Source organism: Arctopsyche grandis, chromosome 2 (assembly GCF_051622035.1).
Source record: "Arctopsyche grandis isolate Sample6627 chromosome 2, ASM5162203v2, whole genome shotgun sequence".
In the NCBI taxonomy this organism is placed as follows: domain Eukaryota; kingdom Metazoa; phylum Arthropoda; class Insecta; order Trichoptera; family Hydropsychidae; genus Arctopsyche; species Arctopsyche grandis.
The window spans coordinates 13155641-13443998 of record NC_135356.1 but is presented as its reverse complement, the minus strand read 5'-3'; the positions used below and the strand labels follow the sequence as shown (position 1 = coordinate 13443998).

Here is a 288358-nt window from a genome sequence, read left to right as displayed (position 1 = left end):
CGGAATTTTAACTGGAAATTCATCGTCACCGACGTCGGTCGACCAATCCTAGGAGCCGACTTTCTGAGTCATCACAATCTGCTCGTAGACCTACACAAAAAATGTCTCGTAGACGACACCACGGGATTAACAACTGACGGACACACAATGAATATACCCTCGTTAGGACTCTCTACAATTTCCAGTGCTAACGAATACCGTTTCCAGTGCTATAGAAACCAAAGGCCGTCCAGTAAATTTCAAACCACGAAGACTCGCACCAGCTATGCTTGAAGTCGTCAAAGAAGAATTTAAAAACTTAATCGAAAGCGGGATTTGCAGACCATCCAAGAGCGACTGGGGAACCCCACTCCACATGGTTCGCAAGCCCAACGGTGATTGGCGCCCGTGCGGCGACTACGGACGTCTAAACACACAAACAACACCCGACCGCTACCACATACCGCAAATCCAAGATTTTGCACATCGATTATAAGACGCAAAATACTTCAGCACAATCGATCTCGTCAGGGCCTATCACCAAATTCCTGTCGCACCAGAAGACATTCCGAAGACAGCGATCATAACACCTTTCGGTTTATTCGCCGCCATGCAGTTCGGTCTCTGCAACGCGGCGCAATCATTCCAACGCTTCATGCATGAAGTATTGGGAGAGTTAGACTTCTGTTTCGTCTACATTGACGATATTCTCATTGCATCCAAAACCAAAGAGCAACACGAAGACCACATCAAAACAATTACGCAACGTCTCGAACGCTACGGGCTAGTGATAAACGTCGAAAAGTGCAAATTCGAGAAATCCAAAGTGTCTTTTCAGGGATATTTAATTACTTCTGAAGGCGTTAAACCACTACCAGAAAATGTGCAAACTATCAACAACTATCCGACCCCGAATACTTGTAAAGCACTCGAAGATTTCTCGGAATGGTAAATTTTTACTGTCGTTTCATACCACACGCCATGGATGCACAGCAAGTCCTATTTGACGCAACTGCCGGCTACAAAAAGAACGACAAACGTCCTCTCACTTGGACGGCGGCTACTAAAGAAGCCTTTCAACAATGCAAGAAAGATTTAAGCAACGCAACTATGCTCGTTCACCCCAGAGAATCAACAACATTATCCTTGATGGTCGACGCTTCAGACATTGCAATAGGTGCAATAGTCATTCAACAATCAAGCAACGACGAACAACAACAAGTTTACTAATGCGCAGAGGAATTACAGCACATATGTATGACAGAGAACTTACCGCAATATTTGAATCTTTTAAACACTTTCGTCACTGGCTGGAAGGAAGAAATTTCCACATATTGACTGACCACCAGTGGCGGCTCGTGAAAATTCATAGAGGGGGGGGGGCTGCAGAGATTAATCGGGATGATCAAATGCAGACAAAAATAGCATGCATATGTACTATACTGGGAGGTCTGCAGCCCTGCAGCCCATATGGACGGCAAAAATAGCTTGCATTTGTACTATACTGGGAGGGCGGTAGCCCCGCAGCCCATATAGACGAGCCGCCACTGCTGACTACAAACCATTAACGTCTGCTTTCACTAAACAAACTGAACCCGCGTCACCTCGCCGTCAACGCCAACTGAATTTTATAGCTCAATACTCCACGGACATAAGACACATAAAGGGTGACGACAACATAGTAGCAGATACACTTTCCAGGATAGAACAAATAACAATTCCACCCGAACTAGATCTTGAAAAAATCGCACAGGAACAACAAACAGATGTCGAACTTTCAACAATACGAAACTCAAACACAGCAATGGAATTCCGTCAAATACAGCTATCAAACGAGGAACGCCCAATTTGGTGTGATATATCTACGGGAATATATACGACCATATATACCCGCAACATGTCGAAGAACGGTCATTACAAGCTTTCACAATATAGCACATGCTGGACCAAAAATGACACTTGGAGCAATCCAGACCCGCTTTGTATGGACAAACATGAAGAAAGAAATTCGTGATTATGTACGCACGTGCATTCCATGTCAAAAATCAAAAATTGCTCGTCATACAATCAGCCCAACGCAAACTATGTATAACAATGCCCGACGCAAGATTTAGTCATATCCACATCGAACTCGTCGGACCACTGCCTCCTTCAAAAGAGTACACACTGCTCGACAATCATCAATCGTTTTACACGATGGCCAGACGCAATTCCCATCAAAGATATCAAAACAAGAATGGAGGCCAAGATGTACACATGCGAAACTCAAAAACGGTATCGCCGTATGAATTAGCTGTAAAAGAAATTAAAATAAATGAAATACCGACTCAAAAAACGTTTGACGCCGATCTACAAGTCATGACTCCTGTGATTGTGCTTCATGTAGCTACGAATAATATTGATCATTCAGCTTTAGAATCACTGAGGTAGTCTTGTTTTACCCGAAAGGATGTTCCCACTGCAGGAGCTGTTACGGCTCGCAAAACACGCGAGGGATGCGAAGCGGCTGAGGAGTCAAGGGAGGGGGGCGGCCAACAGACCAGCCCAAGACCACCAGCCTCACTTCAATACCGCAGCTCGAAACGCCAGCAGACCTCCCTGGCAAGCAGAGGGCCGTAACGGTGACAGACCTCCCTGGCAAGCGGAGGGCCGTAATGGCAACAGACCGCCCTGGCAAGGGCAAAGGAACTGCCGAAACTGCGGAAGCCCACAATATCGAGGGCGGAACTGTCCGAAGGTACGGGCAGTCGAGAACGCCTCCGACGAGGAAGAGGTGCGATCCCAGTCGGGAAAAGAATAATGGTCAGTTCCACACGGGCAGGACTGATCATCGAAGATGAAGAAAAGCCCGTCCCAGTGTTAGGGAGCGTCGGCGACTCAACTTTCATATTGGACACCGAAGGCGAGATTGGAGGAGTACCATGTAGGGTACTGTTGGATACCATGACAAGCATCTCCGTTATCTCCAGCAAACTGTTCGCCAAAATTCCCCGCGAACATAGAAAAAGGGTGAACGACAAGAGGGAAAGAGTACGAGTCGCAGACGGTCGACACGTAGCGATCTATGTATGGGCCGAGACTAAGTTGTCAATTAAAGGCACACAAGTGACATGGATATTTGCCGTCACTGATTTCTCCTCAGAGGTCATCATGGGGATGGATCTCCTGCGCCACCTCAATACGATCGTCGAACTGGGAGGAACTACGACAAGGGTCACTTTCCGGAACGACATTGCGCCCTATCGACCAGTAAGTTCAGTCCATTCGTGTCAGGAAATACAACGACACGAACTGAACGGAAAGCGACAAGACGACCTGCCCCGCCAACTGGACGCTGCTATCATCGACCTACCACCTGGAAAACGGTCGACGATCGTCAACTCCCTCCTCCAGCATCGACAAGCCTTCGCCCAAAGCGAACGGGACTTTAGCCAAGTCCATAAAGGGAGCCATCGAATAAATAGCGGCGACGCCACCCCCATCAAACAGGCCCCTCGCAGAATACCGTTGCTCAAGAAGACAGAGGTACGGTCCCTCATCAACGACTTGCTGACAAGACAAATCATCGAACCAGCAGCCGGTCCCTGGGCCTCCCCGATCGTATTGGTCACGAAAAAGACCGGCGAGTTGCGCCTCTGCGTTGACTATCGTCGGTTAAACGCCGTGACAACGAAAGACTCGTTCCCGATGCCACGAATGGACGACGTCCTGGACAGACTCGCGGGTGCCAAATTCTTCTCGACGTTGGACCTGCAGAGTGGTTTTTGGCAAGTCCCAGTCGAAGAAAAGACCGACCAAAAACCGCCTTTACCACTGAATTTGGTCTATTCCAATTCCGTGTCATGCCTATCGGCCTCTGCAACGCGCCTGCCACATTCTCCCGGCTAATGGAAGACATTCTCGGCGACCTGACCGGAACAACCCTCGTATACCTCGACGACATCATCATATTTAGTCCAACCCCGGAGGCCCACTTGGAACACATCCAGACGGTCCTCAAACGCCTACTTGCGGTCGGACTCAAAGTAAATACTCGGAAGTGCCAGCTTTTAAAAAGTAAAGAAGCTGAAGAACAAGAAAAATATATTGCTCGGGCAAATAAAAATGTGCAACAACGTCATATTTTCCACTTCACGCTAATAAACATCGATTGCGATAAAATCGGCGTATAAAAATTGCGATCGGACGACCCCAAAATCTGACAATTATTTAAAGCCTAAATCACTATATCTCAATGCCATATTAAATTATTTTGAAAATAGTCATGTAAGTTTCATTAAGAGAGAAAGACGACTGCACCCAAAGCAGATCTTTAACTCGAAATGGTTCCAGAAACAAATAAATAAAACTGCTGTTAGTTTTGATGCTTCAAACATAATCGCTAAACACGGAAAACCATTCAGCGATGGAGAATATATGAAAGAAGCATGGCTTAAATGCGCTCCCAAATGTTGAGGGTTTTCATTGGGAAAAAATTTCAGAGATATATCAAGATATTATAATCGAGACTGAAAGTTTTTGTATGTGTTTCTGAAATTCCTTATTTTCGGGTGATTGTGCTTCATGTAGGAACGAATAATATTCGATCATTCAGCTTTAGAATCACTGAGGATGATTTGGTATGATTATGTACATATAAAAAAATTATATGCCAGAAAGCAATTTTCTATTACATATGTAAATGATGAAGTTATTAATATTACACACGTGGTGTCTCCTACTTGCTTTTAAAATAATTTTTCGGAGTTTGATATAAAAATTGAAACCGGCCCCGCCCACGCTTACCACGAGCTATCTCACAAACCGACTTCGGGGTGCTCTCGAGTTGAACATCCCTGGAGTCTGTACACCCCGTATGTACTAAAGCGACCTAAAGAGTCCCAAAACTGTATAACGACCACAGCCAAAGTATCCATTCTGTTATCCAAATACAAAATACGAAAGAGAGTGGAAGAAAACAATAACTAACGATCGATTTAAATATAAAATAGAATACATGATTCGACAAATGTACTAGACATGAGAACATGAGAAAATGGCACAACCGAGTTTTCAATATAAGATTGTGTGGCCGGCAGTGCAATTATGAACCAAAATCAATTATTTCTTATTAGATGGAAACAATCGTCTTATTTGTTTCTACGTACCCGGAGGCCCACTTGGAACACATCCAGACGGTCCTCAAACGCCTACTTGCGGTCGGACTCAAAGTAAATACTCGGAAGTGCCAGCTGTTCAGGAATGAGGTCTGCTTCCTTGGCCATAAAATCAGCTCCCACGGCATCTGCACGGATCCAGAGAAGACAAAAGCCGTGAGAGAGTGGCTTACCCCCAAATCGAAGGCACAACTCCGCAGCTTCTTAGGCCTCTGCACGTATTACCGGAGGTTTGTGCAAGGGTGTGCGCAAACGGCGAAACCACTGCATCATCTCACGGAGGAGAAAACAGTCTTCACGTGGGACCAAGACTGCGAGCATGCCTTCAATGCCCTCAAAAACGCTCTGACACGACGCAAAAACAATGGCATTCCCCCGACCTGAGGGAATCTATATTCTGGACGCGGATAACAGTCAACATGCCATCGGAGCCGTGCTCCTTCTCCTCGCCGTTCAAGACGGCGAGGAGAAGGTGATCGGGTACTATAGTCGCACCTTGAAGGCACCGGAACGGAACTACTGCGTCACCCGGAAAGAGCTGCTCGCCATCGTCGACGCAGTAGAGCACTTCCACCACTACCTGTACGGAAGCCCCTTCACACTCCGAACCGATCATGCCGCACTGACGTGGCTCCGCAGCTTCAGAAAACCTGAAGGTCAATGGGCCCGCTGGTTGCAACGACTGGGACAGCACCACATGGACGTACAGCATCGAGCAGGGAAGAAACACGGCAACGCCGACGCCCTCTCTAGACGTCCATGTGATCCAGACTGCCCGAAATGCGCAAAAATAGAGGGCGAGCAAATAGCACCCGAAGCCAAACTCGTCACTCTAGGGAACCCACAAAGTCCCCAGGCCACCGACTCCACAATATCACGCTTCATCGCCTGGAAAGAGTCCGGGAGACGACCACTGTGGGAAGAAGTGTCGGCAGAAGAACCCGAAGTTCGGATTCTATGGGCCCAGTGGGACGCCCTAACTGTCGACCAGGGTCAGCTCTTCCGGCGATGGGAAAGCCCAAACGGCGAGCGTCAGATCCTGCAATTGGTCATTCCCGAGAGCCATGTAAATGAAATCCTGTGGGAGATGCACAGTTCTCCGACTGGCGGACACTTCGGCGTCAATAAGACGCTAAAGAATGTCCGCCGCCGATACTACTGGCCAACATGCCGCCCCGATGTTATAAAATGGTGCGAAAAATGCCCCAGGTGTGCAGCGCAAAACGAGCCACATACGAGGAACAGGGCAGCCATGCGACAATACGTGTCAGGGGCACCGATGGACCGAATGGCGATCGACATATTGGGACCGCTACCGGTTACCAATAGGGGGAACCGTTACGTGCTAGTGGCCACTGATTACTTCACAAAGTGGCCAGAAGCCATTCCCTTACCGGACCAAGAGGCGGAAACGGTAGCGGAAGCCCTAGTAACCCATGTCTTCGCCAAACTGGGCACACCCCGAGAACTGCACTCCGATCAAGGCCGTAATTTTGAACTCCGAGTCTTTGCCGAAACGCTAGATAAATTGGGCATCTGCAAAACTCAGACGACCCCTTACCACCCTCAGTCGGACGAGAGGTTAAACCGCACTCTACTGGGATACCTCCGGAAATTCCTGTCCTACTACGACGAGGAGGCAGAACGAGACTGGGACACGATGCTGTCCCCGTTCCTCATGGCTTACCGCTCAACCCCACACGACGCGACAGGAGAGTCGCCAGCCCTGATGATGTTCGGCAGGGAAATGCGCCTACAATACACATGCGAAACTCAAAAACGGTATCGCCGTATGAATTAGCTGTTAAAGAAATTAAAATAAATGAAATACCGACTCAAAAAACGTTTGACGCCGATCTACAAGTCATGACTCCTGTGATTGTGCTTCATGTAGCTACGAATAATATTGATCATTCAGCTTTAGAATCACTGAGGTAGTCTTGTTTTACCCGAAAGGATGTTCAACATATTTGAAATAAAATGTTTGATATAAAATTGTCATGGTACAAAACACAACAAAGTCGAACCCAAGAACTGGAGAACAGACCGTTCCATGGAAGAGGAAATAGCGACACCGAAGTATATAATTGTGACTTAATTTCAGTCAATCCTAGCAAGGGATAAATCATCAACGACGACCAAAGTAAATCCATCTAAAGTGGTCACAATCAATTTTTTATTAAATATTAATTTGCTATTTAATAAAAAAAATCTCCGAACCTTGTTTTCATACACTACAAGCTTTAGAAGTTTCATTGTACCATTATATCCTATCCTTCTTTTATTAAAAAATAAATAAATCAAACATACAAATACATACACATATGTACATGCATGCATGCCCTTTTCTGCATGAAAACACTACTCCAAAGATGCAGAGAAGTCAGTAAACCTGTGTACAGTGCTTTATAGACTTTGAAAAGGCCTTTGACCGTGTCCAACACGCTCGCCTGATGGAAACTTGAAAAAATATTGGCCTGGATGACATAGAAGTCAGTTTGCTACGAAATATTTATTGGAATCAGACTGCGGTAGTGTGCGTCGATGATCAATTCACTTATGAGATTTCTACAGAGCGGGGCATCAGGCAAGGATGCATCCTATCATCTACTCTCTTTAACACCTACTCCAAATCCATCTTCCACGATGCTCTCCATTTATGGCATGATTAACAATGGCGAAAAAGCAGTATGTGTTTTATGTTCTGGGACAGTTGTATGCAAAACTTCGTCAGATTAACGGCACTTTGAGACAAACCATAAATATCTCCTTTTAAAAAGTAAAGAAGCTGAAGAACAAGAAAAATATATTGCTCGGGCAAATAAAAATGTGCAACAACGTCATATTTTCCACTTCACGCTAATAAACATCGATTGCGATAAAATCGGCGTATAAAAATTGCGATCGGACGACCCCAAAATCTGACAATTATTTAAAGCCTAAATCACTATATCTCAATGCCATATTAAATTATTTTGAAAATAGTCATGTAAGTTTCATTAAGAGAGAAAGACGACTGCACCCAAAGCAGATCTTTAACTCGAAATGGTTCCAGAAACAAATAAATAAAACTGCTGTTAGTTTTGATGCTTCAAACATAATCGCTAAACACGGAAAACCATTCAGCGATGGAGAATATATGAAAGAAGCATGGCTTAAATGCGCTCCCAAATGTTGAGGGTTTTCATTGGGAAAAAATTTCAGAGATATATCAAGATATTATAATCGAGACTGAAAGTTTTTGTATGTGTTTCTGAAATTCCTTATTTTCGGGTGATTGTGCTTCATGTAGGAACGAATAATATTCGATCATTCAGCTTTAGAATCACTGAGGATGATTTGGTATGATTATGTACATATAAAAAAATTATATGCCAGAAAGCAATTTTCTATTACATATGTAAATGATGAAGTTATTAATATTACACACGTGGTGTCTCCTACTTGCTTTTAAAATAATTTTTCGGAGTTTGATATAAAAATTGAAACCGGCCCCGCCCACGCTTACCACGAGCTATCTCACAAACCGACTTCGGGGTGCTCTCGAGTTGAACATCCCTGGAGTCTGTACACCCCGTATGTACTAAAGCGACCTAAAGAGTCCCAAAACTGTATAACGACCACAGCCAAAGTATCCATTCTGTTATCCAAATACAAAATACGAAAGAGAGTGGAAGAAAACAATAACTAACGATCGATTTAAATATAAAATAGAATACATGATTCGACAAATGTACTAGACATGAGAACATGAGAAAATGGCACAACCGAGTTTTCAATATAAGATTGTGTGGCCGGCAGTGCAATTATGAACCAAAATCAATTATTTCTTATTAGATGGAAACAATCGTCTTATTTGTTTCTACGTACCCGGAGGCCCACTTGGAACACATCCAGACGGTCCTCAAACGCCTACTTGCGGTCGGACTCAAAGTAAATACTCGGAAGTGCCAGCTGTTCAGGAATGAGGTCTGCTTCCTTGGCCATAAAATCAGCTCCCACGGCATCTGCACGGATCCAGAGAAGACAAAAGCCGTGAGAGAGTGGCTTACCCCCAAATCGAAGGCACAACTCCGCAGCTTCTTAGGCCTCTGCACGTATTACCGGAGGTTTGTGCAAGGGTGTGCGCAAACGGCGAAACCACTGCATCATCTCACGGAGGAGAAAACAGTCTTCACGTGGGACCAAGACTGCGAGCATGCCTTCAATGCCCTCAAAAACGCTCTGACACGACGCAAAAACAATGGCATTCCCCCGACCTGAGGGAATCTATATTCTGGACGCGGATAACAGTCAACATGCCATCGGAGCCGTGCTCCTTCTCCTCGCCGTTCAAGACGGCGAGGAGAAGGTGATCGGGTACTATAGTCGCACCTTGAAGGCACCGGAACGGAACTACTGCGTCACCCGGAAAGAGCTGCTCGCCATCGTCGACGCAGTAGAGCACTTCCACCACTACCTGTACGGAAGCCCCTTCACACTCCGAACCGATCATGCCGCACTGACGTGGCTCCGCAGCTTCAGAAAACCTGAAGGTCAATGGGCCCGCTGGTTGCAACGACTGGGACAGCACCACATGGACGTACAGCATCGAGCAGGGAAGAAACACGGCAACGCCGACGCCCTCTCTAGACGTCCATGTGATCCAGACTGCCCGAAATGCGCAAAAATAGAGGGCGAGCAAATAGCACCCGAAGCCAAACTCGTCACTCTAGGGAACCCACAAAGTCCCCAGGCCACCGACTCCACAATATCACGCTTCATCGCCTGGAAAGAGTCCGGGAGACGACCACTGTGGGAAGAAGTGTCGGCAGAAGAACCCGAAGTTCGGATTCTATGGGCCCAGTGGGACGCCCTAACTGTCGACCAGGGTCAGCTCTTCCGGCGATGGGAAAGCCCAAACGGCGAGCGTCAGATCCTGCAATTGGTCATTCCCGAGAGCCATGTAAATGAAATCCTGTGGGAGATGCACAGTTCTCCGACTGGCGGACACTTCGGCGTCAATAAGACGCTAAAGAATGTCCGCCGCCGATACTACTGGCCAACATGCCGCCCCGATGTTATAAAATGGTGCGAAAAATGCCCCAGGTGTGCAGCGCAAAACGAGCCACATACGAGGAACAGGGCAGCCATGCGACAATACGTGTCAGGGGCACCGATGGACCGAATGGCGATCGACATATTGGGACCGCTACCGGTTACCAATAGGGGGAACCGTTACGTGCTAGTGGCCACTGATTACTTCACAAAGTGGCCAGAAGCCATTCCCTTACCGGACCAAGAGGCGGAAACGGTAGCGGAAGCCCTAGTAACCCATGTCTTCGCCAAACTGGGCACACCCCGAGAACTGCACTCCGATCAAGGCCGTAATTTTGAACTCCGAGTCTTTGCCGAAACGCTAGATAAATTGGGCATCTGCAAAACTCAGACGACCCCTTACCACCCTCAGTCGGACGAGAGGTTAAACCGCACTCTACTGGGATACCTCCGGAAATTCCTGTCCTACTACGACGAGGAGGCAGAACGAGACTGGGACACGATGCTGTCCCCGTTCCTCATGGCTTACCGCTCAACCCCACACGACGCGACAGGAGAGTCGCCAGCCCTGATGATGTTCGGCAGGGAAATGCGCCTACAATACACATGCGAAACTCAAAAACGGTATCGCCGTATGAATTAGCTGTTAAAGAAATTAAAATAAATGAAATACCGACTCAAAAAACGTTTGACGCCGATCTACAAGTCATGACTCCTGTGATTGTGCTTCATGTAGCTACGAATAATATTGATCATTCAGCTTTAGAATCACTGAGGTAGTCTTGTTTTACCCGAAAGGATGTTCAACATATTTGAAATAAAATGTTTGATATAAAATTGTCATGGTACAAAACACAACAAAGTCGAACCCAAGAACTGGAGAACAGACCGTTCCATGGAAGAGGAAATAGCGACACCGAAGTATATAATTGTGACTTAATTTCAGTCAATCCTAGCAAGGGATAAATCATCAACGACGACCAAAGTAAATCCATCTAAAGTGGTCACAATCAATTTTTTATTAAATATTAATTTGCTATTTAATAAAAAAAATCTCCGAACCTTGTTTTCATACACTACAAGCTTTAGAAGTTTCATTGTACCATTATATCCTATCCTTCTTTTATTAAAAAATAAATAAATCAAACATACAAATACATACACATATGTACATGCATGCATGCCCTTTTCTGCATGAAAACACTACTCCAAAGATGCAGAGAAGTCAGTAAACCTGTGTACAGTGCTTTATAGACTTTGAAAAGGCCTTTGACCGTGTCCAACACGCTCGCCTGATGGAAACTTGAAAAAATATTGGCCTGGATGACATAGAAGTCAGTTTGCTACGAAATATTTATTGGAATCAGACTGCGGTAGTGTGCGTCGATGATCAATTCACTTATGAGATTTCTACAGAGCGGGGCATCAGGCAAGGATGCATCCTATCATCTACTCTCTTTAACACCTACTCCAAATCCATCTTCCACGATGCTCTCCATTTATGGCATGATTAACAATGGCGAAAAAGCAGTATGTGTTTTATGTTCTGGGACAGTTGTATGCAAAACTTCGTCAGATTAACGGCACTTTGAGACAAACCATAAATCTCTCCTTTTAAAAAGTAAAGAAGCTGAAGAACAAGAAAAATATATTGCTCGGGCAAATAAAAATGTGCAACAACGTCATATTTTCCACTTCACGCTAATAAACATCGATTGCGATAAAATCGGCGTATAAAAATTGCGATCGGACGACCCCAAAATCTGACAATTATTTAAAGCCTAAATCACTATATCTCAATGCCATATTAAATTATTTTGAAAATAGTCATGTAAGTTTCATTAAGAGAGAAAGACGACTGCACCCAAAGCAGATCTTTAACTCGAAATGGTTCCAGAAACAAATAAATAAAACTGCTGTTAGTTTTGATGCTTCAAACATAATCGCTAAACACGGAAAACCATTCAGCGATGGAGAATATATGAAAGAAGCATGGCTTAAATGCGCTCCCAAATGTTGAGGGTTTTCATTGGGAAAAAATTTCAGAGATATATCAAGATATTATAATCGAGACTGAAAGTTTTTGTATGTGTTTCTGAAATTCCTTATTTTCGGGTGATTGTGCTTCATGTAGGAACGAATAATATTCGATCATTCAGCTTTAGAATCACTGAGGATGATTTGGTATGATTATGTACATATAAAAAAATTATATGCCAGAAAGCAATTTTCTATTACATATGTAAATGATGAAGTTATTAATATTACACACGTGGTGTCTCCTACTTGCTTTTAAAATAATTTTTCGGAGTTTGATATAAAAATTGAAACCGGCCCCGCCCACGCTTACCACGAGCTATCTCACAAACCGACTTCGGGGTGCTCTCGAGTTGAACATCCCTGGAGTCTGTACACCCCGTATGTACTAAAGCGACCTAAAGAGTCCCAAAACTGTATAACGACCACAGCCAAAGTATCCATTCTGTTATCCAAATACAAAATACGAAGGAGAGTGGAAGAAAACAATAACTAACGATCGATTTAAATATAAAATAGAATACATGATTCGACAAATGTACTAGACATGAGAACATGAGAAAATGTTACAACCGAGTTTTCAATATAAGATTGTGTGGCCGGCACTGCAATTATGAACCAAAATCAATTATTTCTTATTAGATGGAAACAATCGTCTTATTTGTTTCTACCTACTATGTATGTAGACAAATCAGAAAGTATCGATAGATTCAAATAAAGTATCCATAGGATATCTTAGTGCAACCAATTATATCTTAGTACAGTAGATGCCAGTATAATACACGTTTTCATAAGGGAAACGTCAAACAGTGGCATACATTATCATGCTGAAAAATTCGATTGTGTATATACACGGTATTGAATTAATCATTACCAAAAAAAAGATAAAATTTAAAACAAAAAATTCAATTAAAAAGCATATTTATACGCTTGGAATAAATGTTTCATTCCATCACCCCTATCGTCATAATCCCATTAGTGTATAATAGTCATCACCACCGAGTGTATAATTATTCTCCATATTTTCAAAACTTGAAAGTATTTCAGGTATTTTCCATGCTTATTGAATGCTAGTATGTATGTACATTCACCTATTTCTCTATTTCGAGTAGCCTTTTCCTTTTTAATACACATACACACAGGTAGAATTAAAGAGCACGCAAGACTCAAGTTCAATCCAATCGATGGATCTGAACGTAAGCAAAGTTATCACTTGGCTGGTGTACTGGAAAAGGTGATGAAAAATATCCACCTAAATGTTGAACTAACGATTGCAATACCTTTTCTTGGATACATCATACGAGTATGTATGTACATATGTATAATGTAAATATTTCCTATGTACATTTTGAATATCTTTGAACCATTTTTGTTTTTTTAATCGAAAGTCGACTTTTAGTCGATCAAAACACAAAATTCGACCTAAACACATGAAATGAAGGCATATACAAATAATGTACAATTTCAAATAGTATACATACATATCTGCACAAGTTGTGATTTGCAAACAAAACAATTCATGAAAAAATTAAAGAAGTTCGGAGACTCACTGCAGTTCGATCACAAACTTAGAAGGCGGCTTGGGAAGTTATAATCAATCTATAAATGTATAAAAAAAAAAAAAAATTACATGTTAAATTAGATATTATAGTGAGCTATTTTGTTTACAAAATTGTCTTTTTATATATGTCTCACCTCATACATACTCTTGCACAAGTAATCGAATATACACGGTACATGTACAAATCTTTTGAATCGATGATTTTATATGCACTCTGATGTCTTCTGTCTTGGGAATTTTCATCATTTGCGTCAGGAAGAGGACGTTCAACGGAACCCCAAAAATTTGAGCAATTCGAACTCTTTGCAATCACGAGTTCACTGATAGTCTGGCACGTGACACGATACGACACTATCAATCCATAAATCTGTAAAAAAAACAAAAAAAACTTGTTAAATTATTAAAGACTACATATGTATGGTACATACGTATATTTATATAAATAATTTATTAAATTTTTGTATATATCAAAGAATTATTTTTCTTTATTTCGAGTTATTTTTTACCTTGGCACTCAAAAGTCAATGTCATAGATGTCTTCTTTTGCGTTTTGATTGCAGTCGTTTTTACAAACCTCCTTTTTACATTATGAAGAAAGCATTGGGTAAATATTATATTTGGCACGGAAAGCACGTGTATTGGACAATGACACTAGGGTGAAGATACTTTTATGAAAGTTTTGAATTCTCTGCTCATTTTCGGCTGAAACATAAAATGAAGTTAATAATAAAAAGCTTGTAAAAATAGTCGCATTCTCTTGCAGTGTTCATATTGCATTTTTCATTCTGGATACATGGGTATATTACAAATAACTTACAACTTCACACAAAGACATCGGCAGTAGTCAATTACAAAGTATGAGAAAATGCGACTCGGTATATATATACATATATGCGTAACAGTTCGATCATGAGAAGAGTCCCCGGGTCCTGGACCTACATATTATATAAAATGATTATAAGCACTATTTGAAATTCAATTGGAAGTAACAAATTTGAAGGTCGGTTGTGAAGGTGGGGTGGGAAATGTTATGAAGTTAAGACAAAATCCACAATTTCAGTCAGCCGAGTGTAACAGGGCTGTGGGAGTCAGATCAAGGTTTACCGGCTCGGACTCGGAGAAGATGTTGTCTGCCGCTGAATCGACTTGCGCTGGTTTGTGATGCGGCAGATTTTGGGGTCCAACGAACCAGCCCCCGGGGAGGTTCGAGGGCAGCCTGGAGGGGGTCGAGCGGCAGGTCAGCCCGTGGAATCTCACACGTGGAATGTTTGCACAAAAGCGCCACGTGGCGTGTGATGCGGGGCGTGCGGCCATTTTGATGAGTCCGGCCGCGGCTTTGATGCGTTCCTAATTAAAGCTTTTTTTCGCAACGCGCAAAGACAAAATTCAATGAATGGCAAACAAAAGACATGTGAACTCGTGCAATCGCCAACTCGCCAATTCGTGCAACGAACAAACGATTCTGTCGAAACGTGTGGACTGACCTTCGCGGCGTGGAGTCGTGGCAATGTGGTGTGGTGTGGTGTGGGCGTCTGCTGGGCGAAGATGTCCGCTCCGAAGATGGATGTCTGCGGATGAGCTAGAGGGCACGCGTCCCCACAATGCCTGCCTGCTTCTCAACAGTTTTCACCGCCTCTCAGCACCGCTCCGTTGGTGGCACCACACCAACTCCATTCATATCAAATGCGAAGCGCAATATTCATTTTTTTGCTAATTTCGCGTCCTTTTGCACAAGCATACATAAGTCACGGCCGAAAAAGGGAATAATTTCAGAAAAAAGAAATAAGTCATCTAAGGTAACAAAAATACTAAAAAGAGCCGCCGGTAAGTTTCGAGGATTATCTGCAAATTAAGTGCAAGTAAGCTAAACAATGGCCACCGAATTGGCGCATTCCCGTGGAGTTCTCAGAAGTGACCGATACCGTGGGGCTGAGTGTCGTGGGAATACATATCCGAGTACGTGACCATAACAATAGGTAAGCAAACCGGACGTCGAGTGACCTATCCGTTATAAGGCGGTACTTGATATCGCCTAAGACATTCTGGACGGAGCACTGCCAGTGTGTGCATCTCCTTAATCACCAATAAATGCTGTGAAACGACTTTGGCCTTTTACTTGGAGCCTCCACGCAACAATACTTATTATTTTACAAGGTAATCGTAAAATTTCACCAATACTGGAAAGATTATATCTAAGGCTAATAATACATATATATTTTTATGTAGTATCAAAATAATTTTCTTTTTTTTTTATTTATAAAATTCTAAACATGATATTTTGGATATAATTTTTAGAATTCGGGTGTGACCAACCCATGACTTTATCTATGTATTTGAAGAATATAAGAAGGTGACAAAACAAAATTCGATATTAAACCGTACAGACACATTGGCGCTGTCCACACATACGATATCTACTAACGATATTTGCAATATTTTCAATATCCAGTTCACAACATTGCAACCTGTGGTTGCTATTTAGGAACTGGTTATGGAAAATATCGTAAGCAATATCGTTGGTGTGAACGCAGCCATTCACAAATACCGGCAGCATTATGAAATACTAATAGCTATGATAGCATTTTCGATACAAATTGAGAGCAAATGTATGGAAACTTGCACAAGATAAAAGTTCTAATTCCGGTTTGTCGGATTTTGTTCGATTTTTTTTTATTACTTAAAATTACTATAATTATTATACACATTAAACATTAAGAAAATAAAATCAATTTAAAAGGTTAAAATAAAATAATGAAATATTTAAACCATTATTATTGAAAAAATACGAATTTAGTCCGAAAATATGATTTCGTTCAAATCTGATATTCTTCGAAAGTTTAATAAGTTTTGTTTGTTCAAAAACTGAAAGCAAATAAAACTTTTAGGAAATATACATATATCATTTAAATAATTTTGTGTGCAGTTTTTGAGGTGTGTAAAACCTGAATGAATCGTCGTACTATCCATGGTTGAAAAATCGCTTTGAAATTTAACGTCAAACAGTTATTCCCAAGCAACTGTCAAAGCAGCCAACGCTGAAATCATACGACGTACATCGAAATACGTATTTTTCAAAAACTAGGAGTTTATACAACATACTCGTTAATAATTGATTTACCTAGTCCAGGGATCGCCAAACTCTTGGAACAAAAGAGCCAAATATGAGTAGCAAAACAGATTACAGTGTTTAACTGCAAAGAGAAACAGTTTACAACAGGTTTATAGTCGGTTGAAATCATGCATCATCCTTTCGAAAGATGCACTTTTAAAAATAATAATAATACCAAACGGAAAATAAATAGCAAATCTTCATCAAAAGAAGAGGATGACATTCGCCCATTTTATAAAAAAAAATTTTTTCTTAATAGTTTAATTTAACATCTATTGAAAATGTATCTGCTGAATTTTAAATTCGATTTAATTTTCACCGTAAACAAACGAATCGACATTTTTCTAATAAATTAATTGATCCTTTAGACGTGTAACATAATTGAGATAAATTATCATCGCTGTAACGGAATAGAATAATTTTGGAATAGAAATGGACAAAACTGTACAAACATTGAAGCAACATGCCACGAAAACAGCCCAGCAAACAGAAAAACCGAAAAAAAAGACCCGCAAGGTGGTTAGACATTGCGGATTTTGCTATAGAAACCTAATGAAAAACATGTTCCATCATTTGGGCATGTGCAACGAGTGTATGAAGCAAAGACAGAACAAATGTTGTGGACATGTTCAACCCATCTGTCCGGCAATGAACAGTGACACATCTTGCAGCAATAGACCATCGAATCATTGCATCCCTCAAGAAAACGTTTTCATGGTTAAAACAGAGAAAAATTCTCAAGGAGAACTGCGTCATCAATTCCATTGTAAGGACTGCTACAACCAAGCGGACTTGGAAGATTGCATCGTGTTGATGACGTCACTGAACACCATATTGCCATTCGATGAAGATATTGAAACATTATGATTTAAATTTTGATTCATAATTCAAATACATAATGTGAAATTCTTAACAAATGCAATTGTACCTTCCGTTCAGTTACATATTTGCATACAAAAGTTCCGGTCTATACTTACATTATTGATTAGTTTCGTTGCAGTAAAATATAGTAAACAAGGAATCTAGGGTGGACACCACGCGACTTTTCTACGAAATTTTATTATACATATAAACAGGCGCGGCTCGTGCATAGGAACTGCGGCGCTGCAGCACCCCCAGAAAAAATACAAAATATCACATTTGTATACATTTACAACTTGTGAATATAATTTAAATGAGAATGATTAGATATTTGACATAATCATTATTAATGAGTATGTTAAATATATCTAAATACAAGTTGTAAATGCGATTTTCTTGTAATTTTTATGGGGGTGCTGCAGCGCCGCAGTTCCATTGCACGAGCCGCGCCTGCATATAAAGCAAGATAAAGTACAAATGCAGCTTCGGGTAGTTCAGGTGTTTTTAGAGGAATATTGCAATTGATCTCTTCATTTAATATTTGCTTAAACAGAATCCAGTCTGGTTTTTTTTTGTTATGAAGCGATGGTGGTTTCTGTTTTTGTATTACTTGGCTGTTTAGTGTTACTATAATTGGCGAGTGGTCTGACGATAAATCTAGGCAAGACTTAAAATGTTCAGAAATTTCTTTGATTTTGAAAAAATCAACTACATAGCTACGATACAGGTTTTTCATTCCAAATTGACCCTTTTTCATTTCAAATTTACCCCTTTTCAATGTTACTTTGAAATGAAAAAGCGTCAATTTGAAATGAAAATCCATATAAAAAGGCTAACAGTAAATTTTAATACTAGATTAAAAATCTTTTTGTTTAATTAAAACTAAAATTTTTATTAAGCATTTAAATTTTGTATGTTGTAATAGAAAACGTTATAGACAAAAATGTAAATGGTATATATATTTTTTATCACACAATTATTTTATTGCTTATTCACTGAAACTTTTTAGTGAATATAAATTTATACAACTATTTGTGTTTTTTATTTTATACTGAATTATTATGATAAAATAATAATATGGTATGAATGTGTATGATGATACAAGAAAATAAAATCTTGTGTTAATTATATATTTTGCAATCATTTTTATAGTAGATATATATGTATGTATGAAAGTGTTGATGAACTGATTGATTCGAGAGGTCTACTCTGACAAAATATTGAAATTCAATCTTTTGCAGAATGCAGTCGGAACAACCAATTGTGTCAGTAAATATCAAACATTCACAATAAACTGTAAGTATGGTTCATTATACATATATCCATAATATCACGCCAAATTCAACAGTTAAAGGTCTGTTCATACCTAGTCGGCACGTATCGGCGGCAGCAGCAGCAGGTAAAGTCGTACGGAAAGTATTCTTTGGTACTTAAAAACTATGAAAATACAAGTAAAGAAAACATCAATAAGTAATTATGGCGTGACTAAAATGATGATGTGAAAATATTTTGTTAATATCGAACATGACGAAATTCCAAATGGTGATATTTTCTTCTCAATAAGTTATTTTAAACAATGACAGACATATCAGCGAGACTCATAATATAACAGCAATGTACATATGAAAGACGATTTAATACAATTGAAAAATTAACCCAATACACATATTGGTCCCGCTCTATTATTATTCACGACCATTTCGTTTTTCAGCAAATCCATCAAATCTTGAAGGAACACTGCTTTCTATTGTTCGAGACAGCCTGAAATGAATCAATTTTAAAGACTCAATTATACAATTTGACTTTAGTATATACGTACATATAATATGTACATAAATCACTACACGTACCTTTCATCGGGCGACTATGTGTAGAAAACGCATCATATTTAGGAGGCTCATCTTTTATTGCAGTTCCCGATATTGGTACCCCAGAGTCCTCGTTAGCACCAACATTATCTTGTCTGTGGATAGCATTGTATCCTACGGTAGTGACCATATACAGTATACTCTGGGGCGGATCTTACCATATCGTTTTTCTATAAAACGATCAAGTGTACGTATATTTGTGTCTACTACATACATTAGATACAGGCTAATAGCCGTACTTGAAACTCGAAATAGAAATGGACCCCAATAATCGTCGATGCCTTCAATTTCCTGGAAATTTGGACAGATTAGCTTCATTGAGAAAACGCTTTAAAACATTATTATTGCAAAAATACGAATTTAATCCGAAAAGATGGTTTTGAAGCGCGGTGAAATCAGATATTCTTCGAAAGTTTACCAAGTTTTGTTTGTTTAGAAACAGAAAGCAAACAAATCTTTTAGGACATATATATCATTTTAATATTTTTTTGTGAAGTTTTTGGGGTGTGTAAAAGCTGAATCGTAGTGCTAGCCATGGTTGAAAAATGGCTTTGAAATTTAACGTCAAACAGATATTTCAAAGCAACTGTCAAATTGACACATCAAAACAGCCAACGCTAAAATCATACGACGTAAATCGTAATTCGAAATACGTCTTTCAAACACTAGGAGTTTAGGACAGAGTTTTTATCCTCGTGTGCTATTGCATTTATTAAATGAACGTAAAATCGTGCCAAAGAATTATTAATGACGAAGAGAAGCCATCAAAAGAGCTCGAATTAAAAAATACTCTTTAATCTGCTTTAGAAATTATATTTCTCTTATTCAAAATAATATTAAAACTAATCCCAAATCATTTTGGTCATATATAAATTCAAAAAAAAATACCTCCTCTTCATATCCTTCCGTAATGCATTATGGAAATAAGTCGGCTTCACATGGTTCTGAAATCTGTACCATTTTTGCTGACTATTTTGACTCCACTTTCTATAGTGATTCTACCATTAACCTTTCTATCTCTAATACAGATACTTCTTCATGTAACTCATCTACTTTTCATTTTGACATATCTACTGTACTCAGTCACATCAACTCTCTCAATGTTAATCTTGGTGCGGGTTGTGATGGTTTGCCTTCTTTTTTCCTTGTTAAATGTGCTGTCCCATTATCTCTTCCCAAAACAATCCTTTTCAATCTTTCTATGTCTAACGGTAAATTTCCTGACTATTGGAAATAATCTTACATCACCCCTATTTTTAAAAAAGGTGATAAGAATCTTATTGAGAATTACCGTCCTATATCTAAACTATCTGTCATTAGTAAAATCTTTGAAAAAATTATCTATAATTTCCTTTTCTCCAATTTCAAAAACTACATTATACCTGAACAACATGGTTTTTTTAAGGGGAGATCGGTAGAGACTAACCTGCTTAATTTCACTAGTACACTCACATCTTATATGGACAAACGAATCCAAATAGACGTCGTTTATACGGATTTCTCTTAAGCTTTTGATAAAATCAATCACAACCTATTACTCAATAAAATTTGGTCCCTCGGAATCCGAGAAAATTTATTTCGTTGGATCTCTTTGTAATAAACTAAATCTTCACCAAATCATAATTCTCAATGGTTTTAGATCATCACTTAGACATATTCCTTCCGGTGTCCCACAAGGGTCGCATTTAGGTCCCTTATTCTTTTTACTCTATATTAATGATATCTCATACATCTTCAAACATTCCTTTATACTTTGTGGAGGCTTGCCGAGCCAGCGGTCTTGGGGGTTGCCACACCGGCTTTTATGCAGGTTGGCAACACCGGGACGTGCGCGGTTCGGCGCGTCTGACAGAAGCGCCCCACTCGGTGTACGACAACCCAATAAACAACACACGCTCCAAGCACGCTCTATTACTTCAACACCCCCGTTACTACGAACTCGACATTGGTGACCCCGACGTGATGGCCCCGAGAGCCAGAAAAGCCCCAAAATCCCAGGAGACGGCGGTAGCTGAAGTGGAAGTAGAAACGACAGATATGGCCGTCAAACTTTCCCCACCGTGGACCAGCAACATCGTCGCGTGGTTTGGACGAGCGGAGGTGCTTTTCGGCTCACGAAAGATTCGAAGAGAGGTGGACAAGTTCAACATCGTTGTCGCCCACCTGGACGAACGGACCAGCGTGGTCGTAAGCGACCTGCTGATAGAACCACCGGCAGACGCTTACACGCAGCTGAAGACCCGGCTCATCGCGAACTTCACACTCTCGAGCCGGGAGAAGCGCAGCGCCCTCAGCAAGGCGGAGCTGGGCGACCAGAAGCCCTCGGACCTGCTGACGAAAATCAAGTCGCTGGCGGAACCCGGTTGCGGAGAGGCGACCATCAAAGATCTGTGGCTGCAGAAACTGCCGCACAGCATACAACTAGCCCTCGTATGCAACGAAGAGGACGACGTGGCCAGCCTGGCCAGGAAGGCGGACCGCATGCAAGAAATCGAAGGGACAGACATATGCGAGGTACGCCAGCGGCATCGCCAACACCAATACCAGCCGCCACACACACCTACACCCACACCAGCGGCCACACCCACACCAACACCGGCACCAGCGCCCAGACCGCTCACAGACCGCATGGACCGTCTGGAAGCATTGATGGAGAGGCTACTGGTCGACAGGCAACAGAGCAGCGGGCGAGACGACGGGCAGTGGCGCCCACGTGGTGACTACCGAAGAGGACAGGGAAGACGCGGTGGCCCGGGCCCGGCACAGCATCGGTACCAACGACAGCAAGACAGTGACACGGAGCTATGCTGGTACCACGAACTGCACGGGTCGGCAGCATACCGATGCGTACCCCCCTGCAAATTCCAAGGCGGGCCAGGACAACCGGAAAACGACGCGGCCCGTCGTCAATAGCGACGTACGACCAAGGCCGACTAACAAACCGTCGTCTGTATGTCACAGATAGGAAGACAAACCTCCGGTACCTCATCGACACAGGAGCGGAAGTCTCCATCACTCCACCAAACAAGAACGAGAAGGGGCGCCCCAGCTCGTTTTTCCACCTCAGAGCCGCAAATGGAACGAAAATCACGGTATACGGCGGCCGTTCCGTTGAACTCGATTTAGGACTACAACGGAAGCTACAGTGGAATTTCAAGGTAGCAGATATAAAAAGACCAATCATCGGCGCGGACCTCCTAAAAGGAAGAAGATTGATAGATAGACAAACGAAGGAGACCAGCCAAGGACAGGGAACCAACGGGGAGATGGCAGAGGTGACGGCACCGGAAATGCCGAGCAAATTCCACAAGCTGCTCGACGAGTACCAAGACCTGACGGAGGACGGGCGCACTCCACAAGCGCACCACAAAATCACGCACCACATCGAAACTACTGGAGCACCATGCTCAGCACGAGCCCGTAGACTCCCACCAGACAAGCTTCAGGCAGCCAAAAAGGTATTCAATAACATGGTGCAGCAGGGGATTTGCAGACCGTCAAAAAGTTGTTGGGCCAGCCCTCTCCGCCCTTAACACTAAAACCTGGCCAGACAAGTACCCGATCCCACACATCCAGGACTTTACCATGGGGTTGGCGAAGAAGACGGTTTTCTCGACAATCGACTTGAAGTAGGCCAGATCCCAGTCGAGCCAGAGGACATCGAGAAGACAGCCATAATTACGCCGTTTGGCCTGTTCGAGTTTCCCCAAATGACATTCGGACTAAGAAACGCCGCCCAAACCTTCCAACGGCACATCGACAACACACTGAGGCGATTAGACTTTTGTTTTCCTTACGTGGACGACATCCTCATCGCATCCGATTCCTTGGAAGAACACATGGCGCATGTCAGACAGGTTTTCCAACGACTAAGGGAGTTTGGCCTCACGATCAATGGAGAAAAATGCGTTTTCGCGACTAAAGAAGCAAAATTTCTCGGGCACTTGGTCACGGAAAAAGGGGTAACACCGCCCCCAGAAAAAGTAGAGGTGATCAACAATTTTCCCCGCCCCAAAACGATACAGGAAGTACGACGGTACCTGGGCATGATCAATTTTTACCGGCGGTTCATGCCCAAGTCAGCAGAGGCGCAGCTTCCACTACAAGCGGTCATTGGCACATAAAAAAAATGACAGCACACCAGTGATGTGGACCCCAGAGTTGCAACAATGTTTCGACAGCACCAAGAGAGACCTGCTGGCAGCAGTACAACTAGCACACCCAGAGCCAGGAGCGCCCCTGATGTTGACAACAGACGCATCGGACCAAGCAATGGGGGCGTCACTCCAGCAAAACATCAAAGGGGGGTGGCAGCCTTTAGGTTTCTTCTCCAAAAAACTGACGGGAACCCAAAGGAAGTACAGCACGTACGACCGGGAGTTGTTGGCGATGTACGAAGCGGTCCAACATTTCCGGTACATGTTGGAGGGACACACCTTCACCATCTACACGGACCACAAGCCACTGACTTTCGCCATGAGGCAGAAGCCAGACAAAATTTCTCCGCGTCAGGCAAACCATCTCAGCTTCATCAGCCAGTTCACGGCGGACATAAGGCATGTGCCCGGGGAAGACAACAAAGTGGCCGACACTTTGTCACGGGTATGCGCAATCTCAATACCTTCACAAATAGATTTTGCAGAACTAGCGAAAGCACAAGAGGGGGACGAAGAGCTGCAGGGCCTAACGACCGGAAACACAAGCATGAGATTGGAGTCGGTACCTTGTGGAGGAAGCACAAAGGCGATGATAGTTTGCGACACATCGACAGGGAGGAATCGCCCGTATGTACCCCAAGAATTCCGAAGGGCGATTTTTGAGATGATGCACAACGCCGCACACCCGGGCATTAAGACCACAGTCAAGATGGTGACACAGCGTTATGTATGGTCGAAAATGGCGATAGACATTAGAAGATGGACACAGACCCGTACGAGTTGCCAGAGAGCAAAAACCACGAGACATACACAGGCACCGATAGGAAGTTTCACCACGCCAACATCAAGGTTCGCTCATGTTCATGTGGACATAGTGGGACCATTACCACCATCCAATGGACACACATACATTTTGACATGTGTGGACCGCTACACACGATGGCCGGAAGCCATCCCAATCCCGGACATAAAAGCGGAAACAGTGGCAAAACATTTTTTGGAGGGCTGGATCGCCCGTTTCGGAAGCCCAGAAACAATTACGACTGATCAAGGGAGACAGTTCGAAAGTGAGCTGTTCAATGCCTTGAGCCAGCTGCTGGGTACCAAGCACAACAGGACAACGGCGTACCACCCACAGGCAAACGGACTAGTAGAACGATGGCACCGAGCACTGAAAGCAGCAATCAGATGCCACGCAACAGGGGACTGGACGAGAGCTTTGCCCATCGTATTACTGGGTTTGCGAGCAGCATACAAAGAAGATTTGAAGGCCACAAGCGCTGAACTCGTATACGGAGAGGGTATACGGCTCCCGGGAGAGTTTTTTACCGGAAGGAACGATCGCAAGGACCAACCGGAACTGCTCCGACAGCTACGGGAAAAAATGCACTCCTTAAGACCGGTCCCACCAAGAGCAACAACAAGGGCCACTTTCATCCACAAGGACTTAAACAAATGTCCGGCAGTATTCCTCAGGACAGATGCGGTACGGCAACCGTTGCAGCAACCGTACGAAGGACCATTCGAGGTAGTGGAGAGAACCCCGAAAACATTTGTCATCAGGATAAGGCAAAAGGAAGTGAGGGTAACGGTGGACCGACTGAAACCAGCGTATGTGTTAAACGATGAGCAACCGATGCCGAGCACAACGACGACACCGAGCGTAACACCTATAAGGACAACCTCACCACCGCCGGCGAATACAGAAATCGTGAGATCAACGCCGCCGCCCACTCGTACCGGGAGAAGGAGGCAAATACCGATGAGGTTTAGACATAGTATAGCAAATTGATGTGGTGTACGGACCAGTGTAACTTTTGCAGTTAGGTCTAGGATAATTCCATTATTGTAAATTGTATGTTTCGATTAGCATACTTTCACAGCCATGTCTAGTATAATTCCTTTATTGTAACTTATATGTTTGGTCAGCGTATTTTCACAGTTATATCTAGTATAATGCCATTATTGTAACTTATATGTTTTGACTAGCGCACTTTCACAGTCATGTCTAGTATAATTCCATTGTCGTAACTTATATGTTTTGAATAGTGTACTTTCACAGTCATGTCTAGTATAATTCCATTGTTGTAACTTATATGCATGTTTTGAAAAGTGTACTTTCACAGTCATGTCTAGTATAATCCCATTGATGTAACTTCTATGTTTTGATTAGCGTACTTTCACGGTCATGTCTAGTATAATTACATTAGTGTAACTTGTATGTTTGATCAGCGTACTTCTACAGTTACACCTAGTATAATTCCATTTTTTGTAACTTATACGTTGTGATCAGCGTACTTTCACAGTCATGCCTAATATAATTCCATTGTGGTAAATATTGTAACCTACATGTGTGATCATTGTAATTTTTGCAACGTTGTCACTGGAGGGGGAGTACTGTGGAGGCTTGCCGAGCCAGCGGTCTTGGGGGCTGCCACACCGGCTTTTATGCAGGTTGGCAGCACCGAGACGCGCGCGGTTCGGCGCGTCTGACAGAAGCGCCCCACTCGGTGTATGACAACCCAATAAACAACACACACTCCAAGCACGCTCTATTACTTCAACACCCCCGTTACTACGAACTCGACAACTTCTTTACGCTGATGATTTAAAAATTTACAAACCAATATACACCATAGACGATTGTCATAAGATACAAGAAGATCTAGATAGATTCTCTTTATATTGTTTAAATAATGATCTTTTAATTAATCTAGAATGCAATAAAATAAAAATAGAATAAAAATGCTCTATTTTAAATTTCACTAGAAATAAGTCAATTATTACTAATCAATATCAATTAAATCATTCAATCCTTAATACGTCATCTTCTATTAAGGATCTTGGTGTAATACTCAATAATAAACTAGATTTCTCTGAACATATTTCTTTTATTACCAACAAAGCATTTAAATCTCTTGGATTCCTACTCCGCTCAACAAAACCTTATGATCCTTATGTACTAAAATTACTTTATTTTTCCTTTGTAAGGTCTCACCTTGAATTTGCCTCAATTATCTGGTCACCTTTTTATTTAGCTACCTTTTTCCTACCTATACTATTCTACTGTTTCCGACATTTTAAAAATCCTTTCTTTTGACAATCTTTCTGTCAGGCGACGATATACTGATGCTATATTCTTCTTTAAGCTCATAAATGGTTTCCTTGATTGTTCTGATTTACTGAATAAGGTTAATTTCAGAATCCCAGTTCGGTACTCTAGACGCGTTGCACTCTTTTCACTTGATCCTTTCAATACTAATTCCCAAAAATATTTTTATCTGTAGCGCGTTTATCGTATGTTTAACGGAGAGCTGAATGAGGTTGATCTATTTGGTATTTCCCTACATCAATTCAGGTCTAACATCAAGAGAATCTTGACCGATTGATTCAATTCTTCTCCTATTCTATTTTTCCAATATTTCCAATATTTTTATACTTTAGTTTAGTTATGTAATGTGCTATTTAATCATATTGTGGCGGCTCGCTTATACGACATGGTCGAGTTTGGTTGCCTTCCTGCGAGTGGGGACCAACCCGGCTGGGTTCGGAGAGCTACTACTCACTCTGTCTTCAGCTGTCATATAATAAACACGTGCATTAACATGCCAGTCGTCTCATTCGTTCATCCTCCATACTGGTGACCCCCGACATCGAGCCACGCAGCCTCGATCAATTTCAACATGCCGCTCATCCCTGCCTCGCCGAGTCAGGCGGGAGAAGCTACCCGCCGCGCCCCCATCGCCATCAACACGCGTCGCGGCCCGCGGGTGACAATAAACGAGCAGACACGGCTACCTACCTACCTACCTACCTACCGACGTCCAGCCACAACGTCGACGACAGGTGCTTTTAAAAAATGGGGGAGCGAATGAGACGACGATCTTGACAGCTGGATGTGGAGTCATGCGCGATCCACTACACATAGAACGGTCATCCAGCACCACAAGACATACACCACCTCAGCACCATCATCATCATCATCATCATCAAGGCCCCGTCCGTCCCCACGAGCGTCGTCACGCCGAGACGGGCAGTAGCGCTACAACACCTCCACGAGCCACAACGACTCACAGTCCAGCTCGGAGTATCATCAACCACATCGATGCCCCTGCCGCCCCCGCCGCCCCACCAACCGACATCAGCCTCGGAAGAGCGGCGCCGCCGCAGCATCGCATCGCGCGACCATCGGACCACCCACCGTCCTGCTCGCGACGTCACCGCCCTCGAATCTACCGACCATTCAGGGCGGTACACCTATGTACACAGCGGATGACCCACGTCAACATTTTTTTTCTCCCCACGTAATAATTTTTTCTCTTTGTGTAACAATAATTTTTTTTCTTTTGTAAAATTTGTTTCTTTGTAATTTTGGTATCGCTGATGCTGGGGGGGGAGTGATGTGGCGGCTCGCTTATACGACATGGTCGAGTTTGGTTGCCTTCCTGCGAGTGGGGACCAACCCGGCTGGGTTCGGAGAGCTACTACTCACTTTGTCTTCAGCTGTCATATAATAAACACGTGCATTAACATGCCAGTCGTCTCATTCGTTCATCTCTCCATAATATTATAGCTTTCATTCTTTTCCTTTTCATTTGTTTATTTTGTATTTACCTTTTTCATTTGTTTTATATTTGTAAATTTCAATTTCTTCTTATATTCTATTTTATAACCTTTTCCAAATATTTTAATACTATAGTTTAATTATGCAATGTTCTACATATTTTGTCATGCCTTAATTCTTTACTTTTTAATTTGTTTTCCTTATATTTATCTTTTTCATTTTTGTAAAAATCTATTATTGGACTCGGATGTTACATATATTATTTATTTACTATTTGTTTTTTCTATACATATCTATGTACATCCTGTCTGTTGATTTTTCAATTAATAAAATAAAATAAAATAAAAGGTTTATAAAAAAAATATAAAGTATTTAAGTTAAAAAATAAAAAATTTTAAAAAAATCAAGCCCAACTGCATTTATCAATCAATATATCTCTTAAACTGGATTTTATAGAATTCATTTAAAAAAATAACGACTAACTGAGAAAATTGATGCCTTTAGGCGTGCGATTTATTACGCATGATTTCTAATAAATTTATTGTAAAAGTTAATGATATTTTTATTTAATATTGTAGTGACATCTATCCTTAACCCAAATATACAATATAACCGCATTGGGTTGTCAAATAAATGTAGAAATCAACTCTATCATCGAACTTTCGGTTTCCATACAAAAAGTGACAGATAAATGTGGCCATATCAAATATGATATCACACCAAATTATTCACACACGAAAAGAAGTGGATTTCACGGTAAACGGACTGCAAGTCAAATGTGAACCTGTCACAGGACAACTGGTCGCTCTAGATCGGTCACTCGTGATCATCCGTCACGCTAAAACTGGTCACGAGAAAACTAGTCACACGCTAAAACTGGTCACACGCTAAAACTGGTCACGAGAAAACTGGTCACACGCTAAAACTGGTCACACCCAAAAATTTAAAATTGGTCACACCCAAAAATTTAAAATTGGTCACACAAACAAAAATATTCTCAAATACTTTTTCTTTACGAAATTTTTATTATCATCGACTAGACATATGTTCGAGCCAAAGGCCCTAGTGGCCGTGGCCGTGGCCGTTGTTTGTGGTCTTCGCGAGGAGTTCGCGGGCATCTGTCAGCCCATTTGACGTTCGCATCGCTCGCATCCGAGAAGGTTGGCAATCGCTTTTGCGTTCATTTCACTTTGACAGTTCGAATGCCTAATCAAAATTTAATCTCAATTCACCGCGGTAAATGTACCGCAAAGAGGTCTACGAAAACACTGATTGTGTCAGTAAGAGGATCCTTTATTTATGTTCACTTGTTACAATAGTAATTATATGTAAAAAAAAGAAGGTCGTTTTTGTTTCTCAGCTTCGGAGCCAATGGGACGTTGCCAGAGATTCATTCTGCATGTTTGTACAAGAACGATGATTATGCCATCGGCTTCATCTTTAATATGGACGGTATCTTAAAGTGAATTCGTCATTTTATAATGAACTTGTTACATCTCATCTACATATGTAAATAAATCGTCGGTAACATTATTTGTTTATATTTGTTGCATTGTAAAACATTTTCTATATGTCATCTATATATTATAATATATATTCAATCGAGGTGATTAGCAGAGAGCAGTTTGGGTTCAGACAAGGCTTGGGTACCCGAGAGGCTCTTTTCTGTATGAAAACACTACCCCAAAGATGCAGAGAAGTCCGTAAACCTGTGTACATCTGCTTTATAGACTTTGAAAAGGCCTTTGACCGTGTCCAACACGCTCGCCTGATGGAAACATTAAAAAATATTGGCCTGGATGACAGAGATGTCAGATTGCTACGAAATATTTATTGGAATCAGACTGCAGTAGTACGTGTCGATGATCAATTCACTGATGAGATTCCTATAGAACGGGGCGTCAGGCAAGGATGCATCCTATCACCTGAAGGCGGCGCTTACAAACAAGCATCTCAATCTTCATACGCGGTTGAGATTCGCGAAGAGCTACGTCTGGACAGTATTACTACACGGATGTGAGACGTGGACTCTGAAAACCAAGATGATCAGCCGCATTGAAGCTTTTGAGATGTGGGTCTATAGGCGTATGCTGAAGATTCCGTGGACCAAAAAGATATCAAACGAAGCTGTCCTCGGCATGATGGGGAGAGGCAGGGAACTTGTTTCTGTCATCAAGCGTAGAAAGATGGAGTACCTCGGACACATGATACGGGGTCCAAAATACGAATTTATCCGTTTGATAACCATGGGGAAAATAGAAGGAAAAAAATGGATTGGCAGGAAAAAGTTATCTTGGCTTCGAAACCTGCGCATGTGGACCGATATGAGCGCCGAAGGGGTGTTCCGAGCCGCTGAAGACCGATGCGGATATATTCAAATAATCGACGAGGTGGTCGCCAACGTCCGGATGCGGACAAGGCATTAACAAGAAGAAGAAGAATTGTAAATAGGTTTTTGAGCTTTTGTAAACGTGACGTGACCGCGACGTGTAGGTAGATATGAATAGAAATGTAATAAAATGACATATTTGAAACGGAGTCGTGCAGTGCTGTTAAGTATGAACAGACCTTAAAATGTCGTCGCTCTTTTTTGCGAAATCATACTTTTCCGACATTTTCGTATTTTGGAGCTGCCCTTTTATATAATTATAGAATTCAATACATGACATGACATTTTATAATTGAAAACACATTGAATTATGCTTTTCACTGTGATACGCAATTTATTGATATGCGCACGCATTCGAAAGCTTATGCCCACCATCCTACCGGTTATGTGCATCCCGCACTTTCTGACCTCTTCTACGCCGCAGTGACAGGTTGAAGAACGCGCACTTACTTTCGGATAGTCACCGTTCATTTGCTCTCCACTCATTTATCCTATCATCATTCACAGTGGGATTGTTAGTTGTTTGTATGGACATATGTAGAATCAAACTTATATGAATTATACTTAATTTAGTTATTGTATTTTTCCAGACAATATGGAGGACATGGTAAAGAACCTCATATTTAGAAAGCCTTCACAAACGTATACATGCTCTCCAACATCTGACACAACGTACCCGTGTGCAAGTTGTAATGATAGGTTAATCAAAAAAACATTGCAACATTCGAAATAAAAAAAAAAAACCTTTATTATAATAACTCATTTTATTTCAGATTCGCCTTGAAATCAAGTTACGAACGTCATATAAATCGGCCGAGTGCAAAAATAACGCTCTTTTGCAAGCAATGCAACGCCAAACTACTATTCACGAATCGATGCTTGTTGTTTATGCACATGGAATCGCATGATAACAAAGAGTTCAAGTATTCGTTGGCAGACTTCACCATCGAACCTATTCCAGTGGAAATGATGAAAACTTATTTAATTCCCGTTGATGATCGAACGGGACCCGATGATCTATTGAAGAAATATGGAATTGCGTCGTCTAGCGATGAACCGAAAGATGAAATGATGAACACTAATTTAATTCCCGTTGCTGCTCTAACTGGACCCGATGATCTATCGAAGAAATATGGAATCGCGTCGTCTAGCGATGAACCGAAAGATGAAATGATGAACACTAATTTAATTCCCGTTGCTGCTCTAACTGGACCCGATGATCAATTGAAGAAATATGGAATCGCGTCGTCTAGCGATGAACCGAAAGATGAAATGATGAACACTAATTTAATTCCCGTTGCTGCTCTAACTGGACCCGATGATCTATTGAAGAAATATGGAATCGCGTCGTCTATCGATGAACCGAAAGAAAATAATGTAACCATTATGGATTATTCTGTCGAAAATATAGATCCTATCGACATTTAATCAGTTTCATTTAATCCAAGCGATTCATGCCAAATCTGTTCTTTTAGGTTCAAGCAGACTGCCCAAAAATGGATTTCTCAATTGTCACAGAAGCAGAAGTTGCAAAAATTTTAAATATATTTAAAATGTAATTAATCATTCCTTGTATTTTTAAGTCTTTAAAATGTTCAGAAATTTCTTTGATTTTGAAAAAATCAACTACATAGCTACGATACAGGTTTTTTCATTCCAAATTGACCCTTTTTCATTTCAAATTTACCCCTTTTCAATGTTACTTTGAAATGAAAATCCATATAAAAAGGCCAACAGTAAATTTTAATACTAGATTAAAAATCTTTTTGTTTAATTGAAACTAAAATTTTTACTAAGCATTTTAATTTTGTATGTTGTAATAGAAAACGTAATAGACAAAAATGTACATATTTTTCGATGTTTATTCTTATAATGAAATGTAAATGATATATATATTTTTTATCACACAATTATTTTATTGCTTATTCACTGAAACTTTTTAGTGAATATAAATTTATACAACTATTTGTGTTTTTTATTTTATACTGAATTATTATGATAAAATAATAATATGGTATGAATGTGTATGATGATACAAGAAAATAAAATATTGTGTTAATTATATATTTTGCAATCATTTTTATAGTAGATATATATGTATGTATGAAAGTGTTGATGAACTGATCGATTCGAGAGGTCTACTCTGACAAAATATTGAAATTCAATCTTTTGCAGAATGCAGTCGGAACAACCAATTGTGTCAGTAAATATCAAACATTCACAATAAACTGTAAGTATGGTTCATTATACATATATCCATAATATCACGCCAAATTCAACAGTTAAAGGTCTGTTCATACCTAGTCGGCACGTATCGGCGGCAGCAGCAGCAGGTAAAGTCGTACGGAAAGTATTCTTTGGTACTTAAAAACTATGAAAATACAAGTAAAGAAAACATCAATAAGTAATTATGGCGTGACTAAAATGATGATGTGAAAATATTTTGTTAATATCGAACATGACGAAATTCCAAATGGTGATATTTTCTTCTCAATAAGTTATTTTAAACAATGACAGACATATCAGCGAGACTCATAATATAACAGCAATGTACATATGAAAGACGATTTAATACAATTGAAAAATTAACCCAATACACATATTGGTCCCGCTCTATTATTATTCACGACCATTTCGTTTTTCAGCAAATCCATCAAATCTTGAAGGAACACTGCTTTCTATTGTTCGAGACAGCCTGAAATGAATCAATTTTAAAGACTCAATTATACAATTTGACTTTAGTATATACGTACATATAATATGTACATAAATCACTACACGTACCTTTCATCGGGCGACTATGTGTAGAAAACGCATCATATTTAGGAGGCTCATCTTTTATTGCAGTTCCCGATATTGGTACCCCAGAGTCCTCGTTAGCACCAACATTATCTTGTCTGTGGATAGCATTGTATCCTACGGTAGTGACCATATACAGTATACTCTGGGGCGGATCTTACCATATCGTTTTTCTATAAAACGATCAAGTGTACGTATATTTGTGTCTACTACATACATTAGATACAGGCTAATAGCCGTACTTGAAACTCGAAATAGAAATGGACCCCAATAATCGTCGATGCCTTCAATTTCCTGGAAATTTGGACAGATTAGCTTCATTGAGAAAACGCTTTAAAACATTATTATTGCAAAAATACGAATTTAATCCGAAAAGATGGTTTTGAAGCGCGGTGAAATCAGATATTCTTCGAAAGTTTACCAAGTTTTGTTTGTTTAGAAACAGAAAGCAAACAAATCTTTTAGGACATATATATCATTTTAATATTTTTTTGTGAAGTTTTTGGGGTGTGTAAAAGCTGAATCGTAGTGCTAGCCATGGTTGAAAAATGGCTTTGAAATTTAACGTCAAACAGATATTTCAAAGCAACTGTCAAATTGACACATCAAAACAGCCAACGCTAAAATCATACGACGTAAATCGTAATTCGAAATACGTCTTTCAAACACTAGGAGTTTAGGACAGAGTTTTTATCCTCGTGTGCTATTGCATTTATTAAATGAACGTAAAATCGTGCCAAAGAATTATTAATGACGAAGAGAAGCCATCAAAAGGTTTATGAAAAAAATATAAAGTATTTAAGTATTAAAAATAAAAAAATATTAATAAAATCAAGCCCAACTGCAATTATCAATCAATATATCTCTTAAACTGGATTTTATAGAATTCATTTAAAAAAATAACGACTAACTGAGAAAATTGATGCCTTTGGGCGTGCGATCTATTACGCACGATTTCTAATAAATTTATTGTAAAAGTTAATGATATTTTTATTTAATATTGTAGTGACATCTATCCTTAACCCAAATCTAATCTATAATTTGGAAAGAGACTTTGTATGTATCCTTGGTCATCGTCGTCGTCGTCGTCGTCGTCGTCCGTAGATCGGTGACGTCATCGAACACGTGATTCGATTTTTTTTTTTTCGATCCATGGGCGCCGATTTGTTTTTTTCGTTTCAATGGATTCACCCCCGCGGGGGCGCAAGGCGAGTAGCTTCATGGGGCCCCGCCAGGGGCGCCACAAGGGGCGCAGCCCCGTGGGGCCCCGAAGGGGGCCCGGAGGGCGCAGCCTCATGGGGCGCAGCCCCATGGGGCTCAAAAGGGGGCGCAGCTTTATGGGGCACAGCCTTATCGGCCGCAGCCTTATGGGGCGCAACCTTATGGGGCGCAGCCTTATGGGGCGCTGTCTTATGGGGCGCAGCCTTAGGGGCGCAGCCTTATGGGGCGCCGCCTTATGGGGCGCCGCCTTATGGGGCGCCGCCTTATGGAGCTTAGCCACATGGGGCCCCGAAGGGGGCGCAAGGGGGCGCAGCCTCATGGGGCGCAGCCCCATGGGGCCCCAAAGGGGGCGCAGCCTCATGGGGAGTAGCCCCATGGGGCCCCGAAGGGGGCGCAGGGGGGCGCAGCCTCATGGGGCGTAGCCTTATGGGGCGCTGTCTTATGGGGCGCAGTCTTATGGGGCGCCGCCTTATGGAGAAGCCATCAAAAGGTTTATGAAAAAAATATAAAGTATTTAAGTATTAAAAATAAAAAAATATTAATAAAATCAAGCCCAAATGCATTTATCAATCAATATATCTCTTAAACTGGATTTTATAGAATTCATTTAAAAAAATAACGACTAACTGAGAAAATTGATGCCTTTGGGCGTGCGATCTATTACGCATGATTTCTAATAAATTTATTGTAAAAGTTAATGATATTTTTATTTAATATTGTAGTGACATCTATCCTTAACCCAAATATACAATATAACCGCATTGGGTTGTCAAATAAATGTAGAAATCAACTCTATCATCGAACTTTCGGTTTCCATACAAAAAGTGACAGATAAATGTGGCCATATCAGATATGATATCACACCAAATTATTCACACACGAAAAGAAGTGGATTTCACGGTAAACGGACTGCAAGTCAAATGTGAACCTGTCACAGGACAACTGGTCGATCTAGATCGGTCACTCGTGATCATCCGTCACGCTAAAACTAGTCACACGCTAAAACTGGTCACACGCTAAAACTGGTCACAAGAAAACTGGTCACACGCTATAACTGGTCACACCCAAAAATTTAAAATTGGTCACACAAACAAAAATATTCTCAAATACTTTTTATTTACGAAATTTTTATTATTATCGACTAGACATTTGTTCGAGCCAAAGGCCCTCGTGGCCGTGGCCGTTGTTTGTGGTCTTCGCGAGGAGTTCGCGGGCATCTGTCAGCCCATTTGACGTTCGCATCGCTCGCATCCGAGAAGGTTGGCAATCGCTTTTGCGGTCATTTCACTTTGACAGTTCGAATGCCTAATCAAAATTTAATCTCAATTCACCGCGGTAAATGTACCGCGGGGAGGTCTACGAAAACACTGATTGTGTTAGTAAGAGGATCCTTTATTTATGTTCACTTGTTACAATAGTAATTATATGTAAAAAAAAGAAGGTCGTTTTCGTTTCTGAGCTTCGGAGCCAATGGGACGTTGCCAGAGATTCATTCTGCATGTTTGTACAAGAACGATGATTATGCCATCGGCTTCATCTTTAATATGGACGGTATCTAAAAGTGAATTCGTCATTTTATAATGAACATGTTACATCTCATCTACATAAATAAATCGTCGGTAACATTATTTGTTTATCTTTGTTGCACTGTAAAACATTTTCTATATGTCATCTATATATTATAATATATATTCAATTGAGGTGATTAGCAGAGAGCAGTTTGGGTTCAGACAAGGCTTGGGTACCCGAGAGGCCCTTTTCTGTATGAAAACACTACCCCAAAGATGCAGAGAAGTCCGTAAACCTGTGTACATCTGCTTTATAGACTTTGAAAAGGCCTTTGACCGTGTCCAACACGCTCGCCTGATGGAAACATTAAAAAATATTGGCCTGGATGACAGAGATGTCAGATTGCTACGAAATATTTATTGGAATCAGACTGCAGTAGTACGTGTCGATAATCAATTCACTGATGAGATTCTTATAGAACGGGGCGTCAGGCAAGGATGCATCCTATCACCTACTCTTTTTAACACCTACACCGAATCCATCTTCCACGATGCTCTCCAAGAGGCGGAGAGCATCAAGGTGGGCGGCCCCGTAGCCCATATGGACGAGCCGCCACTGATTTACACCAACACAAACAAATACACGGCAGTTACATGAATGGCCTCTAGGTGGCGCAAACAGTTTTGGTAGTGACAATATGCAACCAGTGAGACTATACATCGAAAGATCGAAAACGCATTTTCCAAATAATCTTTTTATACATACCTACATATTATTTGAATTACACATACATACATACTGGTGGAGATCAGTATTGCCTTATTACAGATGAAATCTCCCTCAATCATAAAATATATAATTAAAATGTATTTTCGAGTTTCATCGATATTGTTCAATCTCCACTAGCATACTATCACTTTACTTCAACTGTTTGCGACACCTACAGGTCGTTCATGTAACTGCCGTGTAATTGTATGTCAGTGTGTATACCCAATGCTCGGATCCACCTATATGACCAATAAATACCGTAGAATTAATATATAAATATTATACAATGCTAAGTCTTACAAGTTTTGCGCTCACTTATGAAACCTATCCAGCTCACCATAGTGACGAATTATCACTTTTCAATTTGAAAACGTTTTCTTTGGGCCTCAACATTTACAAAATCGTGAATTATTATAGTTAGTCAGTAGCATATCTTTTGGTACCGTTGATATTTCTAATTCAAATTCAAAAATCTATCCAAACAATGCAAGAGTCACGCCAACAGTTTGCTTAAAACACTAAAAATATAATCCAACATACAAATTGTTAGTCATTTTTTAAAAGGGGTAGCACTCCATTCTTCAAAAAACGGCTACCAGAACTCGGAACGCTGTACCATGCATAACGGGCTCTATTTTAAAGTCCCGCAAGGTCAGAGGAGTGCGCCGCACCAGTTTTGGGGAGTCTAGTTTGGGTAAACGCTTCTAAAAAGTCCATACTTATATATGTTAATTATTCGATCATGTCATATATACATACAAACATTACAAAATATTAGTTTTCATTTATCATTACAAGATGTGTTAATAAATGATTACACTATCGAAAAGTTTGCACTCAATACCACCTTTTCTATCGACTTACTTATTTACTTTTGACACACTATAAATTATTTTTCACCTGAAAATATATAGCATTTTATTTTGTTAATAATCTCAAAGTATATCTTGTGTGTATATGATAAATGACAAGTGTGTTTCATTACTGATTGGCTTTCCTTCAGCCCATTTCGTGAATCTGATGTGAGAGTCGTCCCGGCGAGCTGCATCCGTGCGAAATTCCGGTTTCAGAACTCGCCTCACTAATTTTGCGGCGATGTTGGAATAGTTGATGTAGCTGAAATCAATCAACGTAATATACTTTTTGAGCGAGCTGAAACTATGCAGATCAATATATAGATACTATAGAGATGGGCAAAAATGGGAATTTTGAACGAACGAGAAAATACCGGAAACATTAAACGGTATCACATTAATTATATATTAGAGTATTATAATGATATTACTTTGGAAAAAATATGATTTATTAAATTAATATATTTCGAATTGACATACGACGGGCTGAAAACCAGACTGGTACAAGTGATAAATAGCATATATGAAATGCTATTATTTTAGCACTTAAACCAGCTTTTTTTAAAAATGTCACTTGTACTATCTGGTTTTCAGCCCGTCATATTCAAATACTAATATAAAATATAATTCATTTGCACTGTTTTGCATTAAATAAATACTTTAAATTTGGTGCATTTCACAGGAGTTGTTAAAGTGTAAAGAATTAATGATAAAAAGTAATGGTCATTAGAAATGATGTACTATCAATTATAATTGAAATTTAATGTAAGAGAATTAATAGCAGAGAATTATGATCTATATGGCCGAATTTTATGCTGGTCAATGGAAGATCGAGATATTAAGAAGTGAACAAAGCAAATTCTATCTGTGACGGTGGAAAGAGTTGCAAAAATTGTTAAAATTTTTAATGTTAATTTATATCATGTAAAATTATCTACTGTGTATGAACACAGTCAGTTCCATTGTATTTTTGTGTAATTATCAACTACATATTTTACAGTAAAATTTATTGAGCCGCAAAGTTAAAGAAAATGTTAAGTATGTAACTCTTTTGCCACTTCAATCGCTCTTTTTGAAGTAATCCAATCCTCTTAATATTATACATATTATGTATTTTAATGAAATTTAAACATAAGTTTGGAAAAATTATGATTTATTAAATATATTTTTGAATAACTATACTTACTTATAACTTATACATACACTGTATAAAAATACAGCGAAGATGTGCCTGTTACCGCAGTCAATTTGTCTGCAATTCTGTCTGTCACGGTGGCAGAAGTTGCAAAAATTGCTAATTTATTTAATATGTATTAAATCATTCCCTTGTATTTTAAAGTAATTATTGAATACATCATTTATTTAATTTTGGGGCAAACCAATTTGTTATATAATTATTATGTTTCATACAATGTGCATGTTGTCATTTTCCCTACATTTTTAAGTTATCTTTGAATATGTTAATTTGTTTTGTATTTTGGCCAAAAAATTTATGTGATATGAATATTAGATATTATTATACTAATTTGAAATATAATAATTAGTTATAAGTATGTATGGTATAAAAATATGAAGAATTTTTCCAAAAATGTTTTAATTTAAATTACAATACTCTTATATGTATAATGTTGAGATAATCGGTATCAATAATGGCTGAGATAACTGGAATTATAAATTAAATACCCATGGTAGTCCCCTCTCCAAATAATGTGTGTATTCTGGGATAAACATTTCATACATTTTGTCTGGGCGTTGTGGCCCGGAGCTACATATTGCGCCGTATCGTCATGGCCTGTAATGTATCAGTAAGCCGATTTTGCCTTGCACTCGGCCAAAGTGCTGTAAACGTGACGTGACCGCTACGTGTAGGTAGATATGAATAGAAATGTAATAAAATGACATATTTGAAACGGAGTCGTGCAGTGCTGTTAAGTATGAACAGACCTTAAAATGTCGTCACTCTTTTTTGCGAAATCATACTTTTCCGACATTTTCGTTTTTTGGAGCTGCCCTTTTATATAGTTATAGAATTCAATACGTGACATGACATTTTATAATTGAAAACACATTGATTTATGCTTTTCACTGTGATACGCAATTTATTGATATGCGCACGCATTCGAAAGCTTATGCCCACCATCCTACCGGTTATGTGCATCCCGCACTTTCTGACCTCTTCTACGCCGCAGTGACAGGTTGAAGAACGCGCACTTACTTTCGGATAGTCACCGTTCATTTGCTCTCCACTCATTTATCCTATCATCATTCACAGTGGGATTGTTAGTTGTTTGTATGGACATATGTAGAATCAAACTTATATGAATTATACTTAATTTAGTTATTGTATTTTTCCAGACAATATGGAGGACATGGTAAAGAAGCTCATATTTAAAAAGCCTTCACAAACGTATACATGCCCTCCAATATTTAACACAACGTACCCGTGTGCAAGTTGTAATGATAGGTTAATCAAAAAAACATTGCAACATTCGAAATAAAAAAAAAACCTTTATTATAATAACTTATTTTATTTCAGATTCGCCTTGAAATCAAGTTACGAACGTCATATAAATCGGGCGAGTGTAAAAATAACGCTCTTTTGCAAGCAATGCAACGCCAAACTACTATTCACGAATCGATGCTTGATGTTTCTGCACATGGAATCGCATGATAACAAAGAGTTCAAGTATTCGTTGGCAGACTTCACCATCGAACCTATTCCAATCGAAATGATGAAAACTAATTTAATTCCCATTGCTGATCGAACTGGACCCGATGATCTATTGAAGAAATATGGAATCGCGTCGTCTAGCGATGAACCGAAAGATGAAATGATGAACACTAATTTAATTCCCGTTGCTGCTCTAACTGGACCCGATGATCTATTGAAGAAATATGGAATCGCGTCGTCTAGCGATGAACCGAAAGAAAATAATGTAACCATTATGGATTATTCTGTCGAAAATATAGATCTCATCGACATTTAATCAGTTTCATTTAATCCAAGCGATTCATGCCAAATCTGTTCTTTTAGGTTCAAGCAGACTGCCCAAAAATGGATTTCTCAATTGTCACAGAAGCAGAAGTTGCAAAAATTTTAAATATATTTAAAATGTAATTAATCATTCCTTGTATTTTTAAGTATTTATTGAATATATCATTTATTTAATTTTGGGGCAAACCAATTTGTTATATAAATATTATGTTTCATACAATGTGCATGTTGTCATTTTCCCTACATTTTTAAGTTATCTTTGAATATGTTAACACATAGGATACCACGGGATATTGCTAAAGAAACAGGCGTGCGGCGGGGAGAATTTGCGCTAATCTTTGCATAAAACTGTAACTGTTAAAAATGTAATATCTCTTTTACCAGTAAACGTATAAAAGTGAAATTTGAAATGCAGTTTCGTATGGACTATCTTAAAATTTCCTAATTGTTAAATCAGTAAAAGTCAAACTGAGTCGAGACAGAATAAACCATTATGGATTATTCTGTCGAAAATATAGATCCCATCGACGTTGTTTCATTTAATCCAAGCGATTCATGCCAAATCTGTTCTTTTAGGTTCAAGCAGACTGCTCAAAAATGGATTTCTCAATTGTCACGGAAGCAGAAGTTGCAAAAGTTAATAATTTATTTAATATCCATTAAATCATTCCTTGTATTTCACTATAATTTCACTTCTATTATTAATTATTATCTTAATATTAATATTATTATTAAAGAATATAAACTAATTAATTCCATATTTCACTTTATTAATATATATTCAAATTCATTTACTACCATCAATGATTATTATTTGAACAATAATTCTATATCTTTATTTATAATTACTAATGCATGTTCATTTATATACATATGTCTATGTTTACCTACGCATGTTAGCTTATACATCTATCTTTATGCACTCTATCAATTCTACCTATATATTATGGTTTTTATTTTCATTATTAATTATTGGTTATTTCTTATGTTTCTAAACGCACTTTATTTTCAATTCTATCGTCAATTGTCACCTAAATCATTGTTTATTATTATATTATGAACAAATACTTGCCAAACAACTATATAACTCGCTTTATTTATTTTATTATAATTCAATTGGTATCACGAGTGATGGTTTGCTCGGTAATTCCGTATCACTTATATGGATGCAAGTTTATGTATATTTATATACATATACACATAACTACTGATATTTATGCTTATGGATATCTACACGTCTATCACTACGTACTCATTAATTGCCAATTCTATTTACGTTTTACAATTTATCCGATTTTTATTACATTGCTATATTTTATCCTGTGTACTTTCCATGTTCCTTATTTCCATATGCTTTATCTTCCTACTCTATTGATCCGTTTCATATTTTTGTATGTATGCATATGGACACATGTATTTTCGTGTATAATTGTATATGTGTTTATATGCATTTGTATACACATATACATATATATGTGTACCTTTTTTTTTATTATTATTTTTCTGAGACTACTTAATGGATTCTATTAATTTATATTATCAAAATGTACGTGGTCTCCGTACAAAAACTGATATTTTTTTACGAAATATAAACATGTCCAATTATGATATTATTTTGCTTACTGAAACTTAGTTGATGGACACTATAAGTGATGAGGAACTCTTTGATGAAAGATATATAGTATGGCGAAGAGATCGTAATTATGTTAGATTAAACCAAAACCGTGGTGGTGGTTGCCTTGTAGCTACTAAGCGTGAACTTGGAGTTGTTTCACGTCCAGAATGGCACTCTTCTGTGGAGGATATGTGGATATCTCTCACTTTACGCAACATCACTAATGATCGCAACCTTCTCAAATTTCATGTATGTGTATTGTATTTATGTTCTGAGAACATAGGTAATTCTTTTAATACTCAACTTACTAATTTTCTTGAAAACATGTCTACTATTTCAACAAACTACCCGGATGATAGATTTTTAATCGTGGGAGATTTCAATCTAAGTAATATCCAATGGTCCCAGGATATCTCCAGAGGAGGACTTATGCCTATCAATTCATTAAGAAGCACCGAAATGACTCTTATTGATGCATTACATTTTTGTAACTTTAAACAATATAATGGAGTACTTAACTTATTCGGCCGTATTCTTGATCTAGTTTTATCAAATGAACATTTGGTAGTAGATGCCTGTTTAGATCCTCTCGTTCCTGAGGATCCTTATCATAAATCTCTTTTAATTACTGCTGATCTAACTATTTATCGATCACTTGGATCTAAACCTTATTTGATTCCTTTTTGATCTTGGTAACTGTAACGAGATTCAAAATGAATTAAACTCTGTTTCTTGGTCTTATTTACATACTGTTTCTCTTGATGATGCTGTAAATTCATTTTATAATCTTATATATAATTTAAGGGATAAATATATCCCACAGAAACATGTTCAAAGTAGAAAATTTCCCACTGCACCCCTAAAAAATATCCTGAAGGAAAAGTACAAATTTTTTAAGAAATTCAAAAATTATAACAACTTGGCTGACCATCATACCTTTGTACTATTACGCAATCGAGCAAAAACTTTAGAGAAAGAATGTTTCAAAAATTATATGACTAAAGTAGAAAACGACATTTCCTTGAATCCCAAAGCATTCTGGGCCTACATTAAATCAAAGAACAAAAACAACGTCCTACCTCATATTCTGTATCATGGTGACATTACTGCTGGTATGGGGGTGGACATTTGTAATTTGTTTTCTTCCTTCTTTTACTCGACGTTCCTTAAACCTGTCTCTAATCAATCGACTTCCTCTTATCCCTTACCAACCAACGTCTGTTCTGTCACAACTTCCTCTGAAATTCGAAGTGAAAAAGTACTAAATATTTTGAAATCAACTGATATTCATAAATCAGCAGGCCCAGATTTAATTTCTCCAATTTTTATCTCAAAATGTGCTGAAAGCCTAACTTTGCCACAAACCATTATCTATAAAAGATCTATTAGTGAGGGCCTTGTACCTTGTATCTGGAAATCAGCATTCATATCTCCTGTACATAAGAAAGGAAAAAAAAACGAAATTTCCAATTACAGGCCTATATCAAAGCTATGTATATTTGCTAAGATACTAGAAAAATTAGTGTACGACCAACTTTTTCCAGCTATCTCGCAATCTCTTAGTATGCAACAACATGGTTTTCAGAAAGGACGCTCAGTTACAACAAATTTACTACTATTTAATGATTTCGTTACTAATACCATGAACGATCGGTCTCAGGTTGATACATATACATATACAGATTATAGTAAGGCATTTGACAGGATTGATCACGATATTCTCCTTGAAAAACTTTTACAGATCGGTATTCATGGTGATCTCTATAGATGGTTCACCTCATACATTACACGTCGATCGCAGGCTGTCTTATTAAATGGATTTATATCGAGATGGATGAATATTCCTTCTGGTGTTCCGCAAGGCTCCCTCTTGGGACCTCTATTATTCAATATCTTCATCTTCGATATTGAAAAATGTTTTCAGAATTCAAGTGTACTATTATTTGCTGATGATATGAAGATTTTCAAGAGAATAGACAACCGAAATGATGCTTTGGCCCTACAAGATGATTTGTTCAGGCTAGAGGCTTATTGCAGCATAAATAAGTTGGAAATTAATGTAGCAAAATGCTCCTGCATAACCTTCACCAGAAAAAAATGTCCAGTTGACTTTCCTCATTCAATCAACGGACATAGACTCACAAGGGTATCGGAAACTAGGGATTTGGGAGTCTTTTTAAACTCTGATCTATCCTTTAGTAAACATATTGAAAATGTTGTAGCTCGAGCGTCGAAGGCCCTCGGGTTCGTCATCCGGTCCTCCAAATGCTTTACTTCTATTAAATCATACAAAATACTATATTGTGCATACGTAAGAAGTATTGTTGAGTTTGCATCCCAAGTTTGGAACCCAGAGTACTCTGGTGCAAGAGACAGATTGGAGCGCATTCAGAAGAGATTCTTGAGGTACATCAGTAGCCGTTTTGGATTATCCTATACTTCCTATGAAGATGCTTGTAGGTGTCAGCATCTACTTCCACTTGTCAAAAGAAGGGAGATAGCTGACATCTCAACAATTTTGAACATCCTTAACGGCTCGATCGACTGTCCTCAATTATTGAGCAGACTATCATTGCGTGTGCCAAATAGAATGACTAGATGTAATGAGCTTCTTTACATACCTAATACTTTTTCTAATTATGGAAGAAGCTCATTCATCTGGCATGCAAGCTCCACCGTCAACACACTAATTTTAACAATTTCTATGTTTGACTTATTTAATATTAATGCTATACAAGCTAGAGTGATTATTGCAAATTTGTTTTTCGATGATTAATTTTATTGAAAATTTACGATTGTGATTATGAATTTTTATTTTGATGTATTTATTTTGTCTTTTTGTTTTTTGTTTTATATTATATTATTTCATAATTTTTATCATATTATTATTCTTATTATTTTGATATTTTTATTATACTCTTATTTCTATTTTTTTTCTTTTTGTTTTCTCTAACTATCTTACTCTATTATCATTTTTGTTTCTTATTTTAAATGTTTGAGCTTTTCTTTTTTTTACCTATATGTGAAAATTATTAATGGTTTACTTAACATAATTATTTTTTTTTACTATCAATCTATGTAACTTAATAAACTGTAAATTTTCCAAATAAATAAATAAATAAAATAAATAAATAAATATGTGTTACGCCGAATCCGTGAAATTGTCTATGACACGCATTCGGCAAGAGAATTGCCGAATGCGTGAAAAATGCAAGCACGTTGCCCAGTTCACGGATTCGGCAAATTCACGGCACGTGTAAAGAATTAATGATAAAAGATAATGACCACTAGAAATTATGCACTATCTATATAAAGGGTCTTTGTCCTCTTTAGTTAATGTCTTTACACTGTAACAACTCCTGTGAAATGCGCTAAATTTAAATATGAGCAAATTCTATCTGTGACGGTGGGAAAAGTTGTTAAAATTTTTAATATTAATTTATATCATGTAAAAATTATTTACTATGTATGAACACACAGTCAGCTCCATGTATTTTTGTGTAAAAGAAATAATAAAAGCCCAAAAAACTATTAATAGTGACTTATTGTTTAAATTTAAGGTACATTTTTAGCCCATTCTCAAAGACTTCAAAGAGTCTGTAATAGTCCCCTGTCCAAAAAATGTTTTTAAGTTAAACCAGTGAGTGAGAGGTGACTACAAGCTTGTTAAAATACAAAGTGTTCTATGGCTCAGGTCACGCAGGGCTGTTTTGGTCCTTCGGATAAATGTATCTCCGGACTCCGGAGAGATATATGCAGTTAGATTAAGCGTTTCACACCCGGTGATTTCTTAGTCGTTCACATTTTTATACATTTGGTCTGGTCGGTGAAGCCGAGAGCTATGTTCTGGGACATGTGTAATGAAATAAAATATTTATAATATAATACTGATTCTTCAAAAGATATAAAATTCCGACTGTTAAAATATTGATCAAAATGTATAAAAAAATAGCATAATTTATGTACCAGTCATATGAGATGATCGAAACATATGTATGTAGTCATATTTATACATAACAATATGTAAATTAAACATCCTCATTCAGCTGTCACTTTGACACTTGTCCACGCTGTCCAGTTCTAAAAAACAACACCGGAGCGCTGCTGTCTATTTGCCGACTCCACGCCTTGAGCAGACAAATTCTTGCCGAATACACGCATTCGCCAAAGAATTTGCCGAATCCGTGAACTGGGCAACGTGCTTGCATTTTTCACGCATTCGGCAATTCTGTTGCCGAATGCGGGTAATAGACAATTTCACGGATTCGGTGTAACAATATATTGCTTTAGCAAATGCTCTATCAAGTTGATGACACTCAGAATCAGTAATATTGTCAGAATATGATTCTACTCACCTACGTCTTATGCTTGGTAAACGTGCATTGGATACAATGCATGAAGATTCAGAAGTAGTGAACTGATATATTGCATCCATAATACATGAGTCAATAATATCGGTAACCATTAAAAGTTGTAAATTCACTGTAAATTTCCAGTTTGTGTTTGAGTCGGATGCTTTACGTAAATAACCTGTGTATATTTTACCAATGGTAAAACACACATTACGATCACATTTTACAATTTTATCCTAAAAACCATTGAAACGTACAGGAAAATGACTCTTATGGATCATTGTAATAGATCCACTTTGTGAAATCCACTTCTTTTCGTGTGTGAATAATTTGGTGTGATATCATATCTGATATGGCCACATTTATCTGTCACTTTTTGTATGGAAACCGAAAGTTCGATGATAGAGTTGATTTCTACATTTATTTGACAACCCAATGCGGTTATATTGTATACTAGCTGTATTACCCGGCTTCGCTCAGTGTTTATAATATAAACCGCTTAAACATGACTAAGCTAATTTAATTAAAAAAAAAAAAAAATTAAAAAATTTAAAAAAAAAATTAAAAAAAAAATTAAAAAAAATAAAAAAAAAAATCAAAAAAAAAATCAAAAAAAAAAATCAAAAAAAAAATTTAAAAAATCAAAAAAAAAAATCAAATTTTTTTTTTTGCCTTCTAGGGCTTCGCCCTCGGCACCCCCCTGAGCCTTTGCCTTCTAGGGCTTCGCCCCTCCACGCCCCATGAGCAATTGCCGTTTAGGGCTTCGCCCCCATGATCAGTTGCCTTTTAGGGCTTCGCCCCTCCGCGCCCCCATGATTCAAAGCCGTCTAGGGCTTCGCCCCCCTTAGTTAATGCCTTTTAGGGCTTCGCCCCCCGCAACCCCAAGATTAATTGCCGTTTAGGGCTTCGCCCCCCTTAGTTAATGCCTTTTAGGGCTTCGCCCCTCCGCACCCCCATGATTAAATGCCGTCTAGGGCTTCGCCCCCCCTAGTTGATGCCTTTTAGGGCTTCGCCCCTCCACGCCCCATGAGCAATTGCCGTTTAGGGCTTCGCCCCCATGATCAGTTGCCTTTTAGGGCTTCGCCCCTCCGCGCCCCCATGATTCAAAGCCGTCTAGGGCTTCGCCCCCCTTAGTTAATGCCTTTTAGGGCTTCGCCCCCCGCGCCCCCAAGGTTAATTGCCGTTTAGGGCTTCGCCCCCCTTAGTTAATGCCTTTTAGGGCTTCGCCCCTCCGCGCCCCCATGATTAAATGCCGTCTAAGGCTTCGCCCCCATGATCAGTTGCCTTTTAGGGCTTCGCCCCTCCGCGCCCCCATGATTAATTGCCGTCTAGGGCTTCGCCCCCCTTAGTTAATGCCTATTAGGGCTTGCGCCCCATGAGGCTGGGCCCCCCGGGCCCCCTTCGGGGCCCCACGGGGCTGCGCCCCTTGTGGCGCCCCCTTTTGAGCCCCATGGGGCTGCGCCCCATGAGGCTGGGCCCCCCGGGCCCCCATTCGGGGCCCCACGGGGCTGCGCCCCTTGTGGCGCCCCCTTTTGAGCCCCATGGGGCTGCGCCCCATGAGGCTGGGCCCCCCCGGGGCCCCACGGGGCTGCGCCCCTTGTGGCGCCCCCTTTTGAGCCCCATGGGGCTGCGCCCCATGAGGCTGGGCCCCCCGGGCCCCCTTCGGGGCCCCACGGGGCTGCGTTCCTTGTGGCGCCCCCTTTTGAGCCCCATGGGGCTGCGCCCCATGAGGCTGGGCCCCCCGGGGCCCCACGGGGCTGCGCCTCTTGTGGCGCCCCCTTTTGAGCCCCATGAGGCTGGGCCCCCCGGGGCCCCACGGGGCTGCGCCCCTTGTGGCGCCCCCTTTTGAGCCCCATGAGGCTGGGCCCCCCCGGGGCCCCACGGGGCTGCGCCCCTTGTGGCGCCCCCTTTTGAGCCCCATGGGGCTGTGCCCCATGAGGCTGGGCCCCCCGGGCCCCCTTCGGGGCCCCACGGGGCTGCGCCCCTTGTGGCGCCCCCTTTTGAGCCCCATGGGGCTGCGCCCCATGAGGCTGGGGCCCCACGGGGCTGCGCCCCTTGTGGCGCCCCTGGCGGGGCCCCATGAAGCTACTCGCCTTGCGCCCCCGCGGGGGTGAATCCATTGAAACGAAAAAAACAAATCGGCGCCCATGGATCGAAAAAAAAAAAATCGAATCACGTGTTCGATGACGTCACCGATCTACGGACGACGACGACGAAAACGACGACCAAGGATACATACAAAGTCTCTTTCCAAATTATAGATTAGAAGACTAGCTGTATTACCCGGCTTCGCTCAGTGTTTATAATATAAACCGCTTAAACATGACTAAGCTAATTTAATTAAAAAAAAAAAAAAATTTAAAAATTTAAAAAAAAAATTAAAAAAAAAAATTAAAAAAAAAATAAAAAAAAAAATAAAAAAAAAATAAAAAAAAAATAAAAAAAAAAAATCAAAATTTTTTTTTAAAAAAAATCAAAAAAAAAAATCAAATTTTTTTTTTTTCATTCTAGGGCTTCGCCCTCGGCACCCCCCTGAGCCTTTGCCTTCTAGGGCTTCGCCCCTCCACGCCCCATGAGCAATTGCCGTTTAGGGCTTCGCCCCCATGATCAGTTGCCTTTTAGGGCTTCGCCCCTCCACGTCCCCATGGTTAATTGCCGTCTAGGGCTTCGCCCCCATGATCAGTTGCCGATAAGGGCTTCGCCCCTCCACGTCCCCATGGTTAAATGCCGTCTTGGGCTTCGCCCCCATGATCAGTTGCCTTTTAGGGCTTCGCCCCTCCGCGCCCCCATGATTAACTGCCGTTTAGGGCTTCGCCGCCCTTAACTAATGCCTTTTGGGGCTTCGCCCCTCCGCACCCTCATGATTAAATGCCATCTAGGGCTTCGCCCCCATGATCAGTTGCCGATAAGGGCTTCGCCCCTCCACGTCCCCATGGTTAATTGCCGTCTAGGGCTTCGCCCCCATTATCAGTTGCTTTTTAGGGCTTCGCCCCTCCGCGCCCCCATTATTAAATGCCGTTTAGGGCTTCGCCCCCCTTAGTTAATGCCTTTTAGGGCTTCGCCCCTCCGCGCCCCCATTGTTAAATGCCGTTTAGGGCTTCGCCCCCCTTAACTAATGCCTTTTGGGGCTTCGCCCCTCCGCACCCTCATGATTAAATGCCGCCTAGGGCTTCGCCCCCCTTAGTTAATGCCTATTAGGGCTTCGCCCCTCCGCGCCCCCATGATTAAATGCCGTCAAGGGCTTCGCCCCCATGATCAGTTGCCGTTTAGGGCTTCGCCTCATAAGGCTGCGCTTCATGGGGCTTCGCCCCATGAGGCTGCGCCCCCTTCGGGGCCCCATGCGGCTAAGCTCCATAAGGCGGCGCCCCATAAGGCGGCGCCCCATAAGGCAGCGCCCCATAAGGCGGCGCCCCATATGGCGGCGCCCCATAAGGCTGTGCCCCATAAGACAGCGCCCCATAAGGCTGCGCCCCATAAGGCGGCGCCCCATAAGGCAGCGCCCCATAAGGCGGCGCCCCATGAGGCTGCGCCCCCCTGCGCCCCCTTCGGGGCCCCATGGGGCTGCGCCCCATGAGGCTGCGCCCCCTTTGGAGCCCAATGAGGCTGCACCCCCTTCGGGGCCCCATGAGGCTGCGCCCCCTTAGGGGCCCCATGGGGCTGCGCCCCCTTTGGGGCCCCATGGGGCTGCGCCCCATGAGGCTGCGCCCCCTTCGGGGCCGCATGCGGCTAAGCTCCATAAGGCGGTGCCCCATAAGACTGCGCCCCATAAGACAGCGCCCCATAAGGCTACGCCCCATGAGGCTGCGCCCCCCTGCGCCCCCTTCGGGGCCCCATGGGGCTACTCCCCATGAGGCTGCGCCCCCTTTGGGGCCCCATGGGGCTGCGCCCCATGAGGCTGCGCCCCCTTGCGCCCCCTTCGGGGCCCCATGTGGCTAAGCTCCATAAGGCGGCGCCCCATAAGGCGGCGCCCCATAAGGCGGCGCCCCATAAGGCGGCGCCCCATAAGGCGGCGCCCCATAAGGCTGCGCCCCTAAGGCTGCGCCCCATAAGACAGCGCCCCATAAGGCTGCGCCCCATAAGGTTGCGCCCCATAAGGCTGCGGCCGATAAGGCTGTGCCCCATAAAGCTGCGCCCCCTTTTGAGCCCCATGGGGCTGCGCCCCATGAGGCTGCGCCCTCCGGGCCCCCTTCGGGGCCCCACGGGGCTGCGCCCCTTGTGGCGCCCCTGGCGGGGCCCCATGAAGCTACTCGCCTTGCGCCCCCGCGGGGGTGAATCCATTGAAACGAAAAAAACAAATCGGCGCCCATGGATCGAAAAAAAAAAAATCGAATCACGTGTTCGATGACGTCACCGATCTACGGACGACGACGACGACGACGACGACGATGACCAAGGATACATACAAAGTCTCTTTCCAAATTATAGATTAGATTTGGGTTAAGGATAGATGTCACTACAATATTAAATAAAAATATCATTAACTTTTACAATAAATTTATTAGAAATCGTGCGTAATAGATCGCACGCCCAAAGGCATCAATTTTCTCAGTTAGTCGTTATTTTTTTAAATGAATTCTATAAAATCCAGTTTAAGAGATATATTGATTGATAATTGCAGTTGGGCTTGATTTTATTAATATTTTTTTATTTTTAATACTTAAATACTTTATATTTTTTTCATAAACCTTTTGATGGCTTCTCTTCGTCATTAATAATTCTTTGGCACGATTTTACGTTCATTTAATAAATGCAATAGCACACGAGGATAAAAACTCTGTCCTAAACTCCTAGTGTTTGAAAGACGTATTTCGAATTACGATTTACGTCGTATGATTTTAGCGTTGGCTGTTTTGATGTGTCAATTTGACAGTTGCTTTGAAATATCTGTTTGACGTTAAGTTTCAAAGCCATTTTTCAACCATGGCTAGCACTACGCTTGAAGAAATTGAAGGCATCGACGATTATTGGGGTACATTTCTATTTCGAGTTTCGAGTACGGCTATTAGCCTGTATCTAATGTATGTAGTAGACACAAATATACGTACACTTGATCGTTTTATAGAAAAACGATATGGTGAGATCCGCCCCAGAGTATACAGTATATGGTCACTACCGTAGGATACAATGCTATCCACAGACAAGATAATGTTGGTGCTAACGAGGACTCTGGGGTACCAATATCGGGAACTGCAATAAAAGATGAGCCTCCTAAATATGATGCGTTTTCTACAGATAGTCGCCCGATGAAAGGTACGTGTAGTGATTTAAGTACATATTATATGTACGTATATACTAAAGTCAAATTTTATAATTGATTCTTTAAAATTGATTCATTTCAGGCTGTCTCGAACAATAGAAAGCAGTGTTCCTTCAAGATTTGATGGATTTGCTGAAAAACGAAATGGTCGTGAATAATAATAGAGCGGGACCAATACGTGTATTGGGTTTATTTTTCAATTGTATTAAATTGTCTTTCATATGTACATTGCTGTTATATTATGAGTCTCGCTGATATGTCTGTCATTGTTTAAAATAACTTATTGAGAAGAAAAGATCACCATTTGGAATTTCGTCATGTTCGATATTAACAAAATATTTTCACATCATCATTTTAGTCACGCCATAATTACTTATTGATGTTTTCTTTACTTGTAGTTTCATAGTTTTTAAGTACCAAAGAATACTTTCCGCACGACTTTACCTGCTGCTGCTGCCGCCGATACGTGCCGACTAGGTATGAACAGACCTTTAACTGTTGAATTTGGCGTGATATTATGGATATATGTATAATGAACCATACTTACAGTTTATTGTGAATGTTTGATATTTACTGACACAATTGGTTGTTCCGACTGCATTCTGCAAAAGATTGAATTTCAATATTTTGTCAGAGTAGACCTCTCAAATCGATCAGTTCATCAACACTTTCATACATACATATATATCTACTATAAAAATGAATTAACACAAGATTTTATTTTCTTGTATCATCATACACATTCATACCATATTATTATTTTATCATAATAATTCAGTATAAAATAATAAACACAAATAGTTGTATAAATTTATATTTACTAAAAAGTTTCAGTGAATAAGCAATAAAATTTTTGTGTGATAAAAAATATATGTATACCATTTACATTTCATTATAAGAATAAACATCGAAAAATATGTACATTTTTTTCTATTACAACATACAAAATTTAAATGCTTAGTAAAATTTTTAGTTTTAATTAAACAAAAAGATTTTTAATCTAGTATTAAAATTTACTGTTGGCCTTTTTATATGGGTTTTCATTTCAAATGGACGCTTTTTCATTTCAAATTAACATTGAAAAGGGGTAAATTTGAAATGAAAAAGGTTTAATTCGAAATGAAAAAGGGTCAATTTGGAATGAAAAACCTGTATCGTAGCTATGTAGTTGATTTTTTCAAAATCAAAGGAATTTCTGAACATTTTAAGTCTTGCCTAGATTTATCGTCAGATCACTCGCCAATTATAGTAACACTAAACAGCCAAGTAATACAAAAACAGAAACCACCATCGCTTCATAACAAAAAAAAACCTGACTGGATTCTGTTTAAGCAAATATTAAATGAAGAGATCAATTGCAAAATTCCTCTAAAAACACCTGAACTACCAGAAGCTGCATTTGTACTTTATCTTGCTTTATATGCAGGCGCGGCTCGTGCAAAGGAACTGCGGCGCTGCAGCACCCCCAGAAAAATTACAAGAAAATCGCATTTACAACTTGTATTTAGATATATTTAACATACTCATTAATAATGATTATGTCAAATATCTAATCATTCTCATATAAATTATATTCACAAGTTGTAAATGTATACAAATGTGATATTTTGTATTTTTTCTGGGGGTGCTGCAGCGCCGCAGTTCCTATGCTCGAGCCGCGCCTGTTTATATGTATAATAAAATTTCGTAGAAAAGTCGCGTGGTGTCCACCCTAGATTCCTTGTTTACTATATTTTACTGCAACGAAACTAATCAATAATGTAAGTATAGACCGGAACTTTTGTATGCAAATATGTAACTGAACGGAAGGTACAATTGCATTTGTTAAGAATTTCACATTATGTATTTGAATTATGAATCAAAATTTAAATCATAATGTTTCAATATCTTCATCGAATGGCAATATGGTGTTCAGTGACGTCATCAACACGATGCAATCTTCCAAGTCCGCTTGGTTGTAGCAGTCCTTACAATGGAATTGATGACGCAGTTCTCCTTGAGAATTTTTCTCTGTTTTAACCATGAAAACGTTTTCTTGAGGGATGCAATGATTCGATGGTCTATTGCTGCAAGATGTGTCACTGTTCATTGCCGGACAGATGGGTTGAACATGTCCACAACATTTGTTCTGTCTTTGCTTCATACACTCGTTGCACATGCCCAAATGATGGAACATGTTTTTCATTAGGTTTCTATAGCAAAATCCGCAATGTCTAACCACCTTGCGGGTCTTTTTTTTCGGTTTTTCTGTTTGCTGGGCTGTTTTCGTGGCATGTTGCTTCAATGTTTGTACAGTTTTGTCCATTTCTATTCCAAAATTATTCTATTCCGTTACAGCGATGATAATTTATCTCAATTATGTTACACGTCTAAAGGTTCAATTAATTTATTAGAAAAATGTCGATTCGTTTGTTTACGGTGAAAATTAAATCGAATTTAAAATTCAGCAAATACATTTTCAATAGATGTTAAATTGAACTGATAATTAAGAAAAAATTTTTTTTTTATAAAATGGGCGAATGTCGTCGTCTTCTTCTTTTGATGAAGATTTGCTATTTATTTTCCGTTTGGTATTATTATTATTTTTAAAAGTGCATCTTTCGAAAGGATGATGCATGATTTCAACCGACTATAAACCTGTTGTAAACTGTTTCTCTTTGCAGTTAAACACTGTAAACTGTTTTGCTACTCATACTTGGCTCTTTTGTTCCAAGAGTTTGGCGATCCCTGGACTAGGTAAATCAATTATCAACGAGTATGTTATATAAACTCCTAGTATTTGAAAAATACGTATTTCGATGTACGTCGTATGATTTCAGCGTTGGCTGCTTTGACAGTTGCTTGGGAATAACTGTTTGACGTTAAATTTCAAAGCGATTTTTCAACCATGGATAGTACGACGATTCATTCTGGTTTTACACACCTCAAAAACTTCACACAAAATTATTTAAATGATATATGTATATTTCCTAAAAGTTTTATTTGCTTTCAGTTTTTGAACAAACAAAACTTATTAAACTTTCGAAGAATATCAGATTTGAACGAAATCATATTTTCGGACTAAATTCGTATTTTTTCAATAATAATGTTTTAAATATTTCATTATTTTATTTTAACCTTTTAAATTGATTTTATTTTCTTAATGTTTAATGTGTATAATAATTATAGTAATTTTAAGTAATAAAAAAAAATCGAACAAAATCCGACAAACCGGAATTAGAACTTTTATCTTGTGCAAGTTTCCATACATTTGCTCTCAATTTGTATCGAAAATGCTATCATAGCTATTAGTATTTCATAATGCTGCCGGTATTTGTGAATGGCTGCGTTCACACCAACGATATTGCTTACGATATTTTCCATAACCAGTTCCTAAATAGCAACCACAGGTTGCAATGTTGTGAACTGGATATTGAAAATATTGCAAATATCGTTAGTAGATATCGTATGTGTGGACAGCGCCAATGTGTCTGTACGGTTTAATATCGAATTTTGTTTTGTCACCTTCTTATATTCTTCAAATACATAGATAAAGTCATGGGTTGGTCACACCCGAATTCTAAAAATTATATCCAAAATATCATGTTTAGAATTTTATAAATAAAAAAAAAAGAAAATTATTTTGATACTACATAAAAATATATATGTATTATTAGCCTTAGATATAATCTTTCCAGTATTGGTGAAATTTTACGATTACCTTGTAAAATAATAAGTATTGTTGCGTGGAGGCTCCAAGTAAAAGGCCAAAGTCGTTTCACAGCATTTATTGGTGATTAAGGAGATGCACACACTGGCAGTGCTCCGTCCAGAATGTCTTAGGCGATATCAAGTACCGCCTTATAACGGATAGGTCACTCGACGTCCGGTTTGCTTACCTATTGTTATGGTCACGTACTCGGATATGTATTCCCACAACACTCAGCCCCACGGTATCGGTCACTTCTGAGAACTCCACGGGAATGCGCCAATTCGGTGGCAAATTTTATTTTATTTAACTAAAGCGTATATGAGGTTTGTAAAAATAATAGAACAGATCGTCATCGACCTTCTCAGAGGTTCGAAACCAGCGAAAATTTCATTAGTGTACGAATTTCATATTGTGTTTAAATAACGTGTGTGTGTGTAAATAATAAATATATGTAATACTATCAAAAACCATAAAGTGAGTTTATCGATAAATATATTATAATATAAAGGAAACTTTTAAATAAATATTGTGTAAATATCTACCAATCAATCAAATGTGAATATCTACATAAGGGGTGCAGTTTGCTGGGTGAATGCTTTTTTTGTGTTTTTAGTTGAATAAATATGTTTGATTTTTTTTATATTCATGTTCTGAAGAAAATATCACCATTGTTTACTATGTGCCCTTTTATATTTCTTCGGTAATTTATTGCCTACACTTGACTCCTGGTTACTAACCACTGCACTAGGTAATAAACACATTTTGGGGGGACCTTTTTTTTCTCACATCTGTTTTATGTTCCTCTTAGATTTTGCCGATGTCCTAAAATTCTCTCACTGATATTGTTATTTATGACACAATTTCGAAGAAAGAGGATTAACCTTGTTCGATGTCCGCAATTTCAAAGCACATATGGAATTGCATCTGACTGCATTGTATTTATAGGTTTCAAATAACGACATTTGTTGTTTTTGTTACACAAAGGTTCACTGCTGCTAGAATTTTTTTGTTTATTTATAAAATATGTATATTTGCCATATTTATACACATTTTAATTATTTATTTTATTAGTACGCGACTCACAGTTTGACTTTTACTGTTTTTACAATTACGAAATTTTAAGATAGTCCATACGAAACTGCATTTCAAATTTCAGTTTTATACGTTTACTGGTAAAAGAGATATTACATTTTTAACAGTTACAGTTTTATGCAAAGGTTAGCGCAAATTCTCCCCGCCGCACGCCTGTTTCTTTAGCAATATCCCGTGGTATCCTATGTGTTAACATATTCAAAGATAACTTAAAAATGTAGGGAAAATGACAACATGCACATTGTATGAAACATAATATTTATATAACAAATTGGTTTGCCCCAAAATTGAATAAATGATATATTCAATAAATACTTAAAAATACAAGGAATGATTAATTACATTTTAAATATATTTAAAATTTTTGCAACTTCTGCTTCTGTGACAATTGAGAAATCCATTTTTGGGCAGTCTGCTTGAACCTAAAAGAACAGATTTGGCATGAATCGCTTGGATTAAATGAAACTGATTAAATATCGATAGGATCTATATTTTCGACAGAATAATCCATAATGGTTACATTATTTTCTTTCGGTTCATCGCTAGACGACGCGATTCCATATTTCTTCAATAGATCATCGGGTCCAGTTAGAGCAGCAACGGGAATTAAATTAGTGTTCATCATTTCATCTTTCGGTTCATCGCTAGACGACGCGATTCCATATTTCTTCAATAGATCATCGGGTCCAGTTAGAGCAGCAACGGGAATTAAATTAGTGTTCATCATTTCATCTTTCGGTTCATCGCTAGACGACGCGATTCCATATTTCTTCAATAGATCATCGGGTCCAGTTAGAGCAGCAACGGGAATTAAATTAGTGTTCATCATTTCATCTTTCGGTTCATCGCTAGACGACGCAATTCCATATTTCTTCAATAGATCATCGGGTCCAGTTCGATCATCAACGGGAATTAAATTAGTTTTCATCATTTCCATTGGAATAGGTTCGATGGTGAAGTCTGCCAACGAATACTTGAACTCTTTGTTATCATGCGATTCCATGTGCATAAACAACAAGCATCGATTCGTGAATAGTAGTTTGGCGTTGCATTGCTTGCAAAAGAGCGTTATTTTTGCACTCGGCCGATTTATATGACGTTCGTAACTTGATTTCAAGGCGAATCTGAAATAAAATGAGTTATTATAATAAAGGTTTTTTTTTTTTATTTCGAATGTTGCAATGTTTTTTTGATTAACCTATCATTACAACTTGCACACGGGTACGTTGTGTCAGATGTTGGAGAGCATGTATACGTTTGTGAAGGCTTTTTAAATATGAGCTTCTTTACCATGTCCTCCATATTGTCTGGAAAAATACAATAACTAAATTAAGTATAATTCATATAAGTTTGATTCTACATATGTCCATACAAACAACTAACAATCCCACTGTGAATGATGATAGGATAAATGAGTGGAGAGCAAATGAACGGTGACTATCCGAAAGTAAGTGCGCGTTCTTCAACCTGTCACTGCGGCGTAGAAGAGGTCAGAAAGTGCGGGATGCACATAACCGGTAGGATGGTGGGCATAAGCTTTCGAATGCGTGCGCATATCAATAAATTGCGTATCACAGTGAAAAGCATAATTCAATGTGTTTTCAATTATAAAATGTCATGTCACGTATTGAATTCTATAACTATATAAAAGGGCAGCTCCAAAAAACGAAAATGTCGGAAAAGTATGATTTCGCAAAAAAGAGCGACGACATTTTAAGGTCTGTTCATACTTAACAGCACTGCACGACTCCGTTTCAAATATGTCATTTTATTACATTTCTATTCATATCTACCTACACGTCGCGGTCACGTCACGTTTACAGCACTTTGGCCGAGTGCAAGGCAAAATCGGCTTACTTATACATTACAGGCCATGACGATACGGCGCAATATGTAGCTCCAGGCCACAACGCCCAGACAAAATGTATGAAATGTTTATCCCAGAATACACACATTATTTGGAGAGGGGACTACCATGGGTATTTAATTTATAATTCCAGTTATCTCAGCCATTATTGATACCGATTATCTCAACATTATACATATAAGAGTATTGTAATTTAAATTAAAACATTTTTGGAAAAATTCTTCATATTTTTATACCATACATACTTATAACTAATTATTATATTTCAAATTAGTATAATAATATCTAATATTCATATCACATAAATTTTTTGGCCAAAATACAAAACAAATTAACATATTCAAAGATAACTTAAAAATGTAGGGAAAATGACAACATGCACATTGTATGAAACATAATAATTATATAACAAATTGGTTTGCCCCAAAATTAAATAAATGATGTATTCAATAATTACTTTAAAATACAAGGGAATGATTTAATACATATTAAATAAATTAGCAATTTTTGCAACTTCTGCCACCGTGACAGACAGAATTGCAGACAAATTGACTGCGGTAACAGGCACATCTTCGCTGTATTTTTATACAGTGTGTAGGCGGGGTACGATGTGTTGACCGTATCCCGGCCTAACGAAACACTGTTGTGTGGTTCAAAGATGGGGTCACCAATGTAGGCGGGGTAGCGATGTGTTGACAGCGCTGTTGGATGATCAGAAGGTTGCGTAGATCACGTCGGGTTAGTACCAATGTAGGCGGGTTACATGTGTGTTGACCGTATCCCGGCCTAACGAAACACTGTTGTGCTAGTTTTATAAAGTTTTATTGTTTGCCTGTGGTTGTACAAAGGTATGGTATTTGTGGGCAAAAGTATGTCGTTCAGCGGTCTCTGGATATGGTAGAGTGTCGCTGGCTCAGCATTCAGCTATGTACGGAAGGTCTCTGGATACGGCAGTGTGTTGCTGGCTCGTCCGGCTGGTTGATCTTCCAAGTCCGCGTAGTGTAGTGGTGGCTGGTCAGGAGCTGTATGTTGACTGGTCTGCTGCTGTGTGTCGACGCTTGCTGCTGTGGGTCGACTGGTCTGGTGCTGTGTGTCGACGCTTGCTGTTGTGGGTCGACTGGTCTGGTGCTGTGTGTCGACGCTTGCTGTTGTGGGTCGACTGGTCTGGTGCTGTGTGTCGACGCTTGCTGTTGTGGGTCGACTGGTCTGGTGCTGTGTGTCGACGCTTGCTGTTGTGGGTCGACTGGTCTGGTGCTGTGTGTCGACGCTTGCTGTTGTGGGTCGACTGGTCTGGTGCTGTGTGTCGACGCTTGCTGTTGTGGGTCGACTGGCGTTGTTTGGGTTGTACCTCCTTTTATAGTGTTTCTGGAATCGCCTGACCGATGGTGGTGGTTTGTTGATGCGTAAGAAAGGAATGCACTTTTGTCGAGGCGTAGAATTTTCTGGAACGCTTGATGGAAGTGGTTATTGATGCGTATGAGCATTTAGTTGTTGATGCGTACAAGAGGAATGCACTTTTGTCGAGGCGTAGTATTTTCTGGAATGCTGGGCGGTGTTCCGCTCGATGTAGTTTAATGGTGGCGGCGTGTTTCGACCGGTTTGGTTCCACTCGACTGGTAGGGGCGTTCCGCTTGAGTTTAATATAACGACTACAGGTGCATGTCGTCTGGGCTTCGGGAATGTAGTTTGTTGTTGCGGAATATTCTCGAATGTTTCGATGACGATGACGACGACGAGATTCCTACATGGCTCTCCGGTGAGTGTTAACGATGTGTGTGATTTTGTGGGAATCTTGATGTGTTGGAGTCTATTGACTCGATGGCGTCGTTGTTTGTCCGGTTGTGCTGGAGAAAGTTGTCTCAACAGCGGGTCTTGTGTTGCATGCCGGTCCAAGTCTTGTTCTCTACCAGGTTGCTTATTTTGGGCGAGCTGCGTTGGTAGTGAAGGTTTGTGATGGCTTGGATGGTGCTGTTGTGCAGGCTGCTGTGTTCTGCGTGGAGTCATTCGCGTGACTGTTTTGCTGGTTGTGCTGGAGTTAGTTGTCTCGACAGCGGATCTTGCGTGAAGAACGTTGGTTGACGAAGTGCGTTGAGTGCTGGTCTTCGTTGGTTGTGCTGGAGTTAGTTGTCTCGACAGCGGATCTTGCGTGAAGAACGTTGGTTGACGAAGTGCATTGAGTGCTGGTCTTCGTTGGTTGTGCTGGAGTTAGTTGTCTCGACAGCGGATCTTGCGTGAAGAACGTTGGTTGACGAAGTGCGTTGAGTGCTGGTCTTCGTTGGTTGTGCTGGAGTTAGTTGTCTCGGCAGCGGATCTTGCGTGAAGAACGTTGGTTGACGAAGTGCGTTGAGTGCTGGTCTTCGTTGGTTGTGCTGGAGTTAGTTGTCTCGACAGCGGATCTTGCGTGAAGAACGTTGGTTGACGAAGTGCGTTGAGTGCTGGTCTTCGTTGGTTGTGCTGGAGTTAGTTGTCTCGGCAGCGGGTCTTGCGTGAAGAACGTTGGTTGACGAAGTGCGTTGAGTGCTGATCTTCGTTGGTTGTGCTGGAGTTAGTTGTCTCGGCAGCGGGTCTTGCGTGAAGAACGTTGGTTGACGAAGTGCGTTGAGTGCTGATCTTCGTTGGTTGTGCTGGAGTTAGTTGTCTCGACAGCGGGTCTTGCGTGAAGAACGTTGTTTGACGAAGTGCGTTGAGTGCTGGTCTTCGTTGGTTGTGCTGGAGTTAGTTGTCTCGACAGCGGATCTTGCGTGAAGAACGTTGGTTGACGAAGTGCGTTGAGTGCTGGTCTTCGTTGGTTGTGCTGGAGTTAGTTGTCTCGACAGCGGGATTTGTGTGGAGACTGTTGGTTAGCGAAGTACGTTGAGTGCTGGTCTTCGTTGGTTGTGCTGGAGTCGGTTGTCTCGACAGCGGGTCTCGTTTTGCGTACCAGTCCGAGTTGTTCTTTTCTACCATGTTGCTTATTCTGTCTAGGCTACGTTGATAGTGAAGGTTGGTGGTCTGGACGATGTTGTTGTGCAGGCGTTGTGCTGATTGTGCTGGAGTTAGTTGTCTCGACAGCGGCTGTGTTGTGTTGGAGCTAGTTGGCTCAGTGGCGATTTGTTTCGCCGGTTGTGCTGGAGTGGGTTGACTCAACAGCGGGTTGTGTTAGTAGCTGGTCCATATGTACTTTCACACCATGTTACTGTTGCGGTCGTTACAATGGTAGTGAAGGTTTGTGTCGGTCTGGACGGTGCTGTTGTGCAGGCTGCGGCGTCCTGCATGGGCTCATCGAGGTGATGAATCATCGAAGGTGTGATGAGCGGTGCTGGCGGATCAACAGTAGTGGATCCATTTGGTTGTTGTCTCCGGGTTGCGTTTTGTTGTGGCGAAAGCTGCGGAGTTGTTTGACATGGTCACTAGTTGTGGGGACATGTAGCGGACTGCGTTTGAAGTCTGCGTTGAGGGTTGCGTTGTAGACTGCGTTGAAGGCTGCGGTTGCGTGAAGTCTGCGGTTGCTATGTAGGCTGCTATGTAGGCTGCGATGTGGGCTGCTATGTAGGCTGCGATGTGGGCTGCTATGTAGGCTGCAATGTGGGCTGCTGTGTGGGCTGCGATGTAGGCTGCTATGTAGGCTGCGCTGTGGGCTGCTGTCGTGGCGGCTGTTGGTTGTTGTGGAGGCTGCACTGTGGGCTGCCGTGTTGACTGCGCTGTTGACTGCTATGAAGGCTGCGTAGTTCAAAGATGGGGTCACCAATGTAGGCGGGGTACGATGTGTTGACCGTATCCCGGCCTAACGAAACACTGTTGTGTGGTTCAAAGATGGGGTCACCAATGTAGGCGGGGTAGCGATGTGTTGACAGCGCTGTTGGATGATCAGAAGGTTGCGTAGATCACGTCGGGTTAGTACCAATGTAGGCGGGTTACATGTGTGTTGACCGTATCCCGGCCTAACGAAACACTGTTGTGCTAGTTTTATAAAGTTTTATTGTTTGCCTGTGGTTGTACAAAGGTATGGTATTTGTGGGCAAAAGTATGTCGTTCAGCGGTCTCTGGATATGGTAGAGTGTCGCTGGCTCAGCATTCAGCTATGTACGGAAGGTCTCTGGATACGGCAGTGTGTTGCTGGCTCGTCCGGCTGGTTGATCTTCCAAGTCCGCGTAGTGTAGTGGTGGCTGGTCAGGAGCTGTATGTTGACTGGTCTGCTGCTGTGTGTCGACGCTTGCTGCTGTGGGTCGACTGGTCTGGTGCTGTGTGTCGACGCTTGCTGTTGTGGGTCGACTGGTCTGGTGCTGTGTGTCGACGCTTGCTGTTGTGGGTCGACTGGTCTGGTGCTGTGTGTCGACGCTTGCTGTTGTGGGTCGACTGGTCTGGTGCTGTGTGTCGACGCTTGCTGTTGTGGGTCGACTGGTCTGGTGCTGTGTGTCGACGCTTGCTGTTGTGGGTCGACTGGTCTGGTGCTGTGTGTCGACGCTTGCTGTTGTGGGTCGACTGGCGTTGTTTGGGTTGTACCTCCTTTTATAGTGTTTCTGGAATCGCCTGACCGATGGTGGTGGTTTGTTGATGCGTAAGAAAGGAATGCACTTTTGTCGAGGCGTAGAATTTTCTGGAACGCTTGATGGAAGTGGTTATTGATGCGTATGAGCATTTAGTTGTTGATGCGTACAAGAGGAATGCACTTTTGTCGAGGCGTAGTATTTTCTGGAATGCTGGGCGGTGTTCCGCTCGATGTAGTTTAATGGTGGCGGCGTGTTTCGACCGGTTTGGTTCCACTCGACTGGTAGGGGCGTTCCGCTTGAGTTTAATATAACGACTACAGGTGCATGTCGTCTGGGCTTCGGGAATGTAGTTTGTTGTTGCGGAATATTCTCGAATGTTTCGATGACGATGACGACGACGAGATTCCTACAAGTGTATGTATAAGTTATAAGTAAGTATGGTTATTCAAAAATATATTTAATAAATCATATTTTTTCCAAACTTATGTTTAAATTTCATTACAATACATAATATGTTGTAGGCGGGGTACATGTGTGTTGACCGTATCCCGGCCTAACGAAACACTGTTGTGCTAGTTTTATAAAGTTTTATTGTTTGCCTATGGTTGTACAAAGGTATGGTATTTGTGGGCAAAAGTATGTCGTTCAGCGGTCTCTGAATATGGTAGAGTGTTGCTGGCTCGTTGTTCGGCTATGTTCGGAAGGTCTCTGGATACGGCAGTGTGTTGCTGGCTCGTCCGGCTGGTTGATCTTCCAAGTCCGCGTAGTGTAGTGGTGGCTGGTCAGGAGCTGTATGTTGACTGGTCTGCTGCTGTGTGTCGACGCTTGCTGCTGTGGGTCGACTGACGTTGTTTGGGTTGTACCTCCTTTTATAGTGTTTCTGGAATCACCTGATCGATGGTGGTGGTTTGTTGATGCGTAAGAGAGGAATGCACTTTTGTCGAGGGGTAGAATTTTCTGGAACGATTGGCGCCGTTCCGCTCGATGTATTTTAATGGTGGCGGCGTGTTTCGACCGTTTTGGTTCCACTCGACTGGTAGGGGCGTTCCGCTTGAGTTTAATATAATGACTGCAGGTGTATGTCGTCTGGGTTTCGTTCCGCTCGATGTAGTTTGTTGTTGCGGAATATTCTCGAATGTTTCGATGACGATGACGATGACGAGATTCCTACAATGTATAATATTAAGAGGATTGGATTACTTCAAAAAGAGCGATTGAAGTGGCAAAAGAGTTACATACTTAACATTTTCTTTAACTTTGCGGCACAATAAATTTTACTGTAAAATATGTAGTTGATAATTACACAAAAATACAATGGAACTGACTGTGTTCATACACAGTAGATAATTTTACATGATATAAATTAACATTAAAAATTTTAACAATTTTTGCAACTCTTTCCACCGTCACAGATAGAATTTGCTTTGTTCACTTCTTAATATCTCGATCTTCCATTGACCAGCATAAAATTCGGCCATATAGATCATAATTCTCTGCTATGAATTCTCTTACATTAAATTTCAATTATAATTGATAGTACATTATTTGTAATGGCCATTACTTTTTATCATTAATTCTTTACACTTTAACAACTCCTGTGAAATGCACCAAATTTAAAGTATTTATTTAATGCAAAACAGTGCAAATGAATTAAATTTTATAGTAGTATTTGAATATATTGATAAGTTATAAGTAAGTACATATGACGGGCTGAAAACCAGATAGTACAAGTGACATTTTTAAAAAAAGCTGGTTTAAGTGCTAAAATAATAGCATTTCATATATGCTATTTATCACTTGTACCAGTCTGGTTTTCAGCCCGTCGTATGTCAATTCGAAATATATTAATTTAATAAATCATATTTTTTCCAAAGTAATATCATTATAATACTCTAATATATAATTAATGTGATACCGTTTAATGTTTCCGGTTTTTTCTCGTTCGTTCAAAATTCCCATTTTTGCCCATCTCTATTTGTGACCAATAATCACCGAATCATGATTTGCGTGCCGATAAAAATATTTTTCTCTAATGTTTTCACCAAACATTATTATTTTATATAATTTTTAAATGGAAATAAAATGATTTTCTTTTTATATGAATAAAATATATATAAATATTTTTTGTCATACTCTCGGGTGAGCCCCGGGTCTGAGGTGGCAATCTTAGATAATACTAGAATTTTTAGATTTGTAAATTCAAATGCTGCCAGTATACGCGACAGGCTGAAACGAACATCGAACGACTGGCAGTACCGGTCGTTGTTACGTCACACACGTTCGTCTGGGCACATTTGGTGTTCAGCTCTTGCGGTGCTTCGAACGATTCAAACAAAACCTGAAATATGTCTGCCTGGAGACAAGTCGGTTTGAAGTAAGTCACGTAATAGCCATACATATTTAATGACTTCATTTGTGTCAGGATTTCACGAAAAATCTTACATTCACACCATCTTACGTAATTGTACCATAACCCTAATGTATGCACATACCTGCTATATTTTAAGCTATTTATGCAAAAGATATTTACACTTGAGGTTATGTTTCATTTTACATATGTATACTTTTAATTTATGATATATTTTCATAAATGTATTTATAGATCACTTGTCTTGCTCGCCCTCTTTACTCTCCGTGTGTTATATCACTAGTTAGACTTTAATTCTGTAGTAACGGGATGGGAAGAGATAATGAAGTCATCCAAATTCTGTCGAAGAAAATATGTACCTCATGTTATTGGAGATTTTTCTGTAATCGTTTTGTTCTAACAAATTGATTTGTGGAATGAAAATTTTTTTTAGTTAAGTTTTAATTAAAGATGTTCAATGAAAAGGACTTATACACAACATATATTGATCTGCATAGTTTCAGCTCGCTCAAAAAGTATATTACGTTGATTCATTTCAGCTACATCAACTATTCCAACATCGCCGCAAAATTAGTGAGGCGAGTTCTGAAACCGGAATTTCGCACGGATGCAGCTCGCCGGGACGACTCTCACATCAGATTCACGAAATGGGCTGAAGGAAAGCCAATCAGTAATGAAACACACTTGTCATTTATCATATACACACATGATATACTTTGAGATTATTAACAAAATAAAATGCTATATATTTTCAGGTGAAAAATAATTTATAGTGTGTCAATAGTAAGTAAGTAAGTCGATAGAAAAGGTGGTATTGAGTGCAAACTTTTCGATAGTGTAATCATTTATTAACACATCTTGGAATGATAAATGAAAACTAATATTTTGTAATGTTTGTATGTATATATGACATGATCGAATAATTAACATATATAAGTATGGACTTTTTAGAAGCGTTTACCCAAACTAGACTCCCCAAACCTGGTGCGGCGCACTCCTCTGACCTTGCGGGACTTTAAAATAGAGCCCGTTATGCATGGTACAGCGTTCCGAGTTCAGGGAGCCGTTTTTTGAAGAATGGAGTGCTACCCCTTTTAAAAAATGACTAACAATTTGTATGTTGGATTATATTTTTAGTGTTTTAAGCAAACTGTTGGCGTGACTCTTCCATTTTTTGGATATATTTTTGAATTTGAATTAGAAATATCACCGGTACCAAAAGATATGTGACTGACTTACTATAATAATTCACGATTTTGTAAATGTTGAGGCCCAAAGAAAACGTTTTCAAATTGAAAAGTGATAATTCGTCACTATGGTGAGCTGGATAGGTTTCATAAGTGAGCGCAAAACTTGTAAGACTTAGCATTGTATTTATATATTAATTCTACGGTATTTATTGGTCATATAGGTGGATCCGAGCATTGGGTATACACACTGACATACAATTACACGGCAGTTACATGAACGACCTGTAGGTGTCGCAAACAGTTGAAGTAAAGTGATAGTATGCAAGTGGTGATTGAACAATATCGATGAAACTCGAAAATACATTTTGATTATATAATTTATGATTGAGGGAGATTTCATCTGTAATAAGGCAATACTGATCTCCATCAGAATGTATGTATGTGTAATTCAAATAATATGTAGGTATGTATAATAAGATTATTTGGAAAATGCGTTTTCGATCTTTCGATGTATAGTCTCACTGGTTGCATATTGTCACTACCAAAACTGTTTGCGCCACCTAGAGGCCATTCATGTAACTGCCATGTATTTGTTTGTGTTGGTGTAAATCAGTGGCGGCTCGTCCATATGGGCTGCGGGGCTGCAGCCTCCCAATACAGTACAAATGTACGCTTATTTTGTCGTCCACATGGGCTGCGGGGCTGCAGACCTCCCAGTATAGTACATATTCTAGCTATTTTTGTTTTTATTCGATCAATTCGAGCTACTACAGCCTGAATAATCTGCAGCCCCCCCACTATGAAATCTCACGAGCCGCTACTGGTGTAAATGTGTATACTCGATGCTTGGATGCGCCCGTATAACCTATAAGTACTAATTTCACATTTCGTATTAGGGATAAATCGTTATTTTTTCAGATTTTTTTTGATTTTGAAATAATTTCGAACCAATTAAATATAGAGAAATTATATTTATTTAAATTATACAATAATTTTTTTTTTATAGGACCAGAATTATAATATTTTTACACTTATATTATTATATTTGAACAGTTCTAAAAACATTTTTATTTTTTTAATAAAGCTTCACTCGTAGACTATAAATCTACTCTATAATCAAGAAGTTCAAAAAAAAAAAAATTCAAAATACAGCGTAAATAGACACAACTTAGTATGCCGATCCCTATTATCATATTTTCGTATAGACTTTGAATCCCTCCCGAAACCTATGTATATTTTTGGTCTCCGTGACGGGCCGGAATGTGAAATGCCGGAAAATGGAAATATCGGAAGGCAAAGATCGAAAGATCAAAAAAAAGGGTGCACGGTAAACGGTACATACTCACTTAATTTGCGCGAGCAGGATACAACAGGAACAGGCTTTTCCTCCTGTATTCTGCGCGTGCACATTAATACGGGAGGAAAAGCCTGTTCCTGTTGTATCCTGCTTGTACAAATTAAGTGAGTATGTACCGTTTACCATGCACCCTTTTTTTTTGATCTTTCGACTTAGGATCTTGCGATTTTCGATCTTTGCCTTCCGATATTTGCGTTATCCGGCATTTCACATTCCAGCCCGTGAGGTAGACCCGTATATTTTATACAATGTCGATTATATTTACCTATCTTCTAATATATATATATATATTCCATAAAGGCACAAAAAGAGGGCAAAAAGGAGGTGTTGGGTGATAAGTATAGAATTCTAATTTACGCCACTGAAACAAAATTGGTTTATTTTGTAAAATAAATATTTTCTTTTGAACGACTGCACCGTGCTGTCTTGAATGATGCATGGTGTTTGTGTCTTTGTGATAAATCAACTTTTATTTATATTGTCACTTTTTTATTTTCAGAAAATGTCGAACCTACTGCATAGACACAGCTATTATGCAGTCGCATCTTTTATTTTTCCCGTCATCAAAATTTACAGTCAATGTTTGAAAAAGTAAATTTGCTGCGTCACATTATGTAGTGTTTAATTTTTTTTTTGTATATACTGTTATTTATTCTCTTGTAATGTCTGATAAGTTCGAAACAATATAAAAACAATCTCAGAACCATTAATCTTTTATTCAATTCTACCTACTATATACTGTTGCGTTTTGGGGAATTATTCTGATTTGTTCTTTCTTTTTCTAAGTATTTGAAGGATTAAACGTTTTTTATGTAGGGATACTTTTTGCTTTGCAACATGGGCACAATTGTTTCAGGATTTGTTGGCTAAAATCCACTTTTACAAAGTGTAATGCTATCTTTTTGCGTTGTCTGCTGCGATTTTTAAACATGGCGTATTTGCGATAAATATATGCATTCATACAAATTAGCGAATTGAAATTGCATTGTGATTTATTTAATTTTGGATGACTTTTTTTTTTCTTGTCATCGTTTTTGTTTATGCGATTTTCTTATTTTTCACATTTATTATTGAATTACTGGTGTTTTCTGTTTCATATTTTGAATTTAAAAAAATATATTTGATCAAAAGAAGTTTTATTTCAAATTTATTTATTTTTCTTAAAACACCTCTAATGCAGTTTTCGAACAGTAAATACAATCAGTTTGAGTGTAATTTAAATTATATTATAACAATCATAAGATTAGGTAAATTGTAAGATAGACTTAAAATAAGTAAAATAACCAACATTAAATGTAATTTCAAAAGTACAGTTTTCATGTGATTAATAAAAAAAATACAAATTGGAGTGTTCGGTTTCCTTTTGTTGGGCAGGATGTGTTTGCAGTGGTAACACGTGCAGTCGAACACTTTGGAATCGTCTATATGTCGACGGTGTCGCAAACGGATTCCATTTTTGAGCAGTCTGCTTGAACCTAAAAGAACAGATTTGGCATGAATCGCTTGGATTAAATGAAACAACGTCGATAGGATCTATATTTTCGACAGAATAATCCATAATGGTTACATTATTTTCTTTCGGTTCATCGCTAGACAACGCGATTCCATATTTCTTCAATAGATCATCAGGTCCAGTTCGATCAGCAACGGGAATTAAATTAGTGTTCATCATTTCATCTTTCGGTTCATCGCTAGACGACGCGATTCCATATTTCTTCAATAGATCATCGGGTCCAGTTCGATCAGCAATGGGAATTAAATAAGTGTTCATCATTTCATCTTTCGGTTTATCGCTAGACGACGCGATTCCATATTTCTTCAATAGATCATCAGGTCCAGTTAGAGCAGCAACGGGAATTAAATTAGTGTTCATCATTTCATCTTTCGGTTCATCGCTAGACGACGCGATTCCATATTTCTTCAATAGATCATCGGGTCCAGTTCGATCAGCAATGGGAATTAAATTAGTTTTCATCATTTCGATTGGAATAGGTTCGATGGTGAAGTCTGCCAACGAATACTTGAACTCTTTGTTATCATGCGATTCCATGTGCAGAAACATCAAGCATCGATTCGTGAATAGTAGTTTGGCGTTGCATTGCTTGCAAAAGAGCGTTATTTTTACACTCGCCCGATTTATATGACATTCGTAACTTGATTTCAAGGCGAATCTGAAATAAAATGAGTTATTATAATAAATGTTTTTTTTTTTATTTCGAATGTTGCAATGTTTTTTTGATTAACCTATCATTACAACATGCACACGGGTACGTTGTGTTAAATGTTAGAGGGCATGTATACGAGTTTGTAAGCTTTGTAAATATGAGCTTCTTTACCATGTCTTCCATATTGTCTGGAAAAATACAATAACTAAATTAAGTATTATTCATATAAGTTTGATTCTACATATGAAAATACAAACAACTAACAATCCCACTGTGAATGATGATAGGATAAATGAGTGGAGAGCAAATGAACGGTGACTATCCGAAAGTAAGTGCTCGTTCTTCAACCTGTCACTGCGGCGTAGAAGAGGTCAGAAAGTGCGGGATGCACATAACCGGTAGGATGGTGGGCATAAGCTTTCGAATGCGTGCGCATATCAATAAATTGCGTATCACAGTGAAAAGCATAATTCAATGTGTTTTCAATTATAAAATGTCATGTCACGTATTGAATTCTATAACTATATAAAAGGGCAGCTCCAAAAAACGAAAATGTCGGAAAAGTATGATTTCGCAAAAAAGAGCGACGACATTTTAAGGTCTGTTCATACTTAACAGCACTGCACGACTCCGTTTCAAATATGTCATTTTATTACATTTCTATTCATATCTACCTACACGTCGCGGTCACGTCACGTTTACAGCACTTTGGCCGAGTGCAAGGCAAAATCGGCTTACTAAAACATTACAGGCCATGACGATACGGCGCAATATTGCTTACGTCGTATTGTCGAGTACTTACAATATGAATATGCATACACGTGCACTCGTAGCTACGGGTCAGAATACAAGTCAGCAAAAATGTTTCGGCGTTTATCGAACGAAAAATTATGTATAATCGCGTTGTTGTCGGAAGAAGAAGCTCAAGAAGGCAATAAAAAAGCACGGAGGCGTTTTGATGTGCATCCCATGTTAAATAAGAAGTATAAAAAATTACCACTTACACGAAAACCATGTGAACTGTATAAGAGGTATGGGGTCGTTCAAGTATTACGTAAGCAGATCTATTACAATTATTTACCCCTCCTCCCCCTTGTCAGCAAAAGTAAGCAAAGCTCTTACCCCCCCCCCCCCCTCCTACCATGCTTACGTAAACATTGGTACCTATATGCATTTTTCTTTTAATGTATTCTGTTTTATTGTTGTCAATCGTACCGAAACGAAACAATAGATTGACGGAAGAAATTTTGATAAGTGAGTAGCGCGCGGTAATTCCCCCACTCGCTTCTAAGCGAGTACCTAAACGTATTCATTATTTGTGGGAATCCCCGAATATGTGTTTGGTTTTCAAGCATAGACAATGTGTGGGTTGCCAATGTGTAAAAAAAAAATAACTACTGCTGACGTAATCACCATCTCGACCCCCCCACCCCCCATGTCATAAAAAATAAGCAAAGCAAAGACTCCCCCGCCCCCCTATAGTGCTTACGTAATACTTGAACGGCCCCTATGTAAAAATAGAAAAACCGGAGGAGAGTTTTGGACACTGTATAAGGAGCTTGTGGATGATGGACAATTGTTTTTTAAATATTTCCGTATGAACCGATACCAATTTGAAACAATACTGGATAAAATAAAAACACAAATCACCAAAAAATCTACAAAATTTAAGGAAGCATTGTCAAAAAGTCATTGTCAGCGCCAAAACCATGTCGAAAGATTGAACAGCTGTCAACTGCCACTATCGATAATTGGTCCAAAACAGCAGAGCGGCAGACTCATGGCACGTAATCCGCGTGTATATCTCCACGATGGCCAAAAATATGGATACGATACGTTGACGGATGTTGCTGTTAGGTATAAACAGAAAATGTAGGGGAACTGCTGTAAGCCTGCCGTGCTGTAAACGTGACGGTTGAAATGAACATACCCATACAAAATGTACCAAATAATACTTTTCGTACGGCCGGATACCTGCTGAATTCGGTTCGTGCCGACTAGGTATGAATAGACCTTTAATAAGGAAGAGCGATTTTATTTTATTTTATTTGGGGGGGGGGGGGTTGTCCCGGTCGGTGGTCCGACAGTTATAGCAGCCCTATACTAATAGTATTGTGGCGGCTCGCTATACGACATGGTCGAGTCGTATAGCGAGTTGAGATCAACTCGGCTGGGTTCAGAGTCGCTACGTCCACACTACCGATATCTACACCCGATACACCCGATATTTAGGAATTTTTCCATAACCAGTTCCCAAATAGCAACTACAGGTTGCAATATGGGAACTGAATATGGAAAATTTTGTAAATATTGGGTGTAGATACCGTGTGTGTGGACGACGCCAATAGGGAAGAGTGATTTTAGATTTAGATTTTATTTATTATTTTTATTTTTATTTTTTTTTTGGGGGGTGGTTGTCCCGGTCCCGACAATTATAGCAACCCTATACTAATAGTATAATATAACACTCATACTAATAGTATTGTTGCGTAGGGGTGGGTGGAGGATCCAAGTAAAAGGCCAAAGTCGTGCCACAGCATTTATTGATGATGAAGGAGATACACGCACTGGCAGTGCTCCGTCCAGAATGTCTTGATATCGCCTAAGTACCGCCTTATAAGAGGCAGGTCTCTCAGGACATCTTCAATGTCTGATGTGTTTACCTATTGTTATGGTCACGTACTCGGATATGTATTCCCACGACATTCGGTTTCACGGTACCACGGTATCGGTCACTTCTGAGAAGGGACCTGTGGCGGCTCGCTTATACGACATGGTCGAGTTTGGTGGCCTTCCTGCGAGTGGGAACCAACTCGGATGGGTTCGGAGAGCTACTACTCACTCTGTCTTCAGCTGTCATATAATAAACACGTGCATTAACATGCCAGTCGTCTCATTCGTTCATCCTCCATAACTGGTGACCCCCGACATCGAGCCACGCAGCCTCGATCAATTTCAACATGCCGCTCATCCCTGTCTCGCCAAGCCAGGCTGGAAAGCTACCCGCCGCGCCCCCATCGCCATCAACACAGCACGCCGCGGCCCGCGGGTGACAATAAACGAGCAGACATGGCTACCTACCTACCTACCTACCTACCTATCGACATGAGTCCAGCCACAACGTCGATGACAGGTGCTTAAAAAATGGGGAAGCGAATGCGACGACGATCTTGACAGCTGGATGTGGAGTCATGCGCGATCCAGTACACGTAGAACGGTCATCCAGCACCACAAGATTCATCACACACCACCTCAGCACCATCATCATCATCAAGGCCCCGTCCGTCCCCACGAGCGTCGTCACGCCGAGACGGGCGGTAGCGCTACAACACCTCCACGAGCCACAACGACTCACGGTCCAGCTCGGAGTATCATCAACCACATCGATGCCCCTGCCGCCCCACCAACCGACATCAGCCTCGGAAGAGCGGCGCCGGCGCAGCATCGCATCGCGCGACCATCGGACCAGCTACCGTCCTGCCCGCGACGTCACCGCCCTCGAATGTACCGACCATTCAGGGCGGTACACCTACACAGCGGATGACCCACGTCAACATTTTTTTTTTCTCCACACTTAATAATTTTTTTCTCTGTATAACAATAATTTTTTCTTTTGTAAAATTTGTTTCTTTGTAATTTTGGTATCGCTGATGCTGGGGGGGGAGTGATGTGGCGGCTCGCTTATACGCATGGTCGAGTTTGGTGGCCTTCCTGCGAATGGGAACCAACTCGGCTGGGTTCGGAGAGCTACTACTCACTCTGTCTTCAGCTGTCATATAATAAACACGTGCATTAACATGCCAGTCGTCTCATTCGTTCATCCTCCATAGACAAAATAGCGGCCATTGTTTAGCCTACATGCACTTAGAGTCTAGATATAATCCTTGAAACCAATTATAACGGTCACATAGTGTCAGGGATGCGCCTTGGCTTGATCCGATTGCACTTAACCGGCGGCTCTTTTTAGTATATGCTACAGTATTATATGACGAGAAAAAACTGGTTAACCGATTTTAGGGTGTGACCAGTTTAAGTGTGACGGGTGATCACGTGTGACCGATCTAGAGCGACCGGTTGTCCTGTGACCGGTTCACATTTGACTAGTAATCACCGAACCCAGTAATATACCCATGTATCAGGAATGAAAAATGCAATATGAACATATACATGTAACCCAAATTATTGAATTATTGGTAATGAAATAGTTATAAATAAAAAGTAATTACATTCATAGTGTATGTGTATGAATTTTATACACAAACGAATATTTAAACTGTGTATGTGTAGGGATATAACATGACTTGTACCATACGAAACTAGGTCGATGATATCACCTATTTCCCTCATCGAACTTAATCTGTACAAATGACATCATCGCGCCCTGTTCTCGTACACGAAAGCTAGCCGTGGCCGAAATACTTCGTCCAGCTTATCCATAAAGGCGATTCGACTCGCTCCAGATGCAATCATGAGTACACGGGAAATCCCAAGGAGGTACGCAACTACGCATCAAACATAGAACACAAAGGAAGACCACCACCCTGTTGGAATATTCCAGAACGTGATCTCACCAGCCCAGCTACACGTTGCTCAAGCAACACCTTTATAAACCAGCGCATCGTCCCCAGATGCCAGTGAGCTTCAGGAACTCGATCCGGCTCGTTCCAGCGAATCACCTACCTACTTCGCTGTACATACAAATACACCTGTACTACCACGTTCAACCCGGCGTGTACCACCGGTGGCCACGCGAATAGTGCTACAGCAATTTTTTTTACGGTTCCACTTCATTGAGCACCCCAACACTAAAATTCCTATAAAATTCAAAAGATTTAGGGACAACTCATTATATAAAGTGATTTAATGCCGTCACGCGTAATTGGGTGTCGATACGCGTGACAGTGTCGCCACATGGGAAAATGTATGAAATCATGCGCCGGGCTGAATGTGTTAATCGAGTAATAAAGATCCTCTTCAAAATTCAACTGAATTTCCATAGGCCGGGAAACGGTCCAAACCTTTAACCCGCCCTAATACAATCGAGTCAATAAATTTCCATGTATCATTTGCTCTGTATAGTGTATCGGCCTGAGGGAATCTGTTGACATTCAATAAACTTACCCCAAATATTTTGCGACAAAGTGCCGCATTTTGTGATAAAAAAAACACTTCTGGTGTGAAGCTCAAATTCAATTATTAACGTATATAAAATTTGTATTGTATTGTATTTGTATTTGTATCTTCTATCTAATCTATAATTTGGAAAGAGACTTTGTATATATGTACAGTGGCGGACTGGGACTGAAATCAGTGCATGCCAGGAGTCAAAGGGGGCCCCCACCCAGGGTTAAAAAAATTTGTCCCCCCCCCCCCATATAACAAAATTTTCTTCTTTCCATCACGCTAAAAATCAAGGGTAAAAAATAAATAAAATTTTCAAAAATGGGAATAAACAAATTTAGGTACAAGAAAAATGGCAAAAGCAAAATAGATCCATAAATTACATTGTATATTTCGTTTTAATCCTTGTCATATAATGCATCATAAAATAATGCGGCATAAAAGCGGCTTTTACTTTCGGTACTAAATTCGGTAGAAAACAATCAGGGACGTCATTTAAGCTTTTTCTTGGGGGGGGCAGGCAAAGATTGGTCAAATTGAATTTTTTTTCAAAAAATCTTTTTTATATCGGAATAAAAATGGAAAATATAAAATATGAAAAAATTAAGCTTATTTTTGAAAAAATAATTATAAAAAAATATTATGTAAAAAGCCAAAAAAGCGCCGTAGGCGAAAAATTTTTTCCAAAAATCTTCACATGGTTAACAAAAATCGACCATCAAAATGTATCACTATATCAAAAAATATACGAACATTCGGAAAAATAAACGATACACATCTGTTTTTGAGACAAAATAAAGTAAAGGGGACCTTTCTAACGATTCGCTCCATGGGATGAACAATTTCTAAGAATGTTACTAATGGCATACCACTTAAAAACCAAAATATACTTGCTTCAAAATAATAAAATCTTTTTTTTTTCAAAGCACATAGCAGCGATTATTTTATTAGTTACCCAAAAGTAACATATGTACATAAGAAATAAACGCAGCATTCATAGATCCATAGTATCTCATTAATTATTAAATCCATAATATTTTCTAAATTCACACTATTCCTTAATTTAGGGGGGCGAGTGCCCCCCCCCAAATTACGTCCCTGAAAACAAAAAATGCATAATATTTTCAATTAATGTTAATCGAAAATCAGGATTTTGGGGAGGGGGCCCCTATCCTATGTTTCTATATACATCAGCGGTTTCCAAACTGGGAGGCGCGCCTCCCTGGGGAGGCGCAGACTATTGCCAGGGGAGGCACCAAAACATTTTAATAAAAAAATAATTTTCATACCATAATATCTACAAATAAATAAAACTTCATAACGAACGATAATTTTATTGTTAAACTTGCCTATTTGTTTGAAATTTTTGGAAAATTGAGCGGTTTAAATAAATCAATGCAGGGATCACAAATACATCCACTTGTTCAAAAAGACAAAGTAAAAGCTTTCATTAAAAAGTTGAAGTTATGGAAATCAAATTTACAAAAGAATGAGTTGGATATGCTTTCACTTTCCAAAGATTTCTGGGCTACAGCCAATATTAAAGCAAGTAAAAATCTTTTTATTGACCACTTGGATGGTTTAGTGCTGCATCTTTCCAATTATTTCAAAGACCTTGATTTCTCAAAGTTTTTGTGGATACAGAATCCATTTTACTACAATGAAGAAGACGAATTCGAGCTGATAACCATCGAAAAAGAAAAATTGAAAGAATTATCATGCGATAGCTCACTAAAACAAAAGTTTCAAAATTAAACCATAATTAAATTTTGGATGAATCTTAGTGGAGAGTATGAATCTTTGTATTGCAAAACAATGCATATACTTCTACCGTTTGTAACGTCTTATTTATGCGAAACGGGCTTTTCGGCACTAGCTGCAATGAAAACCAAATATCGAGCCAGGTTAAAAGTCGAAAAGGAGTTCCGAGTGGCACTCTCCATATTGCCCCCAAGATTTGATAAAATTTGTGCCAATAAACAACATCCTTCGCATTAAATTTTGATGTGTTAGATGTAGTTTAATTAGTAATGTAATATAAAAATAAATATACGCGTTCGTATAAATTTATGTGATAGCAAAACCTTTTTATTCTGTCTATTGTAGTGTTCAGTATTTTTTTTAAATAAAGGTTTATAATTTAAAACGTGTCTATATTATTAAAAAATAAAAGGTAGGGAGGCGCGGAAAAAAAATTTTTTTTTAGGGAGGCGTAGTAGCATAAAGTTTGGAAACCGCTGATATAAATGGATTTGTCTAGATTAGGAATAGATTTAATATTCGGAAACTGTTTAAAATTGTGTATTTAAATCTTACTATATCGTCGAAGTATAATCAAATGTTATTTTGAAAGTATGTATGAAGTAAATTTAAATCGCTGGTTGATGATGAATCGTCCTATCAAAATTGTTTTAAGCAATTCAGTTTATATTATTCAGGGAAATTTGTTTATTCCCATTTTTATTTCAGTAGGTAGTTGTTACATAAGTATTGGTATATGCATAATATTGAGGTTGGAAATGGGCCCGGTAAAAGGGCCCACGCATATGTTGAAACTTACATTTCGAGCCTAATAAAAAAAGTTAACCGATCCTTGGGCTGTTAAAGCAGGCATTAGTTGTTTGTGTATATCGTAAGAAATTTGTTTTGTTGAAATACCCAAACTATTACACACGTGAAATAGTTAAATTAAAAAGTTATTTAATTTTACTGAGGGCCCATATTTTCTAACGGATAGTGGGGCCCACATGCCATCGGGCATGTACGCTTGTATGGCCAGTCCGCCACTGTATATGTATGTATGTATGTATCCTTCGTCGTCCGTAGATCGGTGACGTCATCGAACACGTGATTCGATTTTTTTTTTTTTCGATCCATAGGCGCCGATTTGTTTTTTTCGATTCAATGGATTCACCCCCGCGGGGGCGCAAGGCGAGTAGTTTCATGGGGCCCCGCCAGGGGCGCCACAAGGGGCGCAGCCCCGTGGGGCCCCGAAGGGGGCGCAGCTTTATGGGGCGCAGCCTTATCGGGCGCAGCCTTATGGGGCGCAGTCTTACGGGGCGCAGCCTTATGGGGCGCTGCCTTATGGGGCGCAGCCTTAGAGGCGCAGTCTTATGAGGCGAAGCCCTAAACGGCAACTGATCATGGGGGCGCGGAGGGGCGAAGCCCTAAAAGGCGTTAACTAAGGGGGGCGAAGCCCTAGACGGCAATTAATCATGGGGACGCGGAGGGGCGAAGCCCTAAAAGGCATTAACTAAGGGGGGCGAAGCCCTAGACGGCATTTAATCATGGGGGCGCGGAGGGGCGAAGCCCTAAAAGACAACTGATCATGGGGGCGAAGCCCTAGACGGCATTCAATCATGGGGGCGCGGAGGGGCGAAGCCCTAAAAGGCATTAACTAAGGGGGGCGAAGCCCCAGACGGCATTCAATCATGGGTGCGCGGAGAGGCGAAGCTCTAATAGGCATAAACTAAGGGGGGCGAAGCCCTAGACGGCATTCAATCATGGGGGCGCGGAGGGGCGAAGCCCTAATAGGCATTAACTAAGGGGGGCGAAGCCCTAGACGGCATTAAATCATGGGGGCGCGGAGGGGTGAAGCCCTAAAAGGCAACTGATCATGGGGGCGAAGCCCTAAACGGCAATTGCTCATGGGGGCGTGGAGGGGCGAAGCTCTAGAAGGCAAAGGCTCAGGGGGGCGCCGAGGGCGAAGCCCTAGAAGGCAAAAAAAAATTTGATTTTTTTTTTAAATTTTTTTTTGATTTATTTTTTGATTTTTTTTTTGATTTTTTTTTATTTATTTTTTTGATTTTTTTTTTAATTAAAATTTTTTTTCTTATTTTTTTTTTTTTTTTTAATTAAATGTTTACTATTAGCTAAGTCATGTTTAAGCGGTTTATATTATAAATACTGAGCGAAGCCGGGTAATACAGCATACATAAATATATGTTGTTTCGATTCATAGGCGCCGATTCGATCAACGATAGAAATTTAAATCGATTCCGCCAATACGATGTTGAAAAATAATCGTAATTTCAAATAATTTCATACCAAATTGATTTTCAAATATTGATTCTGAAATATTAAACAATCTTTTTTTTTTTTGATGCTCCAAGTAATATTTATTGATTATAACATTCATACAAATATTCATTGTTCAATATGTAATACAATAATATATGTAGTATTTTTTGAAACATACAATTTAATGCATTCCTTAGGGCCGGGCCGCACTGTGCAACTTTGTCGGCCGACTAGTCGAGCGACAAAGTTGAAAAAATGTAAGGAAATGTGTGCGACAAACAAGTTGACGGGTGTGGCATGTCCCATCTACCTGCATGCATTGGTCTGGTCGCCCTCAACCAAGTTGTTCGCGAGTTGAGCGGTGCGGCCCAGCCCTTATATACATACATACATAAAGATACATAAACACATGGTGGGCAATAAAGAATACCCCTTTTTCGAAAGCTTGTGCCTATTTAATTAAATGTAATTACATAATATTATAATTTATTTTTGGTTTGGGATGTTTTTCTTATAAAATTGAATTGAAGAGACATACATACCTACATTGAATTCAAATCATCCCTGCATGTATTCAATATAAGTTTCCTTCAAATGAAAGCATATAGGAAACAAACAATTACCGAAACATATTTTAATTCAATATAATATATGTATATATGTATATACGGGTTTGGTGCAAACGATCGACAAGCGCCAGACAGACTGAACCACAGATTAACTGGATGGCTGCTTTAAACGCAATCCTCGACTTAACGAATGATAGATTGCACATGCACAGATGTAATTATTAAAATGGTAATTATTAAAATTGAGTTGGATCTTTCTGGCGAGTTTAATAAGACAAAATTCGGAACTAAAGTATCAGAAGCACAGAACGTATACAGGGTAGGTATGTCGGGACTTCGGTTAGATTTCGCTTAGTGTAAGTGCGAGCAGTGCGCACGCATAAGGTACACGTGTCGTTAATCTGTTGTTCAGTCTGTCTGGCGCTTGTTGATCGTTTGCACCGCATCGATATATACATCTATGGATTAGGAGTTGAAACAAGTTTACAATATTGATCTTCTCAGAACTCTTGCTGGCAGAGATGACCCGATTTAAACAGTTTATTTATTTATTCCAGATGAGATATGTAGTAAACAATAAAATTGCACTATTGAGTAATTGCTGTTTCATAATGTGGGTTTAAAACACAAGCCTTCAATCGTGAGGTAACCATTTTTTTTTGCCCACTGTATAGTGTGAACGTATTAAATTTATTACTACGACTAGGTTTCAGTGAAATATTTTTTAGTGATTAATCACCAATTTGAAAAACATATGTTATATATGTACTTTTAGATAATAGATTCACTATTAAAAAATTTACCCTACCGTTTTGGACCCAACTGTAGTGCACATTTACCACCAATATCGCCACACTGCCCATTAAAATTTTCAATATTTTTTTTTTTCACAGTCAACTATTACATTAATAATTTATATTCTTTATATATATTTAAGTGCGAAACACTCGTATACATAATATCGTCTACTACACGCCGTTGAACGAAATTGTTCGAATGGCATAATGACGATGATATGACGATATTGTGTATGCTAACATTAAATACCCATGAGAAATTTTTAGATTTGATGAGCTTAACTTAACATCGATTGAACAAATATTTTGATTTTCTAAACACACATATTTCATTTTTCTAAACAGAAGATTTGTTACTATGTAACTTATTTAAAAGAATGAGATTTTATTTTAAACACTTATACATTTGTTATATCTGTAAATACTAAACACTGATTTGATTTAAAATTCTGTTTTAAGCAACATTTACTTAATCTATTTCAACAAATATATAAATCAATTTTATCGTAATGTAAGGTAAAACATATTAATAATAATATAAACTTAAATTTGTAGGCAAATACTTGTTTTTTTCATTTAAAAAATAATGATAGAGACTAGAGGTTTTATTTAAAGTTTTAAATCTAGACCATTGCTTTTGGAGTTGTGAAAAAAGTTCGACTTAGACTCTACATAGTTCCAAATATCACAAAGATACAATTCACTTACAACTCTGAGCTCCGTCCAAAATATATCAAATGATTTATTCAATTATAACATACATACATATGTAGACTCAGTCTTCTGAACTGATAGAATAGAATAGTATAAAATAATTTGAAAAAAAAAACTATAAACTTAATATATTTCTTTGAAATTGCAGTTGTTGATTGTAAACAAAGCCAATTACCACTTTGACTCCATTACATAAATTCATGACTCCGAATCAACAGTTTCAGATATGTGGAATCATCTATTACAATTTTTATTTTATGATTGACGTACATATAATAATTTTTTAATTCTTAAAATATTCTACTTTTTAATATATGTAATATAAATAAAAATATACCCATTGAGGACAATATCCAGTGGTGTACAGTGATAATAATAAATATAAATATACTCTATTTAAAGTGAATACAGACAGGCTTATCATGAAAAGAGTATGCTCATAGACATGTACTATTATTAAACAGTTTTATATAATCTATATTTCAAATACAAATCCAGACAGATCACTACATATTAATCTGACCGGTCAGTGTTTCATAGGCAGTGCCGTCATCCAGCGAGTATTCGAGGGTTCCAAATTTCTAGAAATGTCTTTTTAAACGTCTTCATAAATATACTTTTGGTCGCCAGTAATGTGTTTTTGAATTATTGATGATGAAATATTTTTAACAAAACATTTTGACTCCATCCAGGGTCCAGATCAGGAATGTTCAACAACTTGTGTTATAGTCATTTCAATACAGCTCTAAGACCAATAGATAAATTTAACCCAATAAACTTCATCCAGCATAAAACAAACCAAGTTACTAGGGATATAAAAATGTTTTAAAAAATACTGTAATAATTTATAATTAACTTTACGATTGAAAAAAAAATGGATTTCTTATGTATTTTAAGAATTGTTCGTTAAAACCTCTTTTTCACTGAAACTGGATGAAACCACTGCTTATAGATATATCCTGACTTTTTTTTTATTTAAAAGTTAAAATTTTACAAATATCAGTTACCATTTTTTGATAAAATTTGATTATCTACACCCAAATCTTTCTAAGTAATTATTATAAAATTAGACACATGCTATCATAGATGAGTTGCTTGAAGTTGGTATACTATCTTATTTTACAGGTCAATTAAAACATTATAGAAGTTTTTTTTTTGTCAAAATACAATTAACATATATCTGCTATGTGAGACAAACACGTGATATTAGTATATACTGACATTAAACAAGTAATATCTTAAGCAATTGATACAATTATTAGCGTTGAATACATACATATAAAGAAGAAATTAAATCTATTTGTTATTATAGATTGTATTTCTTTCATTTATCAACTTTTAAAATTTAGTATCGTTCGCTTGAGATTTCCTGTAGAGTTAAAATTCACATAAGAATAAAAGTGTTCCTCAATTACACATAAACACACACACACGTTTGATATATAATAATACTTATATATGAAATACCCAATGGGTCAATTAATAAAGTGAATCTTTTCATCTGGTTAAATATTACCAAAATTGTTCTTGTCAAAGTTTACAAATGCATGCTTGGTTTTTCAACTGATCAATTGTCTCTCTTACAAATGTTTACCATTAGAGATGCGCTATCACTTACACAAGTTTAATAACAATCGATGTGTTTTTTTAACAGTGTGATTCACATTGGCACACTATTTAATATTTTACTCATGTATTCTGGATATATAACATACGTACATATGTATGTAGATAGTATTTAATACGTTTAGACAATAGATTATTTTCATATACATACATTTATTTTATAATAATTTTATTTAAAAATATACTTTTGAAGTAAACTAACATGTACTATGTATTATAATATTTCATTTTCATACATGCATACTATGTATCATTACTTCTATATACGTATGTATAATATTTACTATAGAAGAAAAAGGAAACTACATATATGTATTTCAATACCAGATTATACATATAATATATATATATATATATATATATATATATATATATATATATATATATATATATATATGTATATATATATATATATATATATATATATATATATATATATATATATATATATATATATATATATATATATATATATATATATGTATATATATATATATATATATATATATATATATATATATATATATATATATATATATATATATATTTATGTACATACATACATACAATAATATCATTGATTTAATCTTGTCTTATTTTATTCAAAATTGGCAACATTATTTTTTTTTTAATTAAAACAATTTTTAAAAATTACAAGCGCAGAGTAAATACATAGTCTGCAATACTTTTTTGAAGTGAAAATAATATAAATTAGATAGTCATAAGCTAAGGTTCAATAGACAGCAAAATAAATTTTATATAAGTTATACACTAGTAAGTCTTGTTATACAACGAATATTTCTTTTTACATATACACTATAAAGGTTATTTTAAAAATTTAATCGATCGATAAACGTAGAGCACACGAGAGAAGAAAACAGATTTTTGGAATCTTTAATTCATGAGTAACGCTTTCCAGAGTCAACCTTTTATTTGTTTGATTTTTATTAATGATCGTTCATTATTGTTCCCTTTGCATTGAATCACTCTGGAAAACCTCTTTTTTGGTCATACAAGTTTATTTAACATTGTACATTTAAAAAAGCTTTAAAATAGCAGGACACTAGGCACAATCAAGTCTTAAAATTTCCCTTACCTTTTTGTTTATCTTTTAAAAGATACATAATAATGACAATAATATAATGTACAACATGCTTGTTAAACAATATTTAGTGAATATTTACCTCACACTAAAGATAGATACATAGTTGTAAATTTGATGAAATATATGTACGTAAGTGTACAAGTGTTTCTAAAATTTTCATGACATATATGTATGTATATATATATATATATATATATACAACTATGGATTTTATACCGGAATATTATTTAGAGCTCTCTTAAACACTTTTGATTACTTATCCGTAGAAAGAATTAGTACTACAAGTCTCAGTGCAGTGAAAGATCGATCTTTTCATTTTTTTTAAATGATTTTTTTTTAATACGTTGTATAATTACTATAAAGTTATTTTCTACATCTACATACACACATAATATTAGTGTTATATGTATAATTTATTATACACACAAATGTAACACTATAATAATAGTTGTTCCCACAATCATTCTGATATATTAATGTACACATAGAATCGATAGAAATGGTGTAACATTTGAATTGCACGGAAAGAATTTAAAATGTATATCTAGAATAGTACTTTAACATCTACACACACATATATATGTAACACATATATAGATCTACACACATATATATGTAATAAATTGTTTATAATATATTAGAGTGCCTCTTATTTTGTCGAAAATATTTTTTTAATTCTAATAGCTGGTGTTGCTTAACGGATGAAAGTTAAAAAAATAATTGATCGATTCTATCTGGACGGTTATAAAATCCAGATCAACCATCTCCTGTCAGAATTTTATAATTTTACCTAACAATAATATTATTGGGACGGTTCCGTTGAAAAATGCCACCACAACAACTTACCCACCAAAATCTCAACCCATTCCCATTTTCCATTATTCTCGGCTTAAAGACATAAGGAAACATTGGAGACAAAAAGCTTTTTGAAGACAATTTCACCAATTAAAATCTTTCTATAAAGTAAGAGGCACTATAATGTATACGTACATTCATATATGAATTTACGAGACAGACAAATCAGAGTATTTTCACAATTAAGTTAATTGTTTCAATTGATATAATTGATGTCGGACGTTATAATAATTCCGATCATCAGACGGGACGCAGCAATTTCTCAATGAAATAATTTTGCATTAAAAAGCTTTCCGACACAATGCTGTGAATGTTGACAATTGAAAAACACAATTTTTTGAGAAACATTTTTTTAGAATAAATGCTAGGAGATGTATACATATATGTAATTATCACTCTCACTTGTTCAAGTTAAACTGTAGTATCGATATCAGCAAAGTCAAGCTTATGGGTTCGCGCGCGGTGTATTTGGCGCAACGTCTTAACAAAGTGTCAAATTATTAAAATTTCAACTTTGCATCGTGTGTAAGTTCTTTTAGCGTCAATATGAGTCACACAAATGGCAATATCGCGTATGTTCTACCGATACATTTACACTTTGTATTAATCATCTACAAAGAGGTGACATACGTGTTACAATTTCAATTAAACCACATTTTCTATTTATGGAAATGGGATCAATGTAAATACGAAGCTGTTTTTTTTTTTTTTAAGTGAGTATCGTTTTCACAACATACATATATTTTGAATTGTATTTCAATATAACCCTCTCCGACATTTAAGCATTTTTCCAAGATTGGGAAATGGCAACATCTTCGTTTAACAAATATACTGCTAGTACATTGTGCCAGTCTTTGGCAGTTTGGTGGTTAGGGCGAAAACACAGCGGTGCATGTGGCACGTGGTTTTTTTTTTTAGATACTTTTAAACATACGAAAAAATGAGCCGTGCCTTGCACATATTTATGGAACGCCCAGCACGCTAGCACCAAAATGCCCCTCTGGGGTATTTTCGGTAAAATTGTATCCTTGCTTGACAGTGATCGATAACGGTGTATCTCATATTTGAAGAAATGTAGGAGACCACCATGCACACGATGTGCCATTCATCGCTGTGTGTTTTCGCCCTTAATGATGTGCATACATAATTTCAAGAAAAGTTGAAAGTCAAGTAGCACTGTATTACGAATGGATCTCTCAACGAAGATCTTTGTGTGCTTTGAGCACATAGCCAATTGATGGAATTGAGTGTCGCAGAAACATGTTCCCAATCAGATTGCATCAGTCCGAGTTGTCAATATATATGGAAACAATTCTTACTTAAAAATGTTCCTCATTGTTATATTTATAATGTCGTGTCTATTTGCACAGTATTGAAAAAAAAAACACTTTTAAATTATGTATTTTTTCAGGGTACTTCTTGTCATTGGTCGGACTTACTTCTTCATAATTGAACTACGTCTCCTGCCGAACATGAGATGGTACCCCGTACTTACCGAGGATCATACTATAGTTCCTTGTAATGATTGACGTTCGGGGTGTGGGCTCACAGCTGGGCTGGGATCGTACGGAAGTCCTAACCCTTCCTCAGGAGGAGTCACCTCTAAGCCGATGCTTCCGTTCAAAGCGATCTTGATTCCGCTCTGGCGATGATGCTGCTGCTGCTGCTGTTGATCGTGTTGCTGCAGCTGTTGCTGCTGGTGCTGCAGCAGCGAATTGAAGTGTGATATGCCGATCTCCTCGAGGCTGCTCTTCCTTCGGCTGACTCCAGTACTGGGTAGTCCGTGTCTCAAAGAGTTGGAGCGTCGCAGAAGTATGTCGTCTGTTACACGGAGTGAGTTGGATCTGCCTCGTAAAGCCCCAGTTACAGTTGGACTGTCGGGTAGTGAGAGGGAGTTGGTCTTGGTCGTGGACAGAGGGGGAGCACGTGGAGAGTTGAAGCCTGAGAGTCCGACTCCAGAGCCCCTGCGGCTGTTTGCCCCCTGGGATGCCATGGATTGGATCAGACTCTGAGAGCAGAAGCTGATGTTCGACTTGCGACGGCTGTTGTGACGCTCGAATGTCTTCTGAGCGGAGAATGGAGACGGTCTGACGAGATATCTGGAAATTTTAATTTTTCATCTTGAAATTGTAACTGAGTTAAGTATTAAATACGTTCAAAGAGTTTCCGAAAAGGTATAACTTATAATAATTCAAAAGTCAAAGTGACAGCTGAATAAGGATGTTTAATTTACATATTATTATGTATAATATGACTACATACATATGTTTCGATCATCTCATGTGATTTATACATAGGGTTGCCATAATTGTCAAGCATTGATACGGAATATTTAAGTGCTACATACATAAAACATGGAAAAGTAGGTAATAGTTTATTTTAAAAACTTAGTCTTTTTTAGCCCAATCGTATTTTAATGATGATTTAACTTTTTTAATTAAATCATTTTCCTCTTTAACATGATGATAAAATTGGGCGCAAGTCATTTTAAAATTATACTGGCAAACCAAAATTGCCTCAACTTATTTCTTTCATCCGACCATTGTGTTGACATCAGGGAAAATATTCTCTCCACATTAGCATTGTGGGCTGGAATGGCAAATATATACTCACATAGTTTTATTAAACATGACTTCTGTTCAATATGCTTGGTATCTCTAAAAAACTTCAGACATTTATCTTCCATACTCAATTTCAGCGTTGTCTCCCAGTTTTCGTTGGTATTATTTTTATTTAAATAATCTTTTAAATATACGAACTGGTTGAAAAGAAGCTCATTGTTTCCAACATCGATGTTCCCTACTTGGAAATATTCAACAGTTCGTTCTATTTCCCCCTATTCAGGAACTTGCTTGAGAGTCATCCAATCGAAAGCATTAAATTTTTTGAATGATTGGGACCACTTATCAATGTATTCCACAGCAGTGTTAAATAAATCGACAGTCTTTTTATGGAGAAAAGTTTAGGGAGACAACGGGACAAATTGTAATACGGGACCGAGTAGTGAAATACGGGACATGTCCCGTATATACGGGACGTATGGCAACCCTACTTATACATAAAGTGACCATACGTCCCGTTTTGAACGTGACCGTCCCGTTTTTAGGTAGCCTGTCCCGTTGTCCCCAAGCACAGCTTCGGGACGTCGAAATGTCCCGTTTTCAAAAAGAGAGTATATTTATTGAATTATTATATATACATATATCGTATAATTGTTGAATACATTTTATGCCTGCCCGGAACTAATGCACCCGTAGAAAGAGTATTTTCACAGATGAACAAGTTGTGGACGACCGGAAATACGCAGTTCTTAAAGCGATGTTGTTAATTAAAATCAATTTTAAGAAATCCTGCCAAGAATTTCATTCTTATTTAAAAGCAAACCCAGTAATACTTAAGAAAATTTGTTCATCAGAAAAATATAAAACATAAAATTTTTAGATTTATATTATTCATTCCTGTTCTTTTCTTTTCTTCATCAACATTCCTGTTCTTTTTATTAATAAATAAAAACAATGAAAAATTACGCGTTTTCTTGAATAAACATACTATTACGTAAAAATTGGTAGATGTCCCATTTTGAGGACAAAAATAAATGGTCACATTACTAATATATAAATTAATTTTGATCAATATTTTAACAGTCGGAGTTTTATACCTTGTGAAGAATCAGTACTATATTATAAATATTGAATTTCATTACACATTTCCCAGGACATAGCTCCAGGCTACACCGACCAGACCAAATGTATGAAAATGTGAGCGACTAAGAAATCACCGGATGTGACACACTCTATCTAACTGCATACGTGCATTTTTCCGGAGGACGAAAACAGCCCTACGTGACCTGGGCCATAGAAAACTTTGTATCTCGTAGTTACCTCCCACTCAAAATTGGTTTCGAACCAAGTCAAAATTTAATGATTCGTATTATCGGTGTTTTTAAATTACACGTGCCCGTCCTCCCCAGCATTAGCTCGGATAATCGAGAGTGTACTGTACTTAGGCCGTATCAGATCATTCTGGAACGAGCGCTGGCTGCGCGTGGATCTCTTGAATTACTCAATAAATGTTGTGAAGCGACTTTGGCTTTTATTTGGATCCTCAACCCACCCCTACGCAACAATACTAATAATATTTTTTTTATTTGCTCAAAGGCTATTTGATTTGTACTTACATTATATCGCCTTCTTCTAGTTTCAGATCGCAGCTAGGATTTATTATGACGTAAGAGAGGCTGTTTCTCTTTTCACTGGCATCGTCGTAGTCGGTCGTGGGCAGGTTCAGGGACTCCATCCTGGAGCGTACCAGATTTGCTATCTCAGCACGTTCAATCTGTTGGACGTGGTTTTCTCGAGCCTCGTTTCCCATTCCCTGAGCATACTGTTTTATTTATTGTTTTGTAATTTCATGAACTCATTATTTTATAGATAAGTTATTCTAGATTGGGGATTCTTAACTTTGGAAATGTTATATAAGTGGGCATTCACGCAGAGATTTATCTGCAGACAGATCGCTGTTATTTTTTTGTCGTAGCAGTTTCTCAAAGACTAGTTAACTCAATCGATCGGGTGATCCTTGTTGTGTTCGTTGCTGATTTTCAAAGGCTCAAAATGATAGTTAATAATTACATTTCATTATAATCGACATTATAATCACAATATATTTGTTTAAAAATGTAACGACTAAATTAAATTTTTTTTTATCAAAATGATTTCAAAATTGCATTTGTCAAAATAATTTTTGTTTGACAAAAATCAAGAGATTTGCCTATCGTTGTGTTTTTCATAGCATCTCTACCCACATACAACCAATATCGTAGCTAGAAACTCTACGAGGGATTCTATCTACAGACAAATTTCTCCGTGAATACTCACCTCAAGCTTTACAAAAACGCGTCTTAGTATCAACTTAAATTAATCAAATTTTTGTCTATTGTCTATGTTAATATGTAGACTAATATCATGATTATTGTCTATCCGGTGTAGGATGACACTTACGTAAAACGCATATGCTGTCCTTTTCACCCCATTTCGACCAATGGCATTTCGCGCGTACAGCGTTCTGTTATCTACACGAAATGCTATTGGTCGAGAGGCGGTGAGGGAGATAGCATGTACGTTTTTCCTAAGTTTCTTCCTAGAGCGAGCCTAGTATAAATGTTAAAATTATTGAAATATTTATACGTTTTTTTTTAGAAACATTACAGTTATATGTATTTTATTTGCAAATGAAAAATAATCATATATGAAAGTATAAGAATCCCCTTAGTGAATAGGTAATCTGTTTAAGTAATACATCCATATAAATATGTATATGAAATTCTTAGAGGCAAGCAAAAGGTTTATTAAGCCAAGTCTTATTTTCTATACATAATATGATAAAAACACAAATGAAATGAACCAAAATTAAATTTAATTGGATGAAAAAAAGATTGAAAAAATGCAAAAAATAAACTTCCAATGCCTAAAATGAAAATCAACAGCATTCGTACTATACATACATACATACATTTATCATAATATGTATAATATGTGTTACATAATATGATCACATGCCAAATAACTAAACAATCGGTCAAACGTGTGTAGAAAATATCGTCATAAACATGAATAGGATATGTGTCTGTTTTCAATAAGAAGTCTGTTTGATATATTTGAAATGGCCAAAACTGTCTATTACTCGTATATATGTAATACTATGTAGTGCAATTCAATACAGTTGGAAGCAAATGTCAGAACGTTGTCTTTCACGGTGCTGATTCAATCATACAAATACATATTATTATTTAATAGTTTTTTGTCGATTTATGTACATATGTTGAGTCGAACGGGAACAAATTAACCATGAAAAAAACTTCTTACCCCTGATAAATTGTTCTTAGAGAATCCGTCCATGCAAGCAGTCGATGAGGTAGGTGGACGGTAAGTCACACCGCCAATTTGTGGACCATCACCACCTTCCTCGTCATGCTGTTGTTATATATATATATACAAAAATGTAGAAACTTTCTGATTCAGACTATGGATATATGTAGTTTAAAATGTGTTTCAAATAACTACCCACGGGAGAAATTTACATGTACATATTAAGCGACGGTCAATTATCTGTACTAAGTTTGACAGTTTCATTTTATTCGGCATTAACTATTATAACAGAACATAGCTGAGAAGGAGTAGTTACTTGAAAATCATATAGAAAAACTTAAGATATGAATAAAAATGTGTTCAATGTATAAGAATGTTAAGATGGGGTCAAACAACGAGGCGTTTCCGTGCATTAGGTTAAGCAATATCATGCAACATTACAAATACACACATACCATCTACCATCTAAATCTACTGATAATGTTTAAAACGAATGTCAAACTTGACATTTAATTAAATACGATGTATTGAGTATAACAATCAGGTTGATGAATGAAGTTTAATTGAACATTAATAATCATTTCGGAACTAAATTGAGGCAAGTGATGAAACATCAGGTCAAAAATATGGGTCTACCTCACGGGCCCGAAAGTGAAATGCCCGAAAACGCAAATATCGGAAGGCAAAGATCGAAAATCGAAAGATAGTAAGTCGAAAGATCAAAAAAAAAGGGTGCATGGTAAACGGTACTATGTATATATATAATATATGAGTGGCATGTGGTGAAATTATATCTCTTTTTTTGTCATACAGCCTTGTTTAATGTGCGCACGCAGAATACGGGAGGAAAAGCCTGTTCCTCTTGTTCCTGTTGTATCCTGCTCACGCAAATTAAGTAAGTATGTACCGTTTACCATGCACCCTTTTTTTATCTTTCGACTTAAGATCTTTCGATTTTCGATTTTTGCGTTTTCGGGCGTTTCACGTTCGGGCCCGTGAGGGAGACCGCAAAAATATATACATACATGTGTATGCATAGTCTATTATAATGATAAAAATTCAAAGTTTGTTTGTTCCCTATGAAAATCTACATTCATTTTGATCACATTTGATATACTATCTATTTAAAATTAGTGTGGAAGACACTGAAATTCTAAAAAGAGATTTTATATACAATTTGACATGTGCTTGTACAATATTAGAATACAGGTTTTTCATTCCAAATTGACCCTTTTTCATTTCAATTTGACCCCTTTTCAATGTCAATTTGAAATGAAAAAGGGTCAATGTGAGATGTATATATGTAGGCTAAATTTATTAAACATTGTAATCATATTTCTTTGACTCAATGTCATGATCAGACATGAAATTACATAAAAAATATTGGGTAAAAAGAAAATCTATTTTATCAATTTCTGCCGTAGGTATTAATTACATATGTACATACATACATACATATATCAAAGAGTTTTGGTTTATCTTAGATTTATCATATTATATGTACATATGTAATTTCAAATATTCTAATAAATAAATTTATCATTATGAAAGTTTTGTTAGTTCAAATTTAACTTCAGTAGATGTATTATTAATAAATACATTTTTTATGTGTTTCAATTTTATAGTGTAGAAATTTGGATATATTTAGTATAGTGATTAATAATTCATAGCACGACACAAACTATCCAACCAGAGACAGTAAAACTAAAATAATAATACACAACTCATGCAAATGTACATACATATAATGAGAACCGAATTTATAAAACGAGATATTTAAAATAAAAATCGACTCTTTAATTATATAGGATATAAAAATATGTATATAATTAATTGTCCAAGTAATAGTAGTGCTCGAACATTAGAAATTTTGAAAAACAAAATATCTTTTATTGTTTTTCTCATACAAATTTCATGCAATATACAATCAGATTGAGACATTGACGTCCTTTGTTTTTTTTTTTTAATTACAATGAGATATTAGTTTAAAATAAATTGTACAATAGAATAAGAAGCAGGAGTGTAGCTATCATTTGAAACAATTTGTTTCAAATATGAAAACAAAATATACTTACTGTTTAGTTACACAAATAGATAGATACGAATTTTGCTTAAACGTGGATTTTCTAAATTCTATACTACCTTTAATTAGTTAACATTTATTTACATACAAAACTGGTGTGAGATTGCGATCGTAAGTCATATAGCCAATCACTCGTCAAATTAAGAAATATTATAAATTATCTTGAACACGGGTTTGAGTTTAGCAATGATTATATTTTGGACAGGGATATTAGAGAGAAAACAAATCATGAAAAATAAATACCGTAATAATAATAACAACAAAAGAAACATCATCAATCTCAACTAAAAAGCATCGTAACAAAATATGTTCCAAAGTGAAGAGAAGAAATAGGTTTTGTAGAAAATCATTATTGGAAGATAAGAAGTGCATTATTAAAAAGTGATTAGTGAGCATTTGCAGTGAAGCTTATTGTACCTATATAATAAATATATCAGTTGATAATGTACGAAAAGCTGATGCAGATCAATGTAAATTCAATCGAAATGCAATGCTCATCTTTTATAATTATTAAATGCTATGGAGTTTTTTTTTAATAATGCAGAGTAAAAGTTAAAGCTGATAGAAGAACGAGAAAACAATCCAAAACCAAGCAAGAATATATATGTATAATATGGGTAAATAATATTTCAAAACACAAAACTTGTATATAGGACAGTTCCAAGATGATTTAATCATTACTTTTTCTTTAATTGTTTACATTCTACACAAATATACTATGTCCTATGTTCTGACAATCCATTTATTATATCTAACATGATATCAATAATTGTAACCGATCAAAATAACCCGAGATGAAGAAGCCCCGAAAAACCAATCCACACATACATAAAATATATGGACGTTTATTTTTGATATTCTGTGTTGGGGAGTCGATATCTATTGATTATTTATATCTTTATGTTTATAACGGAATCGTACATATGTATATGATTCCATTTCCAACTTTAAAATGAAAAAACTTGAGTTTATTGCTTTAAGCTTTTATTCGAAACTTAACCAAATGCAGTAAATATTCGTAACAGGCACAAGTTTTGTATTTTGAAGAGAAAATTTAGAATTTTGAATAGAAATAAGATAAAAAAAAAAAAACCAAAAATAATCATAGAGTATTCAAGAACTCCACAGATTCGCTCGAACCCAGTCGATAGAGACTGCCTATTAAACTTTCAATATCTCAATAAATTTTTACGCCGACATGAAAATTGAACTAACCCAGTTGTAATAAATTTTAAATATTTATTCATTGAATCTGTGGTGTTCTAAGGCGACAGCTTCCTTCAACGCTCATTTAATTATACATATTGCCTTTTAAACGTAAATATATGTATAGGTATATATTATGCAAGAATCCCTTCATTTATGTACATATGCATTTATAATATACCGTCTACATGAGATTTAATATAAATGTAAGGATTGCTGTATACTATATATGTAATGTACATATTTTTTTTTACAATGGAAATCCACTAACTGTATGAACTATTTTATTTATGTGTTGAATCCTTGGATCCCGGTCGTATCGAAACACAATTCGAATGCAACCTGGGTAAAGGATTAAACACGTGTTATATACTATAGCTACTACATATATGTACATACATACAAGACATACATACTTATGTAGTTTGGTCTTTATGGGAGTCAATAGTGATACAACTTAACTTTGATCTTTAGTCATAAAAAAATCGAATAACAATAGATTTATATAAAATATTTCCTTTACTGTCTACGCCAGTGGTTTCCATGAGAAATTTTACGGTGGTAGTACTAAATTTTAGTCAAATGAAGAAATAACTTCTTAAAATTTAAATAAAAAAATGTAATGTATTGAATCTTTGATAACACTGAGCAACAAAAATCACGTTTTCATTTACCGGAGCGGACTAATCAATATTTACTAAGTTTAACCCACTGAGTTTGAATAAGACAATATTTTTCGTTGCTTTAGAAATATGGGCGTTTAAAAATATGTACAATTTTTACAAACTGTGGTCTTTTGCAGTCTTTAATTTAAAATCTAGTATTGCTGTGCTAAAATTAATGATTGAAATCAGTGGTCAGATGTTTTTTTCTATACATTGTGATTTCTTTAAAATACGTATAATAAATCATCAAGCGAACTTTAAAAGTCTAAAATACATATATATTTTTACGCATTTTTTCCCTTTTGTCACTTTACAAGGTTTTTATCTCAATATATATTTTTTATTATATTATATAAACGCACCTATTCAAGAGGCAAATGATTTTAAATTGAGCTTAAAGAATAGACCGTTTGTGTATATCAAGAGCGAAATAAAGAATGGAGAGCACATCACTCCATTTCACTCTTTCACATTTAAATTAGAAATTATCCCATAATATTACGGAAAAAAATGTTTAAAAAAAGTATATTTTTGACTTTTGAAATTTGCTAGATAATCAATTAAAAGTATTTCAAAGCAATAAAAAATCACAACCAATAGAAAAAACACCCGAATATCGATTCCAATACCAACTTTTGGTACAGATTATACAAACTAGATTTTGAATAAGACTGTAAGTCAAAAAACTGTAAAAATTGCAAATTTTTTTAAACACTCACATCTCTTAAATGAAAGCAAGCCAACAAAAATTATTGTCATATTCAAATTCAATGAGTCACACTTATTAAAGATTGATTATTTTCCGCTCCAGTAATTTTTTTGCTGTTCAGTATAATTTGATTAAAAAGGGAGAGCCATTTTTGGCTAATTTTTGTATCGTATATTCGTACGTTATATCACGTATCTAATGATGTTACGCAAACTAACAAACAGACGGAAGTGTGCCATTATGTATATTACATATGTAAGTACATATGAATGTGAATAAAAATAATTATGAATAAAAATAAAATATATTTTTCGCAGCACCCTTTGAAATTTCACCCAGAAGTATAATCAACTTCCACTGTTAAACTTTTCATGAGTTGGAGGCCACAATAAGGTCACAGTTAAAAACCACTTGTGAAATGAAATTTTCAACATACATTTTGAATAGAAATTTCTCAAAATGGGCCAGTTAATGGATTGTCATTGTATGCTGACATGATTGGAGGCACATCTATTAGGCTCAGAAGGAAACTGTCGTTATAAGCGTGCCAAGCGAAAGTGGACACTTTGTAAGTGTACTTGTGTGTGTGTGTGTGTGTGTGTGTGTGTGTGTGTGTGTGTGTGTGTGTGTGTGTGTGTGTGTGTGTGTGTGTTTGTTGTGTGTATCATGGGGGTGGATATGGCATTTGGGGAATTTGTTTGTTTGTTTGTTTTAATTTTGTCGTGATTGGTCACTGACTCACCGATGGTCGCATTCGCACGCAGTCGGACCATGGCCAGGTTGGTCCTGGCATACTCACGTTCGCGGTGTCCGCATTGGTCGTATCCTGTGTCCTGTAGATCCCTATGGGTATTTCGCAGGTTGTCGAGCACAACTTTTGGTACAGTCGTCCGTAGGTCCTTATCCACATGTCATTCTTGGTTATCTTCATCTGAAAATGTCAGCAAGTGGACTTGGTAAGGTTGTCACAAATCATTGATTGGATCAAATCGAGATAGTCTCGATTTGGTTTCAAAATGAATTAAAATTTAATGATACAATTAGAAATCATATCTGATTATATTTTTGGGTGTTTTTTTGTACGGTTTAGAAATTTGGAAATCGTCAAAAGTAAAAAGAATAAAATGGGTGTGAATTATTGGACCGAATTACCGAATATTCAGCCAAATTACCGACAAAAATAGGTCACAATGACAGAATCGATCATAAAATATTTTTCCCGTCAAAAAATAGCTATATCTCGGCAGATTATGCTTTTCTATAACAGAATTAAAAATGTGTCGCGTAAAGACGGCTTCTGTCGGGCGCATGATATTTATTTTAATGTCAATTTGATATTTTTTGTCGTTCATTATTCACTAGAATATCGGGTTGAATGGAATAATCGACTTTTCGTTATTTTTATGACTTTTATGAAACAAATTATCACAGAGGTTTACAGATATTAAGGAAAAACCGCAAGCATATGTATGCTTGCAACAATCAACGAATTCGGCCTAGCCAAATTTGCAAGATAAGAAGGGGATGCCTATTTTGTTGGAACCTTCACGACAGTTAAATCCGATAAATTGGCAAACTCTAACGGGAGGCGGTCGATCTGAATGTAATAACCATCTAGATCTCCTCAGAAGCGATAGACGTATGTACTTGTAACCATCGAGATTTGAACCTACGACCTCTCTACTGTCAAATAGTAGCTTATCTAGTCCAGACGATGGGAACAGTAGGTTCCCATCGTCATGTCTTAACTCTCATGTAACGAGTAGGAAGTCTAAACTTAGTCAAATAACTTAAACTTCTATACGGAACTGAAACTTACCGAAGTTAGGAAACCAGAGCCGGGGGCTTGGTCCACGCCCAAAAGTAGTCTCACAAATGTGATCACATAGTCTTTGACGAACGCCTGGTAGAGTAGGGTGTCCAACATTGAGGCGGAGAAGACGGACCCAGCGGCAAACGGCAACCGGAACATGTAGGAGATGTGAGAGCCGCGTTCCTTCTCGCACTAGTAAACACAAACCATGGCTTTTTTGGTTGACATTTGGGGATTCGTCGTATTTTAGGGATGTTTTATATCATTCGGTGTACAGACTTTGGTCACTCAGTCGTGAAAAAATCGGACACTCACTATTGAATTTTATGATGAAATTCCATTACTACACTTTTGACGACCGGTTATCGTATATTTAATTGTATTGAAGTATGAATAGAAAAGCATAAGCTCGAATAGTGAATGTCCAATCTTTTATATATACATATTTGATAAGAAATTGCTATACACATGTGAATAAATATTTAAATAAATATATAAATAACATCCGCGCTTTTCATTACGCAAAAATTACATACAGCATTAATAGTATCAAAAAAACAAGCGAGCCAAACAGCACAGAAAAAAATACTGACCTAAGTCCAATATGTCAAAATCGCATAGATTACAAGTAACATTAGTTATGATTCATATATAGAAAATCGCAGGGCTTGCAGTTTATTTCGCAATATGTAAACGATCGTTCTAAACAAATATTATAAATATACGTATATCATAAATGTGTAAAAATTACCTTTTCCATTTTGGACAAGTGCAAAGCGTATTTGTCGTTGGCTCGAAACTGCATAAATCGCATGTTCGACGATTGTGAAAGTTCGGTTATCGATCGGATCGACGGGAAGAACCTGTAAAATTTAAGCCCCAGTCAAATATTTTAATCCAAGTCCTAAATTCTATGTATTTAAATTGGGATTCAACGAGCGTTTGGAATATTCGTGAAACCGCCTACATTACAGTATTGCATCACATTGTAACGTTCGTATGTAATGTTGATTCGCTAAGAGGGCAGATGTACATAATTACAGGTGTGTACATATATTGAACATTAGTTAAGGCGGATAAACATTAATAAGCTATGTATGTATGTCTCCATTTGTTCACTTTTCTTGCGTCTTGAAGCGCATGCCCTTTTTGTACATATTTGTATAGTATGCACTATGTGCATCAAGCGCAGGCACCTCAAGACGCACGAAAAGTGAACAACTGAAGACATAGCTATAGACTAGGGATGGCGAATAGGATTTGGAAAGGCATGCTAAAATATGTAATAAATCTGGTCACGCCAGCAGCACAGCCAGGGATTGAACTCATGACCACACAATTAAAAGCACTACACGTTAACCATTGATCTATGCTGCTGGTTGATAAAACGACTGTGATTGTGAATAGTTGACATAAATTTACTTGGACCCGACACACTTATTGATAAAAATAAATTATTTCAAATATTCTTATTCCAAAAACCGATATTGTGTCAAAATTAATTTTTGAATATTTACGGCTTTTTGCCGAATTCGAATTTAAAATTGATCTTAGGAAAATGATATATTGAAGTTTTATGCTTCATATACAAAAGAATATAAATTAACGTCAAAATAAAAAAGTAAAATTTTCAAAAATCATGAAATTTTTGATTATTTTATTTGAAATTGAACATTTATTAAATATGTAAGTATAATATGATAGGGAATGAAAAAATACACCAACAAATTAAGTCCCACCGTGAATTTTTATATTTTTTCGAATCAAGGCCGTCGCGATATCTCACAGGTCTAATTGCAGACGGCGACATATGAATAGCAAAATAGACTCATTCCGTTCGCTTCATATACATTGACATATAAGTCACCGTATACAATTGATTTCTACCTGTATGTTATTGTCATCGCGACGGTCTCGATTTTGGCGAAGATGTCGAAATTTGAAACGCTTTTCGCAATTTGTCGCATTTTTTGTGTTTGTTTTGGACAATGTTCATATATAAATAAAGTATATTAAATATGTATAGCATACTTGAACATGGTTTGCACGGCGACAATAGTGTTACAATCGGACAGGGTGTCTTCCTCGGCTGAATTTGACAATTCTTTGTTGACAACTACGACGTTTTCTGCCAACGTTATGCCAGCCCTGAGCAGATCGTCCAATCTTTCAAAATCACAAAAAAATATATACATAGTATAATTTTAAATGTAACGCTAATTATACATAGACGTTCCGAAATTATGAAGCGGATGACACTTCGTTATATGTAGAATAATAAACGTAAGTTTCAGTTTAACCATTAAGGAGTTTAACACCAAGAATTCAAAAGGAGGAAATCCTATTGGAACTTCATATAGCTTCTGTGAGCACCTCTATTGGTGGAGCTTTAATTCGGGGGCTTGATTTGGCATACTGGGACCGTGTACGTTTTAAGTTCTGCACGTAAAAGCAGAACGGAAATTATTCATTAATACATTCATATGTATACATAATACCGCTATTCCGTGTATCTGTCCGTGATAACGCTCGCCGTACTATAATAGCCATTTCAATTTGACATACATACATATGTACATATGTACGTCACAGCTAAACCACTGCCAAAACGTATACAAATATAATAACAAAAGAAAAAACTTCTATATATACTGTTTGCTACCAATGTTTCTTCTAGGCAAATAGACGGTGCTCTGTCTCTGAGCCTCTGAGCGTTTACCCCATCTATTGAAAATTTATTTAATTAATTAATTTTTCTATTGGTGTTTTATATTGTTTATATAAACATAGCTAAGTATGTAGGTAGTTTTTACCATTTTTATCATTTTAAACAATTAAATTTAAATATTAAATTAAATATATATAAAAGGTATTTGAGAAAAGTTCAACCACGTGCGGATCGAATACGGGACCGACACATTAATTTTATTTTTTTACTTAATAACTTAATATGCCAAGACCTATGCGATGATATTTCATCGGGTACAACACTAGTTCTATATGGACACATTCATATGTTCACGCCAGTGTTGGTTTTATAAATCGACCTTTATGCTAATTTATTCTAATAAGATTTCTCCATTTGTGTTTTCTTGGTTTCTGGTTTTTGATATGCTTAAAAACTTGTGAGTCGTGTTCTACATATGTACTTACGAGTCAATGGTTCCTAGCATCCAGTACACGAGGGGAAAGTAAGCAATGGAGTCTAGGAAAGCAACATCGGGCCTTCGCTCCAACAACAAGATGATGGGATTGAGCGAGGTCTTTGATCTGAAGTGGGCTCTCAGCGGAATTATGAAGTTGTAGATGCCGTTGGAGGCGTAATCTGCCGCCAAGATGATGGTCTTGTTCTGCCATTGGTAGTCTTTGGCACTGCGATATGAACAATGCTCGCAGACTTGGGCCAGTTGAAGACAACACAGTGGTTTCTTCTCCTTGAGCAGGTAGCACAGCGTAGGACTGACTCCGATGAACGGCGAAACTGGTGGGAACCCCTTCACAATACTGTCAAAACAGACCAAGTTACGTTTTCATTCAGCCGAGTGGATGCTACAAGTGAAGAGTTTGAATCAAACGCAAATCAGAGGCTGAATCAAGTCTTAATGACCTTACACACAATGTAGTAGTGAAAGTTGAAATTCGGCAGCTTGTGGTAAGTAGACTGCGCGCGGATCTGCAGTGCAGCACGTATCAAGTATCTCTAATTGTGTGTAAGCTCTTTTAAAGATTCAATCTCTTCACTGAGGAGTTGTTTAACATTTATAAGAAGAAAGCAACATATAAGGTTCCACAAGCAATAACACAACATTGAAACATTGTTTCGGGATAAGACACATAACATGAGAACTTTAACTACAAAACATTCTGTTGTCATTGTTGAAGTACAGACCCATCACGACGAGGAAAATGCGTCGAGTTGTGAAGATAAGTCGACAGTGATCTTTCTTCAATCATCAAATCATGAAAAATGAATTTGTAAGTATGTATTGAATATGTGGAGTGTATTTGTATGTATGTAGATACATAATAAGTGTGTGTGTGTGTTTTTTTATTCAAATGTATCATAATTTATGTAAACTATTCTACAGCATCATAAACCATAAACTAGTCTACTGAAAGATAACTACTGTCTAACTATTTAAAGTATATCACGAAATTTTTTTATATATTTGTATGTATATACCAGTAAAATTGAGTGACTTGATTTTATTTTAAGATATCAATTCTGATGATTTTTATTGTACACATATGTATGATCGATTAGCACAATATTATAATGTAATTAATTGATCGAATTGAGATTATAAAAAAAAAGATTGTGGTAAGAATTTTAATATTCAACTAAATGCTAAGGAATACTTTTTATGTTATAAAAATGATAATTACAAAATTAAATTGTGAGGAGTTTTTCATAAAGTTGTATTAACAGTTTCAATAAAATTTAACACAAACCACAAACGTGTAAAAAAAAATTCAATTCATTCCAAATTCCGGTATATACAAATGTAATTTTTAATTTGAATGTTTTTTTTTAGTATTCTAATATGTATATAAAAAGTGAATGATTTTATTATGAATGTATGAAATCATTAGAACATTTAAAAAATATATATGGCAGATATCTGCATTTTACTAATTACAGAAAAAAAATTCAACTACATATATTATATACATATATGTAGGTTTAACTAAATATGGGCATATAATTGCGTTAGAATTGAAAATCAATAAGATACATAAGTATATTTTTTTTGTACATAATACAATACATATGTATATGTATGTATGTACATATAATGAGTATTTTTTGAAAGTGAAAGAAAGCACATTTAAATGGCTTTCGATGAATTTTGATTGGTTTGATTATTATGTTACGCAAATTTTAAAATTGGGCCAATTAGCGATATCCGACATATGTATATGTGTTGTATATACGTTACATACAGTACCGGTCTTGTAATCACATCATTTTGTTGCAATTTTCTATTAAATATTTAAAATAATTCAAAAAAATCTTAGATTATGCTCCTTTTATTCAATTGCTATTTATGCCTGAAAAATGAAATATTAATTTTCGTTCGGTTTTGAAGTATTATAGTATATCAATTGTAACGCTGCGTTACAATAATATTGTAACGCAGATATTGGTAAGGCAGGTGATTGGCGCTCGTCGACCACTGGTTTACTAGCGCTGATCACCTGATCTCGTTCGCGCCAAAAAGGTCTCGACATATGAACAAACTGTATACAACAGCCAATAAGGTCTCGCGACAAATCCAACAATGTTCACCTGATGAGTATAAATATTAGGGAGTTTTGGTCCATGCTTCATTCGAGCAGAGCCGGGCGACAAATTGCAACAAAGCGACGCAACTCGTACTGTGTATATCGATACAAATGTGAAATGAGATGTATAATTGTATGTATGATACATGCGAAGCGTCCAAATAAGTCCAAAAGCCGACAAATCCACGCTATGCGAAATCATCGGCTTGGTGAAATTATATAGACGCATCCATGTGTATAAAGCGAGACACTATTCTAAACTTACTGGACGTGATAGATTTTTTCAAATAGTTTTGCTAGTGTGCTCCAAATACAATAGAAGTTGGTTTTTTATACTGTTTTGAATACATACATTAGGGGGACCAAAAAGTAACCAAAAAAACTATTCCCACATTCCCTGTGTCTGTGTAATTTTTTTCCTATGCGACGAAGACGATCCTGGACAGCCAATCTTCAACGATAATTCCTCGGTGGTTTGACGAGGATCTGATTCCACAATTGACGTCAGGATATCATCATCTAATTTTTGAACTCTTATTTTCGTGCGATCTCCTTGATGTCCTATTTCCCATTTTTAAATTGTTTATACCGCTGATAACTAGAGGTTAGGACCGAAAGCGTGCTTTTTCCAGGAAACAGGGCATTTTGGGTCTATTTTCCAGAAAATAGAGCAAACTACAAAGCTAGAGTGCAAAAACAATGCACGGCGAACAATAAACAAAGAACGGCACGCTTCCAGTCCTACCTCTACTGATGACATTTGTTTAGTCTCAGAATATCCCCGTACTTAGCGGTGTTTTATTTCACTGCTTCGTTTGCCTTCATTACTTGGTTTAGCATAAACAGAATAAAATGACCCAACTACCCTTCCTCTATTATTGGTCTCGACATCCTTCCTCAGGTAGAATTTTTTTAAACAGAAACAATAAAGAGCTTGTCAAAATGTTTTGATTACTTTTCGGTTCCCCTAATAGTTATACGCTCAGACGCCGAGGACTACGTACATATAGGCGTATGCATACGTGGCCGATAAACTGGTTACATCCCAAATGTGAATCGCTACCAGGTAACCTGTCGCACAGGAAAATTGCCCTACAGAAAACTGTCCAAATATTGCTCAGAAAAAAAAAAGAGATTTGGGCAGTTTTCCTGTGCGACGAATTTTCGTGCGATAGGAGATCCGCGCGAGCGATTTTAGTAGCGGCGGTTATCCTTGTAGCGATTTACATTTGGGATGTAATCACCGAACCATGTGGCCATACGTCTATAAGCAGTTGATGACTGAGCATGAACTATATGTACATACACATATGTGATAAAAATCACTTCTGTACGTGGAGTACACTCGCGAAAAATGGGTGTGTATTTAAAACTACACTACAGAAGTGAAACTTCCTTTAGGTTAGGCTTGAGAAGTAATTATCAAGGAGGGGGAAGGTAGATAGGGAAACCGCGGGCTCCTTTCGGGCGTCCCACTCTAGCTCGACGGTGCAGAGGAGAAGGATTGCAACGTTTCGTAACACGAGCATCCGATTCACTCTACCGTGCGCAAGGAAGTGTTCACTTCGAAAACCGTCACGTCACGTAAGTTTTGGTTAGTTCGAGCCTTAATATGTCTATGAGTTTAGTAAGTAGGTATATAAAAGTGCAACAAGTGCTTGAAGAGGACTCACCTAGCATACTCGGCATGCCATGCTGACTTATAGATATTGGTGTACATATAACTGTCGTCCAACCTAGAGTCAGTAGTGTCAGCACTGGTCGCGCACGAGGTCGTCGTGCTGGGCGTCGGGACGCTACGTAGGGACAGGGTACACACACAACATCAAACCAGGGGGTTCATCAATTACAGCCACCCGCCAAATTCCATGCACCCGTGCTTCACAAACAATCGATTCTGCGACCGCTTGTCACCAACGACACCTGGGACAAGGTCTGACACTCGCAAGATACTCGAGGTTTCATCAAAACTTAAGGTGTATCTTTATCTTGTAGCGTAATGTAACATGTAACGTAATCTGACGTCTAAGGGCCGGGCCGCACCGTGCAACTTTGTCGGCCGACTAGTCGCGCGACACGAAAAAATGTATGGAAATGTGTGCGACAAACAAGTTGACGGGTGTGGCATGTCACATCTACCTGCATGCATTGGTCTGGTCGCCCTCAACCAAGTTGTTCGCGAGTTGAGCGGTGCGGCCCGGCCCTAACGTAACTTGTAACGCAATGTGTATATAGTTTGTAATGTAACGTAATTATATATGTAATGTAACGTATTTATATAATAGCTGAACCCGGCATGGGTTAACGCATGCTATTCCCAAATAATTCGCGTGTAATAATAATATTCAACGTTACGAGGTCAATGACCGTTTGTTTATAATCGGAAAATATAACATTTTGTAAAGTTATTATAATAGCTAAACTTTTGTATGCATTAAATTAAAAAATGGAATACAGCAGCTTTAAAGTTTTCTTCCAACTTACGCATGAATTATTTAGTTTACTTTTAAAATTACTGTTTCAGTTCCGATTCCGATTAATTATTACTATTCATATTGTAACTTTATTTAAATCAATCCGAAACTACCCGTTGAAATTTCAACGGGAATAAAACTAGTAATATATTATATAATACATATATTGTATTCAAAATAAAACTTGAAATCTAACCTGCCATGAAATCAAAATGGTGGCGTGTAAGGTAACGTACATATAATGTGAATATACTCGTTTTATTACAGTCCAAGTTCGCGCTAATGATACATTACACTTTAATTTACTTTTAATTACTTAGTACGGGATCGTTAAAGTTAACATTGTGTGTATTGTGTTTGTTATGTGAAAATGTGTACTTTCGGAAATTTTAAACATGATAAAACCTCCCAATACATGTTATGGTCTGTGCCGTAAAAAGTGTTGCATTTGATTTAATATATTTAAGATGATTTTCAAAATCAAGAATTATTCGGACGCTGTTCTGAATAAAAGATTCAACTCACAGGATTAACTTTTCGTAATATACATATGTACATACATATGTATGTATGTAATACAATCTCATGAATGATTTATTTTTAAAATAACTTCACATCATATCATATAAAAATCTTAAATTAAATTAATAAGTTTTATATTAAATTAAACGAAATTAATGAAATTGCCAATGTCTAAAATAAGGAGTTGGATCTTTCATGCAAAACTATGACAATAATTCTGTGAATATTTAAAGCTGTAATTATAATAGTAAGAAGATGACAAGATACTTTCGAGGATCGATTGTGTGTGATTCGGTGTGCAATCGCTGAATATTTACTTGCATGAAAAGTTTGTTCGTCTTCGAAAACAATAATAAAAATATAATAACAGTAAAATAAAACGTTGACATGCTCTGAATATATATGAGGCTGTTTCGAACATGCAATTCTTTTCAGGCGTAAACAATTCGAAATGCAAAAAGGAAAACTAGGCGACCCTCATTATAATAATAGTATAGGTGTTGTCGCTTTGAGAAACGCTCCTCTAGGGGAAAGTTATGAAGGTTTATAAGGAAAAATAAGATCGCATGTGAAACATATATATGTATGTATATATATATATATATATATATATATATATATATATATATATATATATATATATATATATATATATACATACATATTTATATATATATATATACATATATATATATATATATATATATATATATATATATATATATATATATATATATATATATGTATATATATATATATATATATATATATATATATATATATATATATATATATATATATATATATATATATAAATACATATATATGTATATATATTGGTCCAAAGCTAATATTTCGATCGTATAATAAAAATATTGTGCAATAGAATTTTAAAACTAACTACTAGCTATGATATCAATATATTCGTTTATGTTTGGCTGTAAATTGATGAACTGGAAATATAAAGAAAAATAATAAAAATAAAACACTTAATAATTAAAATAAAATCTATCACACACATGTAAACATAATATAAATGCATAGTAAATATCGAATATAAAAAAAATAAAAAAAAGTACAGATAAGTAAGACATCTGTGTAATAAAAGGGCTAGAAGGGGATTGGAGGGTAACTTAAGTTACATATTAAAGCTAATATATATATATAAAGATAAATATTAAGATTCTAGAGTCTTACTAATAATCATCGAATGCTAAGCGATTGGAAGGTTTCAAAGGAAAATCACACGTATTATGCATACATACACACATACACGCACACATTTAAACATATGGTAAATATTTACATAGCAGGAAATTGTGTATATTGGATTTTTTTTTATAAATGACCTTTGAAAGTCATTAGCATCTTCTACCATTTCCACTTTGTGTTTCATTTGAAATTGAAATTAATATAATATGATCGGATCAACATGTACATTTTATATATAATATGTACATACATACATGTTTAATTTTTGGATTATTTTTTCTTTTGAAAAACTGATTTTGTATTATTAAAAACAACGCTTCGCACATTTCCATCAGAGTGCGCCGTGTCTCGTGCCGTCTCACTCGCTCTGCTGGTTTATAACATATTGTAACGTGGGAACATGACTAAATGCATTCGTGGGTAAACAATAGAGACTCTGGATTAGGCTAACGGGACTCAGTAACAGCCCGAACAAAGGATACGCTGGAGTTCTCACTGAACTGGGCGAGTGCGTGCGTAACAAAAAACTGGCCAGGATAGAACTTTAAGTGCCTAGACCAGGGTTTCCCAAACTTTTTCTGCAATGGAACACTTCGAAGACCCGGAAATTTTAACGGAACACTTAGCTTATTTTTAGATTGGATAATTCTTACTAGTAAAAATTAAAAAAAAAGTTATTAAAACACATATTAAACACGTTTTAAATATGATTATTTTGAGTCCATGAATTGCATATCTTCTTGATATCAGGTACAATATTGGTAAGTTGCATTCTAATATATGTTCCTGCACTTTGTTCTGTACTTTGAGCCTGTTCCTGCATTTTGAATTCGTTGCAGCATAATATGAATACCGCTTCACATTAATAGGTTGTAGAAAACGGTGAAACAATAATAGCTTGTTTTGAAAAATTGAGGGTACTCTTTTGACAAACTCACCCAGAAATCATTTAAAGGCTGATCTTTGAATTTTTGTTTCAAATCAGAGCCACTAATTAAATCAATTAGATTTTCATAGTCAATTGCGCTTAAGCCTACTGGTTTAGCTGTCACGGAAAATGGATTACAAACCCAGGAATCATCCTTACTATTTTTTTGGAAAATATTGCAAACGAGTTGTTTTCAAGTTATGTAGGTGTTCTAAAAATATTTTGCAAACTTCTTCATCTACTTTAAAATTTAATTTAAACATCAGTGGATATTGATCATCACTCGCCTTAATCTCTCGAAGTAGAAGATCTTTAAATGTGTTGCAGTGTATAAAACGTTTTTAAATTGTCGCGGAACACCTATTCAGGTTCAGCGGAACATAGTTTGGGATACCCTGGCCTAGACAATAGACACATTACTGGATCGGGAAAGCTGTGATGGGCAACTTGTCCTTTATAAGGAGGTACACACAGTAGATCACATTATTATGGAGTGCGTGTGAACCTCTTGAATCTTTGAATAAATCCTATGAAGCGACTTTGGCCTTTCATTTGCAACAATATGATGAACGCAATATATTTTTTTTTTATTCAGAACTATTAGAGAAAATATATATTCCGAGCTGTTATAACAATTAGTATTTAAATTGCAGATTTTATTACTTATATATGGTTAAATTTTTTCATATTTGCGAAAATTTTTGTCTACGCCGGAAAAATATTACGTAGCATCGAAACGAAAAACGGGTCATTTTAATTTTCAACTTTACCTAAATTTTGATATTTAATGAAAATACATTAATTATTATATGTATATGTACAAAGTTAAGTTGAAACGAAAAGTGGAAATGGCTCACGTAATTAATAATTCTTCAGTTGTGGTTGTGAATAATAAATACGAAAACACGTGCTTCGTGATAATTATATATGTAGGTATAATAATAAACTCATATAGTAATTCACTTGAAAAAAAACGTTTCAGAATTTCCGAATTAAAAAAAAAGTAAATGACGATAAAATGCAAGGATGTGGTAATCAAGGACATTTGACGTTTCGGTCGATTTAAATATAAATATAAATAAATCCATTAAAAAAATCGACCGACACGTATTCAGGTGTAGTGCCACTAGTTGCAGGTAAAGTTGAAGCTCAAGTAAACGTAATTGAAGGTGTATCAAATATAAACATATATATATGTAATGTATAATTACGCTATTTTCTCGGAAGGTGAACGCCATGGTACATCATCGTCGAGCTCATCTTCGCTGTCGTCTCCGTCATTATCTTCAAGATGGCCGTCGGCATTGATGTTGAAAGCTGAGCTGGTGAACATGTCGGGCACGGGCAATATCGATGGACGACGACTACCTGCATCAATCATCAACCGGTTTATACGAGTCGGCATCCATTGAATCTTTCACAACCAAACTTACAAGTGGTCGTCCCCATGAGCAAAAATAGACTGAATATAAAAATAATAAAAGGCTAATGAGGTTCAAAGGAAAGGGAGAAGGAGGGAGGGGAATAACATTATTATTTTGGAAAGGTTGAATACCTCTGAAGTAAGTAGGAAATAAGTAGAAAATGTAGTAGCAATACATATACAGTTTTGTGATCATGAGATTTTTTTGTGGCACATGGCAATTTTTTAGTGTGAGAGCTCAAAAAGGTTCACCATCGCTAATGTATGCAACGAGGATATCTGGTAAATTGTTCGAAAATCAATTGCTTGAAGTACAATTTTTTTGAAAAGGTACATGAAATTCTATTTATTTATTTATATTTGCTTTATGACTTATCTAAACTTTTTTTTTATAATTTTCACATTTCATTAACTGTTCTATATTCAAGCAAATGTTAGTAAATGTACGTATGTATATGTTTGTATGTACATATATAGAGCAGTAGACATTAAGGAGTTCGTACTTCGAGAAATATAACGTTCGAGCAATTGATTTTGAGCGATTCATTAATGATAAATTGATTTCGAGCAATTTACCCAAGAACCTTCAATATGGTACCCGAAAATTCCATCCACCGAGAGTTAACTACGCAAACTATCATACTAACGTGATTTTCGTGGCAATGATTGTCGTTTGCGCGATCGCAATGTGTGAAATAACCCTTTTACCGGACGCGATATATGTACATATTATATTACATTGTAATTTGACAAATTTTGTTATTGAAAATTGTAATTTGACAAATGTGATTATAAAAGAAATTATTGAATGTATTAGACTAACCTCTCCTTGACATAGTCTCCGGCGATAGTAGATTTGGATTCGTATCAGAGCATTTCGGAACTTCCAAATGGTTCCCGGGAACTGACAAGTTGTCTGTAGTCACTGACATCGGGGATGATTCCTTCAGGCATTGTCTAGAATCACTCAAGCCTCCGCAATCGGGAAAGATCGCTAGAATCGAACGAAATTCGAATTGTATAAATTGTGCCAAGGCAATTTCAAATTTTAAATTACAACAAGGTATGGGTATAAACGGTTTTTGTGAAAGCGATCAATCAAAACGACAACATCGAAAGTGGATAAAAGGACAAAAACACAAACAACAAAATTCATATTTTTACATATATACATTACATAAATATATATCTGTATATTTGTATGTACATTGCACATGTGAAGCCTGTACAGGTGTAACGAATTTCATTTGGAGCACTTTGGATATTTTGAATCACGATTGCGCAACCCTTTTATACCTGTGTCTGTATTTTTTATTTTCTTCAAAAGTCTCATTCGATGAATGAGATATGTATGTAATATTATAATTTATAAAATACATCTTTGTGAGAAAAAAACGCTATCTACATACATATGTATTTACGTACATGGTTTGGTGTCTCAAAACATTCTTAAGAAAAGTTCTTAAAAAAATATTTCTCATATTTTATATTATACTAGCTTTATAACCCGGCTTTGCCCGGGGTGTTTAAAAAAAAAATTAAATTAAATTAAAAAAAATATACATAAAAATATATTATTTTTATTTATTTTATTAGGAGCGGCGCCCCCGACAGGGGTCCTATGGGGGCTGCGCCCCCTTCGGTGGGGCCTCATGGGGGCTGCGCCCCCTCTGCGGGGCCCTATGGGGGCTGTGCCCCCTTCAGCGGGGCCCCATGGGGACTGCGCAAAAAAAAAAAATCGAACGTGTTTTTCCCACCCAACCAATGACCACCCAAACCACGCATGGCACATACATACAAACATTAGTGTTTTATATGTAAGATTAAGAAAACATGGTTAAATCTAATATATAATTTCGAAAGAGACTTTTTTATGTATGTTTATTTATTTGGTTCGTAGAATCCGTGACATTCAATTTAATAAAAAAACAAATGAATATTCAAATAGATTTAATTTAAATAAAACTATTCAAAATAAATTTAATCAAATGTATACTATTAGATTAGCCATGTTTAAGCGGGTTATATTACAAATATCGAGCGAAGTCGGGTAAAACCACTAGTAAACATATAAAAAAATATTTGTTCATAAAATATGAGCCGTTAAAAATATATTGTATAGAATATTTTAAAGTAAGAAATTCGATCAAATCAGTATTTTAAATCGTTAAAATTTTCGTATGGCATATTGAAATTTGGCTTTTGTATATTTATGGTTCAGTTGAGATTTAAATAATAGTTATAAAACATTCGAATGATTTAAAACATAATTTAAATTGAATATTGATTATTTTACAACAAAACCATAAATATACGTATGTATGTATGTATGTACCTTTAAGGTGGGCATTCATTGGGATATTTGTTTGCAGACAAGTCTATCTAATGTCCACCTTAATATGCATATAAGAAAAATCGACCTTATATTGATGTGATCAATCTTTTATATATATAAATTTATGATAGTAGATAGAATGCAAACGTTGATCTAACGTTGGATGGAGAGGTGTTAGAAAGAGTCAAAAGATTCAAATACCTGAATACCTGGCTAAATGAAGAGATGGACCCAGATGAAGATGTAAGAATCTGCACCGAGATGGCTAGAACAGCGTTTATCAAAATGAAGGCGGCGCTTACAAACAAGCATCTCAATCTTCGTACGCGTTTCGCAAAGAGCTACGTCTGGACATTGTTACTACATGGATGTGAAACGTGGACTCTGAAGACCATGATGATCAGTCACATTAAATTTTTGAGATGTGGGTCTACAGGCGTATGCTGAAGATCCCATGGACCAAAAAAATATCAAATGAAGCTGTCGTCGGCATGATAGGGAGAGGCAGTAACTTTTTTCTGTCATCAAGCGGAGAAAGATGGAGTACCTCAGACACATGATACGGGGTCCAAAATACGAATTTCTCCGTTTGATAACCATGGGGAAAATAGAAGGTAGAAAATGGCAGGAAGAAGTTGTCTTGGCTTCAAAACATGCGCATGTGGACCGATATGAGCGCCGAAGAACTATCCCGAGCTACTGAAGACCGATGCGGATATCTTCAAATAATCGATGAGGTGGTCGCCAACTTCCGGATGCGGAAAGAGCATTGATAAAAAGATTATGGATTTTTCAATATGAGTTTGTATATGTTCACGAAACGATTCCCTCAAAAGAAATCAGTGCAAAGCGTGTGAAATAAATAATGAGGCTTTGGAATGTTGCATTCTCAATCAATTGTTCGACAAATTATTCAGAAGTTTTGGAGACAAACAAGATGTTATTAATAATGCTAGGCTGGCTATTTACGATATTTCTGTTTGCACGAGAATAAAAAATTATACTCATCGCTTTAAGACAGATTACTATAATTGAAATATTAAGAATATTATATACATATATATATATACATATATATATATATATATATATATATATATATATATATATATATATATATTTTATTTTTTATTTTTTTTTTCTTATTAATTATTTTATATAAGGCCGATTTTTCTTTTTTTTTAAATTAAAATAGCATATACATATGTACATATATTATTATACGGATGTTACATATATTATTTATTTACTTTTTGTTTTTTTATACCTATCTCTGTACATCCTGTCTGTTGATTTTTCAATTAATAAAATAAAAATAAAATAAAAATATATAATATGTATATAAAATGTCAATCCTATACTACATATACCTTCTTTAAAATTAAGATTTTGTTCTTAAAGTTTAATCAATCAGTGCTCAAAAAATAGTTAAAAAAAAAAACAGTTAAATTGTTGATAGATCATCGTATGTACATATGCATGTAACAATTTATTGTAAATTTTCTATTTAATCTGAATGAAAAGAATTCATGTGATTTTTCATTCAAAGCGACAATTCTGCGAAGGGATGCTATTGTGTTTTATTTATTTGACATACAGTTTAATCAAAAATGACGTTTCTATTGAAATACGATCCAAAAATGTCGTTTTTTTTTTTATAAAAGCGATTTTTAATACTAATATACATACATATGTACATACATAGGATGAATATGTCGGTCAAAATGTGTGCAATGTGCGGATTTTGATTTGAGATTTTCGCAACGAGATTATAACAGCTTTAGCTACAAATCTTTGTCAGTGACCCAGACTCCCTCACTTTTTATTTTAAATTAAAATAAAAGTTGTTTATTTTTAATTTTTTATTTAAATAATTTCAAATATCAAAACTTTAAACGTGATGAAACATGACATGAACTAGTAGATACTATTGTGGGATCATTTAAATTCAATCGGCAACATTTGTGCAAACTTTGGCCTTTGGTGATGGAGATACGGATGAAAATAAAATATATCAAATAATAAATCCTATAATATTTAAATTCAATTGAAAGCAAAGCTTGGTGGTTGAGTTAATGCTGACCACCGAGAGGTTGCCGGGTTCGATCCTATGGGTTGACTTCAATTGATAATAATTTATTCCGAGTATTTTTGTAGAGCTGTTGGTCAGATTTCTATCGTTCATTCTATGGACCGTTTTCTATCAGAGTTTGCCAATTTATCTGATTTCATTATTAAAGTGGTTCCTCATCAAATTGCCAAAAACCATTCTACCCACTATGTCACCACTATTTAAATATGATTTAAAATTTATAATCTATAAAATTTATTCATATACATAAAAGTAACTCAGGGGCAACCTGATGATGGCATCAGGGGAAAATATAAAATTGGGTCCATCGGCTATGCCACCTTTCCCAAGTATTAAAAGAAAAAAATAAATAGCGGAATGTATTTCAATAAATTGCTAGAAAATTTTGCGAATTAAGAATAAAGCTGCTTAATTTGACGGAGTTGATAAAAATGTGACAACCAGACCCGGTATCTTACATATTTTTTGGCAAATTCTATTCATTTCTGATTAAGTGTGTATCTCGACATTGGAACAAGAATCAAATCAGAATCTCCAGTGCAAACATTTAGTCGTTTATACATATATTCTAAGAAAAAAATAATTAAGCATTTTGCATTTTTGCGAAAAGCACACGAACGTGTTCAAATCACACAATTTTTTTGTATGTATTTTTTGTGCTATTAATATTTGTGTTTGTTATTTGTTTATGATGTATCAAATTTTGTATTTATATTATTGATTATACAAATATACCTATGTATGTAGTGTTTTGTATGCATATGTACATATTATATATATATTTGACAAAAAAAAATGTACAGTTAATAAAATATATATTCGATACTTACAAGTAACGTTGTAGTCTAGAAATATGATAGCAACAACATACATATATGATTAAACGTTGAAAATGATGACTCAAACTTTCTATTTGCTATATATGTATATTCGTACATAAAATACTTAATGTTGCCGTCGATACGTACCGTTCAGTACGGTTATTTTGAAAAACATTATACTATAATAATTATTGTATAGTACATTTTACATGATAGAACAATGGGTTCGTATAAAAGACTATTGCAGATTGCTTTTTTAATAGAGGTAATAATGATTTAGCATTTTAAATTCGTATTAGTATGTATGAATGTATATTTAAAACGGCACCCCGACATTTCCCCCTGGATAAAACCGCGCCGACATTTCAGCGCGGTACATTTCAGTGCATGATATTTCGGCGCAGTATATTTCAGCGCACATCATTTCGGCGCGATGACATTTCAGTGTCATTTGGGCGCATTAAAAAAACTTAAGACGAAACAAGAAAAGCAAAAGTTGTGTGCAAAATAAACAACTAATTAGAATATACTATCACTATCCGGGCTAATGATGGAAAGATGTCGTCCGAATAATATGAATTATTTTATTTTAGTTCGTTTTAAAATATTATTATAAATTATTAAATCAGACTATAATACGTGATTTTAGTTTATATACATCTTTTATATGTCAATACGATTTTTCCTAGAAGCTATTATATCCTAATATTTTAATCCCATTGGTTGATGAATTCAGATAATGTGCCAAGAGAGGCGAATGATTTACGTCACGTATTCCAATTTATACGCATTTTGTTTTGCAACATGTTTTTATTCAATCAAATATAGCTTCAAATCGAATAGTCTTTCATTACGGAATGATTCGTTTTTTCATATAAATAAATATATCGACACAATTGCTTCTAGGAAAGTTCGCATTGACATAAAAAAATCGTTAAAAGATGTTTAAAATCTGATTTAAAAATCTATAAAAATATTTTATAACGAATTAAAAACAAATAGTTTAGATAATATTTACGTTCGACATATCTTCATCATTAGCCGAGATAGTGGTAGCATACTATTATATAATATTTATTTATTTATTTTGCATACAATTTTTGCTTTTCTTGTTGAGTTTTAAGTTTTTAGAATATACCCCATTTAAAACGGCACCCCGACAAAGCCGCGCACGACAATGCCACGCCGACAAAGCCGCGCAAGATGAAAGTAAATATCAACATACGTATGTATGTATAATATTTTATATCCAACAAAAACTAAAAAGTGGATCAAGTAAAATCAATTAGATAATTAAATTATGTATGTTAAAAAAGTTATTAATATAAAAAAAATATAATTCTGTGTATATATATTTTGAAATTTATTTTGGTAAAATAAAATAATGATTTGAAAGTGTTTGATTGTCATGATAGAAAGAAATAGAGCAAGTAGAAATTGATAGATTCCAAGATAGATAGTGAAAGAATATTACATTATAAATGAATAACATTATAGAAACGCTATTTAAATTTAGCTGATCAGAAAACCTGTTTTTATTGTGACTCGTCTTTGGAATTTCGGGTCCAAATTTCTTATTTGTGAGTGATAAAAAGACGCAACTCTGGAAGAGTTTAATTTTTGCCGCATTGATGTGAATCAAATATGATGATTTCAATTCAGCTTAATTTTTACTAACCTCTTCTTAGTTCATTTCAATGTAAAGCCAAATTCAGTTAAAAATACCACCAATAAAAAAAGGAATTTAGAAATATAGTCATTTTGGAACAGCGTAAAGGAAACTTAAATCGATCCAAAAATATCGAATGAGCTATTTGCGGATAAGTTTTGGGTCCAAATGTTGAGCATTATGAAGTTTTTCAGGAATGGAGTGGAAATTTAATTATATAAAGCTGAAACCAGTAAGTCTTCAGACATGATTATTTCCATTAGTCGGGGAGAGATATATTAAGCAAACTTTAAGGCTTAAAGTCTTAAGGGTGATCGAAGAAGGAATCGCAATAAAATGACATAAAAGACCGTTGAGGTGTCCCAGAAGGTATTGAGAAAATCAGATAAGTTCATTTTGTAAAAATGTTGATATAGTAAAAAGAGATGAACTGATATTTGATCAGAGCGATATAAGAAACAAAAAGTCAAAAATTAGTTACAAAAGTAGTATGTAAATGATTGGGATGTAGACGAAAGTTTTTAGATAAGAGAACATATTCACAAAATTTAATATACATATATCGTTATCTTCCTTATTTATAGTGATTATTTAATTCGTCTCTATTTGAATAAGAAGGCATTGATGTCCCCATAAATTGTTTGAGATGTTCTCATATGTAGAACTGATGTCTCACGAGTTCAAAACAAAAGTTTTATGTTCCAGCTGGATGGAAATTTAAGGCAATTAAGATATGACATGTTCAAGTAAAAGAGTAGGTTAAGTAATCCTAACATTATAAAGGTAATAAGAGAAGGAATAAATAGAGCGTTCAAAAAGTTCTCGGTATGCGGTTATTATGAACGAGCACAATTCCGAATGATAACGAACACAATGCCGAACTATGTTAATTAATTTTACCAATTCAGTGTCAAATATCGTATATAATAAAATTTTAAAATTTATAATCAAATGAAAAAACAACTTCTTAAAACTTAAATTGAATAATGTAATGTATAATAGTTAAAAATATATCGAATTTGAAATATTATGGATAAAATGGACCGAAATTCGTGCACCGGACGTGTGCATACTATGTGAAATTTTCATTAATGATGCAATTATTGGCAATTTCACAATTTTGGCGCATCATGTATGTATGTATGTATATGTATATAATTGTTAGATTTAGTTATTTGCGTGTATAGGTATAGGTATACATATACATATATTCAAGTTTCTTGCCGCACTGTGATGGATATCGAGTGATCACAACTCATGTTTAACTTTATTTTTCCAAATATACTGATTGCAGGATCTTCATATTTTATGTGTTTCTCATAAAAGCCTCTATAATTCGAATTATGTCATTACGAAATCCAAAACAGGATCAATATTAACAGAAATAAATATTTTTGCAGGAAGCCCCTGTTACACGTGACAGATGCGAGAGAGAGGGAGATTTCAGTACGCGCCGCGCTAACCGGTCAGTATGAGAATGATATCCACCTTGGAACGATAAGCTTATATTATTCGACGTTAAATACACGATAACATGATTTTTATAGCTAATATAGATGATTAAACACGCAGATTTTAGCACAGTCAAATTACTGCTGCCCTTTAAAAATTTATTCAGTGGGCAGATTAGACTTTAAATAAATTGAAATTTCAAAAAGACATATTTTTGTTTTTGCATTATTTTAACTTAAAACACTTATTTTTAACTAGACGCTTGGCGTCCAACACGGTGGCTTGTGGATTATTTTAGCACAGTCAGTTAAGTATAAAAAAAATATACCAAACTACATTTGTGTTAGAAATATTTATATTTGGTTCTCGGTTTAAAAATTTTGGGGAACTTTTTTGAAATTTTTTCCGGGAACTTTTCGAACGCTGAAAGAAGTAAAATGATCATTTTCGACGCCTTTGCAATGGGTTTGTGTATGAGTATATGGTGCTAGCTACTGTCTACATATATACATAAATTTTCAACACAACACTCACGGACAGATAGTGTAAGGTTAGTGGAGTTGCGCCGAGGATTGCCCGAAATAACGGGCACCTGCAGGATCAGCTGTGGAGGCTCACATTGTGGAGCAGAATCAGGCTTAGGAGTGGAATTTCCTCTCTCGTCGCTGGAACCAGACTGCTGCTGTTGTGGCTGTTGATGCTGCTGCGTCGGCGGCGGCGGCGGCGGCGGCTGGTTGTTGTTAACCACGAACGCCGAGTTCTCTTCCTTGGTGATGCTCATGTAGTAGCACGTGTCCGTCTTCTTCATGATATGTCTGGGTCCTGGGTTCAGCAGAATCGTCTCCTCGTAGAACTCGGGCAGCTCGGCTGGACGCACTCCGACCAGAGCCACTCCATACCTTGAGCGAGACAAATAACAATTGGAAGTATTAGTACAAGCTAGACGCGGTGGGTGAAGACGATGTGAAGACCTTACTTGCGATGCGAGTGGAAGCTGGCGTATGTGAAACTCTTGCCTTCGTACTCTCCGAAGAAGCGGCTGTCACCCAACACGATGTGGTATATTTCGTTTCCGGAACATTTGCCGTACAACCTGTGCCATTCTTCCTGAGACTGTTGACCCTCTCTAAGATTCACATTAAAAATATTACGTTTTGTTTTTCATTTTTACCAGTGCTATGACAGGTTATTCCAAAATCAACACTCTGGCCAAACGTGTACAGAAAATGAAAATTCGTGATTTCTCATGATGGACCTAGTTGAAAACTTTCGTCATATCAAGGGATCGTTTAAAAAAATAATCTATCAGCGAATTAAAAACGTATATGAGAGAGTATAAAAGCTTGAAATTTCAAGTTTATGTGAGATGACGTTTACCCCTGTTTAATTGAGTTGTGAAGGTGCAGCAGAAAGCCACGTTTGGACAGCTAGCTGTCATCGCTTTGATCTGATACAAGATTCCGATGTAGTTTTGAATGAGTTCGTTAATGATTAAGCTTCTCTAGCTTCATGTCGAAGACATAATCTTACTTCAATGTTAGCTAATCCCTGTATTTTGGTAAAATATCAAAGCTACCTAAAGAGTGGAAGTGGTTCAAAATCAGATAAGAAATTTTTGACAGGTTGTGATTTCACAGAGTTAACAGAGTGAAGCTAATAAAAAACTTGTAAAAACCATCATTCTTTTTTGGTTTTGATTTTTTTTCTATTGATAAAAATAAAGGTGCCTTTTGCAGTTTAATAATGACTGACAGACAAAAGTGTCATAAAATTGTATGAGTTTCATTATGGATTTCGAATATGTTAAAATATAATATAAAATTTTGACCTGCTTATATTTAGTTTGACGTGTTTTAGCTAAGGATGAATACTCAATGAAGCTCAAATACACGTGAAAAAAAATGACGATTTTATGAAAAGATCGTTTCCAAAAATATATATGTATGTATATTTGTGTAAAACGAGTGACGCATTAGGGCAACCTGTCAGGTCACGTTGGTTATTATGTTGTTATTATAATTATCTATTTTATTTATATAAATGGCCGTTTTGAGAGTTGCACGCTTTTTGTGGGAGTTTCTGTCAAAACGGTAACTTTGAATTATTGTTAATCAGTTAAAACTGATCATAATCGACTAAACTAAACTGCAATAGGTGGATATTGAGCGTTTCATTTTTTGATTTTTTGATTTCAAAATCTAAATCAGTCTAAAAAAAGGATACACAAAAAACTATCATGTTGTTGAGATACGCCGAATGCTTGGTGGTACAGGACATTGTTTAAAACTAGGTCATCGTGGAAAATGAAAAATTGGCATTATTTGCTCTGGCCTAATGTAAGTACATAGTAGCCATAGGGTTGATCTAGGGTGACCTGTCATGGTACCAAATCATTTAAAAGTATATATATATATATATATATATATATATATATATATATATATATATATATATATATATATTCACAAGAATATTAATGACGTGATGAAATGTTGCAAAAAATCACAAATAATATGTAATTTTTATTTTAAATTGCTCACTGTCCCCTTGAAGTATGCAGAAGTAGGGTGACCAAAGTAGAAGCGCCGGGACAGGTGCAATTATTTGCGAGCAAGGCGTATTTGAACTCATCTTCACAAACGACATATTCTGCGAACTTCACATGCAGCTTGTTTTCGGGCCTGAAGATTTGCACATATTGGGGCACGTTGGGAGCAAAGTCCTTCACAGCCCAAGACCTAAAACATGTTCAATCGAAGGAATTAGTGTATTTTAGGAACCTTTGCTTCGCTTGTCCAATTACAATCCAATATTAACCGGAAAATTTGTTTTAAAATGGTGTATTTGAAAGATGTAATAACCTTGTCTCAGCATTTTTCCGGTGTTCAAAGCAGTTAGAGGGGATATAAAGCTGAACGCATAAACTTTATGTCCTTTCGTGCTTCCGCCGTATTCTGATTAATCTCTTTTACATATACAAAAGTTTCTTTACAGTCTTATTTTTATTTGAACGTGGTGTATGCGAGTGAGTTTTCATGGTGCAAGAACCAATCACATGTTTGTTACATTTTAAAACTTTTTGTTTATAATGTTTGTACAAAATGAAAGAATGGCGAGTGCACAACATCTTTACAATTCAACAACTTTAGAGTCCAGCTTCACAATAAATATTACTTATTGAGCTATTGTGGGTCATGAGAAACGAGATTTAAATCTGTTTGATCGTGGCTCTACACTAGTAAATAAATGCCAAGGGAAAACGTTATTTAGAGTTCTAAAACTGTTTTGAAAACTGGAAACAATGTTGGAACAAGGACATTAGGTCTAATAGTAGTCCTTAAAATCAAAATTATGGTTACTTTTGGGTACCACCTCGTATTTAAGTATACATCTGTACATATAAACCTACCTTAGAATGGTGTGTTCATCTGCGGCAGTCTTATCAGTATAATTCCTAGCGGCGAGCACAAAAACTGCTTCAGCTTCGTTCATCCTAGCTCGGCACAGATCAGTGTCCTTCAAGCAGGATCCTTGGATGTAGATGACGCGTTGTGCCCAGATTGGTACCTGTGCAAATCCATTGTAAATACATATATCCCTATATATATATATATATATATATATATATATATATATATATATATATATATATATACATATATATCATTTTTCAAAATCTAACTAGAGTTGTTTATCTAACGTGCAATTTTCCACTCACAATCCGACACTGTATTACCCAATCAGAAGTCGTGTTGGCGACAATTAAAATTTAACTACACGTTACATAATAATTTTAAATTGAGAGAATCACGAACGCTTCATCTCAGTTTTGCACGCGTTGGTCGACCTAATTCAATTTGCAATTAAGCGCTAAGCCAATTTCATCACCTTGAAGTGCACTACTTCCCAGTAAGCATTTATGTAGTTTAAGCTTTACACGCCGAATGATTATCTATATTTGACATTTCATCTAAGCAAATGTTTTCGCCATCTAACTAATGAAGCCTATTGACAACAGACAACGCTTCTGATAAACCTCAAGCTACGGAAGTTCAACCAACTTTGTCCACAGCTTCTCTGAATAGTGCTTGAGTGCTGAGGCCGTATCACTGCCGAAGTTTCTTTAATCAGATTTATATCGATATCGATTCCGATTTCAATACTGGTTCCGGATTCCTTTTTCAGTTACGGACCCAGACACCCGTTTCAGCTCCGGATCGGAATTCCTTTTTCAGTTCCTGTTTCTTTATATATAAATTCCATTCATTGTGTGTGTGTAATTTATTTCTGATTAGTTGTCGTTAAATATTTTTTTATAATAAGAAATAAGAAAAAAATGTTAAATAATTTTAATAGAAAAGCAAATGAATGTTTACTATTAGATTAGCTATGTTTAAGCGGTTTATATAACAAATACTGAGCGAAGACGGGTAAAATCACTAGTATACAATATTTAAAAGAAGTCAAGTGAAGCGAAGTGGTTTGTAATTTTTCAAATGTATCAAACGATCGATCGTAATTGACCTTTCGGTCGTGCCCAATAAAACACATAAGATAGACCCATCCATAATGACAGGAGGTGATGAATAAATCACTACCGTGACCCAATTTACATAACACGCGAGTCGATCAAAACTAGAATATTAAATTTTGTATTCAACCTTTAATTGATCGCGGTCTTGTTGTCAATGTGCATACATATTATATGTATATTTGTTTTATTTATTTTAAAAGGTACCTACCTTTATTATATAAAGGTAGGTAGTAGTTAGTTGATTTCGATTAATTTCAAATTATAGATCATGTTATAGATATACGCTTGTTATCATTCCCACATACAATTCTGCGTATTATTTTGGTTTCTAGTATTTTTACCTTCAAATCTCCAGACAATCTACCCTTACCACTAACTGTCCTTAATTTCTTGCCATTAGCTCTTTCTCCACTTGTTCACATTCGTGCGTTTGGAGCGCATGCGTTTGTCACACGTAGTGCATGCGCGAAAACATGCGCTTTAAAGTGAACACACTTCGATTAGACTTACGACCGAGGTTCAGGAACATATCTCCGTCGTAAGTCGAGGAATACCTGTATTATCTAAAAAAAACACGTGCTTCGCGTGTTTGCGCCGTTGAAATTGAACGGAAGTGCGCGCAGTTCCGAGTCGGTCGGGGTATCTTGCAACTTTTCGTGCGTCATGACCAAAGATCGGCGTTGAAAGGATGCTTTTAATATAATAATAGACCGCGTCATTAGTGTTCAAACCAACAAAGCATAACTTTTATAAGAAATTGATATTAATGAACCATTTTTTGTGCGAAAAGCATCCATCGATCGCCTAAGACTGATCATGTCACGTCACACACTCAATTCGGAAGAACTTATAAATTTATAGATGATTATCAAGTTGCGCTGGCATTGATGAAACATAAGTTCATTTTCAGTCGGTATTGAACAAGTATGGACGGTTGATTGCATGCGTCTGTGTACTCACACGCCGTAAGGCATGCATCATGTTGAATGTTGAAATGAAAATTGAAAGGAAATGTTGGAGACGAGAACGACTAAATGAAGAAATTTTAATCAACTCCCCCACTTGCAAAAAAGCCGTATTGTATAAAACGAGTTGTATGTAATGTCGTACTGGCGCTTAACCAGGGATCCACATGTTTGATCACTGATCCCTTGATTAAGAATCCCTGTTATAGAAAGGGGAGGGACTGGATGTGTATATCAAACCTGTAGAATCATTCTCATAGTGGTGTCCAGTTCCATGGGAGATAGTAGCACTACGTAGTAGTCCTGTAGCAATGGATGAGCATAAAACTCGTTCAAGAAGTCCATGATGGTGTCAGCGTGCAAAGTCGTCGAACAGACTACTACGTGCTTCTCAGATTGGGCTCTATGAGATGAGTACGATCCTCCAAGCTTCTGTCTCTCCATCCAAGTGAAAGCCAATTGTTCGAACTGAAAAGGAATAGTGGGGTTAGAGTAACAATCTAGTGTTAGAATCACTTGTATGGGTAGGAAGAACAGGGCACGAAAAATAAGAGGAAATACTCTGAGAAGATGTGACAAAGAAAATGCTTAGAGCATATGAAGCTACAATGATAGCAACATTTAGACCACTAAAAGTGGCGTGCTGTCATTGCACTAGAGAGACTAGGCTAGTCCTTTAAAATCCTCTATCGAACAAATTTTTAAGATGACCGGAAATGGTACCTCCCCTTATAGGTGTCCTCTTTTTTAAGTTTTTGAATTCAATTATCTCCCAAGCCGCCAACTAAATCGGATTAATTTTTTTACATGTAATAGAAATAATAATATTTATAACCTTATATTTTTTTAAATATTTTTATCTAAACCGGAAGTAGCAGTTTTACTCTAGAGAATCGAGGTTTTTTATGTTTTTCTCAGAAACTTTTTAGTTTATTGAACTGAAATTTCATATCTAGAAGTTTAAGCGTAATAGCAAGTTATGGATAAAATTTGGTAAACATCCCGCAATCGGAAGTGGCAGTTTACTTTTGTTCGATTTTTCTTCCACTATTTTTTTCGATCACTTAAACATGTGTGATCTTCACGAAAAAATTCAAGTAAAATTCTTGTATTAATGTAATGAAAATAAAAAAAATCACTAAATTTAATAAACCGGAAGTGGAATTTTCCCCTCTTAGAAAGGTCAAAAATGTTGTCACCTGGATCCTGTCAACACCCGTGAACGTATTAAGCTGAAAATGTATATTTGTATTCTTTATCTACTAACTTAGAGTTGCTAACATCTTGGTCAGAATTGGTAAACCGAAAGTAGTATTTTTTTTTAAAACAATATTTCATTTTTTAAATTTTGACCTTTTAAATTATTTGAAGCTTCTTGATATTTATTGTATATAATAAAGATAGTGATTTTAAGTAAATATAAAAAATAAAATCACCAAATTTAAAAAAGCGGTAGTGCGTTTGTCTTCTCTTATAAAAGTCAAATATCTTTTCGTCTGGATCCTGTGCACACCCCAGAACGCATTAAACTGAAAAATTTATATTTGTATTATTTATGTACTAACTTAGAGTTGCTAACATTTTGGTCAGCATTGGAAAACCGGAAGTAGTATTTTTTTTTAAAACAATATTTCATTATTTTATTTTGACCTTTTAAATTATTTTAAGCTTCTTGATATTTATTGTGTATAATAAAGATAGTGATTTTAAAATAAAATAAAAAATAAAATCACCAAATTAAAAAACCGGAAGTGGGATTTTCTCCTCTTAGAAAGGTCAAAATTGTTGTCGCCTGGATTCTGTCCACACCCCTGAATGTATTAAGCTGAAAATTTATATTTGTATTATTTATGTACTCACTTAGAGCTGCTAATGTTTTGGTCAGAATTTGTAAACCGGAAGTAATATATATTTTTAAAACAATATTTAATTATTTTATTTTGACCTTTGAAATTATTTTTATCCTCTTGATATTTAATGTGTATAATAACTATACTGATTTTAAATAATAAAAAAAATTTGAACAAAATCCGATAACCGGAAGTAGAAATTTTGTCTTGTGCAAGTTTCCATACATTCGCTCAATTTGTATCGCTATCATAGTTATTAGTTCAATATCGAATTTTGTTTTGTAACCTTCTTATATTCCTCAAATACATAGATAAAGTCATGGGTTGGGCACACCCGAATTTTTACTTTATTTGTATTAGTTTATCGATTTATAATGATACAGCAACTCAGTCAGGGAGGTAGAATTCACTAGACTTGAGAAACACGTAGGCTATCAACTATGGACCAGAAGTATAATTATATACGTGTACACCAATTAAATAATAATAACGTATTTTAATTACACATCATATTTTAAACACTCAGATGCTATGTTACAAGACAAGTAATATTAATGGGCATACCTGAGTCGGCAAAACAATTAGAGCTACGCATATCATGAGCACCATGTAGAGTTGTGAGGGCCATATGTCCGGTACGAAATCCCCATAGCCCACCGTAGAGAACGTGACTACGACGTAGTACGTAGATTGGAACAAGTTGAGGTGTCTGTGTCCTGCTCGTTGAAAGTGCTGTATTCCACACACGCTGTAAACAGTCGGAATCATCAGTAGAAGCTTCTCAAAACTAGGCAGTAAATCATAACGTTCAGTAAGAATATTCAGATTGAGATCACAGTCTGTAATTAGCTTGAAATATAATCGGATGAAAGTTGTATGTATGTATGTATCACGTAGACTCGGTCCGGTCGACCCCCTATGGTGAATTTCGTGATTTTTTCCGTCGAGCGTCTAATTTAAATTGACTTTTTGGAATTGTTGCTCAAGTGAGTTGGATCCTTTTTACACAGCTACAACTATCTGGGAATTAATTATTATTAATTATAAAATCTACTGTATAGAACTACTGTATACCTGGTGAAGACCAAACACATGAGTGTAGCGCATAGTATCATCAATTGTTGTGAGAGTGCCGATTGTGACCTTTGCATAGCGCGATGAAGATCATTCTAAAAGTATTTAATAAATGTTATATACATATATAGGTCGATGTATTATAAAGATAACAGCTTATTACAATATAAATAAAACAAACATGTAAAACAAATAATTAGGGAGTCAAATTTACTGTATTTCCAGTTTACCGGTAAATCGATAATATTTTTACAAATTAATGGTTTACTGGGAAATGACGGGATTTTTCAATCTTAAAAATAAACTTCTTTTTTGAACTTAATATATTAAACCAAGTTTATTTGCTATTAAACATTATTTGTAACATACTCATGATAATGGTATTGAATTCATTAAAAAGGATTATAAATATATATTATATTTATTTTTTATTTTAAATAGTAGCGGAGAAAACTTAATGTATTCACACTATCGTCCGATAGTTGTGATTTAATTTTTCAAGTATTTTTATTAAATTACATCCAAAAAGTAATTTCCATTCTCACAATTTCTTTATTTTATATCTTCTCAAACTGACTTCAGTTTTTTTTCTAATAGCTAACTGTAGCCTTTATTTTATTTATATCCTGCATTTAGTTGTATATTGAACTATTTCAATATTATCATCGGAAACTGAAATGATTACTTAATCTTCCATGTAAATCCATTCTATAACTTCTATTACATACATATATTTATGTATATTTTTTTCTCTTGGATGAAGCACTGGGTCAAACCAGTGTTGCAAGAAGATGAAATAAAGAGGAGGAATATGACAAAAAAACAATTATTTTTGTTGATTTACCGGTAAAAGTAATAATTTACCGATAAATAATAATAATAATAGTTATTTTTCGGGTCATTTACCAGTAAGCCGGTTTACCGGTAATGGACTTCCTAGTACTTAACTTATGTACATTACATACATACATACATACATACATACATATGTATGTAGGTGTAACGTATGAAAGTTCACGCTACGAATGTTGTAACGTACGAGTCGTAAAATTGTTTTGTACATAAATATAAATACATAAATGTTACAAATGCTGTTTTATTGAATACTTACAAACATGTTCTCCAACGAGCGCTTCGCAAGCCAACAGTTGAGGAACACTGGTATAAATAAATTCCTCCATGGTGAGAACATCAACTGTACAAGACAAAAAAAAAAATGTAAAACATATTATAGTCCATTTATGAATATTGATGAGTTTGAAGTGATTAAATTTGTGTATATACGTTTGGAATGATTATAAGATCTACTATCGTTGGTAAATTGTATATGCGTGTGTTAAGAGGGCTGGACACCAGCGCATTGTCCATACAAACGTATTACACTTCTCCCTTCCTCAATTATGGCACCAGAGAAATTATTTTTTAATATGCTATGGATATCCACCATAGGCATGTTTCAATCTTTTAATTTTTTTGATTAGTTATATTTTATAAGAGCTAAGAGCCATCAAACACGTGCTAATTTAACGGTTGATTTTAAAAAAATACGGACACAAACATAGAAAATATCTTTCTCATACCGATGATGAAATGTTTTTTAAAATTGGTCCAGTTTGTTAGGAGAAAACTGGAGAATACGAAACCTCGATTTTGTCGATTTAAAATAGGTATTATCTTGTCGAGGCGCAACTGTCGCATTCACTCAATATATATACATATATTGATATATATTGTCGCATTCACTCAATATATGTATACATTCATTCGATATATACATACATCCAAGAAAGGAACGGCAACAAAATTAAGGTTTGGGTATCCAGCCCTCTTAACATATGAGCGATGCCAAGCCATAACGTTGTAAGAGCCACATTTGTTTTATTCGTGATTTGCAGTGTATGGTGCCGGTCATATACTGCAAAATTTGAAATACCGTCTCGAAATACATATGTATTTTACTTAATCGATATATTGAGTCCTACGACATCTTTAACTGGATGAATATTGCTAAAGAGATGGTTGACACTAAAAAGCTGATGACATTATCAGCCACCATGATCAGAGTAATCCGAGATCTCAGAGAGACGACGCTATAGAAGTTGTTGTTATAAAATTTATTATTTTGAAAGTGGCACTTAAAACGTTTTGTTCTTAATATTTATTTTTATAGTACCTGAGATTTATTGATTGCTCATTGAATAATTATTAATACCTTGCAGAAGAATTATAGTTTATAAATAAATGGATATATATATATATATATATATATATATATATATATATATATATATATATATATATATATATATATATATATATATATTTAAAATGGGTCTTTTTTGTTTGACAGGAAATTGACGATAGAGTTTCGCAAAAGAGTTTTCGCTTGCAGTAAAATATTTTCAAACTGTGTGTAACTGCGAAGTGTTTAAGTGCAAAGTTTCAGAGGAGTTTAGACGCTTAAGCTGTGTTTCCCGCGATTAGATTTTCGCACTGAAAGCTCGAACGTGAAATGATTGCATCTGTATTCCGAGCACACGAAGAAATATATAATAATATTTCATTACGGCAGATTGGAAGTATAAAAAATAGGGTAGGTTCGATGCGAAGTCGCATTTTGAATATAAAACAATTCGAATTTGAAATCTGAGACTCTTTCGGATGCTCGGGTGGCTTACCGTCTTTCCGTTTGAAATTTCAATAATACATTTAATTTCCTAGTGCGAAAATCAGATAACGAAAGGCGGCAATCCTGCAAATACACATCACTGCAAGATTAAAGCAGCTTTTTGAATGATATTGATTTGAACGTTTCTGGTCAGTTCTTATGTATAATAAATGGTGGAAAAGTGCCAAAACAAATAACATTTGAAATGAAATTCATAAATTTAATTCACTTGTTTAATTTTATTCAATTTCAGTCGACGAATAACAGTCGAACCTTGCACTAGATAAAAACTGTACGCACATATTTGACGTTTCAATTCAGTATCAATTAATACAATGATATTATTCGCGAATGAAGCTGAAAGCTTTCAAGAAAGTTAATTGCGATTCAAGTGTCGATTATAGTTTTATTAAATCTGCAAATATGTACTTCGCAGCATAGTGAATATTATTTGTGATACAAGTGATTCCATTGCGTGTTTTTAATGAGAATTTTAATTATTTAGCCATGTTGAAATTTTCCTTCGCGTGTGAAAAATAAATTCATTTGCTTTCGTATGGAGTGAATTGAAATTTTAAAAAAGAATTAATTTAATTCTAAATGGTATTAAAAATAATTGTCAGTGTTTGTTAAATTGTGTGCAATATTTTTAATTGTAAATTGAAGAAGACGATTGGCTAAGGTGCTCAACTATTGCTATAGAGACAACATACAGCTGGTTATTTTTAACATTTTTGCAACTTTATTACATAATACATGTGTGCTAATTTTAAAATATAATATTTAAAATTTTAGGTTGCAGTGAAGGTAGGAGATTTAATTAAACTCGTGGAAATGATTTACCCGTAAGCATATCCTATTTATTTTTATACATAAACAATTTAAATTGGCTTTCAATTTCACTGTACATTCGGGTCTCTTTTTTATGCGTTTTATGTTATAAATAGTTATAATTTCGGTCGTTATTACATATAATTGTTTTAGTTTATATACGTATGAAATCCGGTATTTCCCGTATTTTGTCGCAAGGTGGCGTTGTCACGTGTCCGTGTCGATGTTGAGGAAGGTAAGCCCAACCGGCCTTGTTTTGTGCAAACTCGAGCCGTTGCCAGCACAATGCGGCCCAAAAAAAACGCTGAATGCTTCCCTACTTTATCCAAAAAAATGTGGAATGCATCCCTGTTTTTTCTACGAAAGCCGTTATTTTTATGCGGTATCCCGTGGAACACATCTATCGCATAAAAATAGACCGTATCACTGCTTAAATTTTGATTTGACAGTATAATATTTCATTTAGATCAGTTAAGCTTTAAATACTAGACATTTTGATCAATTAAAGTATGTATATGTACATATATATTTACTTATCATAAGATATTTGCAAATATTTTTTGATCATTTCATTTAAAATTTGCCGACCAACTGCTATTAATAAATGACCCAATCTTTAGTTCTAATTATATAAATTGATTGAATTTATTTGTATTTCATCACGTAGTTATGTACACATTTACTTTATTTTATTTTTATTTTAATTTCCAACTCATTTTGATCACAGTATTACGTAATTTTGAGCTACATATGTACTATGTATGTATTTTTTTATCTTATTTTATTTTATTTATTGAAAAATCAACAGACGACAGGATGTACATAGATATGTATAAAAAACAAATATATAATATATGTAACATCCGAGTCCAATAACAGATTTTTACAAAGATTATAAAAAAAAAATGAAAAAGATAAATATAAGGAAAACAAATGAAAAAGAAAAGAATAAAGGCTATAACATGACAAAAATATGTAGAACATTGCATTATTAAACTATAGTATTAAAATATTGGAAAAAGGTTATAAAATAGAATATAAGAAGAAATTGAAATTTACAAATACATATATGTAGAAACATGTTTATGTCACGAAAACGTTGTCAAATTGGAATATTCCATTATAATATTTTCGATCAATATGAATTTTAAACTCTTTGTTCAGTATGATTTATATTCTAGTGGAATTTCCAATTATAAATTTCCAATATAAATTTCCAAATATAAATTTCCAATTAATAAATAAATACAAATTGAACGTCAATCAATTTTATTGTTTATATACTGATGGTTGAGGAGCAACATGCATTCATAAATACTTTTTCGTGAAATCATAGAAATGTTATATTTTTGTATTTGAGGACAAAATGTTAACGATGTAGAGCTTAAAGAAAATGGTTGATGAAATCAAATGTTAAATAAAATTTCCAAATCATAATTTTTCAATCAATCAGTGTATTTTGTATAATGATCGTAAATACATACATATAACAAAAATTATACTTACAGTGAGTGCGAACGGTACTGTGTTAACGAGTTCTAATGTGAAGTGGAACGACATCACGAGTTGTAATACATTTCCCTGAAAATAGATAAACCAGATAAGAAAATCCATATAATAATTGTTACATTGAGAAATTAGGGTGCGATTTGGTTCGCGTCGATAAGACCATTATCCGTATATAAATTGGGTAGGGTGAGGATAACGAACTATTATTGCGCGGGGGTCTGTTTGCATATGGAGAAGGCTAATAAGATAAACCACAACTTAAACTATTGAATTTTTTTTTTAATATCTTATTTCGAGCAATTGATATTTTAAGGAATTATTTGAAATTATTATTTGTAACAATGGTTGAATTGGATGGCAAAGGTATTATGGCACTTAAAACGTATGGTAAGGGTAGTTGATATAGAGAGTGAAGAGATTCAAATGGCAATGGGAGGGTCACATACATACATAGATAGAAGAATGGACGAAAAGCGGACGAAAGAATTGCCGGGATGTTACTCGAGAGAATGTACATAAAGGGGTTAAGAAATGGTTGCAAGGAAGAAGGGTGGATGAAATTAGAAAAATGGGTGGGGTGAGATGGATGAGAGTTGTTCAAAACAGAGCCTGTTAGAGAGGCTTTCATTTAGCAGTGGATGGATAATGGCTGTAAATAATGATTACAGTGATGATGACTCGGTGACTTGTATAAGATTTTGTTCCCACAAACGTGACTATTGGTAATTTAAATTATGCCGACAATGAAACTTGTCAGGACATTGATGCCAGTAAATAATTCTTGGAAATTTGATTTTCGATTGATATTTTATGTTAGAAAATGTGTAGTCCTACGAATCCACTTCAGCCAAGATTTCAGTCAAGAACTTAAAGTTATTGAATAGTAATTTAAAAAAAAAAAACCATAACACTCATTACGATGAGCATATTAATATGCTCATTAAAACTATAACTATCGTTACGATGAGAATCGTTTTATAACTTAAAAAAAAGTTTAAAGCATTTATTACAAAATGTTAGCATACAAAGTTTTGAAATTTAAATGATATTATTTTTGATATTTTTCACAAGAATGGTCTTTTTTAAAAACGCTGGTTCGTGCTTTAAAAATAAAAAAAACCGTATTCTGCCCATTTTATAGTTTAATTTGGTATAAATTCAAACTCTTAATGTGTCTATTGCTAATTCGGTATTTTCATTGGTCAACATATTGTTCACTAATGAAAATACTCGTTCAATGGGGGCATTAATTAGATCCAGGGAGATATAAGGAAAATTCAACGATTTTTATTTAATTATTTTTTTTCTGTGAAATATCCAAAAACTTCAACCCACCCATATTGGCAGGGCTTGTTATTTTGTCGTTATTCTTCGATCTTCGATCCCTCTAATATTTATATAGCAGAAAAAAGAACCGATCTTTAAAGTTCGTCGGTAGGATTGTCCTAGTGAAACAGTGATAGTCGACTTTACAAGAAAATAAAGAACAAAAGGGAAATTTTAGAAAATAATTAAATCTTAAGGATAGAGCAGTGAAATAAAAGAATCTCCTATTAAGTAAATGACGTATGGTCAGTGAAACTGTCGTACACACGGCCAAGCATTTATTGCCAAGATTTTTCCAAAGCTACGAGTATGTACATAGTAATTAATCTTCACAAAAAAAGCTTACTTATTAACTCTTCATTGATTCATTTTGTAAATAAAATTTCTAACACAAATAATATTTAATTTGAAGTGTTTAATTTTAATAATTGGAATTCCCCCCTTTAAATGATAGCTTCGTCGCAGTACAGCGAATTGTATTTATGCAGCTGAACGTGTAACGGCATGTTACACACCCCTTTTTCCACTCTGAGATAGATTTTGATACTGCGCATTCCCTCACCCTTATTCCTCCTCTTTAAAAAATATTTCGCAAATATGTATGTATGTGGATTTTGCGTAATGAAGTTTCACTTCATTAGTGTCACGTGTGCCATTGGTTCAGCATTGCTGTCCTAATATGTGTATGTATGTACATACATACATACATGCATATGTATGTATTATTTTTATAAATACATAACAGCACGACAATGGCGAGATAGATTGGTTTCATTTAAACATTGGTCGCGTCGAAAAAGGAAGCTGATACCGAAATAACTACGTGCAATCCCAAAGTAATTATCGAGCCGGCTTTTAGAGTATACCGGATGGTGTACTTAATTAACAGCCAACGTCCAAATTTAAACTCAATTAATCTGATAAATTAAAATGGAGTGGAGCAAGTGGGGGAGAGATTCGCCTTTTGTCCGTCGGGAGAGCGACGGTCGTTCGTGACACTTTTAAAGTATGACACACGCAGAGGGCGTAACTTACGACAGGCGTAACTTTCGACTCGTCTCTATTGTTCCCAACGACGAGAGCGATCACGGTCGAAATAAAAAAAAAGAGATAGCAGTGACCTCTTTAATGGGTGATCTGATAAAATCGCACACGAAAAAACCAAACACCTATAAAGGCGTACGAAAAACCACCACAATCTTATCTCGTGTTTTTTAGCTAAATAAAGTAAAAAGGGGTGACCCGACATACATACATATATGTATAACATACGTAAGGGCGCGCGACGACATAAGCGCGCAATCTAATATATATTTTCGAAAGAGACTTTGTATGTATATATGTAACATTGGTTGGTTGGTTCGTTCGTAAATCCGTGACGTCATCGAACAAATGATTCGATTTTTTTTGATTCAAAGGATTTGAAGTCCCCGGGTGCGAAGGCTCCGGGGGGGCGCCTGGGGTGAAGGCGCTGGGGAGGGGGCCGCCGGATTCTGGTATACATATAATTTCAAAAGAGACATATATGTCTATATATATATATGTATATATATTATTTGTTCGTGACAGTCAATTTAATAAAAAAAAAAAACAAATGAGTATTCAAATAAATTTATATAAAATAAAACTATTCAAATAAATTTAATAAAATGTTTACTATTAGATTAGTCATGTTTAAGCGGTTTATATTACAAATACCAAGCGAAGACGCGTAGAACCACTAGTATTTATAAAGTAAACGAGGATTTTAGTTTAAAAAGGATTTTGAAGGTAAAACATACTCATTTCTTGAAAATATTTAGAAAGTAATTTTTAGTGAGCATTAAAATAGATGAATAGTATTTTATTTTGTTCTTTCTTAATTTTACAATATATGTACATATGTATGTATGTATGTACAATGGCACCTCAAACCCACGAGCTTAATCCATTCCTCGTAGTTAGAATTTACTCGGTGTGCTAGAAGCAATGGTCCACATTTTCTAGTTTTTTCGTTTTGCGCGCTTATGTCGGCGCGCTTGTGTCTTCGCGCTTATGTCGGGGCGCCAAAATCAGTGACCTAGTTTTGAGACCACGCATGGTAAACGTTTAACAATATAAATGTATTGTTTTATGACTTCGAAGAATGATCGGAAATTTTTATTAAGATTTTTTCCTGATAATATGCATATGTACATATGTATCATTATAAGGATTGCATTTTTCACACTATTGTCTAAAATAAAAATTATTATTATTATTATAACTATATCTTATGAATTTTTTTTGTGGTTTTTTTCATTATGACAAAAAATGAATTAAGACAAATGTTAGTTGCCAGTCAATTCGTCGTGGACTTACTTCTAAGTGGACTATTTTTATATGCGTGCATTTTTTTGGTGTATGGTTTTTTTTATATGCGTTTTTTTCAAGTTCGCGTTCTTTATTTTGGGTTTAACATGGAACGGTTCGATATTGTTCCTATACTAACTTACCTTGTAACCGAGGTAAGCCAGAAGCATCGATTCTGTCAGGGAGATGATGGCCAGTATGACTTGGAAAATCCACAAAACAAGCGGTCTCTCCACCCAAGTGATGGCGTCCCAGTTGATGATAGGCTGCTCTCGAAACTCCTCCTCTGTCAAGTTCGCCGAAACCGCGTAGCGAGTTTTGTTGCCGGGTGTACAGCCGTAACTAATGTAAAAACACATATGTACATACATATATATGAATGTAGTAGGTTAGAAGTAATATAGGTTACTTGTATGTTCCATTTTTAAAGGCCCACCCCCGCTCCACGGAAAATTTGCGCACGCCAGGAGCACGTAGTGATCGTCGCTTTTGCGCAACTTCATCGTTGGGTGGGGGGTGGGCCTTTATAAATGGAACGATCTCTGAGAAGGACGAAGATATATATCAGTCAACTTGTATTCAATTTCAAGGAATTATCCATTCTAGGAAACCGCATTAGATTGAAGCCTTGCAATTCGAATAAATATTATCTTATTTTAAATGAAAACAAGTGTTATAATTGACAATAATTTATAGTATAATGCAAATTTTCCAAATTCAAGCTCATAACATATGTATGTATGTAATTCATCTCGTTTATTTTCAGAATGTTTTTGCTTACAAAACACACTGAATGCATATTTGATGGGGAAAAAAACATGCTATGGGGCCCATCTTACAAACATCCCATTAATATTTATGTATTAAAATGAAATTCTATTTGATTTTTACTTTTGTAATTAGTAAAAAAACTTCCCAAACACACGTATGTATAATTTGCCGCAAATTTTGCCGCTCAATTCCATCTACTGGGAGGAAACCTTTGAAAACCCCGCATTGGGGTTCATGGAAGTTTTCCGGAAAATATTTAACAGATTTTGAACGTATGCATGTATTTGTTTTTGCTAGTTTCTAATGTATTATATAATGGTCCTTTTTTCCTAGAAAGAAATGCAATATTCGTAGAATTGAAAAGGATGAATGTGTATTAAATTATTTTAATACGGACGGAAAGAGGGAGGGACAGGGGGGAAACAATTATTTGCAAATTAAATATTACCATGCAGCGAATGTAGGGTCGCCGTCCCACATAACCCGACATATGTACAGGAAACATGTTAGCAATTTGAAAAATAAATTCGCAATCCGTATCCGCAAACCTGAAACAATGAAAAGAAAACGCGTGTTAAATGAAATATTCAAAAGGCGCAATCTGGGAGTTTTATAAATAAAACCAACATGTACAAGGGATGTGCGTATTTCATTTTCATGAAAATTTCGGTATTATTTTCCAAATCTAATTGTGCACGCTTTTGCGTGCATCGGAATCTTTCAATTTAGCCATTTCGGTCTTTATTGTCAATACATCCGGTCAGTATGTTTGAGTCAGCAATTACAATGTATGCTCAGTGGGTAGTTTATTGAAATGATCAGTTAATATACTTACTTACATAAATTAGTGGTTAGCTTGTAAAGCTTTCAAGTGTGGGGTCATGGGGGAAATTCCCTGGTCAGATTTTGGATATAACATATGTACATACATATGTATGTATGTATGTGACTCAAGGTCAATCGTCGATTTGTTTATTTATTTATATAGGTATACACACATTTATTTTATTTTACACGACATTTATGGTCAAACATTGTACATATGTACATAAGTATTGTAAGTAGTATTCAAGGCCAATTAAAAATAATGATTAAGAATTATAAAGACATCTATGGACAAATTTGCAGCATTTTATAAATCAGCGAACTCAAGATGCTGTAAACTCAAATTTTGTGAAAAATAGGATAGGGTTGCCACTTTGTTGTAAACGTTTCAATAAAATCAGATGAATTGGTAAATTCTGATAGGAAATGTTCGACTTTGGAGTCAAATATCCCAGGTCTGACCAGCAGGACAGCCAGGGATTGAATCTGGGTTGTATTTTTTGAAGCATGATTCAATTGTATAATGTCAATAATAAAATAAATAAAATAATCAAATAAGTTAAATACTTACTGGAACGTTGATTTTTTATGAAATACAGTTGTAAACGCTCTTTGAAGGTGTTTTCATTGACGTAGTATTCCACTCGTACTCTGTAAAGATAAAAAAATAAAAATTAAACAAAATTGCATAAAAACGTATACACATAGGGGACTAATTGCTCGTTGATGATAAAATATTTGGACTTACCCATAAGGTGGGCTATTGACCTAAAAAAATGCTTGTAAATAAGTCTATCGTAGGGTTTCTGACTATGACAGACCCCACGAGAGAGGGATTTCTTGACTTGTATACCGATTGCAATTTTAGAATAATATTGGAAAAATTCAAATTTCGTTGGTATATAAACATAATTTTATACTCGCATAAAAATTAATAATAAAATCATATTCGATCAACGCGATTATAATGTGTCGATAATTTGGGCAAAGTGAAGTCACAGTGTTGTTTGAACAATCAAGCGATTTGTTTGCAATGGACTACACAATAAATACGACAGCCGAATTGCTAAAGGTATTTCCGCCGAATAGTTTGCAGACAAACCTCTATGTCACTGCCTAACTTATTGTATTGTGATCATTTCTAATATTATCAAATCTCTAATCTTAAATAGTCGGTTGAGGTACTCTCCTGGTGAAGTCTGGCTCTGAATTTGCGCACCATGTGTTCTGAAATGTCCATTTTGGACTTTGACATCCGCTTTAGCCGTGCCTGATCTTCAAAGCGAGTTTCGCAAAGGTTTCGACCCCGTTGAAACATTGATAAAGTCTTCTAGGTTTGCTGGTGGTAATTGGCGCCAGCTTCCCGATTTTAATCAACACCTTCACGGCCGTGAGTGGTGATAATAAATTCACTCGAAATTTGTTCATAAATATGCAACGCAGGAAGGAAGGGCAAGTTGGTTGATGTCGGGGAAGCCGAGGGTTTCAAAAACGACGGGCAATATGAATCGAAAATTGCTACACTCTCTCCGTATTTACATTGCAAAAATATCTGCCGTTTGATCGTTCGGTGTAGGGAGTTGAATTTAGACGGCCAAAAAAGCTATTGGAGAAGTTTTGGTAAGTGATAGGCTATACTTTCCAATACATTTTGGTTCAGATTTGTACAAAGTGATGTTCAAAAAAATTTTCATTAATGAAGAAAAATAAATTTACGGCCCACTAGCTACAAAAAAGGTTTTTATGTGATAAACGCTTGAAAATAAATATTTATTTGTTGTCAGAACATCCGGTTCAGTTTTATTTTATTGCAAAAAAACCAATATTCCGTCGTAGAAAAAGTTTGGGAATATTAATGGGTGATTAGCCCGTTATTAGACGGTTGATGTTCATACATTTTAAATTTTCCAAGATTTTATCGTTTCTTTTTAAATCATTGTTATACATATGTAAATATATGCACATGTTTTTCTTATAATGACAATGGTCTAAATCACAAGATTAAAAAAATAGAATTAATAATATGACGTAGTAAAATTTCATGTATATATTAATATTGCAAAACAGTTTTTGTCTATCTCTGGGAGGCTATAATAGTTTGGACGTTCAACTACATACATACATATGTTAATCAATTTCGGTGGGACTTAAATCTAAAAAATGATAATAATAATGTAATATTGGTTCAGAAAACTAAATGTTTGTGGCATTGTAAATTTTTTTTGTAAAAATCGTCGATTGTTTTTACAATTTTAATTTGCGATGTGGTTAATCTACTAATACACATACATATGTATGTACATAAAGTTCAAATTAGTATAAAAAAGGTTTAATTTGAAAATGATTGGAAATTCAAAGTGAAAATGAATACTTGTATGTAAGGAAAATATATAGAGGTATATGTATGTATGTAGGTTTCGAATTCAGCTGCTGCAGAGGCGTAAAAAATTCGTCAAAAATATATTACACGAACGAGTTGAAATGCGAAAATAAAAACAATCATCGCTCGAATTGACTTTGTGTATTTTTTTCGTACGATTCAATTGTACGTGCGTGTCCTTTGGGAACGCTGAAACCAGAATTTTCTCATTGTCCCGCAGAATTGTGCGGGGAAAAGGGTTTTCCACTTTTCCGACCGAAACAAACCGGTGAAATTGCCTTCGCCTTCGATCTCATTCTCGCCGACTGACCCCCCCCCATGCAACGTGTCCCAAAATAAAATATTATATGAAGTACATACATATTTCAATTCAAACGTGGGGTCACCTTTTGAACTTTTCAAGTCTGCCACACTATTTTAAAATGATTTATTGAACGAGTATAAATATGACGACGTCAATAGATAATATGTAAATAAATTGCTAGAAGCTTCGTAAGCGATGGTGTGATTAATGGAAGAAATTTCTCTAGACGATTTTTCAAAATTTATTATATTGGATGTTGCAATAAATCAAAACATATATTCTGCACCGATGAAAGCTTTCACATGCAATACCAAACTCATCTATAATCCAATTCAAAATTAAGCACATAAAGTGTCGGTGGACTTATACAAAACTATTTGGGACTACGAAAACACACCTTAATGTGTACAACTGTACATATTTCTAGGTATAAGAGTGTTTCAAAGTATATAATGTGACAAAGTTCAAAATCAATCGCTGGCCAGAATGAAATATTCTATATATTTGGTTCAAATATTTGATTATGTTGACATACTTTTGTGTTGTCTAAATATGTAGACGTAATTGCGTATAATTGCATTGATGGATTATTTTGTGGTATCAAGAAAAATGGACACCATTCGTCTAATATGCTAATGTAATTATAGTTTTTTATTGTGTAGTCCAGGTCTGTTTAACCTTTATGGGTCATTGGGCAGCAAAACGATCCCGGGCAGCAAAATTTAAGCAGACATATTTATGAGATAAGAATAACGAAAATAAAATATTGCCTTTATATAACACGATATACATACAATATGAACATGCGCCGCAGACAATTCTTTTCGTATACAAATATTGTGCTATACATTTGAGATGCTATTTATTCCACCAATACAAGTTACACTATTCTCATATAAGATCAGAGTTCGCAATATTTTATTTTATTTTTATTTTATACGTACATATGTACATATATACCAGAAAGGCCTAACGGCTAAACCCCAATGCGCCTTCCAGGCCAATTATAAGCAATGCAGCATTTTTATTACACAAGTCGCTGAATTACCAGACACTGAAAAACTCGAAATTAACGAGGCATCGATGAATCTTAAACTCTCAATTCCTTTTTCAGTTCCGATTCCCAATTCCTGTTTTAGTTCCGAATCTCGATTCATGTTTCATTTCCGATTTCCGATCCCTGTTTCAGTTCCGATTCCTGATTTCTCTTTCAGTTCCGAATCCGATTAATTATTACTATTCGTATTGTAACTTTATTGAATGATGTATCAATTTGTTTCCGAAACCATCACTAGTATTATTATAATGAAAGACTACAGATGATATTTCTATGGCGGAAGCAATCTCTTAAGAAAATCGTAATTTTTTCGTGATCCAATTTTATTTTGACGGTCTAAGTCATCGACCAACTTCTTTCAGGTATCAGTTATTTTAAATACAAATACTGCCGGAAAAATAGATTTTTTAAAATATAAAAACGCCAACTTGCCATATTTCGATATATTGAGGCACTATGGCGTAACATTACATTACAAATTACAAACCACAATCATACAATTACAACAATCAACAAATACAGTTGAATCTGTGAGAATAAATGAGTGGGTAGTCAATTTAAGTTTGAAACCGTCAGTGAAAAATCGGTCTATCTGAATTTAACAACCATTCAGATCTTGCAATCAACGATAGATGTACTCGTAATCATCGATTTGATAATTATATATTTTTTTCATATAAGCCACTGTTTCATGGCATTATGAAATGTCAGAATACATAGATATTAATTACAAACCGCAAGCATACGTATGCTAATTAACGGGATTTCGCGAGAGAGGGATTTCGATTTTATCTTTCGATAAAATCACAACAGCAATTACGTCGGATGAATTGGAAAAGTACATCAGGAGGCGGTCGATCTGGATTAATTAACCGTTCAGATCGTACTCGTACTCTTGGGAATCGAGCCCACGAACTCACTACCGGTAAAGTATCGCTTAACCTACAAATTTGATATTAGTAGCTCAAATATGACAATCGTAAATAATTGGAGACCGCATACTAGATATGTATGTATGTATGTATGTAGGTATGTAATACATATGAGGGTTACGTGTTACCTCGGTATACGATCGTAGCTGTCCCAACCGGTGAGGCAGTTGTAGGAGCTGTGCCGGCTGGACGTGGTCATGATTTCCAAAGCGCAATGACGTCAAACACACCCGTTCACTGCCCCATCTGCGACTACTCGGATCACAAGAGCTCTCAAAGCGTGGGCCACTCACTCACTAGCTGTCAATGTGTTAATTTGTGACGGTGTGTCTCTCTATTGAGTACAAATGTATGTTTGTACGCAATGCACTGTGAACTTGCTCATTTCATGTCAAATACTCAAAAATGTCTGCATACTTTATGAAATATGGACATATGTATGTATGCACGAGTTGTGTTCTTTTTTCGTGAATTGAGCAAAGCAGATAGTGGAGCCCTCTCGTGGATTTTTTTTAAATTAAAATTGATGACATTTCACTACATATGTGTAAGAAAATTGGGATGTGATCAACATTCGCATGATATTGATACAAGGATTATGCTGTTTTTGGGCACACACATTTAAAGGGTTGAAATAAATGTCACTTTTATGTATGAATGGAATTATAATTCAAATAGCCGAAAAGTGTCGGATGTGACTAATCCACGACTTTATCTATTTGAATATAGGTTTTTCATTCCAAATTGATCCTTTTTCATTTCAAATAAGATCTTTTTCATTTACAATGTCGATTTGAAATGAAAAAGGGTCAATTTGGAGTGAAAAGCCTATATAAGGAGTATAAATATCCAAATTCGATAATGACACATATGTATGTACATATGTATGTATGTATGTATGTATGTATGTATGTATGTATGTATGTCCACGTTCACACACGTCGGCTATGTGAGCAATTTTATACAAATGTAGGGAAACTTAGACAAGACAAAACTTCTATTTTCGGTTGTCGGATTTTGTTCATAATTCTTTTTATTACTTAGAATCTCTAAATGTTACAAACATAAAATATCAAGAATATAGAAATAATTAAAAAGGTGAAGATAAAATAATTACATAGATATTGTTTTAAAAAAAATTACCACTTTCTGTTTACGAATTCTAAACATAGCCTTATCAACTGAATAAAAATAAAAATATAAATTTTCAGCTCAATACGTTCAGTGGTGTGGAAAAAATCGCGTGGCTACGACATTTTTGACATTTCTGAAAATGAAATTATAGAAAACAATTCACTTCCAGTTCATTAAATTTGATAATTTTTGATCAAATTGACACAAGAATTATACTTGAATTTTCTTGTGAAGAGTACATATATACATATATTTAAAGGGTCGAAAAACATATTAGAAGAAAAATCGAACAAGAGTAAACTGTCACTTCCGGTTGAAGGGTGTTCACCGAATTTTACATATGACTTGATATTAATCTTAAGCCTCTAGATATGAAACTTTAATTCAATACACCTCAAGGTTTGCAATAAATTCACAAAAACCTCGATTTTCTAGAGCAGCGGTTTCCAAACTTTATATATATATATATATATATATATATATATATATATATATATATATATATATATATATATATATATATATATATATATATATATATATATATATATATATGTGTAGCTTTGACTTATTAACCTTGCATGTCTATACCAATCAAGGCGCTATTATATTTCCTTTTGAAGCATGTATTCTCTCGTGTATGTATGTAAGTACATACATACATATGTATACGAATATGATGACGTTATTCGTGATGATAATTCTGATGAAACTTTTGTCGTCGGTGTGTTAAGTTGAATTTTGAGGAATATAGCGTTTTCTGATCAAATTAAAAGCAATTATCAGTATGTAATCTCATAATGTTAAATATTCATTGAGGAAAAAAAATATAATAGAAAATAAAATCAATCAAGTTTTATTTTTGAAATGTATCAGCTATATGAGTTTTATATTATTCAAGTCTGACCGCGTAGATAACGTTTAATTAAGTTTTGTTAATATAGTCGGAGTACCCAATTACAATTTATTCGAATCTGATCACATTAGCATTCATTTCGACCACATTGAGTATCACTTTTATGAAGTGTGATCACGTCGGGCGCGATGACGTTAAATCAGATCATCAGTTTGATCACATTAAATAAAATTTCGGATCACATTCATTCAGATTGAGTCTGGCTGCATTTAGTTTAATCACGTCTTAAGTTTAATTTAATAAAGTCTGTCGTAAATGACATTATTGTTGAATCGATCTACATAGCATGAGACTTATGTAAAATTTACAAGCTATTGAATTCACCCCCCACTCGACACGCGATGGCCAATTACATTTCGTTTCAATTTCGTATTGAATTTTGGTCAAGAAACACAACATTGTATGTACATATGTATGTACATACATACGTATAGCGGTCGATAGAATTTGACTTTTATATTTTGTAAGTTTTGAGTTCGTGTTTTGAAATATTTACATAAATAAAATTTTAACATAAAATACGTTAGTTTTTGATATTATTAATTTATTTAATTAAATATTTTATATTCATGGAAGTTAATATTTAATTGTAATAAGTAATTGTCAACGCCATGTTATGGACGGCAAAACTTACAGTAATATTATTAAATATCTTGCATTTAATTATATTGTAATAATATTATATAGTTAAATAAGAAATAATTAAAAAAATAAAGAAATAATTTTATTTCATTTCAATGTCACAACACATTCCACGAATGTGACAGTAGAATCAACTATAAATCAACTATAGTAGAACGATCACTGATCATATCAATTCCGATTACACTAAATTATATCACATAAGACGAATTTAGTGGCATACAAGACGATTTGTATGGCAAAATATTGAAAACGTATATTATTTGATTTCGAAAACAAGTTATTTGATTCGCCTGTTTGGGAAGCACTGATACATATATGTACAAACATATGTTCTTCTAAACTAAAACACAAATTTAAAAAGTCACCAATTTGATAGTCGAAATAGTGTGGTCGGATATTTAGCCGAACGGACATTTGGCCGATGGACGTTAGGCCGATGGACTTTTGGCTGAACGGACTTTCAGCCGAGCGGACAATAGCCAAATTTAATTTTTCTTTGTTTCAATTTATTTTTAATATTGAAAAAGGGTATTGTAAAAATTTTAGAAATAAATTTAAAAATTATTAGAAATAAATTTAAGCACTTAAAAATTTCGGCCGAATGTCTTGTTCGCAGACTTTTAGCCAAATGGATACTTCGTCGATGGACGTTTGGCTGAACGAACATTTGGGCGATTGTGTATCGAAATTATGTACTTTAAACTCGCTGAAAACAGATATATTATTCAGAAAAATCCCCAACCTCATTAAAATTTGATATTTTTGATAAATTTTAACAATTGAAAATTTCATTCGGCCAAATGTCTGTCGGCCTATTGTTCGGCCAATAGTCCGTCAAAAAAATGTCCATTCGGCCAAAAGTTCGTCAGTCTTAACGCTTTACAATACAGTATCAAATTGTAAAGCATTTCATAAAATAATTTTCAAGTGAGTTCTTATTATATATACATATTACATATATACTATATTTCACTATTCAAATTAATTTCCGCAGTGAAAATATAACTATACACGGTGGATACATAATCGGATATGAATTCATGGAAACGCCAGTGTAATTTCACTTATTATATATTTATATACTTATATGTATATTTATATCGTATGTAGTATATAAATGTATGTGTGTTTTTGTGTGTGAGGCCCACGTGAAATTTGACCAAATAACGTAAATATTTGTTTTAAATTACGTTAGGCTAGATTACAACGACAAAAGATAACTCTTTTGAAATATACAATTTTTGCTAAGGATCTCATGTGTTTTTGTTATTGCGTAAATCAAAGAAAGCATCCACTTTTTATTTTTATTAATATTAAATGTGAAGCACGCATTTGAGAATCCGGAATAGCGACACGGCAATATTACACATCAAAGAAAATGCGTAAGGATAAATTCGTAACCCGCCCAGTTATGCCCAAAACGGCATTAAATATTAGGCTTTACGAAAGCTATGTCAAGAAATCTTCGGATGCTTTTAAAACGAGATTATAAATTACTTAGAATTTTCATCACCCGTGTCGCTTCGAATCGTTTTATTATGTCGAGGGAAGGATACACTCCACAAGGAATAAGCAATGTGTTAATTTTTCTTTAACAAATATATCGAGTGTTTTACACTATACACACACATGTGAAACTTCCTTACGGAAAATCTCTATAGTGTACATCACTAGGCTTCAGCGGAAAAAGCGAATTATATATATATATATATATATATATATATATATATATATATATACATATATATATATATATATATATATACATATACACAACGGGTATAAAACTAGTATGTATATAATTATATTATAAAAAAAACGTACTTTTTCGAATTATTTGTTAAAATAAGTCGATTGGTTAGAGCCATAGAACATTGTTTAAAACCAATGATATTTTTATTTAACGATCCCTCGATACAATTAAAGTTTTCCACTAGTTAATAGAAATAGAATTTGATATTAAAAAGTCGAAATGCTATAATTGTAGGTTAATTAAAAAAATGAGAAGTGGCGTAAGTGCACTTTTCTTCACTCTTAGAGATATCTCGCAAAAAATTTAATATAGTGTTTTTCATTTTACAATATTTGAAGATACTGGTGGCTTGTAAAAAGTTTATTCTTCTTTTCTGAGATTTAGGACACATCGAATTAAATGTAGTGATAACAATGTCAAACTGAAATAGTGTTTTGGAACTCAAAATTGGACTTTAAAATATAGCGGTTCAAATATTGATTTAGTTGTGTTTCAACTGACGGTAATTTAACGAAGCTTTTTTAATGTTAAAGGTTGTCATAAGAAAGTATAATTAAAAGTCGCAATTTTCGATTTTATCGTTGTTTTAAAATTTACATCTCAAAATGCGAAACAAACTTTTCCTCTTTTATCTTTAATAGTATTATAATTTCCAATGATATATGTTTATCGACTGTAAATAATTGTTATTATTCGTAGAGCAAAAGTCAGGTTAGAGGTAAACTATGTACATATAAATTATATTTTTTACAATATCCCATTTTGATTTGAAACAATTCTTATATACGCATGTACATATGTATGTATGTACACACACACACACACACACATATATATATATATATATATATATATATATATATATATATATATATATCATTTTAAAACATGTACTAGTAATTAAAAAATTCGAATATGTAGGTATAATATACTTAACTTTTTATTGTTTGACTTAAATATATATATATATATATATATATATATATATATATATATATATATATATATATATATATATATATACATATATATATATATATATATATATATATATATATATATATATATATATATATACATATATATATATATGTATATGTCTTTTTATTACGTAATTTATACAAATCGTAACGAGTACATTTCAGAGTTAATATATAATAAATCAAATATTATTTGAAGAAAGTTTTTACAGAAGGTTCGATTTTACCTCGCAACTATAATTGATCATAGTACGTACGAAAAATCTAATTATCAAAATATCACTGAATTTAAATTTTAAAAATTAGTCGAAGAGATTATGACGTACAGTACTAAAACAGGTAGCTTCTAGTGCAGCGGGTCCCAACCTTTTTTGACCAAATTTGTACTTCTCATATTGAATTTTTTTAATAAAAAAACCCCTTGAAAATCACAGATAAGGAGAAAGCCCTCGAAAGTCACAGATAAGAAAAAAATATGTTTCATCAAGTATTCCATTTTCTAATTTTTTTTCCCTTTATTAGATACTTATGTTTCATACATATAAATATGTATATACCAGGAAGGGATAACAGGTAAACCCATTGCACTCTTCCTGGCCAATTACAGACATCGATAAACAATTATATGTATGTACATATACATATATCATATAAACATGTATGGACAAACTCGATTATACTAATTTTCGATAGTACTAATTGGGTAGCATATTTTCATATCATAATCAAAAAATTCGAGATGCTATAAACTCGAATTTGCGATAGACAGGATAGGTTGTCAATTTTTGTGGAACCGTTTCAACATTGAAATTGGGCAAACTATGATAGGAAACGATCAACCCGGATTCATATACATATCCCAGGCCAGCAACTGGTCTAGTCAGCAAAACCGGGCCAGGGAATTAACTCATGATCCCTCAGTTGAATGCATTACACGCTAACTACTGGGATATGTTGTTAATGCAATGTAAATATAAAAATATTAGGCACTGGAAACCATCTAATTCAACGTTTGGAAAAGTATCATCTAATAAGTACCTTTGGTTGGGAACTTTGTAAACAAAAGAAAGTTTCTATGAAAAATCAATGACTATTTACTATTATATTCACCATGCTTACGCTGTTTATATTACAAATACTGAGCGAAGCCGGGTAAAACAACTAGAAAATCATAAGTATCATAAACGAAATGATTTTTTATGATGACACATTCGTGCACTTGATAAATAGTGACCATCGTTTAAAAAGCTACGCATTTTCGTTGTGTCGTCTGTACAAACAGTGATTGTGATATCATTTGACAGACCGCGCATGCGCATTGTGGTGTACATACGTCTGTGCGCATATTTATCAGTGTTACGAAATGAGCATTTTGTGCATGTATTTTATTTCAGGATACCCACCGTTTGGGAATCGCTGTTTTATTGTTTTTTCCGGTGAGATTTCAATGGATAGTTTTGGAAAGCAATTGATATGGATTTTGTTATCATTGAACATTATATTGCCAAAATAATGGTGACGTTATTTTGAAATGTCATCACTGTTCTTTGATATAATATGAAAACAGGAACAAAACTATTATCGCCTTTGCACTATAAGGACGCAATATGTACATATTTACATGCATATGAATGTATATCCAATATAATATTATATACATATGTAGGTAATATGTAAGTGGTGGCGTATAAGCGACCTTGTAACCAATTGTTGGTTGGAGACGGCTGTCACGCACGTCGGCACGCAAGTGACCAAGATAAAATCCATTAATCAGTGTATGTCTTATTAGCGGTCTGTGGTCACCTCTGACCGTCTCCTCAGATGGTGGCATGCGTTCGTCCAATTTCTGCCCCGACGACACTTCTTTGCAATTTCAAAACGAATGAACTGTATGAAGTGGTGTTAATCGATGGCACACTCGATTTAGAATTCGTTTCTATAGACCAAAAGTTCAGTACAATGTATGTATGTCTTATACCTATACATGTTCCTCTATGCCTCAAGAGCAAATTACTACATTAATCTGTTGGACTTTGTGAATGAATTCCGAAATAAGGAATCTCAATCTTCTTCCGAAATGAGAAGATGCTCAGTTGGCGAAATAAGTAGGATTCGATTATAATCAAGTAAAAAAAAAGAGGCAAAAGTTCACTTTTCTTCGTTTCGAGAAATACATTTGTCGCAAAATATTAAATATAATGTTTTGCGTTTTACAATATTTAAAAATAATGCTGACTTGTTATATGTTTGTTTTGCTATTCCGAGATTCTGGATATATCGAATTAAAAGTAGTGATAGCTATTTGTGAATTAAGTCAAACAGAAATAGTGTTTTAGGAAATGAAAATTGAAATTCCACCACTTTCAAATATAATGGATCATATGATGTTATGTGTTAAATGCTCATGAGAATCTACCCACATGAAAGGACAATAATAGTTTGGCTATCATATGCCTTCGTTTCAGGTGGTAGAGAAGATGTTAGAGTTAAGTATGGGGTTTCAATGTAGTGCCCAAAGAGGGGCTACTCATTTAAAACAATAAGAAGGATTTGATTGGAATGAACTTAGACAGACCCTAGTTCCTTATTTAGGTAGACAGTTATACATATATTTAGGTAGTTACATAAGAATTTAGGAATATACCTATTTGATATATTAAAATGGATATGACTGTAATTAATGAAGTCAAATCTACCCCACCTTAGTATCAGGTTGTAGAGAACATGTAAGAGTTAAGTATGGGGTTTCAATGTAGATAGTTCTCAAAGAGAGGAAACTCGTTTAAAACAATAGGGATTTGATTGGGCAGACCCACATGATCCGTCAAACGTATAGAAGATGTAAGATCTGGATTTGGAGCGGCAGTCATTTGTTTAAATAGTTACTTAGGTATGCAGTGCAATGCTGAAAAGAGTATACCAATTTCAAATAAAAAGAAGGATATGACTATGATGACCCAAAGCAGACTTTAGTGTCAGGGGACACTTTAGTGACAGAGAAAGTGGAAAATGATAATATTTGAAAGAACAAGAACGTATTGAATATAGCAAATATCTATGTATGTATGTGCATATAAGATCTACATATGTATCTATGTAAAGTAATGATGTATGTATAGTCAAAGTAAGATTCGATTTCATTAGATAATTTCAAACGACAGCTTCAATGTAAGTTTGCGTTTATTATGGAACTTCTTCATATTCTACACGGGAAAGACGTTCATGTATGTGTACATTTTTTTTCAAAGTTCATTTATTTAAATATTGAATTGAGTTGAATGCAGTTATATAGTTATGTATGTACGTTTGATCGGAAGTGTTCATATCACAATTGTACCGAGACTGGATGAAAAATCCACTATTTTATTTTATTTTCAATTACTTTGAACTGTAATTCGCGATGGGGCACTTTATTGGATTTGCACTCATCGTTCACGCTTATATTCTTGTGTTTCACTCGGACAATATTGGAAGTGTTAGATCGCACACTTTGTAGATAGGTATACGTACGTATAGCCCAAATATATATGTACATACATAGATATAAATTGAGATTGCTTCAGGCGCTTACATATGCATGTACACATACAAAGGTTGATTTTTAAAGAATATTTGTCTGCAGACAAGTCTTTAGCAATTTTTCTGTTACGGCTGTTTCCGGCGACTGGAAAATTTTATGCTAAAAGATAAGGCTTTTACTTCACACAATCAAATCGATAATAGGTGTTTACAAATGATTCTCAGAAACCAAGATCTGCCAGCCTATGTATGCACCTCCTATGTATTTATTTGATTACATATGTATGTACATATGTACATACATCATATGTGCCATGACAGGAATAAATTTAAGGTGACACGTATGTATGGTTAAATTTTGTATATAAATACTAGCATTTTCCAAACAATATTGTACAGAATAGAGATATCTATGGACAATCAACAATTTTTTTTGAAACAGAAAATTTGCGAGAAATACATAATGTAGGTAACATTTATAAAATTAAACAAAGTCGTGATGCCTATAACTCGAATTTGCAAGGGGGTGATTATCGATTCATTGGATCCGTCATCCGTCAATTGAGCAAGAAAAATTTCTAACAGGAGATGGTCGATCTGTGTTTTAATAACTAAAAGATCTCGCCAGGAGCGTATTTGGCAGGGACTTGAACCCATGACCTCTCTACTGGCAATTCCGATTTAAATTATACTTTCTTTAAAACAGTATCCGTTATTATTCAATTTATTTTTGTATTATATATGTGAATATATTTTAAACTGTGTACTTTCGTTATATTTATATTAGTGGCCTGTGTGCACATAATTGTGAAATCGGTAAAATATCGCAATTCGGATCAACGGAACTAATAACTAATAATTTATTAATAATTTAAAATTCGATTTTTTTTTTTTAAACATTATTTTATTGTATGTAGTCGGTCGAGGATATGAATACACGCATCCAGAATCATATACATATGTATTACATATACATACATAGGTAATAAAGTATGTATGTACATACATATCGACTATTATAATATTTATGTCAATCTTGGCACGGAGCAGACCATTTTATCGGTAGTCATCGTCTTAATAATAAATTGATAGTTATGGTGTGCGTTTGTACGTAGAAGCAGTGGCGTAACCCAACACTAATTCTATTTTGGCATAATAATAAAGGGAAATTCGACGAACGACGTTTCAATTAGTGACTGTTAATCAATAACAGAACACAAGGCTGTGTGTATTATCAGTGACATTGTTGGAGCAGAGTGGAAAAAATAAAAGTTTTATCAATTCTATATATTATGATACATGTGAACCAAACTTGCATGGTAACTATTGTAGTATACATACATACATATGTCCGTACGTACAAACACATTGGATATACTGATGGCGTTCAAAAATTTCCCAGAAAACGTATATAAAAAATCGACCGTGTAAAGCTTCCAAAATCTACATATGCAAGTATGAAACAGGCTAAGTTTGTGAGGTAATTCTTAAAGAGGGATGAAAGCAAGCACATAAAAGAAATTCACTTTATCGCGTTTAATGAAATTCTTCACTATTTTACACTAGATATATTTATGTATTATTATTATTATTAATAGCCAGCAACATAGCTTGGTGTTAATGCCAACCACCGAGAGGTTGGTTACCGGATTTTTTGACCTGGATTGAAAAAAAACTATTCCGAGTATCATTTGTAGTGCTGCTGGTCATATTTGGATATTTGTGACTCCAAGTCGACCGTTTCCTATTAGAGTTTCACAATTTAACTGATTTTATCGTTGAAACGGTTCTTTATCAAATTGACAAAAACCACCGACCTACTACTACAAAAAATCACATTTGTATACAACTTGTGAATATAATTTAAATAAGAATGATTAGATAGTTGACATAATCATTATTAATGAGTATGTCAAATATATCTAAATACAAGTTGTAAATGCGATTTTTTTGTAATTTTTCTGGGGGTGCTGCAGCGCCGCAGTTCCTATGCACGAGCCGCGCCTGTATATATATATATATATATATATATATATATATATATATATATATATATATATATATATGTATATATATATATACATGCTCATTTGTGCTTGGACGGCCAGGCGAGTCACGTAAGCAAATACTAATGTTGGAAATCGTATCCTGATAACTATCAAAGACATGTAAATACATATGTATGTATGTATATATGGGGATGAAATGAGGGGGCAGCACGGGGCTAGCGAAAATAGCCTCGTGTGTGATTTATATATCAATTCTTTTCCAAAACCACCTTGGCAACGAAAAGCGCGTGGTATATCTTTCTAAAAAATCTTCACCCTCTTTATCTGTCGATAGAAGTAGCCTATTTGCTCACTGAGATCATTAAAAATATTAATAGATGACTTCAAATGAACATTTAAATAAATATATGTTTGTAATTATGGATATTTCTATTTTGTTTCGTTGGGCAGTTAAATTATACTTATCTGATGAATACTTTCATCCTTAGTACATATTTACACATCTGTCGTTGAAAAATATGAATAATTTTTTAAAAATTAATATTCATTTGAATGAATATTTATATTTGTATTCAGTGCGGAATAATCAAAAAGAAAAAGCATTTTTTTTAATCTATTTTTGACCTAAAGTACAAGTATTATACACATAATATAATGGATCGTGCTTTGGAATATCATAAAAAACGCCGAGAGAACATCTCCAGATATATTTTCCTTAATTTTATTTCTCTTTTCCTTTTATACTGGAGATTTTTCGAGAGCACTTCTGTAAAATGACAATTTTTCAACGCGATTGCGAAATAAGTTTCTCCAACTTTGTAAAATTGTATTTGCATACGTTCTATTATGAATGCTATGCCCAGAAATCATTTATAATAAAAAAATACCTACATATTTTCTTTAGGAGCAAGTGAGTGAGTCGAAAATATAACATATTTTATCTGATTTTGAGTGAAACTCGCATGAAATTTTACTGACCAATTTTTGATTTTTAAGACCACAGCCGGTCTCAGTCAGTATCAGAGTCGGTATCAGGACCAGAGTCGATATTATATAACATATAACTTTTCCAAATACACGCATTACTTATATCACATATGTATGTACAATGTGTACCGAACAACGAAACTTTTATGAGTATTTATTTATCTTACGCATCGAACGTTAATAAATAACGGTCCGACGTAAAATATAGAGACGTTACAAGAAGAGAGCAAGCTTGATACATACATAGATATGTACATACATACGTATAATACAATATAAGTCCACGTTCTCAGCGGTGAACAATCTCGCGAGACACAAAGTCGACACTAGTTAAGGGCCGAGAAACTCGCAATATCGAAATTTCATTAATAAATCCCAACCATTAATGGGCGATAAAGTGAGCCCGATACTAGGATGTGGGTACGTGTGATATTTTACATTATAAATATATTACACTACTGTTGTGTCCGATGAAATATCATCGCATGGGTCCGGCGAAATATCAAATGGTAAAAACTACATACCTACCTATCTACATACATATTATATAAACAATATAAAACACCAATAGAAAAATTACTTAATTCAATACATTTTCAATAGATGGCGCTAAATGCTCAGAGACATATTGCCCTAGAGTTTTATATATAGAAGTTTTTTGTTGATCTGTTATTATGTTCGTAAGTTTTGTTGGCAATGTTTTAACTGTGACGTTCATATGTCAAATCGAAACGACTATTATAGTACGGCGAGCGTTATCGCAGACAGACACACATACGCACAGAATAGCGCTAGTACATATGTATATGTTTATGTCACAATATTAAGAATCGATACATGATTTTTTTATGGTTAAAACCATTTTCCTTTCGTTTGAAGAACATAATTAGTAGTATGGTGCCAATCAATCCAATAGAGGAGGTGGGAAACAATGTTTATGTCATTTTTTGCAAAAAAAAGTAGCATAATAAACACGATGTGTGCTGGTGCGTTGTCATAGTGCAAGAACCAGTAATGCGTCTGTTCATATTTAGGACTTTTTCTCTCAGAAACTTATACAACCTCTTCAAAATTTCTGCGGATTGACTGTTTAAATAAAATAAACCAAATAAGCCCTTTGAAATTTAAGAAAAGAAATTGTCATGATCTTTACATTTTATTGTTCTATTTCGGATCATCGAAATGTGGCTGATTTCCTCGAGGATGTTTTTTACAAGTTTCTTAAAGTATAAAAACAGGAGCTACATACTACATATATTGGAATGTCAGATGTATGTAGAATTTAACATGGTATTAAAGGAACAACAAGCGCCGCAGACGATATTTTTTTCTTAATTCATTTGATATGTTATTCATTTAATATTACATTTTTAAAACGGAAACTCTAGTTTGCTATTAAAAATAGGTAAAAAACTTCTGTTTGCTATTAAAAATAGGTATACAGCTTTTTGTGTAGTATTTCTTAAAGTGCCATGACAGGTCATTCTGAATCGACAACATGGCTAGCTGTGTACATCTATCTATATATATATATATATATATATATATATATATATATATATATATATATATATATATATATATATATATATATATATATAAATTAATGTCTGTGTGTGTCTCGAATAGGCTCCTAAACCACTGAACCGATTACGATGGAACTTTAAGGATTTGTTTGTGAAAAAAAACGGGAAAAAATGGGAACGGAAACGGGAAAAACGGGAATGGGTGTCATTGCAACGCTATAATTTCAAATGTTTTCGCGTCGCGACCAACGCTGCCTGCGTTTTCCCTACAAATGGGAACGGGAATTGCATGCGTTATTGTGGCGTTGCAACGCATGCAGGGTTCGGCTAGTCTAATATATAATTTCGAAAGAGACTTTGTATGTATGTTTGGCTGTTTGTTTGGTTCGTAGAATCCGTGACGTTCAATTTAATAAAAAAAAAATCAAATAAATTTAATAAAATGTTTACTATTAGATTGGCCATGTTAAAGCGATTTATATTACAAGTACCGAGTGAAGCCAGGTAAAAACACTAGTGTATTATATAATGTATGTAGGTATACACTTGTTAATTACAAGCCGCAAGCAAGTGTATGCTTGCTACAGTCAGCAAATTCTGACTAGCCGAATTTGCAAGAGAAAGAGGGAAGTCTCATTTTATATTGGATGGTTGTTCTAATCATGTGATAATCATCTATGTTTTACTAGTAGCGATAGACGTAGTCGTAGTCATCGAAAAAATCAAATACATTTTTCAATTCTCTTGGTTTATTTACCGGGGCCTATAAATTTTGTATTACCGTGGTCCCGGTATTTTCAACGCCATTTAACTTGGACTGAGCTCCCGTATTGGAAAAACTATTTGTGTGTAGGACCGTTGAGAGCCAAACTCAAACGTGAAAACTATATGGGATCATGCCGAATGACCAAGCGTCTCCCGGGACCGGCTGAAAAGTGACCATTAAACGGGAACGACCATTACAAATTTGTACATTCAGACTTGTGGTGTCAAAAACACACCTGCTTTTGGACACACGTCACAATGCGTCTGTCCGTGGCAAAGAGAGTCGGTAACAACCCACTCGTCAAACTCGACTAAATTGGACGTCAGCGGTGTAATGTGACCCACCCACCCACCCCCTCATCATCTCCCCTTTGTAAGTTCACTCCCACCCCAGGTCACTCAAAACCACCCGCGGCGTTCAAAAAGTTCTCAGAAAGTGGTTATATTTGTAAATTACTTTTTGAGACTTGCTTTATCGGCTGTTCGCGACAGTGCTGCACACGTCAGTCTGAAATCATCCTTGCACTTGCAAACATGGATTCGGTTGGGTCTAAATTTGTGCGAATTTGTTATTTATTTTGTGTTTTGAATTTTTTTCATTCGTTATGATATGTTGTATAAGTAAAAAAATGTATTTTTCTTTTGATTTAATTTTCTGTTATTTTATCTAGAATTGATCATCAGTTGACCTTTATTCCTCAATAGCAAAGATAAGCGTTGGATGAATGCTTTGCAAATAACAATAGACCCCTCAATTAGTGTTCAAAGCAAGAAAGAAAAAAATAATGGTTTTTCTAAGAAATTGACAATAGAGAACCATTTTTTGGGCGGAAAGCTTCCATCGACTGCCTAAGACTTCTCATAAGGACTACGACTAGAAATTAATTAAAATATTACATACATTAAGTCAAGTCGCGTTGTATCAAAAGAGAGCAAAAACAGTCCGCGTAAATCGTGGGACGTATATTTTAAAAATATTTTACATGCTTTTTATAAGGTTCACTCTGTTAATTCAGTGAAATTCCTGCCCGTCAAAAAATTGTTATCTGTTTTTAAATCACTTCCAATTTTCAGGTCACTTTGATATTTTACTGACATACGGAGGTTAGCTAGCATTGAAGTAAGCTATTGTTTCCAACATGAAACTAGAGGAGTTTAATCATTTAATTAAAGGCTGGGTGGGGCTATTGCACCAGTCACAATAATTGAAAATGGCAAACTCTATCAAGAGGCGGTTGATCTAGATTTTAATAACCATCCAGATCTTTCCAGCAGCGTAGCTGAATCGAATAATTATTCGATTCTAGCCGGGATTTCAACCCACGACTTAAATACTAGTAAACAATAGCTTAACCACTGAGCTATTGTTTACTAGTATTGTTTGCTAGTATATGCTGCGGCTCACTGGTATGTATAGGCTTAAGGCATATCACATTGAGGAGGACTTATGTATATAATGAGGATTTGAATAGTACGGGTCCTTTGTGCTTGTCCTATTGTGCTAAAAACACTCTGCTACCAATACATCGTATTGCTAACAAATCTGTGCATTTTTTATACCGACAGAAACATACGTTTTAAAATGTTCGGTGACTATTTTGATACTAATAACTAGAGGTAGGATAGTCACAGTGCTATCCATTGTTCCATTGTTGTAAATCCTTTGTAAAAAAGGTTCGGCAAACCGTTAACAATGCATTTACAACCTTTGAACAATAAGCGGCACTTTCTGGGTCCGGTGACTACTAATAATAAACCTTGCTGATTTTACAATGTAGATATATGTATACCAGGGAGGTTTGACAGTAAGACCCCAATGCGCCTTCCTAGACAATTAATTACAAACAATGCAGCATTTTTATTACATAAATTACTGTATGGATTTAGACTTATACATAATTTTTTACAATTTGTACATACATTAAATACAGAAGATTTGTAACAGCGGGTGGGATGATTTTTATTGCCAATTTTGAGGAAGCGTTTCAACAATGATGAGATAAAATTGGCAAACTATGATAAGAAACTATCGACTTGGAGTCACAAATATCTAAGTCTAACTAGCATTATTAAAGATTAGCCCGGGATCGAACCCAATAATCTCTTGGTGCTAAACATAAACGCAACCACTGAGCCGTACTGCTGGCTATACATATGTGCATATATGGTGATTTGATTTAAATTTATGTTTTATTTTTAATTTATAAAATGCTATTTTTTTGTTATACTTTTTATATTATAATATAAAATATTAAATGTGTACCATGACATAAAAGTGAACAATATTTACTGCTGTCTAAACGATGTTTCTGTCGGTATATAATTTACAAGCATTTGTTTCCAATACAAGTTATTAACAGATAATACTTCGTCAATTTAAAGACCTACATATGTATGTATGTACGTATATCAAATATGAAAGTCCAAATGAGATTGACAAATTTAGTCCCTGTTGTGGAGACTAAACATCGCAAATTATAGGCTTTAAAGTCATAAGTTTAAACATATTTTTAATACGACGTTACACGCCTTATTAATAAAGATAGATCTAAGCAGACTTTCATTGAACTTTCTGAACGTTCCTCGTATATTCGTACCTGTTGGTCGCTATACGTGTGTGTACGAGCGTGCTAATGACAACTCGGACAGGCGGTGGGAAAGCGGGAAAATGGCAAGAGGAGGTGGAAAGTACAAGGGGTTGTTAGAGTGGGTGGGGGGAGGGGGGGGGGGGGGTTAAGAAAGTTAGAGGCGGAGAAGATGTCGTGGAAATCTTTTTAAATTGAAAATTCGTTTCGCGACAGTTAGTGTCGTCGTTCGTGTGGTTTATTTGTAGAGATCTCGTATACAGCGCGGTTGCAAAACGTCTGAAAGGTTTGGATCATAATTTTGTCGAGTTTGTGTATTTTTATAAGTGCTGAATGCTCTTGGAAAAATTCGCAGAAATCCGGAAAATATGTACGCGCGTCGAATTTGACGGTCGAATATTCTGCACTTTGCTTATTCGGCGGATGGTGTGGTTCTCTCTGCATATTTTATTTGGTTAAATGCTTTTACGGAATATTTTTTTAATGGACGAAATGTGTACATTAGGGTAACTTTCAACTTTGCTGAAAATATGTACACATTGGTTTTAATACATATGTGTGTACATAAGGGCTTATTTCGTGGTAAATGTTGCACAGTATAATTAGTCTATGTATTTATGAATATATGAATAGATTACAGTCATAATATGATGTTTCTGAAAATATTCATGTCCGTATGCGCACTTCGTTAGTATGCGTGCACTCGCTACTATGACGTCACGTCATGTGTGAATTTTTCCACGATGGCCAAAGGAAGCCGGATTCTGTTTGATACATTTTGTTGACAGTTACTGTTGTATAGTATGAATATACCGTGTTGGTTGCTGCTGTTTCGGTACGTCAAATACAGATAACGGAACATATCAATGTGGCCATATATCGTTAGAATGTACATACTAAGGTTTCTGACCCGGGTCGACCCGGGACAGACATTCCCGGGAATTTACGGAATTTTTGTTGTCCCGTGTCCCGGGAATTTTTATCTCGAATCCCGGGAATTGGATTTAAAAAAAATCTTGAAAACATACAACATTTTCATGACTACACGAAGGGAAATAATAAATCAAATACACAAAGAATCGTATAATTAAATAACTGATTTTATGCCGAACAAAACATTCTTTAAATGTTGTAATAAAAGCGAATGTATGTATATCCTATGGTGAAACTATTATGAAGCGAGTATATCCTTCTTGTATTGACGACTCCACAATGGAAGAAACTCTTTTAGATTCAGCTGAAGATGAAACAATTGTGTGTTTGACGATGAATGAAGAATTAAATAAGGAGTTATCAAAGATGAATATATAAAATAACGTAAGTAAAAATAACCTCGACTTTAAAGAAGAAATTAAAATATCACGCTGACAGGAGAAAAAATCGATAATTTAAAAAAAATTGTTTTCGTCCCTTTTAACAACAAAACCAACTTCGAGCGAAACTGAAAGAATTTTTTCCATTGCTGGAAATTTTTGTACCAAATCTAGAATTAGACTTTCGGATTCTCATTTAAATATTTTAGTATTCTTAAGAAGCTACTTGAAATAAGTTTAATTTTAAAATTACATTTTTTCGAGTTAATAGATACATATATATATATATATATATATATATATATATATATATATATATATATATATATATATATATATATATATATATATATATATATATATATATATATATATATTATGTATTGTTTTGTAAATATAATACATAAATATTTTTTTATTAATAAAAAATATATTAAATTGAAAAAAAAAATTTTTACATGTGTCCCGGGATCCCGGGAATCCCGGGAACGCTCCCGGGCTCCGTCCCGTGTTCCGGGAATTGAAAAAGTCCGGGAAATCAGAAACCCTAGTACATACTAAATAAAATTTTTGTTTACGTGCAGTTACCGGCTTAAGCTGTGCTGGTATAAACGAACCTTTACATGTATCGACATTTGTGTTTTACAAAGAAATCTATGAGAGGTACAATTTTTGGAAATAAACTGCCTAGATTTACGCGAGTCAAAAAAGGTCGAGAAAAAAGCTGTCCTACACATATGTATGTCAGCGTTATTTTGACAGATGATCAGTAGTAATTATGTATTGGACGAATTTTATTTATTAATCCTATACTATGGAATACTGTGATGAAGGACTGTTTTACTGAACTAATTTTTACAGACTTTTTTAGATTTTAATGTACAAAGCATAGCCAGTAAGTATGCTTTGTGCCAAAAATCACAAAAAGCCTTTTGTATGTACCTGGGTTTTATTTTTGTACGTAATGAAACTGTCAGCCTTTCGCGACACTTGTTCGTACTTTCAAAACCTCTTTGAAGTACGCGTTTTGGTGTTTTATGAGTTTATCGGATTACCTGAACCAAGTGAAAGAAAATTCACAAAGCCGAAAATTCTTTTACTCGTTACGAATTTTGTTAAAATCGTCGTTTGGTATTGTTCTGAAATCATATTTAGTTTGGCTTTCGGCACTCGGAAAGTAATTTTTTGCATTTTGAGTGTCGAGAATTGAAAAATTGTTTTCTTATTATGTTGTACAAAAAAGATGATTGTAAAAAAATTACTCAATTGGGTTATCGCAATACGGCACTCATAACCTTTATTCGTAATACCCAGCAAACATTAACGCATTATTGAATTCTAAAGCATTCGTCAAACATCAGAGCTGTCAAAACTCAACAGTTATATTACAACTGGCGCACATTGTTGAAAGTGTATTTGGGCTTTTAGAGATTGAATTTACTAGTTGAATTGTTTTCGAATATGAATAACCTAAAACGCCAGTTGGGATATATTATAACTGAAAATATACTTTGACTGTAACATACATTTATACTTATTTCGATAATTCGACTTCGAGATTTTGACTGATTTGAACTCGGAATCGATCACTGATCATATTATAATGGTGTAGAAAAACATTGTGTGTTTTTATTTTAGACAATTCGATACTAATTAAAGCCCACTTTAAAGGTCAAAGAATTCGACCCTTAAAGCCCTCAGTATGAGGCCACCACCTCCCCCAATTCGATACTGTTAATTCTATCACACTGTAACTTAATATCACTTCAAATGTTACAATCTAAATTTTTAGTTTGAACGGAAGTGGTACCTTTCCTTATCTGTCTCCTTTTTTTTATTTTATCTACCTATACATATGTATGTACGTAGTAATAATAGATGAAGTTTTTAGATTCAATTATCCTCTTCAGGTATCGGGCTGAAACTTTTTTTACATGTAATAGGCTAGGTAAATTTCAAACATTAATAATTATAAAATTGTTTTATGTAAAACCTTGACTACTAGATTATCAGCTGTTCAAATAAAAAGTTATCACTGCTTCCGGTCTCGAACTAGTACGTCGACTTTAAGCGAAGGGAAAAGTTTTATAATCATCCTTTATTAGAAAATAGTAGAAAGTTTGATTATTTTCCTTTTGTTAATGATGAATAAGTATTACAAAACTTTCTCAACCTTAAAAATATATGTAGATACATTTGTACATACATATGTATGTAATTGCAATGAATCCATTTTTCTATAGTAATACAAAATTTTGGGCTTGAGATTTCAATTTTAAATTTATAATTTATATTTTCCCATGATGAGCGATATCTATGATATTAAAGTTGCACGTATATAATTTTCTAGATTATAAACTTTAAAATCATATTCAAATAGTGGTGATATACATAGTAAATCAGAGGTTTTTTGTCAATTTTTGAAGGAACCCTTTCAAAAATAAAATCAGATAAATTGTCAAAATTTGAAAGGAAACGATCGACTAAGGGTCACAAATATACAAGTCTGACTTGTAGCACTACAGTTAATACTCGGAATAAATTATTTTCAATCGATTTCAACCGAAAGCTTGATCCTGGGAACCTCTTGGTGCTTATTATTAATGCAGCCACTAAGCTGTACTAAGACTCTCACTAATATGTATGTACATAGGTTTTAAATATCTATAATACTTAGAAAAAATGAAAATATTCAATTATATGTTTGGTTTTATTAAATCTTAAATTTTAAATAATATTTTCCGTTGCGAAACGAATTGATTACAAGATAATAATTTTGCGGAATTAAAGTCGTCAATTTCAATTTCATGAACAGCATTGCAATCTGCCGAGACGGAAACGTGCTTCGATCTATGGAAATTCGACGACCGTGAAAAGTTTGCTTGGAAAAAAGGAATTCTTCCACAATTCCCCAAATCTCCCACTCCCCCCCCCCCTTCCAAATGCTCCATCCATTTGAACTTAGTTTGATGAGGCTTTCGTCGTAAAATTCGAGTTATTTGATTTGGCGTCCGAATGGAAAATTGCAAACAGGACGTGCCGTTCATTTCATTTGCTCTCAGAGCAAGCAACAAAATTGAAAAAATTGGCGAATTTTTGATTCACTCGGATCCTTAAAGGCCAAAGTTTAAATCGAATAAATAATGTAACAAATGTATTGATGGTTATGGCGGACATTCACAGAGAGATATGTCGCATACTTCGTTTGGTTTTTGGCTACGAATTCACATATAAAATTTATTAAATAAATATATATCTTAGCTGTTGAATTTCGAACGTACATATTTCTGCCAAGCATTCACATGCTGAAACTTTTGTATCAAATTATAAATTTTATACTTGCATACAACTTTAAATCGTATTCCAAGATGTGAGAAATGTGAAAACATTCCATGATGCATAGAAATTTAATTCTATTTAAAATGTGACATGAAACGTATTTATGTACGTACACCTATATGAATTACACGGGACATGAATTCAAAGCGATAAATATAGACTGTGATGGTACCGAATATAATCTCCGAACGCTAATTAATATTTTGCCTCCCAATGAAGCTTTGAGTACTTAACTGTAATGAAATTAGTATTTTCGAATACCTCTCGATATATTATGAAATAATTTAGTGTTCGATTATAACGTTTGGCTTACTAATTCCAAGCTAAACGCTATCTTTTTAAAACCCCTCGTTTTGTGTCAACGAGCCCTACGCTAATTAAATATATGCGTAGAACAAAATTTGATTAAATGAGCTTCTTTTGATGCTAAAAATAGTTCATTAGATATTGTTATGGCTGGATTATTCGACTAAAATGTTTTGATTGTATTGTAATGTTTCGCGATGAATATCTATTAAAAAATTCAAACGCTTTGCATTAACTTTTGTCCAGGAATAATAAAAATAAAATTTATAAAATATAAAATATATATATATATATATATATATATATATATATATATATATATATATATATATATATATATATATATATACACATATATATATATATATATATATATATATATATATATATATATATATATATATATATATATATATATATATATATATATATATATATATATATATAAATATATATACATATATATAGAAGTCTTTATCCGTTATTATATTCGTATAGTGCAGGCAGTGTTTTAGCTGTGACGTATGTACATATGTCGAATCAGATTGACTATTATAGTACGACGAGCGTTATGGCACACACATACAGAATAGCGCTATTATATAAAGAATTGGAATGGTCGCGAAAACCTTACGACAGACAAATTTTGTGAGAATGTTTTTTTTTAATAAAAAAATATTTTGTCAAATATGATTTTAGGAGCAATTGATAAAAAAAAATCTTCATTGTTACGTATTGTATTATACCCACATTGTATATATGGATGTATGTATCTATATGAAAACAAAAAAAAATCATTTTTAAAACAATTATTGTTATTTAAATGTCCGGTGCATTATTTTGAGTGCTTGAAAGTATGAAAAATATAATTCAACCTGACTGATATTATTTTATTGTAAAAAAAAAACATATCCGTTGTTAGACAAGTTGCTAGTCTCTAACTACCATGACGGAGACGTTTCTATGAATCAATCAAAGTTTATCAAAATAAAATCAAAGGTAAAATGTTATTCATATGTAACTGTGTAAAACTTTAAATTGTAAGTATACTAAGAATATTAAATTTTGGAATTATGTAATGGTTAATGGTTAGTATTTATGTACATATGTACATATGTATGAATATATCACAAATGCTTTACAATGGACTTCCTTATTAAAATTCCGTGCTTTGATTATTGTTGATTGAAGTAAGGTATGCGTTCGCGTTTGTAAGCCCAAGTACGTGAAATATTTATATTACAATTTTTTTTGCCGAAAAATTATGCTGTTATTTGAAAAGTTTGGATAAAATATGTAGTATTAAAAAACATTTTTTTAGCATAGCTCGTCAGCTTAGAAAAGTTTTTCAGACCTGTGTGTTGAATCTTTTTGAAACGGTAAAACTTGTAATGAGGTTTTGCGGAATATCTGTAAAGTGAACGATCGCATAATCATAATTTGTTGAGAAAAAAAATAGGTTATAATAAACCGCCACTTTCAATAGAATGTCTCAAAATAAAAAAATAAATATATATATATATATATATATATATATATATATATATATATATATATATATATATATATATATATATATATATATATATATATATATATATATATATATATATATATATATATATATATATATATATATATATATATAAAAGAATAACGTCTGACAGAAAAACTTCGTCAGAAGACAAAATCGATTCTGAACTAAGAAGAAGTTACTAAAAAGATACGTATGCATTTGCTATGGCAAAAGATTCGTTACTTTCATAATAATAACAATAAGACAATATTTATGGTATTAATTGGTATAGCAAATAATTACTCATTAAAAATATGATTTACTAATTCAAGATCAAATTATTTTCTCAAAGTTGTCTATCAAAAGTCAATTGTTACTTTATTAATTTGTATAACCCATTATGTAATACGGTTTTGCTTGCTTTGTATTAAGATTCATGAAAATTTAAGTACATATCACTTTTCGTGAATACCATGCTCAAATATTCTATGAATTGATTAATATCCCTCCAAATTAATATTTGAAAATAAGTATGTCATTAAAGGTTAACTACAAATGATTAATTTAGAAAATTTGTGGTGTGTTTTATGGACTTCGTCTCATTTTTTTTGTACTTGACTCGGTAATAAACTTTCGAATTGAGGCAAACAAGTGTTGGCCTCACTTCAAACAGACACAAAGGAAAATTTTTCAATAATGAAAGAACTAAGTGAAAATCAAACTAGTGGAGTTTTTAAAGTTCATTTAAAAAGTTGGTCACTTAGACATGTAATAAAAGCCAGACCAAATTTATAATCGGCTACAATTAGTTAAGGCTATTTTTAAATGGTGAATTAAATTATTAATTACTTTTAAGTAAATAAAACTGTTTAATATAAAATATTAATCAATTGATACATGTATTATAACAATCGATAAAATACGGGCTTTAAATTCTTTGCCATGACAAATAGTCTTCTACATATAACCGTTAATATAAATTTATCGTATTTAGGAGACAAATTCAAAGTAAAATTAGCAATATGTCAAATATATGTATATATTAGATTATTTTACACTTGATGCTTTCAGCCAAGTTTCGAACCCATTTAAATAATAAATTGCAGCTAAAATTTTCGACTCAACTTACATTTAATTAAATATGTACATCGAAATGGAATCATCAGATCGATTACAATAATTGGCGCACAAAAAATTTAGAAAACAATATAATTTCAGCAGGAATGTACGACCTACATAGTTTCTACATACATAGAAGCGTACCCAACATTTAAAATTCTAAGAATTTCGTCATAATAAAAAAATAATAGTACATTCCTTGGAACGTGCATTATGTAACTATTTAAAAAAATAAATGCTCAAATTTACCAGAGGTATTTTCCGATAGATCTTCGCCGATAAAGCTCGAGATTAATTTTTCAAACGCGAAACTCTTTCGTCGTCAAACACGTGTCCTACATATAAATATATATATATATATATATATATATATATATATATATATATATATATATATATATATATATATATATATATATATATATATATATATATATATATATATATATATATCAGTGGCGTGCGGTCCATGGATGCGGTGGATGCGGCGCATCCCCTATAACTTTAAAAAGCCAAGAGTATTTTTAATAAATATTTGAATTTCGCTTCGATGTATTCTTAGTGATGTACGTGATTATGATGTAGTTTATGAGTATATATATATATATATATTTCACATATCACGTGTTTTTTGTTACATGATGCATTATATAGGATCTTTTGATAATTTTTATTAAGGATTCGCATAGGCGGGCGGGCGGCCGGCCGGCCACAGGCGAGTGACGCTGGCGAGTAGACGCTGAGTGAAGTGCGCCCGCGTCATGGATTCGGAGTCGATACCGATCCCATTTGCGCATGCGCACTATGAGGCTGTCTTATTCGCGCGGACGCGTTGACACTTGTTTAACCTCTACGGTGGATTCGGTTTCTCTGTTTGCTTATCTATTGAGTTTCACTTGGAAGCCGCTGTTGATCGATATTTCCGCACGCTACGCCCCAAGTTATTTATCAAAAAGCTAGCCGATTCATTTCTTTAGACGAAGTTAATCATTTATACTGTAAGTTGGTTATTTTTTACTTTTGAATTAAGTTTTCATTTTAATTAGTTTCGTCTAACTTTATTTTTAGTTTACTGTTCCACTACTTACGAGTTTTCATTATTGCCTTTAATATGGATATCGAAAATAACAATGAGAGTGGACTTGTCGTCGAGATCAATAATAATTGCAATTGTTTAATTGAAAATGTGCTGAAAAGAAGATTTGCTTCTCTCCCATTTAATGAAAAGGAGATTATTGTTAAGAGCCCTAAACCCACACCAATATTAAATATTCAGTCTAAAACAAAAACATTTAAAAGGTATTTTAACACAGAAACATACGAAAAAATGTCATGGATTTGTGGATGTGCTCACTTAACGAAATTATTCTGTTGGCCATGTATTTTATTTTCTCAAGAAGTGAATGTCTGGAGTAAATTTGGATTTTCTGACCTAAACAATTTAAGTAAATCGCGCAAGAGACATGAATGTTCTCAAGCTCACATATGTTCTGCTGCTCAATTTAAAAAATTTGGAAAGGGACCTCGTATAGAAAATTTTTTAAGTGCTCAATTTAAAGCAAATATTGAAATGCACAACAAAGAAGTTACTGCAAATAGATACATTTTGTCGAAATTAATAAGCGCGATCTGTTTTTTAGCAAAACAAGAACAACCTTTACGAGGACATTTTGAACACCAGGAATCGTAAAATAGAGGGAATTATATTGAATTGCTGTATCTGTTGAGTGAATCAGACATAAAATTGAAAACTCATTTAGATAACTCTACGGTGTTTACTGGATTATCGAACCATATACAAAATGACTTGGTATCCGCAATATCAAAAGCCTTGCTAGATGAGATTAAAACTGAAATACGTGCATCAAAATTTGTTTCCATAATTGTGGACGAATCTACAGATATCAGTCGCAAAGCTCAGCTATCTACTATTTTTAGATATGTAGATGAAAACAATGAAATTTAGGAGAGATTAGTTGGATTTGTCGATGTTAGTCCCAATAGAACAGCTAATTCTCTTTTTCAGCACATACGTGAGACCTTGGAAGAATTTGGTTGTTTGGACAAATTAATTGCACAAACGTATGATGGAGCGGCTGTAATGTCCGGGGAGCATAATGGAGTGCAACGAAAAATTCGAGATATTTGTCCTAATTCTTTATTTGTCCATTGTTACGCTCACAGATTGAATTTAGTTTTGTCGCAATCTGTTAAACATATATCCGGATGCAAACGTTTTTTCAGCCGTATGTTGTCATTTTCAACTTTTTTTTGTAAGTCTTCAAGAAGAATTTCCCTTCTCGATTGTCAAATAAAAAAACGATTTCCCACTGCTGCCCCTACACGATGGAACTACAATAGCAAAATTTTAAATATGGTATTAGAATATCAAACAGAATTAATGGAAATATTTAATCAAATAATTAATGATGAAGACGAATGGGATACTGATGCTGTCATAAATGCTGAAGTCCTTCATCGTTATTTAAAAGAGTTTGAATTCAATTTCAATTTGCATTTATTTTCTGCAATATTTAATTCGGCAGATTTTTTATTTGAAATTTTACAAAAAAAAACCTTTGACATATCGTATTGCGTAAGTGAAATTAAAAAATTTGTAAAATATTTAGATAACAAAAAAGACGATTTTGATTCATTGTGGAACAAAGTAATAACTAAAAATTTTAATAGAAAAAGAAAATATGCTGAATGTGAAGAAGATGTGAAAACAACGTATAAACTTCACTATTCTGAAATTTTAGAAACTCTTTCAGTAAATACAACCAATCGATTTCGAGATATCGAAAATTTAAAATTTCTTTTAATTTTTTTTAACGTCAAAAAATTTAAAGAATATGAAAATAATTTTCCAGATATCCTATTTAAATCACTCCACCTAACTTATGGAAAATAATTTGATTTGATGAAATTAAAAAGCGAATTAATTTACATGTACTCAACGCAAGATTTTCATTTGAAATCTATAAATGACGTAAAGGAATTAATTGTGAAAGATGATCTAATAGAAGTTTTGGAACAAGTATTTAGTTTAATACAATTAATTTGTACGATACCTTCCACGAGCGCATCGGCTGAACGATCATTTTCGACTATGAAAAGAATTAAAACGTTCACCAGAAGTAGTCAAAGTGAAGAAAGACTCTCTGGTCTTACTAAAATTGCAATCGAAAAGAAAATAATGTCAAATTTAAAAAACAATAAAAAATTCTATGATGCGGTTATCGATGAATTTTGTAAAAAGGAACGAAGAATAAAATAAAATTTAAAAAAATAAATTGGTCGGTTTTTTTTTTCAAACAAGAGACAGCATCCCTTGTTTGAAAAGTCACCGCACGCCACTGATATATATATATATATATATATATATATATATATATATATATATATATATATATATATATATATATATATATATATGTATATACATATATACATACAGATAGGTATGCGCTTGCGTGCACGTGTGTATCTATTAATTTCAATAAAAATATCGATCACATATTTACATACATACATACGAAATACAAAACATGCAGTCAATTACCAGCTGTGTGTGAATTTCATTTGTGTATTATTTTATCTCAAATGAGATCGATTTATTGATAAACACCAATAAATCGAAATATAAATAGACGAAGAAGATGCACGTTTAAGATAATTTGATGAACTTAGTGTGTGGGATGGGGTGGGGGAGCGCAACAGTTACTCGCGGGTGAGTTTAAGGCGGGTTTTTCCCGTTTTGAAAGTTGTCTCAATTTCATGGTGTACGTGTGGATGTGGCACTTGAGTCTTTGGGTGTTTGGTCCCGGTAAAGTTGAGTGTGTTTTGATGGAACTGTTTCGGACAAACGTTGAATTCGCGGCCGACTTTGACGGCGCCGAAACACTTACTGGCGCTCGTGCGCGAATGTTGCGGTAGGAACGTTGCCAGTGCGCACACACCCTTATCCAATGCATATACATACGTACATACATACATATAAACACACATACATGCATATGAGGTGTCCAAAAAGTTCACTGTTTATATTCGACGTGCGGAAGTCGTCGGTGTCGCCCGGCACAGCCTGGCATTTCCGAGCTACATACATACATGCATACATATGTTCGATGGATGTATGGAGCCAAAGTTTAAAAACAAAATAAGTTTTATGTGTCTTAGCGCTATGACAGGTCGCCCCAAATCAGCTGTGACTAATTATTTATATTTAGGTCAAATAATTGACATGCCTGGTAGTAAATAAGAAGAAATAAAGAGACTTATGAAATTAGGATGGAGAGCATTTGGACGAATGAATGTTGTTTTCAAATCAAAAATGCCACTCTGCCTGAAGAAAAATATCTTCGATCAATGCGTTTTGCCAGTGATGACGTATGGATGTGAAACGGGATACTGAACGCCAAGATGCTACACAAAGTCCAATGCACTCAAAGAAGTATGGAAAGCTGTATGTTTGGTATGACGAGGAGAGGCAGGAAACGGAATACGTGGGTGAGAAGTATGACAAGAGTAGTGGATTTAGTGGATAGAGTGAAGAGATCGAAATGGCAATGGGTGGGCCACGTGGTTACAAGAACGGGTGAAAACTTGACAAAATAAGTATTAGAATGGAGAGAATGCAAAAGGGTAAAAGGAAGACCGCAGGGAAGATGGGTAGACGAAATTAGGAAAAATTGTGGGTGAAGAGGTTGACGAGGCCTTCATCCAGCAGTGGATGGTGATCGGTTGTAGATGCTGATGATGATTGTTTGAATATCCGAGCATATTATACGATGTAGGTTTGCAGATATTAATAACAAACTGTATGCGCATATTTGGTTGCAACAATCGACAAATTCGGATTGGCTTAATTTTCCAAAGGGGGATGGGATTTATTTCATAACAATCAAGTTAGATAAGTTGGCAATCTGTAACGGGATATGGTTGATTAGGATAAATATCTAGTTTTCTTTTTAAATTGGATTGTCTTCTACACCAGGGTTGTCCGAGCTTGGTTACTCGAGGGCTGCATTAAGAAACAAGTTATGTATCTGCACGCCACATCCAAGTGTTGACACACACATGAAACAAGTATTGTATCTGCACGCCACATCCAAGATGATTAAAATAGTAATATGAGAACTGAATCTGCGAAAATTTTGTAAGAATGAAAAGTTATAAAGAAAAATCAAAGCTTATAAAATATTTTATTGAAACGGTAGACTATACACAATAATTGTTAGTTTAATTAAAATGTAAACTATTTTTCATTGTTAGAAAAGCACCGCAGGTGAAAACTTATTTAAGAGTTCAACACCTTCTAATTACCTTCATAAATTGATTTCCTAGAATGCATTTTTTTAATTGGATTATTTTCTACATTATTGCCAACTCTGATTGTGATATTTTTCATCTCAGTGAGCGTAAATTGTCTGAGATTATTTTCCTATTTTTCTGGTAGCCTGCGTTTCATAATTTTAATTAATTTGATATTCTCTCTTCCTTTTGGTCATCACGGAGATGTTCCGTATTCACAACTGGTTTTTGCACATTCATACATATGTATGCTTGTGTTGACCGTTGATGCAAGACACTTCCAATTTTAATAATAAACGAAATAAATGAGGAAATCTTATTTTAGCAATTGAAATTTGAGAAATTGTTATTTCGAGCAATATGACATTCGATCAAATTATTTTCGAGCAATATAACATTCTAGCATTAGATTTAGAACAATATAACGATTGAACAATTTATTTTCCAATAATCGATTTCAAGCAATATATAAGCTAAACTTAAGCAAAATTGAAATAAAATTGATACTAAATCATTACGCAAAAAAAATAATAAAATTCGTAATGTCAATATTACGGGGTGACTTCAGATTTGAAAAGCTAACGTACATATGTAGTTCTGCACAAAGGGATTCAGTCAACAGGTGAGAAATTTCGGCCAAGGTAACGCTATGAATTTTTCAGTGCGCAAAAAAGCGCGTTTATTAAATTTAATAACAGTATATTTATACTACTGCTATCAAATTTCATGAATATGCATGCTTTAACATTATGTACATAGCACAATATAAAGCAAGAGTTGTATTCATTATTTCATCGTCCTCTTACATATTTGTGAACATCATTAGAATAAAAAATAGTAATACTAATAATTGCTATTCGAGAAATAACCACAAATCACATATGTATAATAATCACAAATCACATATAGTAGTAGTTCAACGTCATAATCCTATCACACAGAATACTGTTAATATTAGACGTATATTCAATTAGAAAAACTATCGGTTTCAAATACATTTATACATAATATGTGTAAATGTGCGCCCAAATGGAAAAGTTGGAAAAGCGTGAGAGACCAAAAATTTCAGATACTTGAATTGTCGTATCAGTTGTCTTGAAGTGCTTTCGATAGACGAGTGTTTGTGCGAGGAAATATCGATTGTACATTTTCCGTCGAAGGGAAAGCTCTGTGTAACTTTTCCTTTCATCGCTTCTAAAACTCACAGAAGTTTTTCCTTTCGTGGCTGCTATGTATGACCGGAAACGAGACACGAAACATTGCGTTAACTGTTTTCGTAATTGTATTAAATGCAAATAAATTGAAATTGTATTACATATACATATGTATATGAATAAATAAAAGGTGTGTAATAAATAATTATAATTAAATTTTTTTATGAAAGGTGGTAGAATATACATAAAATAATTCTGTCCCGAAAAATACAAGCCGTTCATAATGATATACGAATGGCCAATGTCAATGATGATTTTAATAAAAAAATTCAACCCCATTGTGATGAATGTATGCTTTTTTTATAAAAGGTAGAATATCATAAATTTAGACGATTTGAGAGATTCTGGGTAGATGTAAAGCATATAAATACATATATACACTATATTAGTAAATGTACAATATACTTACATCGAAAATATGTAATATTTCAATGTTATTTACTGAGGATCGCTCATTTTGCAACATGATTTCACTAGGTTTTAATTATAAATTAAATTATAAAACATAACATTTTACGTTGTGCGTTTAGTTTTTAATTTCATCATAAAATATTATGATATAAAAGAAGCCGTAAGTATAATAAAATATATTTTTCATATTATTTTAACGATTTGCGTGTTTATTATAATTTACAGTTTTAAAACTGAAGGCGTCGTGAACTTTGAGATTTGTATATAGAGAAGTTTCTCGCACAGTTTCTGACACTGCTAGAAAACTAGAAGAATATCAAATAAACAAATGTTTTGTATTGTGAACAAAACAAACAAGTTGTTGGTTTAATGTCATAGAAATAGTTGGTTTCTCAAAAGATTATGAAAAACCACTACGATAGATAGATCGCTAAATTTGTTTGTAGGCAAATCTCTACGTGAATGTACGTACACCGTGAAGTTACAACTATTGAACTGTCTTTAATTTTTTTTCACAAGATTTGATATATAGATTAATATAGTTAATAAAAATTCTCAGATCACTAAACCGCACAATTTTAATCTCAATAAAAGGTCAAAGGAAGCTCTAGGGCACTTTCGCGCTCACCGATATACACAGACGTATGTGCATATGTATGTAAGTGTATCCAACTAAACATATATGTATATATATATATATATATATATATATATATATATATATATATATATATACATATATATATATATATATATATATATATATATATATATATATATATATATATATATATATATATATATATATATATATATATATCTATATATATACACATCATATAATCATATAATATTATATAAAATGAAACTTTACCAGTTACACTATAAAATAGCTATAAATAGTTTTCAATTCGAAAATTTGATCAGAGAACAAACCCTTCAACTTCACTTCGCCTTATAACTTTCAGTCTATGTACTTCCGGTCATAGTTTCCTTCAGATTTATCCCGACAGTGTTCCGATCCAATGCATAAAATTTGAATATTTAATATATGTATGTATGTACGTGCACCTTCGTACATGTATATCGTTACTTTAACTTCTAAAGCGCATAAATTCAGTTTTGAACAAAAACAATGTTATTATGTAATCTTTCAAAACAATTTAAAATGCACATTTATACATGTATGTGAAAAATCTTATAACCACATCTTAATCTTTCAACAAAATTTCATTTTTTGTTACAACGTTCATATATAAAGTAAAAAGGTGATTTATAAGACAATTTATACAAAACTATAACATACATATATAAAAGAGTTTTGAATTCTCTTCTTATAAAAATATAATTTTGTATAGATAAAAAATGCAACGATCTACGTACATATGTATGTATTACATATATGCATTTAAGAATATATATTTTTTATTATAATTTGACAGATGTATCTACATATGTACCAGAAACTGTGCACATTTTCCACTTCAAAATGTAAACGTGTTTAATTTAACATAACATTGCATATTCGTATTCAAATTAGATTTTTTTCAGATATTTTATGTTTCTTGCATCTCTTATTATAATATACTGAATTTAATGTTGTTTTTAAATCGACAGAGTCACTCAGTCTGAAGAAGAAAGTTTTTGATTGATGTGTTTTGCCATTAGTGACGTATCAATAGCAAAATGTTATACAAAGCCTTCGATGACTGAGTTTTTTTTTCGAGAAAATTATGTTTTTGAGATTTTATATTAGAATTTTTTTTAATTATTTATTTTAGAACTATTTACAAGCAGTCGAAGCAGAGTGTTGCTCAAAACATACATGTTGGAGAAGATAATGATTAATTGTATTATGTTAGTATTCGGTAAATCTAGTATGTAAGTTCGTTCTCACTGCGTACCTTTTTGATTTGCGAAATTTTCACATTCGAGAATTCGAATGTCTCCCGTGAAATGTATGCATCTACAAGTCAAAGTTTAAATTTTATTACTTGCGAATACATTTACTTATCAAATTAGTACGTGCGTATATTTACCGAATTAACGCATTCACGGTAGCATATATGTATAGTTATACATACATATATACAACAAAGGTACATATAAAAAACTCAGGTCCTATATACATATTTATATATATATATATATATATATATATATATATATATATATATATATATATATATATATATATATATATATATATATATATATATATATATATATATATATATATATATATATATATATATATATATATATATATATATATATATATATATATATATATATATATATATATATATATATATATATATATATATATAAATATGTATATGTACAATATAAGGCTATAAAAACGTCTAGTAGTAATATGTACATACATACGTATGTACATATGTATATACATATGTATGTGTGATAAATTCGCGAAAAAAGCAACAGAGCTACAAATTGAAGAATCCTTTCCATTTATTATAGCATTCTTCAAGATTTCATTATTCAATGCGACATCCTATACATATGTGAATATTATGATCATCATCATAATTTACTGCCATTCACCATGCACTGCTGGATGAAGGCCTCTCTAACACGCTTTGATTCGTCTCTAGTTTGGGCAACTCTCATCCATCTCATCCTACACATTTTTCTGATTTCATCCACCCATCTCTTCTGTAGCCTTCCTTGCACCCATTTACATTCTCTCGGGTACAATTCGTATACTTTTTTACATACACCTCCTTTACGTTTCATAGATGGCGGTAGTAAAATAAAATTATTGCTATTTTTATTATAAATAATAATTTTATATACAAATTATAGAAGAGGTATGTTTTTAAAAAACTTTTTTTTTCGTCCATCTATCGTCCGTTCTTTTAGCTACGTGACCCGTCCATTTTAATCTCTTTACTAAAATAAAAGAAAATCATACTCCTCAACATATTGGCTTATTATTAATGCCAGCTACATATGATGAAGTGGTTGAACAAATAGTTAAATTGATTAATTATTAATATTCTTATTATTGTTATTATATATACATACATATATACATACAATATATGTATGTATGTATGTACATATATTATGTATTTTTGTTCTTGTTTAAATGCTTTTTTCCTTTTATTGTTATTATTATTATTAGTTATGTCTATGTAATATATCTATACTTTTATGTATTTAGCCACATTGATGCATTTTGGGAACTATTTTTGTCATATACATTATTCGTAATAAATACTTAACGTATTTTCAGTATTTATAGTATTTTTTACGCCATCTACAAATGTATATTTGTTTTTTAGATTAAAATGCTTATTGTTTGTTCACGCGTCAATTTACTTAGAATTGTAACGCCTCAAAAGATGGTTGATTCACTCAGACAAGTGTTTTTTTACTAGCCTCTTATTATAAATGTACAAAAATTTCTTTGAAATTTCGAAGATAAGGAAAAAAGCGTGGTGTTGGATAAAAGGAGAATAATGAAGGAATAAAATAATATTATAAAATATTTTCAGAAGCTTAATTCCACCATTTTAATTACGCGAAAAGCCGATTATGTGAACCGTCGTTTTTTTCATTTTGAGATAAAATTTTTTAAAAAGGTTTTTTTTAGCAATTAAGGCGATATACATATAATATAATCCTACACTTTTTCATAAAAGGAACTTTTTTTTATGTACTATATTTACATATATGTATATTTTTCTTTTATCTGAATTGAGTTGTGAGCGAAATTTGCCTCGCATTTATAACAATACGAAACACTTATCGAGTGTCGTTTTGCGATTCTTTGCCACAGATCAGAAATACTGCAATGCGATATTGTGGTTAGTAAGTTTTCAGTGTTTCTCAAGTTATTCCAGTGACGCAATTTGAACGAGTCACAGATATTCAAGGCTTAATTTATAATTCAATGAACATATATAAGCAATGTCAGAGTCAAAGTAGTTTCACTAACGCTTTTATGAATATGAAAATAATACATATGTACATTCGGAAAACTTGTCAAAATTTCGCATATAAATGTATTACATATGTATATATACATATGTACATACATATATATATACAATCCGAATATATGTATATAAACTATAAAACACTTTTATGTGTATATTTCATAAATACATATGTATATTTTCATAAATATATACATATGCTAAGTTCCTGTTATCGTTAAGCTTCTGCTTAACGTTGAGAGGCGGCGGGTTCGATCCCTGGGTCCGGACCTCGAATGAAAAAGAAAATTTTCAGAGTATGCTGTTGGTTAGACCTGGATTTGTGACTTCAGGTTCATCGTTTCCTATCAGAGTTTGCCAATTTTCTCTGATTTCATTGTTGAAACGGTTCCCAGAAAAAAAATGGCTAAAAATTCCTCCTATACGATATGTCACCTATAATTTGTTATTAATTAATGTACAATAAATAAGTTTGTGTACAAATTAATAGATGTCTCATTGATTTACGAGTTTTACAGTGTCTCGTAATTCAGTGATTTATATTAAAAAAAATGCTGAATTGTAATTTGTAAATTTGTAATTGGCCAGGAGGGCGCATTGGGGTTTACCTGTAAGGCCTTCCTGGTATATATGTAAAAATAAAATAAAAAATACTCGGGCAAGGTCACTAGCAGGTCTCTTTTCAAAAGAATATGTCCTCTTTTAAGACAAAATTCTTCTGTCAAATATGCTGAAAATATTCTCTTTTTGATTCAGCTAACTATTTAATATTATCTAATGAATAAATAAGCATTTACGATTTTTTTATAATAAAATAAATATTTACAATGGGGTTTAATTTGGAGCGTTCGAATTGCGGTGTTCTGGGATTATTGAAAATCAACGAGTTTCAACGCTATTTCAATATCCATTAAGGATATTATTAGAAAATTTAAAAAAATAAAATTTAATCTTACCAATATTTATAAGGTTTTTCTTAGTTTTTATTGATTACTGTTTGTCTATTTGTCTGTCACGTATGCGTTCCTATATCTTTCAACCAATTACGATGATACTTACAGGAGTTATTGTGTGTATGTCCACAATAGTTTTTGTAAAAAAATATTGCTGAAAAACGGGAACGGGAAAAACGGGAATGAGTGGCATTGCAAGGCAATAGTTTAATGTAAATAATTAACAAAAATTACCTACAAATGATCTCAAATGGGCTAAATCATTACTATATTTTATAAAAATTAGGGGGTTAATAAGGAGGGGTCAAATTTCAAGTTTTACACTAGGGCTCATGCTATTGATGATACGCCACTGTGTGCGCTCCATGTAAATAAAATGGAAATTTTCTCATCATTATCATACAAATGTATGTATATCTTTTTCAAAAACTGATTCGCGAGATTTTAAATTCTAAACGATCTTATGTTAAATTTTGAAGTACATACATAGTTCTTAATATCTATCAAGATTTTTTTGATAAAATTAAGTATTTTCCAAAAATGTCCTTTTTGACAACCCTACCGTAGTGCTATGACAAGTCAATCAACACTATGGCTAACTGTGTACATATTCAAACACATTATAAAAAGTAGTTAATCACACACCGCAAGAAAATGTATGCTTGCGAAAATCGAAAAATTCGGCCTGGTCGAATTTGCGAGAGAGGGATAATTAATTGGAAAATTCTAATATAGATGTATGTATATTTCCAGCAGTTATCGTATCATCTCGAACCAATTTCTGGTCATGAATCGGCAAAATGTAAACTCAGAAGTATTTGAATACATTTCAGAGACAATGCGATGAAAATATCGATGGCGAAGAAAGCTTCCAATAGTCGTCCAAATAAAACGTTTTGCGTGCGTTTTTTATGTTGTTTTTATTTTCAACGCAGATGTTATTTTGAAATATTAATTTGCATTCTCGTGGGAGTTTTTCGTGACGTCGTCGACCTGTTTGAATTATTAATTTGGGATAAGGCTTAGTTTTACCCCCGGGCATGCCTTGTCCCCCGTTGCGGTCTCCATCGTTGACGGACCCAAAGACTAAATTATGAAATACATTCGTACTTCAGAACGAGCTGAAGAATCAAAACTTGAAATCAAACATACGTACAAATAACAGATAGAAATGTTTATTTGCGTAGGTCAGCTTGGTCACTGTTTCTTCACAGGCGACCATTCACACGAAGTTGTCTGCAGACAAATAGTGTATATTACTACTACATATGTATGTACATATGTATTATACAATATACATCGCCACAGAAAAGGGTAATGGTAGAGCTATTGCAAACCAGCAGATAGATCGTAGGTTCAAGTCCCGGTCAATAAGCTGCTGGCGAGGTCTTGTGGTTATTAAAAACACAGATCGACCGTATCCTGTTAATTTTCCGATTTTTCTAGTTTAATTGTTGTTACGTATCCAATAAATCGAAACCCTCCTTCCCAGTTTCTCGCAAATTGGAGTTATTAGAATCTCGAACTTGTTGAATCTTATAAAAGCTACCTACATAATGTATTTCTCGTAAATTTGTTGTACATACATATATCCAAAAATTTGTTTATTGTTGATGACTTTATTGTATTATATGTATGACCTGTTATGTTTGGAAAATTGTTAGTACTTGTGTTCAAAACAATCCAACCATATTTTATTTTATTTTACATAGATATGTACATATGTATATATCGGGAAGGCTTGACAGGAAGACCCCAATGCGCCTTCCTAGACAATTAATTACAAACAATGCAGCATTTTTATTACATAAATCACTGTAAGTATTTCGGGAGGCTGTAGAACACGAAATTTACAATTAATTAATCCATTGAGACATCTTTGGATTTAGATTTCTATACAATTTTTAAAATTGTACATACATTAAACACAGAAGATTTTTGACAGCAGTTAGGATGATTTTTTTGCCAATTTCAACAATGATCAGATAAAATTGGCAAACTCTGATAAGAACGATCGACTTTGAGCCACAAATATCCAAGTCTAACCAGCAGTGTATTAAATATTAGCCCGGGATCAAACCCAATAATCACTTAGTGTTATATAGATTTTATTGAAAACTTATGAAGAATGGCTTAAAGAAAAAAGAGGACTAAAAATATATGTACTTACATATGTACATATTATATACAACACGCGATGGAACATGCTATTTAAAAATGTATCTTTGAGAATATATGTACTCGCGCAATATCGCTTGATTAAAACTCAATTATAAATGAAATGCATCCTGCATTTTGATAGATTGCGGCATAAATAAAATGCATAGAACGTGGCTTGTTCGGAAAATAATTATTTATCGATTGGTGTACATACATACATACATACAATGCACATTGTGCATATTGGTACAGGTAGAATGTGTGCATGTAATGCGAAGAATTTATAATTTCCCGTCGACGAAGGATGCAAAATTGAAAAATGATCAGGAGATGAATTTCACCGAGGAAAATTTTCCGTGGAGGAAATTTAGAAATAATTTTTCCTGTGTGTGTGAAAACGTATCGAAAATTTAATTGAATTCACGTCGTATTGCTTTCCGAATACGCATTTCTCCGTTATTATATTTCAAAATTTGATCTTGCGCTTAAGTTTCACGATCTTACGTGATCTCGAGGGCCGCTAGCGGTATTTATAAACCGTACATATGTACATATGTATGAATGTATGTAAATGATAGATTAAATAAAAAATTATCTTATCTAATCCGGAGTGCATACTTCAGATCCTAGCATGCGGTCGTGCATTTAGAAACAAAATATCGAACATACAGAGCTTTGATTAATCGTTATAATATTAAGTTGAATATGAAATTCGTGAAAATTCTCATTTCAGGAAATTGTCAAAAAATATTTACTCCTTTTTCCATGAAATCGTCAAAAATATCTACCGATTTAATAAAAGGTTCTGCACTTTATTATCATTACACGAAATGAGCAAAGTAAAAAGTGACTTTGCTGGGTTTTTTTTGCAACTTAATTCAATGTTTTAAATGAAAATAAATAAGAGCATTGGTTCGTCATTATTCTTGTTATCGTTGATTATTGTAATTACCATTGTGGAAATTATAAATTAGTGGAATTTCTCATTTTATGAAATTGTCAACAAAATGCTTAGTTCATGATCAGTTGTTCGTTGTCTTTTGCATGAAATTATCAAAATTAAATGCTGATTTCACGAATTGTTTTGCTCATTACATGAAATGAACAAAGTAGATGGTGGCGCTCCCGTATTTATTTTTATTGAATCAAAAGGCAATATATCATAATTTCAAGTTTTTTCAAGATCGTTTTAAACAATCAAATATTGAATAATCGTTTTAAACAATCAAATATTATTTTTGAAGAATTTGTACAAGCTATTTTGTAATATAATAAACTATTTTGATCCATCGGCCATGTTGCCTACTCAAGTATTTGTAAATAATATAAAAAATTGCAAAAAATTCATTTGTGAAAAACGGAGAATTTCATTCAAGCACAAAAGAGTATAATTTAAATACTTACAATAATAATTTCATCTCAATAATATGCATTTTTACAAGCTTTTTATTACTTTCACTATTAATTCAGTGACATACATACATACCTGACAGACAAAAATTTGTGATCTGATTTCCACTCTTCAGGTCACTTTGATATTTTACCGACATATGAGGGGTTAGCTCACATTGAAGTAAGCTAATGGAGGTATTGGAGTAAGCTAATCATTGACGAAATCATTAAAATTTACATCGGAATCTTGGTTCAGATTGGAGCGATGACAGCTAGCTATCCATTCGCACCTTTCTACCACCCCTTTGTAACTCATTTAAACATTGGTAAGGCTACTTTTTTCGCTCTCATTTATTTATGTTTAGTATTATTTTTTAACGTACAATTTGACGTTCGTAAAAAGCTTCTAACAATGGTATTAATGTAATGTAAAATTCAAGACTGGGCTACCTTAACGTGACTTCAAAATACGCTAAAAAATATACGTGACTTCAAAATACGAGTTACACAATAATAATGAAAATGCGGTTTCGCATTTGATTATGATGTAAATGAATTTAGCTCGTTTTTCAAAGTGAAACCACCGAGAAGACAAATCGTCGATCCTTTAAGAGGCTCAATGGACAAAAGACTCGACAGGTTAAATAAATACGACTTTGACGTCTTACATAATGTATTTCTCTTCCCGGCTCGAAACGCAAATCGCACTCGTTCTCAAACGTGGTAAAGAATTTGAATTTAATTCCGTTATATGTCATATTATATTACAACATACCTATACATAATATAATATTATGGTATGTTCATCCCGTTTTGCATTTTTATGAATACTTTCTTAGCTGGCGACGTTTTATCATTATTGTTTGATTTTTTCCAGGGCTGTGAGTCGATTTCAATTCCGATTTCATAATTAAATCACATTTTTTTGTACTAAATAATGAATATGAATATTTAATTATTAACCAACAGTGAATCACAGTATGCAGATATTTCTTCTATCTTTGACTTTTTCTCGTGTTTAGGTCAAATTAAGGAGAGAGACGATATTTGACAAATCCATCACTCCGAACGTGTTGTTGACGGACTATAGGCAGAATGGATGGACACTTGCCGAACGGAAATTAGGTCGAAGTAACGGATATTTGACCGAATGTAATTTTTAATTGTTTAATTTATTAAAAATGTCAAATTTTCATAAGTCGATGTGATTTCGGAATAATGTATCTGTTTTCAGTGAGTTTTGAGTAATTTTGATACCTTAACCAGCCAAATGTCCATTCGGCCAAACGTCCGTCGGCGTAATGTCCGTTGGTCCAAAATTCCATCGGCCTAATGTCCATTCGGCCAAAAGTCCGCACACGAAATGTGTACACTTTATTAGGTTCATGTATTCAGGTCATTGAATTCTTGCAATCTCGACTTTTTTTGAAAACTAAAATGTGATTTCGCATTTACCCTGTATTTTTATTTATTATTAAATAATGTGTGTGAATATTGAACTACTAACAAATGTAGGGCTCATGTTTGCAATAAGAGTAATTTCCCAATACCAAATGTTTCTATATTTTTCTTATTCTCATTACAGACATTAGAGAAAATACTACATAAGTGTTAAGTAAAAATATCGGCAATTTGAAAGCTATTCTTTTTAAAAATTCATACAAAAAAATTTTCCAAGAACTCAACTATACAAAATATTAAAAATTCACCAGCAATATTCGAAAATTGGTTATTTAAATTACAACTGTATCTATGTACTTGATTTTTTTTTAAATCGGAGTCGAAGTTGGAGTCGTACTGTGGGAAAACATCGGAGTCGGAGTCGTTTTTCCCACAGTACGTTTGTACCCGGAAATAGTTTACAATAATGATAAATTATTAGTCGGAATCGCGTTTTATTTCAATGACTCCACAGCCCTGTTTTTTTATCATTCCATTATTAAGTAAGGTATAAGTAAGATGTAAAGAGATAAAATATTCCAAAAGGGTCGTATTTGACCATTGTGTACTGGAGGTGCTGTATCTGGGGTCGTTCGGTGACCTTTAACGACATTTCCCGACGGGAAGCGAGATAAATATTGAGCTAAGGGAAAAATTGAGCTTTTAAGCGTGAAACGAAGAAAGGATGCCTTGATAGGTCACACAGAATTAAATTGAATTTAATGCGTTGTAAAGATTATTAATTTTTTTTTTTAAATCACTTGTCACGTATATGTACATGTATAATATCAAGTTTGTGTTCAGTATATATAATACATATGTATGTATGTATGTACATATGTGTGTATTTTGAATAATACATTTTTTCTATAATTAGTGCAGTTTCTAATTTATTTTACTCATATACATACATATGTATATTTAAAATGAATCGTATAGATTCGCAGGGTTTCTTTATCTACGACTCTGCTACGTAAGCAGATCTATGCAGAAAAAGCAAAAACCAATATGCGCTTTTGCATCATAAAACACACTTTCCTAGAGGAGGTAAATACAATTTTGAAAGATAAAAGATCAAATGTCGTGTTTTGAATTTAATTTGAAATGCCTTTATTTTTACTCGATGCATGTTTGACCGTCTTAAAATGTATTAATTAAATACGACATTCCTCGGATATTTATGGCCCATCATCGATGGTATCATAATATTATATCTTGAGAAAGGTCATATTTTTATTAATACCGTTTTATTTGAATATAAAGTCGTCCTCGTATCTATCTATCGTCGTTACTTTGCTTTTTGTGTTTGGTCGAACCAAACACAAAAAGCAAAATTCAATGATTTTTATTTCTTAAATTTCTCGTATTATATACATAGCTGTATATTTGTTTTAAAATAAAATAAAAGCAACCTCAAATTTGGAAAAACTCGGTTGGAATCATTTAATTAATAATTAGACGCGAGCCGAGTGGTCCTTTTAACTTGAATGGAAATTTGCTGTCTCCAAGAGTCGAAGGGTCCTCGTAATTTTTATACGATCCTCAGGTGTGTTGACTTGCATTTTTATTTTTCGCTTTTTTTGCCTTTGCGGTGAACAAAAAAATTTTTTAAAGAAAAGTTTTCATAAATAATATACTGGTATGCGCGGTGGCCTAACATATTGATCGTAGTCCCTTGATAATGTAACATTACACTCGATGTTTGACACCAAAAAGTGCAGGTTTTATTCAGTTATATTAATCGGTTTTGACTGGACAATATATGTATATGTATATGTATTTACATACATATATGTATAAACATTATCCACCGTGTTGTTTTATTTCTGAAGGAATTCCATGCACGGAATCCAATATAACAAAGACTGGAGGGCGTACATATAATATTCATATATACAATATGTTTTATTTTTGTTTAGTTGTTATTCGAATGGGAAAATAAAACACGGGGTAATTTGAAACTTGTCCCAATTTGAGAATTTATGCCGATCTGTATACATACTTATCTCTCCGCTTAGCGAAATATTTTGTTATTTGTGTTGACTTTGCAGTATATGTATACTCAGGTACTTTGTTGTTTTCGATACGAACAGTTCGTTTGCTTATTGTACATAGTTTTGAGCTTCGGATGTGAAAATAAAACTGTTTTCGGCAAAATTTCACAAAATACCGATTGAAGTTGGCGGTCTACATGATGCAAAAACGACTGAAATTACTTTGAATTTTAGCAAACTGATTGTTTTCAGATGTTATAAAACGTCCGGGCGGTTGATGAACTTTTCAAAATAACCGCAAGGTGGCGTGATACACGTTTCGTATCGTATAAGAATTTAGCGTCCCTTATAAAAATCTCAAATATACAGACATACATAATAGGGTGTCTATATCTTTTCTTCAGGAAATATAAAAAGTATCGCGACGTTTTTAGGCTAAATGTGTTTTAAATTTGTCGTACTTATTCTACGTCCCTCAAAGCTAATAATGAAACTGTGAGACTTTGACTTATACATATGTATATTAAAAACGAAATCAAAATATTTCGGATGAGGCCATATTAATTACTTAAAAATATCTTGGAAATATTTTATTATATTAAATTGGGGTTAAAAATATAAATATTTTTTTAAATTATATTTTCCGTTATAAAATTCATTGATTAAAAGTTTGCGGCATTGCAATCTGTCGAGACGGAAACGACCCACTTTTTACTAACCTCTTCTTACTTTCACTTACGATTTGTTTTTGTTCAAAATGGGTGGTTTCATCTACAATAGTTTTTTAAGTTAAGTTAGTTCAAGATAAAATTGATTAATGCACATATAAAAATACAAAAAAATTATATTTTAATACATATTTTTAAAAGATAAAAAAAAAAACAATTTGAAAATTGATACTTAAGTTTTAAGCAATGAACTTACCAAAATCAATTCAATTATAATTATGGCATAAAGCGAGAATGTCGACGCGTTTAAGACTTTTCGCTGTACTTCGACATTTTACGATCGAGCTGTGACAGCGGTGAGACATTGGTTTCTGGTACATCAATTTTGGTTAGTTCGAGCTTTAAGGTCTGTTCACACCTATCCAGCACGAACCGGCAGCAGCAGGTACAGCAAGTACGGATAATATTCTCCGGCAGCAGCAAGTACGGATAGTATTAATTGGTACATTCTATATGGACGCATTCATACTCCATTCGCGCATGCGCATTCACGCATTTATACGCGTCTATATATTATTATTTCATTTCAACAGCATAGTCAGCAGTGTGGCTCAGTGGTTACGTTTATGTTTAGCACCAAGAGATTATTGGGTTCGATCCCGGGCTAATATTTTTAATATACTGCTGGCTAGACGGATATTTGTGACTTCAAATCGATCGTTTCTTATCAGAGTTTGCCAATTTTATCTGATCATTGTTGAAACGGTTCCTGAAAATTGGCGAAAAAAATCATCTTACCTGTTGTCACAAACTTCGGTATTTAATGTATGTACAATTCGTAAAAAATTCTAAATCCATAGATTTCTCAATGAATGAATTAATTAATTGTTAATTTCGTGTTCTTCAGCTTTTCGAAATACAGTGATTTATGTAATGAAATGTTGCATTGTTTGTAATTAATTGTCTAGGAAGGCGCATTGGGGTCTTCCTGTCAAGCCTTCCTGGCATATATCCACGAAAAATAAATAACTAAATATAGAATGTACCAAAGTATACTATCGGTACTTGCAGGATACTTGCTGCTGTCTGTTCGTGCTGGATCGGTATGAACATACCTTTATAACTTTTTTTTCTGAAAACTTTTGACAGTAATAGGTCACCTAGGGATATGCGATGCTATCTCGTCGAGACTATCTGAGGGATGCAAAGGCGCACGCTCAAACAAGCGACTGGGTCCCACGCTGAGCGAGTTGGAAGAGAAGCGGTGCGGGGACCGAGCCCTGGGAGGGGACCTGGTGAGGGCGGAGCTCCTGCTTCGGGACTGCGCCTTCTCTCGACCAGAGCGGCGCCCCCTGCTCACACGGCCCGCTCTCCTCTCGCCCTGCGCCCTCTGCAGATTGTGCAGCCTGAAGAAGAACACCGACATAACGGGGGAAGCCCCGGGCTCCAAAAACCTTCTTGAAGCTCTTCTCCTTCACCTCGAAAGGCCACGTTCGAACACTTCACTCACTTTTTTTTAAAATTATTTTTTATTATTAAAAATTAATTTATTTCACATTTTACGCATTGTGCGTGCGAAGTTAAGCATTGATAAACATAAATAAATTTAATCGGTTTTATTGCACATTGTATAATTGTTATAACTAAACGGACGCGGCTCGGTGTGTGTTGTGTATATGCTTTTGGTAGTGTAAGTATGGAAGGTTTTGTAAAGTGAATCCTTACCATATGAGTATATATACTTATGACAACATTTTTTTGTGTAATGTAAAAACAAGAGAGGGAAGGTTCTCCAAACTATTTAGAAAAGAGGCCAAATGAGTTTGTCGGCGTTATTGCATCGGGGCATTTTTGGAATAGTTGTTCGGGAATATATTCTAATTTTTTAATATTATTTTATAGAAGCTTTGGGACTATTTTGTCGAAACTCACATTACAGGCTATTTTGTCGGAGCCATTATGTATGTAGAGCTTGTCAAGGATTCAGGTTTTGGAGGCTATTTGGTTATATTGTTATTTTGGATATATTGTTCGGGGAGCTATTTTGTCGGCACTATTTTTAGAGTCTTTATTTACAAACCTATTGGAAATATTATATTTTATGGGAGCTATTTATTGGGGCTATTTTGTTTAAGCTCTTATTCGAGGCTATTTCGTCTGAACTAATTTGTTAGAACTACGTATTATGTGGAGGCTTTTTTCGGAGCTACTTTGAAGCTATTTCTCGGTGATATATTCGAAGCTATTTATTTGTAGCTAATTGGGGCTATTTCATCGGAGCTACTTTGTTAGAGGCTGTAGCCTGTAAGAGGCTATTCTGATATTATTTCATTAGAGCTATTTTGACTATTTTACTATCAACGCTTACATGATATGTAAATTGAAATATTTTGATTAAATTATGGACGATTTTGGACATCTGAATTTAAGTAGTATACTACATATATATTTTTAAAATTGCCTTGGAAGGCAAAATATTAAATAAAACTAAATTAACAAAAGTGTTAACCCCTTTGGTTTGGAATTTTTATTAAATTTTTTGAACAAAAATTCCGAAATTTATCCGTATTATTCAGTCGCCTAGAATTAAAAATGCCATTTGAATACAATTAATTCAAACAAAAGTACGTTAACAATATACATATGTACAATACAAATGTTTGACAAAATATATGTACATACATAGATATGAAAATTTGAACGGCATAACAATGCATTTCGCAAGCATTGTTAAATATATTGTTCGAAACAGGTGATACGATTTGTATATTTCCGATAAAATTCGTCTCTCATTTTAAATAATACAAATACAAACGGTTATTTTCGATGAACATCTGTGACGGGCATACGGTTCGTTATTTATTGAATAGTTTGACCAAAAATAACCGTAACCCATTTATGTATTAGTGGATATATGTACATGTACATAAAATGTAGTTATATAATGTATCTTTGAAAGTGTTCAATTGATTTATTCTATTGTAAACGAGCATTGATACAGAATTAAATTTACACGCATCAATTATTTCAATGTTTTTTTTTGAAAGAGAAAAGGTTCAGTTTCGTTCGATTGATAGACGTACATATGTATGTATGTATGTGTGTATGTACATATATAAAAACATCGGTTATAGAACACTTGTCCGCTGAATCGTATTTTTTGTAATAATTATTTTATATAATCGAATGTACATATGTATATCTATAGAAAATGATATGTGGCAAATGAATCAAACGAATATACTTTTTAAAATTAAACAGACGCTTCATTTATATTTTGTGTAAAATTAGATAGATATATAAATTTTCATTCAAAGGAAAAGCGTAAGAATGAGGTTAAATTAATTATTGCTTCAACATTAATTTGTAAACGGTTGAATTTTTTTCATTTGCCAGGCAATATAGCTTTTCATCACTTAAAATTGTCCTATTAGCTTTATGTAATTACGACAAGAAAGGTGTGCTCGAAAATTTCAACGAGAAAAGTAGCCTCAAATGAATAGGATGAAAACGAAAATTACCATCAGAAGAAACTTATAGTCAGTCAGAATTTTATTTGCAGGAACTTTCATTCGCGACATTATTGACAGAAAAAAAATCAATTTTTAATGGAAAGAAATTGTATTGAGACATGAAATTTATGAGGCTTTTTAGTGCTCGATACTCTCAAAGTGCAAATCTAATTTTTTAAAAGCACTTTCATAGCCCATTACGTCGAACGTATTACTAAAATGTAAAAAAAATATTATATAAGACTTTCGAGCATTTTTTTTCATTTTGCAAGTAATTCAACTTATACCCATTAAATTTTACTTCACTTCCTCGGAGAATATCATATAAAAGTGATTTGCCCGTTGATATATCAACGAGTGTTGATAATGTATCAAGACTGTAAAGTTTTTTAAAAAAACATGACTCCGACGTTTTACGACAATCCGACTCCGGTTCCAAAAATGTCAAATTAAATTTTACTCAATTTGGCAATTTATTTACAAGCTTCACTCTATTAGTTCAGTGCATTCCATATAATTTTGAACCACTTCCTCTCTTTAGATTCATTTGATATTTTACCAACAAAAATAGCTAACATTGAAGTAAGCTGATATCTCCAACATGAAGTTACAGAAGTTTAATCATAACGAACTCTTTATTTTAATTATATCGGAATCTGGTGTCAAATCGCAGCGATGACAGCTAACTATCAAAACGTGTCTTTCTACCGCCCCTACACAACTCAATTTAACAGTGGTGAAAATTACTTTTTTCATTCTCATTTATTCTCATCTCATATGTATAAACTTAATATTACAGCTTTTACAGTTTCTCATATTCGTTTTTAATTCACTAATAGACTACATTAAGTAATATATTGGTGAAATTCGTAGCCAAATCAAAACCTCTACGTACGAATGTATGTATGTACATAGCTGTCAGAACTCGTCTGGTGTCTTTAATTAAATTACTATTTTTATATATTTGTTTTGAATTTAGAAATTTTAGCTTGTTTTTAAAAACACTTATTTTTATTTTTATTTTTAATATCTCTAGAGTACTAATACGATGTGTTGCATACATACATAGTAAGCCGATTTAAATCAGCACATATATATTCTTTCAATATATTTATTGTATTTTTGATTAATAATATAATACATGAAACTAATAAAATATACGCATTTTTTGCAAAGAATTTGTTAAATATCAGGCCTCAACTCAATTTGATTTAATGATGAGAAAAAGACAAATATAGAAACCTGTGTCTCAGATCAGCATAAATTGCGATTTAAACGCGAAATCGGAGATTTAGTCAATTGAATTTTTTATGCCGCTGAATCTAGCCAAAAAGTCGCAATTCACAAATATTACCTGCTGTGCTTGATGAAAAAACTTCCAAAAATTGAGTCGTGACGGTGAATAGTACCATTATCTAAATAATAATCTCAAAATTGGTATATTTGATTCTCAAATAATTTACTCATGAAGTAAAAATCTACATATATGATATGCAAATTATATAAGATATATTGAGAAAAAGATGAAGTTATTTAGTTATAGTTTAATTAAACAATTAAAATATGACTAAACGAATGGGGGGTGGAAAGTCGTTGTCGTTGTCGTTGTTTGTCACCGTCTCGAAAAATTCTGGATCTTTGAACATTTCTATGGCGATTAAATTTCTCTAACGACTGAGGGAAAATAATTGAAATATCTATCGGGGGCCAAACCTAGCCAGCTGCCAAAGTTTCAAAGCAATCGGAAGAGTTTAGGAAGGGATGTCTTGCGAGCGTACGAAGTGAAACTAATATAAAACCTATAATAAAAAAAATACGAATATTCCGGAATTAGCAAGAATGTCAAAGTACTCTCGAAATTTGCCACGAAATAGAAGAAGAACTCTTCCGTGATAAATGCGAAATCTGACAATGATATTTCAACTCAGACTTCAGACCACACGTCAAACAAATTTGGAAGCTTTTGCGAACCGTCGAGACGAGTTCAAAGCACAACACTGTCAACGGCGCGAAAGTGGAAAACGCTCGCGTTTCGGCGAAAAGCTTGAAACCAGTGGCGTACCTACCGCGCCCGCAGACCCCGCAATGCGGGGGGGGCGCCGAGACTTGAGGGGCGCCGCAAAGCGGCGTGCCTTTTTCACATATTTTTTAATTTGTTCTGTATTTTCTTTATAATAATAGTTTTAAAAACGTCTATTATTTTTAAACCTATTTGCATCTCGCTTTATTGTATGTACATATAGCTGAGAATTATCTCATATTCTTGTAAATATTTTTTCGGTGTTTAAACAATAAAATAAAATTATAAGAGGCGTTAAAACCAATAAAATTTACAAATTTATAAATTTTTCGTTGTCAACATTAACAGGTGGGAAATTTTTAAGGAAAATTCACCATCAATTACTTTAAACAGACTGTGCACTGCTTGTTGGTCATCCAGATTAGACTCTATTAATGCACTTCGATATATAGGTACATACATATATGTACAGATGTTTTAAAAATTTTTACAGAAATAATTTTAAAAAGTAAATGATGAACAATCAGAAGAAAACTGACTAAAAAAGAAAATGGAAAGTTTCGAATTTATTCTCCTACTCGTGCTTCTTGAAAAATTCTTCTGGGTTTCCCAACTTTTTTTCAAAGCTCCTTCAATCAATTAACGCTGATGTTATCAGTAAATGTAGGACCGGAAGCGTGCTTTTTCCAGGAAACAGGACGTTTTGGGTTTATTTTCCAGGAAACAGGGCAAACTACAAAGCTAGAGATCATAAAAAAAGGTTCGTCATAAAAATGAACAAAGCACGACGAACATTGAACAATGAACAGCGAAAAGTTGGTCTGCTCTTTAGACATCAGTGCTAAGTCTATGATTATAAATGGATATTGTGAGATCAGTAATTTTAGAAATAAATTTGAAGAATTCGTAACAATATTAGGGTTGAAGCCAAAATTGAAATTGAATCGCCAATCTCTTATCTAAAAGCATTTCAATGATTCCAGGATCCATTAAAAGAATTTTTAAACAATTTTAAATGCGGCACTAAACGTAACCTTAGTGCAAATGAAGGTTCGTATTACGTTATTTAAACATTGTTTCAAAGTTCGCTTTCCTGCAAAGCAATTATCAGATGACGATTTACATATATGTACTCGTATATCGTGAAGCCAAATCTCTAGCCAACTAATTGTCAATGATTTTGAATAATCATTGCCTAATCAGGTACTTGATTTCCGTTCGTGCTTAAAAGAAAATAAACCTTTTAAAAATAAAAAGATCGACAATGTTCATAATTTGGCAAAGCTCTTCATTTGTAATTTTTATACTTTAAATTCGTCATTTCAATCATCTTGTTCCTCACGCTTCCAGTAACTGAAGCCACTACGGAGCGCTCGTTCACAAGTTGAAACTTATTAAAAATTACTTAAGGTCAACTACATATGTGATAACATCAACAATGTATTACAAGTATTAGCAATGATTAGTAATGATGAGTATTAAATTTAAAAAAAAATAGTCGTGTTGCCAATGAGAAGCCCAGAAAAAAAAGTTTGTCTACGTAAAAAGGGTATGAATTATTAATTTGGAAAGTTATTTTGCTGTAATTAATAATTTTCGGCAAATAATATAAATATATGGGGGGGGGGGGGGGCGCCTTAAAATATTTTGCGGGGGGGCGCCTGGAATTCACGTTACGCCACTGCTTGAAACTCTACGCGTATCCCGTTTCCATTTGAATTACAAAAGCCTTATTGTATTTCGGAATTCGAGGATTCTGATGAATCATTCATCGGCCCCGTGGAAATATTCCCGAATCGTTAAGGGCCATTCGCTCACCGGGAATCCCCATTCAAATTGAGACGAGAGTCACCGCCGCGAGTGGAGATCGAGTGCTTTTTCGAAAAGCTTGTTCAAATAATAACGATATACAAAAATATCAACCGAGACATACGAGACAATAGCCTTTGCCAACGGTTCATTATTTCAACAACCTCTGTAGTTTCAGTAGAACAAATCCGTACTGGAACTACGTCACGACCGGATAACTTTCCCCTCGAAACAATTTCTCAAAATGTGAAACGGCGATGTATGAATAAGTCGAACAATGGATTGCGTAATTTAGACGACGAGCTCAAAGCGTACCCAAACGCATGCCTTACAGTCAAGCAAACAAACTTCAACTCGCCATACATTATCAACACGCTGATTAATTCATTAACTTTGCTTCGAAATCACAGACTATTAATACGAAATGCAAGTATCTCCGTTGTAAAATATTTATATCCAAGAGGTATGGTTATTATTGTGAATTTATATATAATATAAATTTTATACGATTGTTCATATATATACATCGCCACAGATTAGTACATTGGTAGTGCTATTGGATACCAGTAGATAGGTCGTGAAGTCCCAACCAAATACGCTGTTGGTGAGATCTTGTCGTTATTAAAAAAAAATACAAATCGACTAGTCTGCTAGAATTTTCCTATTTTTTTCTAGCCTAATTTTTGTGACGGATCCAAGAAATTGGTATGCTCGCCCTCAGTTTCTCGCAAATTCGGATTATTAGCATCTTGAATTTGTTGAATCTTATAAAATGCTGTATATCATAAAATATTGATATATTGTATATACAAATTTGCTGTATATCATAAAATTTCAGGAGTGTCCATAGATGACTCTATTGTATTCTATGTCCTGTTATGTTTGAAAATCTAACTATATATGTCGCTTTGGGGTAATTTCTGTCATGGCAAATTTGATACGTACATATGTAATAAAATAAAACAATACATATAATGTGAAGTTTAATTTTCCAGACCACGGTACGAAATGCAAGCGAATTGATTTATTCGAAAGGACTTTTCAGAGGGCCTTTATAAAAATCAATGAGAGAACATTAAAGGTGGTGACATAGTGGGTAGCATGGTTTTCGCCGATTTGATGAGGAATCGTTTCAATCATGAAATTATATATGTATATGTATTGCAAATATATCTGATTTCATTTTTGAAACGGTTCCTCATCAAATTGACAAAAACCATCTTACCTACTATTTGTCACCACTATTTTTTTATTTATATTTTCTCATGATGTCATTACGGATTGCCCTTGAGCGACATCTATGGTATTAAACTTGTACATACATATATACATTTATAAATTAAAATTTTTATTTTATAAATGTATATATGTATATACGCATCAAATATTTTATTTTAAGAATGTCTTAAATAAAGGTTAAGAATAGAACAAAAAAGGTTGAGCTTCCTGAAATTTTCCGGAACACTTTTTTACCTTAACTTTCTGTTAGAGCTGCCTCGTGCGATTTTTATGTATGTATATGTATTTTAATTCAGACACAGAGGGCGAAATGGCGAATTCGCAATTTCAAATATGGAAAAAATCACATAATTTGAGAAATTTATAAAAAAAAATCAATACACATACATATGTACATATGTATATGGATTATGTTCGACATACATATGTACCTACATATATGTATGTACATATGTACATATGTATGTACATATGTATGTGCACGTTCATAGATGTCTCCTTTCATCTCGTTTCTGAAATTTCCCCACTCTTTTTGCACCTATCCCCCCGCGAATGGCGACGATGAAAAGCCTAATGAAAATCGGAACCGTTTGCCGAGTTTCCACGGGAAAACAAAATTTACGCACCGTTGAGCAATCTAATCTTTGCGTTGACGAAAAGCGTCCCCTTTTCAGGCGTGAATCAAACAGAGATGCAAATTTACATCTCTACGTACGGAAAGTTTATGTAATATAACATGTACATATGTAATATATTACACAATTGTCATAATAATCTGTACAAGGTCTTGGAACCCTTCCAAAACTCGTCTGTGGTCTAGTCTAGGGAAACGCAAGGCAATGTTTCAAATTTGGTCCCTATGTTTGTATGAAAGTTGAAAGCTGTGGATTCGCTTTACATATGTACATTCTTAAGGAGAGGAAGGGGGAAAGGTTATTTTAGAAAATCAAAATCCAGCTGTATGGCTCGGTGATTGCGTTAATGCTCACCACTGAGAGGTTTGCCATGCTCGAGTTCTGGATTGACCACGATTGAAAATAGTTTATTCCGGTTATATCTGTATTATTGCTGGTCAGTGATCTACGTTGTGTCTATATTTATTTATATATTTATACAGGTGCACACCTATTTGTTTTATTTAGACGATATCCATATTCAATGGTCAAACATTGTACATAAGTATTGTAAGTATCATTCAAGGCCAATCACAAACATCGATTAACAATCATCTAATGGACAAGTTTGCAGCATTTTATAAATCAGTGAATTTGCAAGAAATATAAGTTAGTATAGTTAGCATCAGTAAGAATTAAATATTTAATAATGAGCCGTTATATTTGAAAGTGGCAGAAGTTCAATTTTCAGTTCCAAAAACACTATTTCAGTTTGACTGAATTCACAAATTGTTATCCCATTTATTCGATATTTCCAGAATCTCGGAAAAGCAGAATAAACGTATTACAGGCCACCGGTACTTTTGAATATTGTTAAACTCAAAACATTATATTTAATGTTTTGGGAAATATTTCTCAAAATGAATAAAAGTAGACGTATGTCACTTTCACATATAACGGCTCAATTCATTAATATTTTTTTTGGAAGGGGTCCACCAAAAATTCGGAATTTTTTTGATATTCGAGAAAATAGGCTCAAAAATTGAATACAATAATCTTAATGTATCTATAACAACTTCAAGTTAAATAAAACAATTTGAAAGCAAGATAGAATTCGAAATATTACTCAAAGTCTAAGTAGAAGTGTTAAGATTATCCTTATTGAGGATTTGTCCGTTGTTTGTAAATGAAAAATACAAAAGACAAACAAATAAAAAAAGCAACTGAAAAAAATTGTTTTTGTGTTGAAAACAAAGAGCGAGTTGTATTGTAAATATTATATAAAGAGGATTCGCTGAAATAAGACGAAACGTCTTGAAGTGTGCTTGATTGAGCAAAGCCTTCTTGAATTACAATCGTTACGAATTGAAAAGCCAAGAAAAAGTTTTCCACATACAAACATACATATGTATGTACGTATATACATATATATGTACATATGTATATACACACGTTAGAAAGAATGAACACATGCAAATTAGTTTGCATTAAGATCGATCGATTAATTTTATGATTTTTAGCACATTTCGAATATTTTCTTTCAAATATCGCGAGCACATATTACAATCCAATATTCGAAAAGACGTGAAGCGTCAGCAAAGAATCGCACCCGACATTGTATTAGTTGCCAAGTCATCGGTATAGATGGCTCAGTTGTGAACGATTCGAATTAATATTTAATTTCTGTGTGTACAAAGGAAATTCGCATTTGCTCAGTGTACTTGTGGATGTAGTATAGTTATGGATATATTATACCATCGAATTCAATGCGCGAATAAATATCATCAATAGTTCTCGACATGGAAATACATACGTGTCGTGTGTGTGCTTAAATCTTTCGCAGTTCGAGGCAAATGTAATCGGTCACTTTTTCAGCTGATTGATCCACATCGAAATAGACGATGCGCAATTTTGCCTAATGTTTTTAAAAGCTTTTGAAAAAAAACGGTAATATACAATGAAATAAATATTCGACTGAATTTTAATGTTTGTTGTGCATATAATTTGGGAGAAATCCAAGTGTGTTATGTATGTATGTACATACATATTTTGTATTTTTAAGATAAATTATTATATTATAAATCCAAAATAACATTCCTTAGTTGTAGATTTTACTAACAAACCAGTAGACTATATGAATAACTAATAACAATACTTGGGAAGAGTCTCGGTGATTACAGCGAGATGTCTGTACTCTTCGGGTACAAGCACATACATATTACCTTAACACGATGTTCTTTAGATATTCTACTTTAAAGAATATTTAATAAAAAATAATATGTGTATAAAATGAATTATAAGCATTGATAAGAATTATTATAAATGGGGTTTTAAGCTTTTTTTCGTATTATGCCGTATACACAGACATTAAAATAAGATAATTTAATCAATACTAGCAATGAAAAAAGTGCGTAAAATAGAAAATTACCAGTAACTATGTATTAAAATAGACTTGAGATATAATATATGAAAAATTAGAAAGCTGTTAAAATTAAATCAAACTTAAGTAAATGCATATTTTCAATTTACCGGTACGAAGATCGAATTTTAAACAAGCCTGCTTCTACGTTATAATTTAATCTTGTTTTCAATTCACCCCGCATCTTGGGACCTTTTTGCATTGTGACGTGAAATAAATAACCTCAGGGACGTGTACTAATTACAGAGGTTACTTGTTGTCTCCTGCAAAGGATAGATTCAAACGAAAGGAGAAATTTCGATGATTCAATGATTTATTTTTCCATGTGCGATGAAGTTAAAAATCGAATGCTTTTCTTGAACTGTTCATGATTATTCAATTATACCTACATTATAGAATACTACTGTTGTGTCCGTTGATTTCAACGGGTGGATTCGGAAAGGAATTGATACACGAATTGAAATAAAGTTATATGTTATATATAAATATAGTGTAAGGTAATTTATAGGCGCGCGCGCGCGAATTAATGCGCGGTTCGAAATGATGAACTAAAGGGGTATTCTAGTCAAGAGGCATGAATTGTAGGTATTTTTCAGGTTCAGTATTTTAGACTAGAATACCCCCTTAATGTATGTGTGTGTGTGTGTCTTTGTGGGTGTGTGTATGTGTGTACGCTCCCGTACAGTGCATCTGACGCTGACGTCACCCGTTCCAAGTCAGGTGCTCAATATCAGGAGCGCATGTCAGACGCTCCATACCCCCCCCCTAGTTCCCCACTTCCCCATACGATTGTTCGTCACGCCACATCCCTATGCAAACACACATATACTCCTGGTATTCTAAAATTTGTTTTTTTTTAATTTCCATATTTGTCGATGCACTAGCACATACATAATTACATACATACATACAAACATCGCGTCCGTTTTTATATATATACATATATATAATAATAATATTTAGTATTTACGTAAAAGGGTTTCATTTATTGAATTATGTACCTACATCAATATGTATGTACATACATACATACATACATATGAAAATATATGAGTATGTAAAATATATTAAAATATCGAAAATGAGATGCGGTAAAATAAAGTGCATGAACGATTGCACTGTTGAGTGATATTATTCTGAGTGATTATTTTTATAACAAAGAAAAACCATTTTTAAAATCATTGCTCTATAGATAGTGTTGTAAAATTTATCGCATGCCGTGAATTTACTAGTAGAACGTAGCAGGATAATTCCCAATGGAAATGGGATCTTAATCAACCGAAAGATATTACTATTTGTTTCTCTACCCACAGATTTTTTTTTACGAACAAAATCTTTTGCTTTTATTTTCTCCTCTTATATTGAAGCTATCGAAGAAAAATTAACAAAATAATGAAGTTTATTTAAAATAAAATTATTTTGTCGAGTTTTAATCGAGCTCCAGACCGGAAGTTTATTTTTAAAATTTATTTAAAGTTATTCATTGTGTGGGCAACCGGTTTGGTGCAACGTTTCGCTCAAATTCGCACTTTTTGATTAGTTACTCCAGCAATTTATTCATGCAGGAATAAATTTAAATTTAAACGAACACGTCGAAAGGATACGTTTTGAAAATTAATTGCATAATTTCCGTCATGTGCAATACATATGTACATACTTAATAAAATCGATACAAATCGTTTTAATGTAATATGTACGTACATATATTTAAAGATTGATTTAAGGGTTATTACATTGCGCATCTTAATTGTGTCTGGAAGTTTGATTTATGATAATTATGTATAAGCTAAATTCAATATCGTTCATATGGCGGATTAAATAATATGTTATAGACATTACTTTTCAAGTTATTCCAAAAAAACTAATCAAAAGGAGCTGAAGCTGTATCAAATTCGAACTTTATAAAGTATTGTATGGGATGTGGCGCTAAATTGTTGAAAACAAAGCAGGTTTACTTCCACTTGAGTCAATTAAGGGCATACAAATGAATAAAAAGTTCAATGATATGAATTATACAATTCATATACTTTTTTTATAAATGAAACTTTTAGATATAAAAAGAATTTTTATTTTTTAATCATAAAACATGTGGTTTATTCAAAAACATATATAATACATATGTACATATTCATATATGTTTATTCGTTTTTAAACGGGATTAAAAGTACAAAAATAAAAGGAATCTATAATATAAATATTATTTTGAAATACAATTAAAAAAATGCATTCAGAATATGGAGGAAAAGATTTTGAATGGTCGACTATTGCAGGTTTTTGATTAAAAATTCATGTTTATATAACGAACTTTTTCGCAACGAATTGAAGCTAACAAAAATGAATAATTGCATAAACGTGTTAGCGAATTAATGAAATCACATTTCATATTGTATTTTACATTTTAAATTATGCATATTTATTACGCTATCATATATATAAAGACGGTAATATGTGTGTGTGTCCTAACTCTCGCCGAACATAATGAACGAATCGATAAAAATCGATTAATTCATTTTTCGACGAGACGACTTTGTCGCGACTTGAACCGATCACCCCAAATAGCCTGAATATGGGTCTAAATTGAGCTAATGGTCTCGGACATCACGCCAAATCCAATTTTTCATTTCGCCTTTTTTTTTAAACATTAATTGAAATATTCCTTCTCGCCATATAAAAATACGTAATTTTAATAATTTCATTTAGCGAGGTTTTGAACCATTTTTTATGTATTTATTTTCAATTAAATTATAATTATAATTTAAATTATTTATACTTTGACGATATTCGAGAAAAAAATTGATTTCATTCACCGCGGGCGCCGGGAATCGAACCTCGGACCCTCCGATCCAAACGCAATATCCCTCACGAGCTCGCGTCGCACGCCATATCCTCGCCCAGAATACATGTTGTAAATACACATCATATGTATATGCACGTAATTTGTTATGTGTAATAATAATATTCAACGTTACGAGGTCAATGACCGTTTGTGTATAATCGGAAAATATTACATTTTGTTAACGTTAACTTTAAGAATTGAAAATTATTACAAATAAAGAATTGAAAACTATCTATGAGAGTCTACGAAAATCACGGTTCCGGTTCCGGATTTTTTTTTTAGTTTTATACGGGTATATAATAATTTTATACGATGCGATGATATTTCATCGGGCTATTCACTAGTGTATAATAGTAGTGCGAGGTCTATTACAAAATTATGATGTACATATACTACATTATATAATACATGTATGTATGTATTTATTTTTATCTTGTATGAACTAAGGACCACTCAATATAAATCCTACCCATTAAAACATCATTCAATTCTGTCCTTTCCAAGAGACAACCCTTATCAAGACGATGGCAGACGTTAAAATGTTTAAAAATAATAAAAAAATATATATAGTATATGATTTATATTCGCACAAAAATATGATTTAGAAAATGGTTGATTTTTCATCCAATTTTGCTCTTTTCAAATAACTACATATATTTATCTTCGGCCTGTGTTTATTTGGTCTCCCTAAAAACTTTTTTGATCACGTATTATAAGCATTCAGTTATACCTATAGTAAAACATTTGAATTCGGTGCGTCAAACAAAATAAAATAAAAAACCCAATTGAAAATAATGAAGCAATGAAAAAGTTATGAAAAATACATATATGCATTCACGTTCGCCTCGATAATAAATGGTCAGTAAATGAAAAAAAACGTTCAGTATAAATTATCTCTAAACTATATAACCTATATAATAAAGAGTCAGTTACATATATACATACATACTTATGTATATAGGATTTTATATTTAAAGTTCAGGATTTTATTCTTACTTTATCTAAATATTTACATACGTAGTAACAATAGATGAAGTTATAATAGTGATTTTAAGTAATAAAGTTTAATTATCGAATTTTGTTTTTCAACCTACTTTTATTCCTCAAATTCGTAGTCGTGGTCACGTGTATATATATATATATATATATATATATATATATATATATATATATATATATATATATATATATATATATATATATATATATACATATATATATATATATATATATCTCGCATAGCCGAATAAAAAGAATTATGAACAAAATCCGACAACCGAAAATAGAAGTTTTGTCTTGTCTAAGTTTCCCTACATTTGTATAAAATTGCTCTCATAGCCGACGTGTGTGAACGTGGACATACATACATACATACATACATACATACATATGTGTCATTATCGAATTTGGATATTTATACTCCTTATATAGGCTTTTCACTCCAAATTGACCCTTTTTCATTTCAAATCGACATTGTAAATGAAAAAGATTTTATTTGAAATGAAAAAGGATCAATTTGGAATGAAAAACCTGTATTCAAATACATAGATAAAGTCGTGAATTAGTCACATCCGACACTTTTCGGCTATTTGAATTATAATTCCATCCATACATATATATATATATATATATATATATATATATATATATATATATATATATATATATATATATATATATATATATATATATATATATATATATATATATATATATATATATATATATGTATATATATATATACATATATATATTTTTCGATTTTTCTTCTAAAATGTTTTTCGACCCTTTAAATTTATGTATATATGTACTCTTCACAAGAAAATTCAAGTATAATTCTCGTGTCAATTTGATCAAAAATTATCAAATTTAATGAACTGGAAGTGAATTGTTTTCTGTGATGTCATTTTCAGAAATGTCAAAAATGTCGTAGCCACGCGATTTTTTCCACACCACTGAACGTATTGAGCTGAAAATTTATATTTTTATTAAAACAATATCTAATTATTTTATCTTCACCTTTTTAATTATTTCTATATTCTTGATATTTTATGTTTGTAACATTTAGAGATTCTAAGTAATAAAAAGAATTATGAACAAAATCCGACAACCGAAAATAGAAGTTTTGTCTTGTCTAAGTTTCCCTAACGTGTAGCGAAACCCACGTATATGTATATATATATATATATATATATATATATATATATATATATATATATATATATATATATATATATATATATATATATATATATATATATATATATATATATATATATATATATATTGCTTGTTATTGTATGATAATGAGTAAAAATATTTATACCTGAAGACGTGTGGGTTTCGCTTCACGTCTTCTGTTAAGAAACAGATTATTTTCTTTTAAGATAAAGTCGATTTCAAATTCCACACAATCTCAGATAAAACCGAAGAAAATCCCCGAAATTTATTTTCGTGTAAGGTTTGATAAAACTCTCATCAAAATATTCGCTATAATATAAAAGAGCTTTTCATGAATATACAGATGTACATATGTACATATTTATTTTTATTTCATAAGAAAAATTGTTACTACATACACAAACATATGTACATATCTACATAGCAAACAAAAAAAAACGTAAAGGAGGTTTGTAAAAAATACCCTGTATTTTACACAGCTTACTATGTAAATAAGTGAAACTGAATTACCCACGTCTAGAAAATTATATGATGCATATCTACACACTAGGTAATAAACAGGTTAAGTTTGTGAGCTTATTTTTTAGGGTTTTCATTATTTTATTTTACACTTTTGTTTTCCTATGCATATATTTTTCAGATTTTTATTTTATAGCCTTATATTCAAAATTTTGCATGCTAGAAAAGTGCGAGTGTAACGTTTCGTAACACGATCAGCAGCACAAAACCAATTCCCTCTACCGTACATAAGGATTTTTTAATTAAAAAATTGCACTGAATAAGTATGCAAGTGACTTAAATTTCAATAATGGATTTGGATTTGGATTTTTTTTTAAATGTGGATCGTTGATTGGTTTCGACCTTTTCCAAAAACCATCTAACGTCTAAAAAAGTATCACGAAACAGTATAATATTTCAAATTTAATGGTCTTAAATTAAAAACTGTACATTTGCACAACGGACAAGCGAATCTATATATATAAAAATGAATGTCTGTGTGTGTGTCTCGGAACTTTCAGGATTTGTTGAACGCATGTCCGGGAAGATTACTGTGAAAAAAAACGGGAACGGAAACGGGAAAAACGGGAATGAGTGTCATTGCAGGGCAATAATCTCAAATGTGTTCGCTGCCTGCATTTTTCCGACAAATGGGAACGGGAACGAGAACAAGAACGAGAACGGGAACGGGAACGGAAATTGCATGTGTTATTATGGCATTGCAACGCATGCCGGGTTTCAGCTAGTATACAAATAAAAAATGTTATATGCATTCACAAACATTAGGAAATAAACGGACTAGGTATGTGATCTGATTTTTGAGAGGGAAGGGGGAAAGAAGCCACATTTGCCTTCTTGAATGAATGTTTTAGAGACTTTTGTCTTGCAGAATTTAATATTTAAGATTTTAGTTGCCTCCCCTTCTCTCCAACCTAGCCAAGCGATGCAGAAGAGTGGTAGTGCAATGTTTAGTAGCACATCAAGCAATTCACTATGCCGCGCACTGAAGATTATTATTGTAATATGAAATGGTACATAGTTTTGTATATTTTTTCAATTTTTTTGTTCTAAAAGACGCAACTAGTCTAAAGATCGCAGTTAATTAATTTACATAATGCTCGGTACACACACAGTTGACACTTGTTGAATCCACGTGTATGCTTATGTACGAGGCCCAACGTGTTCATCGCCAAATATAGACATTGTTGGAACTGTTGCCGTGCTCCCGGTCTTACCCGATAAATATTTTATGCACGCATGATATACATATATACATATGTACATACATATGTACGTATGCTTGGGTTCAGAGACGCGCGTGTCAACTGTCAAATGTGTTTGTTGCCATAAGGTCGTAACAGGTTTCGCGTTTTTGTTTGCCATACTGAAATAGCCTAATGACAACGGCCTACGTAAATAGGCCGGCCAATGTTCGTTCAGTGCGAAATTGGATATATGAATATATGCCAGACCCAGCCCTCCCCGATATGAATTGTTAGTCCTTTTATCCGACTTAGTTCATTTATCGCTTGGTCACCCTATGCATTAGCTCGATCTTCCGTCGACCGTTAAATGGTTCCGTGATCCAGATATCGTGGATTCAAACTATCCGTGTGGAAGATTGAAGAGAGTGATGTTGACGGCTAAGGGCACGTCATGGACCCGGAATGTGGGAACGGTTGACTTTGAGGTTCATAGAGAAATTTTCCAAATGCAATTTCAACATTGTATGTACATTATTTTAAACTAGTGACGTGCATGATGATATATCATGGAGTGCTTTATTAGAATGGAAATTTTAAATTTATATTCATATGAACTTTTTAATAATTTAATCGAAAATTGTAATATTTATAATTTACCGCTCATATTAAAACGTTTAGATAAAAAAATATTGAAAAATAAAACCAATCTTTGGAGTATAATAGCACGGAAATAAATGCATAATAAATGTAATTTAAAAAAAATGTGATTTTTTTTTGATTCAACAAATTAAATTATAATATACTAGTTTTTTTACCCGGCTTCGCTCGGTATTTGTAATACAAACCGCTTAAACATGGCCAATCTAATAGTAAACATTTTATTAAATTTAATTGAATAGTTTCATTTTATTTAAATTTATTTGAATATTCATTTGTTCTATGACGTCACGGATTTACGAACCAATAATACTTACAACTTACAAAGTCTATTTCGAAATTATATATTAGATATTATAACTTTTAAAGCAATAAAAAATCAAAATCAATATGAAAACATCCGACTATTGATTTCGATACTCACTTTTTGCACAGTATTACTAAAGTGACCATACGTCCCGTTTTGAACGGGACTGTCCCGTTTTTAAGTAGCCTGTCCCGTTGTCCCCAAGCACAGCTTCGGGACGTCGAAATGTCCCGTTTTCAAAAAGAGAGTATATTTATTGAATTATTATATATACATACATATATCGTATAATTGTTGAATACATTTTATGAATACTTTCCACAGATGAACAAGTTGAACAAGTGGACGACCGAAAAAAGTTCTTAAAGCGATGTTGTTAATTAAAATCAATTTTAAGAAATCCTGCCAAGAATTTCATTCTTATTTAAAAGCAAACCCAGTAATACTTAAGAAAATTTGTTCATCAGAAAAACATAAAACAACATAAATTTTTTATATTTATATTATTCATTCCTGTTCTTTTTAATAATAAATAAAAACTATGAAAAAATACGCGTTTTCTTGAATACACATACTATTACGTAAAAATTGGTAGATGTCCCGTTTTGAGGACAAAAATAAATGGTCACATTAAGGGGGACCACTAGTGTGACATTTTTAAAAAATTCTTTTTTTGCATATTTCGATAGTCTATACCTTTAAAAATAACATACTAAAATTTCAAGTGCATATCTCGAATAGTTTTTGAGTTACAGCGAAATATACGCGGTATATTGGCGATGGTGATAGTGCCACTTACAAAGGATTGTTGGATTTGAATCCATATGATGTTCCAATACAAAAACTTGAGTGCTGTCTACATGTAAATAAAATAATGGGATCACGATGCTGTGGTTTGAAGAACGTTGATAAGACCTTAGGAGGAAAAAGCAAGGATACATAAAAAATAAAGTAAAAATTAATTAATAAACTCCAGTGGTCCCAAAATTATAGAATTATCCAATTATTTTGCTACGTCAATATTCAATGACGGTTATTCTTCTATTTTAAAAATGTTCAATGTGATGGGGAATAATAGTTGGACCTGCAGCAAACGATTATGCCGTTGACAATAGCAGATCGTCGTTAACAAGCTGCTTCGAAAGAGGGCCGATCGGCTCGAAGAAAAGCTTCAGCAGCCCAACAACAGCTGTCTTTCAAAGAAGAGGAAGGTGCATTGTATGGGCCTGGAATAGCGGATTAGCAGTAGGTATGATATTTCTTGATTTATAACTAGAGGTAAGATTCCGCTTATTGTTCAATTGTTATAAGCCAAGGTTCCGCTTATTGTTCAATTGTTGTAAATGCTTTGTAAAAAAGGTTCAGCAAACATTTAACAATGCATTTACAACATTTGAACAATAAACGGCACCTTGGATACCCTACCTCTATTTATAACCACGAAATCAGTAACTTGAATTTTAAACGCGTTTTTCTCGAAACTACATTTTTCAAATTTGCTGCAGTTATAGCTCGAGAATGAATCATCCAATCGATTTGATTTTTTTTATCTTCTAATATATATGTTTCTCCGTGCCATGAACTTCCAGTTTTCCGATTGAATAAAAAATGTAATTTTTCGCGCGGTCACACTAGTGGTCCCCCTTAAGTATTACTATATTTGGAGTTAAAGACTGCAAAATCTGAAAGGCTTTGGTAAGGTTAATAAGCCAGGGTTGAAAGGTTTACATAAAAAAATCTGAAATTATTTCTTAAAGCTGGGCAACGCTGGTTTGTATTTTATATTGTTCTCCGATATGCACAGCCACGGGGATATTTAATCATATAGCTGATCATACGGACATTGACATATTAAGTATGACTTATAGTCAGTTTATTAGATATTTTCTTCATTTTATTAGTGTCCTCTTCTTTTATCTTATCTATTATGTTTTACCATTTTTTTTGGCATACACATACATACATATGTACAATGTCATATAATTAACGGCATAATATTGTTTTGATTACTTTTATCTATTAACATTGTTTTCTTTTGTTACTATTGTTTATATTATAATATTATATGATGTCTTGAGATTGGTTTTTACCTGTATGAAATAAATAAATAAAATAAAACTTTCTGAAGCAAATTACTCTATGCATGTATACCTTCAATAAGAATATAATATTGAACCTTTTATACGACATTGTGTTTGAACAATAATATGGCTTTCGCTAAATTAGATTTGATGCAGTATAAAATATTTCATAGACAAGATAAAGAGAGACAGACAGAGCTTTTATATTAATATATTGATTGAAATTTGATAAGTCGCATATTTTTCAATATGAATTATTATATATCATATGATACACACAGTGGTGTAGTGCTAAATAAAAAAGTACCAGGTCGGTGTTTTTACGACCCTACTCCCCCGCTTTTTTCCTTACTTAAAAAATATGTATCCTTATATTGGTAGTACAAATATTTATAAAAAAAATCAAATGCTAATTAACTTGAAAAGTCAATTAAAGTGGTCTGAATAAGGCTTATTATTTTTTGCAATATAATATACAGTTCTGAAAATTTTGTTTAGATGATTCGATTTCGGGATCATTCAAAGTGTCTTTCAATTTTTTTTTTCAATGAGTTGTTAGGCTGTTTTTAATTTTTACAAACCTCCTTTATTTTTCTGCACTCATATGAGCATTTGAGTGAGGATACGGTTATAGTCACCAAATGTTAAAACGAGTCTGCTCAAAATATTTGGTATACAAAATTTTATATGAAATATAAGCAAAAATATTTTTTAATTGTACTCGAAAAATAATTTTTATATCAAAGTACCAGGGCGGCGACCTGGCTCAAAAAGAAGTACCAGGGCGGTGACCTGGCCCGACTACACCACTGGATACACATAAATAGAAATAATCATCCACAATAATATTACTTTGATGTTAAACCAAAAAGTTCGGATGTGACCAACTCATGAGTTTATCTATGAATTTGAGGAATTTAAAAAGGTCACAAAACAAAATTCAATATTGAACCGTACGGACACATTCATACATACTGGCAGCATTATGAAATACTAATACATAGCTATAACAGCATTTTTGATACAAATTAAGCGCAAATATATGGAAACTTGCAGAAGACAAAAGTTCTACTCCCGGTTTTTGGATTTTGTTTAATTTTTTTTTTATTAATTAAAATCACTATCAGTATTATACACAATAAATATCGAAAAGATTAAAATAATTTAAAAGTTCAAAATAAAATAATGAAATATTATTTAAAAAAAAATACTACTTCCGGTTTACGAATTCTGACCAAAACCTTATAAGCTCTAAGTCAGTACATAAAGAATACAAATATAAAGTTTCAGATTGATACGTTCAGGGGTGTGGACAGAGTAGTGGCGACAAAATTTTTGACTTTTCTAAGAGGAAAAAAAAATATTTTCATCACATTAATACAAGAATTACACTTGAATTTTTCCGTGAAGATCACACATGCTTAAGGGGTCGAAAAAAATAGTGGAAGAAAAATCGAACAAGAGTAAACTGCCACTTCCAGTTGACGGATGCTTACCAAATTTTACAAACAACTTGGTATTAAGCTTAAATTGATAGCTATGAAATTTCAGTTTAATAAACTAAAATATTTCTGAGAAAAACATAAAAATCCTCGATTCTATAGAGTAAAAGTACTACTTCCGGTTCAGATAAGAATATTATGTTATAAAATTTATAATTTCTATTACATTTAAAAAAAATTTTACCTATAAGGGGAGGTACCATTTCCGGTCAACTTAAAAATTTAAAAAAAATTACGTCGTAAAACATTTCTCATCTTATATTAACTGTATGAAGCATTTAGGAAAATAAGTTTAAATATTTTGAGACCAAAAACAGTTTGTTAAATGGAATATAAAATATCAAACCATTTATTTTAAACATCAGACATATCCAATATAGAAATTTCAAGAAGGTTTTGCGTTAAAGCAATATAATATTTAATCCAATTTATCTGATCTCATCTTCAGGAAAGTACTTGTCAAAGTGATCATCGAGCTGTTATAATCGGACGTACGAACTCACTTGAGTAAATTTTTGACATATGAATATCATTTGTTCATTGCGAGAGCAAACTTGCAATGATAATAAATTCGATGCGTACGCTTTTCGATATAACTTCTCATTAATTTAAACAAAATTATAATACATCCTTTTGAATACAAAAAGCCTTATAACACGGACTAAATTTCCGATCGAAAGCGTATTGTGCCAAATGGCGAGGATTAATGTTCACAAACTGACCTATTCACGATTCAATCTATGGGTCGATTCACAATACTGAGGGAACAATGGACCTAACCCTTATCCGCTTTAACTCATCAGCTTGCGACCTTTGTTTACATTTTTTTATGGATTCCAACGACACAGTAGGCTGTGAGCTATTTTCAGCTACGCGTTTCTGGTGTGCCTTCAAACAATCGATGAAATGAAAAAAAATACAAAATATATGCAAATATATGTATGTACGTACGTTTGCTAAAATGGAATTTAAAAACCAGCAGAATAAACTAGTGGTTAGCATATACATAATGCTTTGAATGGAGTGGTCACGGGTTAAAATCCCACTGGTTTCTGCTGGCCAGACCTTGGATTTGTGACTCCAAGTCGATCGTTTCCTATCAGAGATTACCAATTTATCTGATTATCATTGAAACGGTTCCAACAAATTGACAACCTTACCCATTTTCTTGCAAAATCTCGAGTTTTCAGCAATATCGAATTTTGCTGAATTGTATAAAATGTGCTGCAAATTTACAAAAAAAAACTTGACCATAAATGTCTGTGGATGTTAATTGTTATGTATTAACTGAATTTTCACTGAATTGTTTAAAATGCTACAAATTTATAAATTTGACCATATATGTCTCTGTGGATATTAATTGATACGATTTATGTACTTAGTATAATATTTGTATCAAATGTACATACAATGTTTCTGGCCAGGAAGGCGAATTGGGGTTACCTGTTAGGCCTTCCTGGTATAAATTAAAATTAAATAAATATATAATGTACCAAAGAATATTGTCCGTACTTGCAGGACACCTGCTGCTACCAGTTCATGCTGGATAGGTATGAACAGACCTTTGTAAGCTTTTTTTCGGAAAACTTTTGGTATTAATAGGTCTTGCCACATAGTTTCCCCACTAAATAGGCTTTATACAAATAATTCCACAACAGTTAGAGTGAATTAATTATCTTCCTAAAAAGTAAAGAAATGTATACGTCAGGGTTTTTTTTCTCCCATGTTGCATAATGTATATGGAGAGTATATAAGAGAATAGTACTAGAGGATTGTGAAAATTTCTTGCATAAGATACGCCGATGATACAGTACTCGTCACCAACACAAAATACAATTGGCCGAACGAATGTACATATATGCACATAGTTAGAAGAGAGTCGAATAGTTTGAAAATACTACTTGTGAGGTTGTGACATGTGGAGGATTCTCGGGAAGGGAAAGTTTTCCTACTCGATGGACCAGACAGGTCAAAGCCACTATTGGATTTTCTATCACTGAAGTCATTAGGCTAGTGGAATATCGAGAAAGTTGTAGACGAGCAACGTGACAGTTGACGTACTTTGAAGATCTTTGGAGATCGGAGGAAAACGACTTGAATATTTTGAAACCATCTGGTTGTAGCCATTGCACTCATAAAACGGTTTACTCAGCGTAGCGATTTCAATGAAAGTTTGCTCAAGTCTGACCTATCATTTGCACTGTAATTCAGTTATAGCATTTCAACATAGTCTCCACAGTACTTTATATTTTCTTAAGAAACTGAAGTTGATGATCTACTGCAAATGTCGTCTTTTATGCTCCCTCATCAAAACGATCAATCCATTTATAAAATACGGTTTTCTTTCAGTGCATCGTCTCTATGAGCATCTGCGATAGCCCTAATAATATCAAGTATGTATGTATTTTGCAAAACCCAATTTAAATAAGAAATTTCATCACAAAATAGAAATGTCACCGAGCACTTCAAATGCAGCCAAACTTCAAACGCACTTCAATACACATTTGCAGATTAAAGCGATATCGCGATTACTTGATAACACAAGTCTCAATTAAGAATATAGAATTCTGTTTGCGAATAATAAACAGTTTGTGTGTACTATTTGAACGCTCTACGTTCATATGTATTATAAAGAACCAAAATTTCGATTATATTCGAGTCTTTATATGTACATAATATGAATAATGTTTTTGCAAAATTGAATTATTTATACATACATAGTACATATGTATATAATATCATAAATTTTCCTCATTTTAATTGCGCCGTGGGATCCAATTATTTTAAACACCGAAATTAAACTCAAAATTGATTTTGATTTTACAAAGCTTTTTGTTATTCATATGTATGTATGTACATACATCCATACATAGATATACATATTATTCAGTGATCATTATCTATTTTAATCATATTTTTTTGCGTGTTCAAAATATTATCTTATTTTGATGTTTCTACTAAAGGCATAAGGAAGCCTATTGAAAATTGAACATAGAATTAATGCATATATTATATGTATGTACATACATATGTATATGTATGTCAATACATATATTGATAATAAAACTATTCCCTAATGTACATACATGTAAATAACCGCTTTCGATTTAAAACTAATTATTGTATACTATTATACATACATTTTATGCGTCGTTTAAAGGGCACACGTATGCACAGTCCTTAATATATTTATAATGTGATTTCGTTCAAATAGTGTTGATAAGATTTCAAATTTTACATGAAAGTGTGCCAAACAGTTTCTCAAGAAACTTATTGACGAACTTACTTGAAAGGGGTTCGAACGTATGAATAGGATAGCGATCGGGAACTATTGCATATCGAAAGTCGTTTTTATTATTAAATTGACGTGAGAAGGTCTTTAATGAATGTATTTATTTATTTAATAAAAACAGAAACATACATACACTGTTTCAATATTTTTACATAACATAGATACCAAAAAAGTTTCTATATAATAATGTATTAATAATATATTAATTAGCCCCGACCATAGATTGCCCAAAGTGACACCTAAGATCGAACTTTTATATTATATACAAAACATAAGCTAAAATCATTGTGGGAATCTTTTGTCAATTGTGAAATTCGGGAATTGTGGGAATCAATCCCTGCCACTCAAATCTTCCATTATGGAATCCGGTAAACGGATAATTCCGCAAATTGCGATCAGGCACGCGCACGATAATAGTTGCCACAAAAACCGCGAATACGAAATATCTAGCACTCGAGTTCTCGTTTGTACAATATTTCGCGAATGTGTTAAAAACAAAAATGTGACTTTCCAACTCAATTTACTAGTCGAGTGACGTTTTCACAAAAGCCTAACCTCTCCATTTTATCTCGTATAGTCCATCCACCGTAGGAAGATGTTCTATTGTCTGTCAGAAATGCTATTGGTATATAAACGGAAACGGAAACGTTAGTATGTTCATTTTTCCTAAGTGTCTTACCACAGCCAACTCCAACTACACTAACTTATAGTTGAACTTTATTTTCAATTGTAATACATTTTGACCAGTTGGAATGTAATTCGCCATATGAATCGACTTACGTGAGTTAGACGGAGTATATTCTAACTATAACGGTAGTTGCTACCAGGTTAGATGGAATACATACATATATTCCAACTAGTTAAAACATACACAATATTCAACTAGAAGATACACTTCAACTGTAACTTATATGTATATATTATTATGTAATATCAACCCATACCCCTTTAAACTACCTATTTTAACATTTGATATTTTCTGAAAGAAATTTTGAACTACAAAAAACTCAATATCGTGGAAATTGAGTTTATATATTTTAAATTTAAACCAAGTTGAAACGGAAACGTCAGTAGCAGATGCGATTGTATGTCATTTGATTATACAATGGAGCTTGTAAATTGCAAGGTTGGCCGTACATGGAACGTAATGTAATCTATTCTTGTATTGGCAGGGTTGTATTTGCAAATTCAACAGAAAATCCTGTACACGACTCTTTAGCTACAAAAGGTTACTATAATGGACACGTCACTTGCACGCTGACATTATATATTTTATAATGTGATATAATATTTATATGTAATAAAAACGGTCAAATTTATTATCGTGCAAGTGTTGGAGTGTACGAGAGGTTAATGCTATCAAATGGCGTCAATCAATGTCTATGGAACGCGACGCCACTGGGCAGCCGGGTCATGAAACGCTCTGTTCGTTTTATAAAAATAAAATGAACCACCCGGAGCACGGAGGCTGTGAACTCTACAAATATATCCATATGAACCTTTAATAATATAAAAAAAGAGTGTGGAAAAATTAAATTTAGCTACTGATTAAGTTTTAAGCCTGTGAGTTGCAAAGGAGCCAGATGTCATTGCTTCGATCCGACACAAGATTCAAATGTAATTTTTAATGAGTTCATTAATTCTAAACCCTCTAGCTTTATTTAGGAGATACAAGCTAACTTCAATGCTAGCTAACTGGTGTCTGTTAGTAAAATATCAAAGCGATCTATGGAGTGGGAGTGGTTCAAAAGCAGGCCACGAATTTTTTGACGGATAGGAAAGTCACTGAACTAACAAGAATGACGAAAATATATAACTGTTCAATTGTTTAGCCTATGAGTTGTGAAAGGGCGGTAGAACTCCGCAAATGTGGAGTTAGTTGTCATCGCTCGGATTTGACAAAAGATTCCGATGAAAATGTTAATGAGTTCGTTAATAATTAAACTCCACTGGCTTACTTCAATGTTACCCCCCCCCCCCTGTATGTCGGTAAAATATCAAAGCAACCTGAAGAGTGGTTCAAAATCAGTTTAAATTTTTTTGGCAGGCAGGAATGTCACTGAATTAACAGAGAGAAGCTAACGAAAAGCTTGTAAAAAATTGTATAATGTATAGAAAAAATAATTCAGCGAACTGGCTTAAGTCTCCGCTAAATTATTCAATTCAATTATTGCTTCGTAATATCATCAGATTCGTTATCAGAATAAAATTTTGGATATATAAATTCAATATCAAAGAAAAGTTTTTTGGCCTTCGGTGGCTCTCGAACCTGTGAGCTCCCACTGATAACCCGAACGGGTATTTTAACTAATCACAGATTTGAAATTCGCCTTATTAATTAATAATGTATCTTATAGCTTTACCAAACAAAGCCAAACGTATATATATATATATATATATATATATATATATATATATATATATATATATATATATATATATTATATATATATATATATATATATATATATATATATATATATATATATATATATATATATATATATATATATATATATATATAATAATTCAGCGAAATACTGATCTTACAAGCGAAATCGGTGGAGAGGGGGTTGAAACGAAAAAAATGGAAAGACAATTCTAACATACAAGCCCCGAAGTCGTATAACCTTTATGGCGTACATAAAAGTTTAACCAGTCGGTGGCTATGTGTGTGTGTGTGTGTGTGTATGTGTGTGTGTATGTGTGTGTTTGCCAAGGGACGTCATCAACTCTTGACGCTTTTAACTCTCAAAGTGCGGCGACACTTTAACCCCTCGATAGTCGACGACTATGTTGCTCGTGTTTAACGCTTCGTTTCACAATTTCAGCGTGTAGTTGCGCGAAACGCTTACGACGAACAAAAGTGGTCCAATTCTGGTTTTGACATGCATGTATGTATGTACAGTGTTTTCATATCCCGAATTTGTATTTAAAAAATAAACTGGCTGGCTTTAAATGAAAGAAAATTGTACGTTGGAAGTACATACATATTTACTATTATATATTGGTGAACAATATTTGCAAATATATATTAAATGTACATATGTATATCGAGTGCATTTACATATGGAATGAAAATATTCCCCTTAATTTTTATATGTAAATATTCTTTAGTGAGATAAAAACACAGTATGTTTATTTTTATATACATATAGGTATATAAGCCTAACAGGTAAACCTAATGCGAGTTCCTGGCCAATTACAAATATCGATAAATAATTATATTTATACAGCAGTATAGAGACATCAATGGATAATTTCGATATATGTACATACATATGTATAGCGAGAAATACATGCATTTTTGCAGAGTGGGTAGCATATTTATATAATAAATAACAAATTAGAGATGCTGTAAGCTCAAATTTGCGAGAACAATGAAATCAAGAAATTGGAAAAAACGATCGACCTGGAATCATATACATATATCCAAGGTCGGGCTGGCAACCCTGGGTCAGGGAATGAACCGATGACCTCTCAGTTGAACGCATTACACGCAAGTTTATATTTATCATAGTAATAATATTAACATACGTTGTAATTGAAAGTTTTGTGAACTTTTTTAGAAAGTCCAATAAATTACCATACTAAATAATATTTTAATTTCCGTAAAGAATTCTTAGTTGGCGCATATGTAGTTCTATGTGTAAACACGCTTCAGCATTATTATCTATTGTTAAGATGACTTTTACTTGATCTACATATACATATGTATATATGTATGTACATATTTACTTATATAGAGGTGACGAGCCGTCATGTTTTTTTATCTTTCGACTTAAGATTTTTCGATTTTCGATCTTTGCCTTCCGATATTTTTCGTTTTCGGGCGTTTCACTTTCGGTCCCGTGAGGTAGACCCATGTACATACATACATATAATATACATATGTAAATTATGAGTTCCCGAGAAAAAAAATTGAAGCTGATCTGAAGATCCAAAGTCTATTCTTAATCGTATTTTTTTAATATTTTAAATAATTCCTATTATTATAATGAAATCGAATTATATTTTTAGTATGAAATTGTGTATGCATAAATTAAATTGAAAAAAGTAGCTTTGCGACTGTTTTAATGATTGAACTCCACTAGCTTAGCTTAGCTTAGCTTAGGAGACATTAGCTTAGTTCAACATTAACTAACCCCCCATATGTCGGTAAGATACCAAAGTGACCTGAACCGTGGAAGTGGTTCAAAATCAGATCACAATTTTTTTTTGACGGGCAGAAATGTCACTGAACTAACCGAGTTAAACTAATAAAAAACTTGGAAAAACATATTTGGCAAACAGGAAGTGAGAAATTTTCCCCTCAGAAGTGTCAAAAATATTATTAGCCAACGATTTATTTTATATTTTAATCAATATTTACAACTTTTATGTAATATGTAATAGTAAAAAGCTGCTAAATAAAAAAAAGTTTAAAAAAGTGACTCATTTTTAATTATGGAATGTTTTAAATTTATTATCGCATCGGGTGCATACTATTAAGGCCGTTGAAAAGCGGATTAAAATTTTGATTATCCAGCTAAAACTTTAATAATCCCCCGGGGCTTCAAATTAGTAATTTGAAAGCAGACATTGCCCGTTTCGTAATCGAATATTTAATATTAAATAAGGGTGCAAACTAAACATGGATTTAAGCCAATTTTTACCGTTGCGATTTTTAATTCCGACGCTAATTGCCAATTAGAATGGCGACAAATATAAATTTAGTATCAAGACCATTGTCAGGTGGTACAATCATTCAAAAACTAGCGTTGTGCCCGTTGATTTCAACAGGTGGCTTCGGAAAGGAATTGCATATATATATATATATATATATATATATATATATATATATATATATATATATATATATATATATATATATATATATATATATATATATACATATTTTATATATATAAATATAGTATAAGGTAATTTATAAGCGCGTGCGCGTACTAATAGTAAAAAGTCTAGCTCTCATTAAACGCTCGCCGTTTGCCCGCGTTGAAATAATGAATGAATGTGTGTGTGCCTTCGTGGACATGTGTATGTTTGTAAAAATGGGCCTTGCCTTGCACATATTCATGGAACGCCCAGCAACGTCCCGCCGCAAAATGACCCTCTGGAGCGTTTTCGGTTAAATTTTATCCTGTATTTATCCTTGCTTGACAGCGATCGATAGCGGTGTATCCCATATTTGAAGAAATATAGGAGACCACCCACAGCGGGGAGCTATGCACACGACGTGCCGTTCTTCCCTGTGTGTTTTCGCCCTAAGACGCTCAGGTCCCCACTTCCCCACTACCCCGCTTTTCCGCGTCTCCTCGGCACGATCTGTCGTTCCACATCTACATCTCTATGCACAATGTACATACATACATATACTCCTGGCATCCTAAAATTTGTTTTTTGGAAATCTCCATATTTGTCCACGCTTCCGCTACATACATGCATACATACAAGCATTCATCGCGTCCGTTTTCATATACTTTATATATGTATATTCTTTAAAAAAGCACCATAAAAATAATCCCGTCTGTTGTTAAAAAACTCACTGTACCTTGAGTAGACCTTGCAATGGCTGAACTATTACGTTGTCGAATATAATCAAACGATAAAAAAACGTTAAAATAAATAATATTTCAAATACACTTAATAAGTTTAATTCACCTGTTTATTTTTATTCAATTTCAGTCGACGAACGTTCGAGCTGACTCACACGGGCAAAAATTGCACGCGAATATTTAAGGCTTCAATTCATTATCAATCAATACAATCTAGTTATCTTCTGCGAATAAAGCTGCAAGTTTTCAAGAAAACCAATCGCAATTTAAATGTCGACTATAGTTTTATTGAATCTGTGAATCCGTATTTCACAGCATCCGCGTATTTTGTTCAGATAAATCATTATTCGTACCGATCAATGATGCGTATTATGTACGTACCTAAGTGTTGTGATACAAAGTGATTTCAGTGCGCGTTTTTAATAATAATTGTAATTATTTAGCTGTGTTGAAATTTCCTTTGCGTGTGGAAAATATATTCATTTGTTTTCGTATAAAGTGAATTTAAATTTAAAAAAAAGTTCAAATCATTCTCAATGGTATCAATAAATATCAGTGTTTGTTAAATTGTGTGCAATCTTTTTAAATGTAAACTGAAGAAGATGATTGGCAACGGCGCTAAGCTCAAACTACATATATATGGAGGAAGCATACAGCTGGTGAACTTTTTTGCAACTATATAAAATACTACCTGTAAGTTAATTTTAAATATTATATTTAAATTTTTAGGCTGCAGTTAAGGTATGTGATTTATTATACCTCGCTGAAGATTTTCCCGTATACATGCATGTGTTATTTATTTTTATATATATACAATTGGAATCGACTTTCAATTCGGCTGTACTGTCTTACTGCTTAAATTTTGATTTGATAGTATAATATTTCATCAACAAAAAAATTATATTCACAATTTTAGTATAAAATATTGGCAATGTACGTATGTATGTACATATACTTGTATATAAATATCTTCGCAAAAATAGTAGAATTCAGTGTTACATACAAATATACGTAGCATGTGGGCGCTTGTCAGATGATGGACACATTCTTTGTCGCGGAAAAATCACAATGGAAAATGTATAATGATTTTCCATAATGGGACAACGACTTTAATATATCACAAACAATATGTACACTCGGGAAAAACTTCCACATCTCGTCTCGTTTACGTAAAATGAATTACGTTATATTACCGGTATATTATAGAATGCTTCCGCAGTGTATGGACCTGATATAAATCTATGTATGCTTCAACGTATTCAAATAGATGCTGTCGGAAAATTCTGAAATGTGTGTATGCTTACGGCAGTATTGTTTTATACGGTGTGGAAAATATCGCTGGCATTTCATTGGACATAAATCGACTAATACTTATTTCATAAGCATGGCTATTGTGTCATTAATTAAACATTTTGAAAACCTTGTAATAGCTGTGACGTAAAATGGTACGCGAAGACACTCCAAAAATTTGTATGCTAAATAATTAACGAGTTTTCTAAAATTGAGCTATTTTATTTAAGTTTCAACAGTTGAACTGCTGCTATGAAAAATCTTATAATAGTCCGATTTAATTAGAATTTTACAATATATATATATATATATATATATATATATATATATATATATATATATATATAAATATGTATATAGGACCTGAGTTTTTTATATGTACCTTTGTTGTATATATGTATGTATAACTATACATATATGCTACCGTGAATGCATATTATATATATATATATATATATATATATATATATATATATATATATATATATATATATATAATAAGATTAATAATTTTGTGTAAACCTTTATTTAATAATAATCTAAAATTTCTGAATTCAATAAATAATTTAGGCTTAAATTGGAAATTGGAACGAAAAATATAGCTTCTTTTTGTCAAACCTTTTTTTATAAAATAGGCTCTTTTAAAGTTTATTCTGAATTGAACTCTGCAATTGCATACGACATTTGAATGAATAGTTGAGAAAATTAATAGTAATTTGTCTATAATATACATATGTATATATTTAATATAATATGTGATATATACTATATATAAAAACTATACATATACACATGTATGTATATTTAATGATCTTATTATACGTAAAGTGAATTTCATACTTGAACATACACACATATGTACCTATGTAGATATCATATGTGTAATATCTAATATACGACATCATAAAATACATATGTGCAATATATTCGTCACATGCGGTTTTATATCGAGTCCTTTGATTACATATTTCATAAGGCTTCTCATTCACATATTTACATATGCACATATTTATTATATACGAGTAATATACGGTTTTATTTACCGTTTACTGGTTACATACGTATGCTAAATTGCAAAATGCACCCGACTGAGGCTCTCTCATGTTATATTAATCAAATGTGCATCCGACACACAGTAGACGTTACAAATTCGTATGCAGTTTGTGTTGCTTTGATATTGACTGTCACAAACATGAAACTTAGCAGCCGTTGTAACGGTTTTCAGTGTTTAACGTTTCTTTTTTTTGTGAATTAACGCAAAATAGGTGTATATACTTACTACGTATTAGCTACGTCCATACATATGTACATACATATATCATTCCAAATGTGATTTTGTGAATTTTATTATCATAAGGCAATGAGATTGAATTATTTGCGTTTGACCAAAAAAAAAAATCACTCTCTAATATTCAAATTCACTCAAATATTGGATTTTAAAAATCACATTTTCAATAAGCTTATCTTTTAAATACTTTTTTGTGAAAGATAAGCTGAATAGTCTTCGGATTAGCTGATCGATTTTTTTCAGTTCAATTTTTACTGTTAAAATTTAACCTTTATCCAATAACTCTTATTGTTTTTATAGACATCCATATAATTTTTTTATAATACTTAGTTTCACATTTAAATGGAGGATTTATTTAACATATCTACGCAATTCATATATTTTATGCTTTCGCGAGAAAAAAAATTTCACTTTTAAACTTATCTATTAAAAATTTTAAAACTTAAATAGGAATTATAAAATAAAACGATCAATCCACATAACAGTGAAAATATTTCCTTGAATTTGAACTTCAGATCTGATTTCTGATTTCAGACTGTCTTGATTTTAAAATGAATACATTCTGTTTTATAAATAAAAAATAATCACGCACCTTAAGAATACTAAAGTGTACCATCGTATATATGTATTAGTACATATGTATATAAATTTTATCATAAGAAATTTTCTTATACCCTTACTCGAATTGGAAAATTGTTCAGTATTAAATTATTACCCTTTGTTTGCGCAGATCGCAGCCAATTTTTATTCGCGATCGTAATACACCAATATTTAAATATTTATTCCAGAAGGGGAAGGGCAGGGTGGGGGGGGGGGGGCGTAAGGGAGGATAAAAGCCACAAACCTGTTGTGAATGAAATATTTATGAAAACTGATGGCGAAAAGCCTTCACGTTCTACTTAATGTTGACTGTACAAAATACATTATTCCAAACGATCGATGGAATGGGGTAGAAAAAAATAGGGGCATATCTCGTAAAATCGCAAGCAAAAGAGGGGAAATCCGATTGCTATCTTAAATACGTATATATAGTAATAGTAGTTTTTTGTATGTACATATACTTGTATACTCGTAAAAATTCATTTTACTGCCCGCACGTTTGATAAATAAATAACGATCTTGAAATTGAAACGATGCATAAACAGTTTTGATTTTTGGTTTATTGCTTTGGCGTTTAATGTGTTTTTCGGATTAGCGTCAAACGGTCTGTGAATCGGTTCAGTATTACAGGAAGAAAAAAGTAAATCACTAGTAAAAGCTTTCCATAAGTCCTCGAGGCTTTTAAGAGGAAAGTTCTGGCATTCCATTTCGAAGCACATTTATAGCGTCGTACAATGTACTGAATGTGTAAGAAAAACTGTCACGTAGGTTGTCTATCTGCATTGTTTGAATGTTATAATATGTAGATAAATTTCAAATGTGAATTTCTATTAGATAACTTTTCCAAGTACCTACTATATTTTCAAAACTTTATAAAACATTTATATACATATCTAGATTAAACTTCGACATTGCCCAATGATATTTCAAGTTTTGATTTTTTTTTCGTGAAGGGGATATCATATTATAACATATTGTACAAATTGGATAAATTTATTCATCTGTTAATTAAAATAGGTACATAGGTAGGTATGGTTACTGTATCATTTACTGTCATGACCCAATAGCAAAACTTCGGTAGGAAAAAAAGTTTTCAAAAAATCTCTCGAGCTTCTCGGGCATTTCATATATCGGTATTTATGTTTTCATTGATTCAAATTTCGATTTATTTCACTAATCACAACTTGATGAACCTCAAAAGTTTAAGCTTCAGTATTTGAAATTATTTTAGATAAAAGTTTGAAACAAATTGTAACTAAATAGTTAAAATCAATATATTTTTTTTAAGGTTAGGAATGAATATTTTTATAAAGATTTTAGTCAATATCTAAACTCGATGTTTCATACATACATACATGTACCTATAGTAAATAAATAAATATTTTTAATCGTATAACGGGCTTTGCGTTTAGGTTCAAATTAATTATCGTTAAAATCAGTGAATTGTGATTCTTAATGCGCTGTCGAACGTATTTTACAAATTTCATTCTTGTTTAATGTCAGTATTATATGTAAACATATGTATACATATGTACATATTTATTTACGCTATATAATTTGGTCCAAGCTATACAATCACAGGTGCTCAAATACAACAGTAAATATTTATTTTGATTAATAGTATTACTTTATAAAGTAAGACCTTGATATTTCCCATATAAAATGGTTCAAAATAAATTAATGTCCAACGAATGGAGTAATAAAAGCCACATTTTTCTTTAGTGAAATTGCACCAAAATTTATAATATAATAAATGAAAAGATATGCAGGTCAAATCAATAACTTCCATTTTACTGTCGAGAGCATCGTATTTATAGAATAAACTATTTTATATATGAGAGAGATTTTTCCTGAAGCATTTTATTTCATCAATTAGTTCTCAGGTGTCCGTGTGCGAATTTTTCACTAGTTGAAATTAAAAACCTGCATAGTACTGTTACGCTCCAGTTATTACATGTAAAAAGATTTTTTTTACTATAAAAAATCATTGTTTTTAAAAGACAGTCTCTGCAAAAACCGTGTATATTTTCCAACATGTATCGCTACATACATACATATGTATCTACATCCTAACGGAAAAATCATATTTTTTCGTGAAATTTTCTCTGTTGTAATAAAAACTCGTTCATATACATACGTTCATATATATTATGAAAGCCAGTGTAAATTTTCTTTTCTTTCTTGAAACTTAAGTGAAATATGAATTGAAGATTACGGATTACGGGACGGAGGATTTTCTTGGATTTTCTGAGAGCACTAACAAGTATTTTTCCTACTGAGAATTGCATAATTTTTAGAGTGACGCTTTTTTTTTTATTTTTTTTTATTTCAGAAAACTTTTCAGTCAAGAAAAGCTGTTATTTGTCCCTTTCGAAAAGCAAATATTAAGAGAGCATACTTTTCTCGTGCAGTCATAGTTAGCTCCCTAGTAACAGTTTTTATTTTATATATTATATTATATATACGAAGTACTAATACATATATATACAGTGTACTCTTAATTATTCAGGTGCGGATTATCCGTGCTTGAAAAATATTAATTATTTTTTTAAATTGATTAAATTTTGTTCTTATAGAATAATGAGACGCACCGATTGATTGCGACTATGGATGTTTGTATGTAGATAAAGTAAAACTCGAATCAAATGAGATATAATGAAAATAAGGTACGTGCATTGTACGTATGGGATCTACTCCGACGTATGCGTATAAGAATGAAATCTTTTGAGAACCACTGGAGTCATAGCACGGGATTCGAAAGTGACATTTGTCCAATTATTCGTTCTCTCCTTGCAAAAATGTACCCTTGCTACTACTGTAGCCATTAACGGGCCTAAAAATAAATTGGAAAAGCTCTCAGTTATTAGCCGCGCGCAATTTTCTCGATTAGGAAAAACAGGTTAACCCTCGCACAACCACAGACAGGGTAATCAATTGTCCCGTGCGGAAAAGCAAAAAAAAAATCTACACATCACATATGTGTGCACACCTATAAGTGATATACATGTATACACCAGAATCATAAATATGTAAAGAATATATTGTGTAATGTATGTACATTGTTGGTGAGCCTTTTTAAATTAAATAAATAAATGTGTGTATGTATGAATGTACGTATGTGTGGACAATACGATCCAAATACCAGTTGAAATCTAAAAATGTGGAAAATGTATTTTTTAACTTTTTGCTGAAGGCAGACAAGATTTGATGAATGAACTTTTATGGAATTTTTATGCCGCATTGTAATAACTCGGTTTTGCCACATATGTACATTTTTATGTTTTTTTTTGGATTGGTTTAATAATTTCTTATACACTCATGTCCTTTTTAATTAGGATCGTTTTATAATATTTAATGCAAATTTTCAATTTTATTTCAACTGGTATTTGGCATACATATTTATTTAGCATACATATTTATTTATAACTAACATGTTGCATCGTTGTTTTATTTGTTTACATACGATACGTGTGAATAGTGACGCTGTCATGATTCATGTGTCCGTTTCGGTGTTGAGGAAGGTGGAAAGTCCAGTACAATTGGGAACTTTAATAACCAGCACATTATAACGCATCCCTACTTTTTGTTAAAAATTATGAAACTCATCCTTACTTTTTCTACGTAAGCCAAGTCTTTTTATGTGATATTTTTATCGAAATAAAAATTAAACATATAACATTATATAACACAAAAAAACCGTAAAATATCAACTTATATTATTTATGGAAAAGCAGGTACTAAGTAAGGTAATTAGGTAATTAGGTAATAATGTATTGAATTTGGGATGATTTTTTCTGTGAGAGCTTTTTAAAATGTCTCTATATACATATGTATGTATATGTACATACGTACTTCAGATTGATACTCGTACATGTTCATTATTTGTTAAAATAATCAACATAGAAAACAGTTGAATAATAAAAATGAATTCGTAAACGAAAAATATTATTAATTTAAAAAGTAACTTTGATTTGAAATATTCTTTATCCAGTCTACCGTTCGCAATTATACAGCAAAATTTTAACATGTTTGAATAACGTTTTTTCTAAAGTTGAAAGACAAACGGGTACTTTTAACAATTAAAATCAATCATTTATTAGTTATTATTATATCTGTTGAATTATTCTAGGAATAGCACGTGCATCACATTTGCAGTTTTAAGTTAAAAGTTTCATAACAAATTTGCATATAGGTAAATGTGAAAGATTTTATTTTTATTATCGATGTAAAAATGCACTAATCTTGTACTTTTAACTGTCCCTTGTTGCCTGCTTGAATCGGCCAAGGGTTATTTTACTAATTTGTTTTGGATATTATGACGAGGGAACTGACCAATCTGAACATCAGAACGGATCTTTCCATAAATTTTATTATGCCATAATATATATATATATATATATACATATATATATATATATATATATATATATATATATATATATATATATATATATATATATATATATATATATATATATATATATATATATATATATATATAAATATATAGTGAATAGTTGAATTTTATTTTGTTTAATATGGACTATTAAATATTGGAGTATTATCAAAGGACGCTATCGGGAAAACACGATTTCGTTATAGACATAGTAAACAAACTGGTATAACCATAATCATACGCGAAAATGTATTTGCCATCGACTCGTAGAACCTTCGGCTAGTTTACAAACTTTAGCTCCCTCGCTAATTTGCTAAACAAATAATAATAGCAATAATCAAACATTATTCGCAAAAGTTCAGGTGATCGATAGGCACACTTAATATTTAATTGAGAAATGCGTTGCGTGCTTTGGATAACTCGCCAATGATTTATTGCTTATATAATTGAAAGTTATTTATTATATTTATATGTACACGTCGGTGGATTTGATATTAAACTTATGTACTTACAAATCGGGCGCTTCTCAGATATTATTGTATTGAAAGTTTCAATATAGAATTTGCACTTGTCTTTTGGCTCTTCGATTCGGACATTTTCGAAACCCGCTTAAGATAGAACACTTAATTTTGTGGAACCCTAATAAACCATAAAAGATAATATTTAGAGTTGAATAGGATATGTGATTGAAAAGCGGAGTTTCAATTTCACACATTATTATTTTTTTTGTGTCTGAACATTAAACATTTAATTTCTTGGAATGAAATCTCTCAATTATCCAAGATTTTTGTAATTAATCAACTGTGCTTTTTTTTTAATGTCAATTCGAAATCTGGGTTAATCAAATAGCAATGATCGTTATTTAATCTCGAAATAGTCGTGATCGTTGAAGGAATAATGGTCTTGAGTAGAGCGATGGTATTCAACACGATTTATTGTTTATTGAAAAGGAACGTTAAAAAATGATAATATTTATCTGAACTCATTTTAAACAATGTATTTTATTTTTCATAATCATAAACCTAATTTAACGACCAAATTTTGTAATTATATTTTAATTATTTCATATATTGATTGTGCGGTTTTAACGACACGTTCTTATGATTGCGCGGTTTTGTACCTCGCGCTCAAATTTATATATGTATGTTACACTGAATCCGTGAAATTGGCAAAAAATTGCTGAATTCATGAAAAATGCAAGCCCCTTTATTCATCAAATGGGCAAGTTAGGCACTGCAGTCCTCGGCAGTTCAGATAAGGAAATAATCCTTCCGGAAAGAGAAAAATTAAGGGAAAAAGCCGTCAAAGGATTTCGATTTACATACATATGTTCGATTTATGTACATGTTCAAGTGCCGTTAAATAATATACCAAATTTGGAGATTTACATACTTTTTTAAAGACCGTGGAATTTTAAAGCAAACAAACTTTTAATTACCAACAGTGAAACCAACTATAATCATATTGTACATATGTACATAGACGAAGCGTATCTGAATTATCGTAGCACGCTAAAACAATCGGTCAAAAATCAAACGAAATTTAAAACAGTGGCGTGCGGTGGAATTTTTCTGTTTCTATCGCACAGTTTTACTTAAGTGTGCGTGAGTAGGATACAAGAGTAGGCTGTGACGTGCGACGTGTCATATCATGCTCTCGTATCCTACTCGCGCACACCTATATAAAGCTGTGCGTTAAAAATAGAGAAATTTCCACTGCACTCCACTGGTATATATGTATGTGTGAACATACGTGTATGTATTCGAATCGTATCAAATGACAATTTTTCGGTTTAAAACTTCCACACTACCTACCCATCCCACGCAAAAAGCATCTGCTCGAGTGTGATTGTATCAAATTTTGCCGCTTGCCAAAATTGAGGGCTTAATGTCGTTTTAATTGAGTTTTCTCAGGCCAAAATTAATTGAGCTCAAACACAGGCCGGAAAGTTTTAGCCAAGCGCTAAACAAATTATTCGCTATTTATCGTCCACGCTCTTGAATACAACAATTATAATATTTCCGAATCTATAATTATCCCTGCAACGAATCAATACTGTATATACTTAAATGCTTAAATACAAGTAAGTTCAAAATTGATATTTAGATTTTTTCATATATTCTGGCACGGTTTTATCGCCGAGCGCTTTTCGTTGGCGCCGCTTTGTCGGATCGCGGTTTTGTCAGCGCGTGAATTTGTTGGCGCGCGGCTTTGTCTCTCGCGGATTTTTCTCCCGTAATTTTGACTCCTCGCGGCTACGTCAACGCGGCTTTGTCTCTCGCCATTTTGACTGGGGCATTTTTCTCCTCAGCAGTCCATATAAGGAAATAATCCTTCCGGAAAGAGAAGGGTTGCTTCTTGCGACCTAGTTATCCCAATAACGTAATTTAATTAAACTGTAGTTCTTCTCTGTTAGAGTTTGTCCTCCTGAATTATTGAAATGGGGTGTAATAATACTCCCAACTTATAAGTAAAATAGGCAGTTACAATTTTTCCATAAAATACCACAATTACAAAAAAAAATTGTTTTGAATTTGTGACTCTTCCGTTGTATAGTTTAAAGTATATGTATATATGATATATAATATCGCTCTTCCGACTGTCTGTCTTTCTGTCTGAGATAATGCTCCCCGTAATATAATAATCATTACATATGTATGTACGTCATAGCTAAACCACTGCGAAACGCACATACATATATACCAATACAATAACAAAATGGGTATGGCTAAAAATAGGCACAAAAAGATTAAAATAAAAAGTAAGTCAGTCTTTGGTTTTTAAAATAATATTTGGTTTTCTCTTTTGTATTGACCAGAATGTGTTAACTGTTATATTATGGCTGTTTAATTAAGAAAACAGTATAAACTTTTTTGCATTATCGTTATTCATTAAAAGCTTAATTAGTCAACCTACAAACATGTATGTATGTATGTTAATACAAACATATGGATGTATATTGTATGTATGTATGTTTATACATATGTATATTAATGGGCTCCGTGAAGGGAGTGGCACTCAATTGCGGTCCTTCGGGAGCTTCGAGTATTTATCATTCGTACTCGTCGAATTAACCGTCCAAGTGCTTCAGATGATGAATTAAAGTCAATCAAAACCGAAATAGGTATTATACCTAATAATCCGGATGGTGAATATTTTTTATTATATGAAGCTAGTAATTTAAGTGGTAGCTTATTTTATTTTATTTTGAAATGGATGTATGTACATACATACATATATGACTTCTAACCCCTGTTGTAATAATCGAAACATTTATCGAAGTGTAAAAATATTGAAGTCAAACACGCCGTTAACAGTTTACCGACCGGCTTTACTAATTGGCGTCATAAATGATACGGACGCTAACAAACGGCGTCCAGATAAATCTTTCGCTTCGATAGCTATAAAACAGTACGATACTCGTTCTTTTCGAACAGATTAAAAGGTAAATTTTGAAAAATGCATACCTACATATATTCAGTGCGATAATATTGCACAATATTTGTTTATAAATTAAACACCTAAAATGAAAATTGGTTTTTAAAGTTCACACCTACATCTGTTTTTAGGAAAATATTATACAAATTTTATTCTCAAAATCATTAAAAATGAAATAAGATCGTTTATGTGGGTCACTGGCGATGAAATTATGTTTATTTATTTATTTTTACGTAAATTTGACGAAAATTAGTAAATTTTATTATCAGAAAGAACAGTGGCCATATAGAAATGTTGTGGTATTTTACATGCTGTTGAATTTTTGTTTAACTATTTGATCAGTTTTTGTATATTACTGTTTGACATATTACAGAGTAGTTATTGATTTATTTATGTATTTGATTGGTTAGTTAGTAACTACCATTTACATATGTGCATGGTCAGAAAAATCAGATGGTTTTTACAGTTGGTTCGTAATTTATCATGTAAAGTTCTATTTATATATATATATTTATGTATATTATGCATAGTATTTCGATGTAGGATTACTGACTAGACTAATAATTTAACTCATCAAATTTGCATCTAATTATTAAAAATTTAATTTTAATGTTTTTGATCGGCTATAATAAATAAATGAGCAAAAACTTTGCTACCGTTTAACATTATAATAAAACATGTACTGACCATTCATACGGTTTTCCATAATTCAAGTAATTTTTTATTTTTTAATGAGTAAATGCATAAAGAAGTTTTCGTATAGAAATTTTCATGTTTCACTGCAATTTGCTTGAATATGTAATAAATTGGTTGAGATTTATAGTTCAATTATACTTATTAAGTTTATCTATAAACACATATCTTTATACTTATGTAAATTAAATACCTGATGACCTCCGTTTTTCTGAAAATTTGTAATACAAAGAGTTTCATGATAATCCCATAGCCTTATTTTATTTTTTTAAGTATGTAAGAAAAACAGAAATGAAAACTTATATTGTGACTTTTAATTGGTGCGATTATTAATTTTCTTAAGATTAAATTTTTTGGGTCAGGGGTCAATAAAATTTTATCGAACTTAAATATTCAGAGTGTAAAAGATTTCCTATGCCGTTTTTTCCAAAAAAATTTTTTTTTGTTAAATGAAAAGGCCGAAAGAACCGAGGCCTGGATGAAAAGTGCCCGCGGGGTTGGGAACCCCTGCCCTAGGTTATTAAATTTACGCATCTCCATCAGTTTTATAATAAAGTTTTTTCCGAATCAAGAAAAGTTCATTTTCTCCGGAGACATTTTCCTTAACACACATAAAAATTATTTAAAATTTAGCATCCTTAAAATAAAAAAAAGCAGTTTGTGAAACTTTCACACCTACATATATTCGGTAAATTGGCGCAAATATCATAATTGACAGGTTAAAAATTGATGAAAAATCGTGAAATATATAATAATTCAGTGGTAGTTTCGTTGATTTCTGTCGCTTTGAAAACCTTTTGAGAATTATTATTGGAAAACAGTAGAGGGGTAAAAAAATAGCACGACATTTCGGTAATTATTTATTAATCAAAATGGTAGGGGAAAAAATAATTATTTTCCCTTTTACAAAAGTATGTCTATGCGCTATTAAAAACCGAACGTAATTATACTTTCCATTTTTTAATATTAAAAACTCGCCTTGACGAAATTTGAAACTCCGTATAAGTTTATGAAAAGTTCCAAAAACGATGTGTATAAGAGGTATTTAAATACTTATATTATATTGTGGTACTGCTTATAAGGATATAAAATTTCCATTTATTTCATTATTAATGAGAAATTTAGGCAACGGCATGATACGGCATTTACCCCGTAATTAAAGGGAAAGCACATATGTACATATGTATGTACATAGTTACAATCAAATATTCACTTTGCATACAATGTAAAAATGTAAATTTATCAAATTAATCATCCAAAGAGTCAATTAACTGAATGTCTAGCTAATTAATAGGCGTTTAAATAAAATATTTAGGAATAACTTTTGGTGAAATGCAGGGCAATAAGTGGTATGTCTTCAATATACCCTAAATTTAATCACTATAGCTCGTCATCATTGAAATACGTAGAGTAAAAATACATCGCGCACTCATATTATCCAAATTGATCACTCAAAGCTTCGGGTAATGCAAAATGAATCATTAAATAATTAGACATCGGATGGTCATTAGGACAATTTCAAAATATAATACACGATCAATAAAAGAAAGGTTTTTTATGAAGTTAACAATGATCATATTGCCCTAATAATCCTCTGAACTTTATTAATAACTAGTGGTTTCACTCGGTATTCATAACATAACATAATATGATTTTTTTATTAAATTTATTTCAATAAAAAAAAAAGAATATTTAACGATTGTAGTCAATCAAAAACACACAATGAACGGTATTTGTTTTACATATTAGATACGCGTATTTATACTAACCTGAAAAGACTATATTCCCAAATTAGCGTTCCGTTAGTCATAGATAATAAACAAATCGTAGTTAATAAACGAACTAACTAGAAGAGTCCATTAAAAAATCACTAATACGCATTCTTATACATCTGTGAAGATTTTTGGTGATTTCAATGAGATGTCTTTAACTAGGTTTGCCAACTGGGAAGTACATATGTATGTACATATAAAAAAGGACATTTTTCGAAGACATTTAATTTTATTGATAAATCACAATAAAACTCGGCATTACGAACTAGTTCAAAATTTGCTCTAGCCCTAAATTTTACTAAATACACGAAACTTTTACGCACGAAAATTTGCTCTAGCCCTAAATTTTAATAAATTGTTTTTTTTATTAATTCTTGAAATCTCACTGCATATTTACTAGTGCATTTAATTTCATTTTATCAATAGAAAAAGGTTATCTAAGAAGTGTTTTGTTTCACAAAATAGTATAATGTGAATTATAAAGTATAAGTAAAAATCAATTAAAAGAAAAATGGTCATTTTTATTAATTTTCTTATAATCTCCTTAAATAGACATTTAATTTGACGCGCTCGTTGATTTTAAATAATCCTAGAACTACGTAACTCAAACGCTTCAAATTAAACACTATTATAAAATTTTATTTTATCATAAAAATCGTAGATGCTTATTTAATCATTACAAAATATTTAAAAGTCAAGTATGTATAAATATGCTCAAATAATAAATATCTCGTAAAAAGACAACATTTTGAGCATATTTAACAAAAGAGAGAGAACAAAAGAAAATTTGTCAATAAAAAGGGGACATTTTCTCTTGAAAGAGACCTGTTGGATACTCAAACCTACCTTTCAAGTCAAATCTACAAACACAAACCAACAAAACACTATTTGCTTGAGATCGTAGACTTTAAAAGAGTGTTTTGTTAAAAATAATATGTATGATGAACTCTTATAAGAATTGTAAATAGGTTTTTGAGATTATTCCTATATGCTTTGTAACATCAAAATAAAATAATATTATAAATACTTACAAGAGAATTAATGTGTAAAATATATAATGACTGGTAGTATCGGTAGCTATTAATATAAACTTGAGATGAGTTTTGATTACGATACATACATAGGTAGATGAAAAATAGGAAGCTTTTAAAAATGTAATGAAATTCAAGTAAATGTCATTAAAATGCATATCTTCAATTTACCGGCACGAAGATCTAATTTTCAAACAAGCCTGCCTCTATGTACGTTGTAATTTTATCTTATTTTCAATTTAATTCACATGGTCGTGCCGTTTTGCAGTTTGATGTAAAATTAATAACCTCAGGGACGTGTACTAATTATATAGTATGGTTACTTGTTGTCTCCTTCGGGGGATAGATTCAAAGCAAAGGAGTAAGTCAATGGATGCGTTACTTGAACATTGAGTAGTGAAATGCACGATGCAGTTGCAGAAATTGCAATACGAAGATCAAAGGTAAAATATGTAGTCAGTATATCAAATGTAAATTCAGACGGACGAACATTGATATAGTAAATTTCTAGGGAATTTTTTTCATCTCGCTTTCCGAGAATTTTATTAAAGTTTTAGAAAATGTTATACCTATGTACGTACTTACATACAAATGTGGTTATATACATATGTACACACATGTTTGAATTTGCAGCCAGAGCCGTGCGAAAAAAAAGTTGCGCTCGGGTAAAAGCTGGAATGCCCCCTCTTGGATATAGCACTGTGTATACATATATCATATACATATGTATTATTATTATTATCTTTAGAACGTAAATGTAATAAATCGTCACATATTGAGCGGATTCTTGGTCGCGTTTTGAGTTTAGGACCCAACGTGACCACAAGCGACCAAGTCGCCCTCTACCAAGTCGCTCACTAGTCCCCTGGTGTGGCTTGGCTCACACAGGGTGACTTGCGAGCAAGTCGGTAGATGACTTTATTGCGAGACCATATCAAATGTACGCAGTTGTATAGAGCATGTCACACTGGGCAACTCACAGGTTGCACATGCTATAAAGTCATATGACCGGTGCGATTGGTTGCCGGCATTCGGAATGGTCACGTTGATTTTATTCTTTGAGTGACCGGCACGACCCCTCGCAATGAATAGCGTTATATTAAGGGATGCCACACTCGGTAATTCGTTGCCGGCGACAACATAAACGCATGTGTGAAAATACTATAAATATGTGTGACTGTATCGTCACGTATTGAATAATCTTATTATAGGTAGTGAGCGGATTCTTGGTCGCTTCTGTTTGCCCGAGTCGGGTGACCAAAATTAACCACGAGAAACTACGCTTGGGCTTGCAAAAATTATGTGCAACTGAAAATTTTGATTTCATTAATTTTCATTTGTTCTTTTGTTAAAGTAACGTAATTTTTAGAAGATTGTGCATTTCTTAATATAAGAAAATGAAACAAGACAAAATATTAGATATAATATAGTATACTTAACAGTTATTTTAAAATGATTGTGATGAAAATGGTTTTTTTTTCAGAAACATAAAACGAATCATGTAACAAAATATTTAAATGTTTCTTGTTGTATGTAAAAAAAAGGTGTTTGGGAAATAAATTTATTATTATAAAACAAAGAAGAATATGGAAATATATGTATTATAAAATTCTACAAAAATGACGGGACGAACGCAAGGTCACCGTTATAGAAAATTTTTCCTCGTGGTTATGCTCTTAGATACATAATAAATTAAATCCAAATTTCAAATCTGTGGTTAAATCGACGGAAACGTGTCCGAGTTACCAGTATGAAACTCACCAGTTCAGGACCCACTCAGGACGAAATGTTTTTGTGCTTTTTTATGTTATGTATTGTGTATTTAATGACATTACCACAAACAAACAGACGGGATAAGGTTATTGTATAATATACATAATATGTATATAAATATGTGTATATAACTACTTTTATTCTTTTTGACGTAGAACTAAGCCCATTAAAGCCATATGTCATCTCTGAAATCACCATAAATTGCAAAGCAATAGTCATAATAATTAGTTGACTAGGTGATTTTTCACAAACATACATTTCGATGGCTTGGTGCATAGATATTGTACGTCCATCCAAGGAACCACATAAATAACCTGGAAAGGAATAACCTTAATTGTTCGAGCATCTACAAACTTAAAATTTGATACAAAATCAAAAATAGACATACAATATCTGTATACCACAAACAAACAAACGAACATACTTGGGGATTGGGCTATTATATATAAACTAGTGACCTGTGTGCACATAATTGTGCACTCGGTAAAATATCGCAATTCGGATCAACAGAATCTTTTTGAAAAAAAATTTTTGTTTTTGTCGGTTGATCATATGAACTAAGTGATATGCCGCGTCTCTTTCCACGATATACGATTCCAAGGGGAGAAAGAAAGACGGGGCATGGTGTTAACAGCGAGTACTTCGTAATTAGACAATTATTATATACGATATGTAAACGAAGATATAAAGTGACTCGAACAACAAAATTTTGCACTCTTGGGATGCGATATTTAAATAAAATTTTTATAACAAAAAATAATTGTTCGCTTAAAGGGAAATAATTCAGTCTGAAAGCAAATTTCGAATTGAATTTTCCGTACGAATTCACAATTCCCGGGAGTGTTTATAATTCTATCCCGATTTTTAGGGTTCGCAAAAAAAGCACGACAATGTCACAGTCGAAATTGTCACATTAAAACAACACTTAAAAACGATCCAATTTATTTGTTTTTCATTTTAATCATCGAAGACATTCGAATACTCACTGACAGGGTAAACGCAACGACAGGTGGCAGCACTGCGCAGACGTGCAAAAAGTTTTAGCAGCGCCAACCGAAAACAAATGCACCCCGAGCGAAAATAAATTCGAGATCGACAAGAGAACGAGGTAAAAAAAAATCAAATGCAACGGCTTCGCAAGCACGCGTGGCGCATTGCGTTAAGTGGCGCGCGCGTGCGTGCGTTAACCGAGCACTACCCGTATATCAAATAAAAATGGCAAAGTGGGCATTTTTTATATACCTATTTGATTTTGTGTGGAGTGTGTGTGCGTTCGCGAAAACTTTCGAAAGTACGGTTTGATTATAAACACGACGCGTCCGCTCGAGTTGACGAACAGATCGACACTAGAGATGGAGTTAACCCCCAAGTCCCCACCAACCCTCTGGCTGCCGTCGCCTCCCCCACCACCTCGGTTGCAACCAGGATGCGCGCCTCTAACTTGATTATGTGCCTTGGCCACCCTTGGCTCGGACTGGATTAAAACAACCCGTAACGTCTCAGCCCGGGGCCGAATTCGTCACTTCGTACCTGTCATTTTATGGAAATGTAATTTTCCTAAGTGAATATTCTATCAAACACGAATATTCCGGTCGGTTAGGCGAAAAATCTGTTCGGCGAATCGCCGCCAAGTTTGGAGATCGTCTTAAGACTGAAACACACAGAGATGAACGGCACGGCACACGGTCTTGGCTTTGAGTCGTGAAAGGGCGTTCCCAGTTCATTATTAATTCGTACGATCTTATTATTTCGACACGTTTCTAATACATTTCTTCAAATGTGGGATTTGCCGTTATCAATCACTGTCAAACTTATATTTTATTACATTTTTTTATACCAGGAAGGCCTTACAGGTAAACCCCAATGCGCCTTCCTGGCCAATTACAAACAATACAGCATTTTTATTATACAAGTCGGTGAATTACGAGACACTGAAAACTCGCAAATTAACGGGACATCTATGAATTGTACATACATTTTATTGTACATTAATCATACTCAAATAGTGGTGACATAGTAGGTAGGAAGTATTTTTAGCCAATTTTTAATTGGGAAATAACGTTTTAACAATGAAATCAGAGAAAATTGGCAAACTCTGATAGGAAACGATCGGATTCACAAATATCCAGTTCTGAACAGCAACACTACATATCTCCTCGGAAAAATTCTTTTCAATCGAAGTCGGCTCATGGGATCGAACCCGGCGCCTCTCGACGCTAAGCAGAAGCTTAACGACAGAGCTATGCTGCTGGCCATATCAATATAAGGACAAAATATCACTGAAAATACTCCAAGGGGTGATTTTTGGGACTGTGTTCCATGAATATGTGCTGGGGATGTTTAAATTAGTATCTAAAAGAAACCACGTGTCACGTGCCTCTCACTGTGTGATTTCGTTCTTACTCGAGTACAGGTGGCCAATGAGACTCGTTCGGCGCTTTAAGCCGTGTTTATTTCTAAATTACCAACTTAAACATGCACTCGATTCAACCGTATCAATTTAAATCTTGAAAACTAATTCCTACATATGTATGTTATATAATATGGTTCGGGACTATTTCAATATGGCGGTCTCGCATACGGCACTAAAGGCTCGATCACACGGAATATCTGGCATTCGAAAATTTCAATGTTTTTAAGTGCTATCAAGCTATCGTATGTGAATCATAATTTTCGTATAAGATAATATCATATTGTGACCAATGCAATTTATAATATCTTGTTTTCTTTATATAATAGATACTTTCAAAGACTTGTAAATTTTCAATTTATTTAAAATTTTTAAATATTTCACTCGATTAAAGGTCATTAAAATCCAATCAAACCTCTTTCTACATTTACTAGAATTTTAAGAATTAAATTTGAACCAAAATCGAGTGTATGTATGTATGTACATACATATATGTATATACATACATATGTATAGGTAGAAATCAGTGTCATTATACTGAGCAAACAACAAAAAATACTGGAGCGGAGATTTATTAATCCTATGTATTATCCTAAAAAGATCTAATATCGAATCTTTTATCACAAAATTCGAATATGAGAGTAATTTTTGTTGGGTTTTTTTTTAAATGTGCTATTTTTACAGTTTTTTGGCTTTCGCAGTCTTTAATTCAAAATATAATATACCTGTGGCAGAAGTGAATATTGGAATCAATAGCCAGATGTTTTTTGTATTGATTGCTATTTTTTATTGTTTTAAAATATTTATAATTATTTATCTAGTGAATTTTAAAAGTCAAAAATATATTGTTTTTACACATTTTTATCTCGCGAGTTTATTTCGCTTATTTTTCAGTCTATCACGTTTATAGGTATTCGTTTTCTATCTCAATGTTTTTTTTAATTTTAATTGAGATGCTAATTTTTTTTCTTACAAAGATGTTTGTTTTCAACATGTTTTTATTACATAATCCTTATTGATTATATTTGTTTAGCCTTTGTAAGCTTTACAATATATGCTGAAATACAGAGAATGCTTTGTGAAACGTGAGCTTATAGTGGAAATTCAATGTAGATTTCTATGACAATGGACAATTGTACATCCATACGCTGAATGGAGAGAAATTTAAGGCACAGGTTTGGTCGTGGATATGAAAAAAGATGTACATTTGTTCTTTATTCTTTATCAATACGCTATTTTTCCATGCCCAAGCGACGCCGGGTATACATACTCGTATGCAAGTGTTGAATAATTTACAATCTCTAGAGAGGACGTTGTCGACTATGTATATGTACATATCTTATTCATTCGGGAAAGGAAGTGACAAGATTCGATTGATTCGGATGGAAATGATTGAATAAATCATACATATGAGATATCGTTTGTATTTCGACACTGTGGATGTTAATTCTCGGTATTTTTTCTAGTGAGATTAACGTTTCGGAAGTGGAACGAAAATTAAGCACTGCTACTTTGACTGTGTACATAGTTCTGTTTCTATCTCATCAGTTATTAAAGGTCTGCACCACAACGTTACCCCCCGCTCCGCTATCCTCTGTACGCCTTACAACGCTGTCAAAAAATATGATAGCGGTGTAGGGTGACCTCAGACATTAGACTGAGGGCCTTTTGACCGAAAGGGACTTTTGACCGACTGAGGGACTTTTGGGAAAGCGCGGACTTTTGACCGAATGGACACTTGGCCGACGGACGTTTGGCCGAACGGACATTAGGCTGACGGACTTTTGGCTGAACGGATATTAGGCCAACGGACGTTTGGCTAAACCGACATTTGGCCGATTGTGTATCGAAATTAATCAAAACTCACTTAAGACAGATACATTATTCAAAAATCACTTCGACCTCATTGAAATTTGATATTTTTGATAAATTTAAACAATTAAAAATTTAATTCTGCCAAATTTACGTTGGCTTAATGGCATTTCGGCCAAATGTCCGTTTTGCCATGCATCCTTCAGCCTAGTGTCCGTCGGCCAATAATACGTCAACCAACTTGACTTGATTGTTGTCGATTTTTATTTAAGACTTGATTTCAAGCTTTAGCTTTTCAGTCTTATTTCTTAACTAGCTAATTTGCAATATGTATATATAGTACATATGTATGTATGATAGGTAAAGGTAGTAACGGCATTTACATCATTTGATTTTCGATTAATCCGTCTAATCACTACTCATTTCATAATATACATATGTTGTTTAGAAATGCTTAGAAAAATAAATAGTTTAAGCTGATTGATGTTTGATTTTAATGATATGAAATCATAACCTTTTTAACGGTAAAAATACACACTTTTCCCATTTTATGTTTAAAGTTTAAGTTGCTTTATTTTTGCTTTTAAATTAGGCATTTTTCATGTAAATGTCCATCACAAACGATGATGATGATGAATTAGACGCGGAGTAATTATTTTAATTATCATTATTAATTTTTGGATGGGCTTTTCAAATTTTATAAAAAAAATATAACAGTACACTTGATATTGAAACGCATAGCAAAAAAAAACAGGAACAGCCGTTTAATTGAGGAAAATTGGCACTCAACATTATTAGTTTTTCAGTTGAAAATCTCATTGAAAGGAAAGCATACAGAATCACATACGTTGAAATAAAAATGTACAAATATTATATTTTACACCAAATGTATATATTATGTAGATATATTTCAACCAAATCCAATTCTTTCTCTATCTACATACATATGTATATACGAAGTATCAATAAATTAAATATTGTGATAATTGACAAGATTTGATCTTGAGATTTGGACTATTTGTATTCAGTTTTGATGGTTGCGAGAAAATGTGTGTGTATTTTAAGGATATACCTTTGATCTTATCTCACTGAAACTCTCGCATTGGTTGACGAATTACTCATAATTCAATTTTCAATTTCTCAATATCAAAAAATAGTCAGTAGGAAATAGCACCTCCCCTTATATTGGATATTACACTATCAATACAGATCGTGATTCTAGTATCACAGATTTTAATGGAATTGGGATTCTCTACTGATTATCATGATACTGATCTATTACTCTATCAATCCGGATCGTGTTACGCGTGAATCGTGTGATAATATGTATAGTGTATTGATATGTATATGTATGTATGTATGCATATGTATGTACATATGCTTGCACCTAATGGAATTCAAAGGATTTGCTTAACAATGCGAACCACTATTAATTATCTACGTTTACTACTTGGTTTGGAGATAACGCCTAACGTCATTAGAGCTCCTGTAGCAACGCATCCTTTGTGATTACAGCCTGTTAATAGTTATCTGACTTTATTCCATATATAGGCATACATACAATGTATGTACATATGTGTGCATATAGACGTTAATATGCGTTTTTCGCTATCGGAAATTACTAGGGCACGGACACGTAAAATGTGAAATCACATTACTCGGGCATTCCCTCAGATACTACAATATAGGTATTCGGGATATGTACATAGTACATACTATGTATGTATGTGTGCACATAGTGTTCAGCAACTCCGACTATTTCAATTAATGGACATCGTTTTCTGAAATTTTCAATATGATATATCATAAAATAAAATATCTTTGGGATTTCTCTACGTGCATTTATTTTCCGTAAAACGCAAAGATAGTTCTGCGATTTAGACTCATCGAAATGTCAGCGGGCAAAATACCAGTTGAAAATAAAAGCGAAAGGAACTTTCAATTGAAGTAATCTTTATTATCGTTTTTATAATCGGTAAAAAGTCTTTGTAAAGTGTGCAAGTGTTGCACGAAAAAATATCAATATTTATATGACACAAAAGACGAAATTGCTTCTTTTGATAAAAAGTTACTATTTATGTAAGCCTCAAAAATAGATGTACATATTTGCTCTTGTATATTTGAATTTTTCGCCTGCGGGGCATGTTTTTATCACTGATCATATTGAATAAGGAAAATATTTTGTATTTAATATTCTTATCTTAAAAATATGTCTTTGAATAATTTAATTAAAACTGCCCATAAGTTATCGTCCTTATGGGCTGTTTAAAGATTACCCCCTCCCCCCCTCTCTTTCTCCCTAAGTGACCCAAAAAGATTAAACAGGCCTTTTAAATGATTTTTATTATAACCTTTTATGAATATTAAAGAAGAAATATAACTAAAAAAAATTTACATAAATAAAAAATGAAAATTCTTCATAATTTAATCCGGTTATCTTTTTTTCAATGTAAAATTCAGATTTTATATCTTAGTGTTATCGATATTTAATTCGAATTTAAAGCTAAAGCTTATATTGTACATTGTATTTATTTATCGAACGCGAGATGAAGTGATCACTGCTAGTAAACCAGTGGTTGACGGGTTAAAATATCAATTTTAGTTATCACCACTATGCTCTAAGGATGATATGTATCATAATATATGTACATATGTACTCCGCTCACTGTGTACGACGCATACTCTCATTGACCGTAAAGCGAGTATGTACATATGTCGAGTACCGGTCTCCGGGACGGGCCCGAATGTGAAACGCCTGAAAACGCAAATATCGGAAGGCAAAGATCGAAAATCGAAAGATCTTAAGTTGAAAGATAAAAAAAAAGGGTGCATGTGCGTATTAATGTGCGCGCGCAGAATACTGGAGGAAAACCCTGTTCCTCTTGTTCCTGTTGTATCCTGCTCGCGCAAATTAAGTGAGTATGTACCGTTTACCATGCACCCTTTTTTATCTTTCGACTTAAGATCTTTCGATTTTCGATCTTTGGCTTCCGATATTTGCGTTTTCGGGCGTTTCACATTCGGGCCCGTGAGGTAGACCCGTCGAGTACGTATATACGTATGTAAATGCAAACATGTATGTATGTACATAGGTGGGAATAATTTAATGGAATAATTTGCACGCGAGCACAAACTCTACGAGGGGGAGCCAAAAAGCGAATGTCAAAAACGACTGCTTAAATAATCAAAATTCATTTACGAAATCGCCGCCTAGATTTAAACTTTTATTAATAAATTTCCCGGGCTTTGACATATCATAGGCGTGAATAGATTCACGCTCGATTCAGCCAACGTCGGCCTGCTTATTAGGTCGGACCGAAAAATGCGAATTTTGGATTTTCATCGATGGACTCATCAAAAAACTTGTACTGTATTAAAAGTACGTTAAATAAAAAAAAATTATTATTTTTTAACATTGTCCTGTGCCTCTAACCAATCAATCTATCAAGACAAAATTTTTGAAAAACTAGATTTTTTCATACATACATATATGTATGAAAAAATCTATCTCCTAAATCTAAAAAAAGTATCTCCTTTTCGAGAATAGTTTGGATTTTTTTTATAATTAAAAAGCAATAAGGTCCAACATTCACCTATTGAAGTTTATTTGGGCCGATAATGATAAGTTTTGACTGATAAACGAGGATTTTCGCAGTTTCCCTCGAAACGTGCAAAAGTCCCCATGCAAAACTGTATAAATTGAACTTTTAAAATTCAAACTTGAGGAATATTAAAATTAGAGCAATCTTTCAAGTTGCCTGCCACTTAATAAAGTGATGAAACATGTACACTTGAATATACAAAATCGATGATTCGTTAGCTACTTCACTGTATATTTATATATGTATGTATGTATATATATGTATATATATATATATATATATATATATATATATATATATATATATATATATATATATATATATATATATATATATATATACCACGGGCTTCCAACCTACATTAAATCGCAACCCCCTTTTATCATAGCTAAATAGCCCGTGCCCTTTACTGTGCACCTTGAATCTCTCGAAGAGGAATTTCAGTGGTATTTTCTCAAGCTTAAGGTGGGCACCGACGGATATCTAAAGCTGGTGACATTGTCTACAATGGATTACTTTTATTGGGGGCTATTTAAAAAGTAGTCTACAAACAAAACAACATTTGTTTTGCTCATAAAATATACTTATGTTTTATTTGGGAAAAGTTTGATCACTTCTTTTAAATATCAGTGAGCGCGACCCTGTATATCCTGCTGCTGCCAGATCTTTGAGGATGGAGATATTCGTTACACTAATATTATTAATTAATAATATTAGTCACATATTTTTGATTATTACTTTAAGAAGAACTAATAATGCACGGTTATGATATTTCAGAGAGCTATCATTAGTGTAGCATAATCAAAGTGGTGTGTGCAGGTGCGTTGTCATAGTGCAAAAACTAATAATCTACTAAATTCAGGGCCTTTAAACTTCTATAGCTATATACTATAGAATCTATAGCATATGCTTCTCTCGAAAGATACCACAGCGCTTTAAAACTTTTTGAACTAAGCTCCAATCGTAATAAAGTTTTTGTTCTAAAATCAAAGAATTCATCCTTGTTTATCTTGGTAACTTTATTTATGTATATTGTATTCATTTTATTATAACAGTGGTTTGAGGACTCTGGATCTGTGAAATGTGAACTGTGGATCACTATTCAGGCTGTAGACTACATGTAAATACAGACGGTGATACTATACATACATATATTAAGAAACAGATTATTTGTAAATAATTATACGTATGATACAACCCCAATGAAACTTCTGTCTAGGTGTTTTGAACTCTACAAGGGTGGGTTGTATGAGTGTGGGTGACTTTAAGTGGTCATGTAGTTGAGTTGTGTCATCTTCCTGAATAAGTGATGCGCTCCCCGAGGTTAATTAACAAGTTGAGGCTTTCCAGGCCTCATTCACCTGTTCTATAAATCCTTCTGGGGCTCTGCATCCGTGACACTTTTCAACGGTCACGTTTTGGATTATAAAATCGGGATTATAACATTAGGCGCAAATTAGCCAAAGCCCAAAAGGACGCACCATCCAAATTGAGGCAAAGTGCTCCTTGGGCCTTACCCGAACACGGGTAATTATTCTCGTATCAAAGGAGGTCGTACATACTTTTATAATGTTAACATAATATCAGTAGTGACGTTTTATACATTGTACATTTGAAGGGTATTTTCAATTGTAATATATTCCAACTGGCATTTTAGGTCATTCATATTCGAATACAATTCAACTAGTAAATTATATCACTACAAGCGCAAATACACTTTCAACAATGAGCGCCAGTTGTAATATAATAGTTGAGTTTTGACAGCTCTGATGTTTTTACGAATACTTTATAATTCAATACTGCATTAATATTTGCTATGTATTACGAATAAAGGTAAAGAATACCGTATTAAGATAACACCAAGAATGAGTTCGAAACGTGACTTTCCAGGTTAATCTACTTGAGGTTTTCACGAAAGCCTAACCTCTCCATCTAACCTGGTACCAACGAATAGTTTAAATGTATTTTCAGTTGTAATATATTTTTGGCCAGTTAGAATGTAATTCGCCATATAAATCAACTTACTTGGGTTAAACGGAATATATTCCAACTAGTCAAAATATATAATACTAGCTGTATTACCCGGCTTCGCTCGGTATTTGTAATATAAACCGCTTAAACATGACTAATCTAATAGTAAACATTTTATTAAATTTATTTGACTAGTTTTAATTTATATAAATTTATTTGAATACTCATTTGTTTTTTTATTTATTAAATTGACTGTCAAGAACAAACAAATATATATAGTAAATCTCTTTCGAAATTATATGTACACCAGAATCCGGCGCTTGCGCGCCCGGTGCAAAGGCGGCTTCGTCCCCCCGGGAACTTCGAATCCTTTGAATCGAAAAAAATCGATTCGGTGCCTATGAATCGAAAAAAAAAACTACGAACCAACGAATGAAGGTTACATACATATATGCAAAGTCTCTTTCCAAATTATATATTAGATTACAACTGAAAATAAACTTCAACTACAATGGTAGTTGGTACCAGGTTAGATGAAATATATACCAACTAGTCAAATTAGAAGATATACTTCAACTGTAATATATATCCTAGTAATAGGCCCGATGAAAAATCGTCGGGTGCTATATCGGAATGTAATTTTAAAATTTTTATTCATATGAAAAAGCTTGTTTTTTTAATTTTGAATTTTGTGTTTCGTCACTTAATTTAGATCAGTCTAAATTCTTCAATGCGTAGTACATTTAGTCATTTCACTCTGCTAATGTCACCATAGATTTGCCCGGCAGCATAGAGTCTTGATCCTAAATATATTATAGTCGACACTCTCATTCCTGAGGATCCATTGGTTTTCACGACCTCCATTGGTTTTCCGATGAGGAGGTGAGCGTTCCCGAACATCTCTTTTCAACATTCTCTGTGCCAAGTGACAGCTATGCAGAGGTAATGATGTGGCTAAAACACCTCAATAGTTGGGCCACGAATTTCACTTATATATTAATTTATTTAATCTATTAGTGAATTGGAAACGTTTATGGGATAGTTTAAAAAGTTGTAATATTAAGTTTATATAACATGTATCTGTTATAACCGTTTAGATATTTAGCGGGGTGGTAGAAATACGTGTTTGGATAGCGAGCTTTCATCGGGTCAATCTGACACAAGATTCTGATGTAATTTTCAATGAGTTCGTTAATGGCTAAAGTTTTCTAGATTCACGTTGGAGACATTTAATTACTTCAATACCGTATGTCGATAAGATATGAACGCGACCTTAAGAGTGGAAGTGGTTCAAAATCAGATCAAAATTTTTTAACGGGAAGGAATGTCACTGAACTAACAGAGAGAAGCTAATAAAAAGCTTGTAAAAATACCTTGCGTACCGTTCATACCACGCGTAGTACATATGTATATATATTTTGAATGCTTAAGCTACTTACTTAAGCTATGTATGTACATAAATGTGTATATGAACACACCCTTGCGAAAAAGTATGTCGTGTGGTAGGGTATGCTGTAGATGTAACCGTTTTAGATTGAAACACCGAAAAAAGCAGCGTTCTGAAACTTAGGGATACGCCCTTAAGTACTTTCAAAGATCTGCCCAATGTGCGTATTTTTCACCGGCCGTTTTCAATCTTTTTCCTTTTTTAATGTAAATATATTCACAGTTGAAAAATGAGATCACTTTGTTGAATCGAAATGAAGATCTTTTGCTCCTATTGATTCGTTAAAAATTCGTTAAATCTTGCTTAAAGTAACACTTCCTCTGGAAAAAATCAATAATGATTTCAAATGTAAATATAATACGTAGAACCATTTTTATTGGGGCTCGCTTTCGTGGCATTCCAGAAGACCTATTCCTGTACATCTAACCTTGTTTACCTGGTGTGAATTTACCCAATTTGAACAGCGTATTTTCCATTATTTCAGATACATTGCAAATTTACAGGCTTCCGTTTGCCGGAAATTATCATCCCAAATCGATTGGTTTTGATAATGCATTGGCCGTGAATGTGGTTCATCATTGAATTCAAAATCGACAAGCAATTTCGTAATAGTTGTGAAATTATTACCTTATAAAATGACATCAATTTTAATACACTATCTAGTGTATGTACTTATTATGAAGTTTTCACAATAATTTGGTGTATTGTAAAATATAATTAGAGCTAATCATATTCAATAATTTGAAGTAAGACTTTTTGTACAATATAAATGTTAAAAGTCTCTCGTGATGGTTAAATCCTCTGTGCATAACTACATATGTACATACGTCCAATTAGAAGAAGGTTTTGATATGATAGTTATGTATGTATATATTTTTACAGTCGTGTGAGATATAAAGGAAAAGTTCTTTTAGTATTTTTTTTGCGACAGCTTGAGTACAATTGTACGAAAGGGTAGAAACCATGTACAGGGAGTGCTTCAACTTGAACTTAAGTTCAAGATGGATATAGAAAAATGATAAATAAAGAAATCTGTCGAGGTTGGAGTAAAAAGACGCTTTAAAATGTATATGCTGGCACTTTGTGCGTATAATTTTAAAGGAAAACACAAGGGAAACGAAGAAAAATATTAAATCGTTTCTACACAGAGCTTCGCTCCAACATGATTGATATCGTTTATAAATCCTGAAGTTTAATACATAAGTACATACATATACATACATGTGTACGTTTATGCATTATCATGTACGTATGAAGGTGTATGTCCGTTTGGGATTCTTGTACAAGGTGTTTTTTTTATCAATGGAATAACTTTTAAATAATAACAAAATTTACTTAAGACATCATTTATTCAATCAATAACTCTTCATCCCTGTAGATGTGCGATTTTTGAACTGGAAGTATTTTTGTTTTCGAAAACGCTATTACTTTCTGTCTGAAATTTTGCAATAAGATCTACAGGACATGTGGTTTCAACAAACCGATATAACAGCTCGCATAATTCTATATAATGTATTTACAGGTTGAATAATGTCAAAGTATGGTCATCCCTTTCTATGAAAGAGTCTTTTCCAGTTCGACGAGCTTATCTGAAGTATTAAAAAAAAGTGTGAGTGGCCTTATAGAAAAAAATCAATTAAATTAGATCAATTGAAAAAATGTTCAACTCCATTCAAAAATAATAGTTTTTGGGTATCTATAGAAGAGTTTCTGCCCGGTTCGACCCGGGAACTTACGGAATTTTTGACGTGTCTCGGGAATTCCGGGAAAATATTTGAATCAAAACGTTCATTAAATGGTTTAATAAAGGAGATTATATGTACATATATCCTACGATGAAACTATTATGAAGATATATGAAAATACGTATAATGAGTGTATCCCTATTATATTGACGATTTCACAATGGAAGAAACTCTTTAAGATTCTGATGAAGATGAGAGAATTATGTGTTTGACGATGACAGAAGAATTAAATAAGGAGTTATGTATGTAATTCAGACACAACTACAAAATTTTGTAAATAAAAATAGCCTCCACTTTAAATAATAAGTTTTATATTGAGAAAATATGAATTAAATTGATCATATGTACATATGTCCCGGAATCCCGGGAACGATCCCGAGCACCATCCCGTGTCCTGCGAATTGAAAAAGTCCAGGAAATAGAAAATTAGAAATTAGAAAACCTAATCTATAGTCAAACATGTGATCTACGTTTTTAATGCGTTTCAATGTACCAATTAAAGTTGTATTTAAATTGGATTCTTGTGATATGTATGTAAGTAGACAAATATAAATCTTAATATTGATAAATCTCATCAAATTAAAGTTGAAATGAGGTTCAATAGAAAAAAATACTCATAATGCCAGAATGGATAAATAATATAAAAAAATTAGAATTCTCGTAAAAAAGTTTTACCTACATATATTCATACGTCACTGAAATTTATAAATAAAATGAAAATAACCTTCTATTTAGTAAAAAACATTCATGTGAGGCAAATTTTCCGTTTATGAGGAAACTTAATTTCGTATTTAATACCATATAAGTGACCATTTTGGCTAATATCATATTCCACAATTGATTGTAGTTAATTGAATAAACGTTACAATTTAAAATAATTTGAAGTTTTTTTTTATTTAAACGATATTTCGAAACAAAACGGACTTCTTACATATATAATATTTTAAAAGCGCCCTGTAACAGTACTTGGTATAATTGGGACACGCCAAATTCGCCATTTAAATGTAATTCGATGTGCCCGCAGGGAAATTTCAATTACATAAACAATTTTTAACGTTTCGTCCTGCGAGACACCGATTCATATATCCTGAAAATGGGGGGACGGAACACTTGCTGCGAATTAAATCTCTTAAAATTTTCATACAACTTAGTCAAGTGTCCAAAACGTTGCCTATGTAGCTATGGTGAACGTATGGCTTGCGTACCAAACGATATTTACATACATTCACAATTGAAAATTTTACACTTCAATCATGCGTGACTCACAAACTTTGTTTTTTTATCCATTATATCCCAAGTGCTGCCTAGATAGGTAAATGTACTGCAAAGTACGAATGTATGTATGTATGTGATATAAGAAAAATATAAGTATAACAATATTTATTATCTAAAATTACTTGGGGAAAATCATATGCATCTAACCGGAAACATGTTGTCGGTAACGTGTCGAGTTTCAATTTATATTTTCCGAGTCTAAGGAAATCAGTTTCGAAACATGATATCCGCATCAGACGAACTGAGATTCTCACTATGTATATACATATGTATATTCTCACTATGTATATATATATATACATGTATATTCTCACTATAATATATGCATGTACAAGAAACAAATTTTCCACCGATGCATTTTCCTCGGTCGATCGAATATAACTTTTTGGTGTATATTATGTATAAATGTATTTTTATTGATGTATGTATATATTTTTATTTTTCTCATTTTATGTATTTTGAACCATTCTGTATAGTAAATATAATGCGAAATGTAATGGAGATCGCATTTTCAACTGTCTCAAGATCAATCAACATTCTCACTCCACCCTTGTTTGTCCAAATTATAATATATAAGTTTGTGAGGGTAATTAACGTGAGATAAATGAAACGCTACTCTCTACATAAATTGCGATTTCAGAAAACTTTTAAAAATAAATATTTAGTTTTTTTCCTATAATGCTGATATTAAAATAAGATAATATTATAAACACTAACAATATAAATATTGTGTAAAATAAATAAGCATCACTGGATCAATAGACGAAGATGTATTATGTACAATAAAATGAAAATTATGTATGTTTTATAGCAAACTCGTAGAATTGCCCATTTCATAAAATTGTGAAAAAATATTATAATTAATTGGAGCGGTCTTCAATTAGTCAAAAAATCTTGATTTTTTTAGTATTCCAAAGAGTGCAATTGTCTAAAAATTTACAATATAAGTTAAGAATAACAGACAAACCACTATTTATATTATTCATAAAACCAGCTATTATGTTCACAAGATAATGCATTTATTTTTAATATAATACCCCAGACCCAAGGCAGGTGAATTTCATTGCCCTATGTAGTTTTTCAAATTAAATAGTGGCCAAATTGGCTGACGGACTATTGGCCGAATGAACACTTGGCTGACGGACACTGGGCTGACGGACGCTTGACTGAACAGACATTAGGCCCGATAGACGTTTGGTCGAACGGACCCTTGGCCGAATGGACACGAATTTTACCAAAATTATCAAATTTTTATGATACGTCGAAGTGATTTCTGAATAATGTATCTATTTTTAGTGAATTTTGATCATTTTTACCGGTTTATTTTAAATTTTAGACGATAAGATACAAATGGACTGGTGGCATTTAACACAATTATGTGTCCGTCATTATCGAATTTTATTTTATTTTTATAATATTTTTTTTAACAATGCAATTACATCATAATTAAAATAATTATCTGCAACTATGTTTTTATATTTTATATTTCCCTTTTTTCATCATCATTTACAGCAATTCGCCATTCATAGCAATGAAAAATTTCAATCGGCCAAATGTCCATCGGTCAAATGTCCGTTTAGCCAAATATCCGTCGGCTTATTGTCCGTTCGGTCAAAAATTCTGCCGGCCTAATGTCAATCGGCCAAAATTCCGCGCACAGACCAAATTGCCCAACGTTGCCAACCAACGAAAATACTTTAATCCGAGTACCAACCACGTTCAAAAACCTTTTATGGTCTAAAGGCGGGTATTGATTTAAAGAAACGCATTTTTTTATGACAATTTCATAAAATGTACGCTAATTAAGTGTAACATAAACACATATATAATATTTTATATCTATATATATATATATATATATATATATATATATATATATATATATATATATATATATATATATATATATATATACACATATATATATTTTTCGATTTTTCTTCTAACATGTTTTTTGACCCTTTGAATATATGTATAATAATTCTTGTGTCAATTTGATCAAAAATTATCAAACTTAATGAACTGGAAGTGAATTTTAATGTCATTTTCAGAAGTGTCAAAAATGTCGTAGCCACGCAATTTTTTCCACACCACTGAACGTATTGAGCTGAAATTTTATATTTTTATTTTTATTCAGTTGCCTATAATTTATATTTATTCAGTTGCATATAATAGCGCCTTGATTGATATAGACATGCAAGGTTAATAAGTTAAAGCTACACATATATATATATATATATATATATATATATATATATATATATATATATATATATATATATATGTATATATATACATATACATATATTTGAATGTAAATGAAAGAGGAGACATACTATGAAATTTGGGAATATTTTGAATACGTTAAATCTAACATACATACATACATATGCATACCTACGTATGTAGAATAGAATGGAAAATTTGTATCAAGACAATAGTTTGTTAAGCGATAGTTCAACGGGTGCTCAAGAGCCAATAAGGGTTAATTCAATTAAACGCACACATTCAGCTGAAAATAATTATATTATATATTCAAACGAGACTTTTCAAACTCTTCATTTCAGTCGATTGCGAGATGAACGAGCGTGAAGTGAATTCGTCGATGGCTGTCAACAATCAGCGCTAATTTAACCGTGGTGCTTTTTTTTTTTTTTTAAATCCGGTTGGAAATTGGACGCTGGCCCAAATGAACTAATCCAATTTCAATATGCGAAATCCGGCATAAAAGAGAAAATCGCCTTATAGGGAGAACACTTTCATGAATATCTGATACGGGAGGGGTTCAATGGGATCAAATTAAACTTCCGAAAATGGTGTTTCTTGTGTAAGAAGTGTTTCTTTTTTCAAATCAAAGCACTTCTAATCTATGTATGTAAAAAATAAACTTTCGAGCATTATATTCAATATTATTAAATCACAGGCAGCAGGTTGGAAGTTATCACGACAGGAAACCATCGATCTCCGGGGTCAATTGGCGAGGTAATAAATAAAAGGGACCACAAATTCAATTACGAAGATTCGCTCGAGTGTGTCCACATAGCCGTCGCGATTGACCTGCCCTGCCCGGATAAATTGGCATTAAAACCTGTCGAAGCCTTTAAAATTGACCCGATTCAATACGTATATTCAATGGGATAAGGGATGGCTGTGTTTGTAATTAAAAACCGTTGTTGGCTTCTGCTATTAATTTTCCTCTCTCCTTCGTTATGGAATTCATAGAAGGCTGACAGTGCTCTTAAACGGTATCGCTTAAATTAAACTTGAAGCTTGAAAACATGCTCGTGCATTATTTATTTTGCATTTTTTTGAAGGAGGCCTCTCACGGAGGATTTTATTATTCAAAGTTTCAATTTTATTATTCTACGAAATTTTTCGGGTTGCAGAATTGCACTTTTTTTTTCTTCACTTTCTTCAAAAGTTTACCACATGCAGTGTACGCACCAAACCTACGAACGGCCCACAGGCCAACTTTTAAAATCAGTAGCATACAAAATATCGAAATAAAAATTAAATTAAAATATCAAAATTAAGCTAAAGAGCGAGATTGAGCTAAAATTAGATCATCGTTGATGTTTTGAATTACAACAATGTTTTGAATTACGACGATACGCATTTACAACCAGAGAAATATTATAATAATCTTGTTATTATTTCTTAAAAGTAGTCGCGATATGCTACTGTATTCTGCCGTCGATGATTGGTAAAAAACACATTTGACAAAAAACCGACGTCGGTGTTTTGTCAAAGGTTTTTTTTTTCTTTCGTCAAAATAAAATTAATAGAGAATTCTATATTTTAAGTCGGTCGGCAATCACAAAAAATCACACATTATCCGATAAATTTTACCTCTGAGCTGATTTATTTATTAATATTATTTCCCTTTGTGATGACAAAAAAATTTGTTTGATGTACCGACAATACACCGAATTATCGACGAACTTACGATCACCCATACTAATACATGATATAGTATCATGTATTATCAGTAGCTGTGCTTTATGAGGAAGTAAAAATAATAATTCTTTGATTTTTTTTCGATCTTAGTGCGTATCTTCGTAAGTCAAAACATCTTCGAAAAAAAAAAGTCGAGGACTACCCATATGTGATTTTTGATCATCTAATTTTAGCTCTATCTCGAAAATTTATTTAAATTGTGTATGTTCTGTTTTAACTTTCAATATTTTATTTTAATTTTAATATGATTATAATTTTATTTTGATATTTGAATTTAATTTTAATATAATAATAATACTTTTAATTTTGATATTTAATTTCAATTTTTAAATTTAATTTTTATTTCGATATTTTGTACGCTACTGGTTTAAAAAGTTGGCCTGGGGGTTTAGGTGCGTACGCAGCAACAGAGACAGGTCTCCTTTGGAGATATTTAAATTTCAAACCTTCTATGTACACCAGTGATCGGAAACTTTTTTCGTTCATAGAGCTATGTAAGTTAAGAAAAAAATAATGAAATATTAAATTAGTAAATGAAACAGTTAAAATTATATAATTTAGGAGTCTAGTTAATAAAATTAGTTAATAAAACAGGAAAATATTGTGACCATATATATAAAAAAAATATCAAACGTTTTTCAAATTTTGTAGGTACTGTATTATAGACTGAGCAACAAAAAAAAAAGCACGTTTTTATTAGTTTCACTTCGTCAGTTAGTCTGACAAACTTCCTACACTCTTCCAATCGATTTAAACTTTGCCGTTTTGCGAGCCCTGGCCACCGATATAGATTTCATGGGGTCCGCTAAGTCGATGGTGAAATGTAATCGTAATAAACACGTTCAAGAATCCAAAAATTTTGGACACATGACGCCTAACCCATTGTCAACGACACTGAGCAACAAAAATATCAGAGCGGAGACTAATCTTTACTAAGTTTGAACCACTAAATTCAAAAATGATTTTTGTTGGTTCGCTCTCGTTTATGAGATATAAGCGATTTAAAAAATGTAAAAAATTTCCATTTTTTTCGGTTTTTGCGGTTTTTAACACAAAATCTAGTATTTCTGTGTTCAAAATGAGTATTGGAATCAATAGTCAGATGCTTTTTTCCTATTGATTGTGATATTACATTGCTTTAAAATACTTATAATTAATTATCTAGCGAAATTCCGACCGCTGTACTGTAAAATCACAATTTGAGCCATTGACATTCGAAGAACTCGTATGTATTTCAAGCAATATGTTATTCGAGCAATTTGTTTTCGTTTAATATCTTAGTTACACTGGCAGAAAGATTTAAGTAAAAAATCCTTGTTTTGAGAAAATCGATTTTTTCGAAAATCAAGAAGCTCTCTATTTTTGTGATTATTTTAGTTATTATTTATTTTTTGACTTAAAAAATTCAATAACATATTCAAAACATCCAATTTGACTTCACTTTCTGCCAGTATATCGATGATATGAGGTTTTTTTTATTAAAAATTTTAGAAAAGTTCGAATTTCTCTAATCCCAACAAATTCTCCAATCGATGATATTATATTGAATTTATATAAAAAAAATCGTAAAGGGCAATCTTGGAATAATAAACCTTGAACTTTATGTATTTTTACGACACCTTCACGAAAGTATTTTATGCAAAGTCAATATCTGTCCGATAATATAATATTTGTAATTCTATATTGATAATTCAATATCTCGATAGTCAGCTAGGTATAATCTTATAAGTTACTAATTGCAAACATAGCATTAATTGGCTATTAATCGCACACATACAGCTTATACTCAGTATTATGGATTACGAGTGATCATATTCACACACGCACGGCTTACAAACATGCATTTAGGTACAAGTCAAACAACACTGAAGACGACATCGTTCAATTAGCGGACTCGGTTTAGGTGAAACTTCTTCGGAAGCTCTTTAATTGTGGTCGATGAGTTCTTCGAAGTCGTTTTCCGCATCTCGCTTGGGTGAAACTTTCTTATATGTAGTCCGTATATATGCGAGGATGATTGAAAAAGTTTCATAAATTTTCACAGATAGCTCACTAGTTAAGCCACTGTGTATAACCTATGCTTCACCTGTATGGAATAACGCCTCGAATACTAACCATTCCAATCTCCAAATAATACAAAATAAATCCTTAAAAATAATTTATAATACACCCTTATACACCCAGCGCAAAGCGAAGCTTATCGGTCACAAATTTTACCGGAATGACCCATTTTTCGCCCTATTGGGTCTCACTTTCTGCCAATTTTGTTTTTATACTTTTACAGTTGTTTTCATCATACCTCAACGTATTGTTGCCAAAAAAATTTTTAAAGCCAGTTTCCCCCAGACTTTCAAGTAGTGCGTGTCTTTTTTTAGTGTCGTGAGCGTTGAGCGTAAAATATGAATTTTTGTCGATCGCCGAGAAATCAAAAATTGTCACTTTCTGGGAGGAAAATTATTCTTTTGCGGAAATTTATCGACGAACTTGTTAGATTTTGCCAATTTCATCGAAATTAATGCTGTCCCGAATATTATAAAATCGCCTGTACCCACCATGTTCCTTCAAATTCGGGTCGTTAATATTGAACATAATTTGCTCGTGGTATGATTGCAATTAAAAATACATATTTTAGTTGTTTTTAGCAAACTTTCTTGTACTTGTAGATCTTCTATCCGATACGGTGGATGAAGACTCCGAAGAAAGCTTTCGCGTGCCCTCTCGTACGGTCTCCTAAGTCTACCTAATACGAGGACACTTACCATTAAAAATATCCCCGTGATATGAATTAGGAATACCTTTGCATAATAATAGTGTGTATAATAACAAGAAGGACTATCGAATATGCTGCAATTAAAAATGTTTCGAAAATGATTGATGATTTGTGCGAAGTTCGTCGCCAAAAATAGCACTGCTTTGAAATGCGGTGGAAAAAGCTGACGATGTTCAAAACTTAATGATATATTATAATACTATATTATAATAAAAGCACACACGTTACAATGATGATTTGTATTATTTTCAATCGAAATGCATATGAAATATTGTTTTATCTGGTGTGGAAAAATATCGTTATTCAAGTCGCTATGAATCTGAGATTATCTCTCGCATTACAATATGTAATATCAAAAAATGACGCTTTGTAACAATAACAATTGGTTAGCACAATGTAAATGTACAAAACATGTTTTTTTCTGCAAGTATGGCGTTTTCTTTCACACAAAAATGGTTATAAGACGTTTGTAGTTCTACTTTTCATCTTTATTGATGATATCACCAGCTGTTATTGATGCTAAAATTCTGTCTTTGTACAAGATTATCTCACTAGCTCCATTTCAATAAAATAGATATCGATTTCAATTAAATTTAAATTCTGATGATACAGATCAAAGCTAAATCCAATTAATTGTAAATTGCAAAAAAAATTTAAAGAATTTATAAATGACTACAGTATTCAACGAAAAAACCATCTATCGAACTTTTGTGTGTGACATCTATCGAAATATTAGTACACTATTTTCATACGTTTTCAGGATAATAATTTTCAAAATGGTTCGTTTCCTTGCTACGTATATTTTCCCCCAACCACAAGGATTTAAAATATATATATGTAGGTTTAAAATACCTTTACAGCATGTATGTAGAGGGACGGTTTGAATCGTTGAAGATGTCTCTTACCTGTAACAATAAAATTAAATCATATATTAGCATTATAATTGAATTTATTATGGAAAATTTGAATAAAAAAGCCCTTCTTGATGATTTATCCATTATGATATTTAAATGAGTTTCGAACATGTCAATTTTACTTAATATGTTGTATATGAAAAATTATCTTCAAAAAATTAAACTTTCTAATCAATTATTTGTTTATTATATTTTATACATTTTTTCACAAAATTAGTATTTGCATACCTGTATTTAATTGATCAAAAGCATGAATGATTTGTCAGATACTAAATGTATAATAAATTAATGAATAAAGGGACAGCAAATAAAATACACTCAAGCCAGTAGACAAATAAATTAGTAATTATAATAAATGATCATTTATATATGTATGTATATGAGTTTACATATGTTTATATGATCCGTTATATTTGAAAGTGGCGGAAGTTTCAAGCAATTAAACAATTTCAGTTCTAAGAACACTTTCTGTTCGACCTAATTCACAAATTTGTATCACTTCGATATGTCCAGAATCTCGGGAAAACGGAATTAACGTATTAAACCACCATTATTTTTACCTTTTTTTAAATGTTGTTAAACGCAATACATTTTATTTAATGTTTTGCTAAATGTTTCTCTTGCGGATTAACGCCAATTTAAAACATAATGACTCATATGTATGTACATATGTATATATTATATATATAGTGTATCATTATCACAAAAATGTTATATTTGTTATTTTATGGTAAAATTATATTACATACATATGTATATAGAAACGTTTGAGCAAATTATGTACACACATTTTGAATGATTCATTCAATGTCTTGACATAATTAATTTTATTATTATAATAAATACATACATAAAAATGAATAAATAATAATAATAAAAATAACAAACAAGAACAAAGAAACAAGAAAAAAAAACCAGAACAGTAACATATTAGAAATCATTCATCTCATTCAAATAGACTCGTGTTTGAATCTCATGAAACTGACCAGTTGATTAACGTGACAAATAAACAGGTCCAAATGCTCATATATCACAATAAGGAACCGGACAGCCTTTAAAAGAGACGAGTTACCGAAAGCAGAATTTTCGCGATAATAGGTTGAAAAAGACGACGATGACGCAAAGCTCTACCGCATTCAGGCGTGCAAAATTAAGCTCATACAAAATTGAAGGGTTGTCAATACTTAAAGAAGTATTTAGAAACGGCAAAATTTTTTCTCAAAGAGAGTGAGTCAAAGCCTAGGACACCTTGTAAAAAGGCTGTGGGAAAGAAATAGGGGTAATATTTATATTTCCTCATGTAAAGGTATCGTAGGAACTTTTTTTGAACTCTTTCTATCAAGAGAGAGAATTTATTATGTATGTATATGTGTTTTCTAGTCGGGATACATAGAAATATCAGACAATTTAATACACCTGAATTGATTGAAATTCGACCAAGGTAAATTTACAATCGTCTGAGTGCCGGAAACTGTTGGATTCACAAAGTTGGATTCAATTCTGAAAGTTGACTTGTTGAACACATCGCCTCACAATCCGATTAGCGAGCTGTGGAAATTGCCTTAAAACCAACTACTACACGATATAATGTAATAATATTACATCTTCGTTCTGTTTCGCAATGTATATTTATTATCACAAAGTTTCTGATTTATAATACTCAAAATACATTACGATTATAGATTCTACAATACATTACATTTGAACAAAATAGTGTTTGAGACTAAATAAGCCAATAAGAATAACAAAAACTTTTCAAAACAAAAAGTCAAATGCATTAAATATATAACGCAAGATACATACATATGGATAATATATAATAACAAATTTAAAGAATGCAGTCAAATTTGGTGCACTATTTTGACATAGAACTGTGCGTATTCGTTAGGGTATATTTGGTGTTCAAAAAAGTGTCAACTTTAATATCGCTTTACATTTAAAATTATCTTTATAGTATGACAAAAATATTATCTAATATATAATTTCGAAAGAGACTTTGCATATGTGTATGTAACATTGGTTGGTTGGTTGGGAACGACACATTCGATTTTTTTTTTTCGATTCATAGGGTTCAAAGGGGGCAAAGCCCTAGGGGCGAAGGCTTCGGCGGCGCAGGCGCCGGATTCTGGAATACATATAATTTTGAAAGAGACAGTATACATATACATATGTTTGTTTCTTCGTAACAGTAAATTTAATAAAAAAAACAAATGGGCTTTCAAATAAATTTAATAAATTTTTTACTATTAGATTAGTCATGTTTAAACGGTTTATATTACAAATACCGAGCGAAGCCGGGTAAAATCACTAGTACTTGATAAATAGAATTATTGTTAATTAATATAACATAAAAGACAATGGAAGTATTTTTATTTATGTACACTCAAAATTTTAAACAAACCAGTTCTATGTTTAAGCATTCTTTTCATTTTTTTATGATGGAAATAGAATGCATATTTGGGGAGAAAACTGAAAATTTTGAAAATTTCAATAACGAAAAACTGGTCCCCAAAAATTGCTGGCAAAAACCGTTTTGACTGATCAACATATTAGGATATTCGGTACAAGTTGGGTCATTACGACTTCCTTATATTTATAATGTACATTTTTGGAATAAGAAAAAATGTCGTGCCACTCAAAAGTGACAAGATTTTATTGTTCGGCGGTAAAAAGTATGTCAGATTTTCCGCAGATGGGAAAATGGAAAAGGAAAACAATAAAAAAGGACGTCGTCGGGCGTGGTTGTGTTGGAGTAAGTATCAAGATAAATTTGACCCAAATGTGTACATATATGTATACATACGTGCGTATAAAGTGAGCCTTTTTATACGAAAGTGGAAGAAATCCATTGAAATGATTAAATAAATGATAAGCTAAGCAATTATGTAGATATTTTATGCGCATAACTGTCAATATTGTAAGATTTTTATTAACATTAAACTTTTCAGTGCTTAATTAATTTTGATATTTCTCTGGAGATTGACTTTCTTCTTTAATAAAATTTAAATTTTATTCTTTAAATAAGTGTCGACTTAATTGGAAAAGCTGAAATTAAAATGTAAATAATTGATGCATCTGGGAGTTTCGTTTTATTTATCTGCACTTTTTATTCGTAGTGAAATAATTAACACACGTGACAATTATTGCGGTTAAAACATTACAAGGTTTATCCTACATATGTAATTACTACATTGTGGTAGATTTACACTCATACATTTGCAAGATAGATATATGTATGCTTTTTCACGTTTACCGAAAATGTATCGTGGCTGCACCCTATTTTGTATAAAGGATTTTACATACTAGAATATGTTTGGTCATCACTTTCATCCAAAGTGTGACAATGCAATCACTATTTATATAATGTACATGTAAATAATGTTTTTATGTGTATATATATATATATATATATATATATATATATATATATATATATATATATATATATATATATATATATATATATTGAATCGGACTCAATATGTGATCTACTATAGAAAATAATTATTCCGACTATTTTGTTGACTGATGGTCAGTCTACTAAAATATCTAGTCCAATCCATTCAAACATAAATAATAATATCCAGCTAAATATGCCCTTTAATCTCAAATTATTTGTGCTGTTATGTTAAAAAATTGGGTGATTTGAAACATTTAGAGATCATTTTTGAAGATCAAGTAAAACAAAACTTCGTCTATTGTTACTACTACGCATATAAAGTAAAAATTCTCACTTTAAATTCACACATTTAAGTTTTTTTTATTAAATAAAATATTCACAAATAGGATTAAATCACTTTTATTTGACATCATTGTCTGAAATGACAAATCTGATTATTTTTTTTACTTAACATGACAATTTAACACTCCATTTTTACTTTTTATTAAGCCTTTAACATGGAAATTCAATTTGATGATATTATCAACCACCATTTACATTTTATTTGCTCTGTTCAAATTTTGGCCGATACGACTTGCGATAAACGATGTTGGGATAAAGCCAAATCCCATCATCGTTTATCGCAATTTCAATTATTGGGATTTACGCTCGATTACACATGTACACATGTATGTATGTATGTACATTAGATCGGAGCGAATAACTTAAATTCTGGATTTTCTACGATGGAGCTAGTGAAAAACTTGCTTCGTATCAATAAAATGTTATATAAAAAAAAAAAAATCGATTTTAAACAATGCCTCGTGTCTCCAAATCAATTGATTTATCTCGATAAAAATTTCGAAAAAAATGGGGATCTTTTTGCATAATTTTTTAGAATAGTTTCGATTCTTTGCTATTTAAAAAATCACTCAATATTCACCTCTGTAGTTTAATTTAATTAGGCGTTTACTTTTGACTTTGAAATATACATATATGTACATATGTATATGATATATAAAATGTTCTCAATAACTTTTATATTTGATATAATGACATGAACAAAAAATAATCGGCCCGATGCTAATGAGCACTTAACAAAAATACTACCGGAACAAAAATGATCATTTTCCGAAAAGATCACAAATAGCCGTTGTTAACGTGGTGCGTTTTGTATAGAAGTTTCTGACAAAACGGTAACTTTAAATTCTTGTTTAAGAGTCAAAACTAATTAAAACCGACCCAATTAAACTGCAAAGGTGAACATTGAAGGTTAAAAAATGTGCAAAAAAAACCCCTACTTTTTCAAAAAAATTTTCGAGATAAATCAATTGGTTAGAGGCGCAAATCATTGTTTATAATCGATGGATTTTTTTATCTGTGAAACATTTTATTGATAGGAAACAAGTTTTCCAATAGGTATATTGTGGAAAATCCAAAATTCGCAAAAATATACACACATACAATATCACAATATGTCGAACCTTCCGATGTGTCGACATCTACGCAATATACATTTGTTATTTTAAGATTTTTACGTTTAATGAAATCCCCTAAATCGTTTTCGAATTGAATTATTCAATCCTCAAGCCAATAAGTTACGCAACCGGCATGAATATTTACACGAAGACCCTCAAAGCCTGAAAGGCTAACTTTTCAACAATCTGGGACCGACGAAAGCTCGCCATTATTAAGAGCTTTATCAATAACTGTTCGTACGGTGAAATGAATGCGTGTTATCGACTGCGGTTAAATTTAACCCGCAAAGATGTTTCGTCGGATTAGCGACTATCGATTTTTTGCGATCGAAACCGCTGCACAGTGTGGCCGTCGACTAAAATTTCGGCTTTGGTGATATTTATTTTTTTTTATAACGGCATCGCCAATATACTCAACGCGTTTGTATTTAATTAGAAACTTTAGTCCAGGCTATGGCAAGTTTCTACAGAGAATGTCAACCATTCAACATAACAGAAACAAGTGGGATAATTTCGTATTTTACATCTAATCTATAATTTGGAAATAGACTTTGTATGTATGTATGTATGTAAATATGTATCCTTCGTTCGTCGTCGTCCGTAGATCGGTGACGTCATCGAACACGTGATTCGATTTATTTTTTTTTCGATCCATAGGCGCCGATTTGATTTTTTTCGATTCAATGGATTCACCCCGGCGGGGGCGCAAGGCGAGTAGTTTCATGGGGCCCCACCAGGGGCGCCACAAGGGGCGCAGCCCCGTGGGGCCCCGAAGGGGCCGCAGCCTTATGGGGCGCAGCTTTATGGGGCGCAGCCTTATGGGGCGCAGCCTTATGGGGCGCAGCTTTATGGGACGCTGCCTTATGGGGCGCAGCCTTATGGGGCGCCGCCTTATGGAGCTTAGCCGCATGGGGCGCAGCCTTATGGGGCGCAGCCTCATGGGGCGCAGCCTTATGGGGCGAAGCCCTAAACGGCAACTGATCATGGGGGCGAAGCCCTAGACGGCATTTAATCATGGGGGCGCGGAGGGACGAAGCCCCAAAAGGCATTAGCTAAGGGGGGCGAAGCCCTAAACGGCATTTAATCATGGGGGCGCGGAAGGGCGAAGCCCTAAAAGGCATTAACTAAGGGGGGCAAAGCCCTAGACGGCATTCAATCATGGGGGCGAAGCCCTAAAAGGCATAAACTAAGGGGGGCGAAGCCCTAGACGGCAATTGCTCATGGGGGCGTGGAGGGGCAAAGCCCCAGAAGGCAAAAAAAATAGATTTTTTTAAAAAAAAAATTAATTTTTTATTTAAATTTTTTTTTTTTTTTTTAATTTTTTTTAATAAAATGTTTACTATTGGATTAGTCATGTTTAAGCGGTTTATATTATAAATACTGAGCGAAGCCGGGTAATACAACTAGTACAATATAAATGTTACCGATCGTCGTACGAATCTCAAAACAGAATTCGTAGAAATATGCTCCATGTTGAATTTTAGTATATTTTAATTGGTATTATATTTTTATATTCATATTTTTTGTCTTTGAATTTTTATATTCGTGTTTTTTTCATTGTAATTTTAATTCCAAAACATTTTTGAATTTTTCTATTATTCTATCTTTAATTGTTGTGTTGTCTTTAAATTGTATATATGTATATAAATTTTATTAAAATTCATCGAAAATGCTTAAAATTGAACATTTTTAATGCCCAAAAACGCTAAAAATGCAATGCAATAAATAAAATTGACAAAAATAGATGCCCAATTTCCTCCTATGTGGTAACTAACTCCAGCCTGTCGAAATATGGAGCGGTCTACTGTTATTTGAAGAGTACCCAACGATATCTGGTGACATGCTGACTAAACAGCATGTCACCAGACACAGTGCAATGGATAGACAATCTATCCTCATCGCTCTCTTATAAATAGTTAATGTGGGCCGATCCCGGCGGCACTGCAATGCCGGGCCAACCCGCGACAGGAGTGGAGCAAGCCCCGATCATCCCGTCACTTTCCAAAAATCAGTTTAATATACTGGTCCCGCATTGCGGGAACTATCAGATATTAAGCTGATAAGAACAGATACTACACTTTGATCTTAGCCAACAGGCCGAGAAGCGATAACTTGAAAATACACTCGTCGCATATATAAGCCCTAGTGCAACATTACCGCAAGTATAAAGCGAAGGACCCTACCGACATCTATGTGGGACTCCATCAAACAAAATCTTATGACATTTTTATACAAAATCTAAGCAAATCCATGAATGTATTTTATTTATATATTTATATGTATTTTATATTAGAGTACATGCATATGAAAAAAATAAATAAATTAAATAAAATAAAAATGTTTAAAAAAGTGGGGGCCAACGGCACGCGGTGTTCCCAAGCGGTCACCCATCCAAGTACTGACCGCGCCCAATGTTGCTTAACTTCGGTGATCGGACGAGAACCGGTGTATTCAACGTGGTATGGTCGTTGGCGAACATTTTGTCTTAATTTACTGAACATATATTTCACGTAATTAATTTAGAAATACTATACACTCCCGTTTATCCAGGCTAATGCTTACGCAGCCCCATGGGGCCCCTGTCGGGGGCGCCGCTCCTAATAAAATAAATTTATTTAAAAAAAAATATTTTTATTTTTTTTATACATCCCGGGCAAAGCCGGGTAATAAAGCTAGTATGTACATATGAGCCGTTATATTTGAAAGTGGCAGTAGTTCAATTTTCAGTTCCAAAAACGCTAATTCTGTTTGACTTAATTCACAAAATTTTATTACTTCTTTTAATTCGATATGTCCAGAATCTCGGAAAAGCAGAATAAACGTATTACAGGCCACCAGTATTTTTAAATGTAGATTTTTCATTCCAAATTGACTTTTTTTCATTTAAAATTGACCCTTTTTCATTTCAAATTAAACCTTTTCTTTTCAAAATTGAACCCTTTTCAATGTCAATTCGATATGAACTATTTTTCACCATCGAACTATAAAAATTGATTGAAATTCCCATCGTTGATCAAACCGCCCAAAATGGATTTCAAAACGATCGGAAGACTGTAAGAATTTTAGCTCAATCGCTTACAAAAGGGCCTTGTAAGAAGGGTCAATTTGAAATGAAAAAGGGTAAATTTTGAATGAAAAACCTATATTGTTACACGCTAAGCATTATATTTAGTTAGCTTTCTTTAATTTACTTAATTAAAGAAAAGTTGACTTATGGCACTTTTAACTATAGCGGCTCATATATTTATGTATATATGTATACCAGAAGGCCAATTACAAACATCGATAAACAATTTATAGATTAATTTTACTGAGCATCATAGAGACATCTATGGATAAATCTTTGAAAATTTTCAGTTTTTTTATAAATCGCTGAAAAACTTAAAATTTGCGAGACATCTATCAACAGTGCGTGCACCAAATCACTCATTTTTTCATATAGCTAAATTTTATTCGGGTCATTTCTGGTCATTTTTTTTCATATAGCCAAATCTCGTGCCACTAGCAACTTAGAGGTCCCGGGTTCAAACCCCGGTTAGACTCCTATTAAAAAGAATCATACGCTGTATAAATAAGTATTTCTACGGCCAAATTGTTTGTTTGTGGTCCAAATTGATCATTTTCTATTAAAGTTTGTTGATTTATCTGATTTCATTGTTGAAACGGTTCCTCCCGATTTGATTACCTACCCTCTATTTGTCTACCTGTTGGATTTAATATTATATGCCCGTATTCCCGTTACAAACTGCCAAAGCGGTCGTTGATTGACATATTGATCTTAAATTTTTTCAAATTACTAAAATGCGTAACTGAAATCTGAACCATTTTCAGATACTATTTTTTGAGATTTGTCTTTGGAAATTTTGACATTTCAAATGTCCACCACTATTTATTGCAATATACTAGATTAGTTTCAATTTAATGTAAATAACCTAAAGCTTTGATCGAATTAGTCTTTGAGATCTATTTATATTATCCATCACTGCACAGCCCGGTATAGCAGTGCACGGAAAAGGCTACTTCTATTCAAACTATACAGCAGCGCACGTTTCGGCACGTGTTTTGGCCAATTGCAATGCAAATCAGCTTACATATATAACACAGAGCGACGATATGGCGCAATATTGCATACGTCGTATCGTCGAGTCAATATTGTCACAATATAACGTTTCCGAAAATATTCATATGCTTATGCGCTCGTATCGGTTTTCCCCATCGGTTGCATAAGTTAGTGTATTTTCCGAAATGCAAACGTACATTCAGTTTAATGAAAACTAAAACATTTAATCTCTTCTTTCGATATTATTTAAATACAAAATTTATATAATTTTATTCTGACTGTGCCTCCCCTAGAGCTCGTTATGCCTCCCCAAAAGGAGAATTTTGGTTTGAGCCTGCCTTTGAAACCCTCCCATACATAATATGTATATACATATTTTCGAACTTGGCAAACAATGTCGCGTGTTGTTTGGGAACATAACTGGCTTGTTTTTCGTATGTGTGTTTGTGTGCGCTAGATTGGGACTTTATAACGCAGATGGATATCGTCGGCTTTTCGCGAATTTTCCGACCAAGTTTTCTCATTTGGTGCGTGGAAGTAAATCGTGTCCATCATTGTGAAAATCGTTTGAAAACTTCGACTATAAGTTACCGATGCCGTTCCTCGGCGATCTTCTCATTAAACTGCGAATGGAACTACGTGTTTTCAACTGTTATTTAAAAATTTTTTGAATATCAAAACTTTAGCTGCTGAACGTCAATTCTAAGCAATTTACATTTAACACTTGCCATATTGTGATGGATAGTGAGTTACCAGGACTGACATTTTTATTTCTTCAAATATACCAAATTTATTGATATATTTTATGTATTCCTCATCAAAACCTGTATGATTCAAATGATGTTATTACGAAATAAAAAAATTGATCAATATCAACAAAAATCGTCATTTTAGCGGGAATCCTCTTGTACACGTGTCTCATTGATGCGCGATAGAAAGGGGGATTTAGTACTTGCCGCGCTCAACAGTCAGTGTGAGAATAATATCCGCTTTAGAATGGCGGCTCTGCTTTAGCCATTATTTTTTTCATTTCTTGCACTTATTTTATATAATTCGACGTTTAATACATGATAAAAATGATTTTTATAGCTATTTACAATAATTAAATCACATTTTTAACTGGACGCTTGGTGTCCAACACAGTAGCTAGCATATTTTTAAGTGTTAAAGAATAAATAAATTAAAATATTGCTCATTTTAATGATATTTATATATATATCTACAAGAAGACGAAGCTCAGCAATTCTGTTTTTTTTCTTTTTCGCAAGGAATCCTTGCTTGAAGCTTGGTAGCTTTACGTTTTTAACGTGAAACTTTATACTTCATAGAAATTCATGCCCGTCAAAAGTATGTGACCTGATTTTAAACCACTCTTTAGATTGCTTTGATGTGTTACCGACATACGGAAGTTAGCTAATATTGAAGTAAGCGAATGTCTCCGACATAAAGCTGGAAGAATTTAATCACCAATTAATTCACTAAAATCACATCAGAATTGTATGTCAGATCAATGCGATGACAGCTAGCTATCCAACAACTCAATAAAACAGCAAACGTGATCTTTTTCATTCCATCACATATAAACTTAATTTAATTTCTCATAAACCTATCCCGTTACTTATTATACATACTTATACCTATACGTATAAAATGCAATGTCATTGAAAAATGCGCTTTTTTAATTGTTTCGTTAACCTTTGTAACGTATATATTATGCATATGTATGAGCGTTTATTCAAGTATGAATATTTGATACATTTTCAATGCACATCGATTGCATTGTTGTCCTTTTGTGCTGCTTTATATCCAAGGTGAGTTTGAGTACAAATGAAAAAGCATATATTTAGAATGAAATGAGGTAATAAACAAATCGATATTTAAATGGGACACGTATGCTACTTTTGGCTTTGACTATAAATATTTAATATTACGTAATATTCACGTATGGATATATAAAAGGTGGCTTTGATTTCGATCAAACTCAAATTTATGCTAATTGTCAATAATCAAGTCAAAAACTAATTTAATGATTATATGTACATGTAATGATAATATTAAAGTATTTTTTTTATAAATATACTATATGTATATTATTTAGATTGTTTATTTATTGAAAACGTATAATACTTTAATGCGTGAATATTTACCACGTGGTACAAATGTTTTATCAATGGACGTATACAAGTATGGTTTCTATGTGTGATATATGTATATGTACATACATTGTATTTATGAATGTTTTGCACTCAAATATATTCTGAATCGTATTATGGTTAATAAAATATGGCGATCATTAGTAAATTTAATTAAATTAATTTCTTTTTAATCAATAAAATAAAAACGCCACCAAAAGAACGCACGATTGCATAAAAAAGCATGTGGTTTTATCAAAAATGTAAATATCTCATTCAATTTTATTATACAATACGGTTTTGTGTTGTGAAATATCATACATTGTACATAAATATGTAAGTTATATATCTATGTACATATATAAAATAATTCCCTGCAAAAATAATAAAACTTTGTGCGCGAACGTGATTTATACTGATCTCGTACTTTGCAAGGATTTAAAATGGTTAAAATTCGTTAAACAAACCAACGCCAAATCTCTTTGAGTGTTTGTATATATTGTAGCGTGGATGTGTATGGGGTTTCCGATATTGGAGTGAAAGACGCAACAGTAGTGGTAGAGGTAGTTTATTGTACTTGATCCGTCGACCTGTCAGTTCCGAATGAAGCACACACCAACATATCTGGAGCTGGATCGTCAACGGAACAACAATAATCTACTTTTACCAATACTCGATGCGTCTATCTTGAATCATGGAAACCCTTCTACACGTCCACGCTACAGCATTATTAAAATGTCAAAAAAAAAACAAAAATATTTTTTTCTTAAATTATATAAATTTCAATGGAGCGAATGTGTATTCATTGTTAATCAGTTTTTTTATACAGTCTTTATACAGATTTTATTCAGAATCAGGTATTTAGTAAAAACTAGTAAAATACATAACAATAAATATTTGTTTTGATTGAATTAAGCCTCGCGTTGCTTTTTAATTACAAATCGATAAAAAAAAGCATCGAAATTAATTAATGTGTCGGCATTTTCGAATCGATCCATCACGGATAGCCCCTTATCTGTTAATTGCGCCACAAAGGTCGATAACAAGTGGGGTTCGAGCGAGTTGAAAGTACTTATTTTTCCATGGATTTTCACATCGCTAGCGAATTTTCCGAGCCTGTCAAATTAGCCAACCGACATCCTTCCTTGTTACCGTTATACACCCTCTCTGGGGGCTCAATTTTACCTCTTTATTTATTTTGTTTGGGTTTTTCCTCCCCCCCATTCAAAAAAACCCTACCACCCCTTCCCTTACATCCTTTACTTCTCACCCCGAAGCAATCATATTTCACTTTTATGAAACCCGATAGCACGTCACGCGCAATCATTTGCCGTTTCGTGCGTAAAATGCGAAAACTGAGTAATGGCGACTTTTCCGGACATTCAAACTGTTGCATATTCATAGCTAGTGCTTTAACGATATATGTACATGCGCTTGTATCGTCAATACATCTATCATGATCGTGATTTGATCTCAACGTGGACTGTCCATTATGTATCAGATATCAAGCGTATCACTTACTTCTATCGATGCATCTTTCGTTATACATATGTACATATGTATGTATATATCAACGTAGGGAGGGAGGTGGGCTTAATAGTATCTGGATACATACTGTTTTTATAAGTTTGATACCAGCTTCACTCTGTTAATTCAGTGAAATTCCTGACCGACAAAAAATTGTTCTGATTTTAAATCACTTACACTCTATAAGTTGCTTTGATATCTTAAATGACATACGGGGATTAGCTAATATTGAAGTAAGTTCATGTCTCTGGCATGAAGCTAGAGGAGTTTAATCATCAACGACCTCATTAAATATTATATTGGAATCTTGTGTCATTCTACCACTTAAACACGTCATTCACCTCCCCTTCACAATTTAAAGCCAACACAGCTAAACAGTTACTTCTTTCACTCTCATCTACTCTGATCTCATATAAACATAATATTACAAGCCTTATATACTTTCTCACATACGTTTTCAATTCACTAATAGATTAAATCAAGTAATACATATATGTATAAGTGGAATGCGTGACCCAACTATTGGCCAAATAATAACCTCTACGTAGCTCTCATTTGGTGCAGAAAGTGTTGGAGAGAGATGCTTTGGAGCGTTTACACTCCTCATTGGAAGACGAATGGAGGTCGCAATCCTCAGAAATGAGGGTATCGACAAGAATAAATATGTATATTAAAGATTAAGACTCTTTGCTGCTGACAAATCTGTGGGGACATTAGAGAGAAATACTAAATGTACTGCGCATTAAAGGATTAGACTGCTCTAAATTAAGTGAGAAAACACAAAATTCCGGAACTATAAAAAAATCATAAAAATATTATGGTTAAAAAAACTTTTTATTAGTGTTAATTTTCGTATCAATGTGGATTATGTGTTGTCTACTAGTTGAGTCTTTTGAAAAGTCACGAAATTATATATTGCTGGAGTTTGGAGTTTTCATTTTATCGATTTAAATGTTTCTCACGAGTGAACAACAAAAAAGTTTTATTTTTCCGTACAATAGATGAATACAAAAAGAATTAGTATGCAGGCAACCCTCTGAATGATGATCGCGATCATCGCGCACGAGGAAACGACGAAGGAGATGAAGAAAAAAAAATAAAGTATATAATAATATAATAATAAAGGGGTTTTATATTTAAGCTCGACGAGCGCTTTCGACTTTTCTTTATCGAAAATAAATGCTAATATACATAAGCGATAAATTGGCAACTGTCAAATTTCCATATGAAGAAGGAAATTAATCACCGCATCGGGGAAAATGTTCGGAAAACGGGAGATAAAATAGAATACGAAAAACACAATGTATGTACATACATATAGTTATTATTTTATTTACTCAGAATACACAGCAAATACGATACTTTTGTAATATTAAAAATCTGACTCAAGATCTTAGTATGGGTACCTTTTTTTTCGATACAACTCATTTCTAAGAAAAACATGAAAATTTTCAACGAAGAATACGAATTTAAGTACAAATTTAATATCATTATTTTATATTTCGATCAGCTTCTATACTGCCAACATAATTATTGTAAAGAAAAATTAAATAACAATTAATGGTATTTTCGGTTAAATTATATATTACTAGTGGTTTTAACCAGCTTCACTCGGTATTTGTAATATAAATAGCTTAAACATGGCAAAACAATCTAATAATAAACATTATTTTTTTAAATTAAACATTAATTATTTTTTAAACATTAATTAATTTTTATTAAATTTATTTGAATCGAAAAAAAAAATAGTCGACGGTATCGATGTCGTCGTCTTAGAAACTTTGATTTGTTTTCGATGCTCCCAACAAACCTTTAAACCTTACATACATATATATGTACATACAAAATCTTTTTCGAAATTATACATACAATATTAGATATTTGATCCTATTTTATTTTAAAATTAGGCCATAGTGAAATCTGCAAAATATGTACATGTAAAAATAAATTAAAATAATACGTGAAATTAACATTGTAAAAAGTTTATAGAACAACAGATACCAATTTCAATATATAACAACAAAATCTCATAACGTTATTTTTTCTTTAAGGTGAATGAAAATAAAATCACCGCCGGACATTTTTAATCTCAAATCATGTGAAAACAAGTCAGAGCTTTCGGGAAATTATTCAGATGAACTCATTTGAAAGTATGTACGCCAAAGCATCTCCATTGTTGTTTGGATAAGCTTTATATAATACTAGTGGTTTTACCCGGCTTCGCTCGGTATTTGCAATGTAAACCACTTAAAAATGGATAATCTAATAGTAAACACTATATTAAATTTATTTGAATAATTTTATTTTATTTAAATTTATTTGAATAATTTTATTTTATTTAAATTTATTTGAATATTAATTTGTTTTATTAAATTGAACGTCACGGATTCTACGAACCAAAACTTACATACAAACAAAGTCGCATTTGAAATTATATATTAGATGTACATACATATATATGTACATATGTAGCGATGAAGCAAAATGCGAATCAACTTCATACAGGCTTTTTTTTTGACACGTTACTGGCTTATACATATAATCTGGGATTTTACGAAACGATTAAAATGTCTACGGAATTTTATTTTTACTGTTTTATAAAATTCACATTGAAACATATTGTTGTAGGGCCTAACATTTTTAAAAACATCATATTAACGCCTTATTTTTTACAGTTTAAAATACATTTTTTTTAAATGAACCTTGATTATAATGTAGTAACCATGATTATAATATATTTATATACATATATAACCCGGTCATTTTGAAAGTGACTCAACCCCATTTTTCATTTCTATTTTAGTTGAATGTGTGGTAATTTGTGGTTTTCTTTCATATGCAGCTTTTTCAAGTTCAGTTTAAGCGCTAAGCTCTTAACGTTAAATTGGCACACTGCAGTCCTCGAGTTGCTAAGTTGGCAACAGTGAAATGAGATTTTTAAATTTAGAATTTTTTTAGAAACGAACCATATAAAAATTTTATATGGCATTAATGGATGAGGATGCAAATTTTAAATTCAAAGATTTTATAACTACGTCAGGGTAGACCAAGAAAATTCGAAAATATTAAATTGACACCACTTTATAAAAATATAAGACTAATTACAACACCGAAATACAAGGACATGGTGGACTTACTACGATATATACCACCATGATTCTTTAAATCTCTCCGGCATACACAAAATGTAGATGAGCAATTACATACACTGAGCAATAAAAAAAGGACCGGAGCGAAAACCAATCAATCTTAACTAAGTTTGATTCACTATTTGATTAATTGATTAATTGAAAACAAATTGATTAATTTCCTCTCCGATAAGTAAAAACCGTGATTTTTTTGTTGCTCGGTGTTATCAGAAGTTCATAAGATCATGTGAACTTCTGATTGCTAAGATATTTAAGACATTTTATCAAAATGCTTTTTTCATTTTCAAATTCACGAGAAAGCCTAGTCGACAGCTTTGCTCCAACGTTTTCAAGGAAAATACGATGGTGATTTTTAATGGCAAGGGTTGACCTTAAAAGGTCACAAAAGCTCTTTTCACCCGTCAGACCGTGAACATGCTGTCTGGACTGGCTCATGGTTATTTGTTTGCGAATCGATAGCATAAACCAACCCTAAAACCGGACGAGTCAAATTCATAATATCGAAGTTTTTTCCGGCCACAAAACTCAAACTTCGGGAAAAACTATTTCGAATTTCGACGATACATTACGTGCCTAGAATCAATTGCCACTCGTATACGATAAATGAAATGTCTTTTGTACAAGGCTTGACCTCATTTATTGCGTTCGATTACGTGGTGGGAAATTTTTACATGGCAAATATTTACATAATGAAATACATATTATAGCTTAGAACACAAAAGTGCCAACTTAGCAAAATCGTATTTTTTTTTCAAAAGTCATTTTGGCTGAATTGATAAAATGTTTTGACACCTCAAAAGTTTTGTCAGCCCAACAGTATTGTCAGCCAAAAGTTTATTGGTCTATTCGAAGATAATAGCAATAGTTCGTATATGAACAAATTAGTATGTTCACGAACGAAACGGAGTGAATACTTGGACTGCAACATATTGTACCTACATAAATATATGCATGTTAACCATAATTTTGATTTGGATTTATCACTTTTGCTATTTATAAACACGATATAGTGATGTGAAAACTTATTTCAATTTTTACAATTTCACTGCAATTTCTACAATTTCATATGTAATTTAATAAAGTAAACGTTATATTACAGTGAAAGCTTAATTGGGTGTGATTTGGTTGAGTGATTTTTTTTCAAGTATTTATAGTTTTCGTGTTGACCTCGAAGGTTGGTGGGGTCGTGTTCAATTTTTGGCAAGTGACAGAATAGGATATTCAAATGGAAAAACTTCAATGTATGTTTGTATGTATGTAATATACACATATTATCGTCGTTTTTCTTGGTGACACTTAGCATCAATCTATATAACTACAGACTTAATCTTGACTAGCCATTTTAGGTTTGAATTTAGTTTGTTTTTTATAAGAGGCATGTACATATAGATATACATAAATAAGGTGACCATATACTTCTAGCTTTGGCCGTGACAGTCCCGTTATTTACGTGCTTTGCGTTTGTCCTACGAATAGTTTTAGTTTTGCGTTTGTCCTACGAATAGTCCTACGTTTTGTCTACGAATAGATTACGTTACGTTCCATGTTCGGCCAACCTTGTAATTTACAAGCTCCATTGTATAATCAAATGTCATACAATCACATCTGCTATTGACGTTTCTGTTTCAACTTGGTTATAAATTTAAAAATATAGACACAATTTCCACAATATTGAGTTTCTTTTAGTTCAAAATTTTTTTCAGAAAATGTCAAAATAGGCAGTTTAAACGGGGAAAGGGTTGATATTACAATAATATATATATATATATATATATATATATATATATATATATATATATATATATATATATATATACATATATGTCACAATTGAAGTGTATCTTCTAGTTGAATACTGTGTATATTTTGACTAGTTGGAATATATTCCATCTAACCTGGCACCAAATACCGTTATAGTTGAGGTGTATTTTTAGTTATAATATATTTTGATTAGTTGCAATGTATTCCATCTAACACACGTAAGTTTAATTTATATGATCATTTTATTTTATTTAATTTACTGCCTAAAATATATTGTAACTTAAAATACACTTCAAATATAAGTTGTTACCAGGTATAGATGGAATGGTTAGGTTTTCGTGAAAACGTAATTCGACTAGAAAATTGAATTGGAAAGTCACATGTTTGTTTTAAACACATTACAGTTATTGTCATACGATACTCATTAACATAATTCGTAATTCCTAGCAAATACTAATGCATTATTGAATTCTAAGGCATTCATAAGAAGATCATACTGTCAAGACACAACTGTTATATTACAACTGGCGCACATTGTTGAAAGTGTATTTGCGCTTGTAGAGTTATGATTTACCAGTTCATTTGTATTCGAATATGAATGACATATGTACCTATATATATTATATGTAATTATAATGGCATTAGATTAGATCAGACACCAGAACGAATAAAAATTTATATTTATGGAACAATTTGCAAATTGCGTGACCGGTTCGGTTCATTCGATGGTTTTCAATATGAAAAATTATTATTTACATATAAAACATCCCTATTGTACATATGCTATACAATCTAACACAATATTTAAGTTTAATTGCACCAGAAATGATACAAATAATGAAAAAAGTGTCATTTAGCATGATCAAAATATAAATCAAGGACGACGAAACAATTCAACGAAAGCAAACAAGAAAACGAAATGCTTCATTTGAGAGAAAGGTCCGGCAAATTTTTACAGATTAAAAGCTTCCGAATAAAGTGAGATTTTCTTGCGAAATTAATCTTAATTTTAAAGGAGTTTTGCGTAGTCGATTCGCCGAGGACTCGGAGATATTTATGTAAGTGGCTTGTGCATATTATGCTTGTCAAATTTCAGAAAATTTATATCCCGCTTATAAAACATATAATATAATTGAGATAACGGTCCCAGTGTCCGTCAGATTGGAAAAAAATTTGCCGGAGTAATCAAAGTAATCAAAAAATTCTTAGTTCGGAATTTTTCCCAGAATATGCAAATATGTTTAATATTTTTGTAATTCAATTTGAAGTATTTTATTTAGATTTTTTTTCTAAAAGCGTAGAAGTGTCACTTGTGTGATTTCTCCAATATTCACATTGAACTTAAATATGATATCTTCAAATGCTGATTATTCCCACAAACCAATACTTATTGCGAGATAGCTAATTTTGAAATACAAAAGTGATTCAGACTGAGTCTACAATAAAAATACGAATATGTACTTTTAAATACACATGTATGTATTATATGTACATATATATGATTTCTTTTACACACCAGTTACGAGTTCTATTTGAACTCATATAATTCAAATTTCCTTGAGACGTGCGAATCCTTGGCGATTAATGTTTTTTGAACTTGAGAAATCTCTCCCCTATACGAAGCTCGACGATGAAATGGTATTTATACAATTTAATTAAAATACAGTATAAAGCAAAGGGATTTTGAATAAATTAGTAGTGATTTAATTATAATACGCGTAATTAATCTAGAGAATGCTTTGAAATTTGTGATACTTCATTCAATTTGTCGTATTAGTTTGTATGTTTAGCGGAATTATGGCGAATTTTATAAGGATTATATAAGGTAATTAACAAGCAAAAGGGATCAGTAAAAATTATATAAGATAATTAACAAGCAGAAGGGATCAGTAATAATTTTCCAAATTTATTAGACAAACATACCTTCGAGTAATATCATAGTTTAGAATTTTGAAGGTTGATTATTGATATTATGTATGTTGAATTTTCAAAAATATATTTTTTTAAGAAAATGTGTGATGGAAATCAAAATATTGTTGTTTTCATACAAAAATGAATTCATAACAAATAGGTATTAAAAATAGGTATAAAAAAACATCTGTTCGTCAATCATGCAACGATGTGCTGATGAAAAAATAAAGAAGCAGAAATGAAAAAGGAATATTTCCATCTCCTTTGGAGATATTTATCTTACATTACCGTCATTCGGCACGAACGGAAGGTTGGGCAGTAGATTTATTATTCTTTTGAAATTTGACATAAATTATGACCTCATCATCAATCAAAATATCTCTAGCGTGAGGAAATTTCTGGCGCGAACGACTCTATTGCCATTTTTACGAATTTCTTCCGCTAAAATAGCGCACTTTGTTATTATTATTATTATTGAAGAATTTTTCGCCATCAGTTGAATCTTTCCCTAAAAGTGTTTTTCAAATTTTTCTTAAAAAGAATATTTCTATTGTATATTATAAAATAAATGTATTATATGTATCTCAGAAATGGATTTTAAGACCAATGCGACAAGACGTCAAAACAGACAAGTTGAAAAATTTGGTGATATTGAAAATATAAAAATACGATTTTTATAATATTTTGTACGTATATACATATATGTATCTTATTTTTAACTAAATACTTTAAATTCGACGGCCTAAGCGTTAGATCATCGACTCTTCTGGAAAAGGCAAATTTTTTTCCAAAAATGAGGCAAATTTTTAAGATTCCAGCAATTTTTCACTATCGAACCAGTGGCTACATTTTCTATAAATCCATTTAATATACACGCAGACGTTACTGAAAATGCTAAATCCATAGTGGCAATTCTTCATGAAAAAATATCAAAAATTGAAGAAGGGATTTCGGATGTTCAAAATGACATAATCTCAAAATCGAACGGACAGTGAATACATATTTAATCTTCTGATTTATAATAATACAATGACTGTAACACATATGTAAAGCTGTCCAGAGAACAATGATCAAACAAATAAATATGTACTACTTAAATCTTGCTTTTTAAAAATCCCGCCTACACCTATCAATATTCTCCTAAATCTCAAATGCACCGCAATAAGGCTAAGAACTCCTGATCTAAAGCCAATAGTTTTTACACCTGATGGGTAAAGACATCTAGCTGTAATCACCGAGACTCCTCACAAGTATAGTATAAATGTATAAAATATTGAAAATCATTAGTAAAAGGCGATTCACAGTAAAGCATCCTTATATATAAGACTTACATACTAATTAATAATTAAACAAATAACAAGTTCTTTTCCAAGTTTACATCGTCAGGTCTTGTTGCCAATTCTGATCTTTCACCGCTTTGGCGAGTGATCGTACCAGTTGCTTCTACAAAGGGGTTTCTTTCACATGCTTTTTGGTTCTCGTGTTTTCAAAGTTATGGCATTCTGAGATTTTTGGCGAAACGCGATACCGCGGTTTCATACAAGGCAACTGACAAGGGTAAACGGAACATAAATTCCGCGATATTCTATTTCAAAAAGGCTTTCGTGCCACAGAATTATTTTTGCGAAAAATAAATCTAACCATAGATGGGATATTCGCTTTCAGTTGAAAATGTGCCAAAACAATATCGAGAGATAAACTATTACCACTTACTATCTATATACATATACATATATGTACATACATACATACTGTATATGGAAGACTTTCCCGGTTGTATTTATTTTTTCATTTATAGTTTTCAACCATATTCGTAGTATATTAATAACCTGATATATTATTTTATAAACATTATATAGTAGCCGAAAGTTGAAAAACAAAAAATATTTTCTTTATGTTGGAACTTCTTGATTCTAAATTAGTGTACTATACCAAGTTTGGTAGTGAAAGTATCAATGTAATGAAGCTGTGTTGTATAATCTATATACATATAATCCGTCGGCATATACTGGATTCGTTTGGCATTATTAGGGTGGATGAAACTTGAGAAAAAATCTTCAAAAGTCTCCAACCTCTTCCAATGCTCGCCTATGATCTATGTAAGTTGCTGTTAATTGAAAACTGGAATTGCGTAGCAAAAAATCATATGCGTGCCCGGCGTCGCCCGGGAGCTTTTCATGGGAGCCTTTGATCCTCCGAGCAATTTTCAAAACCCATCTATGCGTATTACTTAGCACTGATTTAGTATCTTGAAATAGTATATTAAAAATCGAAACATGGAAAAAAAAGAAACTTTATCATATGAGTCGTTATAATTGAAAGTGGCATAAGTTCATTTATCTGCATTTCGAGAAATATCTCTCAAAACATTAAATATAATTTTTTGTGTTTAACAATATCCAATAATCTGGACATATCGAATTAAAAGAAGTGATAAAATGTTGTTAAGTCAAACAGAAATAGTGTTTTGGAAATGAAAATTGGACTTTCGCCACTTTCAAATATAACGGCTCATATGTTGATATACAAAATAAAAAATCTCAATAAACTTCGTAAATTAAATACATATGTATATGAAATTATTAAAGGCTTCATATAATAATTGGTGAATATGTACTTCATTTAATTAAATCAACATTTTCACTATAAAAAAATAATAATTTAAATAGCAGATACATATATGTAAATACGTACATTGTATGTATGTATGTATGTCTGGTGACATTGCACCTAATAGAATCGAGTCGTAACGTAAATTTCAACAAATTGTATTCATTAATTCAATTTTAAAATGTATTTTGCTCGGGATTTCCCAGCTAGGCACCGTATTATTCAATTTCCTTCGCCGGTACACTTTGTAACAATTCCATTTGTATAAATTCCGTATCTTTGTGTTTGAATATCACTCTGATTCAAATATAAAAAAGTCAAATAGTATATGAAAAAAATGCCACCGTAAATTGTATAAATTTAAATCCCATTTAAATGAAAAGACTTTGATGTTGAGCTGCATGTTTATGGATCTGCAAGATAATGGAAACTATTCTAGAAAGTCAGAAAAAAAAGTCGAACTGTAAACGAATAGCTTTTCTTAAGGGTACTATAGAGAGGATATTCTTAGAGAGGATAACCTTTTCTTCGTTAGAGATTCCACATGAAATAAACATTAGTTAAGCTCGTTTAATACTCGAGAGTAATTTTCTCCGAACGCATAAATTTTCCTTAAACACTGTAATGTCTTTTTTGCTCGTTTCAATTATTATTTTCTCGTCGAAAACATAATAATATTACCTGAGTTGCCAAACAAACCTCAAAGTAAATAAACTGAGAGTCGATAATTTTATGTTAAATTATTGGTATTGACAAAATTTCTCGGTATAAACTTAACTAATGCGAAAACTTGAAGGTTTATTATAAATATAATTCAGTTAGATTGGTTTAAAATAAAAAAATCAGGGGCATACATACATCATTTCAAATGGTCAACGTCTTTTCAATAAATGGCCAGTAGCTTTAAAGGAAAATTTTGTGATAATAGTGCACTATATATGAGCCGTTATTTTTGAAAGTGAAAAAAGTCCACTTTTATTCTTTTCGAGAAATATCTCGCAAAATATTAACTATTATATTTTGCGTTTTATAATATTTAAAAGTACTGGTGGCCTGTTATAAGTTTATTCTGATTTTCCGAAATTCTGAACATATCAAATTAAAAGTAATGATAACAATTTGTCAAACTGAAATAGTTTTTTGGAACTGAAAATTGAACTTTCACCTCTTTCAAAAATAATGACTCATTTGTACATATGTACATATACATATATACATAGATAAAAACTGTTAGTAAAGAATACTTATTGCTTTAAGTATTTTTTTGACAAACAGACAATAATCGAGCAGTCAGTGACCGATAATATAACTTACTGAACAAATCAAACAAAGTTACCAACCAAATAGTTTATTTTTAGTAAATCAATCATAAATCCTTTCGTTAAATAAACAGTAACAATAAATAATTCACTTAAGTACAATCAAATTTTGCCAGAAACTACAAGGCCTTGTGCATACATTGTATTATAATTGATCAGTAGTTTTTGTTCAGTTGTTCAAATAATTTACCAGTTCTTAAAATTTATGACCGATCTCTCAAATAAATTATCAATGAAATAATAAATGGTATGTGTATTAATGAGTCAGTATTTTAAAATAGTCGTCAATTTATTTTCATAGTTGGATTGTGGTTTGAATTTTGACGTTCTATTGTGCTATTACGCCAGTGAAATGATTTTTTTCACTAATGGAATTATTTCTTACGACAATGAAACGCTAGTGACTATCTAATTGTTAATAAGTTACTTGATTAATTTATTTAGCATTTATTGACCAAATTCGAATATAACTAGTTACTGATTTAATTTAAAAGTATTTACCGATCAAACTGATAAATTAACTGACAAATTTGTACACATATTCACTGGTCATTTAATTGAAAGTTATATTGAATAACTGACCAATGTACATACATATGTATGTTTTTGTCCGCAAACACAAGCAAATATTTTCAATCTCTCCGAAATTTCACTCCTGCAGACTGTTCAGATTGCGAGCAATTCCACCAAAATACCGATCGTTATAGCCGACACTGTCGCAGATCCAACGAGCTCGTCAACCGATACACTCTTTATATCGGTGTGACCTTGCAAAGTCGTAAATTTCACGCTCCTGGCGAAATTGCGCACACGCTAAACAAGACGAATATCTCAACACACACGCAGCTTCTCAAACATTACGTCACTAAATCCAGAGGTGACACACACTCGGTCTCCATTCGAGTTTCGGGGAGGATGGCGTTAATCAAAATCAAAGGGGATTCTTCCTTTGTTATCTGCCGTTCCATTATTACAAGGAGCTCTATTGAATTAATTGTCACGCATGAGGGCGAAATGCAATTATTTATATCGATGAACTGTTAATCGATATGATGTAATACGTTTCCAATGCCAGCACGCGAGTCATTGTGGTAATATTTCTCGGTTATCTAATATATATTTTCGAAAGAGACTTTGTATGTATGTATGTAACTTTGTGACTATCGTTGGTTCGTAAAATCCGTGACGTTAAATTTAATAAAAAAAAACAAATGAATATTCAAATAAATTTAAATAAAATATAACTATTCAAATAAATTTAATAAAATTTTTACTATTAGATTAGCCATGTTTAAGCTGTTTGTATTACAAATACTGAGCGAAACCGGGTAAAACAACCAGTGTTAAATAAGGTTGAAATTTTATTTTCATTATTATTACTTTAAAAATGTATTTAATAAAATAGTAAATATTCATTTGTTTTTTTATTAAATTTATTTGAATCGAAAAAAAAATATCGAATCGTCGTCATAGAAACTTTGTTTTGTTTTCTATGTTCCCAACCAAAAATACTTACAAACATATGTACATACAGTCTCTTTCGAAATTATATATGTATATTAGATACTATGTACATTCATAACAAAACATTGCACTGCGGGTGATTTTTTTCTTCGTGTCTAAATGTAAATATTTTTACATTTTAGTAAAACCATTTATTTATTTTTTTAGCGACATGCGCGAATCTGTAAGTATTTAGCTCAATTTTAGTTACAAATATTAATTTTTTAAAAGTTGGTAAATGTCTGCGGTTCGCAGGTTTAAACAGGGCTGATGTAGGTGAATACAACTTTATTTTAATTAAAATTAAAAAGAAAGTACTTTGGTTAATTAATTTTAAAAGTGCTCGAGTTAAACGAACCCTGTTTAAACCGCAAAATGCGACTTTTTTAAAACGAAATGTTTCAATGTTATTATCAAGATTAAAAACGTACAACCACATAAAATATTAGCCTTGAATTATATATTCTTTTGTTACCGAAAACAATAAAAAGTCAATTGTTATAATAGTTAGACATCGTGTCAGTTAGCAAAAAAAAAAAAATGGAAATTTCCGTTCGTCTTTAAAGATAATTGTGAAAATTTACATAAAATTATTTCACGGAATCGGTTCCATTATGGGGCGACAAGTGCTTTCAGTAATAGCACGTGTGATTTTAACGAATGTCTTTTAAACAATATGTATACAATATACATATACATTTAAGCATATATATATGTACATATAAAGTATGTATGTGTATGTTAATGCGTTCGTCCAGTAAACGTATCCTGTATGTATATTTATTAGCATATGCATACTAATTTGAAAAGTAAACATACTCAGGAGAAATTAAATGTAAACCTTAACTAGTATACATATTAATTTATATATAATGTGATATAATAATATTTTAATACGATTGTGTGGAATCCGCATGAAGCAAACTACTCTATGATGATTAATAAAGTGCAAAAAGCATTTCTTCGTTTCCTATATAGGAAAGAATATGGGTATTAACCATATCTCTACCCTACTCCTTTCCTTTTGGGCATGCCTGGGTATATTTCCCTTGCACTTCGGAGAAACTTCTCATTAATTATTTTTGTTCTCCAGCTACTACGTGGTAATACGTCATGCACGTTGTTGCTGGAACGGTTGGGTCTTTATGTCCCTAATAATTATGTACGTGGTAGACATCATCATTTGATGGTTGTACCTCCTGCTCGTACAGTTCTTTTTCGAATGGCTCCTATTCCAAGAACTATTCGACTTCTTAATGAAGTCGCTGCTGCTGAGTCTGAATGTGATATTTTCCACCTAAGTGAGCGTAATTTGTCGGATATTATTCTAACCTATTTGTCTGGTAGTCTGCGCTCATCATTGCTTTCAAGAATTTTGATTTAGTCTCTTCTATTTGAGCCTCACAGAGATGTTTTGTATTTGCAGTTGGTTCTTATTTATTGGAATTGGCTGTAGGTGCAAGACATTCCTTACGTTATCTGCTTTTATTAATTGCTATTGTTTTTTTATGATTATTTTATTTTATTTAAAAAAAAAATCAATACCACAGAGACTTGACAGGTTGCCCCAAAGCGTCAATGTGATTATAATACAAATAATAAAAAAAAACATCATAAAAAAATAATAAAAATCATAAATAAAAAAAAACATTATGAATCAATGTATGTATTTTTGTCTGTATATATACATACATATGTTTATATTTATTTTTCTTTTATAAGACATTCCCTTATTTGTTGTTTTTTTATAATCTATAATTATAATTATTATTATCCGCTATTATATAGCTTATTATTTTTATGATTGTGTTAAATGTGTCGTTTGTGTATATACATATGTTTTGTTTTTGTCATGTCTAATTTCTTTAGTTATTATTTTGTTTCATTTCGGTTATATTTTTGACCATTGTGGCGCATTAGGAATTCCTGTAATGGTACAATAGTTCAAACTTTAAATAAATACTGAATATGTGTATAAGTATTGAATATAAATAAATAATATAAATAAGTACTGAAAGTATGTATGGCTCAAAAATTTTTCAAAAAATTAGGAATTCCTGTAATGGTACAATAGTTCAAACTTTAAATAAATACTGAATATGTGTATAAGTATTGAATATAAATAAATAATATAAATAAGTACTGAAGTATGTGTGGCTTCAAAAAAAAACTCAGTTCCAATTTCAATTCCAACTTCGGTTGCGACTTCAGTTCTTCCAATTCCAAATCCTTCATAAAAAAAATTATTATTTGACCTAAAAATTGGGAAATTGTCGCATTCAATTTTGATGCTTTTGGCTGCCTTTAATTTTGACACTCTGCGCCGCCACCCTCTTAGCCCCGCTTAATACGGCTCTGTTTGTGTTTATAAAAATATATAATTATTACATTTGATTTCAAACGGAAAAAAATCATTTATCCGCATAGATGTAGAATAACCTAGATATGCCATTACATACAAATTTCGTTGGAGATTTGGTAGCCACTAACTGAGGGGTGTTGGGGGTTTAACTAGCGGGGAAGTGGTGAAAATAAAAGGAAGGAACGCAAAAAGCTAAGGCATGCACTTTGTTTGTATGCATGCCAAGCCAGGTCTTAGAGCGTGATGGCCTATCTAGGTTATTGATAGTTTTCAGGTTTAGATATTTGAGTAATAGTTGATATATTTTTTACACATTAAAAATGCCTTCAATCACTCGCCTTTAATAAAAAAGGATCGCCACCTGAAAAAGACTAAAAAGTACATGACAGCCCAGAAGGATTCCTACCTCGGGAGAATGTTCAACCTCCCGAGTGTTGAAGCCTCTTAGTCGCGGGGGTTTAGTATCGATGTATATACACTTAAAATGTTAGATCAGTTTTGCGATGGAGTAGCCGGCCCTTACCGAGCCTTTGGGTAAATGTGGTAGTTTGAATTGAACAATAGTCAAATGTGTGTACCTCTCCTCAAGTTTGAAGCTGGACCTGGAGATGTCACTCCACGCGCTCATGGAGCGAGGCCTGGGCCTGCGCGTGGAGCGACGCACACTGCCAGCGTCGAAGTTGACCTTCGCTTGCGGTCCGTCAGGCAGCATCTCGTAGCTGCACGTGGCGGTAGCGCGACCTCCTCGCATCCTGCGCGGTGCGTGAATGCGTGATGCGTGATGCGTGATGCGTGATGTGCGACACACACACGCACCGCACGCACACACGCGACGCACACTACATAGCGCGCACCGGCCTATACACTGCTGTCAACTCGCTCATCGCGTCACACCACTGCCTCATCACATCTTAACCCAAAATTCACATTTCACACTCACGCAAACCTTACGTCAACGCTTGACGCTATCGCGACGCGCACATTTTAAAATCACAAATAACAATATATGTACATGTAGTTGTTGTCAATCAAACGATCGCTTCACAGTTAAAATCAAAAAAATAAAATCAAAAACCCCTATGTCAGGTTTTCACGTAAAGGATGCAAACTTTCCGCAAAGAGATATCAATACACTTAAAGTTGCAATTTAAATTTCAAATGTTTAACTCACAGCATAGATTAGTGCTTAGCACGTAAGGCTTTCAAACCTAGTGGTAACGGGTTCAATCCCTGCCCGGTGCTGCTGACCAGACCATGATTATAGTTTGCCAGTTTATCTGATTTTCATTGAAACTTTGACCCATTTCTCGCAAATTTCGAGCTTTTTGAGTAATCGAGAATTATAAAATGCCAATTTATCAAATTTATTCATTTTACTGTAATTTTGTCGAAATGTTAAAATGACAGTTTTTTTTATAACTTAGACATGTTTAAGAATAGTTTTTTTATAACCCTAGACAGATTTGAGAATAGTTCAAATCTAAGGATTGAAAACATTGATGTATAATACACTAGATGGGCCAAGACGTGTTATTTTGGTCGGAGATCTTGTCTTCACTAACTGAGGGGTGCGGGGGGTTTAACTACCGGCGAAGTTGGGGTTTTTGCCCTACGACGCAGCGGTACCTACCTACCTACTAAGAGAAACTGTGCATGCGCCATGTATTTTGCATGCGCCATAAGGGAGACAAGTATAACACGTGAGGGCGGCTAGTATATTCTAGATCTATGTATGATTCAAAAACTGGTTTTTCCCCAGCTTTCAATAGTATACCATATTCTCGTAGGGTTTGTGATTACAAAATGTCGTGTTTTTCTCTTTGTGTTTCTTTTCCCACAAGCACGCATGTTCCCAAAACACTACGGTTTTCCTGTACGAAAAAGTGAAATCTTGCAATTTTGGAAAATTGTTGTTTACTAAAGCGTTAACGTGAATTAAATACATAAAAGGGGCGCAGAAAGGGAGTGGATGTTTATGTGGGATGCGAGACCAACCCTCGTAGTCTTTGAACCATACCATAATGTCGTAAACCACTTCCTACCCTTCAAAGTCCCTTGCCTCGTTCCAGCCCTGCTTTTCTATTACGTACCACTTTGTTTGTAATTTACAGACTTTTCCATTAATCACAACTTCCGCTCTCAACGTTCACGATAAGTACGTCTAACAGTTAGATCGACTAGTCTGATGGGTGCTTGAGCCGTGAAAGGAAGAAAGTGCTGGGGTGGGCTTGCGAAAAATTACCCAATTACGTACAGTTTAGATCAGCTAATTGAGCAAATTTACCAGCTAAAAGCCCAATTATCGACATCCAAGCTATTATCAAGGCTTTATAGACGTCTCTTGTAAGACTCGAGGTTTAATCCAATTTATCAGTGTCAAAAAGGCGTGCTTGGAACCAAAATGAAATGAAATGATATTACCTTTTTGCTGTACATATAATATGTGCATTGAAGATTTGAATTGTCATCATAAATCAGGCATTCGATTTTGATTTTGAGAAAATTATATACTTAAAAACGTCTATTCATAGTGGCACTGAACATGCCGGCATCTGTACGTAAACAGCGGTACGAAAAGTTATCTTTGGTACATTATATGTGAACAAATTCATATGTTCAGTAACGTGTAAGTATCCGACACAATCGATTCATATTATACAGCAGTACGTCTCACCAAAACGTATCAAGCAGAATCGGTTTTCTTTGGCCACCGTGGAAATATTCACGTTATTGTGATTACGAAAGTGCACATGCGCATATGAATATTTTCAGAAACGTCATATTGTGACAATATTAACTCGACGATACAACGCAAGCAATATTGCGCCGTATCGTCGCGCTCTGTAATGTACTTTTACATATGTATGTATATGAAGCAGAATCTGCCTTGCACTCGACAAAAACTTATCTGAACGTACGCTGCTGTATAGTGTGAATGGAAGTAGTCATTTTCGTGCACTGCCATGCCGGGCTGCTGCCTTGCGGTGCTGGGTACTATGAATATACATTTATAAACAATCACAAAAAATGAAGTTTTGTGTTTTTATTTCCTATTTAAAAATCATCTATCTTCATTTTAAATAGCATCAATTCTGAAAACTATACTAATTATTGCATACATGAAATGTTTTCAAATAGTAAAATTTCAATATACATATGTAATACCAATTCCAATGGGTCTTGAGTATACTTAAATTCAGTAATCGTTGCAGTAGATAAAATCTAAATGTCGATTATAATCGGTTGTACATCTTTATGTGTACCTTTGATTAAGCAAACTTCAAAATGCGTGATTCCAATTGGTCAAAATATCTTACATACATATGTAGATGTGAAATGATATATACATATGTATGTACATATGTAGTAAAGGCCTTTCAATTTATTTGTAAGTGAATATTATATAAAGTGTATAATATATTATATGTAAGGTGATCCAATTAAATTGCAAGCTTAAAATAAGATTATAGCATATTGCATAATTTGGTTGGAAATGAGATCATTTAAATTCGAATCCCGCTACTGGAAATGAATCTTTTTTTTTGTTCCGTTTAATTTAACGTCTTCGAATTGTTTTCATTCTATTTTTATTCCGTTTTATATTTTATTTATGTTAGCCCGGAATGCGTGGATGGAAATCCGATATGCAAATCTAATAAAGCTACGTGTATTTTAAATTTATAGATTATTAAGATTTAAATAGCCGGCTAAAATTTGTGCACAAAAATTAAGATAAAATTCAACTAAACGAATTTAAATATGAAATAAACCGATAAGTTATGCAGAAGGAATATTTTTCGACTTAAATCTCATTTTAAAAATACATTTACTACGTATAGACATTTTTACTACATAATAGAATGGGTAATTCATATTCCATAACTATGTATTTACAAATTGGAGAAATTACATTATATTAAATAATCCATTCAGAATATTATAAAAAATAGGCTTTTAAAATTTAAAAAATACTGAAAAATACTGATCAAAATTTAAAAAGTATATTTTTATCCAAATTTGATTTTGTTCATTAAAACTCATAAAATTACATAATGAAATACAAAACACATAAAAGGAATCAATATTAAATACACAATTCAATTGTTATAACCAGCAACTTTGTGGTAAGAGTATAATGCTTTCAACTGAGTGGTCATGGGTTCATTACCTGGCCTGTGTTGTTGGCCAGATCTCGGATACATGTGATTTCAGGTCGATCGTGTCTTATCAGAGTTTGCCAATTTATCTGATTTCATTGAAACGTTTCCACGATATTGGCAAACTATTCTTATCTCTCGAAAAATTTGTATATAAGAGTTTATAGCATCTCGAATTTGCTGATACTTATAATGCTACTCACCATTTAAAATATATTTCTTGAAATATTAGTATTATGGAATTTGTTTATATATGTCTATATAATACTATTGTATAAACATCATTGTTTATCGATGTTAGTAATTGTCCAAGAAATATATGCATATGTGTGAATAAAATAAAATAAATATAATCTGAGTATATAATAAAACCGAGTATGCGGCAGTCCACGTTAGATAGAAGCGTTGAATTGTTAATGCAAATGCAAGAGATTGTATTTAACGTGTTTTTTATACTGAATTAATATTAAATTTTGGATAAAAATTATAATTATGTGTATAATCCATGTAATAATTCTATATGTATGTACGAGTATATAGTCTCAAGAAAATAAATTGAAAAAGTAATAAAACTATCGGAAACGTCAGATACGAAGTCCATCCGCTGTAGGATAACACTTCTTAAAACGACAGATATGTGACTCCCTGGTGTAATGACAAAACGCTCATTGACATAATATCCATGCGACAGAAAGTTTACTAACAAAATGCTCACAGGGCAGATCGTTCACGAACAAAACGTACACAGAACGTTCTAATATGTGAATGAACAATGTGTAAATATTCACACGTTTTATCAAATTCTTGAACGCTTTTTTCAGTAAGAATATTTCGATCTTGAACAAAGTTTCGTGGGTGAACGTTCCGTTGCGTAAAACTTATATCAGTGACCTTTTTTGTCCGTGATCGTTTTATCATGGAGCCGTTTCACTCCCGCTAAAGCGTATCGTTCCACATCTCGTATATCCCTCACTAAAAAAGTTAAGATTTAAACAAATATATACATTAATGCTCATAAATTTGATAAAAATTTTATATGTGCCTATACATGTACATATGTTATTTTGAGTAAAGGCATTTTCGATAAGAAATTTGATAACATCTCGTTATAGCTTCCTTCGCGAAACGTTCGTGCAATATTTAGATAATATTTGATATCTTTTACGTTAGCGTTACTTTTCAGAATATTTCTAATCTTAGAAGCGAAGAATACTACAGACATTACTAACAAACTAACCAGTAGATTCTATGAAAGAATCACTAATAACCATACTAACACACTTGTGAAGAGTCTCGGTGATTACAACAAAATGTCTATACCCTTCAGGTATAAACACAGATTACCTAAACACAATCTGCTTTAGGTCATCGACTTTAGATAGTCTTTAATTAATATTATGTATTAGATGTATTATGAACATTTATAAGGATTGTAAATAGGTTTTTGAGCTCTTTTTCCTATTATGCTTTAGATTAACATTAGAATAATATAATACAGTGATTACTTACCAAATTAAATTAAAATTGTAAAATAGAAAATGATCAGTAGATCAGTAGCTATTAAAATAGATATAAGATGTATTGTGAACATAATTTCGTAATAATAAAAAGCATTTAAAAATCAAAAAAAAAGCGAAGAATAGCGATTTTTCAACAACACAAAAAAATCACTCTACTTTTGCGAATTAAACAAAATCTATCGAATTTTCAATCACGATTGTATGTACATATATATGTACATATATTTATATTGTAGAAAATTTATGGCAATTTGTATACGCTTGTTTTGCGTGTCCTTCAATTTTCCGATAATTCGAATTTGGAGCACTTAAAATTTTTTCTGAGTGAAAAATACCTCTAACGTTTCTGTTTACTTTGTCTATCGTACCCCCACCCCCACCCTTCACAGGGGGGTTGGTGTATTTTTCCTTTCTTTATTACACCGAAAATGTAAAACCATATCTACGTAGGCTCTTTTGTTTGTAGCCTATTAAATTGTATATATGTATGTATATTATATTAAATAATAATACTTATAATTACAAGTAAATATGAAATAAGCGAGAAATTTACATTCAATAGAATAATGGTGTGATAAGACCCGCATACTAAAGTTGAGAAATATTTATCGCAGTTCAATCAGTACCCATCGTCCCTTGTATA

General features: G+C 33.9%; 10 protein-coding genes, 4 long non-coding RNA genes and 2 other non-coding genes across 21 annotated transcripts in view; 6 read left to right on the top strand and 10 right to left on the bottom strand.

Annotated features, from left to right (window-relative positions):
- The window catches only part of LOC143922558 (uncharacterized), a 7565-nt gene extending 5257 nt beyond the window's left edge, over positions 1 to 2308 (top strand). Inside the window, exon 2 of the mRNA XM_077445832.1 lies at positions 1 to 2308. This exon is cut by the window's left edge and continues 1880 nt beyond it. The gene's annotated coding sequence lies outside the window, so the exon portion shown is untranslated.
- Positions 2309 to 13314: 11006 nt separating this feature from the next.
- LOC143922559 (uncharacterized) lies at positions 13315 to 15388 on the bottom strand. The gene is made up of 5 exons (XR_013261590.1): positions 14875 to 15388; positions 14588 to 14705; positions 14277 to 14472; positions 13905 to 14137; positions 13315 to 13808 (listed from the first exon to the last, which is right to left on the bottom strand). It is a non-coding gene; the product is annotated as an uncharacterized LOC143922559 (long non-coding RNA).
- A 3049-nt stretch (positions 15389 to 18437) lies between these two features.
- Positions 18438 to 20205, bottom strand: LOC143922737 (uncharacterized). The gene is made up of 2 exons (XR_013261639.1): positions 19591 to 20205; positions 18438 to 19501 (listed from the first exon to the last, which is right to left on the bottom strand). It is a non-coding gene; the product is annotated as an uncharacterized LOC143922737 (long non-coding RNA).
- On the top strand, positions 20154 to 23732 carry LOC143922277 (uncharacterized). Its single transcript, XM_077445502.1, has 4 exons — positions 20154 to 20240; positions 21370 to 22513; positions 22570 to 23112; positions 23185 to 23732. The coding sequence occupies exons 1-4, from the start codon at positions 20154 to 20156 to the stop codon at positions 23730 to 23732; spliced, it is 2322 nt and encodes a 773-aa protein (XP_077301628.1).
- A 7305-nt stretch (positions 23733 to 31037) lies between these two features.
- LOC143922720 (uncharacterized) lies at positions 31038 to 32910 on the top strand. The gene is made up of 4 exons (XM_077446052.1): positions 31038 to 31232; positions 31309 to 31417; positions 31492 to 32095; positions 32194 to 32910. The coding sequence occupies exons 2-4, from the start codon at positions 31314 to 31316 to the stop codon at positions 32275 to 32277; spliced, it is 792 nt and encodes a 263-aa protein (XP_077302178.1). The 5' UTR covers positions 31038 to 31232; positions 31309 to 31313; the 3' UTR covers positions 32278 to 32910.
- Positions 32445 to 34124, bottom strand: LOC143922721 (uncharacterized). The gene is made up of 3 exons (XR_013261636.1): positions 33939 to 34124; positions 33503 to 33811; positions 32445 to 33413 (listed from the first exon to the last, which is right to left on the bottom strand). It is a non-coding gene; the product is annotated as an uncharacterized LOC143922721 (long non-coding RNA).
- A 5895-nt stretch (positions 34125 to 40019) lies between these two features.
- On the top strand, positions 40020 to 41271 carry LOC143922596 (uncharacterized). Its single transcript, XM_077445909.1, has 4 exons — positions 40020 to 40148; positions 40225 to 40333; positions 40406 to 40805; positions 40904 to 41271. Exons 2-4 carry the CDS (start codon positions 40230 to 40232, stop codon positions 40985 to 40987), a joined length of 588 nt encoding a protein of 195 aa, XP_077302035.1. The 5' UTR covers positions 40020 to 40148; positions 40225 to 40229; the 3' UTR covers positions 40988 to 41271.
- A 10403-nt stretch (positions 41272 to 51674) lies between these two features.
- Positions 51675 to 53049, top strand: LOC143922718 (uncharacterized). Its single transcript, XR_013261635.1, has 2 exons — positions 51675 to 52081; positions 52171 to 53049. It is a non-coding gene; the product is annotated as an uncharacterized LOC143922718 (long non-coding RNA).
- Positions 53050 to 56394: 3345 nt separating this feature from the next.
- Positions 56395 to 58391, bottom strand: LOC143922137 (uncharacterized). Its single transcript, XM_077445377.1, has 4 exons — positions 58255 to 58391; positions 58070 to 58178; positions 57392 to 57995; positions 56395 to 57293 (listed from the first exon to the last, which is right to left on the bottom strand). Exons 2-4 carry the CDS (start codon positions 58171 to 58173, stop codon positions 57210 to 57212), a joined length of 792 nt encoding a protein of 263 aa, XP_077301503.1. The 5' UTR covers positions 58174 to 58178; positions 58255 to 58391; the 3' UTR covers positions 56395 to 57209.
- A 935-nt stretch (positions 58392 to 59326) lies between these two features.
- On the bottom strand, positions 59327 to 62227 carry LOC143922123 (uncharacterized). The gene is made up of 3 exons (XM_077445374.1): positions 61591 to 62227; positions 60067 to 61088; positions 59327 to 59981 (listed from the first exon to the last, which is right to left on the bottom strand). Exons 1-2 carry the CDS (start codon positions 61682 to 61684, stop codon positions 60859 to 60861), a joined length of 324 nt encoding a protein of 107 aa, XP_077301500.1. The 5' UTR covers positions 61685 to 62227; the 3' UTR covers positions 59327 to 59981; positions 60067 to 60858.
- Positions 62228 to 62676: 449 nt separating this feature from the next.
- Positions 62677 to 64051, bottom strand: LOC143922113 (uncharacterized). The gene is made up of 2 exons (XM_077445367.1): positions 63710 to 64051; positions 62677 to 63613 (listed from the first exon to the last, which is right to left on the bottom strand). Exon 2 carries the CDS (start codon positions 63354 to 63356, stop codon positions 62793 to 62795), a length of 564 nt encoding a protein of 187 aa, XP_077301493.1. The 5' UTR covers positions 63357 to 63613; positions 63710 to 64051; the 3' UTR covers positions 62677 to 62792.
- A 1370-nt stretch (positions 64052 to 65421) lies between these two features.
- sun (ATP synthase subunit epsilon stunted) lies at positions 65422 to 69448 on the top strand. 5 transcript variants are annotated; one of them, XR_013261679.1, is made up of 4 exons: positions 65440 to 65581; positions 66115 to 66245; positions 66331 to 66690; positions 68622 to 68827. XR_013261679.1 is itself a non-coding variant. In XM_077446463.1 (4 exons), exons 1-3 carry the CDS (start codon positions 65553 to 65555, stop codon positions 66339 to 66341), a joined length of 171 nt encoding a protein of 56 aa, XP_077302589.1. In that variant the 5' UTR covers positions 65440 to 65552; the 3' UTR covers positions 66342 to 66358; positions 68622 to 68827. The 5 variants fall into 5 exon arrangements, 4 of the variants coding, with proteins under 4 accessions (XP_077302586.1, XP_077302589.1, XP_077302587.1 ...); XM_077446463.1 differs by having other exon boundaries at positions 66331 to 66358; XM_077446461.1 differs by having other exon boundaries at positions 66331 to 66362; positions 68622 to 68821.
- LOC143922986 (uncharacterized) lies at positions 69163 to 70715 on the bottom strand. Of its 2 annotated transcripts, XM_077446459.1 has the most exons (4): positions 70552 to 70715; positions 70367 to 70475; positions 69690 to 70293; positions 69163 to 69597 (listed from the first exon to the last, which is right to left on the bottom strand). In XM_077446459.1, exons 2-4 carry the CDS (start codon positions 70468 to 70470, stop codon positions 69544 to 69546), a joined length of 762 nt encoding a protein of 253 aa, XP_077302585.1. In that variant the 5' UTR covers positions 70471 to 70475; positions 70552 to 70715; the 3' UTR covers positions 69163 to 69543. The 2 variants fall into 2 exon arrangements, with proteins under 2 accessions (XP_077302585.1, XP_077302584.1); XM_077446458.1 differs by having other exon boundaries at positions 69244 to 70293; positions 70552 to 70692.
- Positions 70716 to 85805: 15090 nt separating this feature from the next.
- SLO2 (slowpoke 2) lies at positions 85806 to 283003 on the bottom strand. Its single transcript, XM_077443774.1, has 22 exons — positions 282617 to 283003; positions 136907 to 136986; positions 135959 to 136058; positions 134883 to 135081; positions 131080 to 131154; positions 127186 to 127269; positions 126075 to 126169; positions 125565 to 125748; positions 123391 to 123618; positions 121061 to 121218; positions 120192 to 120389; positions 118628 to 118777; positions 118186 to 118550; positions 110106 to 110276; positions 109071 to 109227; positions 100591 to 100941; positions 99469 to 99603; positions 98189 to 98300; positions 97444 to 97629; positions 96424 to 96555; positions 89272 to 89477; positions 85806 to 87193 (listed from the first exon to the last, which is right to left on the bottom strand). The coding sequence occupies exons 1-22, from the start codon at positions 282787 to 282789 to the stop codon at positions 86596 to 86598; spliced, it is 4137 nt and encodes a 1378-aa protein (XP_077299900.1). The 5' UTR covers positions 282790 to 283003; the 3' UTR covers positions 85806 to 86595.
- LOC143923006 (U2 spliceosomal RNA) lies at positions 261621 to 261813 on the bottom strand. The gene has a single exon (XR_013261684.1). It is a non-coding gene; the product is annotated as a U2 spliceosomal RNA (small nuclear RNA).
- On the bottom strand, positions 262059 to 262177 carry LOC143923012 (5S ribosomal RNA). Its single transcript, XR_013261688.1, has one exon. It is a non-coding gene; the product is annotated as a 5S ribosomal RNA (ribosomal RNA).
- Positions 283004 to 288358: the final 5355 nt, after the last annotated feature.

What these genes read in the sequence shown, in the direction of transcription:
- LOC143922277 (XM_077445502.1), top strand. Translation starts at nt 20,154, where the DNA reads ATGGCTTTGAAATTTAACGTCAAACAGATATTTCAAAGCAACTGTCAA. An exon ending in CAACGCTAAAATCATACGAC is followed by an intron (nt 20,241 to 21,369) that starts GTAAATCGTAAT and finishes TACTTTGTGGAG; the next exon opens with GCTTGCCGAGCCAGCGGTCT. An exon ending in GATTTGCAGACCGTCAAAAA is followed by an intron (nt 23,113 to 23,184) that starts GTTGTTGGGCCA and finishes CCACACATCCAG; the next exon opens with GACTTTACCATGGGGTTGGC.
- LOC143922720 (XM_077446052.1), top strand. Translation starts at nt 31,314, where the DNA reads ATGGAGGACATGGTAAAGAACCTCATATTTAGAAAGCCTTCACAAACG. An exon ending in TGTGCAAGTTGTAATGATAG is followed by an intron (nt 31,418 to 31,491) that starts GTTAATCAAAAA and finishes ATTTTATTTCAG; the next exon opens with ATTCGCCTTGAAATCAAGTT. An exon ending in ATGAACCGAAAGAAAATAAT is followed by an intron (nt 32,096 to 32,193) that starts GTAACCATTATG and finishes CTGTTCTTTTAG; the next exon opens with GTTCAAGCAGACTGCCCAAA.
- LOC143922596 (XM_077445909.1), top strand. Translation starts at nt 40,230, where the DNA reads ATGGAGGACATGGTAAAGAAGCTCATATTTAAAAAGCCTTCACAAACG. An exon ending in TGTGCAAGTTGTAATGATAG is followed by an intron (nt 40,334 to 40,405) that starts GTTAATCAAAAA and finishes ATTTTATTTCAG; the next exon opens with ATTCGCCTTGAAATCAAGTT. An exon ending in ATGAACCGAAAGAAAATAAT is followed by an intron (nt 40,806 to 40,903) that starts GTAACCATTATG and finishes CTGTTCTTTTAG; the next exon opens with GTTCAAGCAGACTGCCCAAA.
- LOC143922137 (XM_077445377.1), bottom strand. Translation starts at nt 58,173, where the DNA reads ATGGAGGACATGGTAAAGAAGCTCATATTTAAAAAGCCTTCACAAACG. An exon ending in TGTGCAAGTTGTAATGATAG is followed by an intron (nt 57,996 to 58,069) that starts GTTAATCAAAAA and finishes ATTTTATTTCAG; the next exon opens with ATTCGCCTTGAAATCAAGTT. An exon ending in ATGAACCGAAAGAAAATAAT is followed by an intron (nt 57,294 to 57,391) that starts GTAACCATTATG and finishes CTGTTCTTTTAG; the next exon opens with GTTCAAGCAGACTGCCCAAA.
- LOC143922123 (XM_077445374.1), bottom strand. Translation starts at nt 61,684, where the DNA reads ATGGTAGAAAAGAACAACTCGGACTGGTACGCAAAACGAGACCCGCTG. An exon ending in AACGAAGACCAGCACTCAAC is followed by an intron (nt 61,089 to 61,590) that starts GTACTTCGCTAA and finishes AACGAAGACCAG; the next exon opens with CACTCAACGCACTTCGTCAA.
- LOC143922113 (XM_077445367.1), bottom strand. Translation starts at nt 63,356, where the DNA reads ATGCTCATACGCATCAATAACCACTTCCATCAAGCGTTCCAGAAAATT.
- sun (XM_077446460.1), top strand. Translation starts at nt 65,553, where the DNA reads ATGTCTGCCTGGAGACAAGTCGGTTTGAA. An exon ending in TGGAGACAAGTCGGTTTGAA is followed by an intron (nt 65,582 to 66,114) that starts GTAAGTCACGTA and finishes GATTCATTTCAG; the next exon opens with CTACATCAACTATTCCAACA. An exon ending in GGCTGAAGGAAAGCCAATCA is followed by an intron (nt 66,246 to 68,621) that starts GTAATGAAACAC and finishes TTTTATTTTCAG; the next exon opens with AAAATGTCGAACCTACTGCA.
- LOC143922986 (XM_077446458.1), bottom strand. Translation starts at nt 70,470, where the DNA reads ATGGAAGACATGGTAAAGAAGCTCATATTTACAAAGCTTACAAACTCG. An exon ending in TGTGCATGTTGTAATGATAG is followed by an intron (nt 70,294 to 70,366) that starts GTTAATCAAAAA and finishes ATTTTATTTCAG; the next exon opens with ATTCGCCTTGAAATCAAGTT.
- SLO2 (XM_077443774.1), bottom strand. Translation starts at nt 282,789, where the DNA reads ATGCGAGGAGGTCGCGCTACCGCCACGTGCAGCTACGAGATGCTGCCT. An exon ending in ATGCTAGGAACCATTGACTC is followed by an intron (nt 99,604 to 100,590) that starts GTAAGTACATAT and finishes TGATTTTGAAAG; the next exon opens with ATTGGACGATCTGCTCAGGG. An exon ending in ACTTGTCCAAAATGGAAAAG is followed by an intron (nt 97,630 to 98,188) that starts GTAATTTTTACA and finishes TGTGTTTACTAG; the next exon opens with TGCGAGAAGGAACGCGGCTC.